Source organism: Nerophis ophidion, linkage group LG23, assembly GCF_033978795.1.
Source record: "Nerophis ophidion isolate RoL-2023_Sa linkage group LG23, RoL_Noph_v1.0, whole genome shotgun sequence".
Lineage (NCBI taxonomy): Eukaryota > Metazoa > Chordata > Actinopteri > Syngnathiformes > Syngnathidae > Nerophis > Nerophis ophidion.
In genome coordinates this window covers 32,958,727-33,219,291 of record NC_084633.1, presented here as the reverse complement: position 1 = coordinate 33,219,291, position 260,565 = coordinate 32,958,727, and the positions used below count along the sequence as shown (strand labels likewise).

Sequence of the window (260,565 nt, the reverse complement as noted above, 5' to 3'; positions counted from 1 at the left end):
TTCGAACATTGAAATACTTTCTGAGTTCAAGACTTAAAGTAATTTGAAAACAGCACAGCTGAGATAGGCACCAACACCCTGCTCGAGCCCGAAAGGGACAAAGCGGTAGAAAATGGATGGACTACACATCAGTTTTGATGTTAAAGGTCTAAAAAATATATGTAGAACGTCCGGCGGGCTGGATTGAAAATGCTATCAGGCCACATGTTGCCCGCGGGCCGTATTTTCCCCAGGTCTGGTCTTTAAATTAATCAACTTACTAGTTACCAGCAATTGATTAACGTGGACCCCGACTTAAACAAGTTGAAAAACTTATTGGGGTGTTACCATTTAGTGGTCAATTGTACAGAATATGTACTGTACTGTGCAATCTACTAATAAAAGTTTCAATCAATCAAGTAGAGGCGAACAGGTCGTCCATTAGCTGAAGGGGTTGCAGGTTCGAATCCCACTTTGTCGATCCCAGTCACTGCTGTTACGTCCTTCCTTGGACCAGTGGTTCTCAAATGGGGGTACGCGTACCCCTGGGGGTACTTGAAGGAATGCCAAAGGGTACGTGAGATTTTTTTAAAAACATTCTCCAAAATAGCAGAATCTTTTATAAATATATTTATTGAATAATACTTCAAGAAAATATGGCCGTATAAGTTCATAAACTTTGAAAAAAATACAACAATGCAATATTTAGTCTTGACAGCTAGATTTTTTGTTCCATAAATATTTATGTTAAAGATTTATTTTTTTGTGAAGAAATGTTTAGAATTAAGTGTAGAAATCTGTATTTATAATTGAATAACTTGTTTATTTTTCAACAAGTTTTTAGTTATTTTTATATCTTTTTTTTAAATAGTTCAAGAAAGACCACTATACACCATACACCATACAATTTAATAAATCAGAAACTGGTGACATAGTGCTGTATTTTACTTCTTTATCTCTTTTTTTCAACCAAAAATGCTTTGCTCTGATTAGGGGGTACTTGAATTAAAAAAATGTTCACAGGGGGTACATCACTGAAAAAAGGTTGAGAACCACTGCCTTGGGCCAGTGGTTCTCAAATGGGGGAACACATACCCCTGGGGGTACTTGAAGGTTTGTCAAGGGGTACTTGAGACTTTTTAAAAATATTCTAAAAATAGCAACGATTCAACAATCCTTCATAAATATATTTATTGAAAAATACTTCAATAAAGTATGAATGTAAGTTCATAAACTGTGGGGGGGGGGGGGGGGGATACAACAATGCAATATTCAGTGTTGACAGCTAGATTTTTTTGTGGACATGTTCCATAAATATTGATGTTAAAGATTTCTTTTTTTGTGAAGAAATGTTTAGAATGAAGTTGATGAATCCAGATGGATCTCTATTACAATCCCCAAAGAGGGCACTTTAAGTTGATGATTACTTCTATGTGTAGACATCTTTATTTATAATTGAATCACTTGTTTATTTTTCAACAAGTTTTTAGTTATTTTTATAACTTTTTTTCCAAATAGTTCAAGAAAGACCACTACAAATGAGCAATATTTTGCACTGTTATACAATTTAATAAATCAGAAACTGATGACATAGTGCTGTATTTTATTTCTTTATGTCTTTTTTTTCAACCGAAAATGCTTTGCTTTGATTAGGGGGTACTTGAATTAAAAAAATGTTCACAGCAGGGTTACATCACTGAAAAAAGGTTGAGAACCACTGCCTTAGGCAATAAACGTTTTTTATTATTTTCAAGGCTATTTATAATACAATAAATAAAGTTAACATATCATTTAAATGTTTATAACATTTAAATTTCGTAAATGTTCTACGGGTCAATAAAGTTGCGAGTTGCCGCCCTTTGGATACTACTGCTGTAGCCACTGCTTATTTTACGTCGGACTTCGCCGGTTTACGGCATCCCGCCATTTTGATATGCGAACTCCTGCAATCTCCACATTGTCGTCGCCTTGCCACACGGTCACTTCGACTCCTGCTTAACTTACACAGCGTGTGTCAACCATAGTTTTGCAAGTTAGAACCTGGCTTTTATGTATCTCCCGACTCCGTCTCAAGTGGATGGTGTAATTTATTTTTCGACATCGGAGGAGTGAAGGTAAGAATAATCAGTACTTCTCGTCAGCGTAGCTAGCTAGCTTGGTGGCTAAAGCTAACTACTCGAGTGGCCCGTAATCTTGAAATGTTGTGTCAAAATAAGTGCATGTGTGGCATGTATAAGTTTCTAATAAAAAAATGTGCTTGATAATAATAATAAACTGGTTATAAATTGGGTAACTGTTTGCATGCTAAGTAGCACATCGAGTTAGCTAGCTATGCCTGGCTTTGTGTTCCAGTGTTGTTTCACCATATGCTGTTTGTATTCTTTCCTTCTGAAATGTGGTTTAAAGGCCTACTGAAATTAGATTATCTTATTTATACGGGTATAGCAGGTCCATTCTACGTTTCATACTTGATCATTTCGCGATATTGCCATATTTTTATTGAAAGGATTTAGTAGAGAACATCGACGATAAAGTTCGCAACTTTTGGTAGCTAATAAAAAAAGCCTTGCCTGTACCGGAAGTAGCAGACGTTATGCGCGTGACGTCACTGGTTGTAGAGCTCCTCACATCCTCACATTGTTTACAATCATAGCAACCAGCAGCTAGAGCGATTCGGACCGAGAAAGCAACAATTTCCCCATTAATTTGAGCAAGGATGAAAGATTCGTGGATGAGGATATTGAGTGAAGGACTAGAGAGAAAAAAAAGGTGAGGACAGTGGGAGCAATTCAGATGTTATTAGACACATTTACTAGGATAATTCTGGAAAATCCCTTATCTGCTTATTGTGTTACTAGTGTTTTAGTGAGATTATATGGTACCTAAAAAAAGTCGGAGGGGTGTGGCCACAGGTGTGGTGACCACCAGTGTCTCCGGTGGGAGGAGGTAATAGTCCGCAGCTGCTGCAGGAGGACGCAAGCTCCGCTCATAAGTATGGTAAGAGCCGACTTATTACCACAATTTTCTCACTGAAACCTGCCGGTTGACATGTGGTCGGGAACCATGTTCGCTTGACCGCTCTGTTCCATAGTAAAGCTTCACCTTCGGGAATTTTATACAAGGAAACACCGGCTGTGTTTGTGTGGCTAAAGGCAGCCGCAATACACCGCTTCCCACCTCCATCTTTCTACTTTAATGTCTCCATTATTAATTGAACAAATTGCAAAAGATTCAGTAACACAGATGCTCAGAATACTGTGCAATTATACGATTAAAGCAGACTACTTATAGCTTGGATCGGGCTGGGAAAAAATGTCCGCTACAACCCGAGACGTCAAACGCACGCCTCATCATACGCCTCATCATACGGCAACGTTTTCAACAGGACACTTCACGGGAAATTTAAAATTTCAATTTAATAAACTTAAAAGGCTGTATTGGCATGTGTTGCAATCTTAAGATTTCATCATTGATATATAAACTATCAGACTGCGTGGTTGGTAGTTGTGGGTTTCAGTAGGCCTTTAACAAACAATATGTGATCTGTTTCTTAGGTGAAAAATGACTCAGTTTTTACCGCCGAACCTTTTGGCCCTCTTTGCCCCACGGGACCCTATCCCTTTCCTGCCTCAATTGGAGAAGCTGCCCCACGAGAAACACCACAACCAACCGTACTGTGGCATCGCCCCGTTCATCAGGCACTTCGAGGTTAAAAGCTTATTATTTATGATATCTGTAAGTTTCCATCCACACCATTTTATTCCTAAATGACAAACCATTTGTTGTCTTTTGTGGCTAGGACCCCAGAGATGCCCCTCCACCTACAAGAGCTGAAACCCGCGACGAGAGATTAGAAAGAAAGGTAAGTTGTATGGGTGTAATGATTGATCGCTAAATCCATTCATATATTCTTAAATTTCAAGTAGGGCTGGGCGTTATTGCCTTATTTTAATATTGCGATATTTTTAGGCGATATACGATATACCATATTTCCTTGAATTGCCGCAGGGCATATAGTATGCACCTGCCTTGAATTACTGCCAGGTCAAACTCTCTTCCCAAAATAATTAGCGCATGCTTAGTATTACCGCCTGGTCAAACTTGTGACGTCACGAGTGACACTTCCCCTGTCATCATTTTCAAAATGGAGGAGGCTGATTTCAATACCGGTAATTTGAAATTGCATAAAGGGAAAATATTAAGAGCTGTTCAGTAGGATTTAAGGTCCAAGCTTACATCACACTCAAATTTTTAGTTCCTTTGGTAAGTGCTGGAGTGAGATGAGGTTTTAAAATAATTAGCGCATGCTTACTTTTACCACATGCCTTTGGTGAGCGCAGGAGTGAGAAGAGGTTTTAAATTAATTAGTGCCCTGGCGGCAATTCAAGGAAATGCGGTATGTTACGATATTTTGCCTTGGCCTTGAATGAACACTTGATGCATATAATCACAGCAGTTTGATGATTGTATGTGTATACATTAAACATTCTTCTTCATACTGCATTAATATACGCTACTTTTAAACTTTCATGCAGAGAGGGAAAATCACAACTAAGTCAATTGACCAAAAGTGTATTTATTAAAGTTATTAAGCAATGGCACAAACATTCAAGTCATTTCCAAAACATAAAGTGCAAGATTGTGAGAGATATTTTAAGTGTCAAATAAAAATTAGCTGCATAATAGGAAATCAAATAGTATTCATCCTTCACTGTGGTAGGTTCCTAAAGTTATCAACATCTCTTCATTCTCTCGCGAGTGACTTTTCAAACGATGCTACATATTAGTAGTAATGCTACTTTTTATAGCAACTCTTTTTTCCCCCCACACTTGACAAATTACGGTTGTTTGTTCAACATATTCCCACTTAAAGCCGAACCACCGCCAGACGATGGAAACCCTGCTGTTTTTATTGGGAATTAAGTCTTCCTTCATTTGTTAGCAGATCCGCACCTTTTTTCTCCCGTACGGCTACGTTAGCAGCTAACGTAGCCCAGCATGCTACCTCTCTGCTCTGCGAGGGCGAACACGTATGTGACGTATGTAAGAATGTGCGCCTGCTTGTCTGTGAGAAAGAAGGATAGGATAGAGCCTGAAGTGTACGCCCGCAGCTAAAAGCAACTGCGTGAGAACGTATACTCGAATATTACAATATAGTCATTTTCTATATCGCACAGAGACAAACCCGCTATTTTCAAGTATGTCCATCTGTGTTCGGCAAGTTGGCCTTCCTGAAGACAGGTATCAATCCAAGATCTTTTTTAAAAGGGAATCGATCCATTTTATTGATACAACAAAAAGGAAAACATTGCCATTTAGGAAGGGCAGGCCTTGTATGAAATTTAAATAGCACCCGTAACTGACACAGCCCCTTTTTAATACGGTGCGCTCCATGGTCGCGCAAATACGGTACAGTGGCTTTGTTGATGGGAACCGGTTCTCGAAAAGGGATTCAAATCCATGGAATCGTATTTGTAGGTGTGTGTGTGTGTGTGTGTGTGTATATATATATGTATGTATGTATGTGTGTTCATGTATGATATCTAGGGCTGCCTATTATTGTCAAAGTAATAAAAATAAATAAGATTGTTATCAATATTGAAATCATGATTAGTGATTAAGTAAAGCAGTGTGGGGTGTGAAGGACATGATACTACCATCATGTCATTTGTAATGTCTAATAAAAAGACTATAGATAAACGTTATCCATATAATTATAGACAAAATTAGGTTATTTTATTCTTTAATCAAATCAACTTGTCAGCTTTTTGTCATTACATGACATTCTCTTTTACATTTTGTAGTGAGTTTTTATTTTTAAGTTATGCACATTTATATGTAGATGTCGATTATGTATCTGGACAGACCCATTAGGAGTTTGAGCAGAGATATGTCGTTTAGGAATTAACCATACACAATAAAACATTAACAACTTGAGGTGTCACATGAATTTTTTTAATGTAACACCTTAGTGACATGAAAAAAACACAACGTATAAAAGACAAAACCTTGTTTACTTTTTGATATCAAAATAAAACAAAGCAGTTTGGTTAATGAAGATGAAGTTTAATAAACAATCTTTGTTCTTCAATGCTTCCCTAGTGTTTCAGTACAACAGTTTGGCCAAAAAAAAAACCCCTCTCACATCAAATAAACAATCTTCACCGCCTGCTTTCAATTTGACGAGATGACTGAACAATTGAGCTAGTATTGATGTTATTTGAACACTGATTCAATTTGCAGTTAAAGGTGGAGTGAACATCCCAGTAAACAAACTAAAGACTTTATAAACAAGTTGTGACACAACATCGCCTGCTGCAAAACATCAGTTTTTCTCCTTCGCTGTATACTTTTAGTGTGGGCACAAGTGTCTCTAATATTGTCCAGCAGTGCGCTCTTAAACACATGCCGGTAAGCGAGGGAAAATTACGTTAAACCAAGCGCTTGGCTCCGTTTACTCCCGAGGGTAAATCTCCGGAGCAAAGTCGGTGTTGTTGGTCCGCCATGATTATCAAGCTAGTGCGCATGCCACAGGAATTATCGCAAATTATTATTATACCGTTCCATCCATCGTCCATTAACAAGTAAAAAGTCCAGGGCGGTCACAGCGTGTTCTTGCCGCAAATGTTGGTCAAATTTTTGGGCATTATGACAAATGACGAAGCTGGTTGCTGCACTTTCCGTGGTTGCCGCGGTTAAATTCGAGCGCCGGGATAAGGATGAGAGAAAGTCTGTTTTCCCGTCTGTGGCGTCACCAAACAAATATGTTGAGTACCTACGGTGCTCAAGAAGAGTCATAAACGTCACAGGACAATATCATAAATTACAACACATAACCTTTTAGCTACACAACGATTGCAAACTCTACAACACAATAATATAAAGCCTCAACTAAACTTTAAATTGAAAATCGCCCAACACAGCGGAAGTGACAGCTGAGCAAGTTACGGCGTCTCACCGACTTCTGGAACACAACATGAAGCGATGACAACTGGCACACAATGTAAAGTCATTTGATTCGAAACTAATAATTACAAGAGATTGATGAAGGAGGCTATTGAAATTAGGAAGCAAGGGGCCAACATCATCAAGGATGAGGAGGCATACATGCTTCCGCACACCTGGGATGCTCTACTTCATTGACCACGCCAAGGTGGAGTACAGATACTCTATGGCCGGATCGGGGAACTTATTAAGCAAGTAAATCTACTGTTAAAATGCTAGTTATTTTAGTTAGAAAATATTTCCTCCTGTTAATTCAACCTGTGTTGGTTGCACTTTATTCAAATAAGATGTGAATGCATTGGCAAATGTTTGCTTGCTTTGCTTTAATCACTAATTCATTTATACATAATTCCCTTACAAGAAATAGAAGGTAGTAGTGTCGTGTTCAATATTTATTTCACAGTCACACTGCTTGATTATTTCTTCTAAAAAGTTACTGAATTTCAACTTACTGAATCGTTTCGGATAGTATCATTCTAAAAAAAAATAGTATCCCTGAACCACACATTCTTAATCGAATCGTTAAAACAAGTCTTTACACCCTTATTCAGTTGTTCTATTCAGAACTATCATACACACAGTTTATGTGCATTCAAATATATAACTAGCTTTTTAAAACTCATATAAACACCTTAATAATCGATCACTGGAGTGGGCTTCTATGCATGCCCTGCTTTCTGGAGGCTCCTGGCATAGCTCATATCATTAAATTCACGAGAAGACGACCAAGCCAGAGGGAGGGGACACCAACTAGAGGCACTTTTCCACCAAAAGTTCAGGAACTTTTAGTTCCTGTAAAATTAAGTTCCTGTAGAAGTGTGTTGTTCATGTTTTAACCACAGTTCATTGTAGTTTATCCGAATCATGCTGACGACGTAAGAATGAGTGGTATAATGTATTTCAACACTGATACAATGTCAATGAACAGACAATATTAGGTCATATTTTTTTACTGTAGTGTAAGTAAATGAAACACAAAGCAATAATATACAAAACAATATGATATAAAAACAAAGTGAACCGGATTGTTTGTTTGTTGAAAAAAAGTAATGCTTTTGTCCAGTGTTGTACAGTCAGAAAGTTGTCCCCTCAGTAAATGATTAATTCATTGGGGTTGGGTGAGTTCCTCTGAGCAATTTCAGTTGGTAATAAAAATATATTAAGAATAACTGTCAGTGTTTACCCCGCACCGACAATGAAAACCCATTAGATCTGGCGTTAGCTTTCGGTTCACTCTGGTCAATGACTATTTTTAGAACTTTACAAAATAGTGAAACTTTCATGTGATTTACTTTTGTTGCAATTGTGTACTGCCTCTATTTTGTATTTATCCACTAAAGTCTCAAGAGTAATAAGCAGTTAAAGTCGCAGCTTTAAAGTCCGACTGAACACTTACACTTTACATCAGGGATCTCTTATAGTAGCTCACCAAAAGGTTAAATAACATTTGCTTTAAACCTTTTAGTATTTAACTGTCCAATTTAGTTGTTATGCCTCTATTTAATGACAAATTACTACAAAGTAGCATAAAGACAATAAGATCTGCTCTGTAATTAAAGTAATGCTATAAAACGATTTAAATATAATTATCTTGATGCATATTAATTGTTTATTTTGCATAAGCACTTAAGGACTATAAAAGTAGATGGGTGCAAAAAAATTATGATGAAATAAACCTTTAATTCTGTCAGCTCTAAAATAAAGGGCACTTTAAGAGTAATAAGCAGTTAAGGTCGCAGCTTCAAAGTCCGACTGAACACTTTATTATTCCTCTAGGGACAAGCGGTAGAAAATGGATGGATAAAAATATGTTTGAAAGAGTGCTTTAGAAAACTATGTCAACAAACTGCCTTGGTTCAAACATACTTCATTATCCATTCCCCCTGTTGTTTCTGGCGAAAGTTGGAACTAAATGTTTCGGTTTTAATTATGTTGACCACTTACTGTAGTTGGCGCCAGTCAGCCAGTAGATGGGTATCGGTTGGGTTTCAGTTAGTCCTTGGATTCCTATTGATTTTTGAAACAGTTAGATAGATAGATAGTACTTTATTGATTCCTTCAGGAGAGTTCCTTCAGGAAAATAAAAATTCCAGCAGCAGTGTACAGAGTTGAGATCAATTTAAATAAAAGTAAAAAGTAAATAATGGGGGTTTAAATGTAAACAAAATAGATAAATATTAGAATAAGAATAAAAACTAAAAAGCAACAATGGGAATAAAAATATAACAGTAAAATAAGACTATAACAAGACAAAGTAGGCAGTAGTGACCATGTTATGAAAACGTATTGCACTGTTATTGTTTTTCATCCCCTGTCATCCTAGTACCCCCCGCCCCCCGCCCCAGAGAGGAGTTGTACAGTCTAATGGCGTGTGGGACAAAGGAGTTTTTGAGTCTATTAGTCCTGCACTTTGGATGAAGCAGTCTTGTTGAGTGATAGCTGATGATTAACCCTTTTCATGTGTATCGTTTGCTTTTTCAGAGGAGAGAAAAAATTGAAAGAAGACAAACAGTGGTGGAGACTGAACTGAAACTTTGTAGGTTTCTACAGTGAAAAACAATACTGCTTATTTAAATTGTTTATGCTATTTGGACTAAGCTTCTTCATATTTGCATTATTTCAGGGGACCCCCATAATGACCCAAATGCCCAAGGAGATGCATTCAAGACATTGTTTGTTGCCAGAGTGGTAAGTATGCTTGAATTGTTTTATTTACAATTCTTCTAACAATAATATCTCACAATAATTCCTTTTTTTTTTAGAACTACGATACTACAGAGTCCAAGCTTCGCCGTGAGTTTGAGGTCTACGGCCCAATAAAACGGGTGAGTTTACCTATTAAATTCAGCAAGCGGCAAAGTATAGACTATTTTTATTTACATCAGGGATCTCTTAATAGTAGCTCACCAAAAGGTTAAATAACATTTGCTTTAAACTTTTTAGTATTTAACTGTTCAATTTAGTTGTTATGCCTCTATTTAATGACAAATTAGTACAAACTAGCATAAAGATAATAAGATCTGCTCCGTAATTAAAGTAATGCTATCAAACGATTAAATATAATTATTTTGATGCATATTAATCGTTTATTTTGCATAAGCACTTAAGGACTATAAAAGTAGATGGGTGCAAAAAATATTGATGAAATAAACCGTTAATTCTGTCAGCTCTAAAATAAAGTGCAGTTTAAATGTTGAAAGTCATAAATAAAACACAAATAGCTAACAATACATTTTTGTCAAAGTTGCTCTAAAATTGATGAAAGTTGAAGACCATTGCTGTAGATGCTTAGCCCTAATTTCCACAGCATACATCACGGCTGCAGAGCGTAATCGCCACGGCGACAGACCCTTTCTGTTTTTATTCAAGTCAATGGGTCCGTTTCCACCACCTGCGGTACGGCACCGCCATCTAAATATTCGGAGAGTTTCTATTTTTGCCGGTTGCCACAACACGGCGGAAACGTTCAGCTAGCATCTGCTTCTATGTTGAAGAGGTTCATTTAGCCTACTGACGTGTATTTATAAATGGTTGATTTATATAGGCTAGTAAGGTAAAGTTTTGTTCCGCACCCTTCATCAGAGGTGACACCTCTGATGAAGGGTGTCGCAGGACCCTCGGGTCCTTCGTCCCCTTAAGTGCAGACTCGTCGGCTGAAGAAGAACTTGCTTCTGACACCTCTGATGAAGGTTGCAGAAGCAAGGTAGCCGAAACTTTTGAGGTACAACACTTTACCTTACTAGCCTATATAAATCAACCATTTATATATAAAAAGCATCTGACTCTGTTGGAATTCAAGCACAAATACAAAATAAATTAACCTCGTTGACCCAAATGCTGATACTGGAGTTTCAAAATTAAGAGTCCTATAAAGGCATGTCCCGTGCACGTTTTTTAATGTTGAAGGCAATACGTTCTCCGAAATCCTAGCCAGTTTACTACCAGCCCTGAGGGGTTACTGATCACCCTGAAAAACTACTGTTTGAACGGCAACACGCAGCACTTTTAGCACCCTGGTGAATTGTATACCATTCTCCATTCTTCATGTTAAAGTAGAATATACCAACTGTGTGACTTGGAGGTGACTATGACTGCAATTAGTAATTTTTAAAGTGGAACTTTATGATAAAATGATTGTCGCTACACAATGTGGCACTATTATAGTAATACTAATAATACAAAATAAAGTAATATAAACAACTGCCTGTGGCTTTCAGATCTACATTGTCTACAACAAGAGGACGGGGAAACCTCGTGGATATGCCTTCATTGAGTATGAGCATGAGCGTGACATGCACTGTGAGTACGAATGTAGCACAAAAACACCTGTCAGATGTTCATTCAGTTAGATTCAGGGTGGTCTTCAGTCGACATCATCTTTTAATAGCTTGGGAGGGTCAGTGCCATGTGATGTCAATAATATCCAGTTCTGGCACACCATTTTCCTCATTTTGCATGATGACAAAGTCTGGTGGTTGTGTCACATTTGTGTGTCTGTGTTTGTTGCGTGTTGTCAGTTGACTAAAGGTTTGGTTGAGGAGGGTACTGCTTCATTCAGTGGGGCATCATTGGGGAAAGTGGGTGGACCGAGAGGTAGAGCTGTACCTCATCTGTGAGCCTGAACATCTTTGCCTGTCAAAGGGCACATTGTCTTTTAACTGTTAGGTGATGTAGCTCTGTGGAAGAGCCGCTCTCCTGGTTGGACTCTAATGGTAAGCACAAGGTTAGACTAGTTACTGGTCAGTGAATTGAATGGGGTATTAACTGGAATATACTATTGACTGTATAAGACCTCAACTTTAAAGTGAGCACATTTTTTCGGTGGTCTTCAACCCTGGTCATGGTGAGATTGCATCCAAAAGTTAGTACAATATTACTAAAGTATTAGAATTTGTTTTGATGCCACTCTGGATATTCCAACATTGTCTGATTAGACTTGTGGTTGTTGTCATCTGAAACACCATTCCAGAATGTCTGTGGTATCAGCTCTTCAAGACCAGAGTTGCTGATCACGGCTACGTAGTCAAGCAAGGGATGAAGGGGGGAAGCGGGCCTAAACATTATATTAACTGTGTGTTGTTCTCATTGCCACTGCAGCCGCCAATCTGTGATGGCTATTGGCCAGAGCGGGCTAGCAGATGATGATGATGGTTATGATACATCTACACCCTACTACCACAGCTCAGTGTATGGTTGGTATAATGGGTTTGTATGATGGGTAAGATTTCTTTCCACCCTCCATCTCCTACATAGGGAAGAGGATATACGTTCAATGGGAAAAGCATTATTTATTGGCAAGTCCTAGGAGTTTTTCATGAAGGTCATATAGTTTACAACTTGGGCTTTGACCATTGAACGCACTCCAGACCACTAGCCTGTAATGGTATCCAATCTTTTTGCCCTTTTTGTTAAAGCCACCTCTAGTTGCGCAGAGCGTGTATTTTTCTTTAGTTTGAAACAGGAAATAGTTTGACAACATGTAAGAAAAAACAGTACTGTTATTGTAATTGCATTCCAGTCGATACTACTACTTTTAAAATGTACTAATATGATTGATGCAGCAAAGAATAATGTCGCTGTCTTGGATTGTGGCAAAGTCATGCAATTTTTTTGGCTGAGTGTGGTGGAAAGTGCCTCTACAAATATTTGCTGATTTTTTTTTAGAATCTAAAGTTACATGCTGCGCCAATGGATAACCTAAGTTGGTTGGATGTTCAGGAATTTTCTGTTTCCTGTACTTTCAGTTTGCTGTGGCCTGCCAAGGATACATTTGTTCCGCAGCAAATTGATTTGGTGCTACTTGTTGCCCTCGATCATTTTAATGGGTTTCTGTGAATTAAGTTTGTCGTTAAAACTTCATACAGTAGATGCCTCGTAACTCTGCTTTATCATATATCTAATGCAGCGGTCTGACAGTACTGTGCTGCCAGTTTACTGACACCGTTGCTATATTTCAAGATTTGAATCAAACCCCTAAAGATTTTTTATTTTTAAGTGATAGCTCTAGAGACTGTTTTAGTTTTACTGGATGTAAAAACAAGTGACAAAAGAAAAGTAATTTGTATTTACCATATTTGTTTTGTTTTTCCATACAAATTACATGCATATGTATAATGATCAATTATGCAAAAAAGATAATATGAAACATTTGTTTTGCTTTTTTCCCCCAAAAAATAATGCACATGCGTCATGGCCTATTATGCAAATAAGATGTCATAATGTTCAAAATCAAAATAGCCTAAGATAACCTTTTGTCTGCTCGCTAGATGTGTTGAGGAAGCTATGCCTCTGCCCAGGGACAACCGATGAAACTGAGCTTGTAGCTGTATTTGGTCTGTGCGGTATACTGTATGTATTGGGTATTTTAAAAGTATGTGGCGGTTAATAGCACTGGACTAAGGTTATTTTTTAACTGACACTGGTCACAACTTTATATTAAAGTAGATCCCCACAAGACCCCATCAAATGAAGTTGAATTTTAATCAAATGAAGTGATGAAAATGACAGTCTGAGCTGGCTTTAATTGAAAGGGCAGATGTATTTTCTTGGTACCTCTGAAATGGGCTACTCGTACATATTTTTATACATTACATACCCAAAGTAGTTAGGTTTAGCAGCATAGTGTTCTGCATTACTATAATAAAAGAAAGATAAGGTCTTTTTTTTTTTTTCCCGAATAAAGCAGTTGAGATCATGTCTGTCGAATTGAAGACACATTCTCAACCACAGCAGTAGTCATGGAAGGAGCATGATGTTAATGGTATCCAAGAGTTAGTGGGAGTCATGAAAGGCAAATCCTGCCTTTTAAAGATGGCCTGTTTTTTTGTTTTTTTTCTCCCTTTGGTCGTCACTTGTGAGGATGATGGGGGTTTGGTAAGGCCCTGTCTGAGGATGGGATTTGTATGGCATCCTTCGTGGAGAATGGTAGTGGAGGGGTTCTGGTAAGGCCCCTGCTTGATGTGTTGCAACTTTGTAAATTCTGGTGCTGAAGGGTTGTGGTAAGGCCCCAATTTATAAGGTCTATGGCTGATATTCCGTCTTGTCTAAAGGATAAACTGAGTGGTTGTGGTAAGTCACAAGTTCTTCAACATCAACACTGTAGCTTCAGTGTTCCACATCAAACCAGTGTAGCAGACAAGAATTTCCTTGTACAAGATGGATCAACAGACATGTATTGGGGTCATTGGATGAGGTGTGAGATATGTTGTGACTATATTGTTGGCTTCTTCATTGTGCTGCTCTTGCAATAAGAGGATGGTAAGCAGGTAAAAGGTCATAACAGATACAAACCACCACCAAACGCTCGCACATGACTTAGATTATGTAAATCCATGCTGTTAAAGATCATAAATGTAAATCAATTACAAAGCATTTTTCATTTTGTTCGAACTTTATTTTACCATGTCTTAAATTGTAATGCTTATTAACATTTTTGCATCACTGGCATGATCGATCTTGTTAGAAATACTCTGCATAAACCATTATATCTTGGTAAGTGAAGTGAATGCACTGACATACATTTATTTGTGCTGAAGTTAATGCATTTTACATTCGTAGCATAAATGTGAATATTCTGAAAATTAGGTAAACAGCCAAAGTCATTCCTTAATATTGACCGTCACATTCAGTACATCCATTTATTTAAACTTAGCGTTGCTGATCACAAAGCACTTAGAACCTGGATGTTAAGCTATGCAATTAAAGAGAAACGCATTGAACATACCTCGGGTGGAAGGAAGTCTACTCCCATTATCCTTGGGCTTTTACCCAGAGAGCAGCCCTCTCGGCTTCGCCTGCTCCTGGTCAGTATTCTTATAGCACTGTCTGTTTTCTTGGCTATAGTCATGCAATCATGCGCCGACATCACCTCTGTCTCTCCTCTCCCTACTCTTCTCCAGCTTCCTACAAGCATGCAGATGGGAAGAAGATTGATGGCAGAAGAGTGCTGGTGGATGTTGAACGGGGGCGCACCGTCAAAGGATGGCAACCTCGAAGATTAGGTATGCGGGCCCCCTACACATGCACAATTGTCATTATTCAAAGCTTGGATGAGCTTTATGTGCTGATCAAACCCAATTATCTAACCTGACCACATTCAATTTCACCCAGGTGGAGGGTTAGGTGGGACTAGAAGAGGTGGTGCAGATGTCAACATCAAGCACTCTGGCAGAGATGATGCATCTCGATATGATGAACGCCCACTGGGCGGGTAAGCGCTTATTGAATATCCAATAATTACAGTGGAACTTGATTTAAGTCAGCCCCACTTATGTAGATCATTGTTTTTTCTTATCACTAAAAAGCACCCATAAACTTTGAGCGCAAAAGATAATTTCTGTGCAGATGGATAAGTTTGTCGACATGTGTTTTAGTATTAACGTCGTTATCGCTAAGCAGCGGGAAACTACAACCGCAACAAAGCAACTTTATACATAAGCTGATATGGTAGAGTCTAGCACACAGCATTAAAATGCAGACCGTGACTTCCTGTTAAGTGCAAAGTAAGCTGCGAAATAAAAGCATGGCAGTATTCACCTAGATTTTATCACAGAAACTAGTTGATTGTTCTAGAAGAACGGTTTGTTATTGGAGTTGAAATATACAACAAAATTACCACAGCAGCTTGGTTGAGTATAAAAATATCAATGAAAATGTAAAGCTGTTGAAAGATACCTCACCCCCGTTGCACCGCGAGGTTCACGTGAGTCGGCACGCACGTATGATGCTTGCGGTCACATCCCAACCAGCACCATGATCCACCATCAAAAAATTCAGGAAAAGCGGAGCATGTATAAGGATGTTTACCATTAGTTTTTTTTATCACAAGGGGGTGTTAAAGGCACCGCAGTAGTCATGCAGTTGCCTCCAACCAAACAATGTGACCCACCAACAAAAATATCAAAGATCAGAGAATGTGTAAGGAAGTTATTACTATTGTACGGACGGGGCGGCGTGGCGCAGAGGGAGAGTGGCCGTGCGCAACCTGAGGGTCCCTAGTTCAATCCCCACCTAGTACCAACCTCGTCACGTCCGTTGTGTCCTTGAGCAAGACACTTCACCCTTGCTCCTGATGGGAGCTGGTTAGCGCCTTGCATGGCGGCTCCCTCCATCAGTGTGTGAATGTGTGTGAATGGGTGAATGTGGAAGTAGTGTCAAAGCGCTTTGAGTACCTTGAAGGTAGAAAAGCGCTATACAAGTGAAACCCATTTATCATTTATTTATTATTATAGTTTTTCACCAAAAGGGGGTAATTGAGGCGCCTTAGAAGTCCCACCCAACACCCTGACCCACCAACAAACATTTTAGGAAGATTGGGGCATATTAAGAAAGTTATTACTGTTATAGTTTTTCACCACAATGGGGGCGATACAAGCGCTGCAGTACTCTTGCAGTTGGTCCATCCCAATACCCTGGCCCACCATCGAAAAATTTCAGAAAGATCAAAGCATGTGTAAGGAATAGTTTTTCACCACAAGGGGGGCGATAAAGGCACCGCAGTACTCATGCAGTTGCTCCCACCAAACAATGTGATCCACCATTAAAAATATCATGAAGAATAGAGAATGTGTCAGGAAGTTATTACTGTTATAGTTTTTCTCCATAAGGGGCGATACAAGCGCTGCAGTACTCATGCAGTTCCATCCTGGCCCACCATCAAAGATTTCAGAAAGATCCAACCATGTGTAAGGAATAGTTTTTCACCACAAGAGGGCAATTGAGGCGCCACAGTATTCATGCAGTTGCTTTCCTGTCAACACCCTCACCCACCATCAAAGATTTCAGGAAGAGTGTAGCATCTTAAAATAAGGTACAGTTTTTTTACCCCTTGCGCTGCTGCTCGAGTCCTAATTGGGAACTGTACGAGAAGATAAAAGTCATGTTGATGAAGTCACAGGTGCAAAAATCTTTTATCACCAATTTTCCTTTGTCCCTGGTTGTCAGTTATGTTGACAAGGGTCAACGAGTCCAAAGGGCTGTCAGGTTCCACTGTACTATATACTGTATGTGTGTGTGTTTTTGTGTTACTTACTTTTTATTCCCCCTGATTACTTGATAGAGATCGGGATCGTGGAGAACGCGGGGAGCGTAGTCGGGACCGTGATAAGGACAGAGAGCGTCGAAGGTCCCGGTCTCGTGACCGCCGTCGTCCTACCCGTTCAAGCGAGCGAGATAGGGAAAGGCCAGCGGCAGTAGGGGAGGAGGCCGTCGGTAACAGTCGACGTCGAGAGAGGGATCGCGATCGTGTGGCACCAGCTGGAACAGATAGCAGGAGCAGGGAAAGGAGTAAAGACCGTGATAGAAAGAGGAGGAGTAGAAGTCGGGATCGCAAACGAGACCGTGAGAGAGCAAAGGGGCTTGAGGGAGAGGAAGTCAACCAAGGAGACGGTGTTGCTGAGGGTGGGGAACGCCTACCAGAGGAAGCTGAAGGAGAAGCAGGTGAGGGTGTGGAGGAGCGCAGGGACAAAGATAGAGATAAGGATCGGGACCGCCGCCGCAGCCATAGGGACAGAGACAGGCGTAGTAGGGGAGACCGAGACAGAGACCGGGATCACAAGAGGGAGCGAGGAGACAGAGATAGGGGTGAGCGCAGGGAGGAGCGCCATGGCTCCTTAAGAGAAGACACAGGCCCCCAAGATGACGTACCCAATGAAGAGGGGGGAGAAACAGCACCCAACATGGAGGAGTCCAGGCAAGACGGCATGATGGACCAGCAGTCTGTGCCTGATGAATACGGATCCGGTGAGAACGGCTACAATGCTACAATGGAGGCAACAGGAGATGAGTACTAATTCAGACCACATAGACTCATAAATTACTTGTTTCATGCCCTACCTTGGCTTCCTAACTTAATGGTATGGCAAAGTTACATATATAGTCCATAGCAAGCCCCACTACAAGAAAATAGTCAAATTCATAAAAGTTTCACAGTGTGGAATTTGATCTACTGATTCATGCCACGCACTCAATCTATTTTAGCCATCCAAGCTCTTCATTTTGCCTCTTGGTTTCAGGAAGATGTTTTAAATCCTAAATCAGTAGTTGTCATTGTTTCTTTGTCAATTCCAAGTCCAATTGCTTCGACACTTTCTGTTAAGTGTATGAAAATTGAAGGACTTTGATGATGGTTCTCTTAAGTTGATTAAAAAGTTTTTTTTTATTTTATTTGTTGTCTGTGAGGTTCTTATAGCAATGCTTGAGTCTTGTTTCCATTACCTTTTTGTATTTATAAAAAAAAGGCATTTTATCATAGTGACAATTGTATGGTTTAGAAGTTCCAACTTGGTGTTTTCATCTGTCCTACTCATGTTGTGCATAGTTAAAAAATGAAATCCTCCTTAAGTGGATGTAAGATCTGCATGTCTGTATGAACACTTTCCTGTGTGTGCGATGCTTTTTATCCAGTTTTTAACTGTTTTAATCTGATTTTGAGGGTTTTATTAATTTGTTTTTTTTCTACATACAGGCTGTTCAAAAAAATCTTAACTCGATTACTTTTAACACTATCTCACAGGAAAATCTACTTAAAAACATTGCTGACCTGGATGAAAAGCTCTAACGCATGTTGGATGAGATGCTGAAGAGGTACTTACTCTGGCTACTACCTTCAAGTCTCTTTGACTGTGTCCAACTGGATATAGAGGGGTTTGGATTTTTACCCGAAGTGCATGTCGTAATCTATTTTGAAGGGTGAACGTTCACCATAGCACTACACGTAATATTCCGAAAAATTCAGTGGGAAATAACATTTCCAAGCACATCAGTTTAATGTAAATTGGGGCTGTTACTCTATTTTTACTTACAAAAGGTTTTCCCTGACATGATTCAAACAAACACAAAGTCATAAGCATGTCACATATTGGTTGATTAGAACAATCCATGCTTGCTTTTGCCAGTAACTCTTCATTTCAGCTGTTTTGTTCGTCCAGAAATACGCTTAGGAATGTGATACAAGTAGGGATGATGTAAGAAAACCGGTTCTCCCGATGCTTCGATAAGAAAAGAACCGATTCGAATCCCTTTTTGAGAACTGGTAACAGTTTTCGAAGCCACTATACCGTATTTTTGTGTCCATTGGGCGCACCATATTAAAAGGCTTAACTTGTTTACGGTCGCTGAGATGAGCAGGCGCATTCTTCACACACAACAAACTATCTGGATTCGATAAGGAATCTGTTCGATAAGAGGATTAGATAATGGCATTGACATTGATAATTTCTTAACGAACATCATCCCCAGATTCAAAAAAGTTTTATTCCATCCACCTAGATTGTGCCAGTTGACAATCCCACATGTCGTTTGCATAAGTTAGTGGCGTCAATTACCGTTTCACTAACTTTAGGCCTTCAATATGGATATCGGCAATGCAGAATGGGAAATGAGGGGAAAAAATCTGAGCCTGCCTCTGCAAATGCGGGCACTCCCTGTTAGCGGCCTTCCTCTTCTACTCCAAGTAAGGGGACTCCCTGGACTGATGTGTTGTCTGCAGGCGGAGTCGGTCTCCGAGCCAGATTCTCTTTTGGGCTGATTCTCTTTCCCCTCTCAGCCTGCCATTCTCAAACAGGTGTACGCCTCTGTCCGTGACTGAGACCGCACGGGACCGGCACCTTCTGTAAGCCCGGGCTCAGAAACTTGGTCCCCTGCAACTTTCCCTCATTTTATGGCTCCCTGCATGCCAGCAGGCGGACGTCCTATAGAGAGCCGTTCAGCTCTTCCTTCCATCGCAGGAGGCTGCTTAAGGACGTGATGCACCTGCTCCCATCACCTAACGAGGGTGATGGGAGCAACGACTGGTGTGGGAAGCGGGGGTACCTGTCTGGTTTTCTCTCCTGCAAGTCAAGCAGACGTTCCCACCACCTTCAGTGGTGATTACATCATACAGCACGTCCGCTTGACGGGCCGTTCACCTTGCCGTTACCTGCTTTATCTCATAATACAGGAGCATTAATTTTACATAACTCGCTGCTCTCAAATAGAGTACCTTTTAGTATATACACATTGTCGGAGTACCACGTCTTGTTTTCAGCAGTCCTCCCTTTCTCTCTGCTCTTTTATCAGTTATTTTGGGGGGGATTTTAAGCAGCACATCACACAGCAAGATTCAAGTCAGAAATCATGTTCTTATAAAAAAAAAATACAGATTTTACTCAAAGCCAGAGATGCGGTATACAGGTCAGTTAATGGAGTCAGCTACCGCTCAGCCAGAGCTAAACAGAAAAAGGACATCAATGAGGCTAAACACAACTATCAAAACATTTCACAGACAATGATCCAAGGCAGGCCTGGCAAGGATTTATACATGTCACCAAGTACATGAGTAGCAACTCCACTCTATCCAACAGGGATGCCTCTAGCTGAGGAGCTTAACTGCTTTTTGCTAGATTTGAGATTAAGAGACCATCTGGGGATGTGCTGTCCCCACTTCATGATAGTATACCATTTATAGTTCAGGAGTGCGATGTTAGGCATGTGCTCAGGTAAGTGGACCCAAAAAGGCTGCGGGGACAGATTGAGTACCAGGCGAAACCTTTTCAATCTTTCCCTCACCACAGCCATCAGCCCCTCCTGACCTAAGATCTTTACCATCATAACAGTAGCAAATAATTCCTCTTCTAGGACTTTAAATTACTATCGACGTTTAAATCCTGCCCCTATTATAATGAATTGCGTTGAAAGGGTTTGTATTAAACCACATCCAAGCCATTCTCCCACAAACATTAGACCCGTTGCAGTTTGCAAACAGGTCAACAGAAGACGTTATCACCATCGCTCTTTACACAGCCCTGGAGCACATCGGGATTACAGGTTTGTGTTCTGTGTGATCTTGATCTCTCTCCCCAAATCTGCTCATGATTAATGAATTTTTTTTCAACAACCGACCCTAGTCAATGAAACTTAGCCTCCACACGCCCTCCAGTCTCACCCTCAGCACAGGCTCCCCACAAGACTATCCATCCGTCCATTTTCTACCACTTATTCCCTTTTGGGGTTGCGGGGGGCGCTGGCGCCTATCTCAGCTACAATTGGGCGGAAGTCGGGGACACCCTGGACAAGTCGCAGATATACATATATACAGTGGAGCAAAAAACTAGTCAGCCACCGATTGTGCAAGTTCTCCCACTTAAAATGATGACAGAGTTCTGTAATTTTCATCATAGGTACACTTCAATTGTGAGAGACAGAATGTGGAAAAAAATCCAGGAATTCACATAGTAGGAATTTTAAATAATTTATTTGTAAATTATGGTGGAAAATAAGTATTTGGTCAACCATTCAAAGCTCTCACTGATAGAAGGTTTTGGCTCAAAATCTCACGATACATGGCCCCATTCATTCTTTCCTTAACACGGATCAGTTGTCCTGTCCCCTTAGCAGAAAAACAGCCTCAAAGCATGATGTTTCCACCCCTATGCTTCACAGTAGGTATGGTTTTCTTGGGATGCAACTCAGTATTCTTCTTCCTCCAAACACGACGAGTTTAGTTTATAACAAAAAGTTCTATTTTGGTTTCATCTGACCACATGACACTCTCCCAATCCTCTGCTGTATCATCCATCTGCTCTCTGGCAAACTTCAGACGGGCCTAGACATGCACTGGCTTAAGCAGGGGGACACGTCTGACACTGCAGGATTTGATTCCCTGTCGGCGTAGTGTGTTACTGATGGTTACCTTTGTTACTTTGGTCCCAGCTCTCTGCAGGTAATTCACCAGTTCTCCCCGTGTGGTTCTGGGATTTTTGCTCACCGTTCTCATGATCATTTTGACCCCACGGGATGAGATCTTGCGTGGAGCCCGAGATCGAGGAAGATTATCAGTGGTCTTCTATGTCTTCCATTTTCTGATAATTTCTCTCACAGTGGATTTTTTTCACACCAAGCTGCTTGCCTATGGTAGATTCACTCTTCCCAGTCTGGTGCAGGTCTACAATTCTTTTCCTGGTGTCCTTCGACAGCTCTTTGGTCTTGGCCATAGTAGAGTTAGGAGTCTGACTTTTTGAGGCTGTGGACAGGTGTCTTTTATACAGATAACGAGATCAAACAAGTGTCATTAATACAGGTAACAAGTGGAGGACAGAAGAGCTTTTTAAAGAAGAAATTACAGGTCTGAGAGCCAGAGATCTTCCTTGTTTGATGTGACCAAATACTTATTTTCCACCATAATTAACAAATAAATTATTTAAAATACCTACACTTTGAATTCCTGATTTTTTTTTCCACATTCTGTCTCTCACAGTTGAAGTGTACCTATGATGAAAATTACAGACCTTTGTCATCATTTTAAGTGGGAGAACTTGCACAATCGGTGGCTGACTAAATAATTTTTTGCCCCACTGTATATATATATAGTTAAAAAAAAAGTGCAACGCCAGAAGCGCACTCAATTTCATTAAATAACTTAAATTTGGAACACAGCATCGTTTTCACAGCTTTTTTGTTGTTAGAGGTAGAGAGTGTTTTAATGTAGAGTTCTAAAAAGGTAGCTGGCGACCTGTCAATATTTATTTTAATTGTGATTTTACGTCACTACTACGTCATCAATCCACTTTACCTCGCCTCTCTGCTCAATCTATGTTAATTCCATTCAATTCCTCGTCCTGGTCGGGAAGGATTCCGTTGTTTCCTACCGCTGGTCATCGTCCTCCACTGTGTTGTCCTTCACCATGAAGCTGGCGATGCTGTGACGCACAGACCGAGGCAGGAATCAGCGGATGGGAGCCAAGAATGATGTCTTCTTACTATCATCCGACCAAGGAGGCAGACATGGCGGCCATGGCGGAGCCGCTCTGCCTAGAAAGAGGTACTGTACGTCATTTATTTGTACATTAGTCTCGGCTTAATGTCGAGCACTCTTAATATATATTTAAATATGTCCTTCACTATCGCTAAGCACACACACCCCGTAGCGTAATAGCGTTAACGCCGGTTATGCGTCTATAAGCAGATATTATATTTGTCTATAGTGACGTCACAGCCCGCCATTATAAAAGTAGACAAGGTGGGGTCCATGGTTTTGTTGGGATATTTGTAGGTTATAATCATTAGTTTTGGCTAACTGTCATTTTTGGCTTTACAGTAATCCGTTACTCATGCGTGACCGTGACGTCAGCAGTAGTAAACGGTCGCTTGCCGAGAATTAGCTCAATTCAGTGGCTTAGTTCCTGGCGCTTATTTCGGCCCAGAGCTCGTTTTTATCGGCATTTGGCATAGGGTGAACCCATCCATTCATCCATTTTCTACCGCTTGTCCCTTTTGGGGTTACGGGGGGTGCTGGAGCCTATCTCAGCTACAATCGGACGGAAGGCGGGGTACACCTTGGACCCATCCATCCATTTCCTACCGCTTATTCCCTACGGGGTTGGAGGGGGCGCTGGTGCCTATCTCAGCTACAATCGGGCGGAAGGTGGGGTACGCGTACACCTTGGACTGTGAAAATAAATTGGATTCAATAATAATGACATTTTTAAAAATGTTATCAATTTGCACTGTCAATGTGTTCTTCGGATATTTGGCTGGCGTGTTTTGTATTGTTTTAAAGGATCCATATGTAATAATGTAACCAGAAAAGGTACTGTAATCACGGTCAAAGTTTGCGTGCCGAAAGTGAAGCTCAATTCAGCGGCTTAGTTCATGGCGCTTATTCCGGCCCGGAGCTCGTTTTTATCGGCATTTGGCATATGGTGAACCCATCCATCCATCCATTTTCTACCGCTTGTCGCTTTTGGGGTAATGGGGGGGTGCTGGAGCCTATCTCAGCTGCATTCGGGTGGAAGGCGGCGTACACCTTGGACTGTGAAAATAAATTGGATTCAATAATAATGACATTTTTAAAAATGTTATCAATTTGCACTGTCAATGTGTTCTTCGGATATTTGGCTGGCGTGTATTGTATTGTTTTAAAGGATCCATATGTAATAATGTGGCCAGAAAAGGTACTGCAATCGCATTCAAAATTTGCGTGCCGAAGTGAAGCTCAATTCAGTGGCTTAGTTCCTGGGGCTTATTTCGGCCCAGAGCTTGTTTTTATCGGACTTTGGCATATGGTGAACCCATCCATCCATCCATCTATTTCTACCGCTTGTCACTTTTGGGGTAGCAGGGGGGGTGGGGGGGGGGGGGGGGCTGGAGTCTATCTCAGCTGCATTCGGACGGAAGGCGGGGTACACCTTGGACCATGAAAATAAATTGGATTCAATAATAATGACATTTTTAACAATGTTATTAATTTGCTCTGGCAATGTTTTCTTCAGATATTTGGCTGGCGTGTTTTGTATTGTTTTAAAGGATCCATATGTAATAATGTGGCCAGAAATGGTACTGTAATCACGGTCCAAATTTGCGTGCCGAAAGTGAAGCTCAATTCAGCGGCCTAGTTCATGGCGCTTATTTCGGCCCGGAGCTCGTTTTTATCAGCCTTTGGGATAGGGTGAACCCATCCATCCATCTATTTTCTACCACTTGTCTCTTTTGGGGTTGCGGGCGGGCGGGGGGGGGGGGGGGGGGGTGCTAGCCTATTTCAGCTGTATTCGGGCAGAAGACGGGGTACACCCTGGACCGTGAAAATAAATTGGATTCAATAATAATGACATTTTTAAAAATGTTAGTCATTTGCTCTGTCAATATGTTCTTTAGATATTTGGCTGGTGTGTTTTGTATTGTTTTAAAGGATCCATATGTAATAATGTGGCCAGAAAAGGTACTGCAATCAAATTCAGAATTTGCTTGCCGAAGTGAAGGTCAATTCAGAGGCTTAGTTCCTGGGGCTTATTTCGGCCCAGAGCTTGTTTTTATCGGCCTTTGGCATATGGTGAACCCATCCATCCATCTATTTTCTACCGCTTGTCCCTTTTGGGGTCATGGGGGGGTGCTGGAGCCTATCTCAGCTGCATTCGGACAGAAGGGTACACCTTGGACAGTGAAAATAAATTGGATTCAATAATGACATTTAAAAATGTTTTTATTAATTTGCTCTGTCTATGTGTTCTTCAGATATCTCAGCATATTTTGACTGGTGTGTTTCATATTGTTTTAAAGGATCCATATGTAATAATGTGGCCAGAAATGGTACTGCAATCACGGTCAAAATTTGCGTGCCGAATTGAAGCTCAATTCAGTGGCTTGGTTAATGACGCTTATTTTGGCCCAGAGCTCGTTTTTATCGGCCTTTGGCATATGGTGAACCCATCCATCCATCCATTTTCTACCGCTTGTCCCTTTTGGGGCCATGGGGGGGTGCTGGAGCCTATCTCAACTGCATTCGGACGGAAGGCGGGTACACCTTGGACCCATCCATCCGTTTCCTACCGCTTATTCCCTTTGGGGTCGCGGGGGGCGCTGGTGCCTATCTCAGCTACAATCGAGCGGAAGGCGGGGTACGCGTACACCTTGGACCGTGAAAATAAATTGGATTCAATAATAAATACATTTTTAAAAATGTTATTAATTTGCTCTGTCAATGTGTTCTTCAGATATTTGGCTGGCGTGTTTTGTATTGTTTTAAAGGATCCATATGTAATAATGTAACCAGAAAAGGTACTGTAATCACGGTCAAAGTTTGCGTGCCGAAAGTGAAGCTCAATTCAGCGGCTTAGTTCATGGCGCTTATTCCGGCCCGGAGCTCGTTTTTATCGGCCTTTGGCATATGGTGAACCCATCCATCCATCTATTTTCTACCGCTTGTCCCTTTTGGGGTCATGGGGGGGTGCTGGAGCCTATTTCAGCTGTATTCGGACAGAAGACGGGGTACACCTTGGACCGTGAAAATAAATTGGATTCAATAATAATGACATTTTTAAAAATGTTAGTCATTTGCTCTGTCAATATGTTCTTTAGATATTTGGCTGGTGTGTTTTGTATTGTTTTAAAGGATCCATATGTAATAATGTGGCCAGAAAAGGTACTGCAATCAAATTCAAAATTTGCGTGCCGAAGTGAAGGTCAATTCAGAGGCTTAGTTCCTGGCGCTTATTTCGGCCCAGAGCTTGTTTTTATCGGCCTTTGGCATATGGTGAACCCATCCATCCATCTATTTTCTACCGCTTGTCCCTTTTGGGGTCATGGGGGGGTGCTGGAGCCTATCTCAGCTGCATTCGGACAGAAGGGTACACCTTGGACAGTGAAAATAAATTGGATTCAATAATGACATTTAAAAATGTTTTTATTAATTTGCTCTGTCTATGTGTTCTTCAGATATCTCAGCATATTTTGACTGGTGTGTTTCATATTGTTTTAAAGGATCCATATGTAATAATGTGGCCAGAAATGGTACTGCAATCACGGTCAAAATTTGCGTGCCGAATTGAAGCTCAATTCAGTGGTTTAGTTAATGACGCTTATTTCGGCCCAGAGCTCGTTTTTATCGGCATTTGGCATATGGTGAACCCATCCATTCATCCATTTTCTACCGCTTGTCCCTTTTGGGGCCATGGGGGGGTGCTGGAGCCTATCTCAACTGCATTCGGACGGAAGGCGGGTACACCTTGGACCCATCCATCCGTTTCCTACCGCTTATTCCCTTTGGGGTCGTGGGGGGCGCTGGTGCCTATCTCAGCTACAATCGGGCGGAAGGCGGGGTACGCGTACACCTTGGACCGTGAAAATAAATTGGATTCAATAATAAATACATTTTTAAAAATGTTATTAATTTGCTCTGTCAATGTGTTCTTCGGATATTTGGCTGGCGTGTTTTGTATTGTTTTAAAGGATCCATATGTAATAATGTAACCAGAAAAGGTACTGTAATCACGGTCAAAGTTTGCGTGCCGAAAGTGAAGCTCAATTCAGCGGCTTAGTTCATGGCGCTTATTCCGGCCCGGAGCTCGTTTTTATCGGCATTTGGCATATGGTGAACCCATCCATCCATCCATTTTCTACCGCTTGTCGCTTTTGGGGTAATGGGGGGGTGCTGGAGCCTATCTCAGCTGCATTCGGGTGGAAGGCGGGGTACAACCGGGACCGTGAAAATAAACTGGATTCAATAATAATGACATTTTAAAAAAGTTATCAATTTGCTCTGTGTATGTGTTCTTCGGATATTTGGCTGGCGTGGTTCGTATTGTTTCAAAGAATCCATATGTAATAATGTGGCCAGAAATGCTACTGCAATCACGGTCAAAATTTGCGTGCCGAAGTGAAACTCAATTCAGCGGCTTAGTTCATGACGCTTATTTTGGCCCAGAGCTCGTTTTTATCGGCATTTGGCATACGGTGAACCCATCCATCCATCCATCCATCTATTTTCTACCGCTTGTCCCTTTTGGGGTCAGAGGGTGGTGCTAGAGCCTATCTCAACTGCATTCGGACGGAAGGGTACACCTTGGACCGTGAAAATAAATTGGATTCAATAATAATGACATTTTAAAAAATGTTATTAATTTGCTCTGTCGATGTGTTCTTCAGATATCTCAGCATATTTTGACTGGCGTGTTTTGTATTGTTTTAAAGGATCCATATGTAATAATGTGGCCAGAAATAGTACTGCAATCACGGTCAAGTTTCTATACTCCTCACCCTGACTGAGGTTGCCAGATACGCAGCCGAATCCAGCTCGATCAACTGGGCTATTCCAAGGAAATTCAAACTTTCACTGCCTCTTACTAGGGGTTGAGGTGCTGGGACCATAAAAGCTGAATAGACAAGCGTTTTGCCATGATGACAGCCGTGCTAATGTTGGAAGCCATTTCCTCAGCGTATCAGCATATTGAGAACAAAGTAGGCATTGACACTACCTATATCCACATAGGCTTATTTGTCAAAAGTATATTTTGCCCTGTCCGTTCGAACACACATCGACATACAGGCTAACGGGCATATATTTCCCTCGTTAGCCTATACAGTATGTGGATGTGTCATTGACCGGGCTAGCATCCTAATAAGCATTACACGGCGTGGCGCGGTGGAAAAGTGGCCGTGCGCAACCCGAGGGTCCCTGGTTCAAATCCCACCTAGTACCAACCTCGTCACGTCCGTTGTGTCCTGAGCAAGACACTTCACCCTTGCTCCTGATGGGTGCTGGTTGGCGCCTTGCATGGCAGCTCCCTCCATCAGTGTGTGAATGTGTGTGTGAATGGGTCAATGTGGAAGTAGTGTCAAAGCGCTTTGAGTACCTTGAAGGTAGAAAAGCGCTATACAAGTACAACCCATTTATTTATTTATTTACACTAGGAGCTAAGCACCATCTCACTAAGCATCATACTAGCTTTGGTAGACAAGATAATGGACTGTATTGGACAATATAGTTTACATACTAAATGTCCATTTCCATTTATGACAAGTAATAATAAAACATAAATGCCTTACTTACCTATAAAGGAGCAAATGATCAAGTTTGTCTCCATCTTTTAAATGCATCCTCGATACAAATCCTGAAATTGTCATAATTTAAGAATCTTAATGATGCCTTTTAAATTTACTAAGTTTGACATGTTTGGTAACTTCACCAGTGGCAGTTGCCAGACGAAGAGGGTTGTGTGTAACTGGCAACCTGGATGTAAAACACCCACACACTTTCTAATTGGTCAAACAGTAGATTGAAATAAAAAACAATATTTCGGGGCTTTAAATCAAATTTTGAAATGAGCATATCCCGACTGAACTTCTGTTATCAGTTATAAGGGTATTCGAAAACAACATGATAAAAACAACATGATATATTAATGCCTTTTGAAGTATCAGGGCCAGTTAATTACTTGACATGAAATTATTAAGTCAGTCACCTGCTTTGTGTGTGCATGTGTGTTAGATGTGTGCAGGGTGATTGAGTTGTTGGACCGGTTGCAGCGCAGAGGTGAGCTGCCTCCCCCCAAACTGCAGGCCCTGCAGAGAGTCCTACAGAGCAAGTTCTGTGCCGCCATCAGAGAGGTATGAAAGTTCAGTACAGTCTGTCCTCATTTATCGCTGTTCATTAGTTCCGGACATGACCATGATAAATGACTTCTCACATAGTAGGAATCATTAATTATAAATTAAATATTTTCAAAGCTAAAGCATAAAACACCTTGTTTACGACCTTCTAAACACGTTTTTCAACATAATGAGAGACCTCTAGACATATCACCTTTACACTCTTTTTATCCACTATAGCAGTGGTTCTCAAATGGGGGTACGCGTACCCCTGGGGGTACTTGAAGGTATGCCAAGGGGTACCTAAGATTTTTTTTAAATATTCTACGAATTGCAACAATTTAAAAATCTTTTACAAATATATTTATTGAATAATACTTCAACAAAATATGAATGTAAGTTCATAGACTGTGAAAAGAAATGCAACAGTGCAATATTCAGTGTTGACAGCTAGATTTTTTTGTGGACATGTTCCATAAATATTGATGTTAAAGATTTCTTTTTTTGTGAAGAAATGCTTAGAATTAAGTTCATGAATCCAGATGGATCTCTATTACAATCCCCATAGACGGCACTTTAAGTTGATGATTACTTCTATGTGTAGAAATCTTTATTTAGAATTATTTTTCGACAAGTTTTTTTGTTATTTTTATATCTTTTTTTCCAAATAGTTCAAGAAAGACCACTACAAATTAGCCATATTTTGCACTGTTATACAATTTAATGAGTGACAAACTGATCACATAGTGCTGTATATTACTTCTTTATTTCTTTTTTCAACCCAAAATGCTTTGCTCTGATTAGGGGGTACTTGAATTAAAAAAATGTTCACATGGGGTACATCACTGAAAAAAGGCTGAGAACCACTGCACTATAGCAAGGTGCCCACACTCTTCTAGCAGGCAGGCTACTTATTAAATGACCAAGTAGAGGTGATCTACATATATTAAATGTGTGTATATACATATATATATATATATATATATATATATATATATATATATATATATATATATATATATATATATATATATATATCAATCAATCAATCAATATTTATTTATATAGCCCCAAATCACAAATGTCTCAAAGGACTGCACAAATCATTACGACTACAACATCCTCGGAAGAACCCACAAAAGGCCAAGGAAAACTCACACCCAGTGGGCAGGGAGAATTCACATCCAGTGGGACGCCAGTGACAATGCTGACTATGAGAAACCTTGGAGAGGACCTCAGATGTGGGCAACCTCCCCCCCCCCTCTAGGGGACCGAAAGCAATGGATGTCGAGCGGGTCTAACATGATATTGTGAAAGTTCAATCCATAGTGGCTCCAACACAGCCGCGAGAGTTCAGTTCAAGCGGATCCAAGACAGCAGCGAGAGTCCCGTCCACAGGAGACCATCTCAAGCGGAGGCGGATCAGCAGCGTGGAGATGTCCCCAACCGATACAGGCGAGCGGTCCATCCTGGGTCCCGACGAGCGGTCCATCCTTGGTCTCGACTCTGGACAGCCAGTACTTCATCCATGGTCATCGGACCGGACCCCCTCCACAAGGGAGGGGGGGACATAGGAGAAAGAAAAGAAGCGGCAGATCAACTGGTCTAAAAAGGAGGTCTATTTAAAGGCTAGAGTATACAGATGAGTTTTAAGGTGAGACTTAAATGCTTCTACTGAGGTAGCATCTCGAACTGTTACCGGGAGGGCATTCCAGAGTACTGGAGCCCGAACGGAAAACGCTCTATAGCCCGCAGACTTTTTTTGGGCTCTAGGAATCACTAATAAGCCGGAGTCTTTTGAACGCAGATTTCTTGCCGGGACATATGGTACAATACAATCGGCAAGATAGGCTGGAGCTAGACCGTGTAGTATTTTATACGTAAGTAGTAAAACCTTAAAGTCACATCTTAAGTGCACAGGAAGCCAGTGCAGGTGAGCCAGCACAGGCGTAATATGATCAAACATTCTTGTTCTTGTCAAAAGTCTAGCAGCCGCATTTTGTACCAACTGTAATCTTTTAATGCTAGACATGGGGAGACCCGAAAATAATACGTTACAGTAATCGAGACGAGACGTAACAAACGCATGGATAATGATCTCTGCGTCTTTAGTGGACAAAATGGAGCGAATTTTAGCGATATTACGGAGATGAAAGAAGGCCGTTTTAGTAACGCTTTTAATGTGTGACTCAAAGGAGAGAGTTGGGTCGAAGATAATACCCAGATTTTTTACAGAGTCACCTTGTTTTATTATTTGGTTGTCAAATGTTAAAGTTGTATTATTAAATAGAGGTCGTGTCTAGCAGGACCGATAATCAGCATTTCCGTTGCATTAAGTTGCAAAAAGTTAGCGGACATCCATTGTTTAATTTCATTAAGACACGCTTCCAACTGACTACAGTCTGGCGTGTTGGTCAGCTTTAGGGGCATGTAGAGTTGGGTGTCATCAGTATAACAGTGAAAGCTAATACCGTATTTGCGTATGACGTCACCCAGCGGCAGCATGTAGATGCTGAAGAGTACAGGGCCAAGGACCGAACCCTGGGGAACTCCACACGTTACCTTAACATAGTCCGAGGTCACACTGTTATGGGAGACGCACTGCATCCTATCAGTAAGATAAGAGTTAAACCATGACAGGGCTGAGTCTGACATACCAATTCGTGTATTGATACGCTCTAATAAAATATTATGATCGACGGTATCGAAAGCAGCGCTAAGATCGAGGAGCAGCAACATAGATCACGCATCAGAGTCCATCGTTAGCAATAGATCATTAGTCAATTTTGCGAGGGCTGTCTCAGTCGAGTGATTTGCCCTGAAACCGGATTGAAAGGTTTCACATAGATTGTTAAACGCTAAGTGTTCATTTAGTTGCTCTGCAACAATTTTTTCGAGGATTTTCGAAATAAAGGGAAGGTGAGACACCGGTCGGTAGTTTACCATGAGGTCAGGATCGAGGTTAGGTCTTTTAAGGAGAGGATGAATAACCGCTTTTTTGAATGCTAGGGGAACAGTGCCAGAGGAAAGCGATAAGTTTATAATATTTAGCACTGGTGGACCTAATAATACAAAAAGCTCCTTGATAAGTTTCCCAGGAAGTGGGTCAAGTAAACATGTTGTTTGTTTTATTCCATTTACACGTTGTAACAATCCTTCTAATGTTATTTCATCGAAACGAGAGAAACTATTTTGGATATTTGCAGTATCCGCCGTATATAAAGTCGTATCTGTGTTACTATAACCCAGTTGTAGCTGGGACGCATTGTCTTTAATCTCCTTTCTAATAAGTTCAATTTTCTTATTAAAGAACTTCATAAAGTCATCTGCCGAATGGGTGGAGCTACTGGAAGGAGTCCCTTGTTGGGTTAGCGATGCTACCGTACTAAACAAAAATTTTGGATCGTTTTTATTAATGCGGATGAGATTTGACTAATAATTAGTTTTAGCTAAGGTAAGCATGCGTTTATAAGTTATTAAACTATCACTCCATGCTTGATGGTGCACCTCAAGTTTAGTCGTGCGCCATTTGCGTTCCAGCTTTCTACATAATAATTTCTGAGCTCTAGTTTCTTCAGTAAACCATGGCGTACGCCTTTTTGGAGCCTTTTTTAACTTAAGCGGTGCTATACTATCAATGGTTTCGCGCAGGGCGTTGTTAAAGTTGTTAGTGAGGTTATCAATAGAGCCCACATACTTTGGGAACGGTGCCATTACCGAGGGCAGTAGGTCCGCAAGAGTCGTCGTTGTGGCAGCATTAATGTTGCGGCTGCTATAGCAGTTATTATTATTATTAGCTTGCCGAACATGAGTCTGAACTTCGAATTTTATAAGGTAATGATCGGACATTACTTTAGTATACGGGAGTATCATAACTTTGGAAACGGTGATACCTCTGACAAGCACTAGGTCTATCGTATTACCGCTGCGATGCGTCGGTTCATTTATTATTTGTGTAAGACCAAATAATAAATATATATATATATACACACACAAATATATATATATATATATACATATAATGTCCAATGTGTATATATGTTTTTGTATATATATATATATATATATATATATATATATATATAAACATATATACACATTCACACATATGGACATTATATGTATATATATATATATATATATATATATATATATATACACACATTCACACATATGGACATTATATGTATATATATATATATATACATATACGCTCATCTCACAAGACCTTTGGTTGCTGTGTATGTCAATCAATAGACGAATGGGATGTTGTTTAGATTTTTGTGGCTTTTTCCTCTTCAGGCACATGCATAGACATTTAGGGGGGTAGATGCTCAAGACAAAAAAGGGCACCCATTGTGGAACTGATTCATAAACCTATTATTACCACTAGTTGTAGTGTTATGATGAAAATTAAAGCAGAATATTCTCAATCTATATTCTAACCAATGCAAAATCAATAGATCAAATTGAATGAAACATAAATATCTACTGTAGGCACTTTTCATTTCCTATTAGAAGCATAAGCAGTGTCACACTAATACATCCATCTATGTATCCATTTTCTACCGCTTATTCCCTTTTGGTGTCGCGGGCGGCGCTGGTGCCTATCTCTGCTACAATCAAGCGGAAGGCAGTTTACACCCTGAACAAGTCACCAACTCATCGCAGGGCCAACACAAATAGACAGACAACATTCACACTCACATTCACACACTAGGGCCAATTTAGTGTTGCCAATCAACCTATCCCCAGGTGCATGTCTTTGGAGGTGGGAGGAAGCCGGAGTTCCAAGAGGGAACCGACGCAGCCACGGGGAGAACATGCAAACTCCACACAGAAAGATCCCGAGCCCGGGATTGAACCCTGACTACTCAGGACCTTCGTATTGTGAGGCAGACGCACTAACCCCTGTTTCACCGTGCTGACCATCACACTCATACAGTCCCTCTCAAATAGTGGGACGTGCACCCTTATTTGGCGCAGTGCGATGCCAGGGGGTGGCACGGGGGAACATGCTTTATCAGTATCATGCAGTATAGCCATTTATCCTGACTTCCTCATTTTGATTTTAAAAAATTGTCAAAGCCTATTTTATCATTCTGCGAGGAGGTGGCAACTTGTCCAGGCCGTACACCGCCTTCCGCCCGATTGTAGCTGAGATAGGCACCAGCGCCCCCCACGACCCCAAAGGAAATAAGCGGCAGAAAATGCATGGATGGATGGATATTTTATCATTTTTGTTTTGTAGGTTAAATAGTTTTAAATATCGGGTTCCTGATTTATTGTTACTGATCAATTTAAATGTTGTTTTATTTATTGAGTTTATTTGATTTAATTTTTTTTTGTATCAATTGGTTTATTTTGATCAAAAAGTGTTTCTAATTTATGTACATATTCCCCAAAAATTATTTTGGGCAAATTGACACACTTTAAATTTTAAAAACAATGTTAATAAAGGTATTCTTTGTTGTAAGTTAATCTATATTTCCTTCTTTTCTCTTTTTTTTTTCTTTTTATTTATGTTAATAAGGATACAACATTATACAGAGGTGTACTTACAACAATTTTATAGACAAATTTTACTATTTATAGTATTTATAAGTAAGAAGCTCTGCACTGATAATTTACAACAATGTATTTTATATGTTAAATAAAACTAAACTACGGAACTTTTCTAATTTGTAGAAAATTAAAGTACCAATGATTATCACACACTGGGCAGCAACGGTGGTCGCGCCCGGGAATCATTTTTGGTGATTTAACCCCCACAGTAAAACTGTCATCAAGGATTTGCCTCCTCATGTAATACTTCAGAATGGATAGCTCAGTGGTTATGACGCTCACTTGTGAAACAAGAATTTTGAGCTTGAGTCCCAGTTGATTCATGGCATAACTTTTTTTTTTATACCGATTTAACAGCAATTTGCGATGGAAGTTAAAACCCCTTATTTTTTCACGGAAATATCCTTTTACACTGTGAATTTTCTCTGTTTCCCTTCAGGTATATGAGCAGCTGTATGACACTCTAGAAATTGTCGGAGGACCAGAGGTGCGAGCGCAGGCAACAGCCAAGGTACTACAGTACATACTAACTAGTATAAATCTTATTGATAGCTTTTATTAAGACGTCCAAACAACAGATCAAAAAGGCTTTTTTTGTAATAGCACAACTATCTGTTGACCTTCTGGACGCGTCAACCATTTTAACAAATTATTACTCCAACAAAATATACTGTACATACATTATATAGAATAATTTTTGCTAATCATATCATGGGTCCTGACCAGGCCACTGTGGCGGCCTTTGCAGCCAGCGAAGGCCACGCCCACCCACGGGTTGTGGAGCTTCCCAAGACAGATGAGGGACTGGGCTTCAATATTATGGGTGGCAAAGAGCAGAACTCCCCCATCTACATCTCCAGAGTGATACCTGGCGGGGTGGCGGACCGCCAGGGGGGGCTGAAGAGAGGGGACCAGCTGCTGTCTGTCAACGGAGTGGTAGGAACACCATGTTACGTAGATCATGACACTTTGTAGTGCTATTACAGACTAAATCGGTGTGTTTGTGGCTCTGCAGAGTGTGGAGGGCGAGCACCACGAGAAGGCCGTGGAATTGTTGAAGGCTGCACAGGGTTCTGTCAAGTTGGTGGTGCGCTACACCCCCAAGGTCCTCGAGGAGATGGAGGCTCGCTTTGAGAAGATGAGGACAGCCCGGAGGCGACAGCAGCACACAAGCTACTCGTGAGACAATATCATCATGTATACAGCACACATGCAACGAGGCGCACATTCCTAGATTGGTTACAGAGCAGCTGCACATAACATTGCCCATGGAGTACAATGATAATATTACCCATGTATCATAATACCATTATACATGTATCAATATAATAACATTATCCATATAGTACATTGAGAATATTACCCATATACTACAATACCATTATTTATATATTAATATAATAACATTATCCATGTAGTACAATGAGAATATTACCCATGTATTATAATAACATTATCAATGTATTATATTAATAACATTACCCATGTAGTAGCATTAAATTCGATGTCCAGAGGCATTAAACAAACTCATACAATTGTACGCAGAGACCGATAGTTAATAAGTCAATTCATGGAACGATAAATAAAAATAAACCTAATAACTTTGCCGTCATCGAAAAATTGCTATGTCCGTGTGTTTCTTTTTTGTTTTTCGGCTTCCAAACTAGATACAGAGGTCTTGCTCTTTTCATCGCTCTTAGCACTTGACCGCGTTTATTCGACAGTGGAATCACATGAACAGAGTAAGCGTCTTGTCAGTCATCCACAATCTTTGTTTTGGTATGAGCAGACAGGACCTACTTGCAATTTTTTTCCATACGTTTTTCTGTGTAGAAGTAGAAGTGATACTCACTTTAATGTAGGAGCTGTAAATAATCACTTTTAATGTGCTCATTGCTTTAAAACCGTAGGAGAAGACAATCGCGAGGGTGTGCTGTGTGAACCCTGGAAATAATGTCGTAACAAGCTGACCAATCACAGCACTTTTTTCCACCTTACTTTAGTTCAACTACAACATGACACACAAAATTCAAACCATCAGAACATACAAGTAAACATGTTTATATAATTATTTTCAAAATATGCACATATAAATTATATTTCTCTATAAATTTCACACATTAATAAATTCAAACAAAACTACCAGAGGGAATTAAGAAACATAAGAAACATGAAACTTGTGCAAGGGATAACAAAATAAAATACAAAAAAACCCAAAAGCATCATATTACAGTTTTTTTAGATTTAGATAAAAATTGTTTTATTTTGTCTTTTAGGGCGAGGGGCGTTTTCCTGAGCTTTTTCTTTTCTTCGTCATCATTAGTAAACCCAGAGAAGCGCTCTGCAGCTTATGCGAAAAGACTTCCAAACTTTGCTGAATGGGCATCAATGCAGTGAAATCAGAAATACTATTAGCTGATGACAAATCACCCATTAAGAGCAGGCAGCAGTTCACAGTGCGACATTTCTTTGGCATGACCAACAAAGTAACTTTTCTGTATAAAATAAATGAAAACAGGAGGAAAAAAATCACATTAAACAGTCTTGTGAGTGTATTGTAATGTACTAGAGCAGGAGTCTCCAACCCGTCGATCGCAATCAGCCAGTCAATCTTTGGGCCCTACCAGTTGATCGCGAAAATATTAAGAAAAAAAAACTAATATCAGTGACTGTGGCACAGGGGCCTGTGACTCATTTGTCATTGGTCCTAAGCACATTACAAAAAACAAAAAATACTGTCAAAAGTTGGAAAACAAGCAGCAAGAAACACAATGAGAAAAAGCAAAAATGTTGACATCAGCCAATAAAAACTACAAAAAGCTTTGTCTTTCAAAAACAAACAAAATTATATAAATATAGCATTGTTGACGCAGGGGTAGATCTTGAGAACAGGGATCTTGGGCTAGAAAAGGTTGGTGACACTGCACTACAGAGTAACAGTTAATGTAAACGTTTCAACTATTCAAAATTATCATTGTCTAATGCTAACGATGTTGTCCATACAGACAATTGTTAGCTTTTGATCATATATAATAACTATCTGGAGTAGGACTTGGGCAATAAATTTGTTTTAAGTGGCATTATAAAAGGCATTAATGAGCATTAAATCAGAATTGCTGATGCCTTCAAAAACTCTGAATTTACATAAATCATATAATATAGTAATTTAATAATGAATCATTCTGTCTCTGTCTTCCTGCAGTTCTCTGGAGTCCAGGGGCTAACGGACCCAATAGCTTCATCCACGTCATTATCCATCCTATCTGACGCCTGTGTCCCCGTTGGAGACATGTCCACCGATGAGAAGTAGAAAACCAAAGAAGCCTACTAACGCCTGCTACCTGAAATTAAGCCAAACACTAGATTGGCTTTGTCACCGCTCTCCCAATCCCTATTTCTTAGAAACGTGCAGATGTGTGTGTAGGGTCCAGTCCTGGTGAACCAGTGTCCGAACCACATAAGGGCAAAGTCTTACATTGATATTTAACTGTATCCCAGTGTTTTGATTCAGAACATGCGCATACGTAAGTGGTAGTCTTAAAGTACGTGGAAACGTACACATTAGACACTTACGCCTTCCAGACCATTTTCTCTGTGATAGATGGCTGACCATGAGCATTATGACAAACTACGCTCAACTGCTGGCAAACATTACATTAGTTCTTAGACTGTCTCCTATGTATCAATATGTGGTTTAGTCGTGTAATAAACTGGAAATCAAACAGTGCCCTTCTTCCAGCTACTCAAACTGACGACATAGATATCAAAGCTCAATTCACATGTTTGAACATTGTGATCGCCATCTCCATTTTGGTATTTTATGGATATGCAAAAATAATTATGTATTAACATCAGTACAGTTGACCAATTCATCAAGTCCTTTTCCACTGTTTTTTTGTTACTCAAAAGTACCCGCTTAAGTCGACTTCGATATAGCCGTTAGCTTTTGGCGACAAAAGATTTACAAGCAAAATTGGTCATGTTTGTCACGACTGTGGGGGGTCGCAGCTTCCGTGGAACAAACACAAAACTTGTGGCATGAAACAAACAGCATAAACAATGGCGTGGAACAAGCAAAACTTACTTGGACACGGCATGAAGCGAACAACATGAACTATGGTGAAAAAATGCATGAACCTGTGGCATGAAAGGAGCATGAAACAATCAGTACAGAACAAATACAGAGTAATGTCGCCAGGCCGACTAACTGGCAAAAACAGGCTTAAATAATAGTCTCTGATTAGAGCAGGTGCGTGATCCAAACACATGATGCAGGTGAAACTAATGAGTCGCCATGGTAATTAAACAAGGGAGCATAAACAGGGAACTAAAAGAGTCCAAAACTAACAGAAAATAACAGACAACATGATCCAGACCACAGATCATGACAATGTTTATGTTAACGTGTCGTACTGCATTGACACTTTATCATTGTCACTAAGCAGTGTAAAACAACAATAGCAACATAACTACTGTCTCTTACCCAACATTAAAACATGTACACGATGACTTCCTTTTTGGTGCAAAACAGGCTTCACAATAAAAGCATGGTAGTATTAACCTCGATTTTACCACAGCCACTAGCAAAATGAACCTATAAAAAAACAAAACATTTTCACTTTACTAACAAAAAAGATGTGTGCATGTACAAATGTTTGACTGTCAATGTCTTCAAGACATAATACCAACTTGGTGCTGCAAATGAAAACATAAAAATAGATAGGTAAAAAAAATCCTTTATTACCATCCATTCTCTTGATGTCTCTGTCTAAAGCCACAAATTATTGGCTAGGTTTGATTTTGGTTATGTCAACAACTGCCTATATTGTCTGTCAGCCAGTCTGAGGGGCATCAACATAATCAGGCTTTACTGTAGTTTACTTTTGATTTATTAATTGAACGGCTCACACAAACGGCCATTTTGAATGTACAAATGTCCACCTTGTCGCTGTCTAGTTTATCCAAAGAAATATACAATATCAAGTGTAAGATGGAATATCCTATTATACTTGCTCAATTCACTTAAATCAAACGTTTGTTCTGAAACTGTATTTTTTTGGTCACAATGCTGCTGAGTGACCAATTCAAAGCTGAGTTCTTATATGTCAAGAAGTTCAGATGTACATTCAATGATGTTTGATTAAAAGAATAATGCCAACTATAACAACTGTATAACATGTAATAATGATGCAATTCGAAGCCCTTAGAAGTTATTGGTGTGGTGATCCATGTTATATTCTGGATGTGACCTCCGCTCTTCTGACCAGAGACCTGCTCACCTCCGATAAGGACCTACAACCTGCGCACGCAAACACATGGTCAGTAATGTATACAATAATTGTATTATAAATGTATGCAACAAGTGTGTTTCGTCTCGTGAGTACCTGCTAAGGCCATAGCTAGTGTCAGCTCGTCTTTGAGAAGCTGCAGGACCTGAATAACACCTTGTTCACCCTGCACACAGGACACATGTGAAATAGGTTCCAATCAGATGATTACAGACACTCATCATTTGAAAATAAATATTTGATATATATAAGGATAAGTGCATAAATGTTCTATACCTGGGAATCAGTGGTATAAATTTTGTGTAGTAATACATTTTAATTTGTTTTATAAAAACATAATTTAACAATGAGTTGGTAACATCCGCATTGCCGGCCTTAAGTCGGACATGTTTCCAGTGAGGGTTGGACTCCGCCAAGGCTGCCCTTCGTCACCGATTCTGTTCATAACTTTTATGGACAGAATTTCTAGGCGCAGTCAAGGCGTTGAGGGGTTCCGGTTTGGTGGCTGCAGGATTAGGTCTCTGCTTTTTGCAGATGATGTGATCCTGATAGCTTCATCTGGCCAGGATCTTCAGCTCTCACTGGATCAGTTTGGAGCCGAGTGTGAAGCGACCGGGATGCGAATCAGCACCTCCAAGTCTGAGTCCATGGTTCTCGCCCGGAAAAGGGGGGAGTGCCATCTCTGGGCTGGGGAGGAGACCCTGCCCCAAGTGGAGGAGTTCAAGTACCTAGGAGTCTTGTTCACGAGTAAGGGAAGAGTGGACCGTGAGATCGACAGGCAGATCAGTAATGCGGACGCTGTATCGATCCGTTGTGGTGAAGAAGGAGCTGAGCCGGTAGGCAAAGCTGTCAATTTACCGGTCGATCTACGTTCCCATCCTCATCTTTGGTCATGAGCTTTGGGTTTTGACCGAAAGGACAAGATCACGGGTCCAAGCAGCCGAAATTAGTTTCCTCCGCCGGGTGGCAGGGCTCTCTCTTAGAGAAAGGGTGAGAAGATCCGTCATCTGGTTGGGAGCTCAAAGTAAAGCCCCTGCTCCTCCACATCGAGAGGAGCCAGATGAGGTGGTTCGAGCATCTGGTCAGAATGCCACCGTAACGCTTCCCTAGGGAGGTGTTTAGAGTACGTCCAATCGGTAGGAGGCCACGGAGAAGACCCAGGACACTTTGGGAAGACTATGTCTCCCGGCTGGCCTGGGAACGCCTCGGGATCCCCCGGGAAGAGCTGGACGAAGTTGCTGGGGGGAGGAAAGTCTGGGCTTCCCTGCTTAGGCTGCTGCCCCCGCGACCCGACCTTGGATAAGCGGAAGAAGATGGATGGAGGTGATAACAACTATGCTGTCTAGATGTTGTATCTTCTTTTCTACACTTTTGATTGTCATTTGTAGTTATTCACTAATTTCAGGTTGTCCTAGGTGTATTGCCATAGTCAGGAAGTAGTCTTTTGCCATTATGATGAATGTATATTTTGTTCTGCCGTACAAAGTGTTTATATTGTAAGTATTGTATTTATTATACACCAGCAATTTTGATTGTAACGTGCATCTTAGTTCTAGTTTTAATTACCAAATTTGGAGGTGTTAAAACCGCCATGTAAAATCGTTAATGCCAATCAAGCTAGCAAATTTAGAATTTAAGAAAATTGCTGTTTTCTTGCCAAATGCATGAGCGAATCTGCAACCGTCACATGTAACAAAGGTATCAATATATGGTACCACTTAAGTTTATGTTAATCAGTGCCCGGTTGTGCCGCTGGAATTCTAAATTATTCTAAAAACCTTTTCACATTGTCCTTATGGGGTATTGCAAACATCCTCAAAACTTGACATTCATGGACAAGGGCAACAATGTCCCAAAATCCTGTTGCTTTTATTTTCATTTGACTTCCCTTTTGCCTTCAGCCCCCTTCTGGCTTGAGCACTGTCACCCTGACCTGTCCCTGATTAGCAATTAGGGACATTTTTTTTTTTTTTCGTCATTAACCATATTAAAAGTACCAAATTCGGTACCCACACTTACATGTATACTGTATATATTTCAGCTTATATGCACAAAATCGTGGCGAGTACTGATACACTTTTCTCCTAATGGTTAGTTTATTTCAAACGTTGTTGACATGAACACAATTCATCATCCAAAAAGGAACAAGAAGAAGCAGAGCTTATTTAGTCCTACCTTTTCTTCATATCTGATTCACCTACTCAGTGGCCTAGTGGGTAGAGTGTCCGCCCTGAAATCGGTAGGTTGTGAGTTCAAACCCCGGCTGAGTCATACCAAAGACTACAAAAATGGGACCCATCACCTCCCTGCTTGGCACTCAGCATTAAGGGTTGGAATTGGGGGTTAAATCACCAAAAATGATTCCCGGGCGCGGCACGGCTGCTGCCCACCGCTCCCCTCACCTCCCAGGGGGTGATCAAGGTTGATGGGTCAAATGCAGGGAATCATTTTGCCACACCTAGTGTGTTTGTGACAATCATTGGTACTTTAACTTTAACTACTGATAATTCTATATTGCCATTTTCTAATGGTGAAATAATAAGAGCCTTGATAGTAGAGTATAGATTGTGGATATCTTATTTACTTCTTCTTTCCTTACCTCACAGGCGAGGCCCCACAGCACAGGGCGGCCGATGAAAACCGCCTTTGCTCCCAAAGCGAGCGCTTTTATGACATCCGTCCCTCGCCTCACTCCGCCATCCAGGTAGACGTCGCAGCGTCCTTGCACTGCTTCCGAAACCTCTTCCAACACATCCAGCTACACACACATTGACAGAGGTACATTAGCAGTACAAGTAAATAAGCAGTATTGAGGACAATTGTAGGTAAGTAGGTGTTTTTCATACACTGTGGTACCTCAATTTAAGACTGCCCCAAATAAGAGTGTTTTGAGATAAGAGTGTTTTGAGATAAGAGCATGCTGTTGGCTATTTATTATGCTTTGAGTTACAAGCATCCCACCATTAGTTGGCTTGGGATCAGACCAAAACATTGCTAGCATCAGCTTATAGCTAGAAATGGACAAGGAAGGAAGAAAGTGAATTCAAAGGACAGTGGTAAGAATAACACGCCGCTGATGATTGGATGATAGAAAAGGAGTCATCAAAAAACATGACAAGAGTTTAATAGTCTGCACCATTCTGAAAAAGAATGAGATTGTCCCAGCCTGGGACGTTAAAGTAATATCTCAACGATGGACATTTATCAATGGAAATACAGAGAAGTAGCTGAAAAGACATTCTGTAGAATTGCCACTTTTCAAGGTAAATGCTGCACATCCATCCATCCATCCATCCATTTTCTACCGCTTGATTATTATATTACTTCATAAAACTACTGTGGTTGTTTGTTGTAAAATCTATTGTATTGTTTTTATACAATATTTATATCATGATCCACGTCTTGGATCATGGCATATTCTGGTTTTGGTTCTGTTTGTTATCACATTCTGTCTAGTATTTGTCTTCCTCGGTTCTTTGTGGCACTTCCTGGTTTTGTTCCGTTGTCATAGTTACCCATTTAGTGTCACCTGTCTCTCCTTTGATCACGCGCACCTGCCCTTGATTAGTTATCTCCCTATTTAAGACCGCCTTTGTTTGAGATTCTTTCTTGGACTCTTGTTTGCTTCACGCTACAGTTGACGTCGCTCTTTCCAGCATTGTGGTAACTACCTTCTTGTACATTAGCTTCCATGCTATTTCAGTTGTTCGTCCCTAGCTCATGCTAGCGCTTTCTGTTTTGTTTGTTAGTGCCTTCGAGCAAGTGGTTTTGGTTCTTAGTCTGTTTTACTTAGTATAAATAAATCATTGTTCCTACCTCACGCTGTGTCCATCTTCGCTGCACCCACGAGAGAATAACTCGTCACCACAATGCCACCACCAAGACGTCACAATTTATTCTCTAAAAGTTAGTTTTTCTTCTTTAAAATACATTTTACATGTAAAAATTGGGCAAGTACAAATTAAGTTTTTAAAAGTGTTTTGTATGTATATAGTGCTCTACATCATAAGGAGCCAGATGAGGTAGTTCGGGCATCTGGTCAGAATGTACACTCTCCCAGCTAACCTGGGAACGCCTTGGGATCCCCCGAGAAGAGCTGGACAAAGTAGCTGGGGAGAGGCAAGTTTGAGCTTCTCTGCTTAGGTAGCTGCCCTCGCGACCCGAATTTGGATAAGCGGAAGAAGATGTGTATATATGTATATGTATATATATATATATATATATATATATATATATATATATATGTATAAACACATGTGTGTATATACCAGTGAGGTTCATGGCTGGTGAGGCACTGACTTCATCACAGTCAGATTTATAAACATATGAACCCTAAAGAATATCTTATTCACCATTTGATTGGCAGCAGTTAACAGGTTATGTTTAAAAGCTCATACCAGCATTCTTTACATATACAAACTGTAGCACACAAAAAAGCACATTTAATAAAAAAACCCCGTTATTATGGTCTTACCTTTACTTATAAATGAAGTCCATGTGCCGCTCTTTCTGAACAAAAGCATCGATAACCTGTTCATAGAAGTCTTCCTTATCTTTCTTCAGTTTTAAAAGTCTCTCTGTCTCGATGGAGATCACTGTCTGAAGCGAACCTTTTAGCTTCGGCGTTAGTCTTCCTTTAATTATTACCTCCTGCTTCGATTGAAAGTCCAGTTTGGAAAACTGTTTTATTTTAGATATGTTATCCTCCATTTTAAAAGACCAGGGGAGAGGAAAAAATAAACGATTGCTGCCGCTGCACTTGACTTGCTAACTGCAGCTTGTTGTCACTTATTCTGCAGCCGAGTAATCGCAAGAATGATCCCTGGGATCACTAGCGCCCTCTACCACCATGAGGCGGGAGAACAGGTGCCTCACACAGTGCGTCTTCGCAGCCGTTTTATGATTGCTCAGTACAAGAAATACGTTACACACATACAGTTGTTGACAAAATACACTGTACATTATATACCTCAGCTAACTAAACTATGGAAATGTAAAATAGAATTCATATATATATATATTCAATATGGTCTCACTGCACAGCAGCCATCAGTTAGCCGAGTCATTGCGCAACCCATAGTGAGGCTCAACTGGCTGCTGACTCACCTGCAAGTCTCTTCTCAGTCTTTGAACGGAAAATGTGAAAATTCAGCGATTTTGAATAAAAATAATCTAAAAATGGTGAAGTTAAATGGAAAATAACTTTATAAAGTATAATCACTGGATACATATAACAATTCAATATATATTTTTTTCTTTTTACATTTTTTTTCTTTCCATGATGGCATGTGAGGCACTGCCTCACCTGCCTCCCCTGACTGCACGTCACTGGTATATACATATGTGTATGTATATGTATGTGTATGTATATAAATGTATATGTATATATGTATGTATGTGTATATGTGTATGTATATATGTATATAAATATATAAATTTGTGTGTATGTATGTATATATATGAACATATATATATATATACACATATATATGTACACATATATATATACGCAGAAATATATATATATATATATATATATATATATATATATATATATATATATATATATATATATATATATATATATATACCAATCCTACAAAAACATCATAAACATAACAGTTCAGCATTTGTGAGTTCCGGAGCTAAATCTAATCCAGTAATTAAAAGTCACTTTTACTGCAAATAAAAACATTTGGAGGGTGTGTCAAAAATTGTTTTCTTTTATTAATACTGCTTTTTTATTTTTTATTTTTTTTCACCATTCTTGGACTGTATCCCTTTGTTCATAGCAAGGATCTACTCTATATTTATTCATCTATATGTGTCATATGTAACTCAATACTTTCTTAATGTACATGTCTGTAATTTCTAACCCCTATATTTGAGATATATATATATATATATATATATATATATATATCTCAAATATAGGGGTTGTATATATATATATGTGTATATATATATTTATATGTGTATATATATATATATATATATATATATACACATATATATATATGTGTATATATATATATATATATAATTGCATGTTGTAACATTCATTATGTATGTATGCTGTGTAGATATATATATATATATATATATATATATATATATATATAAACACGCACACCGTATATATGTATTAATGTGTGTGTATATATATATATGATGTTTTATATATAAAAATGTGTATATATATATGTATATATAATTGCACGTTACAAGTTACAACATACTGTAACTGTATGTATATATATATATATATATATATGTTGTAACATGCATTATGTATGTATGTATGTGTATATATATATATATATATATATATATATATATATATATATATATATATATATACCCACAATATATATATATATATATATATATGTATACATATATATATATATATATACACACATATATATATATGTTGTAACATGCATTATGTATGTGTATATATATATAATATATATGTGTATATGTATGTATAAATGTGTATACAGTATATGTATGTATATATACATGCACACCATATATACGTATATATGTATAAATGTGTGTGTGTATATATGTATATATATATATATACATATATACAAACCCCGTTTGTAACCCCGTTTCCATATGAGTTGGGAAATTGTGTTAGATATAAATATAAACGGAATACAATGATTTGCAAATAATTTTTAACCCATAAGTTGAATATGCTACAAAGACAACATATTTGATGTTCAAACTACTAAACATTTTTTTGGGGGCAAATAATCATTAACTTTAGAATTTGATACCCGCAACACGTGACAAATAAGTTGGGAAAGGTGGCAATAAATACTGATAAAGTTGAGGAATGCTCATCAAACACTTATTTGGAACATCCCACAGGTGTGCAGGCTAATTGGGAACAGGTGGGTGCCATGATTGGGTATAAAAGCAGCTTCCATGAAATGCTAAGTTATTCACAAACAAGGATGGGGTCACCAATTTGTAAGCAAATTGTCGAACAGTTTAAGAACAACACTTCTGAAAGAGCTATTGCAAGGAATTTAGGGATTTTACCATCTACGGTCCGTAAAATCATCTAAAGGTTCAGCGAATCTGGAGAAATCACTGCAGGTAAGCGATGATATTACAAACTTTTGATTGCTCAGGCGGTACTGCATCAAAAACCGACATCAGTGTGTAAATGATACCACCACATGGGCTCAGGAACACTTCATAAAACCACTGTCAGTAACTACAGTTGGTTACTACACCTTTAAGTGCAAGTTTAAACTCTGCTATGCAAAGCAAAACCCATTTATCAACAACACCAAAGAACGCCTCTGGCTTCGCTGGGCCCAAGCTCATCTAAGATGGACTGATGCAAAGAGGAAAAGTGTTCTGTGGTCTGATGAGTCCACATTTCAAATTATATTTAGAAACTGTGGACGTGGTGTCCTCCGTAACAAAGAGGAAAATAACCATCCGGATTGTTATAGGCGCAAAGTTCAAAAGCCAGCATCTGTGATGGTATAGGGGTGTATTAGTGGCCAAGGCATGGGTAACTTACACATCTGTGAAGGCACCATTAATGCTGAATGGTCCATACAGGTTTTGGAGCAACATATGTTGTCATCCAAGCAACGTTATCATGGACGCCCGTGTTTATTTCAGCAAGACAATGCCAAGCCACGTGTTACAACAACGTGGCCTCATAGTAAAAGAGTGCGGGTACTTTCCTGGCCCGCCTGCAGTCCAGACCTGTCTCCCATCGATAATGTGTGGTGCATTATGAAGCGTAAAATACGACAGCGGAGACCCCAGACTGTTGAACGACTAAAGTTCTACATAAAACAAGAATGAGAAAGAATTCCACTTTCAAAGCTTCAAAAATGTGTTTCCTCAGTTCCCAAACGTTTATTGAGTTAAAAGAAAAGGTGATGTAACACAGTGGTGAACATGCCCTTTCCCAACTACTTTGGCACGTGTTGCAGCCATGATAATCTAAGTTAATTATTATTTGCAAAAAAATAAAGTTTATGAGTTAGAACATCAAATATCTTGTCTTTGTAGTGCATTCAATTGAATATGGGTTGAAAAGGATTTGCACATCATTGTATTCTGTTTATATTTACATCTAACACAATTTCCCAACTCCTATGGAAACAGGGTTTGTATATATATATATATATATATGTATATATATATATATATATATAATGCATGTTACAACATATATGTCTTAGCGTGCAATTATATATATATATATATATATATATGTATGTGTGTGTGTGTATATATATATATACAGTATGAACATAAACATCATTACATGAACATTATTGTTGTATTTTTTCTTTGCTGATAGGGTAGTAGAAATCACCTGATACCAACATAGGCATTAACAACATTGTTAACGGAACAACAGACACACACACACACACACACACACACACGCACCGTGGCCGAAACCCCATCCAGTTGCCGTGCACCATGGTTGGACACCAAGATGCCATCGACGCCATGCTTCACTGCTTGTGCGGCATCTTCCCCTTAACACACACATAGAATGAACACACACATCCTTCACATCCATCTTCATTAGTGTGATTAATTATGAGCATTGCGAGTGTGTACCAGTGATGATTCCTTTCACAATCACTGGCAGGTGTGTGTGTTTCTTGAGCCAGTTAATGTCATCCCAGCAGAGAGTGGGATCTATTGCTTTTGCGACGTACACAGCCAAACCACTGTCACTCCCATAGTCACCCTCAGAGAAAGACAAGGAGGCTGTGGAGAAGTTGGACAAGCTGGAAACAAACACACAATCACACATATTTTGAGCATGGTATCTTGTTGCAATAGTTGGTCATTTGAAGTCTTACCTCAGATGCGAAGGCAGTTTAAAGCAGTTCCGCATGTCATCTAGTCTCCTCCCCAAGTACGGCGTATCCACGGTAACAAAGATGGCCTTATAGCCCGCCTGCTCCGCCCGGCGAACCAGCGAGAGCGTGAGCTGCCGGTCCTTGTAGATGTAGAGCTGCAGCCACAGAACGCCCCCGGCACCAGGGGAGGTCGTCATCGCTGACATCACTTCCTCTATAGTGGAGGTGGCCCACGAGCTCACCATCATCCCCGTGCCCATTGCTTGGCATGCTGCGTAGCAATGTGACTCACGTTGTCACCATGGTAACTGCTAACATCATTATTAGCAGCCACGTCTTCAGGCAACACCCTGGAGACCTTCTATGATGTGGTATGCTTTGGATTTTGAAGCTGTTCTTTTACTTCCCATCATGTTCATGAATGATAGAAACTAGGGCTGCGAATCTTTGGGTGTCCCACGATTCGATTCAATATCGATTCTTGGTGTCGCGATCCGATAATATATCGATTTTTTTCGATTCAACGCGATTCTCGATTCAAAAACTATATTTTTTCGATTAAAAACGATTCTGTATTCATTCAATACATAGGATTTCAGCAGGATCTACCCCAGTCTGCTGACATGCTAGCAGAGTAGTAGATCTTTTTAAAAAGCTTTTATAATTATAAAGGACAATGTTTTGTCAACTCATTGCAATAATGTAAATTTGTTTTAACTATTAAACGAACCAAAAATATGACTTATTTTATCTTTGTGAGAACATTGGACACAGTGTGTTGTCAAGCTTATGAGATGCGATGCAAGTGTAAGCCACTGTGACACTATTGTTCTTTATTTTTATTTTTTATAAATGTTTAATGATAATGTCAATGAGGGATTTTTAATCACTGCTATGCTGAATTTATAACTAATATTGATACTGTTGTTGATAATATTTATTTTTGTTTCACTACTTTTGGTTTGTTCTGTGTCGTGTTTGTGTCTCCTTTCAATTGCTCTGTTTATTGCAGTTCTGAGTGTTGCTGGGTCAGGTCTGGTTTTGGAATTGGATTGCATTGTTATGGCATTGCTGTGTAGTGGTTTTTTGGATTGATAAAAAAATAAAATCGGTTAAAAAAAAAAAAGATAATCGATTCTGAATCGCAGAACGTATTTGAATCGATTTTTTCCCACACCCCTAATAGAAACTGTCACATTGGATTGTAGGTCTAGGTCAAAGGTCGGCGAGCCTTACTGTTTACATCAGCAGCAGCCAAGTGGAGCTTTTGTAACCTGTTATGTAAAGGTTTTATTAAAACATATATTTGTGGTGTATCGATAAAACGTTTTCACTTCTGGTACGATACTTATAATAGGGCCTGGATATTGGACAATAAGGATTTTGAACCGATAAGATATCAGCAGGAATCATACATACTTGTCTTATTTTGTACTGTGTAATGTTAGAAAAGTTTGAACAAATTAATTTAGTCAAACGGAACAATGGTCGGTACCTATTTATTAATAATCAGAGGGAATAGACTTACGACTTAGACTTGTAATTTTCCTTAAAATTACACACCCAATGGCTTTAAAAATTCATGAACTTAAGCTAATTACGCAGTAGTTTAAATGATGCGGACACTTTTGTTACTGAATACTTTGTAATACGCTTTATATGTATAATTCATCTGCAATTATAATTATCTGATACTTGCTCTCATTGATAAATATGGTGTATTAGACCTCAATATTGTTCAATTGAAGACACTTTTGTTTTTAGTATAGGCTAAATAAGATGTTGCGTTTGAATCGGTTTGAATTGACAATTGATTCTGAATTCAAACGTCATCCCAAGAAGTGAAATTGATTTCAATCATGAGTTGTAAGATTGGACTCCCTAGCTGATGCTGCAGGAGCAACATGTTTTCATTGATCCAAATGTCAATAAGATCAATAGTACAGTAAGAGTAGTATCAATATCGACTCTATACGGGTTTGATGAGATCGCTATTTTTTTCACAAATATCTATTTATGTGTTGCGTTATTTGGGGACGGCGTGGCGTTGTTTGGGAGAGTGGCCGTGCCAGCAACCTGAGGGTTCCTGGTTCGATACCCACCTTCCACCAACCAAGTCACGTCTGTTGTGTCCTTGAGCAAGACACTTCACTCTTGCTCCTGATGGGTCGTGGTTAGGGCCTTGCATGGCAGCTCCCGCCATCAGTATGTGAATGTGTGTGTGAATGGGTGAATGTGGAAATAGTGTCAAAGCGCTTTGAGTATCTTGAAGGTAGAAAAGTGCAATGCAAGTATAACCAATTTACCATTTTGCTCTATTGACTTTATTTTGCTTTAAAAATGTATGTAAAAGTTGTTCAAAATTAAGTTTTTGTTGATATTTCTGTTAGCCTGTTTTCTGTGTTTTATTGTCAAAATAATCATTAACAAATAAAGTAAAAATCACAAAGTCATTTAATTAACTCAAAAACATATGGAAATCTTATCACTGTATGTAAGACACTTTCACTTCCGATATGATACCGATAATGGAGCCTTAAGTACGCTGATACCAGTATAAAACCCATACGATGGAATGAATAATCGGATATACTTTTTATTTTTTGGTAATGTTGAATTCCAGTGTTTGTGAATATTCAAAGTATGATTGTAAATAAAATTACACAAAAAACATTGTTCGGATTAACAAGATTAAGGACACCTGAAAGAATACAAGCATTTAAGAATGAGCTTTCAAAATGTTTCTGGGAAGGGGTGTATGTTGAAAATTGTAATGATTCATACAGGGCATTTCTGTTTAAATGGTTAGAACTTTATAATTCCTGCTGTCCAGTCGTGAAGTCCACACCAAAGAAAGTGAGTAAAAATAAGCCTTGGATGACGAAGGGTCTAGTAATGGCATCCAATAGAAAAAATGCTCTGTATGATAGTTACTTAAAAAATAAAACTGAACAAAATGAAAGGGAGTATAAAATTTATAAAAATAAGTTGCCTTCTATTCTACGAAAACAAAAGAAAAGTTATTATAACGAGAAATTTGAAGATAGCAAAAATAATATTAAACAAACATGGAACACAATCAACCAGGTTTTAGGTAATAGATGTAAAAATCATGAGACACCGAGCTACTTTATAAATGATAATAATATAAAACTAAACAAAAAAGAAATAATAGTGGAATAATTTAATGCCTATTTTGTTAATATGGGCCCTGCACTTGCAAAAAAAATACCTGTTTATGAGGACACAGGCTTGACTAAAAACACAATAAACCCTAATTTAAAATCAATGTTTTTGAGTGGAGTAACGGAAGTGGATATAATTCAAACAGTAAGAGCCTTTAAAAGTAAAACATCTACAGACATACATGACATAGATATGGTCATTATTAAAGAAAGTATTCATTTAATTGCTAAGCCATTGGCTCACATACGTAATCAATCATTCCAGTGTGGATACTTCCCAGATGATATGAAGATAGCAAAGGTTATTCCTCTTTTTAAAAACGGAAATAAGCATCTTATGGAAAATTATAGACCGATCTCAATACTCACTCAATTTTCCAAAATTTTAGAAAAGCTTTTTACAAAACTGTTAAATAATTTTCTGGAAAAAAAAACCTTACTTAAGCAGCAGCAGTATGGTTTTAGGGAAAATCGAACAACTACGTATGCAGTAATGCATATGCTAGAGGAGGTTAGTACTGCTATGGATAATGATGAATTTACAATAGCCATCTATATTGATTTAAAAAAGGCCTTCGATACCATTGACCACAGACAGTTAATAAATAAGTTGGATAAGTACGGCATCCGAGGGCCAGCTCTGTCCTGGATCAAGAGCTATCTAGAAAATAGAAAACAATGTGTTCAGGTGGATTTAAAAATATAGTTTGTGGAATTCCTCAGGGTTCTATAATTGGTCCTAAGTTATTTACAATTTTCATTAATGATTTTTGTGATGCATCAAGTTTCTTAACATTTTTTATGTTTGCTGATGATACAACTATCCTTTGTTCTGGAAAAAAATTTAATGAGCTTTTGGTAAAAAATGGGCTTCACGGTGGCAGAGGGGTTAGTGCGTCTGCCTCACAATACGAAGTTCCTGCAGTCCTGGGTGCAAATCCAGGCTCGGGATCTTTCTGTGTGGAGTTTGCATGTTCTCCCCGTGAATGCGTGGGTTCCCTCCGGGTACTCCGGCTTCCTCCCACTTCCAAAGACATGCACCTGGGGATAGGTTGATTGGCAACACTAAATTGGCCCTAGTGTGTGAATGTGAGTGTGAATGTTGTCTGTCTATCTGTGTTGGCCCTGCGATGAGGTGGCGACTTGTCCAGGGTGTACCCTGCCTTCCGCCCGATTGTAGCTGAGATAGGCGCCAGCGCCCCCCGCAACCCCGAAAGGGAATACGCGGTAGAAATGGATGGATTTTGGTAAAAATAGAACAAGAAATGACAGTGCTTAAAAACTGGTTTGATATGAATAAATTATCACTTAATATTGCTAAAACTAAATTTATGATATTTGGTACCAAAACTGAGGTATCTAATGAAGTAAATATTAAAATAAATGGAGATAAAATTGAGCGTGTGTCACACCTATGGATCATGTTTTTTTTTGTCATGTTATGTTTTTGTTTTCTGGACTCTTGTTCTGTTTTTGCACTTCCTGGTTTTGTTTGTTTCCATGCCAACCTTATTAGTTTTCACCTGTCACGTCCCTGTTCTCAGCCTCACCTGTTTTCACTAATCATCACAGCTATTTAAGTCACTCTTTTTCTTGTCTTCGTCCTGGGATCTTCACACTAACTTTCAATAACCATGCCGTTCCAACTTTCATTGTTATCTACGACCTTGCTGCTCATTCTCCATGCCCGCCATCACCTGCCATGCACCTTGCTATTTTTGCCTCCTGGTTTTGTTGTCACAGTAAGTGTTTTTTTTTAGTGGTTTATAGTCATGCCATCGTGCTGTTTCTGTTCTTAGTCCATTCATGCCAATCGAGCAAGTGTTTTTGTTTCCTGTTTATATTTTGTAGCCAAGTTTTATACCTCCTTGTGAGCGCCCGTAGTTTGATTATTTTTGAGTACAGTGTTTGTTTATTTAATAAACCATGTACTCACATCCACGCCTCGCTCGTGTTGATCCTCATCTGCATCGAAGAAACAATCCACGTCCAAGCCTAGTTATGACAGCGTGTCTTTGATACTAAGTTTTTGGGAGTTATAATTGACTATAAATTATCATGGAGACAACATGTAAATTATATAAAAACAAAAATATCAAAAACACTTGGTGTTTTGTATAAAACTAAAGAATTACTTAATTATAATTATTTGTTAACAATTTATTATACTTTGAAACTTCCATACATGACATACTGTGTAGAACTCTGGGGAACCACTTTTAAAACCATAATTAATGATATTGTTTTGCTGCAAAGCAGGATATTATGACCATACCCATCCATTATTTGTTAAATCAAAACTTATGAAATTTCAAGATATTGTTTGTCCAGGGTGTACCCCGCCTTCCGCCCGATTGTAGCTGAGATAGGCGCCAGCGCCCCCCGTGACCCCAAAAGGGAATAAGCGGTAGAAAATGGATGGATGGATGGATGTTTATTATAAAATAACACATATAATGTTCAAAGCAAAAATAAATACTCTTCCAGAAGGAATTCAAAAATACTTCTGTCTACAGACCAGCAAATACAATCTAAGAGATGAATCTAAGTTTATTTTACCAAAAGCAAGATTAGTTGTTAAACGTAGATGTTTATCTGTTCTCGGTGTTAATTTGTGGAATTCTGTTGGTAAAGAAATAAAAATGAGTGACTCAGTATTTAATTTCAAAAAGAACATGTCACAATGTATTTTAAAAAGCTATGTGAACTAGAAATGTGTTTGTTTGGTTAAATGTTGTATTTAGAAGGTATGTATGTTTATCTATTTACAAAAAAGTGCATGTCTGTAAGTACATATTTTTGTATTATTTGTTAAAGGGCAACTTAAATGTAAATGCTGAATGACTATATTTCTTTTTGTATTACAAAATTATTAGAAAAGGTAACTTAATTGAATGTAAAAAATGTTATGTTGGGCATATAAGTTTTTTGCTTCTGCCTGTTTCAGTCATGTTATTCATTTTTGAATCATGAACCATGTTTGAATATGTTTTTGTTAGACTGAAAATAAACTGAATTGAAACTGAATGTTAGAAAAAAAGTGAAGTGAAGTAACTCAGAACAACAGTAGGTATGAAATCATATGACAGATTAATGCTTTTTAAAGTGAAGTGTTCATTTGTTTTGGCGGCATCTGGTGGTCACAATATTTCATTAAGTTAAGGGCATGACTAATTGAAGCATACGGACACGTTTGTTACTGGATAATACGCCATGGAATCTTTGTAGATGTAAGTAATTTGCAACTACACTTATTTGATACTTGTTTATATTTACAAATACAATATTGTCCAATTTAGGGCAATTATATGTCTAGCTTCTGTGCTATCGTGTGCTTAGCTGTTGTGGAGCCGCTCGCTCCTGGTAGCCTCTAACCTCCATAGTTTGTCTGGTTTTAAATGACTTCCCTACAATACAAGACAAGATGTGTTTATTAGAGGACGTTTAGATGTTAACTGGCTGTCTTGCATTACACAAGTTAACACGCTGCAGGACTGCGTTTATATAGGAGATTTTAAATGCAAGCAAATATCATCCAATACTTTTTTTTCCCCCCCCTAAGCCCAATGCACTGCAATGAACACATTAACACACAGGATATTGTGTAAACATGCCAGATTATCGCAAGGATGCTCATGTACTGGATGCTAATACTGGCCTTGTATTTATTTGGTATCAGATTGGTACCAAAATGTGCAGTATCACTTGCCCTCTGATTTACAATCCTACTGTGCAGATTATGTGTCCCGCCTAAGCAATATTACTTTTTTTTTTAAACACGTTCAACACATGTTTTATCAGTGTTATTCAAATGCAGACACATTTCATAAACTTTCTTTTGCGTCTTCCTTTGTCCTCTCTCTCTTTTTCTCTGCTGTACTGACCAATAACATACATTCTTTCTCTTTAAGAAAAGCGTCTCAAGACTTGTCCTATTTTCCCCTCTCCTATACTAATTGATTCTGAGGTGAGGTATCCGTGGAAACGATGACCAGCCAGTTCTGGGATGTTACCATTTGTGTCCATACCTCTTGCAGTAGCTGTCTCTCCATGGGGGTGAGCCATCCTCTGCATGGCGGTGGCTGCCACACACAGCGGCATGGTGAGCTGGTGTCCCAGCACAGACACACACAGGTCCACCGAGGACACGTCCCTCAACACCCGGGGGATCAGGCGCCACCTATACACGGTCAGATTGCCTTTTTTTATCGACCATGCAGCTTGTGCACTATTATTAGGTGTTGTTTTTTTTTTTTTAGAAAGCACAGTTTGTCATTTTAAAGGAAAATAGGAATTTAGCAATAAAACACCCTTCTTTTATGAGAAATGTGTCAAACTCAAGTCCCGGGGGCCAGTTCTGGCCTGCCACATCATTCTACGCGGCCTGCGAAAGCCTGGAAAAAATGGGATTCAATAAAATACTTATTTTTTTACGAAATGCATTAATTCGTTCAATTTTGACAGAAAAAAAAAACATATTTTAACTTTGATATCATCTGATCATGCCACTTATATAATTATGTACTGAATTGCAAAACTATTTTTGGGAGGAAAAAACAAATCGTTAAGTATCTGTTTGTCACCTTTTATTTATGATTTTAAAGCAAGTTTTATACATATATATATATATATATATATATATTCACACACTAGGGCCAATTTAGTGTTGCCAATCAACCTATCCCCAGGTGCATGTCTTTGGAAGTGGGAGGAAGCCGGAGTACCCGGAGGGAACCCACGCATTCACGGGGAGAACATGCAAACTCCACACAGAAAGATCCCGAGCCTGGATTTGAACCCAGGACTGCAGGAACTTCGTATTGTAGTGTGTGAATGTGAGTGTGAATGTTGTCTGTCTATCCGTGTTGGCCCTGCGATGAGGTGGCGACTTGTCCAGGGTGTACCCCGCCTTCCGCCCGATTGTAGCTGAGATAGGCGCCAGCGCCCCCCGCAACCCCAAAAGGGAATAAGCGGTAGAAAATGGATGGATGGATGGATATATATATATATATATATATATATATATATATATATATATATAAAAATCTAACAATCAAATGCAAATGCATTTCGGTTACCGTATTTTTCGGAGTATAAGTCTCAAGAGTATAAGTCGCACCGGCCGATAACGCACAATATAGAAAGAAAAAAACATATATAAGTCGCACTGGAGTATAAGTCACATTTTATGGGGAAGTTTTTTTTTATAAAACCCTGCGCCAAGAATAGACATTTGAAAGGCAATTTGAAATAAATAAAAATAGTGAACAACAGTCTGAATAAGTGTACGTTATATGACGCATAAATAACCAACGGAGAAAGTGCCTGGTATGTTAACGTAACATATTATGGTAAGACTCATTCAAATAACTATAACATATAGAACATGCTATACGTTTACCAGAAGTGTGGACTCGAGTCACATGATTTGGACTGGAGTCAGACTCGAGTCATGAATTTGATGACTTTAGACTCGACTTGACAAAATGTAAAGAGACTTGCAACTCGACTTAGACTTTAACATCAATGACTTGTGACTTAACTTGGACTTGAGCCTTTTGACTTGATATGACTTGCTACTTTCCCCGAAACCCAAAGATTAAAAAGTTATTCAGGAGCACTCCGTATCTTTCATTTTGTACTTATGTCTGTCTGCGTGGTGTTCCCTTCAGCTTGTATGCTCTCAGTACAACAGCCAATCAAATTAGTACTGTTGCTTTGGTCCCACAGGACTCATCCAATCAAATTGCAGGAAAACCAAGGAAGCATAGTTCTCAAACAACGCGCAATTGAGAAAAAAATATGCCAAAGTTGGTTTCGTTCGGGTTTAAAAACTACGACTTGGTCAACAAAAAACGAATTGCCGTATGCAAAACATGCAGTTCGAATATGTAGACGCAACAACTTCCAATTCCGTTCGACATTTGAAGATGCACAAAGAAGGGTAAGTTTTGATTGTAAGCTAAAGTTTATTGGTTGAGTAATGTGACTTTTATTTGGTGTGCAGTTAAGTGAGTGAGGCTGTAAACTCACTGCTAACGTTAGAACCATAAACATATCATAAGTAGCCGCAGCCTAGAGCGCTTCTGCTACTGGCGCTGAGGAGACGAGACGCGCGGCCGCCATCTTGGAGTGGTGATCTGCTCCACTCAGTGCAATTCATTTGGCAGGAGCAATGAACTGTCGGCGCATTTCATTCATTTTACCTCATTAAAAACCACTGATTTTCACCCGCTTTTTCGTCATACGTGTAACTATGATAAAAGGACACATGTTTTGGTGCGTTTTATTATTCATAGTTTGCTTAATAGTGTTATGAGAGTAGAGTATGTGTGTGTGTGTGTGGCAGCGGGCGAGTGACGTCAGTAAGTGAGTGGGCGAGCGAAGAGAGAGAGAGAGAGCGCTGAGGGCGGGGGAGTGGCTAGTGTTTGTGTGTGTGGGATGTTGACGGTGAAGTGAGACCAAAATAAAGAAGCCACGAGTTTGCAACTGGGGCTTCACGGTGGCAGAGGGGTTAGTGCGTCTGCCTCACAATACGAAGTTCCTGCAGTCCTGGGTTCAAATCCAGGCTTGGGATCTTTCTGTGTGGAGTTTGCATGTTCTCCCCGTGAATGCGTGGGTTCCCTCCGGGTACTCCGGCTTCCTCCCACTTCCGAAGACATGCACCTGGGGATAGGTTGATTGGCAACACTAAATTGGCCCTAGTGTGTGAATGTGAGTGTGAATGTTGTCTGTCTGTGTTGGCCCTGCGATGAGGTGGCGACTTGTCCAGGGTGTACCCTGCCTTCCGCCCGATTGTAGCTGAGATAGGCGCCAGCGCCCCCCGCGACCCCGAAAGGGAATAAGCGGTAGAAAATGGATGGATGGATGGATGGAGTTTGCAACTGAAAACTGGACTCGTCATTATCCTCATAGAGTCCGGAACTGTAAAGACCCACTGCCGGGTAAAGTAAAGGGTGTTGCCCCGAGAATAATCGGCCCTGGAGAAGTATCTCCCCTGCGCTCCTTGACTACGGTCCAGGCGCCGGAAGCAGGAAAGGTGCAACAATAGTAATAGAATATTTATATATGCTATAAATGACCAGACGTCTCAGATCAACACTGGGAATATAATCCCAGAGAAGGGGGAAAAAACGGTCAGCTATTTTTTAATTCAAGATACAATATGATTAGGTTATATATACATGCATATATTCTACATAAACAATGTATGAATACATTAGATATCTATGTATTTTAGGGACCTATAGACTATCTCTGTTGCTGCAGCAGCAGGGAGTTTATTCTGTCTTGACACTTTGTATTAATATGTTCTATTACATTCTTCCCTTAAATGATCATGTTTTCAGTGATAGTTTTATATGTAATTTTTATGTATGTGACTTTGGATAAATGCGTCTGCCAAATACTTAAACGTAAACATATACTAACACGCCGAGTCAAACCAAAGACTATAAAAATGGGACTCATTACCTCCCTGCCTGGCACTCAGCATCAAGGGTTGGAATTGGGGGTTAAATCACCCAAAATGATACCCGGGCTCCCACTGCTACTCTCACCTCCCAGGGGGTGAACAAGGGGATGGGTCAAATGCAGAAGACAGATTTCACCATACCTAGTGTGTGTGTGACAATCATTGGTACTTTAACTTTAACCTGTAAGTTTTTATATCAGCTAAAACCACCAATCTGTTTGACTGGATTCAGAATAAAACTAAATTCTGTTTTACCCAACAATGTTAGTACGTGAATATTGTTACTTGAAGACTTATTCCTGGTTACATACATACTGTTAAAGTATTGTCTTATACTTTGCCTAAAATGAGAATGCATCATAATCATTGGTGACTGGTGAATTTTGGTTTAGGTGGGGCTGAAAGTTTGTAAACCAAATATTTGTAGGGGCGTCATCCTCCTCCAGAAGATTTCTTTGTGATTTTCACATACAAATATGGAAGATCTTTGCTCCTTCACAACTCTGTGGTAATATTCTTTTCACAAAATACAACCATCCATCCATCCATTTTCTACCGCTTATTCCCTTTGGGGTCGTGGGGGGCACTGGTGCCTATCTCAGCTACAGTGAGGCGGAAGGCAATAGTACGTTAATGTTAAATCTTACTTGTGAAAAGTAATCCCCCAATTCTTATTTTCAACAGTCCGCTCATTTTCACAGGAAAACGCTGAACACCGCCCGGCATCTTTGTTTTCTACCTGTCAACTGTCAGTTTAGGCTGCTCGCCGGCTCCTCATCACCACTTCAAGATGGCGGCCAAATTGCTCGCGTCACAGCAGCCAATGCGGCGTCTACTTATAATATGTCTATGGTTATAACGTCATTGCAAACACGGCAATCTGTTGCATCCACTGCAGTTCGCTACCTTTCCATACTTTTTGTCAAGTGATTTTTTTTTAAGCAGGGTTGCATGAGGTACCGACACATAACGTTACGTTAGTCAATGTATCACACAGTAACATAACATTAGACGACAGTCAGCAGCACCGCGCATTTTAGCCACCTACAAAAAGACAAACATAGTCAAATAAAGGTCAGTTAAAATATACACTATATTAAGAATATGTGTACATATAGCATAGGGCCCTGACATTTAAAAAGTACGACTCTCTTCATTGTTATTTTCATGTATTTGTTATGTTATTCATGTGTACGCAGACATAAACACACAAACTTTATGAGATGAGATCAATGAGATAAGGTAAGAACAGGATGGAAACTGCTGTGGAACTAGCTACATTGCAATATGACATGGAAATACAATGTTAACACTTTTGTGCAAATTAGTACAGTTGAACGTGTTTTTCCAAATGTGTTTATTCTGTAAAGCAATGAGTTAAATGTTTAAAATGACTGGTTAATAGTGCTATTATGAATTGCAATGTCAGCACTATTTTTTTTCCTGCAATTTCAAATGCACTTGGTTTTAATAAATAAATACAGCATTTTAAAAACATACACAATCTGTGTAAATGTATTAGTCTGTGATTAAAATGACTTGAAAGGACTCGAAACTCAAAATGCAGGACTTGGGACTTGACTTGAGACTTTCTAGTCTTGACTTTGGACTTGACTCGGGACTTGCCTGTCTTGACTCGGGACTTGACTTGAGGGCAAAGACTTGAGACTTACTTGTGACTTGCAAAACAATGACTTGGTCCCACCTCTGACGTTTACCAAACAATCTGTCACTCCTAATCGCTAAATCCCATGAAATCTCATACGTCTAGTCTCTTACATGAACGAGCTAAATAATATTATTTGATATATTACGGTAATGTGTTAATAATTTCACACATAACGAGCTAAATAATATTATTTGATATATTACGGTAATGTGTTAATAATTTCACACATAAGTCGCTCTCGAGTATAAGTCGCACCCCCGGCCAAACTTTGAAAAAAACTGCGACTTATAGTCTGAAAAATACGGTAATCGTGATTAATCACAGGTTATTACCCGCATGCATAATGTAAATTCATTTTAAAAAAGCGGCCCTCTGAAAGCAGTCATTACTGCGATGTGGCCCTCAATGAAAATGAGTTGACATCCCTCTTTTATGTGATTGCATGGATATTAATAACAAAACTTTGTGTGTCTAACTAATGGAAAATGATAAGACACTGTATTGCATGTATAGTGTAAGTAGTACACATGTTCATTAAACTATCGTGTGTTTGATCCTGTCCACACGCTCCCTATCAGGTGTCCTAACCCTCAATAAAACATGTTCATTAGTTTTTCCGGACAAACAACGCTGTCATGCATGTTTGGAAAGAAGCAGAAATGTATTCCATAACTACAAGAGTGTAATTAGTTAACGCTCAATCTCTGTAAAGATCTGATGGATCGCAACTACAAACCTGTCCATTTTAGTCATCTTTTCCCAAAAGTCAGACAAAAACCAAAACAGTTTTTCCAAATCAGAAATAATGTAAATATTGTTCGCTTAGTTGTTAAGAACAATTTTTGCAAAACTGCGCTATTCTGTCAAAAATGTTAGTTGAATTTTTAATTGACCTGAATCATACCAAACTGAGTCGTGCAGTCAATTATACACTTTCATGTTTACACCTGTGAAGAATTTTAAGCTTATAATCGTGTTTCAGTAATGGAGGAAACCCATGCAAAGCGAAAGGAAAAAACAAACACCCGAGTTAACCATGAGGCAGATGCGCTAACTGTTCAGTTCAGTTTCAGTTGTTTTGGAACATGCATACGATACAATGCAATTCATCACATATTTTCAGTTGTTTGATTACAGCACAGCCGAAATGGAGTAGGAAGAAGCTTACTTAATCAGAACAGTGAATTGTTAAATAGGTAAATAATAAATAAATAATTTACCATAGTAAGTAAACAAATATTAAATACATAAATAAACTTTATCTAAAAAAAAAAAATGGTTCAAGATATTCATCATAATTCTTGTTTCCCTGTACCTTGTGAACACTTGTAGTTTGAACAGTCTCTTAAACTGAATCATATTGGTGCTTTGTTTGATTTCTTTGGTTAATCCATTCGATAATTTAATCCCACGTACGGATATGCTAAAGGTTTAAGTGTTGTACGAGCATACACATGTTTTAAATTAGATTTTCCTCTGTAGTCTACATTGAGAAGTGTCTTTGCAAAGAGGAATATTGTGTGTCAACTGCTATCAGTGATATGGAATATGATTATTTTTGAGATTGTAGTACACATCGTATTATGTGGCTTGTGAAAGCTAAAGCACCTCATCTTCCTTACACATAAGATATAGTCATAGTCCTAATATACTAATATTACACTAATATTACTTAATGAAATCTTTATCTTTAAGTTTGACGGAAAATTAGCATTTACTGCTGAAAAAATGTTGTTTAAACTTTCTTATTTTCTGATTATGCAACCTGCGATGAGCCCGAATGCAGCTGGGATAGGCTTCAGCCACGCCGAAAGGGACAAGCACTAGAAAATGGATAGATGTATGGTGCATGATGCAACTTCATAGACAATTGTGTTGTAATACATGAGGCAATTATACATTAATATTCACATTATTAAGGAGGCGGCCAGAACTAACACCCCTGTTGTAGCATATTGAAAACAAATGTGGAAATGCAAGTACATAACAAACAAAGTCATTTCCAACCAAGATTTCCGTACCACCGTGTAACAAAATAGTCAGTTTGCTCAAGTGTCATTCCACAGAATGGAGTGCCCAAACAAATATTTTCACAAGCTTTGTGCTTTTGAATTGTTATTTCATTTTTTGAGGACAACTTTAAAATAAGCCACGATGGGGCCAAAGAAAGTTGCGAGTGCTAACAAGTTGATAACGAAGGTGAGAGACACTGTTGAATTACAGAAAGAATTATTAGCAAAGTAGAAAGGTGTGGCTCGAGAAATATAAGTAAAAGGGATGACGAATGTTCATGTACCTATTTGAATCTGCATGTGTAACTATAATTATTCTCTATAAAATGTGTTCATATTTTTGGCACCTGGTTTGACATTACGTATGGGGAAATTGCTTTAGTTTTTATAAGAATTGGTCTTGGTTTGACCTTTTGGAATGGATTACTGACCGATAGTTACCATGTATGAAACATTTCTTAGGAGTGACGTTATATGACAAGAATGACACACAGCTGGCTAATGAGCACATATGACCAACCTTGAATGACAAAATTATTTGAGTGATTTTTGTCATAAACATAGTTGATTATTGTCTTGTAATCTTCCTCATGTCGACTGGTGTGTACCTCTTAAATGCAGCAACATTGTCAGCCAGCGTGGTTTCCTCCTCAGCTCCAGAGCGGTAGTAGTCGTAGACGGCCTTAGGAAGAACCTTCTTGGCTTCCGCCTCAAAGTCGGACACGCACACATTCTTCCCGGCCATCGCTGGTCCACCAAACCCTGCTCAGCCTCGACTCGCGGTCTCGCAAAGACACATGTCCAACTTATAAACTAGTTGATGTAATCATTAACCCAGTGGAGCACTCACACTCTTCTTTTCAATCATTTTATGACCGGGAGAAGTGAGGGCCGGGTTGGCGTATTTTTATGAAATCAACACTCTTTTTGAAGAAAAAAATGTGTTTATGTGAGTGACATGGAGCTGAATGCGCCATCAAATTCTAATTGACCATGCTGGAGTTCCAACTGTACTCGGGTTATATAGGAGAACTGCTACGCCGTGACCTTCGAACATTGGCTAAAGACATTATAGACTGTGACGTTATGTACACAACATTTGCAAACATTAGCTGTCCAGCTAACTGTTTTTATATATATATATAAATATATATTAGGGGTGTGGGAAAAAATCGATTCGAATTTGAATCGCGATTCTCACGTTGTGCAATTCAGAATCGATTCTCAATTTTTTAAAAATCTATTTTTTTATTTTTTATTTTTTTTAATCAACCCAACAAAACAATACTCAGCAATACCATAACAATGCAATCCAATTCCAAAACCAAACCTGACCCAGCAACACTCAGAACTGCAATAAACAGAGCAATTGAGAGGAGACAAAAACAAGACACAGAACGAACCAAAAGTAGTGAAACAAAAATGAATATTATCAACAACAGTATCAATATTAGTTATAATTTCAGCATAGCAGTGATTAAAAATCCCTCATTGACATTATCATTAGACATTTATAAAAAAAAAAAAAAGAACAATAGTGTCACAGTGGCTTACACTTGCATGGCATCTCATAAGCTTGACAACACACTGTGTCCAATATTTTCACAAAGATAAAATAAGACATACTTTTGGTATATATATACACATGTATCTCTTTAACACTTAACCATGTATTTTTTTTCAAAATGTGCATCAAACAAAATTCCGGTTTGTTTTAAAAAATATAATGATTGTTTTACATAAATGAAAAAGTGTAATGGGGTGGGGCTTGAACAAAATTTTGTTTAGGGCCCAAATGTGGCCTGCATGCACTCGCTAGTTTAACATATATTGACCTACACTGGATTGGTTTTACCATCTTTAACTCAATCAATCAATTTTTTACTTATATAGCCCTAAATCACTAGTGTCTCAAAGGGCTGCACAAACCACCACGACATCCTCGGTAGGCCCACATAAGGGCAAGGAAAACTCACACCCAGTGGGACATTGGTGACAATAATGACCCAGTGGGACGTCGGTGACAATGATGACTATGAGAACCTTAGAGAGGAGGAAAGCAATGGATGTCGAGCAGGTCTAACATGATACTGTGAAAGTTCAATCCACAATGGATACAACACAGTCGCGAGAGTCCAGTCCAAAGAGGATCCAAGACACAGCAGCGAGAGTCCCGTTCACAGCGGAGCCAGCAGGAAACCATCCCAAGGGTAGCGGACCAGCAGCGCAGAGATGTCCCCAGCCGATACACAGAGGGACATAGAAGAAAAAGAAAAGAAACGGCAGATCAACTGGTCTAAAAAGGGAGTCTATTTAAAGGCTAGAGTATACAAATGAGTTTTAAGGTGAGACTTAAATGCTTCTACTGAGGTGGCATCGCGAACTGTTACCGGGAGGGCATTCCAGAGTACTGGAGCCCGAACGGAAAACGCTCTATAGCCCGCAGACTTTTTTTGGGCTTTGGGAATCACTAATAAGCCGGAGTCCTTTGAACGCAGATTTCTTGCCGGGACATATGGTACAATACAATCGGCAAGATAGGATGGAGCTAGACTGTGTAGTATTTTATACGTAAGTAGTAAAACCTTAAAGTCACATCTTAAGTGCACAGGAAGCCAGTGCAGGTGAGCCAGTACAGGCGTAATGTGATCAAACTTTCTTGTTCGTGTCAAAAGTCTAGCAGCCGCATTTTGTACCAACTGTAATCTTTTAATGCTAGACATGGGGAGACAACTCTGACATATATTCCTAGAAAGTGCAGACTTGCGTGTCGTGAAATGCTGAAAATTGGCCAAGTAAAACCAGATTAATAATAATGTTCCCTATGTCATTGTGTCGTTGGGTTATTCCTCATTTGTAAATGCTTTCGGCGCAGGAAGGAAGCCGCTTTCTGAATTCAATAACTGTACCTACTGAGCATCCGTTGCAGCTGGTCACCCAGGAGGGGGCTCCCCACATCTGTAGTCCCTTCCCAAGGTTTCGTCTTTTTCCTTTGCCCGGTTGTGGGTTTTAGATCAAGGGATGCTGTTGTGGTTTGTGAAGCCCTTTGAGGCACTTGTGATTAAGGGCTATACAAACAAATTGTGATTGATTGTGTTCTGCCCAGGGCTTCACGGTGGAAGAGGGGTTAGTGCGTCTGCCTCACAATACGAAGTTCCTGCAGTCCTGGGTTCAAATCCAGGCTCGGGATCTTTCTGTGTGGAGTTTGCATGTTCTCCCCGTGAATGCGTGGGTTCCCTCCGGGTACTCCGGCTTCCTCCCACTTCCAAAGACATGCACCTGGGGATAGGTTGATTGGCAACACTAAATTGACCATAGTGCGTAAATGTGAGTGTGAATGTTGTCTGTCTATCTGTGTTGGCCCTGCGATGAGGTGGCGACTTGTCCAGGGTGTACCCCGCCTTCTGCCCGATTGTAGCTGAGATAGGCGCCAGCGCCCCCCGCGACCCCAAAAGGGAATAAGCGGTAGGAAATGGATGGATGGATGGATGTGTTCTGCCCCAGTTATTAAGATTACTCTATTTAGTGTATGTTTATTGCTAAGTCATTTCAATTGGTTCTGCTAAGTGAGCTGTACCTATAAGAAACGCGTAGGTAGGTCACGTGTTTAGACTCCGGAAACATTTCAAACAGGTGCGCACAACTCCACTTCACTCCTCGTGTTTCTCAGCAAACAACTATTACACCTCATGCTGTTCGTGGCATCGTTGGTATGTACCTATCTTTAATGTTTATAGTACACAATGAATCATACTTAGCTGTGAAATGTGTGTGTTTAACGATGTTAGACGATATCTGATTTCATCACTTGTTCACGTCAGCTAACTTTCATTTGTTGTCATCTGCCTCCATCTAGTGGACGTTTGTTGTACTGTTACTTAAGACAATTTACCGGTAAACAGCAGAACGCTCATTTGTCACTTGTATTTAATAATTATAACAATACATACAGTAAAGTGTGACAAAGTTAAACTCAGATTTAATTCAAATGGAATACTTGATAGTCTGTGGTCTGTGATATGACATTATTAAGTTCATTTAATTCAGGCATTTACATGTACAATGTTTGTGTCCTACAGTTTCACCCTTTCAATTGTCAATAAACCTGGCCTCCATCAGTCAACCTGGTGTTCAGAGTTTTGATGAGCGGAAGGTGTTGAACTTACTGCCTTCGTGTACAAGTGTGCTTAAGGAAGGCAGGATAGATTGATTTATTGATTGAAAAAGGCCTTCCAATAATAATTTATCAAACATGGTTGCAGAGGGGTTAGTGCGTCTGCCTCACAATACGAAGTTCCTGCAGTCCTGGGTTCAAATCCAGGCTCGGAATCTTTCTGTGTGGAGTTTGCATGTTCTCCCCGTGAATGCGTGGGTTCCCTCCGGGTACTCCGGCTTCCTCCCACTTCCAAAGACATGCACCTGGGGATAGGTTGATTGGCAACACTAAATTGGCCCTAGTGTGTGAATGTGAGTGTGAATGTTGTCTGTCTATCTGTGTTGGCCCTGCGATGAGGTGGCGACTTGTCCAGGGTGTACCCTGCCTTTCGCCCGATTGTAGCTGAGATAGGCGCCAGCGCCCCCCGTGACCCCGAAAGGGAATAAGCGGTAGAAAATGGATGGATGGAGGGTTGCAGAGGGAGATGGAAATGGTTTAGCCAACAGTGTCATCCAGAGGCCAAATGACGCAAAGACCTGAAGGCATTAAAAAGGCCGGACTTTCCTGAGGACGATCCTGGATGTTCTATTCAGTTTTATTATGGCGCAGAAAAACATTCAGTATGTGAAGTGAAGTGAATTATATTTATATAGCGCTTTTTCTCTAGTGACTCAAAGCGCTTTACATAGTGAAACCCAATATCTAAGTTACAATTAAACCAGTGTGGGTGGCACTGGGAGCAGGTGGGTAAAGTGTCTTGCCCAAGGACACAACGGCAGTGACTAGGATGGCAGAAGCGGGAATCGAACCTGCAACCCTCAAGTTGCTGGCACAGCCACTCTACCAACCGAGCTAAACCGCTCCAGTAGTATTCATATTTGATCATTTCATTATAACTATATTTGACTGTCTATATTTGTTTATCATATTTGTTTTTGACTTTTGCGTTTTGAATCTGAACTCAAAAAATGGTTCATTAAATGTACGTCACACTTTTTTACACACACGTTCACGTTCATAAACTATCAATATGAAAGAAACAATAATACAGTCACACTCTTAGAGGCTGCATTGAAAAAAATGGAGTTTAGATTACCGTTGTCTGTTTTTTCTTGCACTGGTGTGGGATCCGAGCCGAGGATATCATTGTGGTTTGTGCAGCCATTTGAGACACTCGTGATTTAGGGTTATATGAATAAACTTTGATTGATTGAGTGATTGATAGTACAGTTGTCATAAACACAATTAACACATACACACTACAAATACATACTTGTACACCGCACAAACACAAACATAACAATAGACAGAAGTGCTTAGTTCTGTTGTAGATAACTGCACTTTAATGTAGCACAGCACGGTTCTCTAATCCCTGCGGTTTCAGTCCGGTCATCCTTAAAAGCTTTTTTATCCAAAGAGGTTCAAAAAGACTCTTTAGGAGCATACTGTCAGCAATGCAATGAACAATATGCATTAGAAAGGGAACACAAAGGTTAAAACAAACAACTCTAATCTGATTTGCTTACTGATCTGTGATTTTTTTTTGAATGCCCTAAACCTACAAGCACGGATGTAAAAAATAAAAACAATTCGGGGGGAGCAGTGTTTGTTTTCATTCCCTGCACTTTTTAACATTCTAAAATAGTGTTACACTGTTGAATAGGGACAAGTCAAACACTAGTGCCAGGCGGAAACTGGGGGAGTAGTTTTTGTTTTTGTCCCGTGCATTCTTTTTCGTTCTAATATAGTGTTGCACTATTGAATGGGGGAAAGTCAAACACTAGTGCCAGGTGGAAAACAGGAAGGAGCAGTTTTTGTCCCCTGTATGTTTTAATGTTCTAAAATAGTGTTACACTATTGAATGGGGGAAAGTCAAACACTAGTGCCAGGTGGAAAACGGGGAGGAGCAGTTTTCATCCCCTGCATGTTTTAACATTGTAAAATAGTGTTACACTATTGAATGGGAAAAGTCAAACACTAGAGCTAGTTAGAAAACGGGTGAAGTACTTTTTGTTTTTTCCCCCTGCATTTTTTTTTTACATTCTGTAATAGTGTTACACTATTGAATGGGGGAAACTCCAACACTAGTGCCAGGTGGAAAACAGGCAGGAGCAGTTTTCATCCCCTGCATGTTATAACGTTCTAAAATAGTGTTACACTATTGAATGGAGACAAGTCAAACACTATTGTCAGGCCGCTCAGGTTGAAGCCCACAAGCTCATTGATTGGCTTTCACGGCCTGCCTTCTTTCCAACGTGACAATGACTGACAGTATGTAGCAGCTGACCAATCAGCGGTCAGATGCGAGATACGAGCGAGTTGGCCTCGCGCTCAGCCTAAGTTTCAGTCTTTTGTTCCAGTGCTAATGGTTCCATTCCCAGCCAGGACATTCAAGGTAAATATTAAACTTCATCATAATGCAATCTTAAAAATCCAAATGTATTGAATCCCCTTCAAATCACGCCCCCTCTTAATCCTCTTAATGCAAGCCAGTTGTGTTCCCCCACTTTTCAAATTCAAATTTCACCCTTGTGTACAGGCAGAAATCATTTAATCTAAGGGTGTCCTGATACGACTTTTTCATCTGCGATGCGATACCGATATTGGAGCCTTGAGTGATGGCTGGTATCAGTCCGATAACTATGTCAGCAGGAATCATAGTACATATGATGTTGGTAAATACATATATATATCCATCCATCCCATCCATTTTCTACCGCTTATTCCCTTTGGGGTCGCTGGTGCCTATCTCAGCTACAATCGGGCGGAAGGCAGGGTACACCCTGGACAAGTCACCACCTCACCGCAGGGCCATATATATATATTTGTAATGTAGAATGTTAAAAAATATTTGATTAAGTAGAATTAGTTTAACAGAACAATATGAGGTATTATAAACACAAACTGTAAGGCAAAACAGTACTTTTCTATTTTATAGTGTAGACTGTAGAATGTTAAAAACCGAGAACAAAAAGTAGGTAAGAAAACACTTTGTTTCTGAGGTAGAGTGTTAATGTGGGTTTTGACGACACCTAGTGGCTAAAACCCAATTTGCATCTGTTTGTATCTGTAAGTAACATGCAACTATAATTGTTTACGTTGACAAATGTGGTGTTTTAGACTGCAATATTGTTCAATTATGGACACTTATGAAGTGTGCTTATTGGAAGATAAATAAATATTACTATTTAAAACACAATTGCAGACGCATAATGCATAGTTGCCAATCTTGAGACCTCATAATTAGGGAGATATTCAAAAGACTCGGTAGGGGTGGGGGGGCGAGGAAAAAGCTCAATAGTCAATCATGTTGGGGTGTGTGTGTATATACACAGTATATATATATATGTGTGTGTGTGTGTATGTATATATATATATATATATCTCCATCCATTTCCTACCGCTTATCCCTTTCGGGGTCGTGGGGGGTGCTGGAGTCTATGTCAGCTCTAATCGGGCGGAAGGTGGGTTACACCCTGGACAAGTCGCCACCTCATTATATATATGTATGTGTGTGTATATGTATGTATATATATATATATGAGGAGGATAGGGATGATGTTCGTTAAGAAGTTATCGATGTCGATGCCATTAGCAAATCCTCTTATCGAACCACTTCCTTTTTGAATCTCTTATCGAATCCAGATAGGTTGTTGTGTGTGTTCCTTGTGTGTGCACTGAGTTCCAAACGCCATAGCTGTTATGACTGTATACATGGAGGAAAAGCGGATGTGACTGAGGACAGCATGCGGTCGTTAATGGGTGAAGTTTTCAGGTGAGAGAGGACGCTAAAGGCAGAGCACTAATATTGTTGTCCGGATGGAAATCAGGATACATTTGTGAGGATGTTGTCTGTCACTCTGTGTTGGCCCCGCCATGAGGTGCCGACTCTTCCAGGATGTACCCCGCCTTCTGCCTGAATGCAGCTGAGATAGGCTCCAGCACCCCCTGCTACCCCGAAAGGGACAAGCGGTAGGAAATGGATGGATGGATGGCATATTAGTGCTTTGTTTGATTTCTTTGGTTAATCCATTCCATAATTTAATTCCACATACTGATATGCTAAAGGTTTTCAGTGTTGTACGAGCATACACATGTTTTTTATTAGATTTTCCTCTAAGGTTATATTTCTCCTCTTTTGTGTATTGTATAATTAACTGTATATATGTTCTGACCAAACATGACCAAATAAGGACATTTATTTACCGCAAAATGTATTTCTAATGCAATACTTTCCAGAAAATATATATTACAACACATCTATCAATGAAATAAACTGAATATAGCAGGGGTGCCCACACTTTTTCTGCAGGCGAGCTACTTTTCAATTGACAAAGTCAAAGGGATCAACCTCATTCATATGTAGAATTTATATTTATTTATTTAGGGAAGAGACATTTTTGTTAACAAGTTAAGTGTTTAATGATAATACAAGCATGTTTAACACATATAGATTCCTTTCTTTCATGAAGACAAGAATATAAGTTGGTGTATTACCTGATTCTGATGACTTGCATTGATTGGAATCAGACAGTGTTGACAATGTCCACATTTTTGAATGAAGGAGAAAAAAAATCCTCCTTTGTCCAAAACCACATGAAAATGTTTGGTTTTTGGCATCTTTTTAGTCCAGCTTCCATATTTGTTTTTATACCCTTTACAAGAAATACATTGGCAGAAAACTCCGCAGCTTGTTAGCTTGTACACGCCAGCTTTCTGCTTTCTGAGACTCTTATTTTGTTAGCGCAGGTAGGATGAGGCAGGGCTTTTATTGTGAAGACAGGAACCGTGCAGTCGGTCTCTAGAGTTTTGACAGCAGGTACGGCGCGAGAGTGAATAAAAAAAGTGTTTCTCGCCTTCCTGTCGGTCATTTTTTCTTAATAATGTCGCAGCAGCCAGCGTCATCTCACAGGATCCTCAGGTGCCGTGAATGTCAATCGAGCGATGTCTTAGTGAATAATGATGATCGCTACTTTTTAGGTCTATTTTTTTTTAATGCTTGGCTGGCAATCGACTGACACGCCCTCCACGATCGACCGGTAGCCTGCGATCAGCGTAATGGAGATTCTTTGTATATAGAATATTGAATACAATATTGGTTTGTAGTACATGAGTAGCAGTATTGCAGTATTATTATCTTGATCTTCTCATGATGGAGGACTGTGACTTTGGTTCTGGGGCTCCGTGTCCCAACTCTTGCCGTTGTTCCTCTTCCTGTTCCTTTCCGCCATGACCACGGCCGCCACCACCGTGACCAGCACGGTGACGGTGATGACGAGCACGGTGGCGGTTTCTGCGATGCACAGCCGGCTGTCCACCCAAGCCAGTGAAGCCCCAGACAGCTGCGGCGGGTCGTGGCAGGTCACGTTGGAGTAGTCGTCGACGTGGAGATGACGGACGTGCAGGATCTTGCTGAAGACGCGGTGCAGGTCGCAGTCGCAGCTCCAGGGGTTACCTGACGACAAGAAGGTTAGCGATGAATGCAGGGATGTGAACTTTTACAGTCTCCTCACGTAAACATTGAACGTTGCTGATGGAATGACAATATGGACACGGGACGCCCATTAACACTATTTTTCAACTATTTTCACACTTATTCTCATCAAACTGGAATTTAATTTATTGCATCATTTGTATTATGAAAAGCTAATAGGAAATAAGTTGTTTAATAATTAATATTTTAGTTCAAATGAACAAATTTACCATACTGAAAGCATACAGTTACACAATAACTGTATTAGAGCAGTGGTTCTCAACCTTTTTTCAGTGATGTACCCCAATTCACATTTTTTTAATTCAAGTACCCCCTAATCAGAGCAAAGCATTTTTGGTTGAAAAACAGAGATAAAGAAGTAAAATACGGCACTATGTCATCAGTTTCTGATTTATTAAATTGTATAACAGTGCAAAATATTGCTTATTTGTGGTGGTCTTTCTTGAACTATTTGGAAAAAAAGATATAAAAATAGCTAAAAACTTGTTGAAAAATTAAACAAGTGATTCAATTATAAATAAAGATTTCTATACAGAGAAGTAATCATCAACTTAAAGTGCCCTCTTTGGGGATTGTAATAGAGGTCCATCTGGATTCATGAACTTAATTCTAAGCATTTCTTCACAAAAAAAGAAATCTTTAACATCAATATTTATGGAACATGTCCACACAAAAATCTAGCTGTCAACTTTGAATATTGCACTGTTGCATTTCTTTTCACAGTCTATGAACTTACATTCATATTTTGTTGAAGTATTCAATAAATATATTTATAAAGGATTTCTGAATTGTTGCTATTTTTAGAATATTTTTAAATAATCTCACATACCCCTTGGCATACCTTCAAGTACACCCAGGGGTACGCGTACCCCCACTTGAGAACCACTGTATTAGAGTATACATACTCGCAATTCCGGGGGCTACGTTCCAATGCAAAAAATAGATGGAAAATGCCCATTTTTGATGGTTAAACACAAGAAAATGCCTCTCACAGTTCTTAAAGACACAAGTTGTACACATTAGCAGACATTTACAGACATACAGAATTAGGGATAGTTACCTCTCTGTTATGTTACCAATATGTGTGTATATGTATGAGGTAGATCACCTCGACTTGGTCATTTACTAAGTAATTGATAAACGTTGAAAAACTTATTGGGGTGTTACCATTTAGTGGTCAATTGTACGGAATATTTACTGTACTGTACAATTGACTAATACAAGTTTTAATCAATCAATCAATCAAATCAATGAATGCCTACTGAGGCTATGGTGCTGTTAAGTTATTGTGGCTCAATGTGCCATTTTTAAAATTTTATTTTAATGTACTATTATTAAAAAAAAAATTGGTACCGTTGCGTACCGGTACCAATTTTTTTTTTTGTTGGTGTTCGTGTTGTAATAGTAAGTGTTAATTTGTTTGATTATAAAATTTCCTAATTTCGTTTGATATTTAACACCGAGTAGTTAATAATAACTTTGCTGTCCAATTGTTACACTTCTGAGTCTCATTTGCAAGTATACATTTATTTCAGTTTGTTCTTGGTGTGGTGCCGTCATCAGGAAGTAGTCTTTGCCTTTAAGTTGAACGTGCCAGAGCTTGCATTTTGTTGCGCTGTTTTCCTAAAAAGTGTATACCTTAGGTAATATACTAGGAATGGGTACCAAATCCGGTACTTTTCTGGCACCAACCAAATCCCGCCGGGCACTGATTCACATAAAATCCAACAATGCCGTGCTTCGGCACCAGGGTTGCGTGTGACATCACGTCCTCTTTACAGTTTGGCACTTGGCGATTACTCCAGCTAAATAAAAGCGGACTCAGCAAGTAATGCTGACTCTAGGTAATGTTGCCATTTTCAAAGCCAACAAAGAAATTTACTCAAAAAATGCTTCAACGTCAGTTAAGTAAGGCTCCATTTTTCCAAAAATTGCTAGCTTGATGCTAATATACATTGGCTTTGCTATTGACATGCTAATAATTAGCATTAGCGATTTTACATGGCCAAATTTGTTGATGAAAAATACAGTTAAGATACACATTACAACCAAAAAGCTGGTGTGTAAAAAGTCCAGAGGTGGGTAGAGTAGCCAGAAATTGTACTCAAGTAAGAGTATTGTTACTTTAGAGATTTATTACTCAAGTAAAAGTAAGGAGTAGTCATCCAAATATTTACTTGAGTAAAAGTAAAAAGTATGTTGTAAAAAAACTACTCAAGTACTGAGTAACTGATGAGTAACCTGATTACGGAAACAATGCACAAAAACAAAAATAGCAATGAGCAAATTCAGAGCCAGGAATATCTCTTAAGCAACTAAAACAATAATATATATTTAATAGTACATTAAAATAAAATTTAAAAAATGGCACATTGAGCCACAATAACTTAACAGCACCATAGCCTCAGTAGGCATTCATTGATTTGATTGATTGATTGGATTGATTGATTAAAACTTGTAATAGTAGATTGCACAGTACAGTACATATTCCGTACAATTGACCACTAAATGGTAACACCCCAATAAGTTTTTCAACGTTTATCAATTACTTAGTAAATGACCAAGTCGAGGTGATCTACCTCTTACATACATACACACACATATCATTTATACACACACATATTATATATATATATATATATATATATATATATATATATATATATATATATATACACATACATACATTTATATATATACATACATTTATATATACAGTATATAATTTATATTTATTTATTTTGCCGTTTTTGTTCACATGTTGAAGGTGTTTTAATGAATATACATGCATGTTTAACATATAGATTCCTATATTTCATAAAGACAAGAATATAAGTTGGTGTATTACCTGATTCTGATGACTTGCATTGATTGGAATCAGACGGCCGTTTTCAAATGGAGGAGAAAAAAAGTTCCTCTTTTCTGTCTAATACCACATGAAAGTCGTTGGTTTTTGGCATCTCATCTGTCCAGCTTCCAGCTGAGTAGTTCAAGCAGATATCTACAAATCAAAGGGGTCTGGGTTCAAATCCCACCCAGGTCCATTGGTAACTATGAAAGCTCCAGCGGCAAGAATAAATATTTTACCTCGTTGTTTACTGAGACAGATTCGCAAATAAATATGTCATTGGGGCCCGAAATCTATCCCTAAGACGTCCAAGGATAGCTGAATGGTAAAGCAGCTAACTCCCAATCCAAGAGTGCAAGGATCAAATCCCTGCCAGGTTCACTGGTAACTATGAAAACTCCGGCAGCAAGAGTACATGTTTTATATTATAGCTCACTGAGACAGGTTCGCGATTAAATATGTCATTGGGGCCCGAAATCTTGTCTAAAGAAGACCAGGGATAGCTGAATTGTTAAAGCTCCTAACTCCCAATCAAAGGGCACTGGGTTCAAATCCCAGGCAAGTTGATCGGTAACTAGGAAAGGTGTTGTTTTGTATCATAGTTTACTGAGACAGGTTATCAATTGAATATGTCATTGGGGCCCAAAATCTGTCCATAAGAAGATCAAGAATAGCTGAATGATTAAACAGCTAGCCCCCAATTAAAGGGTCCTGGGTTCAATCCCAGTCAAAAGAAAAATAAATGGGAGGATGAATCCTCCTGACTAGCTGCAATTGAATAATAAAAAATATAAATGATGAATAATTGGATGATGGAAAAAAAGATAAAGCATAATTTTAATAAATGATATGCAATTAACTTTTCTTAATAGTGTTTTAATATTATCCATCCTTCTTTTTATTCATCCAATCTTTTTTTTCATTATCATTATCCAATTGAAATTTTTTTCTCTCTTCAATTATTCCAATTTGTTGTACTTATTGGTACTTTTTTTTTTTAATTAACTAATTGACTATTTGTTGGTCGGACCGAGGAGAGCTGATTGGTCAACACTCACACTGATTAATTATTCATGTTCCTATTCCCACCCATCCCAGCCAGGAATTACCGATGGTACACTTACCAACTTTAGCCTCAGCACACAGGAGGAGCTAACCCCCGAAATTACCCTTAGACTTTTGGACTATAGACTATTTGTTATTATTATTACCCATACTTACCTTTTTAACTATAAGTTAATTAACCAGCTACCACTTAGCTTTACTTTGTGTGGGGGAGGTGATGCACCCCCACATTTTCCGGCGTTCCCCCTCTTTGGCTAGGGAAGCCGATCGACCTGACTGGGATTGAACCCAGGACCCTTTGATTGGGAGCCAGCTGTTTAACCATTCGGCTATTCTTGGTCTTCTTATGGTCAGATTTCGGGCCCCAATGACATATTCAATTGATAACCTGTCTCAGTAAACTATGATACAAAACAATAGCTTTCCTAGTTACCGATCAACTTGCCTGGAATTTGAACCCAGTGCCCTTTAATGTGGAGCTAGCAGCTTTAACCATTGAGCTATCCTTGGTCTTCTTAGAAAAAGATTTCGGGGCCCCAATTCCATATTTAATTGAGCACCTGTCTCACTACTGAAAAAGAAACACTGAGTCCTTACTGAGATTTGAATCCAGTTCCCCTTGCTTGATGGCCAACAGTGTTAACCACTCAGCTGTCCTGGGTCTTATTAAGCTTTGAATTCGGGGCCCTAATGACAAATGTAATCAGGGACTTCTTTCTCACTCATTTTACCAAAACTAATGGAGAGGAAGTACTAGCAGACATTCCATGCAGTGTAGACCGACATAAATCGCACCCAGAGTTAAGTTGCTCTCACTACTGATGTTTGGACAAGTGTAGCCTACCTTGGCAATACATGCCACTACATTGGAGACTCGAATATGAAGTCAATCTCCCTTACCACCATGCCACTAGAGGAAAGACATTCAGCATCCAACATTGCAGAATGGTTGGAATAGGTAGTAGCCAGGTTTGAAATTCCCCTAAGCAAAATTATTGCTATTGTGCAGGACAATGGTGAACTTTATAAAAAAAAAAAAAACATTTTTGTTACACTTGCCTTGTTTTATTTGGCAAGTCGAAAGGACATGGTGCCAGTATGCTGTTTTTTTAAATAAAGTATTGGAAATGTTAGAAATTTAGTTTGTCTCTTTTATCCGATTATTAATCGATTAATCGAAGTAATAATCCACAGATTAATCGATTATCAAATTAATCGTTAGTTGCAGCCCGAATATATATATATATATATATATATACATATATATATATATATATATATATATATATATATATATATATATATATATATATATATATATATATGTGTGTGTGTGTGTGTATACAGTGGTGGGTAGAGTAGCCAGAAATTGTACTCAAGTAAGAGTACTGTTACTTTAGAGATTTATTACTCAAGTAAAAGTAAGGAGTAGTCATCCAAATATTTACTTGAGTAAAAGTAAAAAGTATGTTGTCAAAAAACTACTCAAGTACTGAGTAACTGATGAGTAATCTGTTCGTTTAATAATTACGGCAACAGATAATGCACAAAAACATAAAAATAGCAATGAGCAAATTCATAGCCAGGAATATCTCTTAAGCAACTAAAACAATATTATATATTAAATAATAATACATTAAAATAAAAAAATTAAGGCAAATTGAGCCACAATAACTTAACAGCACCATAGGCTCAGTAGGCATTTATTGATTGATTGATTGATTGATTGAATGATTGATTGAAACTTGTATTATTAGATTGTACAGTACAGTACATATTCCCTACAATTGACCACTAAATGGTAACACCCCAATAAGTTTTTCAACGTTAATCAATTACTTAATAAATGACCAAGTCGAGGTGATCTACCTCATATATACATATACACACATATCATATATATATATATATATATATATATATATATATATATATATATATATATATATATATATATATACAGTATATAATTTATAGTTTTTTATTTTGCCGTTTTTGTTGAAATGTTAAAGGTGTTTTAATGAATATACATGCATGTTTAACATATAGATTCCTATCTTTGCCCTGCGATGAGGTGGCGACTTGTCCAGGGTGTACTCCACCTTCCGCCCGATTGTAGCTGAGATAGGCGCCAGCGCTCCTCGCGACCTCGAAAGGGAATAAGCGGTAGAAAATGGATGGATGGATGGATTCCTATCTTTCATGAAGACAAGAATATAAGTTGGTGTATTACCTGATTCTGATGACTTGCATTGATTGGAATCAGACAGTATAGTGCTGATAATGTCCACATTTTCAAATGGAGGAAAAAAATGTTTCCTCTTTTCTGTCTAATACCACATGAAAGTCGTTGGTTTTTGGCATCTTATTTGTCCAGCTTCCATATTCGTTTTTATACACTTTACAAGAAATACATTGGCGGCAAACTCCGTAGCTTGCTCGCTTGTTAGTGCTGGCTTTCGTAGACTCTTATTTTGTTAGCGCAGGCGCGATGGAGTGGCGCTTTTGTTGTGAAGACAGGAACTGTGCGATCAGTCTTTAGGCTTGTGACGGGAAGTACCGTTGAAATAAAAAGTGTCTTTTTTCCTTTATACTTTTGATTGATTGATTGCAACTTGTATTAGTAGATTGCACAGTACAGTACATATTCTGCACAATTGACCACTAAATGGTAACACCCCAATAAGTTTTTCAACATGTCGGATTCGACGTGTGACGGTCACGTGACCGCCTGTTTTTGTTTGATTGGTCCAACGTCACCAGTGACTGCATTTGATTGGTGAAACGCAGGCATGCGTAGTTCCTACTTTGAATGCGTGTCTGACAAAATGAAAAAAACAAAACGTGCATTAACAGATCGATAGAAAAAAAGTAGCGAGTAACGAGCTGATTGTAGATAAATGGAGCGGAGTAAAAGTAGCGTTTCTTCTTTATAAATATACTCAAGTAAAAGTAAAAGTATGTTGCATAAAAACTACTCTTAGAAGTACAATTTATCCCAAAAGTTACTCAAGTAGATGTAACGGAGTAAATGTAGCGCGTTACTATCCTTCTCTGAAAAAGTCCAACTCTAACAGTATTAACACTTTGTTGGGCGCAACAAAAGACTAGACAGCAAAGACTGAACTGACCAACACAGCATCAACTATAAATTACTGCTGTCTAAAGTCTTGGACATGAAATAAATACTGTATCTAGGGATGGGTACCGAGTTTGGTACTTTTATAGGTATCGACTTAATTCCATCGGGACTACAGAGTACTGATTAACATAACTTTGAGTGGTACCATATCTTGGTACCTTCGTTGCACGTGACGGTTGCAGACTGGCTCAATGAATTGGCAGGGAAACAGCCGTTTTCCTACATTTTTAAATGCGCTAGCGTTATGCTAATTTACATTGGATTTGCCATAGACATGCTGCTTAATAGCATTATCAATTTTACATGGCAATTTTAACATTAACCCATTTGAAAATGAAAACTACATCTAAGATGTATGTTACAATCAAATAGCTGGTGTGTAATAAGTACAATACTTACATTATTAACACTTTGTTGTGCGCAACAGAAGACTAGACAGCAACGACTGAACTGACCAACACACCATGAACTATAAACTACTGCTGTCTAACGTAATTGAGATTCAGAAATGTGACAATAAAATAAGATATAGCAACTGGACAACAGTTATCACAATCAACTCATTTTAAAATTTTGCATTAACAAATGTTTTCATAAAAAAATATTAGTATTTATTAACACACACAAAAGTACCAGAAATTGGTACCTTTGAGTACCAGTATTACTTCCCAGGTAGCGGATATTGGTATCGTATCTGTCGAAATGTGAACATTACCAATCCCTTTGTTTACATATCAGCTGATTGTAACATGTTGTTAGTTAGATCTAGCTTTGGTTACTAAATTCGGAGGTGTTGAAATCGCCATGTAAAATAGCTAATGCTAATCAGCAGCATGTATGTAGTATACAAGGGCTTCAGGCACCTGCCAGTCAGAGTTCAGGGTTAGCTGCACCGAAAAAGGCAGAGCTTGAATGCAGCGTGTAATGCCAAAACCTTTGATCTTCAGCGTACATTCAGCCACCTTTGATGCAAATGTAAGTTAGAACCTGCACTTTGAAGTGATCTGCTTTAGATAACCTCCCTGTTGGAGCCAAATTTCCTCGTTTGTTTATGTTGTTTTTATTTTGTTTTCTCTAATTGATTGCTGGCCTCAGTTCATGCTGAATTTCCTTTTCGTCCGATTGCTCCGCCCACTTCCTGTTGAGAACCAGGAAGTGTTGACAGGGATTGGACTGTTGCTATGGTGCGGTTGCCATGGTAGCCTCCTTTTTAAATGGGTTCAGCTGGGAACACTTGGGGGGCGATTGCAAGGAGGACAAACAGTTTTTGTGTGTTGTCAGGTCTCGCTGCTGTGCCATTCAAGGTCAGCATACAGAATGTTATATGACCTATATTTGATTTAATTTTTATAGCTTGGAATAAACGGATTGTCATATCCAAACATATCTTTACAGTACTGGACATTCAATAATTTGCACGCGTCAAACTGGTCAACACAGTCGCCCTCAGTATCAGCCCAAAGGTAAGGGCTGTACACGCACCTTGTGTCCTTTTTTGGTCAAATATGTTGTGGTGGACAAACGTCGAGGGTGATTAACAGTCGACACTGGCCAAAGTATTTGACATTTAAATTGTTGTGTTCACTAGGTTTTAGTAGATTATTTTTCTAATGTTTGTTTTTGTAGGATTGTTTTACTGTGCACCATTTTAACCTGTCACTGTTTTATTCATTAAACATCAAATGTTTTACAAACCCTTTTTAACTTAGTCACTTTGCACTTTAATTCAATTAGTGGGATTGTGAAATAGTTTAAATAATTAGTGTTGCTTTTATTTTAAGGCTTGGTTTTATTTTGCATTGTTTTCCCCTATATTTCTTTACTGTGGGAACATTTGTGTTTTTATTCTATTTCAGTCTTTTATTATGGTACTGGTTTTAATTCAGTAGTACTGTTAAACTGTTGCCTTTTAACCACTAAAAGTGCCTTGTCTTTTCCATGTGAGATAAATGTACCAAACTAAAGTTCAGGCTCCTAGTTTATTCTGGCAACCTGTTTTAACTGTAAGAAGAAAGAATTATATTTTTATATAGCGCTTTTCTCAACTGACTCAAAGCGCTTTACATTGTGAAACCCAATATCTAAGTAACATTTTAAAACTAGTGTGGGTGGCACTGGGAGCAGGTGGGTAAAGTGTCTTGCCCAAGGACACAACGGCAGTGACTAGGATGGTGCAAGCGGGGATCGAACCTGCAACCCTCAAGTTGCTGGCACGGCCGCTCTACCAACCGAGCTATACCGCCTAGAAACAGCTAGTATAGTTCTAGCTGCTTCTAGAAAAAAATCAGTTACAACTACTAAACATATTATCCAACATAAATTAGCATCACGCTAGCACATTTTTAAAAGTGGAGCCTTATTTTTGAACGCTTTCTATCAGGCATGCTTGCTTTGTTGGCATGGATAATTGCTACAAATACGCCAGTTTTTCCCACCTAGTGCTTGAGTCAGTGTCAGGTGTGCAACCACACCTGACGTCGTGTGCAACAAAGGTATCGAAATGTGGTTGATTTTACTTGAAACAGTACCCCCTTAGAGAAGTAATTGGATGGGTACCTATAAAAGTACAGAATTCGGTACCCATCCCTTTACAGATGAAAAATGTGACATGACATAAGAGACAGCGCCCTCTGCTGGATGAATAGCTGCAGCTTTCCTTTTTTTTTGTCAAACAAATTTAAGATACCATAAAAATGTTAAAATTTGAAGCAGAGAAAATAAATTAGCAAATTGGAAATGTGGAATGGCAGGTTTATGTTTTTCATTTTGCTGGCAACACGAGTATAGTGAAGATATTTGAGGCACACACCTCTAGTGGATATGACAACAACAAAAAAATGTGTGATTTTGATAAGAGTAGCTCCACTACCTGCCAGTTGGATGTGTGTAGCAGTTGTGTGCAGACTGAGCAAGGTTTTGAATTTCAAGTGACGCAGGTTGTTTCCCCCCAGGGCGAGAACTGCCAGGCTGTAGAGAGACGCCAGAGCATTGGTGTCGATCTGAGAGATGTTGTTCTGACTCAGCTGGAGCACCTACACACACAAACATATACATCATAGTCTTGTAACGGCCTAGCTGACGTATGATGGTCTTCACCTCGAGTGCAGGCATCATGTCAAGGCTCCCTTGTTGCAGGACAGCCAGTCTGTTGTTGTGCATGTAGAGTTGTCTGAGTCTCGAGAGGCCCCTGAACACACCGGGGCCAACTGACACTAAACAGTTATGACTGAGGTCCAGTTTCTCCATGTTGTCCAGGTACTCAAAGCTGATGGAAGAAATGTTCAAAATATTAAGGGCCTGATCTACTAGGAACAAAACACTATGTGCTAAACAGCATATAACATAGTGTGTGCGTGTAGATTTTGATCTACTAAGACTGCGTGCTCATTTGAAAAATGAGCAGACCTTCTTATTTAAATGACATTTTTGCATGTACGCTGCAGCTTTCACCATGAAGACACTCATTTACTGCAAATTCATGTTATACACTTGCCCGTATTTTTTAATAAGGAATAATCTAAAAACACTCTTCTTAAGCTATTAAGAGTCTTCACCACTTATTTACACAGAGAAATTTTTAAACTATTGTTTATGCTACGCCTCTGGTGTGTGTTGTGAAATACGTTGAAGTTAAAGTGAAGTGAATTATATTTATATAGCGCTTTTCTCTAGTGACTCAAAGCGCTTTACATAGTGAAACCCAATATCTGAGTTACATTTAAACCAGTGTGGGTGGCACTGGGAGCAGGTGGGTAAAGTGCCTTGCCCAAGGACACAACGGCAGTGACTAGAATGGCAGAAGCGGGAATCGAACCTGCAACCCTCAAGTTGCTGGCACGGCCACTCTACCAACCGAGCTATGCCGCCCCAAGTACCAATGATTGTGACACACACACTCGGTATGGCGAAAGTATTCTCTGCATTTGACCCATCACCCTTGATCACCCCCTGGGAGGTGAGGGGAGCAGTGAGCAGCAGCAGTGGCCGCACCCAGGAATCATTTTTGGTGATTTAACCCCCAATTCCAACCCTTATAATCTGCGCCTTTATCATAATTTGAATGTGGTAGAAGCAGCAAATACACATAGCTAACCTATAGTTGTGTAGATGTCATGATGGCACGCCCGCTGAAAAAAAAATTTCCTCTTCACTTTTCCTAATTTTTTCACATATTACGATGTGGAACACGTAAATCCACACCTCATTGTTTTCGCGTCCAAAATTCAACTTCCTCATCTCACAATGAGATGCATCTGATTGGCTTCTTAGCTAACCATCACCCTCTCTCATACTGTATTTGACGCTGTTGATGGATGTATTCCGAACTAGTCCCACCTATTTAGAAGATTAAATTAAATATGAATGGATTTTGTTTCGTTTTACATTTTTGTCTCGTTTTTATTCGTCAACACTGGTTGATGGGGAAAGATTATGCTAGTGCAGTGGTTCTCAACCTTTTTTCAGTGTTGTACCCCCTGTGAACATTGTTTCAATTCAAGTACCCCCTAATCAGAGCAAAGCAGTTTTGGTTGAAAAAAAAAGAAGTAAAATACAGCACTATGTGTTCAGTTTCTGATTTATTAAATTGTATAACACTGCAAAATATTGCTCATTTGTAGTGGTCTTTCTTGAACTATTTGGAAGAAATATATACAAAAATAACTAAAAACTTGTTGATAAATCAACAAGTGATTCAATTATAAAGATTTCTACACATAGAACTAATCATCAACTTAAAGTGCCCTCTTTGGGGATTGTAATAGAGATCCATCTGGATTCATGAACTTAATTCTAAACATTTCTTCACAAAAAAAAAAAATCTTTAACATCAATATTTATGGAACATGTCCACAAAAAAAATCTAGCTGTCAACACTGAATATTGCATTGTTTTATTTCTTTTTACAGTTTATGAACTTACATTCATATTTTGTTGAAGTATTATTCAATATATTTACAAAGGATTTTTGAATTATTGCTATTTTTTGAATATTTAAAAAAAATCTCACGTACCCCTTGGCATCCCTTCAAGTACCCCCAAGGGTACGTGTACCCCCATTTGAGAACCACTGGTATACTTGTAATATATTATTTTTTTGAGTATATCAAAATGTACTTTGTCAACTTCAAAAAATGTCTTGTCCCTACGTAAAGCCAGCCTTGGTTCGTAACCCGAAAAGTTTGCAAACATAGGGGTTTGTAGATCCGGGTTCCACTGTGTAGCTCTGGAAAACCCCTAATTGGGACTGATCCAGTTACAGCAGTCTGTGAATATTCTCACCCGGGTCAATATGTTCTCAGAGCATTGAATCGATCGCAACGGGGCTGTTCAGGTTTTCTGAGGAGACATTTTAGCCTCTCAACTTTGTGCCTTTTGGCTCCGTCTCCCAGTGTTGAAAAGACGGAGTGATTGAGTATCGCCAGGAGCACCTGAATGCAGACAGATGACATAGGCGGTTGTGTTGAAGTCGCAGATTCCTGACAGCAGACAGACTTGTGGAGAAGTCAGCAGGGAGGCTCGTGAGCTGGTTCCAGCTGAGATCCAACTTCTCCAGGTAGGACAGTGAGAAGAACGCCTATGGAGAATCGTTAAAAACGTCATTCCTGGTTTTTAACTCCCTTCTTCAGATTTCCTACCTGTGGCTGAATGTCCCGTATCTGACTGTGGGCCAACAATAACACTCGTAAGGACCACAGCCCACTGAAGGCCCGGGTGCAAATCTCGCTCAGGTTGTTGCCTCCCAGCTCAAGCAGCCAGGTGCCGTGTGGGAGACCCCTGGGAACGTGCTCGAGGCCCTGGCTGTTACAGTCCACCAGGTCAGTGTGTTCGTGACAAAGGCACTGACGAGGGCACAGTCGCAAACACGCCACGGAGGGGAAAAGATAAGGAGGTGGACAAAATGTGAGAAGGAGTCCAAGAAGGATAAAGAACAGGGGACTCATGCTTCTTGGAGAGACCAGGAACCTCTCATGTGAGTATTTAAGTGCACTTCACTTGATGTTTACACGAAGTCAGCATTGTGGCACCTGTAATAGAGGATCATAGTTTAGTGTCGTATCACAATTGCAATGTCAACAACCGCCTGTGTCGACGGACATCAAAATTTGGCTGTGTCTTTAGAAAGTTTCTTCCTTTGAGACTGCATTTATTTATTTCCAAAGTAAACACATCAGCTTTCACACTGCACTCTGAATAAATTAATTATTCTGCCCTCACTACAAGTTTCCACTAGTGTGTGTAGCTAAACAGATAACAAGTATCACATTTGCAATGTCAACAACCGCCTGTGTCGATGTGAGTCAACCAATTTATATGGTACCGGTCTGGTTCTATTTTTTTTAATGGTTCTTCTTTGCTGTATTGCTATCTTTTAGCACAGTTGTAACGATTCGTTGCAATAACGACAGTGATTTCCACTGTTTAAGGTTCTATTCCCCAAAGCCCATGTTAAAAAATGAGTTCCTGCTCTAACAAAAATGCCATCAAGCATTGTCACACTATCAACATATAGGTATGAATTCATGAAAAAGGACAGATTAAACATGAATTCATCACAGCAAACAATGTGCATCAATGTGACCATGGAGACATATTAGAGAACATTAACTTAATAACTAATCACAACCTAAATACAGTGGGGCAAAAAAGTACTTAGTCAGCCACCGATTGTGCAAGTTCTCCCACTTAAAATGATGACAGAGGTCTATAATTTTCATCATAGGTACACTTCAACTGTGAGAGACAGAATGTGGAAAAAAATCAAGGAATTCACATTGTAGGAATTTTAAAGAATGTATCTGTAAATTATGGTGGAAAATAAGTATTTGGTCAACCATTCAAAGCTCTCACTGATGGAGGTTTTGGCTCAAAATCTCACGATACATGGCCCCATTCATTCTTTCCTTAACACGGATCAATCGTCCTGTCTCCTTAGCAGAAAAACAGCCCTAAAGCATGATGTTTCCACCCCCATGCTTCACAGTAGGTATGGTGTTCTTGGGATGCAACTCAGTATTCTTCTTCCTCCAAACACGACGAGTTGAGTTTATACCAAAATGGATACATGGATGATACAGCAGAGGATTGGGAGAATGTCATGTGGTCAGATGAAACCAAAATAGAACTTTTTGGTATGAACTCAACTCGTCGTGTTTGGAGGAAGAAGAATACTGAGTTGCATCCGAAGAACACCAAACCTACTGTGAAGCATGGGGGTGGAAACATCATGCTTTGGGGCTGTTTTGCTGCTAAGGGGACAGGACGATTGATCCGTGTTAAGGAAAGAATGAATGGGGCCATGTATCGTGAGATTTTGAAACTTTTAAAAATTTTGAAAATTTTCAAAACCTCCTTCCATCAGTGAGAGCTTTGAATGGTTGACCAAATACTTATTTTCCACCATAATTTACAAATAAATTATTTAAAATTCCTACAATGTGAATTCCTGGATTTTTTTTTCACATTCTGTCTCTCACAGTTGAAGTGTACCTATGATGAAAATTACAGACCTCTGTCAACATTTTAAGTGGGAGAACTTGCACAATCGGTGGCTGACTAAATACTTTTTTGCACCACTGTAAGTTCCTTGCCAAATAAACTACTATTTTGCACTTGGTATTAGAGCTGAATGATCCTCCTATCGGATTATAACTACATGATAGTCTAGGTCCTTGGTGATGGTTCCCTGGTAACATACCTGATATGTGACATTTAGTACCTCATTTGATAATACCAGGAATGCAGGATCAATGATATCTGAAACTTTGTAATTATTAAGTAATGATAAATGAATTAATTCAAATTGCATTATTTAAATACTATTAAATGAATACATTTAGGATAAATGGTATCAGACACTGATATTTATTTGATGAATTCAAGTTAAACAAAATCATACACGGGTACTTATTAAATTATTTCAGGGTAAATATATCAGCTGCTTTAGTATTAATTACATAATAAAAAAATTAATTAATTTAGAATGCTTTACATATACACTGGGATGTTTATTAAAAAGAAGTAGATTTAATGACTTCAGGTTAAATTATATCACTGTGGTATTTACTATATTTCTTCAGGATAAATCATACCAGACACTGTTTTAATAATAATAATAATTATACATAAATAAAGGTAAATAATATCAAACACAGCGGCACTTATTAAACATTACCAAATTAATTCATTTAGGATATTATATTAACCACTGTGATGTTTACTTAATAATAATGATTCAGGATAAATTATATCAGACAATGCTATTTATTAAATTAATTTGGGGTAAATATATCAGACATTGTAATGTTTTTTAAATAAGAGTAGATTAATTACTTCATAGTAAATGAGATCACTGTGGTATTTTTTAGAATAAGTCAGGATAAATTATACCAGACACTGTTATAATATTTAAATGATAATAAATGAATAGAATCAGGATAATTATATCAGACATAGCGGTACTTATTAAACAATAAGCTAATGAATTAATTTAGGATATTATATTAAACACTGTAATGTTTATTAAACATAAAAGATTAGGTAATTTAGGATGAATGATATCAGACACTGTAGTATGTAATAAATATGAATGCATGACTGAATTCAGGATAAATCATATCAGCGATTGTAGTATTTATTAAATATTAATAAATTACTGAATTCAGGATAAATTATATCAGAGATTGTGCTATTTGTTAAATAAAAATTAATTAATGAAATCAGTATAAATATCAGTCACTGTTTTTTATTACAAAAAATAAATGACTGAATTTATGATAAATGATATCAGACATTGTGGTATTTATTAAAATGTTAATGATTGAATATATTATATCAGAAGTTGTGGTTCTTAGAATTATTTCTCTTCCATGTAACATTTAATCACCATATGCTACTCTTGGTTTTTATCAGAACGTTGGTTAAGTTCCTTTCTCAAGTCCTTCCATAGTTATATTTCACATACTGATTTGTATCTTCTATGACAATACGGTATAAGTATATAAGAGGATCATATAGAATGATTGGAAATGCGTTTTTGTGTACTCTAACGACTACCCCAGAACTATTCAACTACATAATAAAGAGGGCTGCAGTTTCAAGAGCCCAAGGTCTCAGGGGCCGCACATTAAAATGTTGATGCTACTTTAGAAAGTTTCTCTGTAGGTTTTTGATTGATTGATTGTTTGAAACTTTTATTAGTAGATTGCACAGTACAGTACATATTCCGTACAAATGACCACTAAATAAATGGTAACAACTTTTTCAACTTGTTTAAGTCGGGGTCCACATTAATCAAATCATTGTAATATTCAATTAACGGTTTTATTCCTTTGAGACTGCATCTACTTATTTACGAAGTAAACACATCAGCTTTCACACCGCACGGTCAATAAATTAATTATTCTACCCTCACTACTACTTTCCAGCGTGTGCAGCTAAACAGATAGTTAACAAGTTCAGTTGAGGATTGATGTTCCTTCATTTGAAATATTTTTCTTCCTCAGCTTCATTTCTTTATACGTCTTCCTTTATTTAGGTTTTTAAGACTAAAAATTGAAATATTACAAAAGTCCATTGTTTATTTTACATGAATATCTATAGTGTATGTTGCATACATAAAATAGATGGTTTAGTGTTAATACACACAGTAAACATTGCACACAATTGCTTAACACAATTAAACCTAAGGTGTAGCTTTATCGCCCTCTGCTTTTTTTTTTTGTTGTTTTTTCCAAGATGGCGCTGCTGTAGTGGCTGCTGTAGGCAGGAGCTCTGTGCTCTTGTATCATCCTTTTGTGTTTCCCTCTTGTTTTCATGTGTTGTTATATTTTTTTGCCTTTTGGTCCGGGACCCTTTGGGACTGTGTGACAAGGGGTTTCACTTTCGTGACCTCTGTGGTGCTTTTTTTGTGGACTTCTGGATCTGCCTCCCGGGAGCCTTTTGGCCATGGAGACCAGCTGCTGGGTGTCTGCCACACCGGAGTCCGTTTGGGGGGACTGGAGGAGATGCGGATGAGGGGACAGGGCTGCGGAGCTGGCACTGAGCACTGGGACGGAGAGGCTTCGCGGTGTCTTGGCTGGGTGAGCAGGTGTCGGACACCCCAGTCTCCTTGGACGTATCCTCGCTCATCCATTCGGACTGGACACTGGCCGGGAGTGGAGTCGGCTGTCTTGGTTGCTTTGTTGGGTCTGCTCCTGTCTCTGGCCATCCTCCCTCCACCCCAGCAGACGATGGCGTGGAACACCCCAGAGGCCACCACAGTGGATATGTTTCTTTTACTTTTTATTCATAGCTGTATGTAGAAGTGTCTGGTTGTATCTGCTGCTTTAATGTCTTTAATGTCCTATGTGTTCTTTGATGTTTGATGTTTCCCTCCTACTCACATGTAAGAGGGATGTGTACTATGGCTATGAGTTGTTGTTTTTTTCCCTTGGCCTCAGCCTGCACCCCCTCTCCAGGGCCCAGGCTAAGACCGATTTTTTTTAATTTTATTTTAATCTTCTATTTTTTTCTCCCCCCCTTGTTTACCTGTATCTCATCTTTTTTTGTAAGGGGCGCTGGAAGCCGGCAGACCCGTCAGCGATCCTGTTCTGTCTCCCTTTTAATATTTGTCTGATCTTGAATGGGATTGTGCTGAAAATTGTAATTTTCCTGAAGGAACACTCCTGACGGAATAAATAAAGTACTATCTAATCTAATCTAATGTGTTTAACCAGTTTTGATCACCAGAGTTAAACAGCTAAAAACTACACGACCACAAATACAAAATACATCAAAGTCAGTAATTTCAGTACATTCAAACTTTGTTACGTTTACGCTTTTAAAAGTCAGATTTTCACGTTTTATTTTGATTTTTTTCAAATTGGCAGCCACGTTTCCGTCATCCTACCCCAGGGCAGCTGTGGCTACGAAAGTAGCTTACCACCAGCAATGTGTTAATGTGGACTGATGGGTTGTCAGTGTCGTACGCTGGAAGTCATTGGAAAAAAGTGCTATATAAATCTAATCCAACAGCATTACAATTATCAATTGATACCAAGTTTTCTTGCTTTTTACAAGAATTCCGCTTTCCAAACCCCGGCTTACCTTTGCTCGGAAAGAACTCCTCTTCGGTGCAAAAAGCGTCCCAGAGTGCATGTCACAGAGACAAAAACAGATGCCCTGGAGCGGGGGAGGGAGACAGAATGATGATGACGTGAGAGAGTCAGTCATCTGTGTCAGTAATCCTATAATCCTTTCCAATCACCAAATGTTTCCTCTTATCCACTAAACTGGCATCTCTGATGTTTTCATCAGCCCTCTGCCGCCATTACACCACAGCACCCCCCACGGGTTCTCTTAATGCCGCTGCGGTGTCCCGTCAACCATCTGTTTCTCGGACTCTTGTGTTATATAAAGGCAGAATCCGATGGGGTGCACCTGACGAAGCCTTTTCACGCGGCACGGGTTCCACCCCCAATTCCTGCTCTGAGATATTTTAAATTTGACTTTGCAGATGTTGGAAAGGTGGAGTCAAATAACAAAACAGATTGACGGAATCGTCTTTGAGTGAAGAGTTTTTGAAATGCCCAGAGTCACACCTATGATAGCCAAATATTTTTAGGGCTGTCGAATAATCAGATTAATCACAGTTATGAATTAATCATGATTAATCACAATTCTTAGCTATGTCTGATCGATGATTGCTTACTCCTTGAAATAACGGAGTAAACGACCGGCCACGCAAAAAACTAAAAAGTATTGTATAAAGAAAACACAATGGGAAGCAGTTTTTTTTTTTATCCGGGATAAGTTTGAGGATTAAGTCCAGATACAGTGGGGCAAAAAGTATTTAGTCAGCCACCGATTGTGCAAGTTCTCCCACTTAAAATGATGGCAGAAGTCTGTAATTTTCATCATAGGTACACTTCAACTGTGAGAGACAGAATGTGAAAAAAAAATCCAGGAATTCACATTGTAGGAATTTTTAAGAATTTATTTGTAAATCATGGTGGAAAATAAGTATTTGGTCAACCATTCAAAGCTCTCACTGATGGAAGGAGGTTTTGGCTCAAAATCTCATGATATATGGCCCCATGTATTCTTTCCTTAACACGGATCAATCGTCCTGTCCCCTTAGCAGAAAAACAGCCCCAAAGCATGATGTTTCCACCCCATGCTTCACAGTAGGTATGGTGTTCTTGGGATGCAACTCAGTATTCTTCTTCCTCCAAACACGAAGAGTTGACTTTATACCAAATGGATACATGGATGATACAGCAGAGGATTGGGAGAATGGCATGTGGTCAGATGAAACCAAAATAGAACTTTTTGGTATGAACTCAACTCGTCGTGTTTGGAGGAAGAAGAATACTGAGTTGCATCCCAAGAACACCATACCTACTGTGAAGCATGGGGGTGGAAACATCATGCTTTGGGGCTGTTTTGCTGCTAAGGGGACAGGACGATTGAGCCGTGTTAAGGAAAGAATGAATGGGGCCATGTATCATGAGATTTTGAAACTTTAGAAAATTTTGAAAATTTTCAAAACCTCCTTCCATCAGTGAGAGCTTTGAATGGTTGATCAAATACTTATTTGAATGGTTGACCAAATACTTATGGCATGTGGCCAGATGAAACCAAAATTGATTGATTGATTGATTGATACTTTTATTAGTAGATTGCACAGTTCAGTACATATTCCGTACAATTGACCACTAAATGGTAACACCCCAATAAGTTTTTCAACTTGTTTAAGTCGGGGTCCACGTTAATCAATTCATGGTACAAATATATACTATCAACATAATACAGTCATCACACAAGTTAATCATCATAGTATGTACATTGAATTATTTACATTATTTACAATCTATTTACAATAGAACGGTTAACTTTTTAGCACGATGCAAAGAAGACTGTTAACTTTTTAGCACGATGCATCCCCATGGTAATGTACCGTGCTAAAAAGTTAACCAACTTCGTAGTACTCCATATCTGGACTTCATCCTCAGAATTATCCTGGATAAGAAAACCTTGCTTCGCAGTACAGGCCGGAGCCGTGTATAGAGAGAGTATGGCCAGCTTGGTTGCAAAGTTGGGAGCAAATATGGCGCCCTGGAGTCGCGTGAAGGGCTTTTGACTAATCAGAGTACGGCCAGACGATCTCCTAGCTGATTGGTCAAAAGCCCCTCATATTTGCTCCAAACTCTTTTAACTGAGTGGGTCATACTCTCTATAATCAGGGCTCTGGTACAAGCCGGAGACCAAACAAGTTGTTGGGTTTGGTCTGGAGTGGGCAGATTGATTTAAATATTGATTCAGTCAATACTAAGGGTGGTATCGTCAGTCCTAAGTCGATACTATAGCACAGGGGTAGGGAACCTATGGCTCTAGAGCCAGATGTGGCTCTTTTGATGACTGCATCTGGCTCTCCGATAAATCGTAGCTGACATTGCTTAACACGATAAGTAATGAATAATTCCGCTGGTAATCACATTGTTAAAAATAACGTTCAAAAGACAAGACATTCTCATGCATTTTAATCCAACCATCCATTTTCTATCGCACCTGTTCAAGAAGTCGCATTAATGGTAAGAAGTGTTATATTTATTATTGGTTAGCTTTAGAATAAGTGAATTATATTGTGAAGTGAATTATATTTATAAAGCGCTTTTTCTCAAGTGACTCGAAGCGCTTTACATCATGAAACCCAATATCTAAGTTACATTTAAACCAGTGTGGGTGGCACTGGGAGCAGGTGGGTAAAGTGTCTTGCCCAAGGACACAACGGCAGTGACTAGGATGGCGGATGCGGGGGTTGAACCTGGAACACTCAAGTTGCTGGCACGGCCACTCTACCATCCGAGATGTACTGCTCCAATAACAACGTTATTAAAAAGAATAAGTGCCTTATTCTCTAAAAATGTTGGTCTTACTTAAAAATGCACACATTTAATTGTATTCAGTGTTGAAAAATATTATATGGCTCTCATGGAAATACATTTTAAAATATAGCCGCTGCTCCTTCACATCGAGAGGAGCCAGATGAGGTGGTTCGGGCATCTGGTCAGGATGCCACCCGAACGCCTCCCGAGGGAGGTGTTTAGGGCACGTCCAACCGGTAGGAGGCCACGGGGAAGACCCAGGACACGTTGGGAAGACTATGTCTCCCGGCTGGCCTGGGAACGCCTCGGGATCCCCCGGGAAGAGCTAGACGAAGTGGCTGGGGAGAGGGAAGTCTGGGCTTCCCTGCTTAGGCTGCTGCCCCCGCGACCCGACCTCGGATAAGCGGAAGAAGATGGATGGATGGATGGGCTTTCATGGCTCTCTCGGCCAGAAAGGTTCCCGACCCCTGCTATAGCATGATAAAAAAAGAGAGCAGGACAGTAGTTTTTGACTATTTTGAGCTGACAATTGTATGTAATACAAGCAAAAAGGGGAAATATTGCATTATTTTGTTATTGTTACTCTGACTTATTCGGTGTGTTTAGATCAGTGGTTCTTAACCTGGGTTCGATTGAACCCTAGGGGTTCGGTGAGTCGGCCTCAGGGGTTCGGTGGTGCCTCCGCCGCTGAGGGCAAGACACACCCAACTCATCGTGTAAATAAAAACTTCTCCCTATGGATAGCCCCAAACAATTTTCCCTATAATTTGCAGGTGTGTAAATTGTTGTGAGTTCATGCACTGTGTTTGTGTTGTTCTTTGAACAAGGTAATGTTCATTTTGTGCACAAGTAAAAAAAAAAAAAAAGTAACTGTTTTGAATTTGAAAAAAAAAACACATTTTATTTTTCACTAAAGAAGGGTTCGGTGAAGGCACATATGAAACTGGTGGTGTTTGGTACCTTCAACAAGGTTAAGATTACACACACATATATATTGGGGCTGCAACTAACGATTAATTTGATAATCGATTAATCTGTGGATTATTACTTTGATTAATCGATTAATAATCGGATAAAAGAGACAAACTACATTTCTAACATTTCCAATACTTTATTTAAAAAAATAGCATACAGGCACCATGTCCTTTCGACTTGCCAAATAAAACAAGGCAAGTGTCACAAAAATGTTTTTGTTTTTTTTATAAAGTGCACCATTGTCCTGCACAATAGCAATAATTTTGCTTAGGGGAATTTCAAACCTGGCTACTACCTATTCCAACCATTCTGCAATGTTGGATGCTGAATGTCTTTCCTCTAGTGGCATGGTGGTAAGGGAGATTGACTTCATATTCGAGTCTCCAATGTAGTGGCATGTATTGCCAAGGTAGGCTACACTTGTCCAAACATCAGTAGTGAGAGCAATTTAACTCTGGGTGGGATTTATGTCGGTCTACACTCATGGAATGTCTGCTAGTACTTCCTCTCCATTAGTTTTGGTAAAATGAGAGAGAAAGAAGTCCTTGATTACATTTGTCATTAGGGCCCTGAATTCAAAGCCTCGTAAGACCCAGGACAGCTGAGTGGTTAACACTGTTGACCATCAAGCAAGGGGAACTGGGTTCAAATATCAGTAAGGACTCAGTGTTTCTTTTTCAGTAGTGAGACAGGTGCTCAATTAAATATGTCATTGGGGCCCGGAATCTTCCTCTAAAAAGACTAAGGATAGCTGAGTGGTTACAGTAGCTAGCTCACAATCAAAGAGTGCAAGGATCAAATCCCTGCCAGGTTCACTGGTAACTATGAAAACTCCAGCAGCAAGAGTAAATGTTTTATATTATAGCTCACTGAGACAGGTTCGCGATTAAATATGTCATTGGGGCCCGAAATCTTATTTAAAGAAGACCAAGGATAGCTGAATGGTTAAAGCTGCTAACTCCCAATCAAAGGGCACTGGGTTCAAATCCCAGGCAAATTGATTGGTAACTACGAATGCTATTGTTTTGTATCATAGTTTACTGAGACAGGTTATCAATTGAATATGTCATTGGGGCCCGAGATCTGTCCATAAGAAGACCAAGAATAGCTGAATGGTTAAACAGCTAGTTCCCAATCAAAGGGTCCTGGGTTCAATCCCAGTCAGGTTGATCAGCTTGCCAAGCCAAAGAGGGGGAACGCCGGAAAATATGGGGGTGCATCACCTCCCTAAGTAAAGCTAAGTGGTAGCTGGTTAATTACCTTATAGTTAAAAAGGTAAGTATGGTTAATAATAATAACAAATAGTCTATAGTCCAAAAGTCTAAGGGTATCCTCGGGGGTTAGCTCCTCCTGTGTGCTGAGGCTAAAGTTGGTAAGTGTACCATCGGTAATTCCTGGCTGGGATGGGTGGGAATAGGAACATGAATAATTAATCATTGTGAGTGTTGACCAATCGGCTTTCCTCGGTCTGACCAACAAATAGTCAATTAGTTAATAAATAAAAAAAAGTACCAATAAGTACAACAAATTGGAATAATTGAAGAGAGAAAAAATTTCAATTGGATAATGAAAAAGAAAAAAAAAGATTGGATGAATAAAAAGAAGGATGGATAATATTAAAAACACTATTAAGAAAAGTTAATTGCATATCATTTATTAAAATTATGCTTTATCTTTTTTTCATCATCCTAATTATTCATCATTTATATTTTTTATTATTCAATTGCAGCCAGTCAGGAGGATTCATCCACCCATTTATTTTTCATTATCCAATTAGAATTTTTTCTCTCTTCAATCATTCCAATTTATTGTATTTATTTATTTATTTTTTTTATTAACTAATTGACTATTGGTCAGACCGAGGAGAGCTGATTGGTCAACACTCACACTGATTAATTATTCATGTTCCTATTCCCACCCATCCCAGCCAGGAATTACCGATGGTACACTTACCAACTTTAGCCTCAGCACACAGGAGGAGCTAACCCCCGAGGTTACCCTTAGACTTTTGGACTATAGACTATTTATTGTTATTATTACCCATACTTACCTTTTTAACTATAAGTTAATTAACCAGCTACCACTTAGCTTTACTTTGTGTGGGGGAGGTGCTGCACCCCCACATTTTCCGGCGTTCCCTCTCTTTGGCTTGGCAAGCCGATCGACCTGACTGGGATTGAACCCAGGACCCTTTGATTGGGAGCTAGCTGTTTAACCATTCAGCTATTCTTGGTCTTCTTATGGACAGATTTCGGGCCCCAATGACATATTCAATTGATAACCTGTCTCAGTAAACTATGATACAAAACAATAGCTTTCCTAGTTACCGATCAACTTGCCTGAAATTTGAACCCAGTGCCCTTTGATTGGGAGTTAGCAGCTTTAACCATTCAGCTATCCCTGGTCTTCTTTAGACTTGATTTCGGGTCCCAATGACAGATTTAATCGTGAACTTGTCTCAGCGAGCTATAATATAAAACATTTACTCTTGCTGCTGGAGTTTTCATAGTTACCAGTGAACCTGGCAGGGATTTGATCCTTGCACTCTTGGATTGGGAGTTAGCTGCTTTACCATTCAGCTATCCTTGGATGTCCTAGCGATAGATTTCGGGCCCCAATGACATATTTATTTGTGAATCTGTCTCAGTAAACAATGAGATAAAATATTTACTCTTGCCGCCGGAGCTTTCGTAGTTACCAATGTACCTGGGTGGGATTTGAACCCAGACCCCTTTGATTTGTAGATAGGTGCTTGAACTACTCAGCTACCCTTGTACTTCATACAGACAAATTTCGGGCCCCAATGACATATTTAATTGTGAACCTGTCTTGGTAATCTATGATATAAAATACTACCTCATCCGGGTGGAGCTTTCCTAGTTATGGATGGTCATGACTGGGATTTGAACCCTGTACCCTTTGATTGGGAGGTAGCTGCTTCCACTACTTAGCTATCCTCGCCCCACTGAAAGTGAGATTTCAGGCCCCAATAACATATTTAATTGCGAAGCGTTCACGGCAAACTATGATATAAAACTGTGACTGGAGAGTTCCAAGTTACCGATGGATGGACCTGACCGATGAACTCCCTTCCCTTTGATTGGAAGATAGCTGCTTTAACCACTCGGCTTGAGAACCGGTTACACTAAACCACAATGATAGTGAAACAAAACACTTACTCTTTACCAGAGGTGGGTAGTAACGCGCTACATTTACTCCGTTACATTTACTTGAGTAACTTTTGGGATAAATTGTACTTCTACGAGTAGTTTTTATGCAACATACTTTTACTTTTACTTGAGTATATTTATAGAGAAGAAACGCTACTTTTACTCTGTTCCATTTATCTACATTCAGCTCGTTACTAGCTACTTTTTTTAATTGATCTATTAATGTTTGTTTTGGTTAATGACAGAGCTTCAAAGTAGAATCTACGCATGCCTGCGTTTCACCAGTCACATGCAGTCACTGGTGACGTTGGACCAATCAAACAGAGCCAGGCGGTCACATGACCCAACTTAAACAAGTTGAAAAACGTATTGGGGTGTTACCATTTAGTGGTCAATTGTACGGAATATGTACTGTACTGTGCAATCTAATAATAAAAGTTTCAATCAATCAATCAAAAGTATAAAGGAAAAAAGACACTTTTTATTTCAACGGTACTTCCCGTCACAAGCCTAAAGACTGATCGCACAGTTCTTCACAATAAAAGTGCCGCTCCATTGCGCCTGCGCTAACAAAATAAGAGTCTCCGAAAGCCAGCACTAACAAGCGAGCAAGCTGCGGATTTTATCGCCAATGTATTTCTTGTAAAGTGTATAAAAAGGAATATGGAAGCTGGACAAATAAGATGCCAAAAACCAACGACTTTCATGTGGTATTAGACAGAAAAGAGGAACTTTTTTTTCTCCTCCCTTTGAAAACGTGGCCGTCTGATTCCAATCAATGCAAGTCATCAGAATCAGGTAATACACCAACTTATATTCTTGTCTTCATGAAATATAGGAATCTATATGTTAAACATGCATGTATATTCATTAAAACACCTTCAACATGTGAACAAAAACAGCAAAATAAATAAATATAAATTACATACTGTATATATAAATGTATGTATATGTATATAAATGTATGTATGTATATATATATATATATATAATATGTGTGTGTATAAATGATTTGTGTGTGTATATGTGATATGTGTGTGTATAAATGATATGTGTGTATATGTATATATGAGGTAGATCACCTCGACTTGGTCATTTATTAAGTAATTGATAAACAAGTTGAAAAACTTATTGGGGTGTTATCATTTAGTGGTCAATTGTACGGAATATGTACTGTACTGTACAATCGACTAATACAAGTTTTAATCAATCAATCAATCAATCAATCAAATCAATGAATACCTACTGAGGCTATGGTGCTGTTAAGTTATTGTGGCTCAATGTGCCATTTTTTTTATTTTATTTTAATGTACTATTATTTAATATATATTATTGTTTTAGTTACTTAAGAGATATTCCTGGCTCTGAATTTGCTCATTGCTCTTTTTATGTTTTTGTGCATTATTTGTTGCCGTAATCAGGTTACTCATCAGTTACTCAGTACTTGAGTAGTTTTTTCACAACATACTTTTTACTTTTACTCAAGTAAATATTTGGGTGACTACTCCTTACTTTTACTTGAGAAATAAATCTCTAAAGTAACAGTACTCTTACTTGAGTACAATTTCTGGCTACTCTACCCACCTCTGTATACTGTATATATAAATTTATGTATGTATGTGAAGTGAAGTGAATTATATTTATACAGCGCTTTTCTCTAGTGACTCAAAGCACTTTACATAGTGAAACCCAATATCTAAGTTACATTTAAACCAGTGTGGGTGGCACTGGGAGCAGGTGGGTAAAGTGTCTTGCCCAAGGACACAACTGCAGTGACTAGGATGGCGGAAGCGGGAATCAAACCTGCAACCCTCAAGTTGCTGGCACGGCTGCTCTACCAACCGAGCTATACCGCCATATATATATATATATATATATATATATATACATTAATATATGTATATATAAATGATATGTGTGTGTATGTATATATGAGGTAGATCACCTCGACTTGGTCATTTATTAAGTAATTGATTAACTTTAAAAATCTTATTGGGGTGTTACCATTTAGTGGTCAATTGTAGGGAATATGTACTGTACTGTACAATCTACTAATACAAGTTTTAATCAATCAATCCAATCAATCAATCAAATCAATGAATACCTACTGAGCCTATGGTGCTGTTAAGTTATTGTGGCTCAATGTGCCCTTTGTTTAAATTTTATTTTAATGTACTATTATTTAATATATATTATTGTTTTAGTTTCTTAAGAGATATTCATGGCTCTGAATTTGCTCATTGCTATTTTTATGTTTTTGTGCATTATTTTTTGCCGTAATCATTAAACAAACAGGTTACTCCTCAGTTACTCAGTACTTGAGTAGTTTTTTCACAACATTTTACTTTTACTCAAGTAAATATTTGGGTGACTACTCCTTACTTTTACTTGAGTAATAAATCTCTAAAGTAACAGTACTCTTACTTGATTACAATTTCTGGCTACTCTACCCACCTCTGGTTAAGAAGTGAAGTGAAGTGAATTATATTTATATAGCGCTTTTTCTCAAGTGACTCAAAGCGCTTTACATCGTGAAACCCAATATCTAAGTTACATTTAAACCAGTGTGGGTGGCACTGGGAGCAGGTGGGTAAAGTGTCTTGCCCAAGGACACAACGGCAGTAACTAGGATGGCACAAGCGGCAATCGAAGCATTGGTTTAGATAATGGTAAAGCACCACTTTTGGTTAATTTTGGCGGCGCCAGCGGACCACAGTGATAGTGTTTTGCCAGAGGAAGACCACATTTCTCATTAGAACCAGCACATATAACGTCAAACCGACATAATACCACAATCATTCAGTGATTCAATGACTGATCTTCACACAGTAGGAACCTACACATTTTGCTCTGCTACATAGTTTATATTTGCAGTCATCGCATTGTTTTTTTCTTTATACTATACTTTTTAAGTTGGTTGCGTGGCTGTTTGTGTCAGTGTGGAACTGCAAACTATCAAGCTGGTGGCTATTTATTGCTACCAGACACATTTCCGGGAGCATTATCATTTTGAGTATTGAAAATGACTTACTAGAGTAGCAAGAACAGAACCAAGGCAGCATTGGTTGAAATTCCCTCCTCGTCTTTGTCATAATTACATTTTAAGTATGTCCTGAAAATATTTAAGTTTTTTTTTAGAAATTCATATTTTCATTATTGTAAATATAACTACTTACAAAGGGCAACATAACCTGCCGACAGAGCTAAAATAATTATCTTTTATACAGTCCAATATTATTTTACTTTTCTTTATTTATTAAAAAAAAGGGTTCGGATACATTATTAACAATCATTAACACTTAAGGCCTTTTCTGTCCCCAGTTGCTATGGTGATTCGTAGAAACCAGCGCTCCAGTGATCATGGCTTTTTATTGTGGTCTTAACTCAGAATTGATTAACTAATTCGGATCAGCTGTTCTGGAAGCTGACACTCATCTTTGGGTAAACTTAAAAGTTTGTCGAACCTCCTACCTGGAATACCCTCCAGATCACATCCGGGTTAAATGTATCAAACCGACTTATTTTGAACTCCAATTCCAATAGCAAACAATACGTCTGTATTGTGGTAGTAGTAAGTACACAACAATAAACATATATTTAGCAAATGAGACGCTCCACAAAATTTCCAATAGTCTGTTTATTAAACTTTATTAAATATTTAAAAAACCCATGAAGTATTGATTTGACATATAATCCATGTATCAATTCTGTAAGACAAATTATACATCATATTCATTTCAATTACTCTACAAGAGCAGCCTTGATTACAGTTGCAACGTTTACTTCGGAGTTAAAAAGTTCACGTTGTACAAACACAAACGTCACCTTTTTTGCGCTATTTTCAAGAAGCTCCAGAACCACAGGAGTCAAAGTCAAGACATTAAATCTTAACCAAAAAATTTACAATTTTTTTTTCTTCATAGCACATAAACAACCGAGATGTGATACATCCAACCAAAATAATATGATTAACCATAAACTGTTTATTAGGTGTACTCTGTCAAAGTTCAGAGATGCGAGTTTTGCGCACTCATTTATGTGTATTGTGGACACCACTGTGGGTGCAAAACCTTGTACAGTGGAACACGTTTGCGTTGACTTCACATTGACATAACTGAGGCGGAAACGAGTCATTGTTTGCACAGAAACATAATGATAATGAAACTTTTTTGCAGTTAGTTGACATAGTTTTTCGACATTTTGTGCATAGTCTTTTTTTTTTTTATTATGAATATTTTATTAGTGCTCAGTTGCAATATGTCTGTGACTAACAGGCGCCGTAAACATGTGGTAAAGAAATTATTTGTAATATCATATAATATTGATTATATCACTGGCAAGAGTGTCAAATGTGTTCACTGTAAAAACAATTGCTAAGTACCAAAAACTAAGGAATTGTGAGTCAATCATGCTCAATTGCTTTGTAAATTTATATCCAAAGTATTGTGAAGCTGAGATTGGGTTGGAATTGCTCCACTTTATTTAATTAGATTGATAAAATTTGACTGTACTGTTATAAATGAGACGTGGAACTGGACCAAGTCGGTCAAGTGATCTAGCTCTCTGGCGAGTAGATCTTGATGAGGTGCTGCAACTCTGTCGGGAAGCCGGTGAGCGGACAGCGGCGTTTGGCTTTCACGTACGTATACACGCAGCGATAACAGAAGACAAAGCCCGACGTGGACAGGGCGGTGGCGTTTACCCGGAGCCTCCGGCAAAGCGGACAGTGCGTGTTGTCACGGCTCTCGCTATAGTCGGCCGTCTGCAGGTGGATGGGGGGTGGAGGCACGGGGAGGGAGGTGAGGTTTTTCACGGTGGCCTGGTTGTCGGAGGAGTACCACCACTCCAGGAACTGTAAGAAGAAGACCCCCATAGAGAGGGAGGTGGAGAGGGAGATGCCCACGGCCTTCGCCGCTTGTGACGTCACCCACCACATCCTCTGTGACACGCTGCAAAAAAAGCAGAGAACACATTGTGAGTTTGGAAGAATTATTGTCATTATTTCTTTGTCGTGGCCAGGGGAGTTTATTCACTCAACTGCAGGGTACCAAGCATCTCTCAGGAGTATGTATTTGTACTATGTATTATATTGCATAATAACAGTGGTTCTTAAAGGCCTACTCAAACCCACTAATACCGACCATGCAGTCTGATAGTTTATATATCAATGATGAAATATTAACATTGCAAAACATTCCAATACGGCCTTTTTTAGTTTACTAAATTACAATTTTAAATTTCCCGGGAGTTTTTTCGTAAAAAAGGCCCCGTAATGATGACGTCACAGGCTGTTAGGAAATATGAGCGCTGCGCACACACACAGCTAAAAGTCGTCTGCTTTAACCGCATAATTACACAGTATTTTGGAGATTTGTGTTGCTGAATCCTTTGCAATTTGTTCAATTAATATTGGAGAAGTCAAAGTAAAACGATGGAGTTGGGAAGCTTTAGCCTTTAGCAACACAAACACACTGTGATTCCTTGTTTAAAATGCACGGAGGTGAAACTTTACTATGGATCACAGCGAACATGGATCCCAACCTAATTTCCCGCAAAGTGTCCTGTTGAAAACGTTGCGGTATGATGACGCGTGCATTTGACGTCTCGGGTTGTAGCGGACATTTTTTTTCCACCCGATCCAAGCTACAAGTAGTCTGCTTTAATCGCATAATTACACAGTATTCTGGACATCTGTTTTGCTGAATCTTTTGCAATTTGTTCAATTAATAATGGAGACGTCAAAGTAGAAAGATGTAGGAGGGAAGCGGTGTATTGCAGCTGCCTTTAGCCACACAAATACAGCCGGTGTTTCCTTGTTTAAAATTCCCGAAGGTGAAGCTTTACTATGGAACAGAGCGGTCAAGCGAACATGGTTCCCGACCACATGTCAACCGACAGGTTTCGGTGAGAAAATTGTGGTAATAAGTCGGCTCTTACCGTAGTTATGAGCGGAGCTTGCGTCCTCCTGCAGCTGCTGCGGACTATAACCTCCTCCCACCGGAGACACTGGCGGTCACCACACCCGTGGCCACACTCCTCTGACTTTCAGGTACCATATAATCTCACTAAAACACTAGTAACACAATAAGCAGATAAGGGATTTTCCAGAATTATCCTAGAAAATGTGTCTAATAACATCTGAATCGCTCCCACTGTCCTCGCCTTTTTTTTGTCTTTTTTTTTCCTAGTCCTTCACTCTCACTATCCTCATCCACGAATCTTTCATCATCGCTCAAATTAACAAGGAAATTGTCGCTTTCTCGGTCCAAATCGCTCTAGCCCGCAGATAAGGCTATGATTGTAAACAATGTGAGGATGTGATGAGCTCTACAACCAGTGACGTCACGCGCACATCGTCTACTCCTCCCGAAAAGGCAAGGCTTTTTTATTAGCGACCAAAAGTTGCAAACTTAATCATCGATGTTCTCTACTAAATCCTTTCAGCAAAAATATGGCAATATTGCGAAATGATCAAGTATGACACATAGAATGGACCTGCTATCCCCGTTTAAATAAGAAAATCTCATTTCAGTAGGCTTTTAAACGTATCACCATAATGTGAGGTGAATTATATTTATATAGCGCTTTTCTCAAGTGACTCAAAGCACTTTACATGGTGAAACCCAATATCTAAGTTACATTTAAACCAGCGTGGGTGGCACTGGGAGCAGGTGGGTAAAGTGTCTTGCCCAAGGACACAACCGCAGAGACTAGGATGGTGGAAGCGGGGATCGAACTTGCAACCTTCAAGTTGCTGGCACGGCCGCTCTACCAACCGAGCTATACTGCCCCACAATGACCAACATTAAAATAAAGTACTGTAGTAGGTCTAAGTATTCAATAAATACAAGCCAGAGGTTTTATTTAACAATTTTGGTAACTAATACTACACACAATTTTTGAATATAGGAAGATAAAACTTTAGTGGCGTACCACGAGATGGAGCCTGCGTACCACACCATTTCAGAATCACTTGTAGTAATAATAATAATAATAGTGGTCCAGTGTTGTGTGAGATTGCATGACAGTTTAATTATAACTTTAAGTGTGCCTAATGTTGCGGCCAGCGAGTGTGATTCGGCGAGTCGTACCTGGCACCAGCCTGGCTGCCACTTTTGCTGGCGTTCGGCTCCATGTCTCGGACATCTCGCGCGGTGAGCCGAGCCAGTCGGACGTTCGCCAGCCACAGCAAAGGACTGTGGGTACGCACCGCTCCGAAGACAAAGAGCAGCTGCTGACAGAAGACCCAGGACTGCCAAGCTGTGTTGACATACGGGTAAGCTGCCACCGCCGCCCGGTACAGCCTCTGGGTCCTGCTCTGTGCGAGCCGTATGGAGAAGTCTTCCTCTTCCCTTTGGCGCGCACACCTGGCCTCCAGCTTGGCCCGCAGATAAGGCACCAGGCAGAGAAGGAGAAGAGACATCCAGCAGGTCTTTCTTGGAAGCCCCAGGCAAACAGGATGGCCCCGTCCTCCTGTAACCCTTTTCAGTCCGTAGAAGTTCTCAGAGAAGGAGGCGCTACAGTGAAACAGGAAGTGATTCTGCAGGAGGACATCCAGCAGCAGGTAGAACTCATCAAAGCGCCGCCACAGGAACCCAAAGAAAGAGGGGTTGGACTCTGCCAGAACCTGAGGTCATAAAGCCATCAGAATTAGTTAGGAGGAGGAGTGGATCGTGTATTGTGTTCCAGTTCTCCCCTGAACGTTTAAATATTTAAACGTTGATTCCTATTTTCCTTGCTCAGCCTGCCAACCAGAAGAATCTGCCACAGCTGACTGTATCTTCATACACAGTGTGGAGCCGCTCCCCTGACCCCGAATTTCCACTGAATGCGAAACGGCCGCGGACCAACTTCATCGCTTCACCGTTCGGCAATCCCCACCGCTGTTCTGTTGGGGCTCCATCGTGGAGCGAAAAAGTGCGGACATTTACGAGATCTCATGAATCCGTGCATAATCATGTGATTAGGGAGGTAGAAATAAAGCGGACGACAAAACGTTTATGTCCTTCCAGAGAAGCAAAAGCAAATAAACTCGGTCCTGCCTTGATAACAAGCAACAACACAACAGTAACATCATCCCCGGCCAGCGTGTCACACAACCAGTCCTCTGCTTTCCTGGTCTGCTGATATTTGACGCAGGCCGTCATAACCCCATTTAGCTTACAGGGAAATAACTGTACATTATTCTTTAGTTATTATTCATAATGTTCTCATCCATTTGTGGCAACAAGATGAAATTACGTCTGAAAACTTTGATAAGTAAACTGGATAATTTATTTTGTGTTTGTCGATGACTTCCTGTCCAACAAGAGGGACAAGCGGTAGAAAATGGATGTATGGATGAACAGATTTGATGCGGCATCTCGCAAAAATAGAAGCTCTGCATATATTTAGCATAGGAATGTGAACGGTAACGGCAAGTTGGTGACGGTCCACGGGCAAAAAACGGAAAGAGTCTCCCGGCGCAAGCGCGAAAAATAAACTATATTTGATACAAGTATTAATATGTTTGTATATTGCACACAGGAGGATTTTAAGGGCAAAAACTAAATTATTTCAATGAGGAGTGGATAGTAGTTTTTGCTTTTCTTTCATTATGGATATCTTTCAGTATTTTTCGGGGTATAAGTCGCACCTGCCGAAAATGCATATTAAAGAAGGAAAAAACCAAATTCGCACTGGAGTATAAGTCACATTTTTGGGGGAAATGTATTTGATAAAACCCAACACCAAGAATAGCATTTGAAAGGCAATTTAAAATAAATAAAGAATAGTGAACAACAAGCTGAATAAGTGTACGTTATATGAGGCATAAATAACCAACTGAGAAGGTGCCTGGTATGTTAACCTAACATATTATGGTAAGAGTCATTCAAATAACTATAACATATAGAACATGCTATACTTTTACCAAACAATTTGTCACTCCTAATTGCTAAATCCGATGAAATCCTATACGTCTAGTCTCTTACGCGAATGAGCTAAATATTATTTGATATTTTACGGTAATGTGTTAATAATTTCACACATAAGTCGCTCCTGAGTGTAAATCGCACCCCAGGCCAAACTATGAAAAAAAAAAAAACTGTGACTTATAGTCCGAAAAATACAGTACTTTTGACTTTTTTTTGATCAAACAAATGTATTTAATGAAATAAAATAAACTAGTTTATATATTGTGTTGATATTTTTAAACTTGAAATATAAATTTACAGTTATTACATGTGATCGTGTCGGCCTATTTCACTCATGAATGATTGGTATCAGAATCGGCAGCATAGAAACCTGATCGGAACATCCCTATCTCTTAGACAAACAACAGAATATGTGTAAATGTTTTTTATGACGTTTTTAAAAATAAAGTGAGACTTTTGTGAAACTGTACTCATGTGAAAATAAACTTTACAAGATACATATTTAAGTTCAAAGATTGATATGTATGTATTGGTTGAAAATAGCCCTGCGAGAAATTCAGAGTACCAGAATTTTTCGGACTATAAAGAGCGCTTGACAGTGCGCCTTATAACACGGTGCACCTAATGTACGTGTTATTTGTGTTTGTACTTACCAATTTTATTTTGCACACTGTGTAATGATATGTGTGAGCAGTAGATGGCAATCATACATAAGAGATTTGTGTGGACTGCAGGTTGACGCCTGTTCAAAAAATGCCGCTAGTAAGTACCGGTTAGCAAGAAAGATCAAAATTTTGATGTTTCATTGAGAATATAGGACATTGCACATGGCGCTCAAAAATCTGTCAAAATGTTTTAGTTCGACTTTGGTAAGCTACAAAACTGCAACGCTTGATACATTGTTGGTGCATTACGGCTACCGTAGTCAGACTTACCGTGCTTCGTGTGTGTATAAGAACCCCAAAATGGCACCTATTTGGAGACATTATCTGGTGTTTTGTTTTGCCCTGTTGTGCAAAACCAAATTTTCTTACCTAATGGTTCCTGCTGAAGTGTATTTGGGATCGGCATAAATCACAAATATTTGTGCGCGTCTGCTATTGTAATCCGCACCATAGTCAGTAAACTCCCTCTTTTTCTCCATCATCCTGTTGTACAGCATTCACCATCCCTTGTTGCCATTTGTAACACAAAGTAGTGTGTAATTCAAACTTAATCGGTCAGTAGAGTACCTAAGGAAGTGCTAAAAACTGCAACAAAGATGACGGGGATAAGACGTAGTCAACGTGGAGGCACGTAAACAAAACCTGTCCACCAAATGGCGCATCCTGAAGAGACAGTCAGAAAACGGCTCGAAGATTGTCTGTAAAAAATAATACAAGCAACATTTTGACCAACAAACCACCATTACATGTTATGTAAACTACAAGGAAGTTTTTGACCCCTTTAAAACTTCCTTTAAAATCCAGTGCACCTTATGGTCCGAAAAATACTATGTTTTTAACACTGCCTCCTAAAAGAATCGTAATCGAGAAACGTTGGGAACCGGAATCGAAAAAAGGAAGGGGATTCGTCTAAATTCAGACGCTGCCAAAACCCAATTAGTAGCACAGAGGGGGCTCACCTTGACAGCATGTCTCAGTGCTGGTTTCACTGCCTCCATCAGAGACTCTTGAGCCAAGACCTCAAAGATGGACGGCTGCTCCCTCGCACTGCCGTAGGTAAGATGAGCTCCGGCCTCAGCCATGACTGCTGCTGACCTACCACACACAAAGCTATATTATACAGTCTATCATTCATCCATCCATTTCCTACCGCTTGTCCCGTTCGGGGTCGCTGGAGCCTATCTCAGCTACATTCGGGCGGAAGGCAGAGTACACCCTGGACAAGTCGCCACCTCATCGCAGGGCCAACACAGATAGACCGACATCATAAAGTCTATAATACCATACTGAATATAAACCTCATGCATTAACAAGGAATAGAAAAAAAGGCTTTGATTTAAAATCCAAGTATTTATAGGCATATGTGCCCAATTACCACAATACCTTTTAAAGGAAAATAACAAAACTAGGTGAAACAGGACTGCGCCAGGGTAGTCATTTAAATACAAAAATGCTGCTTTGCCAATGTGTTTTTTAAACCAAACTTTTTTCACAAAGGAAAATTGTATGGCACCATTTTGATATATTTTGTACATTAAAGATCCTTAAAGGCCTACTGAAACCCACTACTACCGACCACGCAGTCTGATAGTTTATATATCAATGATGAAATATTAACATTGCAACACGTGCCAATACGGCCTTTTTAGCTTACTAAATTGCAATTTTAAATTTCCCGTGAGTTTCTTGTTGAAAACGTCGCGGAATGATGACGCATACGCGTGACGTCACGGACTGTTAGGAAATAATAGTGCTGCACCACTAGCAGCTAAAAGTCGTCTGCTTTAACCGCATAATTACACAGTATTTTGGACATCTGTGTTGCTGAATCTTTTGCAATTTGTTCATTTAATAATGGAGACTATAAAAAACAATGCTGTTGGTGGAAAGCGGTGGATTGCAGCTGTCTTTAGCACCGAGACACATCTGGTGTTTCTATGTTTGTTCTGAAGTGGAGCGGTCAAGCGAACATGTTTTCTCTACGTCAACCAGCATGTTTTTGGATGGAGAAATTGTGATATATATCTTACCGGAGAAATCATTGGATTATTCGTCGTCCTGTAGCAGCTCTGAGACACTTCGTGTTCACCACAGCCATCCGACCTCGAGGTATGTCTTTACAATCTTTACAATCTCACTAAAACACTATTAAAAAAATAAGCAGATATGGGATCTTCCAGAATTATCCTAGTAAATGTGTCTAATTACATCTGAAATGCTCACACTGCCGCCGCCCGGAGCCCTCACTTTATTTTATTTTTTTTCCTAGTCCTTCACTATCAATATCCTAATTCACGAATCTTTAATCCTCGCTCAAATTAATGGGGAAATTGTCGCTTTCTCGGTCCGAATTGCTCTTACTGCTAGTGGCTCCCATTTAAAAACAATGTGAATATGTGTGGAGCCCTGCAACTCGTGACGTCACGAGCACATACTTCCGGTAAAGGCAGGGCTTTTCTATTAGCGACCAAAATTTGCAAACTTTATCGTCGATGTTCTCTACTAAATCCTTTCAGCAAAAATATGGCAATATCGCAAAATGATCAAGTATGACACATAGAATGGACCTGCTATCCCCGTTTGAATAAGAAAATCACATTTCAGTAGTTTAAGTAAGGGCAGCACGGTGGAATAGGGGTTAGTGCCTGTGCCTCACAATACGAAGATCCTGAGCAGTCCTGGGTTCGGGATCTTTCTCTGTGGAGTTTGCATGTTCTCCCCGTGAATGCGTGGGTTCCCTCCGGGTACTCCGGCTTCCTCCCACCTCCAAAGACATGCACCTGGGGATAGGTTGATTGGCAACACTAAATTGGCCCTACTGTGTGAATGTGAGTGTGAATGTGTGAATGTTGTCTATCTGTGTCTATCTATGATGAGGTGGCGACTTGTCCAGGGTGTATTCCTGCCTTCCACCCGAATGCAGCTGAGATAGGCTCCAGCACCCCACGCGACCCCAAAAGGGGACAAGCGGGAGAAAATGGATGGATGAAGATCCTTAAGTAGATTATAAGCTATATGTGTTGTGTAACATACCTTGTGTTACAAGTTTGTTTGATTGATTGATTGATTGATTGATTGAAACTTGTATTAGTAGATGGCACAGTACAGTACATATTCCCTACAATTGATCACTAAATGGTAACACCCCAATAAATTTTTCAACTTGTTTAAAGGCCTACTGAAACTCACTACTACCGACCATGCAGTCTGATAGTTTATGTATCAATGATGAAATATTAACATTGCAACACATGCCAATTTGGCCTTTTTAGTTTCCTAAATTGCAATTTTAAATTTCCCGCAAAGTGTCCTGTTGAAATCGTCGCGATATGATGACGCGTGCGTTTGACGTCCGGGTTGTAGCGGACATTTTTTTCCAGCCCGATCCAAGCTATAAGTAGTCTGCTTTAATCGCATAATTACACAGTATTCTGGACATCTGTGTTGCTGAATCTTTTGCAATTTGTTCAATTAATAATGGAGAATTCAAAGTAAAAAGATGTAGGTGAGAAGCGGTGTATTGCGGCTGCCTTTAGCCACACAAACACAGCCGGTGTTTCCTTATTTAAAATTCCAGAAGGTGAAGCTTTACTATGGAACAGAGCGGTCAAGCGAACATGGTTCCCGACCACATGTCAACCGACAGGTTTCGGTGAGAAAATTGTGGTAATAAGTCGGCTCTTACCGTAGTTATGAGCGGAGCTTGCGTCCTCCTGCCGCTGCTGCGGACTATTACCTCCTCTCACCGGAGACACTGGCGGTCACTACACCCCTCCGACTTTCAGGTACCATATAATCTCACTAAAACACTAATAAAACAATAAGCAGATAAGGGATTTTCCATAATTATCCTAGTAAATGTGTCTAATAACATCTAAATCGCTCCCACTGTCCTCGCCATTCATTTTTCCTAGTCCTTCAATCTCACTATCCTCATCCACGAATCTTTCATCCTCGCTCAAATTAATGGGGAAATTGTCCCTTTTTTCGGTCTGAATCGCTTTAGCTGCTGGTGGCCATGATTGTAATCAATGTGAGAAGCTCTACAACCACTGACGTCACGCGCACATCGTCTGCTACTTCCGCTAAAGGCAAGGCTTTTGTTTTAGCGACCAAAAGTTGCAAACTTTATCGTCGATGTTCTCTACTAAATCCTTTCAGCAAAAATATGGCAATATCGCAAAATGATCAAGTATGACACATAGAATGGACCTGCTATACCCGTATAAATAAGACAATCTCATTTCAGTAGGCCTTTAAGTCGGGGTCCACGTTAATCAATTCATGGTAAGTGACAAAGCAAATTAGAATCATATGAAATAATTATCTCATTAATAATCCTTTTATTTTTACAATATGCCAAAAAACCGGACTGCAGAATGGAATTGACCCCGAGCAGCACTATGAACGCACCGGCACTTCAATAATATTGTAACTGTACACACAACGGGGTCATAGTTCCAAAAGATAGCAATTTTACATGTATAAAAAACAGAAATTAAATCAAAGAAATGAAAAAAAGGTGAAACTAGGTTGTATATATTGTGTTTGTTTAAAATGTTTGAAAATGAAGGAACAGTGAGCTAAGATAAGCTTACCTGAACCTCAGCTAAATGATGAAGTTGTGGCGTCCTCTTCCAGCTTAGTCAACATGATACTTTTTCACCAACATTATACATCATGGCACTTTAAAAAAACAGAAAAATATTGTTATGGTACAGTAGCTACATGTTTATATAGTTCCGTAAAACCTTTCACACGCGCTGCAAAATCACATGACGTCACTTCCGCATTGAGTTACTTTTTTCCAAGCTTTATTTAAAAGGCAGTCTAGAATTGTTGAAACAGTACATAGTTTCTGTTAACATCAAAATAACTGCATTCTTGAAAAATAAAAAAATATATATTCATAACACACACAGCCCAGGAGACCACATAACGTTGTTTAGTTTTAAGCCTTAAGGTTAGAGTTTTTACGTTCTCGCTTTACACAACTGGCTCTTTCAGCTCCCCGTAGTCGGTTCGATGACATCGACGCTCAACTACATCAACAGCAGGAATTTGGAGCGTTTACCAGATATTAATTAAATAAAACGGTAATCTTGAAACGTTAGGTGAATATCATTTTAGTGATTATCCAACAAGTTGCGTCTTTGGGATAACTAAAACAGAACTCATATATGCATTTTTTATTTTGCTTCTGTTATTGAACACACATAGAAGCATGCACAAATTGAACCCATATTTCCTTGAATTGCTGCCCGGGCGCTAAATAATTTAAATCCTCTTCTCACTCCTGCGTTTACCAAAGGCATGCGGTAAAAGTAAGCATGCACTAATTATTTTAAAACCTCTTCTCACTCCGGCATGCAGTAAAAATTTGAGTGTTATGTAAGCTTGGACCTTAAATCCTACTGAAGAGCTCTTAATCTTCTTCCCTTTATGAGATTTCAATTTACCAGTATTGAAATCAGCCTCCTCCATTTTGACAATGATGACAGGGGAAGTGTCACTCGTGACGTCACGAGTTTGACCAGGCGGTAATACTAAGCATGCGCTAAATATTTTGAGAAGCGAGTTTGACCCTTTTTATTATATAGATTATGGCATAGTAAGTCTGCTTTTTTGGACAATCAAATCCATATAATAAATACTAAATAACTTAAAATGTTGGTATTGATCTAATACAGAGTACGTACAGGACCAATATCGCAGGTAATGATACTAATGATCATACCTTTTTATTTGAAAATGTTCAATGATTTTTTTCCCTTTGATTTGTTGATCATGATTATAATCAGAATGAAATACAGGACAAAATAAAGCAAATAAATCATTGTTTTTATTTTTTCTTATTTGTGAACAATTGTAAGCAGCACTTTTAAACCTTCATAAAATATTTTCATAACTTTTGGGATAATACATGGACGTACAATTTGTTGAAGGACACCTCTGTCATGGCCTCGGGGTTCTGTATTGCTTTAACTGACACTTAACAATTTTGAGGAGGGTGGCAGGAACCCTGACACACACAAAAATGACAAATGTGCTGACTTGCTTTACAGCAAACATCACTCCCCCTTTCCCAATTTGTTAAAAAGACAGAAGACGATGCGAACGCCTACGCGCCACCAGAAAACTGAAAGAAGTAGAAGTACATCTACGTGCAATTACTGCTATCAACAACCAAATAAAAAAAAAGTTATGTCTGAGAACACAAAAACATAAAGGGAGGCTACACGTTGGCCGAACTTTTACTCACTTTGCGCAAGCTCAAAGACAAGGAGGGATTTTCTACCGATGCTGCCTTGGTTCAGTTCCTGCTTTACTAGTAAGTACCTTTTGATGCTCAAATAAAAATTATAATGCTAATGTTAGCTATCGGGAATTTGCGTGGTAGCAATAATGGTCAATGGAAAAATGCGGTCTTCCTTTTGGCAAACCACTACCGCTTTTGTCTACTGGTGCTGCCAAAATTAACCAAAATAATGTTTTTAAGTGAGGCTTTAATCAGAATGCAATTTTTAATCTTTTTTTAAGTATGACCTTCCCTCAGATTTAAACCCACAACCTTGTGTTTGGAGAGCATAACTGTGTACCCATTGAAATACACAAATTGCACCATTAAATTATTCTTCCATACGAATGCAGCTGAGATGGGCTGCAGCACACCCCACAACCAGAGGTGGGTAGTAACGCGCTACATTTACTCCGTTACATCTACTTGAGTAACTTTTGGGATAAATTGTACTTCTAAGACTAGTTTTTATGCAACATACTTTTACTTTTACTTGAGTATATTTATAGAGAAGAAACGCTACTTTTACTCCGCTCCTTTTATCTACAATCAGCTCGTTACTCGCTACTTTTTTTTATCGATCTGTTAATGCACGTTTTGTTTGTTTTCATTTTGTCAGACACGCATTCAAAGTAGGAACTACGCATGCCTGCGTTTCACCAATCAAATGCAGTCACTGGTGACGTTGGACCAATCAAACAAAACCAGGCGGTCACGTGACCGTCACACGTCGAATCCGACCTAAAAAAGTTGAAAAACTTATTGGGGTGTTACCATTTAGTGGTCAATTGTGCAGAATATGTACTGTACTGTGCAATCTACTAATAAAAGTTGCAATCAATCAATCAAAAGTGTAGAGGAAAAAAGACACTTTTTATTTCAACCGTACTTCCCGTCACAAGCCTAAAGACTGATCGCACAGTTCCTGTCTTCACAATAAAAGCGCCGCTCCATCGCGCCTGCGCTAACAAAATAAGAGTCTCCGAAAGCCAGCACTAACAAGCGAGCAAGCTGCAGAGTTTGCCGCCAATGTATTTCTTGTAAAGTGTATGAAAACGAATATGGAAGCTGGACAGATGAGATGCCAAAAACCAACGACTTTCATGTTGTATTAGACAGAAAAGAGGAACTTTTTTTCTCCTCCATTTGAAAATGTGGACATTATCAGCACTATACTGTCTGATTCCAATCAATGCAAGTCATCAGAATCAGGTAATACACCAACTTATATTCTTGTCTTCATGAAAGATAGGAATCTATGTGTTAAACATGCATGTATATTCATTAAAACACCCTTAACATTTCAACAAAAACGGCAAAATAAAAATCTATAAATTATACACTGTATATATATATATGATATATATGTGTATGTATATATGAGGTAGATCACCTCAACTTGGTCATTTATTAAGTAATTGATTAACGTTGAAAAACTTATTGGGGTGTTACCATTTAGTGGTCAATTGTAGGGAATATGTACTGTACTGTGCAATCTACTAATACAAGTTTCAATCAATCAATCAATCAATCAATCAATCAATCAATCAATCAATCAATAAATGCCTACTGAGCCTATGGTGCTGTTAAGTTATTGTGGCTCAATTTGCCTTAATTTTTTTATTTTAATGTATTATTATTTAATATATATTATTGTTTTAGTTGCTTAAGAGATATTCCTGGCTATGAATTTGCTCATTGCTATTTTTATGTTTTTGTGCATTATCTGTTGCTGTAATTATTAAACGAACAGGTTACTCATCAGTTACTCAGTACTTGAATGTTTTTTTCACAACATACTTTTTACTTTTACTCAAGTAAATATTTGGATGACTACTCTTTACTTTTACTTGAGTAATAAATCTCTAAAGTAACACTACTCTTACTTGAGTACAATTTCTGGCTACTCTACCCACCTCTGTATACACACACACACACACACACACACACACACACATATATATATATATATATATATATATATATATATATATATATATATATATATATATATATATTGGGGCTGTAACTAACAATGAATTTGATAATCGATTAATCTGTGGATTATTACTTCGATTAATCGATTAATAATCGGATAAAAGAGACGAACTACATTTCTAACATTTCCAATACTTTATTGAAAAAAACATCATACTGGCACCATGTCCTTTCGACTTGCCAAATAAAACAAGGCAAGTGTTACAAAAATTTTTTTGTTTTTTTAATAAAGTGCACCATTGTCCTGCACAATAGCAATAATTTTGCTTAGGAGAATTTCAAACCTGGCTACTACCTATTCCAACCATTCTGCAATGTTGGATGCTGAATTAACCGATCATCTGCCTGTATTCACAGTGTATAATAATGAGACCAGTACAGACCTGAATTCACAGCAAAAATATACTTACAAACGAGTTAGAACAGAAGACTCTTTCAATCTATGAAATCAGGACCTAACAATGCAAAACTGGGATTGCGTGTACAACAAAAAGGATGTGAATAGTGCCTTTGAATCATTTATAGATATATTTAATTCAACATATAACCAAAAATGTCCAATAAAAAAAATTAGAAACAACAACAAAACTTTAAAGTGCCCATGGTTAACCAAGGGTTTACAAAGCGCTTGTAAAAAGAAAAACACATTATATAGACAATTCATCAAATTAAGTAATGTAAAACCTGGCTCAAAAAATGAATATACAAAGAAACCGATTGAAGACTCTGAACATAGATATAAAACATATAAAAATAAATTGACTGGTATAATAAGGACTAGTAAGAAATTATATTAAAAGATCTAACCTCGATCCTGACCTCATGGTAAACTACCGACCGGTGTCTCACCTTCCCTTTATTTCAAAAATCCTCAAAAAAATTGTTGCGGAGCAGTTAAATGAACACTTAGCGTCCAACAATCTATGTGAAACCTTTCAATCCGGTTTCAGGGCAAATCACTCCACGGAGACAGCCCTCGCAAAAATGACTAATGATCTATTGCTAACGATGAATTTTGATGCGTCATCTATGTTGCTGCTCCTCGATCTTAGCGCTGCTTTCGATACCGTCGATCATAATATTTTATTAGAACGTATCAAAACACGAATTGGTATGTCACACTTAGCCCTGTCCTGGTTTAACTCTTATCTTACTGATAGGATGCAGTGCGTCTCCCATAACAATGTGACCTCGGACTACGTTAAGGTAACGTGTGGAGTTCCCCAGGGTTCGGTCCTTGGCCCTGCACTCTTCAGCATCTACATGCTGCCGCTAGGTGACATCATACGCAAATACGGTATTAGCTTTCACTGTTATGCTGATGACACCCAACTCTACATGCCCCTAAAGCTGACCAACACGCCGGATTGTAGTCAGCTGGAGGCGTGTCTTAATGAAATTAAACAATGGATGTCCGCTAACCTTTTGCAACTCAACGCCAAAAAAACGGAAATGCTGATTATCGGTCCTGCTAGACACCGACCTCTATTTAATGATACAACTCTAACATTTGACAACCAAACAATTAAACAAGGCAACACGGTAAAGAATCTGGGTATTATCTTCGACCCAACTCTCTCCTTTGAGGCACACATTAAAAGCGTTACTAAAACGGCCTTCTTTCATCTCCGTAATATCGCTAAAATTCGCTCCATTCTGTCCACTAAAGACGCTGAGATCATTATCCATGCGTTTGTTACGTCTCGCCTTGACTACTGTAACGTATTATTTTCGGGTCTCCCCATGTCTAGCATTAAAAGATTACAGTTGGTACAAAATGCGGCTGCTAGACTTTTGACAAGAACAAGAAAGTTTGATCACATTACGCCTGTACTGGCTCACCTGCACTGGCTTCCTGTGCACTTAAGATGTGACTTTAAGGTTTTACTACTTACGTATAAAATACTACACGGTCTAGCTCCATCCTATCTTGCCGATTGTATTGTACCATATGTCCCGGCAAGAAATCTGCGTTCAAAGGACTCCGGCTTATTAGTGATTCCTAGAGCTCAAAAAAAGTCTGCGGGCTATAGAGCGTTTTCCGTTCGGGCTCCAGTACTCTGGAATGCCCTCCCGGTAAAAGTTCGAGATGCCACCTCAGTAGAAGCATTTAAGTCTCACCTTAAAACTCATTTGTATACTCTAGCCTTTAAATAGACTCCCTTTTTAGACCAGTTGATCTGCCGTTTCTTTTCATTTTCTCCTTTGTCCCACTCTCCCTTGTGGAGGGGGTCCGGTCCGATCCGGTGACCATGTACTGCTCGCCTGTGTATCGGCTGGGGACATCTCTGCGCTGCTGATCCGCCTCCGCTTGGGATGTTTTCCTGCTGGCTCCGCTGTGAACGGGACTCTCGCTGCTGTGTTGGATCCGCTTTGGACTGGACTCTTGCGACTGTGTTGGATCCATTATGGATTGAACTTTCACAGTATCATGTTAGACCCGCTCGACATCCATTGCTTTCCTCCTCTCCAAGGTTCTCATAGTCATCATTGTCACCGACGTCCCACTGGGTGTGAATTTTTCCTTGCCCTTATGTGGGCCTACCGAGGATGTCGTAGTGGTTTGTGCAGCCCTTTGAGACACTAGTGATTTAGGGCTATATAAGTAAACATTGATTGATTGATTGATTGATATTATACCAATCTATTACATAGGAATAAGAACAACACTAAGGAGGTGTGGGGAATACTTAACACTATAATTAAAGGCAAATCAAAAAATAACTTGTATCCTAGCTATTTCACTGATAACAACCAAGATAATTATAATATGAATAATGTTGTGGAGAGTTTTAACAGTTTCTTTGTAAATGTCGGATCAGAATTGGCAGCCAAAATCTGGGGCAACAACTACAAAACTTCACTACATCCCCTGGTTACACTCCAAAAACGTGCAATAAGAATTCTACACAAGGTGGGATATTGTGACCACACAAATATTTTATTTTTACAATCTAAATTACTAAAACTGCCTGATCTAGTTGATTTTAGCTCAATTACTATTTAAAGCAAACAAAAAGGTTCTACCTGCCAATATTCAAATACATTTCAAACACAGAGAAGGAGTTCATTATCTAAGGGGGTGTAGTATCTTTACTATTCCAACAGTAAGAACTACTATATGTGTTCTCTCTTCAATCATTCCAATTTGTTGTATTTATGTATTTATTTTTTTTATTAACTAATTGACTAATTGTTGGTCGGACCGAGGAGAGCTGATTGGTCAACACTCACACTGATTAATTTTCATGTTCCTATTCCCACCCATCCCAGCCAGGAATTACCGATGGTACACTTACCAACTTTAGCCTCAGCACACAGGAGGAGCTAACCCCCGAAATTACCCTTAGACTTTTGGACTATAGACTATTTATTATTATTATTACCCATACTTACCTTTTTAACTATAAGTTAATTAACCAGCTACCACTTAGCTTTACTTTGTGTGGGGGGAGGTGATGCACCCCCACATTTTCCGGCGTTCCCTCTCTTTGGCTTGGCAAGCCGATCGACCTGACTGGGATTGAACCCAGGACCCTTTGATTGGGAGCTAGCTGTTTAACCATTCAGCTATTCTTGGTCTTCTTATGGACAGATTTCGGGCCCCAATGACATATTCAATTGATAACCTGTCTCAGTAAACTATGATACAAAACAATAGCTTTCCTAGTTACCGATCAACTTGCATGGGATTTGAACCCAGTGCCCTTTGATTGGGAGTTAGCAGCTTTAACCATTCAGCTATCCCTGGTCTTCCTTAGACAAGATTTCGGGCCCCAATGACATATTTAATCGCGAACTTGTCTCAGTGAGCTATAATATAAAACATGTACTCTTGCTGGTGGAGTTTTCATAGTTACCAGTGAACCTGGCAGGGATTTGATCCTTGCACTCTTGGATTGGGAGTTAGCTGCTTTACAATTCAGCTATTCTTGGATGTCCTAGCAATAGATTTCAGGCCCCAATGACATATTTATTTGCGAATCTGTCTCAGTAAATAATGAGATAAAATATTTACTCTTGCCGCTGGAGCTTTCATAGTTACCATTGGACCTGGGTGGGATTTGAACCCAGACCCCTTTGATTTGTAGATAGGTGCTTGAACTACTCAGCTACCCTTGTACTTCATACAGACAAATGTTGGGCCCCAATGACATATTTAATTGCGAACCTGTCTTGGTAATCTATGATATAAAATACTACCTCATCCGGGTGGAGCTTTCCTAGTTATGGATGGTCATGACTGGGATTTGAACCCTGTACCCTTTGATTGGGAGGTAGCTGCTTCCACTACTTAGCTATCCTTGGCCCACCGAAAGTGAGATTTCAGGCCCCAACAACATATTTAATTGCGAACCGTTGACGGTAAACTATGATATAAAACTGTGACTGGAGATTTCCAAGTTACCGATGGATGGACCTGACCGATGAACTCCCTTCCCTTTGATTGGAAGATAGCTGCTTTAACCACTCGGCTTGAGAACCGGTTACACTAAACCACAATGATAGTGAAACAAAACACTTACTCTTTACCAGAGGTGGGTAGTAACGCGCTACATTTACTCCGTTACATTTACTTGAGTAACTTTTGGGATAAATTGTACATCTACGAGTAGTTTTTATGCAACATACTTTTACTTTTACTTGAGTATATTTATAGAGAAGAAACGCTACTTTTACTCCGTTCCATTTATCTACATTCAGCTCGTTACTCGCTACTTTTTTAAATCGATCTATTAATGTTTGTTTTGGTTAATGACAGAGCTTCAAAGTAGAATCCACGCATGCCTGCGTTTCACCAATCACATGCAGTCACTGGTGACGTTGGACCAATCAAACAGAGCCAGGCGGTCACATGACCCAACTTAAACAAGTTGAAAAACTTATTGGGGTGTTACCATTTAGTGGTCAATTGTACGGAATATGTACTGTACTGTGCAATCTAATAATAAAAGTTTCAATCAATCAATCAATCAAAAGTGTAAAGGAAAAAAAACACTTTTTATTTCAACGGTACTTCCCGTCAAAAGCCTTAAGACTGATCGCACAGTTCCTGTCTTCACAATAAAAGTGCTGCTCCATCGCGCCTGCGCTAACAAAATAAGAGTCTCCGAAAGCCAGCGCAAACAAGCTAGCAAGACACGGAGTTTGCCGCCAATGTATTTCTTGTAAAGTGTATAAAAACGAATATGGAAGCTGGACAGATGAGATGCCAAAAACAAACGACTTTCATGTGGTATTAGACAGAAAAGAGGAACTTTTTTTCTCCTCCATTTGAAAACGTGGACGTCTGATTCCAATCAATGCAAGTCATCAGAATCAGGTAATACACCAACTTATATTCTTGTCTTCATGAAATATAGGAATCTATATGTTAAACATGCATGTATATTCATTAAAACACCTTCAACATGTGAACAAAAACGGCAAAATAAATAAATATAAATTATATACTGTATATATAAATTTACGTATATATATATATAAATGTATGTATGTATATATATATATATATATATATATATATATATATATATATAAATGTATGTATGTATATATATATATATATATATATATATATATATATATATGAAATGTGTGTGTATAAATGATATGTGTGTGTATGTATATATGAGGTAGATCACCTCGACTTGGTCATTTATTAAGTAATTGATTAACGTTGAAAAACTTATTGGGGTGTTACCATTCAGTGGTCAATTGTACGGAATATGTACTGTACTGTACAATCGACTAATACAAGTTTTAATCAATCAATCAATCAATCAAATCAATGATTGCCTACTGAGCCTATGGTGCTGTTAAGTTATTGTGGCTCATTGTGCCATTTTTTAAATTTTATTTTAATGTACTATTATGTAATATATATTATTGTTTTAGTTGCTTAAGAGATATTCCTGGCTCTGAATTTGCTCATTGCTATTTTTATGTTTTTGTGCATTATTTGTTGCCATAATCAGGTTACTCATCAGTTACTCAGTACTTGAGTAGTTTTTTCACAACATACTTTTTACTTTTACTTAAGTAAATATTTGGGTGACTACTCCTTACTTTTACCTGAGTAATAAATCTCTAAAGTAACAGTACTCTTACTTGAGTACAATTTCTGGCTACTCTACCCACCTCTGATCAAGGGTAATGGGCCAAATGCAGAGAATAATTTCACCACACCTCAGAAACAGAAACTCTTCATTTAACACAATCTCCTTTTTTGCTGCTTCAACACAGAAAAGGGTAAAGTGAAATAACTTAGTTGTTAACTGTAGATCAATAATGCTTGTCTTTCTCTCAGACAGACAGGGCTTTGCTGTCCGTAACAAGCAAGCACGCACGCAAGCATGCACACACACCGCAAAATGAGCTAACGTTACGCTAAAAGCTAATTAGCCTTCACCTAAAGGACTGCGAACAAACTGAGCTGCCGCTTATAGTTCTAGAACGTCAAAAGGCTCATAGGTGACTGGGAGGTGTTTATTATAATTTGGGGAGAGTCTGCTGCATTATGATCACCTGCTAAACATCTTTCTGCTAACCCGCACCGTCTCTCCTCTCTGCCTGCCTCTGCCGTGAGCATTGACTCCATGCGTTCTGAATACTCACTGCTTATTGGCTGTTACCGCTCTGAATACACACTGCTGATTGGCTGTTACATGCGCTCTGAACACACACTGCTGATTGGCTGTTACATGCGCTCTGATTACATACTGCTGATTGGCTGTTACTGCTCTGCGTGTAACCAATCAGATGGTTGTGTGGGTGGGACAATGCTGGGTGCTAGAGAGACATACTGACAGAGGCAGTAGGAAGCATAGCAGCTTGTTAAAACTTTAGTTTAGCACCAAATGATAATATAAATACATTTGATAAAGTAAAATACAAATAAGACAACAAGTGAAGGATCCTACACTTCTCTTTTGTAAAGTAAATCTGAACAGCCAATGTGGGCATCTACATCAACTAGATGATTTGCCTGAGAAGCTGGACAGGACACACACACAAAAAAAAAGACTTTAATTTAGGTGGTGGCTCTTTGTTATTAAGGTGGCCACCTTATCAACAAAGCGCTGCGGTAAACCCTGGTAGGAGGCCACGGGGGGAGACCCAGGACACGTTGGGAAGACTATGACTCCCGGCTGGCCTGGGAACGCCTCGGAGTCCCCCAGGAAGAGCTGGACGAAGTGTCTGGGGAGAGGAAAGTCTGGGCTACCCTGCTTAGGCTGCTGCCCCCACAACTCAACTTCAGATAAGCGGAAGAAGATGGATGAATGCTGTCTTGTTATTATGATTATAGATTTGCAAAAAATATTTTTTGGACCAATTAGGGAAAGTTGCATAGTTTCCCACAACACACCAGACAATATCTCACGGCACACTAGTGTGCCGCGTCACAGTGGTTGAAAACCACTGGTGTAGACTTTACTGAACCAACCGCGCATGCTCCAAACATACTACGGATGCCCATAGGGGACATTCACTACTGTTGTTACACCCCCCTACCCCCACACACACTTTTAGTCAGTTATTGTAATTCTGTATCTGCTTGTGATGAAGAGGAAGGCAGTACATTGCTACCCACTGTGACTAAAATGTAGGATGGGGGTGTAATTTTACTTGTATTATTTTTCTGTAATATGGTATTTATTATATATGTTTTCTCAGTACCTGTATTATCAAATTAATAAATAAATGTTATTAAAAAAGTAATAATGTTTTTCTGTCCTATATTTTCATCGTGCGTCCTTAATCGACACACAATCCGAGTGATCCACCGCTGAGTGTCTTTTCACATCTGGCAACGCTGCTCCCTTTTCTGCTAGGTAGCCTTGATGACGACTATGGAGGGTTGCCAGATCCCAGGTATCGGAAATGTCCTGTGTATTCTCCCCAATTTTTCACTTTTAGACTTAAAGGCCTACAGAAATGAGATTTCCTTATTCAAACGGGGATAGCAGGTCCATTCTATGTGTCATATTTGATCATTTCGCGATATTGCCATATTTTTGCTGAAAGGATTTAGTAGAGAACATCCATGATTAAGTTCGCAACTTCTGGTCGCTAATAAAAAAGCCTTGCCTGTACCGGAAGTAGCAGACGATGTGCGCGTGACGTCACGGGTTGTGGAGCTCCTCACATCTGAACATTGTTTGCAATCATGGCCACCAGCAGCTACAGCGATTCGGACCAAAAAGCGACGATTTCCACTTTAATTAGAGCGAGGATGAAAGATTCGTGGATGAGGATAGTAAGAGTGAAGTACTACAAAAAAAAAAAAAAAAAAAAAAGGGCAGTGGGAACGATTCAGGTGTTATTAGACACATTTACTAAGATAATTCTGGAAAATCCCTTATCTGCTTATTTTGTTACTAGTGTTTTAGTGAGATTATATGGTCGTACTCGTGCCTGAAAGTCAGAGGGGTGTGTCTCCGAGGGAAGCCACGTTTCGCGACGAGGCAAGGCAGCCGGACTGAGATTTATTTTTCCCCCCCTCCACGGTGTAAGCATCCGATGGTCGGTGGCGGCCGGTGGGAGGAGGCAAGAGAGTCCACAGCTGCAGGAGGAACGACGCAAACTCTCTGCTCATGTCGACGGTAAGAGCCGAATGTAAACAAGGAAACACCGGCTTTGTTTGAGTTGCTAAAGGCGGCCGCAATACAACGCTTCCCACCTACATCTTTCTTCTTTGACGTCTCCATTATTAATTGAACAAATTGCAAAAGATTCAGCAACACAGATGTCCAGAATACTGTGTAATTCAAAATGTTCGCCACAACCGGTGACGTCACGCGTCATCATACCCAACATTTTCAACAGGATACCTCGCAGGAAATTAAAAATTGCAATTTAGCAAACTAAACTGTCCGTATTGGCAAGTGTTGCAATGTTAATATTTCATCATTGTTATATAAACTATCAGACTGCATGGTCGGTAGTAGTGGGTTTCAGTAGGCCTTTAAGTGTACGTCCAAATTCTGGAAGAAAAAAAAGGTGACTCCGATGCAACAAGCAGTCAGTGAATTGCTTTATTGAGTTTCCAGACAAATTTAACAGACCCACTTAAAAAAACAACAAACAATATTCAGGTTTAACATCACAACAATAACAGTGACAGAATTTAAAAAAAAAAAAAAAAAAAAAGGGGTGAGGGCTTAAATAAAATGTCCACAAAGCCCTGAAGTAAAAGCGTGAATGAGGACTAAAAAGTCAGCATCGTTTGAACAAAAAGGAGCAGTAGAAGTACGGGCTGAGAACAAACATCATCAATAATAGTCACAGTTATAGATTGCTTGAATAGCGTGTATTGCACATGTGTACACGGATTTGTACTACTATATACACGTGAGTCAGCACACAGTAGACACACTCGTAGAGGGAAAGTATGGAAAAATGTTTCTCAACAACAAGGACAGAAGGAATGTGCTTAGTGACCAGCGGCGTTAGGGAACAAAAACAAGGAAAAGGTCCCGCTGATATGCAACCTTTAAAAAAAAAAAAAAAAAGGCCAAATATGCCCTCCTACTTATTAGCAGGGTACTACACGTACTCCACAGTATCGACATGTCAAGAAATACACAAGTCATGAGCAGAAGCGATTCTAATATCAATTATTGATACCAAGTGTAGCGTCAGTATCGGACCAATGTTTTCCACTTGTCCATTTTTATTTAAAAAAATATCAGATGTTTTTTGTTCGTATTGTTCTTTATATATAGTTTACAAACTCAGACAATAAGTGGTTGGACACAGGATTGGGGGCAAATAGCCAAATAATTGGAATGAGAGCCAATAGCTGTGTTTACTTATTTTGCACTGAGTGCTGCAGCTACGGTATAAGTCCAGCAGAGGGCGCGCTGTCACAGGTCAATTTACTCAACATTATCCAACAGGAAGATACTCTGGACAAGACATGTCTGTTCATTAAGGTGTTAAAATCAAGGACGGTGCGACGGATATTATTAGATTTGGAGTATAAAAATAATTTTGGGAACTTTTTTTTCCACCATTCGCTGGGGTTCTTGGAACCTAACACGAATGAATGTCACAAAAGGGGGAGTAACTGTTATTTTGTTGTTAGTGTTACATTATCTTGTATTTGTTCTCAAATGATTCTATTAATGAAAATACATTTTTAATATCACAGTCATTTTCAACTGAAAGGCAAAATCACAAAATTGTTCAAGGATCTCGTAAAATATCAAGAAAAATCTATTGGTATCGGATTGATACCAAAATTAGAAGTATGGCCTAACCCTGCCAGCCTTCAAACACCTGCAATTACTGCAGTGTGCGTGATAAAGAGTCAAACAGTGGAAAAACATTAGAAATAGATTTTATGTGAGGTTTGCAATCACTACTTCTACTGCAGGGGTGTCCAAAGTGCAGCCCTCCCCGGCTTGTTTTTATACAGGAAAGTGAAACTGTGCAACGCTGAGATTTAAGTGTTTTAAATACTTGAACAGGCACTAAAATAATAAATACAATAAATTTTATTAGGACGTTCAAGCAATTCACTTACACTGCAGGCCACTAGAGGGTGCCAGAGTGACACAAGCAGCGATCAACTATTGTTACTTAAATTTAAAAGCTGGAAAATAATCAATGTTATAAATTATAATCGTTATGTATATTATATATATTTGAAATATTTGACTTATAATACGCATTTTCAAAATATTTCTACTGCGTGTTTTTTTCCATTATATATATATATATATCCATCCATCCATCCATCATCTTCTGCTTATCCGAGGTCGGGTCGCGGGGGCAACAGCCTAAGCAGGGAAACCCAGACTTCCCTCTCCCCAGCCACTTCGTCTAGCTCTTCCCGGGGGATCCCGAGGCGTTCCCAGGCCAGCCGGGAGACATAGTCTTCCCAACGTGTCCTGGGTCTTCCCCGTGGCCTCCTACCGGTTGGACGTGCCCTAAACACCTCCCTAGGGAGGCGTTCGGGTGGCATCCTGACCAGATGCCCGAACCACCTCATCTGGCTCCTCTCGATGTGAAGGAGCAGCGGCTTTACTTTGAGTTCCTCCCGGATGGCAGAGCTTCTCACCCTATCTCTAAGGGAGAGCCCCGCCACACGGCGGAGGAAACTCATTTCGGCCGCTTGTACCCGTGATCTTATCCTTTCGGTCATGACCCAAAGCTCATGACCATAGGTGAGGATGGGAACGTAGATCGACCGGTAAATTGAGAGCTTTGCCTTCCGGCTCAGCTCCTTCTTCACCACAACGGACCGGTACAACGTCCGCATTACTGAAGATATATATATATATATATATATATATATATAGGGCTTCACGGTGGCAGAGGGTTTAGTGTGTCTGCCTCACTGACTTTGCTGCTGAATTTCCCCCAGGGATCAATAAAGTACTTTCTATTCTATTCTCTATTCTACAATACGAAGGTCCTGCAGTCCTAGGTTCAATCCCGGGCTTGGGATCTTACAGTGTGGAGTTTGCATGTTCTCCCCGTGAAAGCGTGGGTTCCCTCCGGGTACTCCGGCTTCCTCCCACTTCCAAAGACATGCACCTGGGGATAGGTTGATTGGCAACACTAAATTGGCCCTAGTGTGTGAATGTGAGTGTGGATGTTGTCTGTCTATCTGTGTTGGCCCTGCGATGAGGTGGCGACTTGTCCAGGGTGTACACCGCCTTCCGCCCTTATATATATATGTCTTAATTGGATTATCCAGAGAATAGTGCTCGATACCGTGATAGAGCGCAATATGTATGTGTGGGAAAATCACAAGACTACTTCATCTCTACAGAACGACGATTGAGGGAACCCATTCATGAAACAGTTCTGTAGAGATGAAGTAGTCTTATGATTTTTTTACCACACATACATACATTATATATATATACGGTATATATATATATATATATATATATATATGCCTATCTCAGCTAGAATCGGGCAAAAGGTGGCGTACACCCTGGACAAGTCGCCACCTCATCGCAGGGCCAACACAGATAGACAGACAACGCTCACACTCACATTCACACATTAGGGCCAATTTAGTGTTGCCAATCAACTTATCCCCAGGTGCATGTCTTTGGAAGTGGGAGGAAGCCGGAGTACCCGGAGGGAACCCACGCATTCACGGGGAGAACATGCAAACTCCACACAGAAAGATCCTGAGCCAGGGATTGAACCCCAGACTACTCAGGACCTTCGTATTGTGAGGCAGACGCACTAAGCCCTCTGACACCGTGAAGCCCATATATATGCGTTTTTTTTTTTTTAAAAGGAGTGGGCCCTCAGACCGCACTTTGGACATCCTTGTAATTAGTGGACAGTAATCGTCACTGTTGCTGCCTACCACACTCAAAACTAACAACAACAACAAAAAACTATTCCACACAATTGTAGTATATTGTATAATAAATATGTAATGTAATAGGGAAATTACAAAAAAAAAATGTTGCTTTACTCCTTATCAAAAATGCATTCTTCATAGTAACTTTATATGTACCAACAATTTGTTTGAACATTGGGAACTGTGGAATAGTTTTTTTTGTGTGGGCATGATATGCCAAATGATACATAGCAAAACCTCTTGATGAACGGGCAACATGACACGTACAAATAACGAGAGCCATGTCAAGGCCACGAAACTAGGATGTCACTGCGATTCTAAATAGTTTGCATTGAGTTTAAAGGGAGACATGTTGCATGGCTCGGTGCATCGTGACTACAAGTCCCAATTAGTCATTGCAAATATTCTGTACATCATCTTGCAGTCATGACCGTTATTATCTCCAAATGTGGAGTCAGCACTTGGACCAGAGGAGCCAGAACCTGCTGTCCACCTCCATTACCAAAACCATCATCATCATCATCATCAGACCCTCATTGAGCTTCATTTCAACCAAAAATATAATCATAGAATATATCCATAGAGCCACTCTGATAGGATAAAACCCTGTTTTATCCAAATATACACATCTATGTCGAGACAGGTGACAAATGACAGGAAAAATACGCCGCAAAGCTGCCAAAAGTGCTCCCACAACGCCTTAATTGAAGTCTGTGAAGCATTATGGTTTTCATTTCCATCTTTCCTCCAAACTGTCATCTGACTTCACATACGCTCGGTTCATTAGGCACACTTGCGTCGATGAAAGGCGCATGTTACAACACAACGTCCCTTCATCATCACTTTTGAAACGTCCTCTTTAAATACGGTCCAAGCCCAACAGAAAAGCTGGGGACGGGAGGGGACTGACACACACCAAAAAAAGTATTGTAGTGTTTTTACATGGAAGTATGTACAGGTCGAAAAACGCTGCAAGACGCACTTCTTACAGCAGACATGAAATAGTACAATTCAGAAAAAAAATAAAAAGTTTGAGGAAGAGGGACGTGGTTGCAGTGTTTTGAAAAACATACCACCGTCGCCTTTCCACGGGGGAGAGACAAAGAGAGAGGTGGCGGTTTCTGCCACATTTAGAAAGAAATGTTTTCTGTTTCATATATAATATCATTATATACAATATAAAATATCATTGAATTATTCATGTTTAACATTCAAACGTCTATATTTACTTATTCGTAATCCGGATACCCATTTTATAGTGCGGTGGAACACGTTTAAGTCCGCATAAGTGGTTGTCGACATAAGTGGAAAAGAGAATCGGTCAGGGGTGTCCAAACTTCTGGACTTCGGGGCTGCGTTGGGCTAGGAAAATAAAAAACAATATATATATATATATATATATATATATATATATATATATATATACACACATATATACATGTATACACACATATACATCAATCAATCAATCAATCAATGTTTACTTATATAGCCCTAAATCACTAGTGTCTCAAAGGGCTGCACAAACCACCACGACATCCTCGGTAGGCCCACATAAGGGCAAGGAAAACTCACACCCAGTGGGACATCGGTGACAATGATGACTATGAGAACCTTAGAGAGGACATACAAACCCCGTTTCCATATGAGTTGGGAAATTGTGTTAGATGTAAATATAAACGGAATACAATGATTTGCAAATCATTTTCAACCCATATTCAGTTGAATTTGCTTCAAAAACAACATATTTTATGTTCAAACTGATAAACATTTTTTTTTTGTGCAAATAATCATTAACTTTAGAATTTGATACCCGCAACACGTGACAAAGAAGTTGGGAAAGGTGGCAATAAATACTAATAAAGTTGAGGAATGCTCATCAAACATTTATATGGAACAACCAACAGGTATGCAGGCTAATTGGGAACAGGTGGGTGCCATGATTGGGTATAAAAGCAGCTTCCATGAAATGCTAAGTAATTCACAAACAAGGATGGGGCGAGGGTCACCAATTTGTAAGCAAATTGTCGAACAGTTTTAGAACAACATTTCTCAACGAGCTATTGCAAGGAATTTAGGGATTTTACCATATACAGTCATAAAAATCATCAAAAATTTCAGAGAATCTGGAGAAATCACTGCACATAAGCGATGACATTACGGACTTTTGAGCCCTCAGGCGGTACTGCATCAAAAACCGACATCAGTGTGTAAAGGATATCACCACATGGGCTCAGGAACACTTCATAAAACTACTGTCAGTAACTACAGTTGGTCGCTACATCTGTAAGTGCAAGTCAAAACTGCTATGCAAAGCCAAACCCATTTATCAACAACATCCTGAAACGCCGCCGGCTTTGCTGGGCCCGAGCTCACCTAAGATGGACTGATGCAAAGTGCAAAAGTGTTCTGTGGTCTGACAAGTCCACATTTCAAATTATATTTGGAAACAGAGGACGTGGTGTCCTCCGGAACAAAGAGGAAAATAATCATCAACATTGTTCTAGGCGCAAAGTTCAAAAAACAGCATCTGTGATGGTATGGGGGTGTATTAGTACCCAAGGCATGGGTAACTTACACATCTGTGAAGGCACCATTAATGCTGAATGGTCCATACAGGTTTTGGAGCAACATATGTTGTCATCCAAGCAACGTTATCATGGACGCCCCTGCTTACTTCAGCAAGACAAGTGTTACAACAGCGTGGCTTTGTAAAAAAAAGAGTGCTGATACTTTCCTGGCCCGCCTGCAGTCCAGACCTGTCTCCCATCGAAAATGTGTGGCGCATTATGAGGCGTAAAATACAACAGCGGAGACCCCGGACTGTTGAACGACTGAAGCTCTACATAAAGCAAGAATGTGAAATAATTCCACTTTCAAAGCTTCAACGATTAGTTTCCTCAGTTCCCAAACGTTTATTGAGTGTTGTGAAAAGAAAAGGTGATGTAACACAGTAATGAACATGTCCTTTCCCAACTACTTTGGCACGTGTTGCAGCCATGAAAATCTAAGTTGATTATTATTAGCAAAAAAAAAATACAGTTTATGAGTTTGAGCATCAAATATCTTGTCTTTGTAGTGCATTCAATTGAATATGGGTTGAAAAGGATTTGCAAATCATTGAATTAAGTTTATATTTACATCTAACACAATTTCCCAACTCCTATGGAAACAGTTTGTATATACATGTATACACACACACATATGCTCATACAAACATACATATATACACACATATACATACATACATATATATATACACATTCATATATACATTATATATACATATATATATATACATTATATATACATATACATACATATATATATATATATATATATATATATATATATATATATATATATATATATATATATATATATATATATAAATGTACTAAGCTATCAGAGTAAGAGATTGCCTCTTATCTTTGTGTAATAGCATTTGTTATATATGTTGTGTATATTATATACCAGTGGTCCCCCACCTTTTTGAGGCTGTGGAACGGTCAACGCTTGAAAATTTGTCCCACGGACCGTGGGAGGGGTTTCCATCAAGAAATAGAATTATGTTTGCTTACGGACTATATCCCTGCAGACTGCATTGATCTATAATGTATATATTGTGTTTTTTATGTTGATTTAATAATTTAAAATATATACATATATATATATATATATATATATATATATATATATATATATATATATATATACATATATATATATATATATATATATATATATATATATATATATATATATATATATATATACACACACACACACACATATATACATTCATATCATACAAACGTCATAACAAAGAGTGGGGCTTTCCATTATTTTCAGCAGACTGCATTGCAAAAATGATTAACCCGCCCGTCTTCCTGTGACGCAAGATCCACCGAGAAATGGGGCCATGTGAATCTCTTCTCTATTGTTAGCATTACATCCTGCCCTCTTATGGCTGTCAGCACGTAATTACCCCCCATATAACACACATGCGTTAGCAATGTGTGATAGCGATTTGGCTAGCGAACGTACATTCCAGCATAACATGACTGCAAATTGTTAGTTACTTCTCTAACTAAGACTACTTTTGTGTATGTGCACACGCTCCCTGCGCACACGTGTGTACGAGACGGCGGTGAAGGCTAAATTATGCTACAGCGTCTTTGGACTCTTGAGTGCGTGACTTGCAATTCCAGCCAAAACACTAAGGGGGCAGTGTTTTCCTGACAGGGAGCTGTCCAAGACCAGGTGTTCGACTTCCTCGGACCGACAATTTTTATTTAATAGAATCAGAATTTGTGACATATATACACTTTCAATCAATATATGTTATGTCAAACCACTAATGCTAACATAAGCTAGCCGGTTATGTTCTGGTTATATTTCTTATAATGCTTGAGGTTAGTTTTTCACCTGCACGGACGGCCATGTTGGAAGGGCTGTTAATTTTGTTGAATAAAAATGTTCGTCTTAGTTATCATCAACGAGTTCATTTTGACAGCAGTCGTAGTCTTTTGACAAAAATGTATTTTAGTTAGTCATATTTTATCTCTAAATTGATTTAGTTTTAGTCGACAAAATTTAAAGTAAATGTGGTCGACTAAAATATAAAGTATAAAGGATAACGCATCTTTGAGGTTGTCTTAAAACTACTTTTTAAAGGTTATTGCACAGCTTCTCAAAAACTCAAGACCTGTTTTAGTCAGGGGAAATTAGGTTGTTGACGATGATTAAGACAAACATTTAAATTTAAAATTAACACCATTTGGAAGTTACTATTTTATCAATACATAATTAACACATGATTCTCGGAGGAAACATCGCTGTAATGCTAGTCTGACATCACCACAATTGCGTATCAATTATTCATTTCTGTGCGGAATGTACAGAAATGTTTTCCCCCTTTAAATAAATGTGCTAATATATATATGTATATATATATATATATATATATATATATATATATATATATGAAAAATTTATCACATTGTCATTATGGGGTATTGTGTGTAGAATTTAGAGGACAAAAATGTATTTATTCCATTTTGGAATAAGGCTGTAACATAACAAAACATAGAAGAAGTGAAGCACTGTGAATATTTTGCAGATGCACTCGAAAACCTGTGCAATTTTTTCTGTATTGCTGCGGGCTTTGCTGGGATAATTATGACATTTTTTGGTGTATTTTTTTTCATATTGGTGAATTTATGAAGTTATTCATAAATATATTTCTATTATTGAAATGTTTACTGGAAATTACTGTTTTGTACAACGCCCATCTCACAACTTTCGGTAAAAAGAAAAATGCAATATTTTTGGACAAGATCCCTGTTTTTTTTAAGTAGCGGTATTGCTTCAGAAATATTGAACAACAACCAACTGTTGTCGACAGAAACGGGGCTGCCGCTTAAACGATAATCATTTCTAAATGTGACTCAAATTGTCACACTCTCTCTCTCTACCTCTCCAAAATATACAGTAGCAGTTGAAGAAATTAAGGCATTCAGATAAACAAGAAAATGAAGAGTGTGTGTGTGTGTTTGTGCGTGCGTGCGTGTGTGTGTGTGTTTGCGCGTTGCTGTGTCTCTTCAACCCGAAGCAGCTGGTTTGTGTGCTGAGGTGTCGCGGTGGTTGTGGTTTTTATTGTTTCCGTTTGGATGTGTTCTCTTTCTCCCGTGCGTGGACAAAAAAAAAAAAAGGCACCTAGTTCCTCCTCGTCCTCTGTTCCTTCAGGAACTTTCCCGCTGCATCAGCCGAGCTCCGTGTGGCCGTGTCGAGCATCGCGCTCGGCGTGTCGACGTTTCAATTCGCTCTCAAATATGACGAGGGAGGGAGATCGGTGGTGCCGTGTGCGGGTTGCGACACAGGAAGGAGTGTTCCAGTCAAAGTTGCACAGAGGGTGTGTCCTGGCTGACATCCTCCCCTGGTTGCCATGGAAACACCAACAGTTTGCCTGCTCCTCCAATGGAATAATCAGATACTGTCAGCGCTTCCTCCCTGGTGCTCGAGGTCCTCCACAGCATTTCCACTCTCTCCGTGTAAATGTGTGTACCTATACACAATCCGTAAGGGATGCTGAAAGGTAGAGGCGGTGCTCGAAGGAGGGTAAGGTGGTCTTCATGTGTGTGTTCCTTATTAAGTCCCGCCTACAAAACAGGCTCCTCCTCCATTGGTTCCTCTGTGGACCTGCACGGGAACATAGGAAACATGTTAGATGGAAGAAGACCGCAGTTGTACCGTTTATGTTCACACCCCTCGGACTGGCTGACTCGCGTCAACATGATTATGTTGACATAAGCAGCTGCTGACGTAACCAAAGCGGAAACTAGCCAATGCTTGCAACTTTACGCTTGCACCTCCTGGTACCCCAGCACCTCCAAAACCCTCAAATCTAGACTCCAAACATCCCAGAATAAGCTAGTCCGGTTACTTTTAGACCTCCACCCCAGATCACACCTCACTCCAACCCACTTCTCCAAAGTGGGCTGGCTCAGGGTGGAGGACAGAGTAAAACAACTTTCACTGAGCCTAGTCTATAAAATCCACTACACCTCCTTGATACCGAAGTACATGTCAAACTACTTCCTTAACGTAAATGACCGCCATAACCACAACACCAGGGGGAGCTCCACAAACCACGTTGAGTTTTGAGTTTGAGTTTATTTCGAACATGCAAACCCAGATTCTGATCTAACAAAGATCTTAACTCATTCTCTTTCTATGCCACATCAATGTGGAATGCACTCCCAACAGGTGTAAAAGTAAGTGCATCTATATCCTCCTTCAAAACCGCTCTAAAACAACACCTCCAGGCAATTTCAACCCTTCACTAATACCCTTCTCCATTCCATAATCAAATGTACTTCTAATGTATTTACTTGTTCTTATGCTATCTGAACTCACTATGTTGTCCGCTGGCTGTACATATCCTACCAAGTAAGACTTACACTGTTTCAATGTCCATTTCTCTGTTGATGCAATTGTTGATGACTGAAGTTCTGATATCAACCAAAGCTCCTCATCCCACGCCCCGGATTGTAAATAATGTAAATAATTCCATGTATATACTATGATGATTAACTTGTGTGATGACTGTATTATGTTGATAGTATATATTTGTACCATGAATTGATTAATGTGGACCCCAACTTAAACAAGTTGAAAAACTTATTCGGGTGTTACCATTTAGTGGTCAATTGTACGGAATATGTACTGAACTCTGCAATCAACTAATAAAAGTATCAATCAAAAAAAAACTTTTGCCAGAACCATCAGGAGAACAGGTGATAGTAAAATGTTTTTCAACCTATGCAGTTTGTTGACATAATTCCCTGAAATTTTTCTTCTGTTTCTCTAATTTTATTCTGTTTTCAGAACAAAGGTTTCATACAACTCTATTTTACGGGGGCTAAAAATAAAAAATAAAAAGTTGCGTGTTGTTAGTTACTGTGGTTGAATCCAGGTTAATACAGTTGTGATTTTAATTTGAAGATTACTTTGCAATAAACAGGATGTCACTGTGTGCATGTTTTAATGCTGTGTAACTACTCAGTAGTTATGTTGTTTTGCACGCTGCATAGCAATGATGATGAACAAAAAATAAAAACACGTGTCAACATATACGGACCCATATTTCATGGAAATGACCGTTATGGTCCTCAAATTGTATGTCAACAAAAACAAACTAGACAGTTTTAATAATAAAGAGAACACTGTGGACTGGGACTTGACATAAACGGCTTGTTTACGTAAGCTAAATACTATCAACTTAGATGAGTTGTCAACGTAAGTGGCATATTATCGACATAGATGGGTTGTAAGCTACGTATTAACTTTGCTCGGTTGTCAACATAAGTGGCATATTATCAATACGGAATGAAATGTCGACATAAGTGGTATATTATCAAGATTGGCGGGTTGTTGATGTGAGCAGCATATTATCGACATAGCTCGGTTGTCGACATAAGTGGCATATTATCAACATAAAGTGTCAACTTAAGATGCATCTTATCACCATAAGTGGCACATTAATAATAATAATAATAATAATAATGGATTAGATTTATATCGCGCTTTTCTATTGTTAGATACTCAAAGCGCTCACAGAGAAGTGGGAACCCATCATTCATTCACACCTGGTGGTGGTAAGCTACATCTGTAGCCACAGCTGCCCTGGAGTAGACTGACGAAGTGTGGCTGCCAGTTTGCGCCTACGGCCCCTCCGGCCACCACCAATCATTCATTCATCATTCATTCACCAGGGTGAGCGGCACCGGGGGAAAGGGTGAAGTGTCCTGCTCAAGGACATAACGGCAGCGATTTGGATGTTAATAAGTGAGAAGCGAACCTGCAACCCTCAGGTTTCTGGCACGGCCGCTCTACCCACTACGCCATGCCGCCACATTATCGGCATTAACGGGTTGTCAACATAGGCCGGTTGCCGACACAGTCCGTATATTATCAACATAGACAGGTTAAGTGGCATTATCAACTTTAACAAGATTGACAGCGTAAAATGCGCATTATCAACATATCTGGGTTGTCGACATAAGTGGAATAGTTATCAACATAGACAGGTTGTCGACAAAAGTGGCATATTATAATCATAGCTCAGTCATCGACAAAAGTGACATATTATAATCATAGCTCAGTTGTCGACATACAAACCCCGGTTCCATATGAGTTGGGAAATTGTGTTAGATGTAAATATTAACAGAATTCAATGATTTGGAAATCCTTTTCAACCCATATTCAATTGAATGCACTACAAAGACAACATATTTGATGTTGAAACTCATAAACTTTATTTTTTTTTTGCAAATAATTATTAACTTAGAATTTCATGGCTGCAAGATGTGTCAAAGTAGTTGGCAAAAGGCATGTTCACCACTGTGTTACATCACCTTTTCTTTTAACAACACTCAATAAACGTTTGGGAACTGAGGAAACTAATTGTTGAAGCTTTGAAAGTGGAATTCTTTCCCATTCTGGTTTTATGTAGAGCTTCAGTCGTTCAACAGTCCGGGGTCTCCGCTGTCGTATTTTACGCTTCATAATGCGCCACACATTTTCGATGGGAGACAGGCGTGAACTGCAGGCGAGCCAGGAAAGTACCCGCACTCTTTTTTTACGAAGCAACTCTGTTGTAATGTGTGCTGAATGTGGCTTGGCATTGTCTTGCTGAAATAAGCAGGGGCGTCCATGAAAAAAAAAGGCGCTTAGATAGCAGCATATGTTGTTCCAAAACCTGTATGTACCTTTCAGCATTAATGGTGCCTTCAAAGATGTGTAAGTTACCCATGCCTTGGCCACTAATGCATCTCAATACCATCACAGATGCTGGGTTTTGAACTTTGCGTCGATAACAGTCTGGATGGTTCGCTTCCCCTTTGGTCCGGATGACACAATGTCGAATATTTCCAAAAACAATTTGAAATGTGGACTTGTCAGACCACAGAACACTTTTCCACTTTACATCTGTCCATATTAGATGATGTTGGGCCCAGACAAGCTGGCGGCGTTGTTTTCGCTTTGCATAGTAGAGCCTTAACTTTCACTTACAGATGTAGCGACAAACTGTATTTAGTGACAGTAGTTTTCTGAAGTGTTCCTGAGCCCATGTGGTGATATCTTTTAGAGATTGATGTTGTTTTTTAATACAGTGCCGTCTGAGGGATCGAAGGTCACGGTCCTTCAATGTTGGTTTCCGGCCATGCCGCTTATGTGGAGTGATTTCTCCAGAATCTCTGAACCTTTTGGTGATACTATGGACCGTAGATGTTGAAATCCCTAAATTTCTTGCAATTGCACTTTGAGAAACGTTGTTCTTAAACTGTTTGACGATTTGCTTACGCAGTTGTGGACAAAGGGGTGTACCTCGCTCCTTCCTTTCTTGTGAAAGACTGAGCATTTTTTGGGAAGCTGTTTTTATACCCAATCATGGCACCCACCTGTTCCCAATTAGCCTGCACACCTGTGGGATGTTCCAAATAAGTGTTTGATGAGCATTCCTCAACTTTATCAGTATTTATTGCCACCTTTCCCAACTTCTTTGTCACGTGTTGCTGGCATCAAATTTTAAAGTTAATGATTATTTGCAAAAAAATAAAGTTTATCAGTTTGAACATCAAATATGTTGTCTTTGTAGCATATTCAACTGAATATGGGTTGAAAATGATTAGCAAATCATTTTATTCTGTTTATATTTACATCTAACACAATTTCCCAACTCATATGGAAAAGGGGTTTGTAAATGGCATATCATCAACTTAGCTGGGATGTCGACATAAGTGGCATATTATCAACATAGCTAGGTTGTCGACATGAGTGGCATATTATTAACATAGACAGGTTGTCGACATAAGCTGCTTTATCAACATAGCTGGGTTGTCGAGTTTAGTGGCATATTGTGCGCAGCCCGAGGGTCCCTGGTTCAATCCCCACCTACTACCAACCTCATCACGTCTGTTGTTTCCTGAGCAAGACACTTCACCCTTGCTCCTGATGGGTGCTGGTTAGCGCCTTGCATGGCAGCTCCCTCCATCAGTGTGTGAATGTGTGTGTGAATGGGTAAATGTGGAAGTAGTGTCAAAGCGCTTTGAGTACCTTGAAGGTAGAAAAGCGCTATACAAGTACAACCCATTTATCATTTATTTATCATTATCATATTATCAACATAGACGGATTGTCGACGTAAGATGCATGATATAAACATATCTGGGTTGTCGACATAAGTGACATATTATCAACATAGACAGGTTGTCGACGTAGGCCGCATTATCAACATAGCCAAGTTATTGACATGAGTGGCATATCTTTAATATAGACGGATTGTCGACGTAAGCAAATATATCAAAATAGCCAGCCGGGCTGTTGGCATAAGCAGCGTATTATTAGCATAGACTGATTCTCAACGTAAACTGCATATTATCAACATAGTCGGGTCGTGGACACGAGTGCCATATTATCAACATAGACAGATTGTCCACGTAAGCTGAATAATATAAACATATCTGAATTGTCGACATAAGTGGCATATTCTTAACGTAGACATGTTGTCGACGTAAGCTGCGTTATGAACATAGCTGGGCTGTCGACATATTATCAATATGTTGTCGACAATAGTGGAATATTATCAACGCAGACAGATTGTCCGGCATAAGCTGTATAACATAAACATATCTGTGTTGTTGACACACATATCTGTGTTGTTGACATAAGTGGCATATTATTAACATAGACAGGTTGTCGACGTATGCCGCATTATCAACATAGCTCGGTTGTCGATTGGGGCATATCTTCAACATAAGCTGCATATTATTAAAATAGCCAGCCAGGCTGTTGACATAAGCAGCATAATATTAGCATAGATGGATTTTTGACATAAGATTGATTATTACCAACATAGCTGGGTTGTCGACATAAATGGCATGTTATCAACATGGACAGATCATCGACGTAAGCTGCATACTACCCACATAGACGGGTTGTCAACATAAGCGGTGTATTAGCATACCACCAGATTGTCGACGTAAACTGCATACTGCCCACATAAAACGGGTTGTCAACATAAGTGGTGTATTAGCATACCACCAGATTGTCGACGTAAACTGCATACTACCCACATAAAACAGGTTGTCAACGTAAGTGGTGTATTAGCGTACCACCTGATTGTCGACGTAAGCTGCATACTATCTACACAGGTTGTCAACATAAGTGGTGAATTAGCATAGACATATTGTAAGATGCATAATCATCACCGTAACAGTTTTGTCACCTAAGTAGTATATTATCAACATAGCCGAGTTGTCGACATAAGCAGCAGATCAAAATAGGCAGACTTTAGCCAAAGGCGGCATTTTATCGACACAGAAGGGTTGTCGTTATAAGCAACATACTATTAACATAAGGAAAATATTATGACCATAGATGTTGTTACAGAGATGTTACTTTCTAAAGTTCGGAGGATATTCTAGCAGCTTCCGACTGACCTGCTGCCGCCGTCAGCGATGTCAGCAGCTGAGCTTGACTGCTCAACATCGACGCTCAGGGACGCCATGGCGCTGACTGTGTCCGCCTCGTCCTTCTCTGATTGGCCTTGAGCTCCCAGCGGGCTGTCCAATAGCGAGTGGCTGCTCGTCGGGGACAAATTCTGGAGGCAAGACCAGTGTTTGCCTGGAACACAGAGGACAGTGTGAGGAGGAAGACATGCTGTGGCTTCTCACCATTGAGTGTGTGTGTGCGTGCGTGTTAGGCAGAGAGATGACTCACTCTGGATCTCTATCACTCTTTCTAGCGAGGCACAGGCTTTTGGACATGGCTTCTCCTGAGGCCACTGGAATGCAGAGCCGCTCTGCGTAGGACACATTGAGTGAGTTAACACTTGCCAATCACCTTCATTGTGGGTTTTATCTTACCAACGTTACCATGCAGTCATCAGGACAAAAGCACTTATAAACAGTCTACTCCAGCAGTTCTAAAAATGTTGTCACCAAGTCAATCAACCAATCAATGTTTACTTATATAGCCCTAAATCACGAGTGTCTCAAAAGGCTGCACAAGCCACAACGACATCCTCGGGTCAGATCCCACATCAGGGCAAGGAAAAACTGAACCCAATGGGACAATGAGAAACCTTGGAGGAGACCGGAGATGTGGGGACCCCACCTGGGCGACCGGTGCAATGCCACCATAATTATAATAACCAACATTAAAATACAGTCGCGCATTAGGCCTAAGTATTCATTAAAAAAGGCAGCGATTTTATTTAACAAGTATATTTAATATTTTTGGCCTCTGTAACATTACACACAGTATAAACAGTAACACTGTGTTTGAATATAGGGAAAAAAAACACTATACTTTAATCAAGTGATTATTTGGTGTACCACCTGTGGTACATGACCCACAGTTTGAGAGTCACTGATCTACTCAGTCTGAACAGTAATGTTTGTGCTAATTCTAAACACAAGTAGTCTGACTCATTCATTATTATGGAAGATAACTTAAGAAGGCTGATTCAGGGTTGCCATGGCAATAAAATATACATGATTTTCCTCATTATACACTTGTGCGCCATCAACATCATTTTGAAGCTGTTAAAAAAAGACACCTTGTTAAAATATTCAGACTCACTCACCGGGTCTCCAAGGAGAGCCGAGACGCAGGCTTCTGACGCATCACAGATGGCAGTGAGGTCATGACCCCCCTCCAGCGCCATAACAACACGCCCACCAGCCAGGCCCATCAGGAGCTGCGTTAGCAGCCCAAAACCTGCCAAAATGTCATATTCAACCTGGTGAAAAATGATCTTCAACATACGAACACACCCACGTGTTTGTCACCTACGATGTTGGTCGCAATACTTTCGCAAATTCGAAATTTTAATTGTGCGCCTTTAGGGTAGTAACCTGTTTCTAGTATCTAGTATGTCACCTTTTTTGGGAAGTTGGCAGACCGGTCAGCGATCCTGTTCTACCTCCCTGTAATGTTTGTCTGATCTTGAATGGGATTTTGCTGAAAAGTTCAATTTCCTTTCGGGGATTAATAAAGTATTTCGGATTCTTATTCTGATTTAAGAAAATAATACATTTATATCGCCAAATAAATGCTCTATCATTCTTACGGAGTAAGTTTAGTTTAAAAGGAGAAAAGGAGCTAGGTATTAGTATGGAAAAATGGCGAAGTAAAGACTTACGAAAACCTGTTACCTTTGTCTTCTGTACAACATTTTTTTAACAAACTTTTTGGATCAAAAATAGTGACAAAACAAATCTTAAATTGGATCCGAGATCTGCTATAAATTAGTTTTTGTATGATTTCATACATTTTTAGCATTTCCTTAAGTAAATAATTGTTGAATTTGCATAAATCCTGCTACAGTACAGGTTAGAGAACTGAAGTGAGGCAAAGCTACAATATTTTCAGTTGTAGAACACCATCGGCATGATCTACTAAAGGATTGCGTGTACTAAAACATGTACAAACTTGATAGCCCACGCAAAGCTGATGTACTAAACTTGTGAGCAAAATAAGGAGCTCAATCCATTTAGTGTGTTTGTCTTTGTGAATATGCTGGGAGCAGAACATACAGTACATAAGTAATTATTTAGCACATGCAGTGTGCTCAATCAAGAATATAACTCAACTGCATATACTATTTTAGACTCAATGTGCAAAATTCTGTATTTGACTCATTCTTAAAATTTTGGCAATTGAATAGATGGTATGTTTAATCTTATGATATGTCCGCATTGGTGTGCGTCTGTTTCTATATGTGCACATGCGCGGTTCGCGTTTGTTATTGTGCTTTTTTTTTTACGGCCTTGCAAATTGACTGCTTTAAAACATACTTGAATTGATGTGGACAAAGTTAAACTGGCTGACTTTGGCTAAAATGATAGTTATTTTTCGCACAACTTTGTCTCACACTTGTTAGCCAGCTAGCAAAGTACAAGCTAACACTCTCACAGAGGTTGAGTCCACATCATCCCTCCAACTGTCCTACCTTCTCTTTAAATAATCGCGTACAAACTTAAAAATAGGGTCCGCTTTGCAAAATGACCAAGGTATTCATGTTTTTAACAAGAATAGGGGGAAATGTTCTCACACTTCACATGTTGTCACTGGCGATATTTTTGCGAGTGACGGTGCGCACACGCCTCCTTCCGGAAAAACACGAATGATGACGTTACGATTATTTCAATTGTCGGCTAAACGTTCAAGCCCTGATTTAAATAGGGCGAACTGCACCACTTTTCAATTACACATGCAGTTAGTAGCTCACATGCAACACACCCATGAATACACAATTTTACAGTTTGCACACGCTGTTTAGTTCATGGTATTTGGATCTTAGTAGATGAGGCTCCATGACTTTCTACAGCTTGTGTATTGTCATAAACGTATGTGTGACTTTATTAGTCTTGCTGATCGGACAGCAAACTGCATAGAAAAAGTCATCAGGTGAGATAGGCAGTACTCTTCCGCACCTGAAGGAGGGCGTATGTGTAAATATTTGCCTCACCTGCCATAAATCTCACTGCACGTCATTAGAAAAAAATGTTTTCTATTGGAAACCCAATGATTGTCACCGTGGTAACCAGGTTGGCACTCACATTTTGCAGAAACATTGTAACCTCCGAGAGGAGACTGATGGCCTTCCACAGCATCAAAGCCTGCAGACACCAGAATCACATCTGGGCTGTATTGCTGAGCAATAGGCATGACCACGCTCCTGCACACATACACACAGCATAAACATACAAACAAAATAAATAGTAATATTGGCACATTCTTCTTCTGTACCCTGTGGTAAGTGGCAATAAACAGCACCAGGTAAACATTATTCACAGGTAACACTCTTCATGCAGGGACTGTGTGTATGTGTATTTACCTGAAGGCAGTGAGGTACTCCACGTCACCCATGGGAGGCTCTACGCCTCCTGTCCATGCAATGTTCACGTTAAAACCAACACCTGCACCCGAGCCCACCTGAGGCAAGAATATAATTTTACATGTTTTTGATATCTAATCTCGTATGAATGATCATTGACCTAATGCAACCAGCCTCCCAAGCACAGACAATCATTTTATCAATTTGCGTGTGTACCTCTTCAGGTGCTCCGCTGCCTGGAAAAAAGTTGCCGTCATCGTAGCGATGGAGGGAAATGTAGAGGACATTGGGGTCACCGTAGAAGGCCTGCTGCGTGCCGTTGCCATGGTGAATGTCCTGCAGTGACAGGATACAGGAGCATCCAAGAGAGAGCGTCATTGTTATGAAACACCATATCATTTTATGCAATTAAAGTTATCCTTGAATTCTTTGGATGCGAAAACAAACTGGATATTGTAAATAAGCAATGACGTCTTAAAGTCATAGCAAGGCCCAAGCTAGTTTTTAGGGGATGGATAATTTCGATCCACCCACTTTGTGAACTGTCCATTGTAACCATACTGGGCCATGGTTCAGCATATAGTGTTGACTTTGGTCCACAGAAGCAAAAATAAACTATCATTATCAACTTGAGACCCTCTTCCTGAAACCTAATAACCGGGTTAGAAATATAGGTGTAATAATGGACTCAAACTTAAACTTTAAGTCAAAAACATCAGCAGCTTTTTTACCACCTGAAAATCATTACCAAAATCAGAAGAATCGGGTCCAAATCAGACTTAGAAAGACTAATCCATGCTTTTGTCTCCAGCAGGTTAAAAACCTGTGATGGCCTTCTCACTGGGATCTTTAAATGAGCTGTAAAGCAGTTACAGTACATCCAGAATGCTGCCGCTTGAGTCCTGACCAGAACCAGGAAATACGAGCATATTGGTACAGTGCTTAGGTCACTACACTGGCTTCCTCTTGCTCAGAGAATAGACCTTAAAACAGTTGTCCTTTTGTACAAGTACTTTCATGGTCTTGTGCCAAAGTACATGTCTGACATGTTAGTGCCATGTGAATCATCTCGTACACTGAGAACCTCAGGGAGTGGTCTCCTGCTGGTGCCTAGAGTCAGGACCAAACAAGCTGAGACTGGGTTTCAGTTTCATGCTCCAAAAATCTAGAATAGTCTTGCAGAAGATGTGAGACTGGCTTCAATGTTGGCATTGTTCAAATCCAGCCTGAAAACACTTGACTGTGCGTATAACAACTAAAAGTATTTTATCTACACTCGATTGATCTTAATTTAAATTATGATTCTTTCTATGACAAATGTATTTTATGATTTTAATTTCAATCATGATTATTTTTGTTATTTTATATTCTTGCCCTATGTAAAAAGTGTGCTCTGTTAAAAAAAAACTAATTTGCCTTGCTCTACATCAGGGGTCGGAAAGCTTTTTGGCAGAGAGAGCCATGTAAGCCAGATATTTCAAAATGTATTTCCGTGAGAGCCATATAATATTTTTTAACACTGGATACAACTAAATGCGTGCATTCTTAAGTAAGACCAACATTTTTAGAGTATAATAAGTATCTTATTCTTTTTAATAACATTGTTATTCTAAAGTTAACCAATAATAATATAATACTTCTTACCGTTAATGCGACATCTTGAACAGGTGCGATAGAAAACGGATGGTTGGATTAAAATGCATGAGAATGTTATATAATTTGAAGGTATTTTTAACACTGTGATTACCAGCGGAATTATTCTTTACTTATCGTGTTAAGCAATGTCAGCTAAGATTTATCTGAGAGCCAGATCCATTCATCAAAAGAGCCACATCTGGCTCTAGAGCCATAGGTTCCCTACCCTCTTAACAACTTATACAAGGTTTGTTCTGGTAGTGGGAATATGTTAGTGCTGTCAAATGTTTTTATTTATTTATTTATTTTTTAATAAGATTAATCACACTTTTGAATTTAGTTAAATCATGATTAATCAAAGAAAATTACTTGCTTTTTGAAATTAAATTACCTAAAGAAAATACCATAATATTGTAGACAGAATGTCATGGAGGAACAGTTTTTAAATGTGTTAACTGACTGCATGTCATTTATTTGTTACAACCTTGCCAACATTTTTATCTGAAGTCCTGTCGGGGTTTATTTTGAAGTGAAATTTGCCAGCGTGCACACCAGTCGGAGTCTCCACACTCATCTTTGCACTGACGTATGTTTTGACCTTACAGTTTCCATACAACAACGTGCTTTGCCTTTTAGGTAATCATCTCCGATCAAGATAAAGGAGCATGTGCACTCACAATAAATAGATGATTAATCTGCAATTAAACATCACATGAATTAACTTGTAATTTTTGACAGCCTAGTATATAATATATATGTGTATAACTGCGACTGGTCACTTACCCAGTCCACAATGAGTATCTTGCCAACACCCAGTTTCTGTTGGAGCAGTTTGGCAGTGATGGCAACGGAATTGAAGAAACAAAACCCCCTGCTCCCACACACATGCACGCACAAACAAAAAAACAAAGAGTCACAGATTAAGGAATCGCCTCATAATACAGCATATATGTACATTTATTCTTAATATCTTAGTGCTGTACGAACATGGCATTGGATTCCTCTGCATGATGTCCTGGTGGACGCACTACTGCAAAGCCATTCTACAGAAGAGATAGAAAGAGGCAATAAAGGACATTGTTATTTTTAGAAAACTGTGTGAATGTAAACTTCCATATGGGTTTACCTTCAGTTCCCCTGCTGCCACTGTGAAGGCCAGCTCAATAACAGAGCCCACTGCCATGCGGACAGCTGCAGACGAGTGCATTTCGTTCCATACAGTGTCACTATCCACCTGCAGGGGGTAGCAAAGAACGGCAAACAATCAAAACGGTGCCTACATACCTGGAGAAATATGGTCAAAAGTGACAACAAACTCACCCCTATTCCTCCACAAGGAAGAACCGCATACATCTTTTGGCTGATTGGACCTGAGCAGGTATTAAGAGTACACAATGACCAGGATATCAGGACATTTCACTTTAATTCAACTGTTGAATTCATAGTAAAAAAAAATAAAAAGGGTAATTTGGTACCCAGCAGTTTTTTGTGGTCCAATTTGTGTCTATTCAGCGGGCTGGTTCCGTAGAGCAGCGTGTGGAACTCTGAATGGACAGTCTGGATCTCGTCCAGGGACGCTTTACGCCCACGAATTCTCTGCTCAGACACAAAGTGAGAGCTTGAGAAAGATTTTTGCACAATAACTTTTCTGGGTGCAAGTGTGTGCAAGTATTAATGCAAGTGTCTGCTTGAGTGTGTGCAGCTACCTCACAGCGACCCAGCAAGCCCGTCTCCTGCAGCCTTGACCAGATACTCTGCACTCTACCAGCATGCTCTGGGTGGATGTGAGCATTGCCGCATACACACTGATGCTTTAACATCAGACTGTCATAAACAAGACCTGGAGGACACCAAACAGAATAAGAAGCAAAATAAATGCAGTGATTACACAAAGAAAAGTGTGTGAGTGCGACTGATGTTTGATACCATGCCCTTCTACCACTGAAATCACCATAAAACCTTAAGAACACACAATCTGCATGAGACAGGACAGCCACTTCAAAACCAACTGCTCAGAAAAGGGCTGTTTAGAGGTGTGCTCTAATTCTTGATCCTGGGAGCCTGCCTATTTTGTTATCAATATAAACTGGCATTAATGCTTTTGAGCCGAGGATCAACTCTGTCTGTCTGTTGCAAGACACTTGTGTAATGTCACTTCCTGGGAATTCTTCTCGACATCATTCTAGCCAAATGTGTATGCTCTTTACAGAGGACACGTGTAAGCTTGAATGCGCAGCAAACAACAGTTATTGTACCAGTTTAAATCCGTGCTTCTCAATTATTTTCTGTCCCCCACACGGAAAAAGAAAACAATTAGCGCCCTTGTGATGTGCGATACCACTGATTTTCTTTCTGATCTGATACAGAGTAAAATTCAGGTTGTGTGCTTCAAATAATAACATATCCCATAGCATAAAGAATACATCCATTTATTCATTTTGTACCGCTTGTCCCTATCGGGGTCGCAGGAAATGCTGGAGCCTATCCCAGCTGCTCTCAAGCGGAAGGCGGTGTACACCCTGGACAAGTCGCCACCTCCTTGCAGGGCCATAAAGAATACAATACAAAGTTATTTATTTATTTTAAACTCTGATTTATATTGAGTGATGTGAGCAACAATATAGCCAAGCTAATATAAAAGAAAAAAACTGAAGAAAAAAATCATGAGAAAAATCAAAAAGTTTAGACACTGCTAATCTAAAGGATTAAAAGCTCTCAAAATAAAAATACATATTTAAAAACACAACAAAGCTTAGATATTTAATTAAAAAATAAAATACTAATTTATGAATTCATTACTTAAAAAATGACAACAACCGTAATAAACACTTAAATGTGTAACTGAATATTTCTGACACACTCAGTAATGCACTTACACAATCTGATTAATGTTATCATTTCATTCTATTCTGAGATGGGGAAAAAAACAACAGAAAAATGTAAGAAAAAAGAGCAAAAAAAAATCTATATGTTATGAGAAAAAACTGAAATGTTCTAACTTATGACGAAAAATAATATAATACAAAGCTGACACAGTATCAGTTTTTCGCTTCTTTTTTTTTTTTAAATATCAATATGGCCCCCACATACATTGTTTGACTTTTAAGTATGCAGTTCTTGGTGGAAAAAAGTTTGGACGCTCTGAAGTAAAGTATCAAAAGTATCGGTATTTTGATTTTAGAGCATAAAATTCTGGTATCAATGGTATTGATATTTAGGTGTTGATCTGCACATCACTATTGCGCCCTACAAACCGTACTGGGACTGTAAACAATATAATTTATCTATAAAATCACATCTGCGGAGCAATGTATCCTTATATATAAAAAAAAAAAAATCACAAAAAGAATAACTTTCTAAATATAGTGCTTTAATCTGGGACAGAAAATTATTTAAGTGCGTCAAATTTTTTTTGCGCCTGTAAACCATTTTATACTGAAAAATAGATATTTTTTTATCAAAATGAGGAAGTCAGGTTACAATTTACACGTTTTGTTGTGCATTGCTTTGTGAAGTGGGGTTTGAAGCGTGTACCCCGCCTTCCGCCCGATTGTAGCTGAGATAGGCGCCAGCGCCCCCCGCGACCCCAAAAGGGAATAAGCGGTAGAAAATGGATGGGATGGATGGATAATAATAAAGCAAGGACACAGCCCTCACACCCACCACCCTCCGGCATTATCGTGCCTCACTATTTGAGAAGAACTAATTTAAATACATTTGGAAAACCATCTAATAGGTTTGGCTACATACTGTAGATACACTACTTCAGGGGGATGTTGACATTTGGTGAGCATTTTCTTCCTGTTGTTAAGCAACATGTATAATTACTTTCAATTGCTGCCCACATAGTACTGACCTGTAGTGAAGAGATGTTTAACCGGATTGACAGTTGATGCAGGAGAAGACTGTGCTCTTCCCAGAGGTCTGTGAGCTAACGAGGAGAACACACCCATCTGTGGCAAGCCCTGATGGGAAGGTGAGAGAAATGTAAAATATAAGGTCACAGTGTTTTGCTTTGAAAGTTTTCAAAATATTTTTTATTTTGAAGTATTCAAAATGTGTGTGAATAGACATAAAGGTGTGTGCAGTTCTATACAGACTATACATATGGAATATTGCTGTGCTCCCTACTGTGAACTGTGTGAGTCATCATGTGTGGGTGGAGACAAAAGCACACACTTGAAGACGCAGAGATACTGAAACACACACACACACACACACACCCGCGCGCGCGCACACACACCAATGAGTCCAGTGGTTGAGTCACCAGCTGGTGATGTCAATGCAGCGTCAAATTAAGTTTGTGTGTGCGTGTTTCAAAGAGTCGTTTGACCAGACACCCAGCTGCAAGACTCTTGACTTTTTCACCAGCATAGAATGAAAATAATGTGTCTGGTTGCTTCTTATACTGACATGGGTTTATACTATATAATTGAGTGTGTGTGTGTTGTGTGTGTGTGTGTGTGTGTGTGTGTGTGTGTGTGTGTGTGTGTGTGTGTGTGTGTGTGTGTGTGTGTGTGTGTGTGTGTGTGTGTGTGTATCTACGTGTGTCAAAAAGTGACTAAGCAATGTGACGGTGTACAATTCATAAACAAAATCCATTCTGCAAAATGTCAAACCTTCTATGGTCTCGTGAGTCACTCAGAACTTGTGGGATGTGGTTGGTAACTTTATTTGGTTAAATGTTATTGTATATAATATATATAAGTTGCAATTACTCCTTACAATCTCAAGAAAGATGTTGCAGGCTCATGCTGTCAGACTTCTAACGTAACGTATTAACTCAGTCAAGCCCATTTTTATCAACCGATCTTGTTCAAATCCCTACAAACAAGTGCTTGACAGTCCCAAAAAATATGTGGAACAAATTTTGCTATCAGACTTGAAATTTTAAGTCATTTATATTGGGTCAAACATTGAGGAATAATAACAACATAATTTGGTGTATTTATCAGAAAAATAAACACACAAACAACATAGTAGATATTTTGCCAAATGTTCCCCTTTTATGTGCAAAGGTGGGGAAGAGTTACATCCAGGGGTGTCCTAATTTTTGGGTCTGAATAGGTTGTGTTCCATCATGTGACTTTTGAACGAAAGTAAACAAATTTGTGGGTCACCAAACCAACATGGCTACTGTGCAGCAACCTCTACAACTTTTTTGTGTATGGCTGTATGGCTGGGTCAAGGAAATTGGTATCAAGACTCAAAATAACAATATATAAATCAAAAATGAATAAATAAATAATATGCATGTTTTTCCCCGTCCTTGTCAAAAATACAAGTATAAATGTCAACATTGTGTATGTGCTGAATGCTTCACTTACGATTGCTGCCTTTGGTAAAAGCTTAACTCTAATAGGTTTTCCTCACATTTGCTTACTTTTATGTAGACTCGCCGAGTTGGTGGTTTAGGAAAACACTCTTAGCAAAAATGCGTTTTAAGAACTCTAAAACCAGATCCAGATAAAATTTGAATAATGCAAAGAAAATACTTAAATGGGAAATACTAAATGTTAAATGGATATCTGCAAACTCGTGCCTTCTACAATTCGATCTGCTCCCTTTGACTGCAATGTGCTTGAACTTTTGTCATTGTTTTTCATCAAATTTTGCACTTTTTTGCACTTCTTGATTACCTCTCAAGGAACTCCAAATACACTTTTATCCTTCTCTCGTTTTGAACAGTTCCAAAAGCCTAAAACAACGCAAGGATAGGGCATTTTGCTGCCCAGAACGCTATGACAACAGACGCTCGCTGACTGAACACTTTGAGTCTTACATACTTATATTAGCCGGACGTGACGTCAGGTGAACACAACCTGGACTCACAAAGTATAGCAAAAAAGTTGCTAAATTAGAACCACTGATTCATCTTGCTACATCTTCTAATTCGCAGACAGATCAGCTGAGTTGTGTTAATAAGTGGGGTTATGATGCATACCACCATCTAGTCTATAGAGTTATAATGACACGCTATACATTCAATACATCCAAACACATTATAATGTGTTTGAGTGAGGGTAAACCAGTAGAGTCAAATCTATTTTCTTTAAATAAATGTACAGAATGGGAAACACTGATTTTATACCCATGTTTAACACAGTCGCTTCCATATATTTATCTTATTCAATAACAATAAAAGGGGAACTGCACTTTTAAAAATGTTTTTGCCTATCCTCAACAATTGCTATGTAAGACTAGAACACATATGTTTGTCTTATTTTATTGCCCTATAAGTTATAAAATATGGCAAGTACAAAGTGGCTAACAACACTTCATTTAATTCTTGTAGCCTGAACATTAACCAAGTATTAGCAATATTGTTATTATAATCGCTAACGCAGAAAAAATATTTTTAGTGGTTAAGTGATCACGGAGAGCTAATTTGCTTGTGCTGCTTTTACTTACTGAGCAGGTGAGTTGGTGAAAGTTAATTTCAGATTAGAAATCATGCCTCTCACCTGTATAGTAGAAGGATGCGGTGATATACAGTAAAGCTGGTAAACACTGACATTCATTTTAGACCCGGAGATGGTTAGAAAGACATGAAAAAAACACTTGGTTGCGGCACTCTTTTTTTTTAACCTAAGTGTAGCTTATGATTTATTCTTCATCTAAACCGTAAGATATGAACATTCCTTCAGTCGGCATCCCAGTGAGAGCAGACATTGTAAGTGATTGTTTTATCATGGTCAAGGTTTGTATTTCTTGTTTACCACTCAGCAATACTGCTGTATAATGCTTAGTGTTTAACTAGAGCTGGAATTGCTAAAAATGTTTATCATGAATGTGGCTCTTACTACATTACATATATACCTACAGCATGTTCATAAAACATTGAAGGGCATTTTTAGAGTTTTTCTTGAAGGGCTTTATAAGACGGAATAGAGCGATTCTTGTTAGCTTCCTTGGGAGCCGACACTTGCTAGTGTTTATTTACAAGTTAGAGTGTATATAAAAAACATAGGTGTTCTTTTCTTACATATAAGGATTGTGAATGATAGGCAAGAGTCCCTAAAAAGTACTGTTCCACTTTAAGCTACAAGAACAAAACTTTCTTCCGGTGGCGAATAATCGAGGGAAAAAAAATTGTGTATGTATTTTGTTAGTTAATGTGGTAGACTCCAAACTAATACTGCCGTGCTTTTATTTTGAAGCTTGTGTAACATTTGATTTGTTATGTAATTCTTATTTATGTATGGAAAGTAGTTTATGTTAAGCAGGAATTCTTATTTACATATTATTGGGTCACATTACTGTTATTTTCAAGTAAAACATTTCTTGTATTGTAATTTATTTTATTTCATACGGTCCTGGATTTTGGTTCCTGTTGTTTCCGTGTGCTCAAACAGGGAACGGACGGAGGAGAGAGAGAGAGAGAAAAGAAAAGACAGCGCGAGACGCGTGGAGTGTGGCTGTGTGAGTGAAATAAAGTGGCGTCAAGCGTGTCCTGCCTTTGTGGTACTTCTAGCACCCAACAAAACTATCTTCTAAACAACTCAACTGTATCCCGCCTTAAACCCACAGCCGCCGAAGTTGGTGAGGACCAAATAATAGGTGGTTCACACTAGTACTGAAAAGGAAGTCCCTGTGTGCACAATTTATTATTATTACCCTAATTATGTTGTCGTCATTTCACACTGCTTCGCTGGGAAAAGTAAATTAACAATACTACAACGACACGTTTTTTTGGGGGGGGGTTCATATTGTTTGTTGACTAAAGCGGTCAGCCATGTATGTAAATGTCAACTTAAGCGGGCAATTTTTTAGCAATTAGAAGAACACTATGAACCAGGACTTGATGACGAGTTAGTCGACAAAGATTGTTTACATAAGCAGATTTAACTATCTGACAAGAACTTAAACAGTTCAAATTACAACTAGGGTCAACGATTATTTTCCTTATTTCTTTTTTTTTTTTCAAACAGGCTCAAACCTGAGAGGAGCTCCCCTTGCTGTCTTCATCACCTTCCCCCAGATGGATAACATCGTCTTCCTCATCCTCTTCATCCAGTTCACTCTCTGTACTCTCCCCTTTCACGTGCACAACTCCTCGCTCCTCCTCACTCTTTGAATGCGCACTATGTCGCTCCGAGGTTGTTGTGCTGTCGTCAGAACTCTCCTTCTGAAGTCTGGTTGGTCAAAATACTTTAGAAATGAGTGTTTGCACCACATAAATACAAATGGACACTGAATACGTGGCTTGGTTGGTGATCACCTGTGAATGCTTGTGCCTACATCGTCTTCCTGCATGTCATTGGTCTCGGTTAGCTCTTCCTCTGTCTCCTCGGGATGGGTGGGAGGAGGCCTGGAAAGGTCCGACCCCTTGGAAAGCATCTATAGTATACAAGTTAAGTGATGCTATAGCATGTACAAATAGCCGGTAGATGTGTGGTCGTGTGTGTGTGTGTGTACCTTGTAATGTTTCTCCAGAAAATGCTGATGTTGCTGCTGAACCACCAGTTGCTGGAGGGCCTGGGGCGATTGGGGTAAAGGTGCACTCTGGGTACGAGCCAGTGGCCGATGACGAGGCAGCTTGTTGACTGATCGCATGCCGCTGGACACGCCTCTCTCTGCCGTAACCAGGGGCGACTGGCTGTAAATGGGGACTGATTGGGTGGAAAGTCAAAAAATTAATTAGTCATGTGGACACCATTTTTTTTCAACTGTAGAGGCATCAAAATTGTTGTGCATGTGTGTCCCCGGGTGTGTCTTGTGTGTACCGGATAGCATAGCGGTCTGTTGTCTGGCCTGCTCCAGTAGTAGCACATGCTGCAATAGCGAGGAATGAGCAGAATGAGCGCCTGATGGTGGAGTCTCTCCATCATGTCCTACCCCGGTAAAAAAAAAAGCCAACATGAAATACTTAATAACAAATATTTAACATCTTTGAAGATTCAAAATTGCCAGTTAATCATATTAAAAAATACATTAAATGATAAGACGGGGACGGCGTGGCGATGTTGGTAGAGTGGCTGTGCCAGCAATCTGAGGGTTACTGGTTCAATCCCCACCTTCTACCATCCTAGTCACGTCCTTTGTGTCCTTGGGCAAGATATTTCACTCTTGCTCCTGATGGGTCCTGGTGAGCGCCTTGCATGGCAGCTCCCGCCGTCAGTGTGTGAATGTATGTGTGAATGAGTGAATGTGGAAATACTGTCAAAGCACATTGGGCTCCTTAAAAAGGGTAAGAAAAGCACTGTACAAGTACTACCCATTTACCATTTACCATAAGGCAATTTCTGGTTTTGGGCCATACTTTTTAAAACATTTGTGTCAGTTTTTATAATACAATAAAAGGACAAGAATAGCAGCAGCAGCAGCTATTGAGTCTGTTTCAGCTCGTGTTCATCTCTCCTCTGCACTTCCCTCCCACAGTATCTCAAAGAAACCTATTTATCTGCTGGTAACAAAGTGCCTCAAGAGGTCAGCCAGGCATAGCGCTCTGCTGTCCAGCTAACCCACTGACAGCACCACCACGTTGCTCGAAGCCAATTAGTCTTAAGTCAAGGGTTGTAAACTGGTCTCGCCCTGCGACTTACATTTCCACACGGTCATTATTAGGTCATTGTTTAGTTCATTTCTATCACGCTTAACAAAAGTACAATAGGGAACACAATATGATTTGCACAATTCAACATGGCTAAAAAGGAATAGAAGACCCACTTTTTTTTTAGAAGTCCATCCATCCATCCATTTCTAACGCTTATTCCCTTTTGGGGTCGCGGGGGGCGCTCGTGCCTATCTCAGCAACAAATGGGCGGAAGGCGGTGTACACCTTGGACAAGTCGCCACATCATCGCAGGGCCAACACAGATAGACAGACAACATTCACACTCACATTCACACACTAGGGCCAATTTAGTGTTGCCAGTCAACCTATACCCAGGTGCATGTCTTTGGAAGTGGGAGGAAGCCGGAGAACCCACGCATTCACGGGGAGAACATGCACACGCCACACAGAAAGATCCCGAGCCCAGGATTGAACCCTGACTACTCAGGACCTTTGTATTGTGAGGCAGACGCACTAACCCCTCTGCCACCGTGAAGTTAAACCAACCAAATATTTTTTGTGGGAAAATACCTTTTCAAACAAACTAGAGTGGAACGCTTTTAATCTAACCTCCTTGGACTGGTTGACTTGCGCTTCTCAACATAACTAAAACTGAAATTAGATGTTGCTTGGACATTTTTCACTTTTGCCAGAGACATAAGGAGAATGGGCAATATAATAATAATAATAATAATAATAATATTTGTGCAGTTTGTTAACATCGTTGGGCTTTGCTGTTATTGCCACAAATGTCTTGTGTAGTGCACTGGGAGTGTTGTTCATATTCGAACCTTTATTTTCAACGGACACACAATCAAGGGTACTTTAAACTTTTAACGTGGGAACAGGATCAAGATATTCTACCCAATCTACGCCCATGTGATGTTCTTTTCTAACAGAGCTGCTGGGGTAATTGTGTTATATGTTTAGACTACAATGACAACAAAGTTTTCATAAATGCGTACATCTTCTATTCTGAAGTTCGCTTTGCGCTGAAAAGGAAGTCACTATGGGTACATTTTAATTCAGTGTAACTAGAAAGTAGTTATATTGCTGTTGTCACTAACGGACCCAACTTTTTAAAGAAATAACTAAAATTTTATGTTGATAACAGCGACGTTTGCTTAAGTTGCCATTTTTTTGTGATAATAAGAACACGGTGAACCGGAATTCAATGAGTTGGCCGACATAGACTGGTTGTTGTAATAAACCGGACCGACTTAAAAAAGTTCCACTGTGTTGTCTAGATTTTCAACATAATTGCATGAGCCAAGTACATTTCAGGGCTTACTCCTGAGAAACTGAAAAGTTCAAAACAAATCATCCAAATTAGAAAACTGCATTAGAAAAACTCAATTAAACACAATTAAACATTGAGATTGCACAAATAAAAAAACAAAAACAAATTATAGATGTCACATGCTTATATCTGTTGTGGACAAAAACATCTTACATCTTCATCACAAAAAGTGTAAAAAAAAACAAAAAACTAAATTCAACTCAAATCACCCACCGGGGTTTAGGCCGATCTCCATTCGCAATTTTGCAAAATCCATATTTCAAATTAAAATTCCCTGAAGTCATATTTACATATGAGAAAAAGGATTAAGCTGTGAGAAAAAACAGACTTGCAAGTAGAAATGGCCACTATTTATAATAATAGCACCAATGCTTAAAGGGGAACTGCACTTTTTTTTGGAATTTTGCCAATCGTTCACAATCATTATAAAAGACATGACGACGGGTGGATTTTTTTTAATGCATTCTAACTTGTAAATAAAAGTAAATTAGAGTCTGCTTACAGCGGAGCCAGTGGGAGCTCCTCTAATTTGCCCATAAAATCCAATAAATAACCATTTACATTTACATTTTGTGACTTGAATATTGACCAAGTATTAGTGATATTGTTATTGTAAGTGCTAAAACAGACAAACTATATAAATAAGCGCCGTGAACATTTTCGTGTGTCCCTATGTTTACATCATCGAGTGGTCTGCTGCTTTCCCGCTTCCTTGCTCTCTGTAAGTTTATTCTAGATCATAAAATTGATTAACGTGGACCCCGACCTAAACAAGTTGAAAAACCTATGTGGGTGTTACCATTTAGAGGTCAATTGTACGGAATATGTACTGCACTGTGCAATCTACTAATAAAAGTTTCAATCGATCAATCAATGGGTAGGTATTACGACAAGTTGGTACATTTTGATAGCAATTTACACGAAACCACTGCTTGTCCGCCACCCCGTTTCTTTGCAAGGATTATGAGACATTTTTCACCTAAATGGGAATAAAAGAACATCCAGTCGGCATCAGACCTTATACAGTAAGTGATGTTTTATTAAGTTTGTTGAGTCTCATGAAGTCTGCAGTGAGTAATAATCAGTGATGGAAAAAAAAAGGCATGCCTTTTTTTAAATTAATGCGCCGTGTATGCTTAAAATTTTTAAAATAAGTAAATAATAAATGGTATTATAAATGTGCCTGTTACTGCATTACATACTGTATATATTTACATTATGTATATAAAAACTCAATGGCGGTTTTTGGATGTGTTTTAAGGGCTTTATTGGTGGAATTGCGCGGCTCCCATAGGCTTTATTGTAACCAAACTTTTGATCTCATTCAATCAGTATTTAGAATACAAAAAAAAACAAAAAAAACCATCAATAGTCATGTCTGTCATAAAGATTGTGAATGATAGGCAACATTTTTTTTAAAAGTGCAGTTCCCTTTCAAACTTCAAATATTAATGACAATAGAAGCCTGATATCGCAGTTAATGCATACCTGCAGGTAAAGACGATGTCGAGAGAAACTTCCCAGTTAGAGCACCGCCTGCTCGTAGTGACTGAATGGCTTGACGCTCCGCCTCCTGTTGGTTTGACAACTTCTGGGAGGCCTGTAGGGCGTGACCATTGCATAAACAGAAAACTGTAAATAGCAATTGTTAGATATTAAACATTAGAAGTAAAGCTTGTAAATGGCCTAATCTGGAGTTGTCCACTATTGATTACGACCAATGCTGCCCGTGATTGTTGAAGGGGCTATTTGCAACATTTACACAGATGTCTAGAGGGCAATAATTATCCAATGTACAGTATTTTACGCAGCATATCCGGCGTCTTACAGCTTCTCGTGCGTAATGACGTACACTACGTACGTAGGTGTTGTAAGCTACTAAGTGATTTGGATAGTTGGCGTTAGCTGTCATTGCATGTATATTCTATCATAACAACAACATGACTGCACATTGTTAGTTGCTTCTCTTGAGACTGCTTTTGTGTATGTACACGCCCTCCCTGGGTGTACCTGTTGACGAGACGGGGTAAGTGTTTACTGCAGTAAACACCAATAATTATTTTTGAGCTGAAAAAATATTTTATTACATAAACTACGTAATTGTAAAAAATATAGACCATTTTAAAACAATTGTGTTATATCTGTGTTTGCCCTGCAATGAGGTGGTGACTTGTCGGGTGTACACCGCCTTCTGCTCGAATGCAGCTGAGATAGGCTCCAGCACGCCCCGTGTCCCCAAAAGGGACAAGCGGTAGAAAAATGGATGGATGTTCTTTTAAACCACTAATAGTGTTCCTGTTATAGTATTCGATTTGAAAAATTTAACTATGAGCATGTTGCAAACAGCCCTTTAAGGGTCTTTACAAGAAAAATACATTCAAAGTTTAAGTTATGTTCTAAAACAATGGTTCTCAACTCAGAAAACCACTTGGCTCACCAAGTACTACAATAATGACCAACATTAAAATACAGTAGCGTAGTAGGCTAGTACTTGTTAAAACAAGGCAAACATTTTATTTAAACAAGTATATTTAATATTTTGGCCACTGTAACATTACATACAGTTCCAACAGAAACACTGTGTTTTTATATAGGAAAATAAAATACTGCACTTAAACAATGAATCAAATCTTTGGCCTACCACTAGAAGGAGCCCGCGTACCACAATTTGTATATTAATATTACATTTCGGACTATAAGTTGCTATTTTTTTCCTCCACTTTGAACAATGCAGCCTATAAAAAGTGTGGCTAAATTATGGATTCTTCTTTGCTGATGGCCATAATAACAATTGTTTAAAACAAATCACGCAAATACAATAGGTACCACTGTATTTTTGCCACATCCTTCACCTAAAGCGTGAATGAAGAATACGTAATGAATGCGTTACCAACCTGATAAGTCCGAAAGAGAGAGAGATGATACAGTATTATCTGCACACTTATGCTTCTTGGTGGTTGTTCGGGCACATTACACCTAATCCAGGATAGTCCCACTTTTTTATATTTCAGTCATGCCGTCCACAGCGTTTTTACTCGTGTGGATTCTTCATTCATAACTCCAAGAAACGTTTGTAAGTTTTACAATAAAAATACAACTGTTTATACTTACTAAACTGTCCAATGTGTGATGTCTGTGGGAGTGTTTTCATGCATATTTGTACTTCCTATCGTGATGTAATGACGCTAGTGTCGCTTGCATTAGCTAATATGCTAACACATTTATGAGTGTCTGTGTTAGTATTATTAACTAACAACAGCTTTCATTTTGTCTTGTTTCAGTCACACAACTTCTTCAGTAAAGTCACCAAGATGTCACTGTTGAGTTATTGAGTCTGTTTAGCTGATTGGAGAGCTAGCTTCCACGGCTAGTGGGTTCATGACGATGAGTTCGGTTTTGTTTGATCAGCCGTTTTTACTGCCGTGATACAGGCACTGATTGGAAACAATGAAGGTACGGAAATTTACCGAATCTTCCTCTGTAAATAGTACATTTTGCTTCCTACCACCCGAATGCAGCTGAGATAGGCTCCAGCAACCCCCGCGACCCCGAAAAGGACAAGCGGTATAAAATGGATGGATGGATGGGCAATGTATACATCTGCGGCTTATAGTCCGGTTAAGCCCATAAGACCCTCGGACACATTTTTTTACCCTAAAATTGAGTGGGTGCGGCTAATATACTGGTGCGCTTTGTAGTCCGGAAAATACTGTAAATGCTTGCAACAAAGCAAGCACCCTTGCCCGTTTTAAGATACAGTGGTATCTCTATTTCGTACACCCTACTTTTAGTAAGATTGTGTTTGTCACCAAAAATCATCGTACGTACGGCCAGTTATTGACATACAAATATACGACTATTATATACAGTAAACAGGTTAGGCAGAAAAGGGCCTGGACAGCACTTTGGACACCTCTGTTATAGGCGATTGTCATTTTACTGTTATTGCATCTATTAAAATTAACAACCCACTTTTGTTATTAATCTGTTCATTTTCTATACCACTTATCCTCATTAAGCTCACAAGTGAGCTGGATCCTATCATAGCTGATTTCGGATGAGAGGTGTGACACACTGTGACAAGGTCAACAGCCAATTGCAGGGCACTTATTGACAAGCAACCATTTACACAACATAATACTTTTTTTAAAGCCTCCAAATTCACCTAACATGTTTTTATATGTGGGAAGAAGCTGTCGTACCTGCAAAAAAAAAACGTTGGAACACATGCACAGGCCCACACAGAAATGTCACATTGAAGATTTTTGATCGTACCCTTGATCTCCTGACTGTGTGGACAACATGCTAACCCCAAACCACCAAAAAGCTGTAGTCGTTTAAAATATACTTAGCAGAGTCCATACGTGCTATTGTGTGTGTGTGTGTGTGCGTGTGTCACCTACCGTGATGTGTGTGTTAGCAGGGAGGCCCAACGAGATATTAGGTAGAGATGGAGATGTGTACAGACTTAGCGGACTCAACGTCCCATCAGCCCCTAGCGTCTGATGAAGGGATCGAAGCTGCAGGCACAGAAGAGCTAGTTAGGTTTTGTTTTTTCAGAAATACGAGCAGAGTGAATTAATGTTTCTATATTTTTGTAGTAGAGTGGAAGTTGACATCCTTCAAATTGGCTGACTAACGTTAACAAAAGCGGTTGTCAGGGTAAAAAAAGATATATACCGGTAATAATAAATAACACTTGCGTATTTACAATTGACTTTGTCAAGAGACAAAGAGAATAGCTGATAATAAAGGATTTTGAGCCTACAAAAGGTTTGTTGACATCCTTTTAATTCAAATGTAAAACTATGTTTGTTGCAAAAAGGGGAATGAAAGAAGTTGCTTAGGGGTCTACAATGAAAGAAGAAAGGCCTAGTCGTAGTTGATTTCCTGTTTCTCCTAACAACTTTTTATTGATTTTGAAATTACTACAAATATGATTTTGCAAATCAAGCAAGAGATAATAATGAGGTTAACAATACCAAAACATATGACAACATGTACCGACCAATCTTTGGTAGAAACAATCCCTTTGGATCTTAAATTTCAAGAAAAGTGGTCGCCCCGCTGCGGTAATTCGCCAATAATGCACAAATCTTTATTTCAGTGGCTAACATTCCCCCCCAAAATAAAACAAATACATTTTTTTGCTTGCTGTTGTAGAATCAAGGCTTTTACTTTGAAGCTTACTGAAGCACACTGAATAAGAAATCACTCTATGCTCATTTTATTGCTGTGTAACTAGACAGTAGTTATGTTGCTGTTGTTCTTGCATGCTGCTCAGTAATAATGACACAATGACATAACCTGGATGATTTATTCACAAAAATTATACCGTTGGTTTCTTGAATTGTATGTCGAAAAGCGTGGTCACTACGTATGTTGACGTCGACCTAAGTGGGCACCTTTGAACACGGTGGCCCACAAGTTGTGACTGTGCTTAAAATGTGATAAAGAACAACACACCCCTTTTTCTCTTAGTTCAGGGGTGTTAATCACGTTTTGATCGAAAGCAACATTGCAGTTATGGCTGCCATCAAAGAGCGGCTTGTAACAGCGAATAAAATATAAATTTGCCTAAACATTTGATTACCGGATTTTTCTGACTATAAGTCGCAGTTTTTTTCATAGCTTGGTGCGACTATACTCAGGAGCGACTTTTGTGTAAAATTATTAACACATTACCGTAAAATATCAAATAATATTATTTAGCTCATTCACGTAAGAGACTAGACATAAGATTTCATCGGATTTAGCAATTAGGTGAGAAAGATTGTTTGGTAAACGTATAACATGTTCTATATGTTATAGTTATTTGAATGACTCTTACCATAATATGTTACAATAACATACTAGGCACGAGCTCAGTTGGTTATTTATGCATCATATAACGTACACTTATTCAGCCTGTTCACTATTCTTTATTTATTTTAAATTGCCTTTCAAATGTCTATTCTTGGTGTTGGGTTTCATCAAATAAATTTCCCCCAAAAATGCGAATTATACTCCAGTGCGACCTATATATGTTCTTTCCTTCTTTTTTGTGCATTTTCGGCAGCTGCGACTTATACTTCGGAGCGACATATACTCCGAAAAATACAGTGTGTGTGTGTGTGTGTATATATATATATATATATATATATATATATATATATATTTCTTTCTTTTCATGTACACTTTTAAAAAATCTGAAGATTCCATACTAAAAAATGCCAAGTGAATCACCATATTTTTTTTACTGTAAAATTTACAGTAGTTTTTACAACATATTACTGAAAATACAAAAACTGTACCAATGTTTTTTTCATTCTTGCAACTGAGCTACCAATTTTTTACTGTAAAAAAATGTGGTACAGTTTTTCCATTTACAGTAAAAACACCGTAAAAACAACAACCGTAGATTTTACGGTAAATGACTGGCAACTCAGTCGACAGAATTTTATCATAAAAAAACATTGGTAGTTTCTTCAATTTACACTAATATGCTGTAAATAGCACTGTTAATTTTACCGTAAAATCTATTGTCATTTTTACAGGGTACAATTTGATGGATTACTTGCTTTGAAATTATTAGTCAAGCAGATATTTAAGTATTTATTTTGACAAAAAAATTGCAGTTTTGGATATTACTACAATTTAATAAGGTATGCAATTTTTACAGAAATGTTTTTTTGAAAACTTATATTTTTACTAAGACAATATAAAGTACTTTATTGACACATATTATTTCCAGGCGATCACATAAAATGATGTGGCGCGCCAAATCTGGCACCCGGGCTTTGAGTTTGATACTTGTGTCTTTGTTTATAGAACACTAATTTCTAATGCTAAAAATTTAAGAAAAAGACAAGTTTGTAAGCGTCCTTTGAGAAATTTGCATGCGCCTGATAACTCCATGAAAGAGTAACTGAGTTATTCCGGCAAAAGTAATTGTACATGTGCATATTTGTGAATACCTCAGTTTGTATGTTGGGAACAGATCCAGTGTTGCCATTAGCAATAGCCGTATTAGAACTGTTAGGACTGCTAGGACCTGAGCCAGGTGCACTATTACAGAGAGGGGAGACTGGAAAAAAACAAAAAATGAATTACTATTAGTATGTTGAACAAGTTAAGTAGAATTTCTTATAAAGGCATTCAAACACTTTGTGTTTACCTGAAATCTCAATGGCTCTTTTCTTAAAAGTGCTTATGACAGTGCCATCTTTTCTTCTGAGGAGTGGAGAGCTGCGCCTCTCTGCTACTTTCTGCTTCAACCGTGAACGCACCTTCAGGTTAGGCTCCGACACTGGATGACAGAAAAAAAGAGCATAAAAGAAACGTATTATTTTGGAGACAACAATTTCTTTACAGGACCGAATAACATGGAGCAAGATGATGATTAGGAAATACATTCTTGAAAAATTGTACTGTGTAGTGATGACCAATTTGGGTTGGCGCCAACGTTCCCTCTTTGGTGCGCGCCTGTGCAATTGCACACTGCTCACGCGTCCTATGCGCACGGCAAATCCAGGCCGCGCACAAAATCAAATAAAAAGATAAGCGCATAACAGTGTGCACGTCTGCCGTTGCTCACATGTGCGCCACTGAATGCTCAAGGAGTTCTGGCATTTGCTCACACATAGGAAAAATTGTTGGGAAAATTGGTTGGCCCGATTCATTAAAGGGTCAAAGTGGGTCCAGCAGCCAAACCAGTTGAAAACCACTGCAATAATGTATTTGTTGTGGTGTTTGTTATATGCAACATTTAGGAGGAAAACGGGAGAGCTGCAGACACTTGGACGGTTCTAAGTATATGGAGGAATGAGCCAGAAGTTGTCAACTGCCCCACCCTTGGACTAATGGCTTTGATATTAACACACATTTAATGTCCACCGAAGACTGTTGAGTGACTATTCTTGCATTGTACTAGGGCTTCAATGGATAAACTATTTCACTATATTAACTAAACAAAAAAAATAATAATTAAGGCTGTCACAAACAATGCGTTGACTCATGTGATTCATTACAAAAAATATTGCTTAACTCATATACACATTTAGATTAATCAGGCAATTTATTTTGGCCGTACTAGCTATTTTGCATTTACTGCTATACGGTCAGGGATCAGATCAATGCATATGTCAGTACAAAAATGAGTGAGGAGACTTCGACTAGTGTGCTTGCTGGTAAATTTCACTCTAACGTACAGCCTGAAAAAACTTTTGATAAAACGTTACCAAGCTCTGTGGAAAAAAATGACATGCAATCAAGTCTTCTTTGACATTCTGACAAAATTTCCATTTTTGCACAAATAGTTTCTTGAGCAAATTTTAATTATGATTAATATGATTAATCATGACTATCGGATCATGATTAGTCCAAATTCCAAAATCTGATCAATTTGATTAAAAAAATAATAATCATTTTGTTGCCCTATTAATAAAACTAAATTATAATCTATAAATTGTAGTGCATTACTAACTCACAATTTACTTTTAAATCAAAGTACACTAAATGGAAGGTGCCTTTTCGTTCAAGGAACTACAATTACCTAAAAGATCCTGACCATTGGCAGATGGAATGTGATGGCAAAAAAGTTTAAATCTTGTAATGGACCTTAAAGCATAGTTTTTTACCCAATGTTTACAGCTTTTGGAGTGCGGGGAGTGAGGCTTGGTTAGGTTGGGAGTGTTGAACAAAATCACGTTGTAGCCAGTTGTATTAAAAACGCTCCTCCACGGGTATAATTTACAATCGCTCACAGTAAAAAGCACTAAAAAGACTCCAAATCAGTCTTCAAAGTCAATCAAGAAATCAATCAATCAATCAATTATTGTTTATTTATATAGCCCTAAATCACAAGTGTCTCAAAGGGCTGCACAAACCACAACGACATCCTCGGTAGAGCTCACATAAGGGGGAGGAAAACTCACCCCAGTGGGACGTCGGTGACAGTGACAATGATGACAATGAGAAACCCCGTAGGGCAGTGGTTCTCAACCTTTTTTCAGTGATGTACCCCCTGTGAACATTTATTTTAATTCAAGTACCCCCTAATCAGAGCAAAGCATTTTTGGTTGAAAAAAAAAGATAAAGAAGTTAAATACAGCACTATGTCATCAGTTTCTGATTTATTACGGCGTGGCGCAGTGGGAGAGTGGCCGTGCGCAACCCGAGGGGCCCTGGTTCAAATCCCACCTAGTACCAACCTCATCACGTCCGTTGTGTCCTGAGCAAGACACTTCACCCTTGCTCCTGATGGGTGCTGGTTGGCGCCTTGCATGGCAGCTCCCTCCATCAGTGTGTGAATGTGTGTGTGAATGGGTAAATGTGGAAGTAGTGTCAAAGCGCTTTGAGTACCTTGAAGGTAGAAAAGCGCTATACAAGTACAACCCATTTATCATTTATTAAATTGTATAACAGTGCAAAATATTGCTCATTTATGGTGGTCTTTCTTGAACTATTTGAAAAAAAGATAAACATAACTAAAAACTTGCTGAAAAATAAACAAGTGATTCAGTTATAAATAAAGATTTCTACACATAGAAGTAATCATCAACTTAAAGTGCCCTCTTTGGGGATTGTAATAGAGATCCATCTGGATTCATGAACTTAATTCTAAACATTTCTTCACAAAAAAATAAATCTTTAACATCAATATTTATGGAACATGTCCACAAAAAATCTAGCTGTCAACACTGAATATTGCATTGTTGCATTTCTTTTCACATTTTATGAAATTACATTCATATTTTGTTGAAGTATTATTCAATAAATATATTCATAAAGGATTTTTCAATTGTTGATATTTTTTAGAATATTTAAAAAAAAATTCACGTACCCCTTGGCATACCTTCAAGTACCCCCAGGGGTACTCGTACCCCCATTTGAGAACCACTACCCTAGGGGACCGAAAGCAATGGATGTCGAGCGGGTCTAACATGATGTTGTGAAAGTCCAATCCATAGTGGATCTAACATAACCGTGACAGTCCAATCCAAAGTGGATCCAATATAGTAGCAATAGTCCCATCCAAAGTGGAGCCAGCAGGAAACCATCCCAAGCGGAGGCGGATCAGCAGCGCAGAGATGTCCCCAACCGATACACAAATCAAAATCAAGACCTATGATACCATCCTATCATTGACTTATTTAGTAATTGTCACTGTTGTGTTGCACTATGTTTTCTCCATTTGTGATGGCAGACTTTACTAAGAAGAGGGATGTTCAGATCAAATTTTTTTTTTACATACGATACGTACTTAGGTGCCTTGAGTATCTGCCCATACTGATAATTATTCGATACAATATTAGCATGAATCATACTTTTATTTTTTTGTAGTGTAGTATTTTGAAAATGACTGGATCAAGGGAATTACTCTAACAGAAGTATGAAAAACAATAACTTTGTACCGTATGGAATGGACTAAAGCTTTTATTCAAGTTGAAGTTGAGTGGTAAATGTTTTTTTTTGGTGACAACTGGTGGCTCATGACACAGTAAGTTGAATGATGCGGACACGTTTGTTAATGCATACGTTCTATTACGCTTCTGCTTTGGAGACTGCATCTGTAAGTAATACACAACTAAAATTATTTGATACTTGTTTATATTGACAAATGTTGTAAATCAGTCTGAAATATGGTTTACTTAAGGAAACATGTTACCTATGTCTAGCTTGTGTGGTATTGTGTGCTCAGGTGTTAAAGTTAAGTTAAAGTACCAATGATTGTCACACACACACACTAGGTGTGGCGAAATTGTTCTCTGCATTTGACCCATCACCCTTGATCACCAACCAAACTGATGACATAGTGCTGTATTTTATTTCTTTACCTCTTTTTTTCAACCAAAAATGCTTTGATCTGATTCGTGGGTACTTGAATTAAAAAAATGTTCACAGGGCGTACATCAATGAAAAAAGGTTGAGAACCACTGCTTTAGAGGACATTCAGATGTTAACTTGCTGTCCAGCTTTGCACAAGTAGACACGCTTCAGAACTGCTTGTAACGGAGTACTTGTACCAGAGATTTTAGATGCAAGTTGATATAATCCGATTTTTTGCTAGTATTGGGCTGTTATCAGTTATTTATATTTGATCAGTACACCCCAAATTAAAACCAAGTGACATCTATTAATATTGGATCAGGACACTCCTAATTATGACAAAAAACACATCTTTATAAAGAAACAAATGACTATCTATTTTCTCTACCACCTATCCAGTAAGGGGTCACAGCAGTGGCTGTGGTCTATCCCAGCTGACTTTGGGCAAAAGGCAGACTACACCCAAGACTGGTTGCCAACAATCACATGTGGTATCGAGTTGGACACAATCCTCCAGCAGCTGGACAAAAGTGATTCCAATAGCCTCAAGGAAGGGATTTTGTTTGTTTATCGAGAGTGTTGAAACAGCAGTCCCAACAAACAAGATTAAGGGAAATTTGGTATTGCATAATCTGATTTCAATTTGAAACATCCCTGCCGTTTCAAAGAGATGCGGCGCCTTTTTGCATATACCCTACCTGTCTTGCGCAGCGGAAAGTCATCTTTGCCCTCGTAGTTTCCAAGTAATGTGGGAAGTCTGTAAGAGGGAGGTGTTCCTGGAGTATTACTCTGGGGCGGAGAATTCGGCTCCAGGGACGCGTTCTGGCCTCCCCTGCAAAGAAAAAATGGTTATTAACGTAAATCATTCATTGCACCAATAAACCACAATATTAATTTACGTACATTGTTACAGCTTTATTGCAGGAAAGTCAGCTTTAGTAAAATGGAATAAACTAAATTTAAGAATAAATAAAAGCTTTTGGCATATCTGTTTGAGGAATTATATTATGGAAAAGATTAAATGTACATATGAGCCATTTCAAAAGACAATAAAAACACACGTGTTTACAAAGTATAGTGAAGAATACTGTGCAAAGAAGATGGTGTCTGAAATTAAATATTTATCTTATATTTTAATATGTTATATATTTGTTTCTTTACATAGTCCATGATCGTTTTATCAATAGCATCCATCCATCCATTTCCTACCGCTTGTACCGTTCGGGGTCGCAGCGCTAACACAGATAAGACAGGTTTTGTAAAAATAATCTGTATTTTCCTTTTCTTTTTTTTACATATTTATGTCAATTTTACTCCAGTACTAACTATTTACTTCACAGGTCTTGTCTAGAAAAGCACTCGAATGGCACAGACCGGATCAGCAAACAGTGAAACGGATCACCCCCAAAATCTAATCACTAATTTCTTATAGAATGAAACAACTATTCATCGAACAAAGAAGTGTATCTTACTTTTGGTTGATGAATAAAATGAAAAGTAACAATGGTATGTAATGCGCTCCATTATAGTAGTTATCGTTTAAACCAGGGGTGTCAAACTCATTTTAGATCAGGGGCCACATGGACAAAAATGTACTCCTAAGTGGGCCAAACTAGTAAAATCCCGGCATGATAACTTAAAAATGAAGACAACTTCAGATTGTTTTCTTTGTTTGAAAATAGAACAGGCACAAATGTACAAATAATAATGTTGTTGGGGTTTTTTTTACACTTACATGTTGCGATTAATCATTTATTCGTCGATTATATTTTCTTAATAAATTATGTGATGATGTTCATCAGTCAACTCATTGGTGTCCGTCAAGATAAAAATACAGGTTGTTATTTATGTAGTTTGATAATTTTCCTCGACTGATGTACTAACATCATGTGGTTTATTTTGTACATATGTACTGTTAACAGTGGTAAAAGATTTCAGTGTGTGTATGATAACTTTTTGAGCATATTAAACAATACAGTGATAATGATAACTGTGATAATTTTGGTCACAATACCCATGTTGCATCCCTATACGGAAAAACAAATGGTAACACGGATTCGAACCTGCGATGTCATTCTTATACAAGCTGTTGTTATCGCCTCACCAGCACTTTGGGGAGAAGGAATGGTTCAGTCCACCAATACCAGGTTCTTTCTTACTAAGAAGGAATTCCTGCAGTTTCAGCTTCACCTCTGTACTGGCAATCGCACCTTCATTACATGCATAGAAACGCAGTTAGCACAACAAGAGAAACGGTCTTATACATAGCGCAATAGCAACAGCCATTGTAATAACCTACTCTCTTTGCCTTTCTCCTTATTCCGCAATAGAATCAGCTGTTGCTCCAGTCGTTGTTTCTCTAGTTCTTCATGCCTTTGTTGTTCCAGTTTCAGCTTCTGTTCCAGCTCCTGCTGTCGTTTGGCTGCCAACAGCTCCTGTTGTTGCTTACAAAGCCATACAATTCTCAAATTGAAACAAGTGACAAGCTGAACTATCATACGGTTTGTTGTGTATGCGACCAATTTAAAAAAAAAAAATGCATTTTGTCTCATTCATGTGTTCACTGTGTAAACCAAATAATTACCTTCAGATGTTCCTGTAGCTGGACTTCATGTTGTCGGGTTAGTACTTCATGTTTTTTCTGGAACTCGGCAAATAGTAGTTGTTTCTGGAGTTCTTGCTGCTGTTTGAGGAGCACTAGTTCATGCTGGAGTTGTTGCTCTCTAAGGGTTGTGTCCACTCCTGCTGCTCCCACAGACAAAGATCCCACTCTAAGTTCAGTACGCAAGTCAACGGGGCCTCCACCTCCTCCTCCACCTGAGCTTTCTTCTGAACCTGGGAAAAAACATACATACAATAACTAATCCTGCTTACAAACACACATACAATAACTAATCCTGCTTAGAAACACACAAACAAAAAACCATAAATAATTAATCCATTTGAAAGAACAATGGCCTGTTAAGGATTGTCTTTCAAGCCTGAAGTATTTTTCCTTACAAGTGCACTGGTTGACTCAGAATAGTTTGATTTGGTGCGTCAGGCATTTGCGTTTCCGTCACAAGACTGCATGCTTGAGGGTGTTTGTTACGAATGACGCATTTCAAAAACGTTGATGCTTCAGGGAATTTTGAGCTTATAACTGAAATGTGAAATAAAACAATGCTTTGAGACTACCCATCAGTGAAATTATTAACACTCACAAATGCTGAGCCTGAAAATCTACCCTTTGCAGCTTAGGTTATATTTAAAAGAATCTAGATCAGGGATGTCCAAAGTCCAACCCGTAAATAATTTTTGGCCCGCAGCTTGTTTATTATAGGCATATATTAATCAATTAAAATAATTTACTTTAAATGAAATATATTAATGAGTTTAAATATGCATAAATTAGTACTAGTTTATTTTGGACATGGTTACAAAGTTGCATCAGAATACATATTTTATCGTTCTGCTGGTTGAATTACAAACCCTGTTTCCATATGAGTTGGGAAATTGTGTTCGATGTAAATATAAACGAAATACAATGATTTGCAAATCATTTTCAACCCATATTCAGCTGAATATGCTACAAAGACAACATATTTGATGTTCAAACTGATAAACATTTTTTTTTTTGCAAATAAGCATGAACTTTGGAATTTGATGCCAGCAACACGAGACAAAGAAGTTGGGAAAGGTTGCAATAAATACTGATAAAGTTGAGGAATGCTCATCAAACATCCCACAGGTGTGCAGGCTAATTGGGAACAGGTGGGTGCCATGATTAGATATTCACTAACAAGGATGGAGCGAGGGCAACCACTTTGTAAGCAAACTGTCAAACAGTTTTAGAACAACATTTCTCAACGAGCTATTGCAAGGAATTTAGGGATTTTAATATCCACGGTCCGTAAAATCATCAAAAGTTTCAGAGAATCTGGATAAATCACTGCACGTAAGCGCCGATATTACGGACCTGTGATCCCTCAGGCGGTATTGCATCAAAAACAGACAGCAGTGTGTAAAGGATATCACCACATGGAACACTTCATAAAACCACTGTCAGTAACTACAGTTGGTCGCTACATCTGTAAGTGCAAGTTAAACCTCTACTATGCAAAGCAAAACCCATTCATCAACAACACCCAGAAACGCCACCGGCTTTGCTGGGCCCGAGCTCATCTAAGATGGACTGATGCAAAGTGGAAAAGTGTTCTGTGGACTGACGAGTCCACGTTTCAAATTATATTTGGAAACTGTGGACATGGTGTCCATCGGAACAAAAAGGAAACTAACCATCCAGATTGTTGTAGGCGCAAAGTTCAAAATCCAGTATCTGTGATGGTATGGGGGTGTATTCGTGCACAAGGCATGGGTAACTTACACATCTGTGAAGGCACCATTAATGCTGAATGGTCCATACAGGTTTTGGAGCAACATGTGTTGTCATCCAAGCAACGTTATCATGGATGCCCCTGTTAATTTCAGCAAAACAATGCCAAGCCAGGCGTTACAACAATGTTGCTTCATAGTAAAAGAGTGCGGGTACTTTCCTGGGCCGCCTGCAGTCCAGACCTGTCTCCCATCGAAAATGTGTGGCGCATTATGAAGCGTAAAATACAACAGCAGAGACCCTCGAAATGTTGAACGACTGAAGCTCTACATAAAGCAAGAATGGGAAAGAATTCCACTTTCCAAACTTCAACAATTAGTTTCCTCAGTTCCCTAACGTTTATTGAGAGTTGTTAAAAGAAAAGGTGATGTAACACAGTGGTGAACATGCCCTTTCCCAACTACTTTGGCACGTGTTGCAGCCATGAAATTCTAAGTCTTTATTATTTGCAAAAAAAATAAAGTTTTTAAGTTTGAACATCAAATATCTTGTCTTTGTAGTGTATTCAATTGAATATGGGTTGAAAAGGATTTGCAAATTATTGTATTCCGTTTATATTTACATCTAACACAATTTCCCAACTCATATAGAAACGGGGTTTGTAGAATTGTCAACAGAACAATCCTTTCCTCATGTCATCTCGACACTATATGTTTATAGATAACGTTAGATATTACACTGATTTGCTTTATCACTTAAAAAAAGCAAGAGTGGCCTCCTGCCTGCTTTAATTATTCTGTAATCGGCTCTAAGTGTGAAACGTTTTGACAGCCCAGTCAAGATGATCTATGACATTCAGCTGCATTAAAGTTTACAGCCTGTGCCAAACTGCGTTGAATGAAGAGTAACAAAAAATAATATGGTATAAAATTAGGGGACAACAAACTGACATGAACGAATAAACAAAAAACATTATTTTTGCCACAGATCCTTACCTCAGCTGAAAGTCTGTTGAGTGAGGTTTTTATTAAAATTATTGTTCACAATCTAAAATTCAAAGTAGAACAGTTGGAGAAATTGGAAGATTTTGTTTAGATGTTAGATACTTGACAAACCTAGTGATCGTGGCAGACCAGTCTCTTTTTTTTTTTTAAATTAAAAGTAGGTTATAAACCAAAATTAACCCTGGATTGCATACTAGCACTTACTAAATAAAATTCATGTTCTTGATTAACTTTACTGACATTCCAAAATGCAGGTCAAATTGTAGAAGACCTATGATGCAATTCTATATACTAAGGCACCTTAACAGTTATCCTTCTCCATACTGTGTGTGTGTGTGTATATATATATATATATATATATATACATATATATATATACATATATATATATATTAATGTGTGTATATATATTAGGGCTGTCAAACAATTAAAATATTTATATCGCATTGTTCATAGTTAACTCAAAATTAATAGTGATTAATAACAGATTGATTTTCATCAATAATAAGTATACCATTTTCTGCCGCTTGTCCCTTTCGCGGTCGCGGGTGTTGCTGGAGCCTATCTTAGCTGCATTTGGGCGGTAGGCGGTGTACACTCTGGACAAGTCACCACCTCATCACAGGGTCAACACAGATAGACAAAATTCACACTCACATTCACACATTAGGGCCATTTTAGTGTTGCCAATCAACCTATCCCCAGGTGCATGTCTTTGGAAGTGGGAGGAAGCCGGAGTACCAGCAGGGAACCCACGCAGTCACGGGGAGAACATGCAAACACCACATAGAAAGATCCCGAGCCCAGGATTGAACTCAGGACCTTGAACGGACAATTAATTGGCTTTAATAAAATGTGTTTTAAACATTATGCTTTTTAAACAGTTCATTACAAAAACGACAAACACCATTTGATGACAAAAAAAATTGCCTCCTGTGTGTTGGTGTCTTGAAAATTTTGTAATTTGTAGAGATACAGAATTTGTATTCCTGCTGTAAGAACACGTGCATTCAAAAGATTAGCTACAGGTCCGTGTTTAGATACCAGTTTCACGCATTAATGACACAAAATGTGGATTGTTATGATCATATTTTGATTGTCAAAGATGTTCGGTAATACCCATCCATCCATTTTCTTTTGGGGTCATGGAGGGGCTGGAGCTTATTCCAATTATAATCTGTGATATTTCTACCTGAATAAATGTTTCTGATATTCTGTACATTACATGTTGTACAAGTTAATAGTCTTCATATTGCTGCATGACAATATTTTAACTGTCTCCAATAATTAATAAAATGTTATATTCAGCCTGTCAATCATTCTGTAATTGAGGACTCGACCAGAACTAGCATTTCTGTAGGTGAAAATATCACAGAATAATATTACAAAACATCCCTGACAAAGCATGATTGTAATGCAAGACATTATTTTGTTAAGTTTCCCCTAAATTGCCAAACTAACTGTGACGGTGTGGGTGTGGTCAATATGATGTCATCGCATGAGTTGCTAGGATGCATATATTCTTTAAAAAGGCAAAAAAAAGAAGTAAATATACATTTAAAACAAATCTGTTAGGTATAGTTTTACCATGTATATTTTTCTTACATAATATCATTTTGTTCAATTTTTAAATTGTAATTGCTTATTGTACAATGTGCTGGGTTGAGAATTTTTTTTTTTTTAAAGAGATTTCTCCAATCCTTTTCGTCATACTTTCTTTAATAAAAACGACTACCAACAAATCTAGCATTTATTTCCAGTGTTATTGGAGACTGTACTCATGTTCAGAGACTCTGTTTGGATACTTCTGTCCGTGAAGAAAAGCGACGTCACACATGCTTCGCGCTGCTGCTGCTTCAGGTCTGCAGGCGGTCAGAGACCTTCAACTCTCACTTTATCATAAAAAATATGACAAGGAACATTTTCTTTAAAGGTTTAAAAAAATAAGATTGGTTGCATTGAATAAAACTGATCCCCTTTTCCACTAAGAAATACAACTCAGCAATTTATAAGGACTCCCTACCCACCTTCTCCACTTCCTCCCCGCTGTTCATTTGCTGTTCCTACTGGGCTCTGCATCCCAGATGGGAGGCTGCTCTTCACCTCCAGTACTGCAGGAGAGAGAGAAAATGATTGATCAGTGGGGACAATGTTTTCAGGGGCATCGCAGAACATTGCATCATTGCCTACGAACACAGAGTTGATTATTCATTCAGATGACCTACAATAATTGAAAGCAGAGAGGGACACAACAATCTTCCGTCTATAACCACAAACTTTGAATTAGTCTAGTGATGACCGGTAGCCATCTTAATTTCTCCCTGTAGTAGCATGACTTAAACCTATATTGACAGAAGGTTGCAGTGTTCAACTCGACCGATTGATCAAAATGGGTCAGACACACTTCACAACTGTTGGATTGCTCAGTCCTGGTTTAAAGAACTGTTAAGACTGTTGACTCAGATTGAAGGGTGCTGGGTTCGAATCCCGGTTGGGTTGACATGTAATTTAGGGCAGCACGGTGGAGCAGGGGTTAGTGCATGTGCCTCAAAATACGAAGGTCCTGAGTTCAATTCTGGGCTCGGGATCTTTCTGTGTGGAGTTTGCATGTTCTCCCCGTGTCTGCGTTGGTTTCCTGCGGGGACTCCAGCTTCCTCGCACGTTTAGTGTTGATTGGCAACACTAAAATTGGCCCGAGAGTGTGAATGTTGTCTGTTTATCTATGTTGGCCCTGCAATGAGGTGGCGACTTGTTCAGGGTGTACAGCACCCCCCGCGACCCCGAGAGGGACAAGTGGTAGAATATGGATGAATGGATGGGTCCTGGTTTATCTACAGTGCATTTGGAAAGTATCCACAGCGTTTCACTTTTTCCACATTTTATGTTACAACCTTCTTCCATGAATGGAATAAATACATTTTTGTCCTCAAAATTCTACAGACAATATCCCATAATGACAATGTTTTTTTTGTTCTTTAAAAAGCAAATTAGATTTTTATTTTCTTTTTTAAATGGTTCATGTGGGTTGTATGTTTATTTGCTATAAGAGCTGTACCAATTGTGAATTCCACCAATTCCTTATGTGGCCATTAATAAATATTCTGAAATTCTGAAAAACAAAAATCTCACGTACATATACAAACCCCGTTTCCATATGAGTTGGGAAAATGTGTTAGATGTAAATATAAACGGAAAACAATGATTTTCAAATACTTTTCAACCCATATTCAGTTGAATATGCTACAAAGACAACATATTTGATGTTCAAACTGATAAACATTTTTTTTTTTTGCAAATAATCATTACTTTTAGAATCTAATACCCGCAACACGTGACAAAGAAGTTGGGAAAGGTAGCAATAAATACTGATAAAGTTGAGGAATGCTCATCAAACACTTATATGGAACATCCCACAGGTGTGCAGGCTAATTTGGAACAGTTGGGTGCCATGATTGGGTATAAAAGCAGCTTCCATGAAATGCTAAGCAATTCACAAACAAGGATGGGGTGAGGGTCACCAATTTGTAAGCAAATTGTCGAACAGTTTTACAACAAAATTTCTCAACGAGCTATTGCAAGGAATTTAAGGATTTTACCATCTACGGTCCGTAAAATCATCAAAAGGTTCAGAGAATCTGGAGAAATCACTGCACGTAAGCGATGATATTCCGGACTTTTGATCCCTCTGGCGGTACTGCATCAAAACCAACATCAGTGTGTAAAGGATATCAGAACATGGGCTCAGGAACACTTCATAAAACCACTGTCAGTAACTACAGTTGGTCGCTACATCTGTAAGTGCAAGTTAAAACTCTACTTGGGGGACGGCGTGGCGCAGTGGGAGAGTGGCCGAGCGCAACCCGACGGTCCCTGGTTCAAATCCCCACCTAGTACCAACCTCGTCACGTCCGTTGTGTCCTGAGCAAGACACTTCACCCTTGCTCCTGATGGGTGCTGGTTGGCGCCTTGCATGGCAGCTCCCTCCATCAGTGTGTGGATGTGTGTGTGAATGGGTAAATGTGGAAGTAGTGTCAAAGCGCTTTGAGTACCTTGAAAGTAGAAAAGCGCTATACAAGTACAACCCATTTATCATTTATTTACTATGCAAAGCCAAACCTATTTATCAACAATGTCCTGAAACGCCACCGGCTTGGCTGGGCCCGAGCTCACCTAAGATGGACTGATGCAAAGTGGAAAGGTGTTCTGTGGTCTGACGAGTCCACATTTCCAATTATATTTGGAAACAGAGGACGTGGTGTCCTCCAGAACAAAGAGGAATATAACCATTCGGTTTGTTATAGGCGCAAAGTTCAAAAGCCAGCATCTGTGATGGTATGGGAGTGTATTAGTGCCCAAGGCATGGGTAACTTACACATCTGTGAAGGCACTATTAATGTTGAAAGGTCCATACAGGTTTTGGAGCAACATATGTTGTCATCCAAGCAAGACAAGTGTTACAACGGCATAGCTCGGTTGGTAGAGCGGCCGTGCCAGCAACTTGAGGGTTGCAGGTTCAATTCCCGCTTCCGCCATCTTAGTCACTGCCGTTGTGTCCTTGGGCAAGACACTTTACCCACCTGCTCCCAGTGCCACCCACACTGGTTTAAATGTAACTTAGATATTGGGTTTCACTATGTAAAGCGCTTTGAGTCACTAGAGAAAAGCGCTATATAAATATAATTCACTTCACTTCACTTCACAACAGCGTGGCTTCTTAAAAAAAAGAGTGCGGGTACTTTCCTGGCCCGCCTGCAGTCCAGACCTGTCTCCTATCGAGAATGTGTGGCGCATTATGAAGCGTAAAATACGACAGCGTAGACCCCAGACTGTTGAATGAGTGAAGCTCTACATAAAACAAGAATGGGAAAGATTTCAACTTTCAAAGCTTCAACAATTAGTTTCCTCAGTTCCCAAACGTTTATTGAGTGTTGTTAAAAGAAAAGGTGATGTACCACAGTGGTGAAAATGTCCTTTCCCAACTACTTTGGCACGTGATTCAGCCATGAAATTCTAAGTTAATTCTTATTTGCAAAAAAAAAAAAAAAAAAAGTTTATGAGTTTGAACATTATATATCTTGTCTTTGTAGTGCATTTAATTGATTATGGGTTGAAAAGGATTTGCAAATCATTGTATTCCGTTTATATTTACATCCAACACTATTTCCCAACTCATGTGGAATCGGGGTTTGTAAATAGCCTTTGCTCAATTCTATGTTATTGCACCTTCTGCAGCAATTACAGCCTCGAGTCTTTTTGAATGCGACGCCACAAGGTTGGCACAACTATTTTTGGGCTGCTTTGCCCATTCCTCTTTGCAGCATCTGTCAACCTCTACAAGATTGGATGGAAAAGGTCTGTTTTCATACAGGATGTCTCTGTATATTGCTGCATTCATATTTCCCTCTAACTTGACTAGGCTCCCAGTTCCTGTTGCTGAAAAACATCCCCACAGAATGATGCTGCCAACACCATGCTTCACTGTAGGGATGGTATTGGCCTGGTTCCCTCCAAACATGACGTCTGGCATTTATGCCAAAGAGTTCAATCTTTGTCTAATCAGACCAGAGAAATTTGTTTCTTTCAATCTTTCAAGTGCAGTCTGGCAAACTTTTAACTAAAAAATGGCTTCCGTTTGGCCACACTACCATACAGGCCTGATTGGTTGATTGCTGCAGAGATTCTTGTCCTTCTGGAACGTTCTCCTCTCTCCACAGAGGAATGCTGTAGTTCATCGGGTTCTTGGTCTCCTCCCTGACTAGACTAAGTACAGGCAATGTACAAAGACATCCTGGATGAAAACTAACCCTTCTCATCCAACCTGATGGAGCTTGAGGGGTGTTGCAAAGAGGAATGGGCAAAGACAAATGGGTGAAACAGCAAAAAAGGTATACCAAACTTGAGACCTTATATATATTTTTTTTTTAAATAGGCTGTAATTGCTGCTAAAGGTGCATCAATCAACTAAGTATTGAGCAAAGGCTGTAAATACTTATGTACATGTGATTTTTTTTAGAAATGTTTTTTATGTTTAATACATTTGCTAATAAATGTTTTACACATTATCATTATGGGGTATTGTCTGTAGAATTTTGAGAACAAAAATGAATTTATTCCATTTTGGCAGTATGAACTAAATAAATAATAATAAATAGTAAAATGTGGAAAAAGTGAAGCGCTGTGATCTCAGGGCATTCAATCGATCGCAACTGGACTGTTTGGTTTGTCTTAGAAGACGTTTTGCCTATCATCCAAATAGGCTTCATCAGTTTATGCTAAATAGACTTACATTGGTCAAATCTAGTCCAGTTGCGATCGATTGAGTGATTGCGATTACAGTGAGCTGGTGAATGAAAACATTCATAGACAAGGGCTGCGAATACTTTACAGATGCACTGTAATTTTCACAATGGGATTTGGGTTTATTCATTGGACCAAAATAAAACTAAGCCCCAAACTGGACAGCGTTTGCGATGTATTTTGTAATTTAAATTCAATATGCCTGTTGCTTCTAAAATGTATTATAAAAGACACCAGGAGTTCCTTATTCCTTTTCCTTGAGATGCAGCAAAGAGGCCGGTTTCCCATGCGTATACTGTATATTAAGGGTGTAACAGTGCAGTATCTTCACAGTACGGTACGTACCCCAATATTAAGGTAATGGTTTGGTTCAATTTCAGTTCAGTAAGAGAACAAAATGCAAAACAAAACTGTTCAGCGTTTGTGTTCAAATATTTTTAAAATGAAGCATAACAATACAATTTTAACCTGCTGGCATTTTTTTCTCCAACAAATATTTGGCAAATAAGAAATAAACATATAATCCGTAATGTGTTTGTGGCGATGCATTGCAACTTGGAATGTACACTTCCTGTCCCCAACTTGGAATTAGGTCTGAGCTGATAACAAATTTTGCTGGACGATATATAAGTCAACCCTGCAGAACAAGATCTAAAAAGTGAGGAAGGCATGACTAGGGTATGGAACTCCAACCTCCCCCGGGAAGCCAAACTCAGCTTCTTCTATGGGGCGGTAAAATCTGCCCTCCTTTATGGCAGAACGGCCATTGCTGCAGAAGGCTGTGAACGGGTGCTACACCAGAAAGTTATGTGTAGTTCTCACCATCAACTAAAGTGCAAATTTTCAACAAGAATCTGTATACTGGAATATTCAGGATGGTCGCAGTACACCGCCAAAGACACGAGGAGCTGCCAGCCAGCACACCTTTGCTGTGGGAACCAACACACGAGCAACGGTCACGGGGACGCATACTTGCCAACCCTCCCGGATTTTCCGGTAGACTCCCGAAATTCAGCGCCTCTCCCGAAAACCTCCCAGGACAAATTTTTCCCCGAAAATCTCCCGAAATTCAGTGCCTCTCCCGAAAACCTCCCAGGCCAAATTTTTCCCGAAATTCAGGCAGAGCAGGAGGCCACGCCCCCTCCAGCTTCATGCGGACCTGAGTGAAGACAGCCTGTTTTCACGTCCGTTTTCCCACATTATAAACAGTGTGTCTGCCCAATGACGTTATAACTGTAGAATGTACGAGGGCGAGTTCTTGGTTTCTTATGTGGGTGTATTGTTAGGCAGTTTCATTAACATCCTCCCAGCGCAGTAACAGCACACAACAACAGCAGTCACGTTTACGTCTACCATAAGGCACTCCGTCTGCCGTAAACAGCATGTGACACTCTTAAACATGACAATAATGCCATCTACTGTACATGCACCACAACACCTCCAGGCAACTTCAAACCTTTACTAATCCTCTTCCGTTCACATCCCATCTCCCCGGATTGTAAATAAACTAATGTAAATAATCGAATGTATTTCTAATGTATATACTTGTTCTTATGCTATCTGAACTCACTATGTTCTCTGCTCGCTGTACATATGTAGCCGAGCTAAATTTTATTTTATTTTATTTTTAATTTTTGGTAATTTATTCACGTCATTTTCTTTTGTGAGCTTCCCCAAAAGTGTCTGTCATTGTAAATAGGTTCCGCTCCATTGTTTTCTATTACATACCTTTTTGTTTCCCGGGGGGGTGATTTGGCGTTGCACCTGTGTGACCAGCTTCAGTGAGCACTGACTCCTGCAGCTGGTAAGTCATGTTTATGTCTCTCTCCTTTTATTTTTTTATAAACTTTTTGCTTGTCACTTTTAAAGTATTTTTAAAGTGAACACTGTTTTGTGGCATGCTGTTAAGCATGCGGGTTAAATTCCCGAATTTTTCGTTTTATTTAAGTGTTGTAAAAAACGGACTTATTTGCTAAATGATGTGTGGATTAGCTTAATGCTAGCAGCAGTTGCTGTGGGGTTTCCTGGCCTCGTGAGTTTGTGCACGGGTCGGGGGTACTCTGCTGCGTCTGTGTGGACATCTTGTGTGCTGCTGTGCCATTAATGTCTGTGTGTTTTTCCTTTTTCTTTATTCTGTAGTGGAGAGAGATACTGTGGACTGTATGTGACGCCCTTTTCTTTTTGTCCCTATGAAAAAGGTATGTCTGTTAATAAGTTTTGGCATTGTTGTTTGTAGTAAAAAAAATATATAAAATGAGTTGATGTGAGTGGGGAAAAAAAAGAGGTGATTTGCTACACATAATAAGGACCTTTTTTCCCCTAATATATATTTTTGCTGTCTGCTGATGTATATACTTTATATACTGTTTTTTATTTCAATTAATTTGTTTTTGGACTATTTTGTGCTTTGTTTGCCTTTTCATTATTTTTATTATCATTATGGTTGTTGTTTCCGTTTGTAAGCATAAGTTTGAGTTTGAGTGAGCACTGACTCCTGCAGCTGTGGAGAGAGACACTGTGGACTGTATGTGACGCCCTTTTCTTTTTGTCCCAATGAAAAAGCTGGTGAATAAATCCTTCCATCCATCCATTTTCTACCGCTTATTCCCTTTATGGGTCCTCTTCAACTCAAATCCTGTGTGTTCATCACGAAAAAAAGACACAACGAAGAATAGTGACTGTTACAAAATGGTGCCGGGACCCGGATTCTTCTGATCAGCTGCTGCAGATCGCCGAGGTTATGCTGTGAGCAAGTAAGCGTATCATACAGCAATCAGAAAGGATCCGTTGATCGTTGAGACGTTTGATAAAAAGTGATTTTGTTTTTCTGTGGCTGTGTTTTTCCACAATATATCATTACGTTTCCTCGCATACAGTGTCTCTATACCACATGTCTCTGTATAGTTAAATTTTATTTCAACATCATATTCTTACTGTTATATTCATTGTGTTTGAAATATAATGGATTTTACACCATTTGGGAGGGGTAGAGGGTGGGTGCAAGCAGGTACTGCAGCCCAAGCTAGGCAGCCAGGCTTTAGCAGCCCTGATGGTACCCCTGTAGCAAGGCAAATGTTTTCCACTCCCACCGCTGCTAATAATGACACCCTGGCACAATTGCGTGACCTTTTGGGGGAGTTGGGAACCCACATTGGTGACACTGTTGTTAGCCGGATATTAGCCAACCAAACACCTTCCCCCACACTTAGTTGCCCACACCCCATGACTCCACCCCCGCTTGAGCCCATACCTTCCCCAGCTGATTTGTCTCGACTGAACATTATGGTAAATGCAGCTGTCAAGGAACCAGTGATGTATAGGGGGGATGGCTCAGACAAATACACCATACAAGAGTGGATAGATATTATGGACGCTTACCTGCATTAAAAGAATTGTCCGACTACAGAGCAGACGGATGAAATCCTCAATCATCTTTTGGGACGAGCTAAGAGTATCGTTAAAGTGGGGCTGAAGAGTAGTGCTGATACAAACACACACCCTGAAGTGGTATACGACATACTCAGAAGATACTTCAGAGACTCTCCCATGTCTAGTATACCGATGGCTGATTTCTATTCTACACAGCCTGACGCGAATGAGAACCCAGTTGATTACTGGGTTAGGCTAAATACAGCAGCCGAGCACGCTGACCAGCATCTGCGGAAAAGTGGAGCAAAGATGGAGAACATGTCAGCGCAAATTGCTATGATGTTCATCAGGAACTGCCCCAACCCCGAACTCTCCAGTGTGTTCCGATGTAAGCCTATCAGCAAATGGTCAGCCGTGGAGGTGAAAGAAGCTATCGATGAGCACCAGAGAGAGCATCAGGCAAGGAAGAGGGCCATGAAAGCAGAAAAGTTCAAAATGGTGACAGCGGCTACCACTACCTGTCAACCTGTAGTTGAGGAGCTTACTGCAATGAGGGTGGGTGTTCAAGAACCTTCTACACAGACAAAGGTGAGTGCAGTCACCACTTCAGAAGCAGGGGCTTTAGAACGAATACTGAGCATGCTAGAAGGCGTTTTGGCCAGAGCAGCCTCCCCAGTCCAACAGCCGACCCAGTGGACACGCCCCACTTCTTGCCGTGTATGTGGTGACAAAACTCACATCACACGTGAACACTGCATGAAAGAGAAGAGGTGCTTTGGGTGCTTGGAACCTGGCCACACAAGGAGAGATTGCCCACGGGCCGCTCCACGCCAAACCCAAGCAGAGAACCACACACCCAACCAGGGAAACTGAGTCGCTCACACTGTGGAGGGCAAAGTGTGAGTACGTCATGTCAGACCCTCAAAACTGAAGAAAACATACATGCAATATATGAGGAGAGCTGCAAGACTGCACCAAATGGTAGTGTCATGATTTTCCAGAATATACACAAACTTGAGAAGGCAGATAATCTATTCTACACTGATGTGCTGGTGAATGACCAAGTTGCACTGTATGCCATGCCAGACACTGGTTCAATGGCTTGTACGATGAGTGAAGAAGCAGAAGAGGAGCTCCACAAGGCAGGGTTGCTGTCAGAAGGTGCCCAGTCCATCAAAGACATTTTTCTGGTGGGTTGTGGTGGTGTGCATGTGCAACCCAAGTGCATTCACCAGTTAAAGTTGAAAATCTACGGAAAAGAAGCAATTGTGCCCACATTAGTTGTGCCAGGCCAGCGTGACTAAATGATAGTAGGTACCAATTTGCTGAAACACTTGCTACGCCAATTCAAACAAGATCCCAGCTATTGGCGCGTGATGAGTAAAGCTGACTCTACTGGTGAACCAGGCATCGAACAGTTTTTGAGCATGCTCTCGGGCATAACAAGATGGAAAGGTGACATTATCCCAGACGTCATTGGAACTGTGAAGCTTACTAATGCTGTGACACTGGTACCAAAACAGGAGCACATAGTGTGGGGAAAACTTCCTGGAAAGGCTCCTATCTCCGAGGGAAGTACCATACAGGTGGAACCGGCAAAATCCCACTCCAACCGGAAGAGCATCATGGTAGGAAGAACTGTGGCAGCAATGAGCGGAGACAGGTGGGTTCCTGTGAAGGTCGTGAACCCAAGTGATAAACCTGTAACACTGAGGAGGAACATGAAATTAGCTGATGTTTCACCTTGTGTGGCACTTGAAGACTTTGAGCTTGGAGTGGACTGTGTCGCCAACACAGAGCTAAAAGCACAAGGCCAAAGCGTGAGAGCAGACCCTGACCATGTGCCTGACACCTCTGTAAATCTCACCCTTCAGGATAAGCTTGCTAATCTTGGGTTGGACAACATAGACATCCACTCATGTGAAGTGTCCCCTTATTGGAAGAGTCAACTTGTGGAACTCATACAGAGGCATGATGATGTGTTCTCCAAGAACAAGCTGGATTGTGGCCTAGCCAAAGACTTCGTCCACAGGATCCATCTGACCGATGAGTGCCCTTTTCGAGTAGCATACCGCCGTGTCCCACCAAGCCAATACCAGAAACTAAGAGAGGTCCTTTCTGAGATGGAGGAGAAGAACATCATACGCAAGTCATCAAGTGAGTGGGCCTCGCCATTAGTACTGGTTTGGAAAAAGAATGGGGAACTGCGCATCTGTGTGGACTACAGGTGGCTTAATGCACGCACTGTGAAGGATGCCCATCCAGTACCTCACCAAGCTGACTGTTTGGCTGCGCTAGGGGGAAATGCCATATTCAGCGCCATGGACTTGACATCGGGGTTCTACAAAATCCCCATGCACGAACAGGACAAGAAGTTCACTGCCTTCACTACACCAGTAGGCCTCCATGAATTCAACAGACTACCCCAAGGCCTGTGTAACAGCTCGGCAAGTTTCATGCGCCTTATGATGAGTGTCTTTGGAGACCAAAACTTCTTGACCCTGCTGTGCTACCTCGACGATGTTTTGGTTTTTGCCCCAAATGAAGAGGAAGCCCTCAAAAGACTCGAAATGGTCTTTAAGCGGTTGAAAGGACATGGGCTTAAGTTGGCCCCGAAGAAGTGTCATTTCCTCTGGCGAAGTGTCAAGTTCTTGGGCCATATCATTGATGAGAATGGGGTTTCCACTGACTCTGAAAAGATACAAGTCATCACAGACATGAGCGAAGCGGACTTGATGATGAAATCCCACCTTCAGCAAAAAAGATTAAGTCTTTTCTTGGTATGGTAATGTATTACCAGAGATTCATACAAAACTGTTCCAGTATGGCGCAGCCCTTGTTCTCTCTGACTGCCGCTGCGACTGGAAAAGCCAACGCAAAACGGGCTTATCACTTTAAAAAGCTCAGCCCAGGTGATTGGGCTCAAGAACAGAGTGACGCATTCAACCAACTAAAGGCTGCTCTGTTGAACTCAGTTGTGTTGGCCCATCCGGACTTTGGTCGCCCATTCATCCTCTCAACCGACGCTTCATTTGACGGTTTGGGCGCTGTCCTTTCTCAAGTCCCTGAAGGAGGGAGCAAAGCACGTCCCATTGCCTTTGCAAGCAAAGCCCTGAGTTGCTCACAAACCAAGTATCCAGCCCATCGTTTGGAGTTCCTTGCTCTCAAGTGGTCAGTGTGTGACAAATTCAGCCATTGGCTGAAGGGACACTCCTTCACTGTTTGGACTGATAATAACCCACTGACCTACATCCTCACAAAGCCAAAGTTGGATGCTTGTGAACAGCGGTGGGTGTCGAAGTTGGCTCCATACGACTTCAGTATCCAATATATCACAGGCAGTAAGAACATTGTTGCAGATGCCTTAAGCAGGCAACCCTTCATCAAGCCACGGGTCAGCGAGAGACTTATAGCAGAGCTCTGCTCGAGGAAGCGCAACATATCCGGGATGACGGGATACAGGATGTGTTTCGGCTGAGCACCAACTGCCAAGAGGTAAAACTGGGCGGATATGAAGTGGCATGCAGTTCAATGAGCAGTGAAGAAGTGACGGCAGTCCTGGATGGTCAGATTGGGTGGAGTGAGGGACCCAAAGAGAGAGTGATCTCCTGGCTGGCAAATGATGTACATAAGATTGTTCCACCAGGAGAAAGTGTCTTACCTGTCTTCTCCCTTAAAGAACTTCAAGACAAGCAACAGGAAGATACTATACTGGCAAAAGTCATCCACTATGTGGCACGTGGCAGGAGACCATCGAGAAGAGAAAGAGTTAAAGAGCCTCTCAAAGTCCAGAAGACTCTAAAGCAGTGGGAAAAGCTCAAGATTTTGGATGGCATCCTATATAGAGTGAGCAAAGATTCACTAACTGGGAGGAGGCGGTACCAGTATGTTGTGGCTGCATCACTGGCCAAGCAGGCTCTGCAGGGTGTCCATGATGAGGCTGGGCATCAGGGACAGCATAGGACTCTATACCTGGCAAGACAGAGCTTCTTCTGGATTGACATGGAACGAGATGTCCGTGAATATGTCAAGTTGTGCAAGCGCTGTGTGGTGAGCAAGACACCAGAACCCGAAGGGAGAGCGCCTCTCAAGAGCATCAAAACAACAAGCCCTCTCGAGATGGTCTGCATTGACTTTTGGTCAGCTGAAATCCCAAATGGAAATACTGTGGATGTCTTGGTCGTCACTGACCACTTCACAAAAATGGCTCACGCTTTTCCATGTCATGATCAGTCAGCAAAGCAGGTTGCTCATCAACTCTGGGATCGATACTTCTGTGTCTACGGCTTTCCAGAGAGAATTCATTCCGACCAAGGAGCCAACTTTGAGAGCCAGTTGATCCGAGAGTTGCTGCTGATCTCTGGGGTAAAGAAGTCAAGGACAACGGCCTATCACCCCACAGGAAACGGTGTAGTTGAACGATTCAACCGGACATTGGGAAGCATGATCAGAGCTCTCCCTCCAAGAGCCAAGCAAAAATGGCCCCAAATGTTGCAGACATTGACTTTCGCCTACAACTGCACCGCCCATGAGTCGACGGGCTATGCCCCGTTTTATCTAATGTACGGAAGAATTCCCAGACTCCCAGTTGACGTAATGTTCCACAATGTGGAGAGGGACTGTGACATTGATAAATATGTCCTCAAACTGAGGGAAGAGTTAAAAGAGGCATTGTCATCTGCCCAGGCCAATGCTGTCTCCAGTCAGCATCATCAGACTGAACTATACAACAAAAGGACCAAAGGTCATGACATCGCTGCGGGAGACCAAGTACTTTTGTCAAACAAATGTGAAAGGGCACGCAAGAAGTTGTCGGACAAATGGGAGTCCGTTCCGTATGTGGTTGTCTCAAGAGACCCAAGGTGTCATACCTACCGGATAAGGACCACTTGCAGTGGTCATGAAAAGGTCGTCCATCGCAACCGCCTCTTGTGTATCAACTTTCTTCCGCTTAAGTTGGAGAATGAAGAGGATGTTGAATCATCATTCACTGAGTCATTTGAGTCAAGGCACGATGAGACACAAAGTCAGGTTTCGGATGTGGTGACGGGAGATGTCACAGAAGACCGAACAGCCAGTTGGGTTCTGGACAGTGCTTCTGCCAATTCGCCATCAGAATGTCTGGATGCTGATGAGGAGCTTGAAGACCCTAATCTGGATGAAAGTGTCAGCCAGAGGCCAATGAGTGTGTCAAGCATGATTGATGGGACAGGCCATGGTGACGACGCCCCAAGCACAGGGATCAGTGTAGTCTCCCGTATAAGAACAAGGGTGGGTAGGCTGGTGAAACCTGTAGATAGGCTAATTCAGAACATGACCCAGAAGAAAATATCTGTTTGAGTTACAAACCTCTGTAAACCATCAAGTGCCATAAGATAGTTGTTTAATCCAATGTTTGGGGTTGAACATGTATTACAGTAGCAGTGATAAATATTAGCTACTCCTTGTGTTGTGAATGGTATATTTTTTTATTACCTTTGTAAAGTAATGTGTAAGGTGGTGTAAAAGGCACCTCTTTTTGCAAGTGTACCCAGGAGGGTTGCGCAGCCCTCCCCGGCCATTTTCTCAGTGATGTGAGTAACTAATAAGTTGCATAACATGAATGTATTAGAGTATTCTGCTTAGTCTTGAAGAATTTTGGTGAAGTTCAGAGGGGAGTATGTAGCCGAGCTAAATTTTATTTTATTCTATTTTTAATTTTTGGTAATTTATTCACGTCATTTTCTTTTGTGAAGTTCCCCAAAAGTGTCTGTCATTGTAAATAGGTTCTGCTCCATTGTTTTCTATTACATACCTTTTTGTTTCCCGGGGGGGTGATTTGGCATTGCACCTGTGTGACCAGCTTCAGTGAGCACTGACTCCTGCAGCTGGTAAGTCATGTTTATATCTCTCTCCTTTTATTCTTTTATAAACTTCTTGCTCGTCACTTTCAAAGTATTTTTAAAGTGAACACTGTTTTGTGGCATGCTGTTAAGCATGCGGGTTAAATTCCCGAATTTTTCGTTTTATTAAGTGTTGTAAAAAACGGACTTATTTGCTAAATGATGTGTGGATTAGCTTAATGCTAGCAGCAGTTGCTGTGGGGTTTCCTGGCCTCGTGAGTTTGTGCACGGGTCGGGGGTACTCTGCTGCGTCTGTGTGAACATCTTGTGTGCTGCTGTGCCATTAATGTCCGTGTGTTTTTTTTTCCTTTTTCTTTATTCTGTAGTGGAGAGAGATACTGTGGACTGTATGTGACGCCCTTTTCTTTTCGTCGCTATGAAAAAGGTATGTCTGTTAATAAGTTTTGGCATTGTTGTTTGTAGTAAAAAAAAATACAAAATGAGTTGATGTGAGTGGGGGAAAAAAAGAGGTGATTTGCTACACATAATAAGGACCTTTTTTCCCCTAATATATATTTTTGCTGTCTGCTGATGTATATACTTTATATACTGTTTTTTATTTCAATTAATTTGTTTTTGGACTATTTTGTGCTTTGTTTGCCTTTTCATTATTTTTATTATCATTATTGTTGTTGTTTCCTTTTGTAAGCATAAATTTGAGTTTGAGTGAGCACTGACTCCTGCAGCTGTGGAGAGAGACACTGTGGACTGTATGTGACGCCCTTTTCTTTTTGTCCCTATGAAAAAGCTGGTGAATAAATCCTTTTCAACTCGAATCCTGTGTGTTCATCACGAAAAAAAGACAACGCAGAACAGTGAATGTTACACATATCCTACTAAGTAAGACCTACACTGTTTCAATGTCCATTTCTCTGATGATGCAATTGTTGATGACTGAAGTACTGATATCAAGCAAAGCTCCTCATCCCACCCTCCGGATTGTAAATAATTCAATGTATATTCTATGATGATTAACTTGTGTGATGACTGTATTATGCTGATAGTATATATTTGTAACATGAATTGATTAACGTGGACCCAGACTTAAACAAGTTGAAAAACTTATTGCGGTGTTACCATTTAGTGGTCAATTGTACGGAATATGTACAGTACTGTGCAATCTACTAAAAAAGTTTAAATCAATCTATCAATCATGCATATGTGACAATAACATCTACAGCTTTTAGAAAGTGCAGTGCACAACTGCGCAAACTACAGCTGTAAATATACTCCTCCCCTCTTAACCACGCCCCCCGCCCCACCCACGACCACACCCCCACCCCCCGAAATCGGAGGCCTCAAGGTTGGCAAGTATGCTGGGACATCCCACAGTAACATTAATAGATGTACTCAAAAATGATGCAGCAGCGCAAAGCACCATCGAGCTGGCCGGATGTATGGAAAACACGGATGATTGGAATCGAGCACTGAGGACGACCTACAGCGATAGATTGTTCCACTAATTGTTTTTGATTATCAATATTTTTCTAAACATTATTTTTAGACCAAATTAACGTCATGTGTATGTAATGTACACACATAATATATATTAATAACAAAAATGAGAGTAACCCTTCACAACGTTACAAACCCATATTTTTATTAGTATTTTAACCTGTTTAGTGGCCTAGTGGTTACGGTGTCCGCCCTGAGAACGGTAGGTCGTGAGTTCAAACCCTGGCCGAGTCATACCAAAGACTATAAAAATGGGACCCTTTACCTCCCTGCTTGGCACTCAGCATCAAGAATTGGAATTGGGGGTTAAATCATCAAAATTGATTCCCAGGCGCGGCCACCGCTGTTGCTCACTGCTCCCCTCACCTCCCAGGGGGAGATCAAGGGTGATGGGTCAAATGCAGAGAATAATTTCGCTATACCTAGTGTGTATGAGACAATCATGGGTACTTTAACTTTAATTTTTACCATCGAAATTTGAAGGCCAAGTAGTTTTAATTATCCTAAATAAGTAAACAAATAAAAAATAAAACCAGCTCTCAATCTTTGTTAGCAAAAATGTTACTTCAATAAATATTGAACATCTGTAAGTCCGTTTTTTCTCCAATTTTAAAAACTGCATTAAGTGGTTTGTTTTGTTTTGTTTTTTGGTTGCCATCAATTTCCAACAATTCAAACATACTGGCCCCAATCGTTCCTGTTGATGGGCTCATGTTGATCATTCGGTTTGAAGTCAAAATATTACCACACAAAGATATTAAGATTCGAAATGATATTCTTTATTAATATTCTTCTTACTTTGCGGTGCATCACATTAGTGAGTTGCGACTCGCGAGGCTCTTACTGTGCATTTGGCATACTGTATGTGAGTTAGCGGTCCCGCTTCCGCCTGCCGAGCCAAAGATTTTGGATGGCTGACAAAGGGGTTGACTGCGTTCATTTATTCTGATATTTAATAAACGCGCTGAGGTGTTGAAAATGATGTAGAGTGAATCCTCTTGCACCCTTATTGGAAGCGACAGACAAAGAAAACAATCACACAAATATATGGCGAATTATTTATGCCGGCAAAGTTAGAGTCAATTTTTATTTATCATGTGATTAATTGATTTATTAACTATCGGCTCAGCCCTACTTAGAATGTGTAACATGTAGTAAAAACATTGGTATAAACTTTTCGGTTCGGTACAGCTGCATAGCGCTGTGATTTAAATACATATATTCTTGACATCCCCACGATATATTGATGTATAGTCAAATCATTTTGATTTCCACATTGCTACATTACTTTCTTTTTATCCTTTGTTTTAATGTTGCATTTCTTATCAAAACTACTGTTTCCGTGAGGAGTCTCTTCATTGTATCCTCCAGAACACTAATCCATCTCTGTAAAGCAGATTAACATGGTTAAGAAATGAAAAGCTACCCGCTGCATTAAAGAAAATATGTAATAACATGGTGCCAGCAACTTATCTACCAATGTAGTAGATAACTTAATTGATTAAATGCTGGTAGCAATATTATAGTCAGGTTTATTTTCCCAACACTAGTCTACAGTATACAACAGTAACATTATCAAAAATCAGAACTTTGAAAGGTTTACCCCTTCTGGAAGCCATCACAGGTTTAAAAATGCTACATCACATATAAACATTTGAATATTAATGCAGTGGTTCTGCACTTGTTAGAATTCCACCAAAAATAGTATGATGCATTTCTCTGTTACTGAAACATATAAAAACATAAAACAGAAAGTCACTGAACAATGTCAGACGACAAGCGCTGACAAAAAACACATTATAAATGAACTTTAGCCTACAGTAATCTCAGATATAAAAAAAGATCAAATTCAGGAGGTTTTAGTTTTAACAAAGTGTTCAAGTCCCTGAGAATTAGAAACTTATTTGAAAATAACGAGTACTCATGTGCTCTAAAAATGGTACTGTACAAACAAACAATTCTGAAAAAAAAAGTAAACTTTTTTTTTGCTGAGTATAGACATAGGGATTATATATACATATAGAAGGTATATATTTTCCACGTGCTTACTTTTTTTTTTTTAAATCCCTCTCATCTTATTATTTTTATCACTACCATTATTTTTTCTCCTCACTATCTTTTTTTCCAAACGTCTTTCTGCTGTTCTTAATAGCAGATCCCGGAAGAACAGTTGACAGGGCCTTTTTTAATAAAAAATTAATAGAAAGACTGCAAGTCAAATGAAATCCTTCAAAACATTAATGCACATAATAGAGAAAAGTCAAATAGTCAGTTAAATTATATGAAAGCATTTCCCGTGAGCTGATAAATGATGCTTCCGGTGGCGTCAGCCATCAGCTGGAACAACCAGGACAGCATATTTGCTGGTGTAAAAACAAAAACATTATTGTCATTTAAAAATTAGATTGCATTTTAGGGTGAATTGAGATTGCATTTATCTTAGATTTTTTGTGTAGCCCTACTGCACATTCATGTACTTGGCTGCTAAAAGTATGCAAGAAGGCATAGCTCTAACTGTTCAAGCGAATATATTCATATAATAGAATTTAAAGTGTGAAAGAATAAATAAACAAGAGGCTGGGAATCTCAGTGTACCTCACGATACAATACTATATGTAATATATATACTATACAGCTTACACTCAAAATGGCAATGACAGTAATGACATGATGGATTTATTGCTTTTAAAAGCATATGACATGTCCGTATATTTATAGGGCTGAGACAAGTAAAAAACAACTTAGATACTGCAAAGTCAATCCAGCTTTGTTCCATCCACAATTTAAAAGTCATTCTTTAATAAGTCCCCACATTTGATTTAAACTCTTAGGCTATGTTTACACTGCAGGGAATTGTTGCCATAATTTTGTGTTGTACTTCATCTTTTAATGTAGTCGTTCACATTATTTTAAAAAAGTGTTTTTTAATGTAAACGGAATGGGTCCATGACGTCATGACCTCACACTGCATGTACTGCAGGGTGTTGAAGGAAGTAAACATGGCAAGATAAATGTTACTGCTATTTTCTTTCCAGACACACTTGAAAATAAATTTCAACAACAAACAATATAAAGACTTACTTGGTCATAACATTAAGTAGACCTGTCCAGTCCGAGATAGATACAGAGATGCATGAAAAAACTGCTTTTACTCGCATTTATATCAATGCATGTTGCACGTCGATATTATTGTGTACATTCCACGAATACATAACAATAATGTTTCATCTTACCTTGTCTTACTTCAAACCAAGTAGAAATGTCACAATAACGCCGTCTTTTCCCGTCGCGGTTTTTCGGCTAATCCAATTTGGTAGTGGCCCAAATTGACCGAACAGTCCCATGTAAAATGCGGACAAATAAACACAAATATACATTTTATTGACATCAGAGCAGGTGGAAGGCCATGAAACGAGAAGGAATAACAGAACGCTCCAGGCAACAGCCATAATATTACTCACAGCTTGAAACAACTAAATCTCCAACACACCTTTTTTTGCCTGTTTTCTGTTCATTTGTCTACTATTTCCTTTCGTGACTGTCCATTTTGGCAAAGAATTCTGAAGTTTTTTGCTTTTTAAAGGCCTACTGAAACCCACTACTACCGACCACGCAGTCTGATAGTTTATATATCAATGATGAAATATTAACATTGCAAAACATGCCAATACGGCCGGTTTAGTTTACTAAATTACAATTTTAAATTTCCCGCTGAGTTTCATGTTGAAAACGTTGCAGAATGATGACGCGTGCGTGTTACGTCACGCACTGTCAGGACATATTAGCGCAGCACCATTTGCGGCTAAAAGTTGTCTCTTTTCATCGCGCAATTAAATGGTATTCTCGATATCTGTGTTGCTGAATCTTTTGCAATTTGTTCAATTAATAATGGAGAAGTCAAAGTACAAAGATGGAGTTGGGAAGCTTTAGCCTTTAGCCACACAAACACACGGTGATTCCTTGTTTAAAATTCCCAGAGGTGAAGCTTTACTATGGATCAGAGCGGTCAAGCGAACATGGTTCCCGACCACTTGTCAACCGGCAGGTTTTGGTGAGAAAATGGTGGTAAAAAGTTGCCAATTACCGGAGATGTGTGGAGTTTGCGCCGTCCTTGTATCCGCCGTGACTTCCCTCAGACACTGGCCTTAAGACACCCGTGGACACACCCCTCCGACTATCAGGTACTATTTAATCTCACTAAAACACTAGCAACACAATAGAAAGATAAGGGATTTCCCAGAATTATCCTAGTAAATGTGTGTAAAAACATCTGAATCCGTCCCGATGCAATTGCCTTTTTTTTAAACTTCATTTATTTATTTATTTTCGAGTCCTTCGCTATCAATATCATCATCCACAAATCTTTCATCCTCGCTCAAATTAATGGGGAAATTGTCGTTTTCTCGTTACGAATAGGTCTTGCTGCTGGTGGCTCCCATTATAAACAATGTGAGGACGTGAGGAGCCCTCACCCTTGTGAGGTCATCGTCTGCGACTTCGAGTAAAGGCAAGGCTTTTTTATCAGCAACAAAAGTAGCAAACTTTATCGTTGATGTTCTCTACTAAATCTTTTCTGCAAAAATATGGCAATATCGCAAAATGATCAAGTATGACACATAGAATGGACCTCCTATCCCCCTTTGAATAAGAAAATCTAATTTCAGTAGGCCTTTAATGACTCATATGTTGGATACTGGATCGGATATATATCAGCTTTATTTCCACATACGAAATTTGGCCTTGGTCACACTCAAAATAATCAGAATTGTATCGTCATATATAGGCATAAACATTTTAATTGTCCTGTAGTCAGAACATAGCCTCAGTTTAACTTCACCTCTCAAGTCCACCATATTAGTTGTTTGTATTTTCTTTTTCTGTGACTTTGGCCCAATTTCCATTCACTAGGGCAAGGAGCGTCCCTTGAACATGTAAGACAACCCGGCTCACCAAAGAGGAACAATAAAAGAAATTAATAGCAGCCATATTTTAATACTATTTTTGAAAACTATGCAGCAAAAGCAATTTTGGGGGATATTTTGTCACACTCTTAGAATACAAAGTACTATTGTATTATAGCACAACTGCAGACAAAGCCCATTTGCTCCGCAGTGGAATATTCCAACTTGTTAAAAGCAACTGTAAACTACATGAGACACAATGTTCTAACAATTTTCTTACAGATTTGCGGTCATTTCGGACTATAACAGACGCGTTTTAGCCGTAAACCTCCTTTATTCGTGACAACTGTCAGATGCCACTCAAGCTTAAAGTGAAGATTTTAGAGTAAAAGTTGCTAATTAGCTTATCTGCTTCAATCAGCTCCACTGGTCAGTGGATATGTGTGTGATAGGGCTTTTCAGAGATGAACCAACACTAACCCTGATTGGCCGCATGCCATGTTGGCTACTGTGTCTTGAGCTCAGCTAATCCCTGCTATTGGATTAGGTTACTTCCTGAAGAATGCTAAAAGGTAACATGTTAGAGCGTCAGGATGTTTCCTGTCTGCTCGCCACACAGGAAATTAAATTAGGACTACTTGTTGAGAACGATGATTTCAGACCTTCTCATCCGGCTCGATGGGGGGCCTGGTCTTAAATTTGCATACCCTGTGTTTATTTATTTGGTCTCATTTCAACCAAACAGCTTTGGTTACCCATAAAAAGTGTGAGGTAAGCTAATCAAGTACTTACCTCCACAATGAGGTTAAAGCTTGTTAGCTCTGTCCTGGTGGACCACGAAGAGGCAGAATGATATTATTCAGAAAGTCTTGTTCTAGACATGTTTTGGATTTTGTAAGTTGAAAAAATTATATAAACTTTAGTTAGATAACGGTGAAAAAGTACTTTTCAGAAATGGGAAACTAGTTTAAAAATATGCCCCCTCAACTGCTGCACATATGCAAGGAGTCAGACACAGAACCAAATGACCCATTTTAGATTTGGTGGTATGTGACTGTTCAGTTGGCTCAGTCACTGTGGCTACAGCGAGAAAAAGTTGGTAAGAGTCTAAAAGTCTGAACACAGCCGTGTGCCAGTGAATATGTGTGCAGCCACTCACATCTCAATTACCTAAACAAATATTCTGGTGTTTCACTGTGACGCACGTGTCTCCCTTTCCACTACAACACACGCACTGTCCCAGTATGTGTGTGTATATGTGAGACTGGCTTGTGTGTGTGTGTACAACAGTCCTCTTGGCAAGAGAGACACATTCCACAGCAGCCAGCCTCTGACGTCAAACTAAAGACATTTATAGTCTTGTAAACACACACAAACTCACACTAAACGTACAGTCTGGCAAAGAGGCGGGTCAAAGGCAACTTTGCAGTTGATCATATTAGTCTAACGGTTTGCTGCAGTTCTACACTGCAAGTAATGTATCAGTTGATCATATTAGTCTAACGGTTTGCTGCAGTTCTACACTGCAAGTAATGTATCAGTTGATCATATTAGTCTAACGGTTTGCTGCAGTTCTACACTGCAAGTAATGTATCAGGATGATTGCAAAAAAAGGACATACATAAGTTGCAGACTTGGAATCTCTAAACTAGTGTAAATGCTGGTGCTTAAGTCATCATTTTCAACATAGAGAACTTAATACACACTGCTATCAATATGATTAGCGTTTTCCATTTACCCTGTATATTGCAATGGCAATCTATCCATCCATCCATCCATTTCTACCGCTTTTTCCCTTTGGTGTCGCGGGGGGCGCTGGTGCCTATCTCAGCTACAATCGGGCGGAAGGCAGGTACACCCTGGACAAGTCGCCACCTCATCGCAGGGCCAACACAGTTAGACAGACAACATTCACACTCACTTTCACACACTAGGGCCATTTTAGTGTTGCTAATCAACCTATCCCCAGCTGCATGTCTTTGGAAGTGGGAGGAAGCCGGAGTACCCGGAGGGAACCCATGCAGTCACGGGGAGAACATGCAAACTCCACACAGAAAGATCCCGAGCCCGGGATTGAACCCCAGACTACTCGGGACCTTCGCATAGTGAGGCAGACGCACTAACCCCTCTGCCACCGTGAATCCCAATGGCTATCAACACATTCCCCCAAAAAATCCTGTTTTACACGAAAACATTCCTATTGAAAATAAATACACAATTTTTACAAGTTCCACATTTCCCAACAAATTCAAATCTCTCCAACTTTTAAAAAAATCAGTACACCTAGACCAACAATTTTCCATAAAACAAATTCCCTTAGATATTGAGAATTAATACTATTTCAACATCCATCCATCCATTTTCTACCGCTTATACATTTCTCAACCAATTCAAATTAATCCAACGCCAAAACCTTCACTTCATTAAGCACAAGCATCTTTCCGACATACCAACAATTCCCACAGTTCCTGAAATTTAATTTTTCCAAATAATTTCTTTTGATCTTGTAAATACTTAATATTTCCATATTTCTAAGCCGATTCAAATTATTCCAACACCAAAATGTTCAGTCAAAGTACAACAGTAAATAATGTTCATAAGGTAAATAAAAAGTAAAAGAGAGTGATGCACTTCGTCTCGAAGTTCAATTAAAACGGTTCAGAAACACATGAGTAGTCTGAAATACACACAAAAAAAGTGTTCTTTGTCTTACGGTTTCTGCTATTCCGTCATTTACACATTCTTAGTGTTGTTGCTTAAGCTGCATGGATGTATTTTGGGAAGCCAATATTCCTCTTTCTTCCCCCTCTTTCTGCCTTGTTCATTCTCTACTGCTTAAGGAAAATAGGTACTATGATGTCAGCCCTGCAAAACAGCAGAGAGAGACACACAGCGAAAAAAAAAAAATAGAAAAGACAGAGCAAGGTAAAAATAGTATAATGGCTGTGTGTGCTTTGGACAAATTAGAAGCCTCGAGCCAGAGAGTAGTCACATGTGTCCTGTTGCCATAGAGACGGAAGGGTGGGCCAGATGTATTATGAGATGGCTGTAGGTCATCCAGAGAGATGCTGTCTAATGTGTTGCATAAAGCTTCATGTCTTTGGCAATGACTGCTTGTTGCACATCATCCGTCGTCACTCAGCACTCACAATGGCATCATGTGTGGTGTGGAAAGGTTGGTTCATAAAAAAAGTCCATACTTTAAAAATAAAATAAATGGTTGTACTTGTATAGCGCTTTTCTACCCCATTTTTAAGGAGCCCAAAGCGCTTTGACAGTATTTCCACATTCACCCATTAATACCCGTTTCAAGAGTATTTATTATTTTCAGCAGAATGCAGCGGAGATAGGCTCAATCGACCCACCGCGACCCCGAAAGGGACAAGCAGTAGGAAATGGATGGATGGATGGAATTTAGGGCATCAATTTTCAGTACCGAGTTACTCAGTAGCATGTGAACATAGGAGAAACTCACAGTTAGAGGTCGGAAATGATCAAACAGTAGCAATGTACGCCATTATCACAGTTTGGTACGTTCTTTGATTTTAAAACTCATGGTTTAGTTAATTTTGGGTACATGAAGGACACATGCAAAATTAACTGTTTAGCTTTTGTGTAAAGCGCTTTAATTATTTTTTTAATAGGTAATTCTCTTATCAACAAAATTCTCAAATAGAAAAACAAAAGAGGCCACTTTGATACATTTTGTGAATTAAAGGATGCTAAAACCAATCCAACATAGGTCATTATATAATAATCAGAATCCACACTGGGAACTTGACTCCGGACAACAACATTTTCTCAAATAAAGATATGCATACCTATCTGAAAAAAACATGTACATATTGACTTTATTTTATAGGGGACAAAGCAAATTACTGTAATATTTAATATTAGATATATAACATACAGTCAAACCTGTATTAGCGGACACATATCTATAGCAACCGCACAAATTTCCCCTGCAGAAAAAAAGTAGTGTTATAAACCTTGTCTATAGCAGCCCTATAATGCTGCCAGCAGCCACTTATTTTGCACCTTGGAATAGTTTTTGTACTCTGTGTAACAGCCACTAATATCAAGATTTGCTAGGTGTTACATGGGGAGTTTTTTTTTTGTTTTTTTTTCCAGATAAACCTGCTATGAATTGAATTGTTTTCTAGTTATGAATTGATTTCTTCAAACGAGCGGGACCAACAGTAGAAAATGAATGGATGGAATAATATTTTCAGGAATTTCATGAATAAGCAATTAACAATGATGCTTGCTTGTGGTAGACGCAAACCTACAAAGGACGTTTGTATACGAGACGCGCAGTGCTGTACATATCACACTTACGTCCGAAAATACATCAAATTAGCCGACGCCAACCAGCACTCTCCCTCATTTATTCTCAAACTTTCAATAAACTACAAATAAGCAGCTATTGACTCTTACTATTTCAACAAATTGTTATTGTTGAGATAGTTTACTAATCCAAGGCTTCAAAGAGCGAATATGTCATGGTTCAAACCACCGCAAAGTCTAGCTAAAAATGGCTCCCAACTTGTGTATTGTGGCCACCTGTCTATAGAAACCACTTTTGCGGTTTCCTTTGATGGGTCGTTTTAGACAGATTTGACTAGAGGAGATTTTATCAATAAAATATGGTTTTCAAGCACTGATGTGTCCTCCCGACTAGAAGTGTACAACAACTGAAAGCCTGACTCACTTTTGATGTGTACCTAGGTACAAACTATCAATGGTACACACCTATCAAACAGTAAAAATAAATCGAATTACTGTACATTCCCAGTTTTTTTTTTTTTTTTAGAAAATACTATGATTGCCTTTGAGGCTTAGTCATTATAGCCGCAAAATCTACTGTAATTAGACCGCTTTAAAGATTAAAGGCATAATAATAACCATTGTCTATGTCCCTTTTTTCAAATCACACTAACAAAGGACAGCTTTGAGGTGTCAGCTCAAGTCCAACAATTTTTCCATATAGAGTACAATCTTACAGGCGTTAGGAGTCCTTGAGCATTCATAAAGTAATTGCAAAAGAGGATTGCAAAGAATTGCAACACACTGCTTTTGACACCCAAGGAAAACATAGTTAAGAACAATTATATTGTCAATACTACATTGGAGCCTCCAAAGTGTAAAGCCCCCAAAGAGAATACATATTCCGGAAAAATCGTGTGAGACGTTGAGCAAGATGTCTGTGTATTTAGTAAGAGTTCACCAAATCGTGTTAGCAATTGAAGCATCAAAAGAATTACCTCTACAAGTGTGTTTTCCTTATTTTTTTGGGCTTAGTGTCAACCTCACAAGTGATCAAGGGTTTGAGGCTCTGTTGGATCATCTCTGTGTGGAGTTTGTGTGCATGGGTTTTCTCAGTGCTGCGGCTTTCACCCATTTTCAAAAAATCATTTGTTAACTTAAGTGCACTGTAGACTTTAAATTGGTAATGTGATGGATGGATGAATACTTGTCTACATGTGTCCTGTGATTGACTGACGACCAGTCTAGGGGGTATCCTGTCTGGCTCTGCGATAGCGCTCAGCGTTCATGTGCGACCGCAATGACGACAAACAGTGTGGAAAATGAGAACAATGACTGATTTCACTTCAGAAGGCTGCAGTGACGTCAAAAAGAAAAGTGTGACATTGACCAAAACAAACTAGTCCAAAACCAGAAATGAAAGTTATTGCAATGCAGAAAAGCGGTGCACACAACTCCTTAGCTCCTCAGTATAACATGGCTAAAGCAACAGGAATTCTGCTTTCCTAAGTATTAAAGTCAAGGACTCCCTTACCAGACACACCTTTTCAGTAGTTACTGCACAAGACTGAGTGAAATGTATGTATACTCTGAGTATATAGCTTGACGGTTACTTTTACTTGAGAGTGGTTAACTTACTTTTACACTTGCATTTAATTTATGAAAATGTACTGACTGTTTTGTTTGCTTTAGTTTATATTAGGGCTGTCAAATTATTATTATTATTTTTAAATGAAATAATCACAGGTTGCAAAATAATTAGGATAAATCATTATTTGCAACTATGTTTGATTTAAGCCAATTGTCACTGTATTTTATCAACAGGAAGATAAATGACATGATATACTGTAGGCCTGCAGATAGGCAGCACCCTTCTGGCAAAAATGTTTTGCTTAGAATTGAGATCACTATTCTGTGGAGCGACACATTCAGAACATCCACAAGGACCATGGCAACCTCTTCCCAATTTGTGCTCATGGACAACTGCACGGTAGAAGTATGCAAAAGAAATGGCTCAAACCAAGTAAGTAATCAAATCAAATCAAATCAACTTTATTTATAAAGCACATTTAGAATTTACCACAGGGGTAGCCCAAGTGCTGTACGATGGGCAGGTTAAAAGATAATACGAGGACCGAGCAAACAACACAACACAAACAGAAAGCTCTGTCACCTCTAAGCTTCAGCCTTGTGTCAGGGACCGTCAGTAGCAGCTGATCGGCTGATCTTAGGGATCGAGTGGGGCAGTAAGGTTGAAGGAGGTCGGAGAGATATGTTGGCGCGAGGTTGTTTAGACATTTAAAAGTAAATAGAAGGAGTTTAAAATTGATTCGATAACGCACAGGGAGCCAGTGAAGGGACGCTAATATAGGGGTGATGTGCTCACGTCTGCGGGTCTGCGTTAGCAGACGAGCAGCAGAGTTCTGCACGAGCTGCAGGCGGGCGAGGGAGGCCTGGCTAATGCCGACATACAGGGCATTGCAGTAGTCTAAACGATTCGAGATAAGGGCTTGAATTAATTTCTCGAGATCATGTCCTGACAGAAGCGGTTTCACTTTCGCTGTTTGGCGTAATTGATAAAAGCTTTTTTAAACGACGCTGCTGATTTGTTTTTCGAATTTAAAATCTGAGTCGAACTTTACCCCCAGGTTTGTGACACAGTCGCTGAGATATGGGGTTAGAGTGCCAAGGTCAACGTTGGGGGAGGGAGAGCGACTTGGACCGAACAACATAACTTCTGTTTTGTCTTCATTTAGACTCAGGAAGTTAGCCGAAAGCCAGGCTTTGATGTCGTGCAGGCAGTCAATGAGACGTTGAACTGTGTTATTTTGTGCCATGGGAAAATAGATCTGGGAATCATCGGCATAAAAATGAAATGCAATACCATAGTTCCTAAAAATAGAACCAAGGGGGAGAAGGTAAAGCGCAAATAGGATTGGGGCAAGGATTGAGCCCTGGGGGACCCCGTGTGGTAGAGGAGCTGTGGAAGACATAAAACTGTCTAAGTAGGCGAATAAGTTGCCTGAAAGCAGTGAGGGAATAGCAGTTTTTTCCTGCACATCTTTTGAAAGTGCCCTGTGATGAGGTGGCGACTTGTCCAGGGTGTACCCTGACTTCCGCCCAAATGTAGCTGAGGTAGGCACCAGCGCCCCCCACAACCCCAAAGGGAATAAGCGGTAGGAAATGGATGGATGGATGGTGTGGCATGATTTTTTTTTCACAAAATGTTCATCTAACTGATTAACTTTAAGAAAACAAAGACCAAACATTTAAATGATCAATTAAGTGGAGTAAGCAGCAGGGACTTAGCTTATTGCAATTATTGTTATCTTTTTTGTCTACTGGAGATTAGTGGGTATAGCATTGCATTGTACTGTACTGTGTTGGGGCTATTAAAATATTTTCTTATTTGTGTGCCTTGTATGGTTTTATCATACTGTACTTTGTGGTGGCGTTTAAGGATTTGTAGTGTTGCCTGCAAAACACACTTACAATGCACCGAAGACTGTTGTCCTTTGGCTTGAATCCAAAATGATGCCACAAAAAGGGTTCATGATCTGGAACTCTTTTTCGTTACGAGTAGGGTAGGTGACTCTCACCATTTACACTGGGGATAGGTATTGTTTACATTTTTCGTTGTGCCGATTTCTGTGAATTAGAGTGTGATGTTCTCTTCGGGGACTCCGGCTTCCTACCACTTCCAAAGACACGCACTTGGGGATAGGTTGATTGGCAACACTAAATTGGCCCTCGTGTGTGAATGTTGTCTGTCTATCTGTGTTGGCCCTGCTATGAGGTGGCAACTTGTCCAGGCTGTACCCCGCCTTCCGCCTGATTGTAGCTGAGATAGGCTCCAGCACCCCCCGTGACCCCGAAAGGGATAAGCGGTAGAAAATGGATGGAAGGATAGTGCAAAATGAGGAACTGTTGCGAATGGTTTGCCATATAGTACTGCGTGGCATGGTTGGTAAAGTGGCCGTGCCGGCAACCTGAGGGTTCCTGGTTTTATCCGCAACTTCTACCACCCTAGTCATGTCCGTTGTGTCCCTGAGCAAGACATTTCCCCCTCGCTCCTGATGGGTCGTGATTAGCGCCTTGCATGGCAGCTCCCGCTATCAATGTGTGTGTGCATGTGTGAATGGGTGAATGTGGAAATAGTGTCAAAGCATTTTGAGTACCTTGAAGGTAGAAAAGCACTATACAAATATAACCCATTTACTACCAGCTTTTTGCTTATGCTACTTCTTTAAATTATTTTAATGATTTTAATGTAATTAAATAAATTAGTACCATACTGCGTTAACATGTTATTTTTGACAGCTCTAGTTTATATTATTTGTAATGTAACATTTTGTTTTAATATTATGAAGAACTTGGATGTTAAACTGTATAATATTCTAAAACTCACTTTCCTTAAGGGCTACGTGTCAGAAGTCTAATCAATGAGTCAACAGTGCAAGGGATTAGAGGCAATGTACGTCTGTCTTGTTCTAAATATACTTAGCTTTTGGCTTCAAGCCCCAAACTCTAACCCTGCTACTTCACCGCACCTTTGTTGAATGTCACTGGCACAACCTCCTACCCCAATAAATCTATATAGATACATCACTAATCATGCACAGTTATGAACCAGCACTTGGGAGTTTGTTTGCAATTTAAATTTTAAAATATTGCATCTGCAGGATTTGTGCCCTTTCTGTCTTGAAAGAAAAAGAAAAAACACAGCTATGGGGCGGCATAGCTCGGTTGGTAGAGTGGCCGTGCCAGCAACTTGAGGGTTGCAGGTTCGATTCCCGCTTCCGCCATCCTTGTCACTGCCGTTGTGTCTTTGGGCAAGACACTTTACCCACCTGCTCCCAGTGCCACCCACACTGGTTTAAATGTAACTTAGATATTGGGTTTCACTATGTAAAGCGCTTTGAGTCACTAGAGAAAAGCGCTATATAAATATAATTCACTTCACTTCAGTAAAATTTGGAAATACAAATAGACTGGATAGTATTGCTAATTCTTTTTATGGTCGAGGCAGCAATATTATTATGCATGTACAGGCGGTAGGAAATGGATGGATGGATGGATATATGTTTAAGGTCTTAATCATAACACCCAAAAATGAAGGCACTTTTGTTGATCATGGTTTAATTAGTGAAATACAATAGCACAAAATGCAGAGGAGCAAATCATTCTACAAAGAGAAATGATTAACTTTAGTGAAAATAGCGGTGTTTTAAGCAAGAGAATGACATGACAACAATTCAGTGGGACAATGGGCTGCAACAGCAGGTCCACTGTGATTTTCTGTCATATACCACAAAACATGTTAGCGGCCTCCTGAGGTCAGCACAAACCCTACAAGCTGTACATACCGGGATACATGTGACAACTTCATGTTCTACATATAAACCTTGAGTTGGATGCTCCATCAGACCTCCAACATACCCCCTGCCCGCCCTGTCTCCTTTCCCAAAGATGACTCACCGGCTGTGGGCATGGCAGTGGTAGAGCCCCTGCTGCTACTCAGGAGCTCCAGAGGCTGTTGGCTGTCTGTGCTGGCAGAGGAAAAACAGGACTCAGTCTCATAAATGGTCTGCAACATGGTGCACAATCCTGACACCGTGGGATGCAACAGCATGCCAAGACGAGAAAAGTGCTCTATTCTGTCACGAAACAGTCAGTTCCTTTTCAAGAATACTGCCATGTATTCAAGAACCGTGGTTTACTCATCTTGTGAAGCTGTGAGTATTCACTTAGAAGCATGTGAAGTTGTTAAAAGTTGATTTTCTTTAAAAGAAAACAAATCTAAATCCATTAAGATCCACAAAGAAATTGGTGTTTTATTCTGGGATTTATGAGGGAAAATCCTTGACCGATTTACTGTTACTGTTTTATCCTGAAACTGTCAGTCGCTCCCAAGATCCTCTTCTTTGATGCAGTATCCAGAAAGTCTTCCCTCCGCTAGGCTGAACAGATCAATCATAATAAAAAGGATGTACTGGAAGATGTACAGCGACGAGACACTGATGGTAACAGACTCAATGGATCAAGGTTGGCTTGTCTCATTTATATTATCTGGCTTCCAGATCCATGCAAATCACTTTGCTGAAGGTGTTATAGTGGCAGATATGTTGTAGGATGTAGTGGCAACTCTTGGGGATCAGAAAGTTTTCCTCTTCTGGTGCGTCCAGTCCAAGTCGAACAAAGCGACAAAAATCAACTGTGAGGAAATGGGCAGAACCCGTACTCACTTTGTAAAACCTTTGTAAAACTTTCCAAAATTTCCACAGTCTGAGAAAGGATGGAAGCGATGGGTTCCATGTGTGCAGTCAGCTTGCATCAGGACGGACGAGCCGAGATCTGCAGCTGCCTCTTCGCCACTTCCCACAGCTAATAACACCACACAAAAACAGATACAAGGAGAAGCTGAATTCCCCTGCATCAAAGGCTCCTCATGCTGTTCTCCTCCTGCCTGATGAGAGGGAGAGGAGGAGAGGAGGAAGATAAGGAGAAGCGAGGACATAAATAGCTTTGGGAGAGCACTCCCCGAGGTTCCATGCTTCCAAAATTAGAATCAAGCGCTGCAAGAACGATAGAGAGAGGGAAATGGAAGCGAGGAGGGCGGGTGAGGAAGCGAGTGACATGAAAAGATAAAAAAAAAACAAGGAAATGTGAGGCTGAAGAAGACGCGCAGTGAGCTAGAATCCTCCCCAGAAAAATGAACAGCCAAGGATCACAAATTATCCTCTTATCCCCAGTTGGAAACTCATTAAAGGGCGGGCTACTGCATCGTTCACCTTCATACACCCACTAGAAATAACTGCCGGTCAGACGGCTAATATTCACTGTCTGACAGTCATTGGCGTGCGTGTTTGTGCATACGTAAGTCATTCTGTGACGCTCTATGTTGATTGAAAGACGGGGGGTGGGGGGGAGAGAGAGAGAGAGAGAGAGAGAGAGAGAGAGAGAGAGAGAGAGAGAGAGAGAGAAGCTGAAAGTAGTAGAGAGGAATTTAAGACGGATAAACAAACTGCTTTTCTCATTTGATGAGCAAAAAGGGAAACACCTTCATCCATTTGAGTCTTCCCTCAAGCTTTCACCTGATGAAGAGTAGAGAAAAGAGACACCACTAACATGGGAGATGGGGGAGTGATGGAGGGACTAAAGATGAAAATAGCATGCTTGAGAGAAGGAGGAGTTCCAGATATAAATAGACAGACAGAGAGAAAGAGAGAGAGAGAGCGAGACAGAGAGCAAGCAAGAAAAAGAGAGATAAGCCTTGAGCAGTGGGTGGCAAGGGGAGGGTGGTGTACACAATTGCTATGTTTTTGAACTCCACTTCCCAGAATTCATCCATCTAAATTTGTCAGTTTTTTGGGTGGCTGTGGCAGGTTACATTTACGCCATAAGAAGGCGATACAGAGAATCAGAGTTCGCTGAAGTAGACATTTTGTTGGACATGTGTTTGGCATAACAGCGTTATTCTTTACAAAATTTGTAACTCCGACAAAAGAAAACAAACGTCCACAGCAGAGGACGCTGGTTTTCAGGAGGATATTTAGATATGACAAGCACTGGACAGCCACTAACACACACGAAAAGTATTAATTTCAGCAATTTGTTTCTACTTGATAAAAGGAGGGTGAAAAATGTCTTCAATAAAACATTTTTTAGACTTTTTACACCACTGCAGCGCCATGCAGCGGGCTCATTCCAAAGCAAGATACCAACATAAAACTTAATTCTAAGCTTTACCAGAACTACTGCAGGAGGGCAACACTTAAAAATTGCTACCTCCATTCACACTATTTTCGAAATGATGACAAATTGTGCTGCATTGTCAGAGGTGCTTCCTCCTCACTCTCCTCGTTCCCCAGCCAGCCTTCTTGCAACTGCCCTGGTTCTCACGGCCAACACCACTGGGGAGGCTTGCAGAAGGAGCAATAGCATTGATTAATTGACGTTTGTTTTGACCCGTCTTTAGCATTTGTATAGATGTTTTAACAACTAAATAAGCGTACCATGTGTTTGACTTGATGGATGATTTTTAGTCCATCCACTTCTATCAAGAAATTCTAAGAAACAGTTTTTCCAGAACCTCCTAGGAAGATCATCAGAGAAACCGTTGTGAATTTCTTTAAAGCAGAACAAGACAATGAGGATTCCTCATTGAGGAATCTAATAATTCCCCACAAGATCACAATCTATTTGTTTTGGTTGTAGTTTGCAGGGGAAAGCATTAATCAAAAACAAAAATGCATTATATGATCGTGATCGATCATCGTGACAAATTTCAGGTCGATCTTAGTGATTAGCTCTTGGCATAGTAACTCGATCAAACATGGCGGAAATGTCAATGACAACTGTCAATCAGAGTCAACTTTCTTTTACCGCTGCACTTCCAGTTAAAAGGAACCACGAAAGTAAACAGAATCATAGATATAAACTGAATGGCCGAACTTGGAACTAAACTCGCAGCTGGGGACAGCGAAATAAAGACTTTGAGCCTGATTGACTAAGACCCAAAATCCAATCCAAAATGGTGTGCACGTAAGACCTACAGCCATCTCATAACACTGTGTGTGCAACTGACAAGTTGTGCAGACCACCTCATTTGAATGAGGAATTTGCTTGCAAACGGGGCTTTTACCGTGTGTGCAATGTGTTGAACCAGCAGCACACATCTATAATCTGGAACACCTTTTCTGAATCGCAACCCGGACAACGGAAACATATGCACACTTGTCACTTAATTCTGTGCGCCTGGAATGACTCAAACACAAGAAAATGCAAAGTGAAAGACATCTTTTCATATTGGAGATACAGTATGTTACAGTAATATAGTTCCTAAATAAAAAAAATTCTAACATAAAAAAAATGCCAGCAAACACCAAAACGCATCAATTTGAATTCATTTTAATCGGCTCATTAGTTATCCGGCAAATATTAAATTCCATCAATTCATCCATTTTCTACAGCTTATTCCTTTTGGAGTCGCGGGGGGCGCTGGTGCCTATCTCAGCTACAATCGGGCGGAAGGTGGCGTACACCCTAGACAAGTCGCCACCTCATCGCAGGGCCGACCTATCCCCAGGTGCATGTCTTTGGAAGTGGGAGGAAGCCGGATTATTAAATTATTAAAAGGAAATTATTGACTAGTCGAGGTGTCTAATATATTTTTTTTCTGACCGTCCTAAATGTTGACACGCACACGTAGAAAGTAGGATTCTCGTCTGTCTGTGCAGTCGAAGCACTAGTCCTGCAGATGTGTGTCGAACTGTCAGTTTGCACAACCTCCTGACACGTGCTAAATAAAATGCAAATTAGTGCTTGCAAAAAGTGTTGCATGCTGAATAATTGTATTCACTTTTTCTCCTCCCAGTATTGTGGCCGTTTTGATGATCAGCATATATTTTGCATATTAATGAAAACAGAGACGCAAAATGGATTGGTCGCCTTATTATGCTCACTTAAGAAACGCAATCCACTTTGCACACGTTAAGTAGATCAGTCTTGTGTGTGCTGTCAGGTTTGCATATGTATTAGTACACGCAAACATTTAGTAAATCAGGCCCTTGGAATTATCCTTTGAATATTAACCTAAGATTAACTCAGCTTTGATTTCGTGTCTGTGGTCTGGGTGAAACATAAACTTGTTTTGTCATTTGAAAAAGTACCACCCAAGAGATTGCATGGAACACGTAAATGCTACAGTTGTCAGCAAATGTAGTAGCATATTAGTAGTTTAGCTGCTACTACAGCACCAATATTTTAACATGAAAACTAGATAATTTGTACTGTTATTAAAGATGATGCACATTTGCAAGAAGCAATGATGTCAACAGCATATGTAGCATCATAATCTGATAATTATTTAGATACCAGCATGGGATTACCTCACCTTTTCACTACTGCTGCCGCAATTAGTGGACTTTGTCAACTGAGAGGGATCCAGTTAGGAACAGGAAATTTCCAGGAAGATTCAAAAGAGTCAAAGGGGATTAAAAATACAACTATTAAGGCATGTAAAATGTTCACCAAAACGCAGAAATCTGCGTTTTTAAAAATGTATTTTTGAGTCAGAATATTATTTGAAATATCAACAAAAATACAATCTACACAAAATGTGTTGAACCCTCGCCTCAGCCGCAGGTACTCGCTGTTCTTCTTGCCTAACCGCCGCACTGAGTTGCTGGACGGGGAGACGAAAAACAGCAACAAAACAAGCTCGCCAGTTAGCTCCTCTTTTGGTTAGCTTACTTGTTGTCACCTTTGTTTGCTCTCCGAGCCACAACACACAACATCCACTTTACTGCGACTCCTATTTGGATGATTACCACAGTTAGTTACGAACAAGTTGTAGATCTAGACTAGTATACACAAAGCAACTACTTTACACTATCCAAAAACTGGAACTGTCACTAATGTACAGTATACGTTAGTACCCAAATAAGGAGCCTTTGTAACGGATAAGATGTTTTTAATATTATTGTATTATAATTAATGTATACGCAAAATTATGAATCGAGATGAACACAGTATATCTATATCCCTTTCTTCATATATAGTGGAAGCCATTTAGGTCCACATCTCTTCGGATTGGCTGACTCACATTACGTATGCAGTTGTTGACATAGCCAAAAACAGCCAATGTTCGCACATTTACTTGGTACTTTCAACATGGACAAAGGGAGAATTTTTTAATCTACTTACCTTGTATATGCACAAATCTTTCCTTTGGTGGAAAACAATCTAAAGATATTTTTTTTAAATGAATGTATTTTAATAATTGTTGTTATGTTTAAATTTATACAAGGAGACAAGATTGTCTGGAAAAGCTAAGAGAAAGGGCTGTAGCTTACAAATATCCACAGACATAATTCCAAATGTTTGTTTTTGTTATCTGATGACGACATGCATGTATATAGACAATGCAAAAGCCTGTTTACGTTCAAGAAAAGTATTTTAGTGTGGTGCACCTGGGAAATGCCATCAAGCATCATCATGTACGCATAATTTTCCAGCAAAAGCTGCACTGCGCACTTTGCTGTCAGTGTGGGTATTATTAATTGAAACTACCGGCTGCTATTTATAGTATTTGTTTGTTCCATTCAGCACTTCATTCCAAAGTGGAACTGTGCCTCTTGAATTTAAGGAAGGTTAACAGAATGATGATAATCATGAGATAAATGGTTATGACTCCTTTGGTTTTAGTTAAGGCTGCTTTAAGGACAGTTTCCTTTCCAGGAACGAAAATCTCATTAAATCATTTTCATTAAATCATCACCTTTATTCCACCGCCTCCTCACCCTAATCATCCGCACCTCCTGTGCAAACAGCTCTGTTGGGCAGTCTTAGGTACAGTATGCCCTAATATGACTCACAGGCAGAGACTGAATGCAAAGAAACAGAAAAAAAGATACTGAAAACATTATTCATTTATCCAGAATTATGATAATTTAGTGGACTTTTCAAGCATCCTTTTAATTGACTCAGCAAAAAAAAAAGAGTGAGAAACACCAGGGACAAAGCAACATGTCTGACATCTCAGTGGACCCACATACAAAACACAAAACACATCTGCTGAAGGTGTGTATACTGCAGTAGCTCAGTGGATGACTCATCTCTGCGTTTCTATTTGAGGCGCATCAACCACTGGAGTCACACTGTGTGTGTGTGTGTGTGTGTGTGTGTGTGTGTGTGTGTGTGTTGGTGTGTGTGTGTGTGTGTGTGCCATATCTGTACCCATGACAACCAAATTACAGTCTGACAACTGACATGTCTCAGTCTAAGAGGGTCTGAAGAGGCCTTGGAGGCACCTTGGCAACTTAATTATTCTGATAATTTTATACTGCATGATGTAGACTTTCAACATGGTAAAACACACACTACATGCACACACAACTACAGCTCTGATAGGACACACCTCTGTGCTCAGTGGTTTTGTACATCACATTTAGATCTTGCAGTGAAACACGTTTACGCTGACAAGCGTTGACTGGCTGACTAACCTAAACCAAAACTTGTGACTTTGGCCAGAGACATTAGGAGAATGATAAAGTAGTGAAGCTACAACAGTTTGTTTACATAGTTTTCCCTATTTTTGTTGAGATTCTTCCACTTTTATACATCAACTCAGGAGTGTTGAGAGTTGTTATGCTTTAAGTTGCAAGCAAATGTTTGAGTTAGGCATACAAACATTCCTGCCATTAGTTGGGATAGCAAATGTCACAGTAAACCCCGTAAGAGCCGCCAAAAATATCCGGTCTTACTTGCTAGCATTATCTTATAGCTAGGGATTGACATAACTTGTTTTTTCCAAGCATAACAAGGAAGTGAGTATGATGGGAAACAATGAAGGTATATAAATAAACATTTACAGAATATTTATGTGTAAATAACAAATTTTGCAACGTATATATATCTGCAGATGATGGTACAGTGCGGCTAAAAAATTGTGGAAAAATATTTTTTCCCCTAAAATTTTGTGGGTGCTGTTTATATACCGGTGCGCTCTATTGTCCGGCAAATACACTATTCTTTTAATTAAAAAAATAAATCATCAAAAACAAGACAAAGAGTGTAGCCATCTTGGTGAAGCAGTTGGAGTGTACCATTGCAAGTAAGTACCATACTGAAGTAAGAGGAGTTCATAACGCCAGTCAAGACGTTAAATTAATATCTAAACGGCAAACATTTACCCATTAAAATATGGAGAAGCTGGTGATGATGTGTTTGACGGAGAAGCAGCTGGAAGGAAATTACATAGAAGTCCACTCTTCAAGGCAAATGCTTTACATAACCTCATAAATACTACATAACCTCATAAAACATACTGTAGTTGTTTATAGCACATTTAATTGTAATGTTTTCTCATACAATATTTCTTCCCTAAAATATGTGTTTTTCATTTTAAAGACATGTTACTGAGATAGGCGCCAGCACCCCCCGCAACCCCAAAATGGAACAAGCGGTAGAAAATGGATGGATGGATGTTAAAATTGTGCTTTTTGGTGGGGGGAGCAAGCATTGATTAAATTGATTTCATATGGCGATGTTCATTTGAGATACAAGTGTTTTGAATTAAGAATTCTGTTAAAGAACTATATGTACTACTATATATTTAAGACTCTTACCTAACAGAGTTGATGCGGTAACTTTGTTGTATGCTTTGACTACCATGACAAAGCTTTCACACACGTGTAATGTAAAAAAAAAATGTTTTTAAATGGGTGCATTTGGTTAGATACTGTGGTAGGATCTAGGTTAATACTTCCATTAATGTTTTGTAATTTATTTTAGCATAAATTCACTGTGTGCATGTTTTAATGCAGTCGACAGCAGTTTTGTTGATGTCTTTTTACGTTGTTTAGTGATAATGATGAAATTGATTGAAAACTAACAAAATGTATCATTTATAGAAATAACCCCTTATGGTCTTAAATTTTATGCGGACAAACATGAGCAAATCTGCATGTCGACGTCGACTTTAGCGGCCACGTTTTGGTAATAATACGGTGGAATTGATGAGTTGTTCGACATAGACAGGAACGACTTTAACGGGTTTAAATTAAGCCCAACAATATCACAACAGGACAGGAACTTTTCACAGATTAACTATTATATTAAAATAAGTTGAAAAATGTATCTGCGAAGAAAAGTGTCGATAGTATTGATGTTGCATTCACCTTCATCCCAGTGATTGAAGGCAGAATCACGTGGCATCAAGCAACTAATGTAACAAACATAGACAACAACCAAGCAGACACACTTATTAAGTGGTCCAAACATCATTAATGTACATACTGTATACGACTTTAATTAAAGGGAAACTGCACTTTTTTTGGGAATTTTGCCTATCATTCAAAATCCCTATATAAGACAACACACTTTTTTTTTTTGCATTCTAAGTATTACAAACCCCGTTTCCATATGAGTTGGGAAATTGTGTTATATGTAAATATAAACGGAATACAATGATTTGCAAATCCTTTTCAACCCATATTCAATTGAATGCACTACAAACACAAGATATTGGATGTTCAAATTCATAAACTTTGGGTTTTTTTTGCAAATAATAATTAACTTAGAATTTTTTGGCTGCAACACGTGACAAATTAGTTGGGAAAGGGCATGTTCACCACTGTGTTACATCACATTTTCTTTTAACAACACTCAATAAACGTTTGGGAACTGAGGAAACTAATTGCTGAAGCTTTGAAAGTGGAATTCTTTACTATTCTTGCTTGATGTTGTTCAACAGTCCGGGGTCTTGTTGTCGTATTTTACGCTTCATAATGCGCCACATATTTTCGACGGGAGACAGGTCTGGACTGCAGGCGGGCCAGGAAAGGACCCACACTCTTTTACTACGAAGCCACGCTGTTGTAACACATGGCTTGGCATTGTTTTTATGAAATAAGCAGGGGCGTCCATGATAACGTTGCTCCAAAACCTGTATGGACCTTTCAGCATTAATGATGCCTTCACAGATGTGTAAGTTACCCATGCCTTGGCCACTAATGCACCTCCATACCATCACAGATGCTGGCTTTTTAACTTTGAGCCTATAACAATCTGAATGGTTATTTTCCTCTTTGTTCCGGAGGATACCATGCCCACAGTTTCCAAATATAATTTAAAATGTGGACTCGCCAGACCACAGAACACTTTTCCACTTTGCATCAGTCCATCTTAGATGAGCTCGAGCCCAGCGAAGCCGGCGGCGTTACCGGGTTTTGTTGATAAATGGCTTTTGCTTTGCATAGTAGAGTTTTAACTTGCACTTACAGATGTAGCGACCAACTGTAGTTACTGACAGTGATTTTATGAAGTGTTCCTGAGCCTATGTGGTGAAATCCTTTACACACTGATGTCGGTTTTTGATGCAGTACCGCCCGAGGGATCAAATGTCCGTAATATCATCGCTTACGTGCAGTGAGTTCTCCAGATTCTCTGAACCTTTTGATGATTTTTACGGACCGTAAATGGTAAAATCCCTAAATTCCTTGCAATAGCTCTTTGAGAGATGTTGTTCTAAAACTGTTCGACAATTTGCTTACAAATCGGTGACCCTCGCCCCATCCTTGTTTGTGAATTACTTAGCATTTTATGGAAGCTGCTTTTATACCCAATCATGGCACCCTCCTGTTCCCAATTAGCCTGCACACCTGTGGGATGTTCCAAATAAGTGTTTGATGAGAATTCATCAACTTTATCAGTATTTATTGCCACCTTTCCCAACTTTATTGTCACGTGTTGCTGGCATCAAATTCTAAAGTTAATGATTATTTGCACAAAAAAAAATCTTTATCAGTTGGAACATCAAATATGTTGTCTTTGTAGCATATTCAACTGAATATGGGTTGAAAATGATTTATAAATCATTGTATTCTGTTTATATTTATATCTAACACAATTTGCTAACTCATGTGGAAACGGGATTTGTAAAATACGGCAAGTATGAGGTGGCTAACAATGCAGCTGCTGGGAGTACTCTATAGTGCCCGTTAAGCCCTCTAAAAAGACATCCAAAAACAGCCAACAATACTCAATTTACATCTCCTGACCTGAATACAGCTAAGTCTTAGCGATATTGTTATTATAAGCGCTAACGCCAAGGAACTATTTTGAGCAACGCTGTGATCTCAGAGGTACAGTAACTAGCTTATGCAGCTATTGACGTACTGTTATACTGTAAATCATGTCTCTCAATTGTATAGTGGAAGGGTGTTGCTATAAACCGGCAAGTATACAACTTTGACATTCAACTTTTACCCGGAGATGGCGAGAAAGACAGTCTGATCTATACTTAAAATGATGCTCGTTTTGTTTTTTTATTACCAACATTAGGATTATGATTATTTCTTCATTCTAACGGGTCAGTCGCCATCCCAGTGAGAGCCGACATTTTAAAGTAAGTGATTGTTTTATGTTTGTAGTTTCTATTTCTTGTTTAGCAATACTGCTACTTGTTGGATCTGCTTATCACTCAGATTCTAAAGCTCATCCTCTGTATATTTGAGCTCAAAAGTATTAGGTTTAGGATCAACCTTTTTACAAAAGTTGTTGTTGTTGTCTCTCATAAAGTCTGTCATGAATAGTAGTAGTTAGAATAGAACGCTTTATTGTCATCAAACATCAGAATACGACCAAATAGCGTACGTAGTGATGTGTCTGTCAAATTAATGTGCTTCCGTATACTTAAAATGACCAAAATACATAAATAATACATGATATTGGGAAATGGGAAAGTTAATACATTACATATATACTAACAGCATGCATATAAAATGTTGATTGACGTTTTTAGGATAAAGATTGTAAATGTCAACAAAAATTCCAAAATAAAGTGCTCATACAATAACAATGTCACTACAGTTTGGATATTATACAGGTTACAGAACGTAATTTAAGTATTGTTGAAATGATTTTGATTTAGTGGTAGAATTGATTGCTCCCATTAGCTGCGTTGCTAACAACCAAAAACAAGCCGATTTCTATATATTAAAAAGCTTAAAAAAAATAAAAAATAAAACTTTTGTCTTCTTATCTCTCATAATGATTGTGAACAATAAACAAAATTCCCCCCCAAAAAGTGCAGTTTCCCTTTAAGGGCACAGCCAAAAAAAATAGACAACAACACCCAAGTTCTTAGTGAAGACTACTTTCTGAATGCAAACAAGTTTGTTACATACCGTAACTGCTAATAGATTATGTGTGAAATAAACATTGATCAATGGAATCTTACCTGCGGTGTGTGATGAATTCATGGAGGCGGAATCAAGCCTCCACACTTCTGTCTTTCAAGCGCGTGTGTGTTAAAGAGGGTCCTCTGAGTCAGCCATGTGTTGGAGGACAGATGATGGACAGGCAAAAGGATGAATTAAACCACTTCCTTAGTGTCAGCTTTTCTGAAAGAGAGAACATTGAGATGTCACTTATATACAGCAGTCCTATAACTTGGATTTGAACAAATGTGACAGTGATAAACCTTTATTAGTTCTTTAAAAATTGGGGGTTTATAGTGCTCATCTTACAAAGTCATATCGAAACTGACTGATTTTCTTGAACTTCCAAAAAAAAAAACGTTTTAGTTGCAGCGATACAATGTATCAAGGTCCTCGTCAATTAGTTCATCCACCCTTGTAGTTATGAATTTCTATTTTGAATTGTTAATAAATTAGCTTTTTTAAATTGCTCCTTTATAACCACAATATTGCAGTACAGACATTTAATAGTGTCTCAAATATTTAGTTGAAACATTGTATGTTAATATTTAATAAATCCAATCATATTATTGCATTTTCACATCAATGAACCTCAATATCTCTGTTTTGGAACCATCAACCTCTGGGTTACTTGACTCCTAAGTACTCTGGTGCCACCTACTGGCTTAGTGATTTCAGCAACTGCTAATTGAGAGAATGCAAAAGAGACAATCAGACAGAAATCAGTAACAGAACTTATTAGTATTTGTCACAATTTCACGTAAACTACTGCACAGTACCTCTTTTTTGTAAGTGAAGTCTACATGTCACAAGTCAGACTCAAGTTAATTAGCTGTAATGTGATTTGGATGAATAGCAACAAGCTTGTGAGCTTTAATCAGTGACAGTTATTTTATTGCATCACTTTAAGAACTGTACTTTGCAAATTTATGCCAAACACAGTTATAGATCTAATTTGCAGGTGTACCATATATTGAGGCCATATAACCATATTAAAGTGGAAGCTGTGGAGGAAGACACCCCTCAGGTTGGCTGACTTTGACACGCGCAGTTGTCGACCTCACAGAAAATAGCCATTTCGGTTACATTTCCTCAAGAAAATGGGTGATAAAGGATAAAAGGATAATGAAGGATTTTTGAAGCTCTGGCAGTTTGTTGACATTGTTTTTTCCTAATTGTGTTAAATTCAAATTGATGTATTTTAGGGCAAAGTGATAATGCAAATAAAATGATCATGACTAATTTTGTTTTAACTTCATATCATCCGATCTCGATTAATATCACGATGTTTTATATTGTATCCAACGTGCCAATTTTAAAGCAGTGCTACTAAAAACTAAAACTAGAATTGTTTTCAAACTTTTATTAGCACACTGCTTTCCTTTCTTCTTTATTATAGCACTTTTTTCTAATGACTCAAAGCGCTTTACATAGTGAAACCCATTATCCAAGTTACATTTAAAGGGACCAAGTGGGTAAAGTGTCTTGCCCAAGGACACAACGAATGTGACTAGGATGGTGAAAGCGGGGATCGAACCTGGAACCCTCAAGTTACTGGTACAACTTCTCTACCAACCGAGCCACGCCGTAAATAAAGCAAACCAAATAATATAAATATTATTTATTTAAAACTTTTACTCAAAACTAAAATAATACAATACATACATACATACATAGAACAAATAATTATTAAAAAAAAAAACATCAGTGAACTACTTTACAGTCCTGTGTGCAGGGATGCAAGACCCAAAATAAACAAATTGCCCCGTCAAGGTAAATGAAGACATTTTAAACTGTAAACATAATCATTCTTAAATTATGATGCTACAAAACCCAAAACCAGTGAAGTTGGCAAGTTGTGTAAATTGTAAATAAAAACAGAATACAATGATTTGCATATCATTTTCAACTTACTCTGTATATTCAATTGAATAGACTGCAAAGACAAGGTACTTAACGTTCAAATTGGTAAACTTTGTTATTTTTTGCAAATACTAGCTCATTTGGAATTTGATACCTGCAACATGTTTCAAAAAAGCTGGCACAAGGGGCAAAAAATACTGCGAAAGTTGAATGCTCATCAAACACTTATTTGGAACATCCCACAGGTGAACAGGCTAATTGGGAACAGGTGGGTGCCATGGTTGGTTATAAAAGCAGCTTCCATGGAATGCTCGGTCATTCACAAACAAGGGTGGGGCGAGGGTCACCACTTTGTGAACAAATGCGTGAGCAAATTGTTGAACAATTTAAGAACAACATTTCTCAATTAGCTATTGCAAGGAATTTAGGGATTGTACAATCTGTAATATTATCAAAAGGTTCAGAGAATCTGGAGAAATCTTTGCACGAAAGCGGCAAGGCCCGTGACCTTCGATCCCTCAGGCAGTACTGCATCAGCATGTAAAGGATGTCACCACATGGGCTCAGGAACACTTCAGAAATCATTGTCAGTAACTACAGTTTGTCGCTCCATCTGTAGGTGAAAGTTAAATATCTACTGTGCAGCTCGAAAACCATTTATTTATTTGAATTAGGACAATGCATATTCATCAACATAGTGCAACAATGTAAATATGTACAAATCAACAACACCCAGAAAAGCCACCGGCTCATCCAAAATGGTCTGATGCAAAGTGGGAAAGTGTTCTGTGGTCTGACGAGTCCTCATTTCAACTTGTTTTTGGATGGTAGAAGACTTGAAGAGTTCAGCATAAACAAGGTCGACTTCAGCCTGTAAATCTTACAGCAGTACTAAGTAACTTGTCAACATTCATAAAATATTTTCATAAATTTTGTGATAATACATCGACTTACAACTAATTAAATAACACTTCTGACATAGCCTGAGGGGGTCCTGTATCGCTTTTAATGGCACTTTGCGATATTGAGAAGAGTGGCAGCAACCCTGGCACACAAAAAAACTACAAATGTGCGGCCTTGCTTTACGGCATACGTCACTCTCCCTTTCCCCATTTGTTAAAAAGACAGAAGTCGATGCGTACGCCTGCGTGCCGCCAGAAAACAAGAAAAAGAAGAACGCTTACGTGCAATTACTGCTATCATTGCAGAAGCTTCAAAACAACCAAAGAAATGAAAAGTTTTGCCTGTGAAGACCCTGATAAAAGGACAGTCAGGATCAACATTGCCTCAGCTTTCACTCGCTGGGGTAAGCTCAAAGTGGAGGAATTTCAGATCAATGCTGCCTTGGCTGTGTTCTGCTGGACTAGTAAGTGACTTAAATAAATTAAATGATAAATGGGTTGTACTTGTATAGCGCTTTTCTACCTTCTACGTACTCAAAACGCTTTGACACTACTTCCACATTTACCCATTCACACACATATTCACACACTGATGGAGGGAGCTATCATGCAAGGCGTTAACCAGTACCCATCAGGAGCAAGGGTGAAGTGTCTTGTTCAGGACACAACGGATGTGACGAGGTTGGTACTAGGTGGGGATTGAACCAGGGACCCTCGGGTTGCGCACGGCCACTCTAACACTGCGCCACGCCGCAGCATGGTGGTTTCACTACTACTTCCTTGGGAAAAAAAAATCACCCACCAGTCATTCTTTGCTTGGGCCCTGCATCTGCCCCAATACATTCTTGGTAGTGCGTCATGTTTACAGCGAAATCCAAGATAATTTATTGATAGTGCTCGTTATTTAACATCAGCATAGCCATTAGAGACTTAATATTTGTGCTTTATATTACTGTATTTGACTATATACGCTAGTCATCTAGGGAAATGTGGTCTTCTTCGGGCAAAATAATACAGCTTTGATCCAACGGCGCCGCCAAAAACCAACCAAAACTGAAAGTTCTTAAAACTTGTTGGTCATTCCCTCTTGTAAATCTCACTCAACTAATACACCATCATTTACTATGATACACTACTGGCTGTGTAGTTACACAAGACACATCCAGGTGTCGCAGAGCATAAAGGCTGACAGAAAATCAACAGAAGAAGAGGTAGCCACGTAACACTATACCGTCCAGTCCACAGCACAGAAGTGTCATGAAGGAAAACTCAAACACTGAGCCAACACTACAATGCAATTTTTACCCACAAGCAATTCTGTGTCAGTTGCTTGGACACACCTTGGCGACAAGGATGACATAGACCAAAAATAGTGTAAGACGAAAGCGGGATTAGTAGAAATCGAAGATGAAAGTTCAAATACATACTATACAATTCAAAATCATCAATATTTATCCATTTCTATACCATCTGACTTGGGGCAATAATCTCCAATCAACATGTTTTTGCAAAACGGGAGGAAGCCCAAGTATCCCGAGAAAAACCCACACAAGTTTGCAAACACGCAAACTTCCACATAGAGATGCTCCAACCTAGATTCAAACCCGGATCTAATGACTGTGAGGGAAACGTGCTATCCGTTTCCAATGTGCAGCTTTCATTTGCAATAACGTAGTTTTATTGAATCTCTCAATCCAATTAATGAAAACGAACATACAACCAGAGTTCTGATGTTTAGCTACATTGACAGTTTGTGGATCTTCTCCAGCTTTGTAGTTAAATCAGTGCCAGAGTAATCGGATCAAACGCTGTTGAGTGTCTGTGTGCATCATGGAGTTTAGTGTTTTAAACTAAGGAGGTAACCAGACTAACCGGCTTGCCAACTGCACCAGAGGTTTAATGGTGAAAGGGAGTCAGACAGGCAGACAGATGGCAACTAATGGCTTCTCGAGGACGTGTTTCCAATGTTGCCAAAAAATCTGCAAAAAATAACAATCTCTCACTCCTCCTATGCAATGAGCCTCCTCCTCCTCTTCACACCAGTATTTCCTAAAATACCTGGTCCCTCCCATTTAGGAGCTCAGCAGGAAGTGCTGCCTGGCAACCAGAGAGCTGGGTGCCATGGTAACGATTCACCTGAACACTTCTTCCCTAAACAAACAAGTGTGAACAAACAGGACAAGGAGAGGACAATAGGTCACTTCACCTTCAGGAGGCTTTGCTGATCATCTTCTCTGTCGGCACCCTTAAACAAGCTGCAAAATCAGCTTGACTAGAGCATCTTCAAATACATTCATTCAAATAAAACTAATATTAGTCTTGGGATCACATACAAAGTCCACTTAAAAAAAAAGATGGGGGGAATGGGGGGATTATAATGGATTTTTGAACCCATGGCAGTTTGTTTACATTGATTATTTGAAGTTGAAATGGGTGCACTTTGTTAGTTGTGTAAAGGTGATTGAAAGAACAGCTGAGAAATTTACAGCGAGAAAAAAAAAGGACCTTTGGCCCTATGCCAAAGCTTTGAAGGTAGGCAGTTCCTTTTCTGTTGCCTTCTTTGTTTGTTTTGATTACTTTTGACATAATCACAAATCTGTTTTTGCAACGACACGCTTGGCAATAATGATGAATCTAACAATACTACAACTCATGTCGACATAAACAGACGCTTTTTCATCTAAATTAATTGAACGTTTTGTGAACAAATGCTGCCTTGGCTTAGCGGGCACTTTTTCGTAACAAGAAGAACACAGAGACAAGGACTTGATGAGACAAACAAACAAGGTCGACCTAGATGGGTTCTACTGTTATAACCTTAGCGATAGAACAAGGCAGGAGTGTCATGCCTGTAAATCCGTTTTATGTTTGATCATGTTATGTTTTGGACTCTTGTTTACCGTTTTGCACTTCCTGGTTTTGTTTGTTGCCATAGATACTCGTTAGTTTCCACCTGGTCTCCAAGTCACGCCCCTGCCCTCAGCCCCACACCTGTTTCTCATCACCATAGCCACTATTTAAGTCATTTGCTTTCTGTTTCTCGGTCTGGGAACTTTGCATTCTGCTATTGCTTGCATTCTGCTATTGCTTGTATTTTGCTATTGTTTGCATACTGCTTACTGCTTGCTGCTCCAACCTTCATGCCATGCCATTCGGTTTTGTCCACGTCAAGTAAGTTTTTGTTATTCAAGCTATTGTGCTAGTTTTGTTTATAGTTCATTATTCATGCCATTGAGCAAGTATTTTTGTTTCATGTTTGTATTTTGTGGTCTAGCATTAGTACCTCCTTGTGAGTGCCCTTTGTTTGCTTATTTTTGTATTTAGTGTATTAATAAATTCATCATGTACTCACATTCTCGCCGGGCTTGTCCCAAATATTCTCTGCATCGAAGAAGCAATACAAATCCAAGTCTTAGTCCTGACAAGGAGATCGTTAAAATCAACAAATGTGTGTCGGGACATAATGTTACTTTAAAATGATCACACCGTGGAAAAGGATCATACCATATCTAGATAGTGTAAGTTAAAGATAGTGGCTTTGCACAGCCAATAAAGACATTGTGTAACTAATGTGTCAGTGATGTAGCGATTGGTATCAGCCAGAGTTTTGTGAAAAAAGTATTTCATCGGCAAATTGCCGATTTTTTTTTTTTTTTTTTTTAAGCCAATCACAAACACAGATCCCCTTTGACTGGCACTATTTATTTGTGGTCCCACGGCTGTCAACCGGTCAGCAAATAAAATATGTCTATCCATACACAGTGTGGAGCCGCTCCCCTTAGCTAATAACAATAATCACCTCCTAACAGCAAATAAACTGCATTTTCTAGTTTCCTAAGTATCATTATCAAATATTATTACTGGGGGACGAGGCTTAACATGTTCAAACCAAGAGAAAGCCAGGAGCAGGCATGCTAATAGCTAAACTAACCACTAAGCTTGAAACAACACCCAGAAATAAGTGCTTAGTAAGTTTAAGACGTGTAGATGGAACTGTTTTGAAGCAGAAAGTAAGTAACTATTAACACGAAGATTAATAAGAGTCTAGAGAGAGGATAATATAACAAACTGTTGGTGTGTCAGCATTGTTGGAGTCAGTACACAACATGTAAAAGGAGGGCAGATAAGTTAGTCGTGTCGATACCAGTGGAGGTTTTACAAGAGTAATTAGATTAATGTTTTTATTTTCTCAATAGTTCCATTGTTGTTTTTGTTAATGTTTACAAAATTAGAGAATAATTCCTTGGACACAGGAAGGCAAAATCCAAAAGGATTAAAATTAGTAATAAAGAGTATTTTTTTGCTTTTGTTTAGTTTTTGTGTTCTATTGACTTTGTTTTGCTCAGACAATTTAAACTAACAAAAGAGAATAAGGAAATTGTTTTAATATTGTGTTGACATTGTTACATTGTCAATATCAGTCACCATAAATAAATAGAAAAAATGTACAGAATACATGTGATTGATATTGATATTGGATGATCTGTATCAGAATCAGCAGCAGAAAACCCCTGATTGCAACAGCTTACAATGCACCCTTGACCTCTGAGATCTGACTTCTGGGTTTTAGCAGAAAAAAGCATGCATTAAACGGCTGCAAATCCCTCATCGAAAGTCCTTTCAACCAGATGATCAGCAACTCCATGTATGTGTGTGTTTGTGTGTGGTGGTGTGGGCTGTGGCATGTGGGTGGCAGTATCAAACCCCTTGGAGGAGGTGGCATAAAGAAATTGAACTGGTACCAGTGTTCTGAGAAGGAGATCCATCCATTGCTCACAGCAATACTCTAATATATTTTTCGCTAGCCATACAATAAAACAATGTTTTACTGTTACTTTGAGTGAGGTCACACTTTTGAAGGAGCGAATGAATGTCATAACATTTAAAGACGAGTAAGTAGACACAAAATGGTACCTTGAATGTGACTAAGGAGCAACGAAGAATATTTGTGTGAATTGCTTTTGAAAATGTCAAACACTGACAAGCTGCTTTCCTATGATTCACTGGAGCATTTTAAATGACAGGAATGACCGTTAAATGTCATCAACCGAAATATTACTCCTCTGGAAGAGAACATTAGGCAAAAAGAACCCAGTTGGCCTTACATCTGATTCGTATTACTGTACTATATATTTAAAAGAACATATTTGTACAGGATGCAATTAAAAAAAACGTTTATAATTAACAGAAGAAAGCATTAAACACAATTGATCCATGGCCCAATTCAAGCAAAGAATTCTAAACGGATGGTGAGATGAAGCAAGGACATCCCAATGCCCCTAAATTGTAATAAGTTGTGTTCTATACTAGACTAAGCCGAGTGCCATGCATTTTGCACCAATATTACCCAGGTTCATGTTTTTATTCTAAACACGAACAAGGACCTAGGACCGAGTAGGGTGGCCATGCCACTGCCACGTGTGCATAAATCCATTCACTAAGATACGTTGGACTAACGTTACAGGGCACCCAAATACATTTACATTTATGGACCGAAATTGGGTAAAACAAAAAACAAAATTCAAATCAAATAAAAATGTAATGGCAACTCCACAAGTCCCGTGACTCATTAAGTCCTAGTCCACCCTGTTCTTCTTTAAGTCAACAATGAGTGTTGACCATGCTTGTCGACATTCAACTTGAGAGACCCAAACTCTGATCTGTTTAGGTTGACCTGGGCTGTAGTCTTGTTAACTTTATCATTATTGCTAAGCAGGGTGACACAAAAACATAACTAATATCTAGTCACACAAATAATAAAAATATAAATCTCAGATTTTTTTACACCCAATATGTATGTTTTTTTATGTATATTTTTTTCTATCTGAAAAATGTATCCAGACATGAGAAAAATTCTCAACAAAAGTACATTGTACAATAAGCAGCAACAATTGAAAATATAGGAGAACGATATTCTGTATAAAAATGTAAAGTTTGATTTAAAAAAGGGTGTAGCACAACAAACTTATTCCAGCATCTGAAATGTAGGCCCAGTGTGGGAAATTCAACTCTTTACAGGCCGAAATAGACCGCAACAACAAAAAAAAAACTCCAGCAAAAAAGCAGCTTGCTGTCGTGAAATAATTTACACAATGTGTGATGATAATACCATGTATGTATGTATGATGATACCATGTGTGACGAGAAAAAAGCACAGTGCAGTAATGCAGTGCGTCTGCCCATCGCCAAGATACACATACAATGAAAAAGCCTTTTTATCCACTTAATAAAACTATAGTCCTCTCAATGTTGTATTTGGTTATTTATTTGCATACAATGTACAATACTACCTTTTTGTTTACAAAAGTATTTGAATCAAGTCAGAAGTTTTAATTTTGCACTTTATTAATCTCAATGTTGGAGATTGTGATTTATTTGCATGCAATGAGCTATGCTACACTTTTGTTTACAGAAGTAATTTATTTCAAGACAGAAGTCTTGGCTCCCACGGCAAGCTCTTAATTTAGTTCTTTGAAAAGTATTGCATAAAAAATACATTTTATATCTGATCAAAAGAGTACAACATTATACTACATTATATGTTATTTTGATCAAATAAAAATTAAACTTGCTTTGAATTATATCTGTCATTTGTATTCATTGGTTTCCTTAAAAAGTAGGGGGGAAAAAAGAAAAAACGCAAACCAAATTTTGGGTGAAAAATTGAGGATTTTATTTTCAAGCCTAAATTTTTACATCGCTAACTATGATTAACAATGTTGCTTGTGGATGTTTTAAATGAATGAGAGGCAGACAATACTTTAAGCTGATTTAAAGCCAGTTTGTGCAATAATTATTTTTTCTTTAGTGCATGTAAACATACAGACTGTGTCTAAATGTGTGTCTCAATTTGGTGTGCTGGGTTCACTGCTAAATTTTGTTAAACAGACAGGCCAGATTTGGTGTACGTCACAGTCTGACTAGAAATTATTTAACAATGGTGCACAGCAACTGCAAGATAAATGCCGACACAACCTTCAAAGTAAGTTATTTTTTTCTTTTCTTTTTTTTAACATGAAAACAAATTTAAGTAATATATTGAATTGAATTATATTTATTTAGAGCTTTTCACCAGAGATATGTACATATTTAGATGTGGGCAACATTTAATATTTATGTATTTTGAATTGAATTGAAATATTTATTTCAAACCTGCACAGTACAACTAAACACAGTTTTTGTTTTTTTTACATGTTAGTAAAGATATTTATGCAAGGCTTGAAAAGGGGTTGGATGAAGCAGCTGCTTATAATAGCCCAACCCCTCCCACTCATTCCACACTTGACATAAACAACATAATACAAAAACAATACTCTATAAAAAAAACAAGAAAAACTCTGTACACTAACAATACCATGAGACAAGACAAGACGAGACAAAACAAACATGCACACACACACACACACACACAGGCCCAAACACTCTCCGACCATACACCTCTCTTCCATCGCTCTGTGCTGAGGGCATCACTCTCTTTCCTCATCGTACTTCTTCAGTACTTCTTTTTTAAACAGTGTTTTAAATTGAATCATGCTAGAACACGTTTTTAACTCGTCCCCTAAGTTGTTCCACAGACTGACTCCACGCACTGAAATGCACATTGATTTTAAAGTGGTTCTAAATTTAGGCAAATATAATTTCTTGTTTCCTCTTAAACTGTAACTATGGTGATCATCTCTGTCATGGAATAGGTTCTGTATATTGGATGGTAGAGAGTTTTGGGATGCCCTAAACATAATTTGAGCAGTTTTAAAATTGATCACATCGTTCAGTTTAAGTTGCTTTAAGTTCATAAATAGTGGATTTGAATGATGTCTGTAGTGAACATTGGAAACAATCCTGATGGCCTTTTTCTGCACAGTGACTAAAGGTTGTAGATGTGATTTATAACAATTTCCCCAGACTTCAACACAATAGGTTAAATATGACATGATAAATGAATGATACAATAACAGCAGAGCATTGGCGTTCAATAAATTACATGATCTCCTCATCATTCCAACACATTTAGCAACTTTTTTCCTCAGGTAACTTATAATGAGGCTTCCATGAGATATTTTCATCTATTACTACTCCTAAGAAAGAATTTTGATGAACACATTCTATTGGTATATCATCAATAACAATCCTGATCGGTATATTACTTTTGCGATTGCTAAAGAGCATTATTTTGGTCTTCTTTAAATTCAAAGACAATTTGTTCGCATTAAACCAAGTTTTTAACTTGATCATCTCCTCAGTTACAGAAGTCAGAAGTTGCTTCACGTCGTCACCTGCACATGTAATTGTTGTATCATCAGCAAAGAGGATGAATTTCAGCAGTGTTGATACTTTACATATTTCATTAATATATATTATAAATAGTGTGGGTCCCAGTATCGAGCCCTGAGGAACTCCACAGGTTATGTTCATCAGTGTAGATTGATGTTGGTCCATCTGAACAATCTGGTGTCTCTCATTTAAGTAGCTCTCCAGCCATTTCCCTGCCAATCCCCTTATGCCATAGTTTTCCAGTTTATTTACCAAAATCTGGTGGTCAATGGTATCAAAAGCCTTTTGCAGGTCAATAAAAATTCCTATAACAAATGTATTCTTTTCGATACCATTAGTAATGTTCTCTAATAAATTAATTAAAGCTAATGAAGTTTATCTATTTTGTTGGAACCCATATTGACAATCAGATAATAATGTGTGCTTTTCAATGAAGCTACGAAGTCTATTATCGAATAATTTTTCCAATATTTTTGATAACTGTGGCAGAAGGGAGATGGGCCGGTAATTAGTGAAGTGATGTTTGTCTCCAGATTTGAAGATGGGGATGACTTTCGATAGTTTCATTTGTGAAGGAAATTGTCCAAGTCGAAAAGATAAATTGCAGATGTGTGTGAATGGTTTGATGATTTCTTCCGCTATGTTCCGGACTGTCCTCATGTCGAGGTCATAGATGTCACGTGATGTTTTGTTCTTGCTTTTCTGATTGACCTCCAAGACTTCCTTTTCGACAGTCGGAGTAAGGAACATCGAATAAGGATTTTTTTCAATAAATTCCATGGGCTGTTCATCATCAATTGGTATTTTTTTTGCCAGCTTAGGCCCAATATTAACAAAAAACATGTTGAAGCCGTCAGCAATCATTTTCTTGTCAGTTACGATTAGGTCGTTCTCAACAAAAAAACTCCGGATAACAAGGTCTATTTGAACCATGCCCAATAATTGCATTTAATACCTTCCAAATTCCCTTTATATCATTTTTCTTTTGGATTAATAGTTTGGTGGTGTATTCTTTCCTGCTTGCTCTTAATATGCTGGTTAATTTATTTTTATATGTTTTGTACTTTTGTTCTGTTTCTATGGTTTGTTGCCTAAAAAAAGTCCTATATAAATAATTTTTCTTTTTGCAAGCGTTCGCAAGCCCTTTGGTTATCCATGGAGTTTTTTTGGAGTTACTTATAGTGCATTTTTTGATGGGGCAGTGTGTATCAAAGTGAGAAAAAAATGTCATGAAATAAATAAGCTGCATTTATATCTGACGTTTGAAAAACAGAATCCCAGTTTTGTTTCGCTAAATCCTTTTTAAGTGCTGTTAATGATTGTTCTGTTGTCCACATTGCCAAAACCTCGGCCACCGAAAAAAGACAATGATCATCGAAGACAGCGCTGCCGAAACCGAATGTAAACAAGACGCACGCGATTGTCTGGAGTGTTGTCAACATGTCTGCGATGTGGACGTAACGTTAATACAATCCAGATATACCTGCAGACTAAAAAAATGTGAAAACATTAAGAGGACAGTTAAAAAGGGTCATATTATGTTATTTTTTTATACATGTTAAACACATAACATGCAATGGTGGTTCTTTGGTCAAAATGTTGCGTAGATTATGTTTTACAGACCATCTTCATGATGCTTTGTGACCATCTCTTTAGGATGGGCAGTTTTGTGGGCGGTCTTATTTACGTGCCTCCACTTCAACTGTGTCTTCTTCTCGTCAGCCATGTTGTAGTTTTTAGCACTTCCATATGGAAACTATTGACAGATATAAAATAGTCAAGTCAAGTCAAGTCAATTTTATTTATATAGCACGTTTATAACAACTTTTAAATTGAACGAAAGTGCTTTATAGGTTAAAAAAGCATAGAGCAACAAAACAGAAAACAAACAAAGAACATAAAGAATGAGCTGAACAAAATAGTGCAAAAAATGAGAAGTTGAAATGAAAAGTTAGAACTATATGCCAGGATTCCCCCTTAATGTAACTGAATGTGGCCCACCGCCATGGCATTTTCATTGCTGCCACACCTTGAAAATAAAAGGGCGAAAACAAATTGAAGTAATATGTTTTGTAGCCCCCAGAAGTAGTCACAAAGTCTAACGCTATTTATTAACTTTTATTGCCAATCTTATGATAACAAACAGCACAATTGCAAGAGGTTTCACGGTGGCAGAGGGGTAAGTGGGTCTGCCTCACAATACAAAGGTCCTGAGTAGTCAGGGTTCAATCCCGAGCTCAGGATATTTCTGTGTGGATTTTGTATGTCCTCCCTGTGAATGCGTGGGTTCCCTCCGGGTACTCCAGCTTCCTACCACTTCCAAAGACATGCACTTGGGGATAGGTTGATTGGCAATACTAAATTGGCCCTAGTGTGTGAATGTGAGTGTGAATGTTGTCTGTCTATCTGTGTTGGCCCTGCGATGAGGTGGCGACTTGTCCAGGGTGTACCTTGCCTACCGCCCGATTGTAGCTGAGATAGGCACCAGCGCCCCCCGCGACCCCAGAGGGAATAAGCGGTAGAAAATGGATGGATGGATGGAAGATAACAAACGGCACGATTGCTAGAGGTTTTAACTCTCCTGAAAACACTTTAACACTTCCTTATTCTACGCCAATCCCCATTCAGGCACTGACGGTGTGTTTGCGATCACATATAAATGATCCTGGCGCAACACCACGGCAAGATTACTACCACCACATCTTCAAAATAAGTTTTTTCTTCTTTTATTTTCCTAAATGAAAAAACTTTTTTTAACATAAAAACTAATTTAAGCGATATGTTGTATTAATGAAGGCACCGTATATATTTAAGTACCATTGGCTATCATAAGTTTGAAAAACAGCTCAAACGTCATAAAAAAAACATTCCCCATTGCTTCATTTTGAAAAAAAAATGTGCATTTGAATCACCTGTCGGAAGCGCGTCAGCAGCTGGTAGAGCACCTAATTGAGTTAACACCCACAAAGGTAAAGAGAGAAAGTTGAAGAGAAAGATATTTTAAGGTAAATAATGCATTTCTTGTTGAAGCCAGTGTAAACTAACCTAATTCTTTTGACATTCGTAATAACAATAATGTCTAACTTTACGCTGTGTGCGTCTTCGAACATTGGATTGGACATCTCTGTGTGAAATTTGCACTTGTCCCTGTGAGTGTGTGGGTTTTCTCCGGGCACTCCAGTTTGCTCCCACATTCCAAAATTGTGTATGTCAGGTTCATTGGAGACTCTAAATGTCCACAGATATGAATGTTAGTGTGAATGATTGTCTATGTGTGCCCTTCAATTGGCAATGCTAATTTGAGTTAGCTTGACAATGAGCTAGTGCTAGTCCATTGTACATGGACTAGCACCAGTGCTGCATTAAGCCAGCGGCATTAGAGCTCAACCTTCATCCCGCATAATTGAATAGTTTTTCCAGTTTATTCCAAATTGTATTATTAATCTAACATAATTCCTACATGTATGTGCACTTCATGTGTATAAATAATATATTTTCTTTAATGTGGTTAGTTTTTAAGTGACTTCAATGAAAAATATCAACAAAACACAAATCTAGTTCAAAGGACTGTTTACATATTTGGCAAAATATATTGCAACATTCAGGCAGGGCAGAATAAAGTGCAGCTTGTGTTACCTTTTCCAATAAGCAACAGTTTAAACTGCATTGAACAAAGAGAGCACAGTCTCCCAAGTCAAATTCAAATCAATCAATCAATCAAAGTTTACTTATATGGCCCTAAATCACAAGTGTCTCAAAGGGCTGCACAAGCCACAACAACATCCTCAGCTCAGATCCCACATCAGGGCAACAAAAAACTCAACCCAATGGGATAACAATGAGAAATCTTGGAGGGGACCGCAGATGTGGGGACCACCGCCCTCGGCGACTGGTGCAATGGACGTCGAGAGGATCTAGCATAATATTGTAAGAGTCCAGTCCGTAGTGGATCTAATATAATAGTGTGAGAGTCCAGTCCTTAGTGGATCTAACATAATAGTTAACAAATTCCTTGTGTTAAAGCTGATTGTGATTCTGTTTTTAATGATAAAAGAAAAAAAGTAAATATTATTATTAATGATATAATTAATAACTAATAATCTTAATATGTGTTTTAAATATACATAAAACATTTGTTTAGCCTTTTTAAATAAAGAATATGCATCATAACAGCGATCTCCAAAATGTGCAAGTATGGGGGCTTTAAAAGAGAGAAAGTCCAACCTGAGCAGGAGCGCCAAGCTTGTTGCAGGGCGCCTCTTTTGTCAGGGACATCGAGAGACAGTCTCAGAAGTAGAGTCTCAAAACATGAGTACATTTTATAATAACACCAGAAAAAGATGCTAGATTTATTGCTAGTGGGTTTTGTTTTTTTAATAAAAATGTAATTAAAAGTCTCTAGACACTTGAAGAAAAGTACATTGTACAATAAGCAGCAACAATTGAAAAACAACATAAAAATATTTGTTAATATTAGTTAATAACAGATTTGTTTTTCAATGTATGTATACATTTTTGAGCCTTTTTAAAGAAAATCATATCATAGCAGATTATGCGATGACGTCATGGTGACCATGACCATAACCAATCTAGGGGAAACCCTGATGTACTTTCCTTAGTGTGGTTAGTTTTACAGTAACTTCATTGTGGAGAATATCAACAAACCGGCTCAAGTTTTTTTTTTCATCTCTAATTCAAAGAAAGGTACGTATTTGGTTAACTAACTTGCAACATTCCGGGAGGGCAAAATATAATGTAGTCTGTGTAAACCTTTTCAAAAAAGGAGGAAAAATTCAAATTGCATTGAATGAAGACAGCATAATCTAAGTCACATTCTTTGTGTGTTAAGCATATTTCGCCAATAAAGCTGATTCTGATAATAAGAAAAATATGTTAATAATAATAAAAAATAACGCGTATCTACTATCTATATTTTAAATAAACATAAAACATTTGTTAAGCCTTTTTAAAGAAAATATATGCATCATTGCCATTTTAAAACTATCATGATGTCATATATTTGATGATGTCATATTGACCACACCCCCACCGCAGCTGACAGTTCCAATCTTGGGAAAACCCTGGCTAACTTGTTTTTTCTAACTATAGGGAAACATCTCAGATCGAACACAAATTACAATTTACAATGAGGGTTGAATAATGTTGTGTAACATCTGTATCTTAAAAGGGACATCTTATTTAGAATTTTGCCTATTGTTTACAATCATTATGAGAGACATGATTACGGATGGATTTTTTTTAAGGCATTTTAACTACTAAATAAACGTAAATAAAAGTACGCTTACAGCGCAGCCAATGACAGGTCCTCTATTTCGCCCATAAAACCCAATATATAACCATTCAAAAACCGCCAACAATACTCCATTTACATTTCATGATTTAAATATTAACTAAGTATTACAGATATTGTTATTAGAAGCACAAACGCACACAAACTATAGCAGCAACGTGATCAGAACCATATGTCCCAATGTCTACATCATCGAGTGGTCTGCTGTTTCTTTTAAACAAATGCATTTAATATTTAGAATGCATTTAAAAAAAAAAAAAGTCTTGTCTTTTATAACGATTTTGAAAAAAGAGCAGTTCCTCCTTTAAGCCCAGACAAATGATAACTTATCAACAATGTTCAACATAAACAACCGCAAAAATGCTAGAAGTACTATATTGATATTCCAGTTCATCATTATACAGTGGGATAAATCACAATTTGATTCCCTGCTGATTTTTTTAAGTTAACTCACTTAAAAAGACATGAACAGTCGAACATTTTTTATTGTATGTATATTTTAACAAAGAGAAAGAATATTAAATAAAAGGTAACAGGTTAATTTGTGCTTGAATGAGTGAAAAACACATGTGTTCCTCTAGCAACCACCAGGAATTCTGACACCCACAGACCGGTTTTGCACCCATGAAGCACACAAATAAGTCCTGTCCTTTCAGCAAGAAGCTTGTTGAAAAAGAGACCACTGTTGTGTGAGAACTTCCTGGCCTCAGCAAGAACAATGAATATAGGATAGGTTGTGGTCTTGTGGATGGATCTAGACCAGTGTATTTCAACCACTGTGCCGCGGCAAACTAGTGTGCCGTGAGATATAGTCTGATGTGCCGTGGGAGATTATCCAATTTTACCTATTTGGGTTAAAAAATATTTTTTGCAAACCAGTAATTATAGTCGGCAAATGATGTGTTGTTGTTGAGTGTCTGTGCTGTCAAGAGATCGGCAGAGTAACCATGTAAAACTCTTCCATTTCAGCAGGTGGCAGCTGGTAGCTATTGCTCTGTTGATGTCGGAAACAGCGGGAGGCACCGTGCAGGTAAAAAAGGTGTCTAATGCTTAAACCTAAAATAAACAAAAGGTGAGGGCCCCTAAGAAAAGGTATTGAAGCTTAGGGAAGGCTATGCAGAACGAAACTAAAACTGAACTGGCTACAAAGTAAACAAAAACAGAATGCTGGACGACAGCAAAGACTTACCGTGGAGCAAAGACGGTGTTCACAATGTTCATCAAAACATGACATGACCATCAACAATGTCTCCACAACGAAAGATAAAAACAACTGAAATATTCTTGATGCCTAAAACGAAGTAGATATCGTTCAAAGAAAGACATGAAACTGCTACAGGAAAATACCAAAAAAAAGAGAAAAAAACACCAAAATAGGAGCGCAAGAAAAAAACTAAAACACTACACACAGGAAAACAGCAAACAACTCAAAATAAGTCACGGTGTGATGTGACAGGACATGACAGTAGAACTACTTTGAGACAAGAGCTTATAGTGATGCATTGTTGGTTATGGTTTAAAGTCATATCCAACAATTGCGACAATGACTTTTTACTGTCAACTGAGTTTCATTGTTTAATGATTTCTGCTGGTTGTGTGCCTTCGGACTTTTTCAACGCAAAAAATGTGCATTGGCTCAAAAAGGGTTGAAAAACATTAGTCTCGACTCATGGAGTGGCTTGTAAGGCATCACATTAAAGTACCAGTAGAGTGGAAAACAAGTTGACTTCATATGCTTAATTGTATTTCATTGTATCCATTAAACCATATAAAAGTGTATTTATAATCCGCAAAGTATGTGAAAATATCATCAACATCACAAAAAAACGCAAATTCAATGAGCCATTCTGAATATTCTGCTCCGAACATCTTTGGTAATTTTCGTAGAGTTACGTCACTAGGGGAAAACTTCTGCCCTCTGACCATAATATCAGATCAGTTATACTGAAAATATGTAAATATTAGAGAGATGTGCTGTCTTTTAGTCACAACCCTATATAAGACATTAGCACGTCTTTCGTTTTTTCAATGCATTCTAAGTCTTACATGAATAATTACTTAAAAAGTCCGCTAACAATGTAGAACAATGGGGACTCTCTATTTCGCCCACAAAACCCTCTCACAATACTCTATATACAAATCGTGACCTGAATATTAACCAATGTTGTTATTATAAGCACTAACACAGACTAACTATTTTTTAGTGGCGAATTGATAACACACAGCTAAGAAACTCTGTTGCTTTACTGCGAGCTGGCCACAATGTCGTGCTGCTCCCGCATCACCACATCTCGCTTCTTCAAAGTTATTCTACATTATAAGTCATGTCACACATCTGGATAATAGAAGAATTAATCTACAAGTTCATCTGTGACATTCAATTAATACCCGGAGATGGACACAAACACACAATTGAAGACAGTGTCTGCAGAGAGACTTTCCCTTGTTAACACTTCATGTGGCTCAGGATGAATTCTTCATCTAAACGTAAAGATATGGACATCCTATCATTCCTCATCGAAGTAAGAGCAGACATTGGACAGTAAGCTATGGTTATATTATCATTTTATTCTTGTTTATCACTTAGCAATTCTGCTACATGATGCTTAGTGTTTCACTAAAGCTGGATCTCTTCAGCAGAGCTTCTAAAACTTGTAGCTTATCCTCCATATATTCAGGATCAACAATAAAAGTTCATAGTTTTTTCCCCAAATTAATCAGGATGGGCTCTTACAAAGTCTCCATGATTTGCAAATCTGAGTTGCTTGGTTTTAAATGTGTAAAACACATTTTGATGACGTTTAAACTTTGAAATGTTTACAGAAAACCACAAAAGCATTTGTGTACTGTTCATACCACACAATTTCTCAAAATATGATGTGATTCATCCACCTACAAAATCCTACAAATGGAATACAAAGTTTCCTTTAAACAGTAACATAAGTAAGTCATTTAAATTCAACTTCTTCCTTGTAGCCTTCCCATTTGGCAACAATTTCAGGTGTGCCAACAATGTGGGAGTGACAGTTATAGTTATGTGTACCATGCTAAAAATAATCAAAACACATTTCAGGGTTTTCCCAACAAAATAAAAGACGCCACACCTTAAAAAGGAGGGTTTGTTATGTGAAAACAAATTTGAAGCGGCTGTTTGCAACTAGCTCACAGTTAAATTTTTCAAAGCAAAAACATATAACAAGAACTCCATTGTGTAGCTTGTGCTACCATTATTTGTTTGACAGAACACCATCCATCCATTTTTTACCGCTTGTCCCTTTCGGGGTCTCGGGGGGTGCTGGAATATATCTCAGCTGCGTTCGGACAAAACACATTTTTGTTAAAAACGGTGTAAATTTTTCACAGTTACTAGGTTTGTGCAGTAAAACATTTTACCGGACCGAATAAAATGATTGGTGTTAACAGCGGTCACTCGCCTGTCTCGTCAACACGAACACACAGAGAGCCCATGCACACATACGAAAGCAGGCCAAAAGAAGCAACAAACAATTTGCAGTTATGTTCTTGGTATGATAGAATTCACATTCCATGACATCCAACACTAACTATCCAAATCGTTATAATTACCTAAAAAAATCCAAAGCTAATGTGCGTCATGTGTTACGTACGTACGTAGTCACGTCATTACGTCCTAGAAGTCGAAAGCGCGGTATATACTGTGTAAAATACATTGGAAAGTAAGCGCCCTTTAGGCATCTGTGTGAATGTGTAATGTTGCAAACCCCGTTTCCATATGAGTTGGTAAATTGTGTTAGATGTAAATATAAATAGAATACAATGATTTGCAAATCATCTTCAACCCATATTCAGTTGAATATGCTACAAAGACAACATATTTGATGTTCAAACTGATAAACATTTTTTATTTTTTTTGCAAATAATCATTAACTTTAGAATTTGAAGCCAGCAACAAGTGACAAAGAAGTTGGGAAAGGTGGCAATAAATACTGATAAAGTTCAGAAAATTCTCATCAAACACTTATTTGGAAGATCCCACAGGTGTGCAGGCTAATTGGGAACCGGTGGGTGCCATGATTGGGTATAAAAGCAGCTTCCATAAAATGCTAAGTAATTATCAAAAAAGGATGGGGCGAGGGTCACCAATTTGTAAGCAAATTGTCGAACAGTTTTAGAACAACATTTCTCAACAAGCTATTACAAGGAATTTAGGGATTTTACCATCCACGGTCCGTAAAATCATCAAAAGGTTCAGAGAATCTGGAAAATCACTGCACATAAGCGGTGATATTACGGACCGTTGATCCCTCAGGCGGTACTGCATCAGTGTGTAAAGGATATCACCACATGGGCTCAGGAACACTATAAAACCACTGTCAGTAACTACAGTTGGTTGCTACATCTGTAAGTGCAAGTTAAAACTCTGCTATGCAAAGCAAAACCCATTTGTCAACAACACCAAGGAACGCCGCTGGCTTCGGTGGGCCTGAGCTCATCTAAGATGGACTGGTGCAAAGTGGAAAGGTGTTCTGTGGTCTGACGAGTCCACATTTCAAATTATATTTGGAAACTGTGGACGTGGTGTCCTCCGGAACAAAGAGGAAAATAACCATCCGGATTGTTATAGGTGCGAAGTTCAAAAGCCAGCATCTGTGAAGGTATGGGGGTGTATTAGTGTCCAGGGCATGGGTAACTTACACATCTGAAGGCACCATTAATGCTGAATGGTCCATACAGGTTTTAGAGCAACATATGTTGTCATCCAAGCAACATTATCATGGACGCTCCAGCCTATTTCAGCAAGACAATGCCAAGCCACGTGTTACAACAGCGTAGTTTCGTAATAAAAGAGTGCGGGTACTTTCCTGGCCCGCCTGCAGTCCAGAACTGTCTCCGAACGAAAATGTGTGGCGCATTATGAAGCGTATAATACGACGGCAGAGACCCCGGACTGTTGAACGACTGAAGCTCTACATAAAACAAGAATGGGAAAGAATACCACTTTCAAGCTTCAACAATTAGTTTCCTCAGTTCCCAAACATTTATTGAGTGTTGTTAAGATAAAAGATGATGTAACACAGTGGTGAACATGCCCTTTCCCAACTACTTTGGCATGTGTTGCAGCCATGAAAATCTAAGTTAATTATTATTTGCAAAAAAAAATAAAGGTTATGAGTTTGAACATCAAATATCTTGTCTTTGTAGTGCATTCAATTGAATATGGGTTGAAAATTATTTGCAAATCATTGTATTCCGTTTATATTTACATCTCACACAATTTCCCAACTCATATGGAAACAGGGTTTGTATATATACAGTATATATAATATATATAGCCTATTATTTGCGCACTATTGACAAGTGATGCACCGGATATTCAGCCACGGAAAAAAGACTGACCACCAAAACAGCACTGCCTAAGCATGATGTTTGTGATGTTCCATCCATCCATCCATTGTCTACCACTTATTCCCTTCAGGATGCGGGGGGCGTTGGAGCCTATCTCAGCTACAATCGGGCAGAAGGCGGGGTAAACCCTGGACAAGTCGCCATCTCATCGCAGGGCCAACACAGATAGACAGACAACATTCACACTTACATTCACGCACAAGGGCCAATTTAGTGTTGCCAAACAACCTATCCCCAGGTGCATGTCTTTGGAGGTGGTAGGAAGCTGGAGTACCTGGAGGGAACCCACACAGTCACGGGGAGAACATGCAAACTCCCAGGACTTTCGTATTGTGAGGCAGACGCACTAACCCCTCCTCCACCACGCTGCCCGTTTGTGATGTTGTTATGATTAAAGTATGTGGACATACTTTAATATATTGGAGATATAACTGCGCATAGCAAACTACAAAATGTGAAATGGGCAAACATTAAGGGAACAGTGGCACCCTTTCAAGGAAACAAAGTACAGTTGGAGCAGCAGAGCGTAGCAAGTGTGACGTCAGGCTTGCTGCAGCTCTCGCTGTTTGTCACGGACATCGAACGACAGAAGAGTCTCCATAAGACTGCAGGGAAAGCTCAGCTTCCCCTAAATATCTCAAACAATTAGTTCAAATATGTACTTTTGTGTTTATATTTGAGTGACTAAATATGTGCGAGAAATTTTACTTTGGATAAATGCTCAGCTTTGTACCGCCCATGGTCGCAGAGCACCTCTGGATATTAATGAGAAGTGGGCTGGCCTGGAGTCCGGGCTTCTACATGATGATTGGATGATCTGTCTGAGGCTGAATCCCTTTTTTTGTTTGAGGGAAAAATAAGAGAATCAGCGATCTTGAAATATAAACCACTGCCAGAGCAGTTTCATTCCGTTGTTCCGTGTTGATATGGGGAATTTTACAATCCTTTAAAGGCTCCACTCTTCCAAAATGCCTTGGCTTGATGCTAGTTTACATTGACAAGCTACTTATAGCATCAGCGATTTTACATGGTGATTTCAACACATCCAAATTTGGTCATGGAAACTACAACTAAGATGAATGCTACCATCAAACAGCTAGTGTGTAATAAATACAATACTTAGAGTATCAACACTTTGCAGGGCACAATATAACATTCAGCTCACTGGAAAAATCGACATGTACTTCCTAGTTACACAACATACCATAGGTAGCCTATACAGCACTGCCATCTAATGCCTTGGAACCGCATTTGCATTGCAAATGAGACTAGAATGTGTAAGAACACGAGACATAAAAACTGGACAGCACAGTTATTATAATAAGCTCCTTTTTAAATGTTACATTAAAAAAATCAAATGTCATCAATTAATGAACATTTATTAAAACACACACACACAAGTAACTAAGATTTTTATCAATTCCAGGTACCAGAAACTTGAACTTGCGCTGTTAAAATGTGCACAGTAATACACATGTAACCGGTGGTCTTTTCCTCTGCGTTGTGTGTTTTTTATGTAAGACGACCGACACCATGGGTTTCTCCACTGCACTTTACTGATAACACAGAATACAATCGTCATCAAAACTTTGTGCCATCGTCGAGCCCCTCTCCCGTTATCGTAGACAAAAAGGGCATAGTTACATACACAGTAAAATAAAAACATACCTGATAACACAGAATACAATCGTCATCAAAACTTTGTGCCATCGTCGAGCCCCTACACAAATATATAATAATGAACAAGAAATGAATTAAAGTTCTTAACAAGACATTTTCTGTCGTCGCATGAACGCCTACTTCTCCCGTTATCGTAGACAAAAAGGGAAGTTGGAGGGCGTGTTTAACGCATATAAAAAGACAGGTGTCACAGTAATTATTGCAGTAGGAGGGACAACGAGACAATGGTTCCACATTGAAAAAACATCAAACAATATTCAGGTATTTACATGTAACTTACATATTTTGTGTAATTATAACAATAATAAAACTTTAGAAAATAAATTATTTACAAGACGTAATTGACCCTGTTACACACAGCAGATTATAGAGTAGCTGAAAATGAGTCTACCCTACTGAAAGACCAGCAGCCGCTACTGATTTAACACCAGAAAAAAATGCTAGATTTGTTGCTAGTTGTTTTTGATAAAGAAAAAGTAATCAAAAGGATTGCAGAAGTAGGCCTAGGCCGATATATGATAAGTCAATTGACCAACAACAAATGAAAATGAAAGTCGGTCAGTTTTCCAGCGTCAATACATCACCATGTGCATGCTTCAATAGCATTCACGCTTTTTGTCGCTTTTAGCGGCTATGCGCATTTATACCATAGTGGAATGAAAAGGGGGCACATTTTTTTTTTTTTTCATTAAATGTTTTTTGAGTCTGTGTAGCGATGCGGGACCGCCGGCCCGCTAGCATCACACAGTGCGACTAGTTAGCATGTAGCAGCTAATATGGACAAAATGATCACAAAATCAAATTCTACTGCCCCAATGTGTGAATATTTCAGTTTAAACCTTTGGAATGAGAGAGCCTATCAACACAGAGAAGTCAGTGTGTCGAATGTGCACAACTACAACAAACATGCACGCCCACTTGACATACAATTACTCGACAGTCCACATTCACTTCCCACTTACTTCGCGTTTGGTGAACAAGCCAGGTCAGTGTAAATAAAACGGTGCAAAATTGTGTGCGCTCACAGAAAGTGTGGTTAAATACATCACCAGACATGCTGCAATTTATTGCAGTTAAAATAGCATTTTTTTAAAGGGCTGTCATGTTATGCCAGTGTCCCTCACTCAGAATTTCATTTAGCTTTCACCTGTAAATACATCCGTTTAAACTGCAGTGTTTGTATTGTTACTTAGCACTTTTCTTTTAAAAGGTCCTAAAGTGATTGTTAGTTAGTACAACTTCACCACTTCTACATGTTCAATATTGAATTGCAACTTTGTTTGTAAATACTTCCATCCATACATTTTCTACCACTTGTCCCATTTTTTATTTAGCTATTTTATGTATTGTTATGGTTGTGTTTATTTGAACTACCCCCCACCCCTCAAGATTTGTTATTGCTTGTGGTTATAATTTTTATTCAAGTGCAAAAATGTCGCTAACAGACAAAGTATATTTTACTGTTATTTAAAAGTTCACATTTCATTTACAACGTTAAAACACACGATGAATACATGTTTATTGCATTTGAAAGGGTATACATTAGGGCTGGGCGATATATCGATATACGCGATATATCGCGGGTTTGTCTCTGTGCGATATACAAAATGACTATATCGTGATATTCGAGTATACGTTCTCACGCAGTTGTTTTTAGCTGCGGGCATTAAACTGCATGCGTCTCTCCTCTTTCTTGTCTCTCCTTCTCACAGAGACTTAAAACAGGCGCGTGCAACGTCACACGCCCTCCCCGAGCAGAAAGGTAGCAGCATGGGTAACGTTAGCTGTGATGGTAGCGAAGCCGTGCGAGTGCTAATAAGAGAGAAAGAAGGTGTGAATATGGTAACAAATGAAGGAAGAATTAATTCCCAAGAAAACAGCAGGGAGTCCATGGTCTGGCGGTAGTTCGGCTTCAAGCGGGAAGATGTTGAAAAAACAACTTTAATTTGTCAAGTGTGGGGCACAGGCGTCGCTACCAGAAGTTGCATTACTGCTAATATGTAGCATCATTTGAAAAGCCACCCGCTAATAACTGTTTAATAAATACAGTTTTGGTCAATTGACTTAGTTGTGATTTCTTTCTCTGCATGAAAGTTTAAAATGAGTATATATTAATGCAGTATGAAGAAAAATGTTTTAATGTAGACACATAGAAACATCATACTGCTGTGATTATATGTATCAAGTGTTAATTCAAGGCTAAGGCAAAATATCGAGATATATATCATGTATTGCGATATTGCCTAAAAATATCGAGATATTAAAAAAAGGCAATATCGCCAAGCCCTAATATACATGCATTATTATTATGTAATATCATTACATCAATGGTTAATTTGGTCTCATAAAAATAATGGCAATAATAGGTTGATATAAGCTAAATTTGTTATTGGCCCAGGTCTATAGTTTTTATAAACTTAAAACAGCAGCGACAAATAAAAAATATAGCAAAATGACAAAAAATACAACAGAAATATTTTAAAAATAATTAATTATTTTAAATTAATGTATAATTTTTTTAGCCTTTAAAACAAAAAAAACTCACCACAATATATGCTATTTATATAATGATAACATATTGACCACGCCCCTAGCTACGTTCCCACCCCCACAAGTATATTGGCAATCCGGGGGAAACACTGCAATTAGTAAAGATAACCAGCATTAACCAGCATGACTTCATTTTCACAAATATTATTAATTTGAAAAAAATTAAAGGATTAGTTGTCCATCTGTTTTGGCCCTGCGATGAGGTGGCAACTTGTCCAGGGTGTACCCTGCCTTCTGCGCCATTGCAGCCGGTAAAGGCTGTAGCCCCCCGTGACCTCGGGAGCAGTATCGGAGAAGTGAGCTGCGTTTAGTTTAGCTGAATTATTGAAGTTAAAGGGTGATGGTTACTGTTTTGAACTTTCAATATACATCGGTTGACTTTTTTCTAAACTAGTATGGGTTATAAATATTATGTAAAATGCATTAAGTCTCTCATCAATAAGATTTCCACTCCAATTAGCAAGCCTGCTCCTCCACTTCTTCATACACTGTTAAAATATTGCCTGTGCAATCATTAAAGGCCTCGTGGTAGAAACAGTTTAACTTCAGGAACAGGAAATAAAAAATATAATCCCGTTGTTTTGCATGGGAATCATTTGTTTTCATTTCAAGTATATCGATCTGTGCTCAGCAAATTTGCCTCCCGGAAGATAGGTATCGATCTAAGATCATTTTAAAAGAGAATCCATTAGTTTTTTTTATCGATGCAAGAAAAAGAAAAACAATGGATTTAAGAACGTCATAATTTGCATGAAGTCTAGCACGTTTAATAATAAAAGCGTTGAACAGTAAGTCTATTTGCTCGTCTGTGGCGTCATCAAAACAAAAATGGCTTATAGCTATGGTGGTTGAAAAAGGTCATAACAAACGCAAACACCACAAGACAATTGTGTGACATCTGTGATATGTGTGCAGGCCTTTGAGGGGTGGCGCTGTTGTGTGTGACGTGTGCAAAAGCGGCATATTGATTGTGGTCGCGCGAGAGTTTGGGTGTCTGCATGTAGAGTGCTTAAACCTTGTATATGTGTGCTTTGACTCCCTGAATTTGTTACCGCTTGTTAATAAAGCGTCTACAGCAAGAGTGTATCTCTGACTGTCTCCTTTTCCACTGCTGGGAATTACAATATCATAAATTACAACACAAAAACTTTCAGCTACAGCACAATTGAAGAAGCCACAACAAAGACAAGTGACACAACATAACAATAAAGCCACAACACAACTTTAAGCCACAAAAGACGCGGACGACACAACAAAAGGGACGGCGGAGCAAGTTACAGCGACGTACCGCCTTACCGAACACAAGGAGAAGTCATATCATCAGAAACAATAAAATGCAAAAGATGGATGAAGGAGGCTATGGAAATTAAGAAGCGAGGGACCAACATCCTCAACAGGGATGAGGGGGCTTCCGCCCACTTAGGACACTGTCCTTCATCGGCGACGGCAGGGCAGAGAAAAGATTCTGTATGACGGTGAGCTTTATTTAACAGGTAAATCTACAGTTAAAATGCTGGTTAGTGTAGTTTTACTGAAAATTGCTAGGATGTTGAAAATGTGAGCAGAAAATGTTTCCTCTTGTTAATTCAACCTAAAGTGTTTCTTGCCCTTTATTCAAATAAGTTGTGAATGCATTGGCCATTAATGCTTGTTTGTATCTATATTTTATTTGTACATAATTCCCTTACAAGAAATAACCAGAATGTAGGAAACTTCACCTGCAGTGTCCAGTATCCAGTATTTATTTCACAGTCAAAATGGCTGATTTTTTTTGCTGAAAAGTAACTGAATTGTTTTCAATTCATTTAATCGTTTCGGATTGTATAGATCTAAAAAAACAATAATTTTGTCCCTGAATCATATCAGCAACCATAAATTCCGAATTTTTTGCCTATCGTTCTCAATTCCTATGTAAAAAGAAGAAGAGATATGTATTTTTTTATGTGTTCTAAAAATATAAATAAATAAAAGTCCGCTAACGGAGTCAATGAGGTTTTCTCTTCCACCCAGAAAAGCCCTCTAAATAACCACCCAAAAACGGCCAATAATACTCCATTTACGTTTTGTGACTTGAAAATTAAACAAGTATTAGTGATTGTTATTATTAGCGCTAGCGCAGACAAACTATTTATAGCTGCGCCGTGATCACAGAGAGCTAACAAGCTTAAGTAGCTATGTTGACATTAACGCCTGGTGAGCTGCATCCTTGCCTCAGTGCTAGTGAAAGTTTATTCTCATTAACAATGCCTCTCATCCTGATAGTAGAAGGACGAGGGCATAATCCGACAAGTTGGTCCACTTTAGCATCCAAACTAGACCCAGAAATGGCACTGTATGCTTAAAATGAGCAAAATACGTCAATTACATGTTATTATGAACGTGCCTGTTACTCAGTGGTGTGCCGTCGGAGCAGCAAGGCCTTCTCTGCTGGCCTGACACTACCAGAAATCATGATCATAATTAAAAATAAAAGTAATTTTTCATTTACTTTCCCTAAATATCTAAAAGTATTCATATTCTCTTCATGTCAAATTATGCTCCTACCAGCGCTGTTGTTTTTAGGCTATAGAGTTTTTATCTAATCAGAAATCAGCTAGCTTATGTTGCCATGCTTTACCAAATCTTCCAAGAGCTTTCAGAATCATCAATGCATGCGTCTATGTAAGTGAACGGACACAAACATTTGACAGAAAGTTGCGATAACCAATCAGATCACGAGTTCTTGTCAGTAAGGTCTTCTAGATGGCCTAGGGCAAATATATAGTGATGTTATGAGGTAGGTAACATACGAATTCCATTAACCAGCATGCCACAGTAGTGAAGAACATGCGCAGTAGCCTCGTGAATGTAGACATGCAGCAGGATGCTTTTGATGAGCACGCTGTGGAGTAAACTTTAAGAACTCAGCCAACACGCTTCGTCTGCATTTCTTATGATTAGACAAGGCAACACATATATTTGCAAGGCCATTTTCAAGAAGGATAATTAAAGAGAAACTACATCTTCTAAGAAAATGTCAACCAACCCCGGAAGCTAGCTCAGCTGTCCCGGCGAGGAAGTGCGAGTTCAGATATTTTATTTTTCTTTATTTTTTTAATGTTTAATATGTTTTTTGCTATTTTAATTTTGACAGTACCACATAAGATTATGTTTAAATTACTTATGCGGGCTTATTGATTTTTAAATACGCCAGAAAATAAACTGTTTTGTACAACGAATGCCCAGTAGTGTATAAATGTGTTTTTGTATAGTATTTCTCCAGCAATGGTCATATGGGGACATAAATTATAGTATTTTGAGAGGTAAATATTGAAGTCGAACATCACTAAAGGCCTAGGTGAGAAACACACGGCCCGCCACTGTTAAAGGGGGTATATAAAACATTGATTGCATCATTTTTTGAAAATGCCATTCCCCTTTACAGCGAATCGTTACAGCCCTACTAATAATACACTAGGGCTGGGCGATATATCGATATACTCGATGTATCGCGGGTTTGTCTCTGTGCGACATAGAAAATGACTATATCGTGATATTCGAGTATACGTTTTCACGCAGTTGCTTTTAGCTGCGGGCTTTACACTGCATGCGTTTCCTACTCTTTCTTGTGTGACATCATGCATAAAAGTGCACTTTATTTGTTGTTTACTATTGTAGTGGTGTTCCGTACAAAAAGTACACTTTAATTTAGTGTAGGGCTGCGCGATATGTCCTTTTTTTAATATCTCGATATTTTTAAGCCATATCACGATACACGATATATATCTCGATATTTTGCCTTAGCATAGAATTAACACTTGATACGTATAGTCACAGCAGTATGATGATTCTATGTCTACATTAAAACATTATTGTTTATACTGCATTATTATATACTCATTTTAAACTTCATGCAGAGAAGGAAATCACAACTAAGTCAATTGACCAAAACTGTATTTATTACACATTTATTTGTGGGTGACTTTTCAAATGATGCTACATATTAGCAGTAATGCTACTTCTGGTAGCAAAGCTTGTGCCCCACATTTGACAAATTAAAGTTGTCTATTCGACATTTTCCTGCTTGAAGCTGAACCACCGCCAGATGACGGACGCCCAGCTGTTTTTCTTGGGAATTAATTATTCCTTTATTTGTTACCAGAATCGCATCTTCTTTCGCTCGTATTACCATTCGCACGGCTTCGCTAGCATCACAGCTAACTTTACCCATGCTGCTACCGCTCTGCTCGGGGAGGGCGTGTGACGTTGCACTCCTGACGTATGTAAGAAGGTGCGCTTGTTTTACGTCTGTGAGAAGGAGGGACAAGAAAGAGGGAGAGACGCATGCAGTTTAATGCCCGCAGCTAAAAACAACGGCGTGAGAATGTATACTCGTATATCACGATATAGTCATTTTCTATATCGCACAGAGACAAACCCGCAATATATCGCGTATATCGATATATCGCCTAGCCCTAATTTAATGTTGTTTTGATAAGTCATCTTGGTGACATCATTCACAAAAGTGCACTTTTAGCTTGTTTTGAAATGTCTCTGACAATCTTGCACTTTCTGTTTTGCAATGACATGAATGTTTTTGTGCCACGGCTTGATAACTGTTTAATAAATACACATTTGGTCAATTTACTTAGTTGTGATTTGCCTCACTGCACAAAAGTTTTAAAAAATTAGCATATATAAAGGCAGTATGAACAAGAATGTTTTAATGTAGACCAGTGGTTCTTAACCTTGTTGGAGGTACCGAACCCCGCCAGTTTCATATGCGAATTCACCAAACCCTTCTTTGTGAAATGTTTTTATTTTTTTCAAATTCAACACAGTTGTATGTTTTTGGTAACACTTTGGTATGGGGAACCTATTATAAGTAACAAATACTTAATTTAAAAGTTATTTGGACACTAGGGGAACATATTCTAAGTCAGTGGTTTTTAACCAGGGTTCGATTGAACCCTAGGGGTTCGATTGAACCCTAGGGGTTCGAAGGGTCGACCTCAGGGGTTCGGCCGAGATCAAAACACACCCGACTCTTCGTGAAAATACAAACTTCTCCCTGTTGGCATTTTACAGATACGGCAACAGCTGACTGATTTGCAGGTGTGTGATTTGTTGTGAGTTTATGCACTGTCTTAGTTTTATTGTTTGAACAAGGTGATGTTCATGCACGGTTGATTTTGTGCACCAATAAAAAAACATGGTAACACTTTAGTATGGGGAACATATTCACCATTAATTAGTTGCTTATTAACATGCAAATTAGTAACATATTGGCTCTTAACTAGTCATTAAGTACTAATTAATGCCTTTTTTTTTATTCAAGTGCAAAAATGTTGCTAACAGACAAAGTATATTTTACTGTTATTTAAAAGTTCACATTTCATTTACAACGTTAAAACACACGATGAATACATGTTTATTGCATTTGAAAGGGTATACATTAGGGCTGGGCGATATATCGATATACGCGATATATCGCGGGTTTGTTTCTGTGCGATATACAAAATGACTATATCGTGATATTCGAGTATACGTTCTCACGCAGTTGTTTTTAGCTGCGGGCATTAAACTGCATGCGTCTCTCCTCTTTCTTGTCTCTCCTTGTCACAGAGACTTAAAACAGGCGCGTGCAACGTCACACGCCCTCCCCGAGCAGAAAGGTAGCAGCATGGGTAACGTTAGCTGTGATGGTAGCGAAGCCGTGCGAGTGCTAATAAGAGAGAAAGAAGGTGTGAATATGGTAACAAATGAAGGAAGAATTAATTCCCAAGAAAACAGCAGGGGGTCCATGGTCTGGCGGTAGTTCGGCTTCAAGCGGGAAGATGTTGAAAAAACAACTTTAATTTGTCAAGTGTGGGGCACAGGCGTCGCTACCAGAAGTTGCATTACTGCTAATATGTAGCATCATTTGAAAAGCCACCCGCTAATAACTGTTTAATAAATACAGTTTTGGTCAATTGACTTAGTTGTGATTTCTTTCTCTGCATGAAAGTTTAAAATGAGTATATATTAATGCAGTATGAAGAAAAATGTTTTAATGTAGACACATAGAAACATCCTACTGCTGTGATTATATGTATCAAGTGTTAATTCAAGGCTAAGGCAAAATATCGAGATATATATCATGTATCGCGATATTGCCTAAAAATATCGAGATATTAAAAAAAGGCAATATCGGCAAGCCCTAATATACATACATTATTATTATGTAATATCATTACATCAATGGTTAATTTGGTCTCATAAAAATAATGGCAATAATAGGTTGATATAAGCTAAATTTGTTATTGGCCCAGGTCTATAGTTTTTATAAACTTAAAACAGCAGCGACAAATAAAAAATAAAGCAAAATGACAAAAAATACAACAGAAATATGTTAAAAATAATTAATTATTTTAAATGAATGTATAATTTTTTTTGCCTTTAAAACAAAAAAAACTCACCACAATATATGCTATTTATATAATGATAACATATTGACCACGCCCCTAGCTACGTTCCCACCCCCACAAGTATATTGGCAATCCGGGGGAAACACTGCAATTAGTAAAGATAACCAGCATTAACCAGCATGACTTCATTTTCACAAATATTATTAATTTGAAAAAAATTAAAGGATTAGTTGTCTATCTGTTTTGGCCCTGCGATGAGGTGGCAACGTGTCCAGGGTGTACCCTGCCTTCTGCCCCATTGCAGCCGGTAAAGGCTGTAGCCCCCCGCGACCTCGGGAGCAGTATCGGAGAAGTGAGCTGCGTTTAGTTTAGCTGAATTATCGAAGTTAAAGGGTGATGGTTACTGTTTTGAACTTTCAATATACATCGGTTGACTTTTTTCTAAACTAGTATGGGTTATAAATATTATGTAAAATGCATTAAGTCTCCCATCAATATGATTTCCACTCCAATTAGCAAGCCTGCTCCTCCACTTCTTCATACACTGTTAAAATATTGCCTGTGCAATCATTAAAGGCCTCGTGGTAGAAACAGTTTAACTTCAGGAACAGGAAATAAAAAATATAATCTCGTTGTTTTGCATGGGAATCATTTGTTTTCATTTCAAGTATATCGATCTGTGCTCAGCAAATTTGCCTTCCGGAAGATAGGTATCGATCTAAGATCATTTTAAAAGAGAATCCATTAGTTTTTTTTATCGATGCAAGAAAAAGAAAAACAATGGATTTAAGAACGTCATAATTTGCATGAAGTCTAGCACGTTTAATAATAAAAGCGTTGAACAGTAAGTCTATTTGCTCGTCTGTGGCGTCATCAAAACAAAAATGGCTTATAGCTATGGTGGTTGAAAAAGGTCATAACAAACGCAAACACCACAAGACAATTGTGTGACATCTGTGATATGTGTGCAGGCCTTTGAGGGGTGGCGCTGTTGTGTGTGACGTGTGCAAAAGCGGCATATTGATTGTGGTCGCGCGAGAGTTTGGGTGTCTGCATGTAGAGTGCTTAAACCTTGTATATGTGTGCTTTGACTCCCTGAATTTGTTACCGCTTGTTAATAAAGCGTCTACAGTAAGAGTGTATCTCTGACTGTCTCCTTTTCCACTGCTGGGAATTACAATATCATAAATTACAACACAAAAACTTTCAGCTACAGCACAATTGAAGAAGCCACAACAAAGACAAGTGACACAACATAACAATAAAGCCACAACACAACTTTAAGCCACAAAAGACGCGGACGACACAACAGAAGGGACGGCGGAGCAAGTTACAGCGACGTACCGCCTTACCGAACACAAGGAGAAGTCATATCATCAGAAACAATAAAATGCAAAAGATGGATGAAGGAGGCTATGGAAATTAAGAAGCGAGGGACCAACATCCTCAACAGGGATGAGGGGGCTTCCGCCCACTTAGGACACTGTCCTTCATCGGCGACGGCAGGGCAGAGAAAAGATTCTGTATGACGGTGAGCTTTATTTAACAGGTAAATCTACAGTTAAAATGCTGGTTAGTGTAGTTTTACTGAAAATTGCTAGGATGTTGAAAATGTGAGCAGAAAATGTTTCCTCTTGTTAATTCAACCTAAAGTGTTTCTTGCCCTTTATTCAAATAAGTTGTGAATGCATTGGCCATTAATGCTTGTTTGTATCTATATTTTATTTGTACATAATTCCCTTACAAGAAATAACCAGAATGTAGGAAACTTCACCTGCAGTGTCCAGTATCCAGTATTTATTTCACAGTCAAAATGGCTGATTTTTTTTGCTGAAAAGTAACTGAATTGTTTTCAATTCATTTAATCGTTTCGGATTGTATAGATCTAAAAAAACAATAATTTTGTCCCGGAATCATATCAGCAACCACAAATTCCGAATTTTTTGCCTATCGTTCTCAATTCCTATGTAAAAAGAAGAAGAGATATGTATTTTTTTATGTGTTCTAAAAATATAAATAAATAAAAGTCCGCTAACGGAGTCAATGAGGTTTTCTCTTCCACCCAGAAAAGCCCTCTAAATAACCACCCAAAAACGGCCAATAATACTCCATTTACGTTTTGTGACTTGAAAATTAAACAAGTATTAGTGATTGTTATTATTAGCGCTAGCGCAGACAAACTATTTATAGCTGCGCCGTGATCACAGAGAGCTAACAAGCTTAAGTAGCTATGTTGACATTAACGCCTGGTGAGCTGCTTCCTTGCCTCAGTGCTAGTGAAAGTTTATTCTCATTAACAATGCCTCTCATCCTGATAGTAGAAGGACGAGGGCATAATCCGACAAGTTGGTCCACTTTAGCATCCAAACTAGACCCAGAAATGGCACTGTATGCTTAAAATGAGCAAAATACGTCAATTACATGTTATTATGAACGTGCCTGTTACTCAGTGGTGTGCCGTCGGAGCAGCAAGGCCTTCTCTGCTGGCCTGACACTACCAGAAATCATGATCATAATTAAAAATAAAAGTAATTTTTCATTTACTTTCCCTAAATATCTAAAAGTATTCATATTCTCTTCATGTCAAATTATGCTCCTACCAGCGCTGTTGTTTTTAGGCTATAGAGTTTTTATCTAATCAGAAATCAGCTAGCTTATGTTGCCATGCTTTACCAAATCTTCCAAGAGCTTTCAGAATCATCAATGCATGCGTCTATGTAAGTGAACGGACACAAACATTTGACAGAAAGTTGCGATAACCAATCAGATCACGAGTTCTTGTCAGTAAGGTCTTCTAGATGGCCTAGGGCAAATATATAGTGATGTTATGAGGTAGGTAACATACGAATTCCATTAACCAGCATGCCACAGTAGTGAAGAACATGCGCAGTAGCCTCGTGAATGTAGACATGCAGCAGGATGCTTTTGATGAGCACGCTGTGGAGTAAACTTTAAGAACTCAGCCAACACGCTTCGTCTGCATTTCTTATGATTAGACAAGGCAACACATATATTTGCAAGGCCATTTTCAAGAAGGATAATTAAAGAGAAACTACATCTTCTAAGAAAATGTCAACCAACCCCGGAAGCTAGCTCAGCTGTCCCGGCAAGGAAGTGCGAGTTCAGATATTTTATTTTTCTTTATTTTTTTAATGTTTAATATGTTTTTTGCTATTTTAATTTTGACAGTACCACATAAGATTATGTTTAAATTACTTATGCGGGCTTATTGATTTTTAAATACGCCAGAAAATAAACTGTTTTGTACAACAAATGCCCAGTAGTGTATAAATGTGTTTTTGTATAGTATTTCTCCAGCAATGGTCATATGGGGACATAAATTATAGTATTTTGAGAGGTAAATATTGAAGTCGAACATCACTAAAGGCCTAGGTGAGAAACACACGGCCCGCCACTGTTAACGGGGGTATATAAAACATTGATTGCATCATTTTTTGAAAATGCCATTCCCCTTTACAGCGAATCGTTACAGCCCTACTAATAATACACTAGGGCTGGGCGATATATCGATATACTCGATGTATCGCGGGTTTGTCTCTGTGCGACATAGAAAATGACTATATCGTGATATTCGAGTATACGTTTTCACGCAGTTGCTTTTAGCTGCGGGCATTACACTGCATGCGTTTCCTACTCTTTCTTGTGTGACATCATGCATAAAAGTGCACTTTATTTGTTGTTTACTATTGTAGTGGTGTTCCGTACAAAAAGTACACTTTAATCTAGTGTAGGGCTGCGCAATATGTCCTTTTTTTAATATCTCGATATTTTTAAGCCATATCGCGATACACGATATATATCTCGATATTTTGCCTTAGCATAGAATTAACACTTGATACGTATAGTCACAGCAGTATGATGATTCTATGTCTACATTAAAACATTATTGTTTATACTGCATTATTATATACTCATTTTAAACTTCATGCAGAGAAGGAAATCACAACTAAGTCAATTGACCAAAACTGTATTTATCCATCCATCCATCCATTTTCTACCGCTTATTCCCTTTCGGGGTCGCGGGGGGCGCTGGCGCCTATCTCAGCTACAATCGGGCGGAAGGCGGGGTACACCCTGGACAAGTCGCCACCTCATCGCAGGGCCAACACAGATAGACAGACAACATTCACACTCACATTCACACACTAGGGCCAATTTAGTGTTGCCAATCAACCTATCCCCAGGTGCATGTCTTTGGAAGTGGGAGGAAGCCGGAGTACCCGGAGGGAACCCACGCATTCACGGGGAGAACATGCAAACTCCACACAGAAAGATCCCGAGCCTGGATTTGAACCCAGGACTGCAGGACCTTCGTATTGTGAGGCAGACGCACTAACCCCAGCCCCAAAACTGTATTTATTACACATTTATTTGTGGGTGACTTTTCAAATGATGCTACATATTAGCAGTAATGCTACTTCTGGTAGCAACGCTTGTGCCCCACACTTGACAAATTAAAGTTGTCTATTCGACATCTTCCCGCTTGAAGCTGAACCACCACCAGATGACGGACGCCCAGCTGTTTTTCTTGGGAATTAATTATTCCTTTATTTGTTACCAGAATCGCACCTTCTTTCGCTCGTATTACCATTCGCACGGCGTCGCTAGCATCACAGCTAACTTTACCCATGCTGCTACCTCTCTGCTCGGGGAGGGCGTGTGACGTTGCACTCCTGACGTATGTAAGAAGGTGCGCTTGTTTTATGTCTGTGAGAAGGAGGGACAAGAAAGAGGGAGAGACGCATGCAGTTTAATGCCCGCAGCTAAAAACAACGGCGTGAGAATGTATACTCGTATATCACGATATAGTCATTTTCTATATCGCACAGAGACAAACCCGCAATATATCGCGTCTATCGATATATCGCCCAGCCCTAATTTAATGTTGTTTTGATAAGTCATCTTGGTGACATCATTCACAAAAGTGCACTTTTAGCTTGTTTTGAAATGTCTCTGACAATCTTGCACTTTCTGTTTTGCAATGACATGAATGTTTTTGTGCCACGGCTTAATAACTGTTTAATAAATACAGTTTTGGTCAATTTACTTAGTTGTGATTTCCCTCACTGCACAAAAGTTTAAAAAAATTAGCATATATTAAGGCAGTATGAACAAGAATGTTTTAATGTAGACCAGTGGTTCTTAACCTTGTTGGAGGTACCGAACCCCGCCAGTTTCATATGCGAATTCACCAAACCCTTCTTTGTGAAATGTTTTTATTTTTTTCAAATTCAACACAGTTGTATGTTTTTGGTAACACTTTGGTATGGGGAACCTATTATAAGTAACAAATACTTAATTTAAAAGTTATTTGGACACTAGGGGAACATATTCTAAGTCAGTGGTTTTTAACCAGGGTTCGATTGAACCCTAGGGGTTTGATTGAACCCTAGGGGTTCGAAGGGTCGACCTCAGGGGTTCGGCCGAGATCAAAACACACCCGACTCTTCGTGAAAATACAAACTCCTCCCTGTTGGCATTTTACAGATACGGCAACAGCTGACTGATTTGCAGGTGTGTGATTTGTTGTGAGTTTATGCACTGTCTTAGTTTTATTGTTTGAACAAGGTGATGTTCATCCACGGTTGATTTTGTGCACCAATAAAAAAACATGGTAACACTTTAGTATGGGGAACATATTCACCATTAATTAGTTGCTTATTAACATGCAAATTAGTATATTGGCAAATTACACGCAAAAATAACATGCAAATTACATATTGGCTCTTAACTAGTCATTAAGTACTAATTAATGCCTTATTCGGCATAGCCTTATTATAAACCTAACCCTTACCCTAACCCTTACCAAATAACTGGACAAGTCGTCACCTCTTCGCAGGGCCAACACAGATAGACAGACAACTTTCACACTCACATTCACACACTAGGGACTTAGTGTTGCCAATCAACCTATCCCCAGGTGCATGTCTTTGGTGGTGGGAGGAAGCCGGAGTACCCGGAGGGAACCCACGCATTCACAGGGAGAACATGCAAACTCCACACAGAAAGATCCTGAGCCTGGGATTAAACCCAGGACTGCAGGACCTTCGTATTGTGAGGCAGACGCAATAACCCCTCTGCCACCGTGAAGCCCTCGACTAAATCCTTTCAGCAAAAAGATTTTCTTATTTAAACGGGGATAGTAGGTCCATTCTATGTGTCATACTTGATCATTTTGCGATATTGCCATATTTTTGCTGAAAGGATTTAGTAGAGAACATCCACAATAAAGTTTGCAATTGGAGAAAAGCCCTGCCTCTACCGGAAGTCGCAGACGATGACGTCACACGTTGAGGGCTCTTCATATACTCACATTGATTTTAATGGGAGCCTCCAACAAAAACAGCTATTCAGACCGAGAAAACGATAATTTCCCCATTAATTTCAGCGAGGATGAAAGATTTGTGTTTCAAGATATTGATTGCGACAGACTAGAAAAAAAAAAAGGAAAAAAAAACAAGTTTAAAAAAAAAACGCGATTGCAATCGCGTTGAATTGAGACAGATTCATATGTTTTTAGACACATTTACTAGGATAATTCTGGGGAATCCCATATCTTTCTATTGTGTTGCTAGTGTTTTAGCGAGTTTAACTGTACCTGATAGTCGGAAGTGTACGTCCACGGCCGGGTGTTGACGCGCAGTGTCTCGGGAAAGTTGACGGCAGCTGTATAGACGGCACAAGCTCAGCTGATATCCGGTAAGAGGCGACTTTTTAACCACAATTTTCTCACCGAAACCTGCTGGTTGAAATGTAGTCGGGATCCATGTCCGCTGTGAGCCATACTAAAGTTTCACGTCTGTGAATTTTAAACAAGGAATCACCGTGTGTTTGTGTGGCTAAAGGCTAAAGCTTCCCAACTCCGTCTTTCTACTTTGACTTCTCCAATATTAATTGAACAAATTGCAAAAGATTCAGCAACACAGATCTCCAAAATACTGTGTAATTATGCCGTTAAAGCAGACGACTTTTAGCTGTGTGTGTACGCAGCGCTCATATTCCTAACAGCACGTGACGACACGCGTACACATCATCATTACGCAACGTTTTCAAGAAAAAAGTCCCGGGAAATTTAAAATTGCAATTTAGTAAAGTAAAAAGGCCGTAATGGCATGTGTTGCAATGTTAATATTTCATCATTGATAAATAAACTATCAGACTTAGGGTTGGGTATCGAGTATCGAGTATCGATTGGAATCGGGACTAACTTTCCGATTCTCCCGGAATCGTTCAAAAGTTTAAATTTTCGATTCCTAGTTTTGATAGTTTCGATACCCGGTCCGCCGACCCGGAAGAAGAAGCGCCCACCGCCAGAAGTGTTAGCATAGCCGAGCCTATGTAGCCGAGCGAGTCAGTCAAGCATGGATAGCGGGCGTCGACGGTCGAAAGTGTGGCTTTATTTTACTAAAAAAAATGAAATATCGGCGAAATGTAACAAGTGCGACAGGACTGTTTCGTCCTTAGGAGGGTGCACGTCGAACATGATGAAGCACCTCCGAATTCATGGAGTACAAATAAATGCGTGTCCCGTCTTCGACAGGAGACACTATCTGTCCAGAACGCTCACGCACCCTGCCTGAGAAGGCGGATATGGTCATTTTCCTAAACAAGACCTGTCTCTGATTTTATACTGTACCTGCTGCTAATCTGGACTGGGTTTTGCAAGTTGTTTCTTATTGTTTATTTGCTTTTCTGCACCAGGTTAGCCCATCAGTGGGAGCACGGTAACATGTTTAAGTACCTGAAGCATCATACACTTGTGTGTGTAAATGTGTTTTCATGAGGTTTCCTGCAGCATCATACACTTATGTGTAAATGTGTTTTCATGAGGTTTTCAAAAATAAAGCTCTCTTGGTGAAAGTGTACCCCTGTGAAAATGTATTCATAATTTATAATATTTATATTCAAGTTCATTGATGTGATATTTATATTCTAGTTGAAAACAGCCCTGTGATGAATTTATAGTAAAGTTCATAAAAAGTTAATAAGATTAAAATTGATGGAGAATGTCAGACTATTTCTTTCAGAAAGACTGTAGGTTAGATAGGGCTTCACGGTGGCAGAGGGGTTAGTGCGTCTGCCTCACAATTCGAAGTTCCTGCAGTCCTGGGTTCAAATCCAGGCTCGGGATCTTTCTGTGTGGAGTTTGCATGTTCTCCCCGTGAATGCGTGGGTTCCCTCCGGGTACTCCGGCTTCCTCCCACTTCCAAAGACATGCACCTGGGGATAGGTTGATTGGCAACACTAAATTGGCCCTAGTGTGTGAATGTGAGTGTGAATGTTGTCTGTCTATCTGTGTTGGCCCTGCGATGAGGTGGCGACTTGTCCAGGGTGTACCCTGCCTTCCGCCCGATTGTAGCTGAGATAGGCGCCAGCGCCCCCCGCAACCCCAAAAGGGAATAAGCGGTAGAAAATGGAAAATGGATGTAGGTTAGATAACTCATTTAAAATATCCTAAACTTTTTTTAACCCTGCCTTTTTTTTAAATTGTATTTTTATTTTAAAGAAAGAATCGGAATCGAGAATCGTCAGGAATCGGAATCGAAACAAAGAATCGGAATCGTTCGAATTCAAACGATACCCAACCCTAATCAGACTGCATGGTGGGTAGTAGTGGGTTTCAGTAGGCCTTTAATGAATAAATTACATTTTCAATAAACGCACACGGCCCATATAAAAGTAGCGGCAGGCCAAATAATTGACCCGGGGCCGCTGCTTGGACACCCCATGGAGCACACAGGCTATTGTTCAGTTAGCAGTTAGCTTTATGCATGTATGCACTGGGGAGCCACGGAGGCTGCTTACAGTCAACCTCAAGTTGTGCCCTGTCAGTTGAACTCAAACTCAAGAAACAGTGAGCAGGCCAACGTGTGCTTAGACTGCGTGGCGGAAGCTTGCTGGCAAAGTACAATTTAGTAGCAGTAGCTCTAGTGTTTTATCTGTCAGGTAGGTCATGCAGTTTGTGGGCTTTGGCTAGCAGTAGCTGTGTGTTTCCAAGTTAGCTACTGTGTGACACAAGTGTGGACAACAGTTCATCAATAAAACCGTCACTCATACAATTAAATGCATATAATATACATATATCACACATAAACACATCCACGCACTCTGGCTTTCTCTCACTCCACGGTTACCGTGGATGTCGGCGGGTCCTCCTGGAACGCGCACTAGTGCGGAGGTGTCTTCCTCCCGACTTTACTGCCCGCCGCGGGGTCGCTGCGTCTCCGAGAAAAGCTTCTCCCGGCCGCTGGTGTGTTGCCGCAGCACGGTGGCAATGTTAGTTCTCACCTCCTAGCGCTTCGCCTCCTCCATATTTACAGTCCGCCTCCTTTTCCCTTCTCTCCGCCGCCGCCAACAACATTATTGACGTCCTCCTGCTGCCACGTGACCAGTCTGCTGGGGCTAAAAATAGACGCAATAGAAACTAATGGATGAGGACAGACAGCGTAGGGATAGACGGGGTGGGGAGACGAGCGAGAGATAGACAGGCAGAGCGAGTCTGATTATTGACTACCCCAAATGCGTTACTCAAAAAAGATAACAACTTAAAAAAATGAATAAAGAAATTGTAAACTTATTTTCCAGTTCTCTCCTACGGAGCCCTAGAGCAGTGGTTCTCAACCTTTTTTCAGTGATGTACCCCCTGTGAATTTTTTTTTAATTCAAGTACCCCCTAATCAGAGCAAAGCATTTTTGGTTGGAAAAAAAAAGGGATAAAAAAGTAAAATACAGCACTATGTCATCAGTTTCTGATATATTCAATTGTATAACAGTGCAAAATGTTGCTCATTTGTAGTGGTTTTCCTTGAACCATTTGGGAAAAAAATGACTAAAAACTTGTGATATTATAAATAAAGATTTCTACACATAGAAGTAATCATCAACTTAGAGTGGTAATAGAGATCCATCTGGATTCATGAACTTAATTCTAAACATTTCTTCACAAAAAAAAAAAAAATCTTTAACATCAATATATATGGAACATGTCCACAAAAAATCTAGCTGTCAACACTGAATATTGCATTGTTGCATTTTTTTTCAGAGTTTAAGAACTTAGATTCATATTCTGTTGAAGTATTATTCAATAAATATATTTTTAAAGGATTTTTGAATTCTTGCTATTTTTAGAATATTTTGAAAGAATCTCACGTACCCCTTGGCATACCTTCAAGTACCCCCTGGGGTACACGTACCCCCATTTGAGAACCACTGCCCTAGAGCAGTGATGTACCCCCCTGTTAACATTTTTTTGATTCAAGTACCCCCTAATCAGAGCAAAGCATTTTTGGTTGAAAAAAAGAGATAAAGAAGTAAAATACAGCACTATGTCATCAGTTTCTGATTTATGAAATTATATAAAAGTGCAAAATATTGCTCAATTGTAGTGGTCTTTCTTGAACTATTTGGAAAAAAAGATATAAAAATAACTAAAAACTTGTTGAAAAATAAACAAGTGATTCAACTATAAATAAAGATTTCTACACATATAAATAATCATCAACTTAAAGGCCTACTGAAACCCACTACTACCCACAACGCAGTATGATAGTTTAATATATCAATGATGAAATATTAACATCACAACACATGCCAATACGGCATTTTTAGTTTGCTAAATTGCAATTTTAAATTTCCCGGGACTTTTTTTCTTGAAAACGTCGCGTAATGATGACGTGTACGCGTGACGTCACGGGCTGTTATAAATATGAGCGCTACACACACACACAGCTAAAAGCCGTCTGCTTTAATGGCATAATTACACAGTATTTTGGAGATCTGTGTTTCTGAATCTTTTACAATTTGTTCAATTAATATTGGAGAAGTCAAAGTAGAAAGACGGAGTTGGGAAGCTTCAGCATTTAGCCACACAAACACACGGTGATTCCTTGTTTAAAATTCACAGAGTTGAAACTTTACTATGGATCACAGCGGACATGGATCCCGACCGAATGTCAACCAGCATGTTTCAGTGAAAAAATTGTGGTTAAAAAGTCGCCTCTTACCGGATATCAGCTGTGCTTGCGCCTCCCGTACAGCTGCCGTCGATTTCCCCGAGACACTACGCGTCAACACCCGGCCGTGGATGTACACCTTCGACTATCAGGTACTGTTAAACTCACTAAAACACTAGCAACACAATAGAAAGATAAGTGATTTCCCAGAATTATCCTAGTAAATGTCTCTAAAAACATATGAATCCGTCTCAATGCAACGCGATTGCAATCGTGTTTTTTTTTTTTTATAGTTTTTAATTTTTAATTTTTTGTAGTCTGTCACTATCAATATCCTCAAACACAAATCTTTCATCCTCGCTCAAATTAATGGGGAAATTGTCGTTTTCTCGGCCCGAATAGCTGTTTTTGTTGGAGGCTCCCATTAAAATCAATGTGAATATGTGAGGAGCCATCAACATGTGACGTCATCTTCTGCGACTTCCGGTAGAGGCAGGGCTTTTCTCTAGTTGCGAACTTTATCGTGGATGTTCTCTACTAAATCCTTTCAGCAAAAATATGGCAATATCGCGAAATGATCAAGTATGACACATAGAATGGACCTGCTATCCCCGTTTAAATAAGAAAATCTCATTTCAGTAGGCCTGTAAAGTGGCCTCTTTGGGGATTGTAATAGAGATCCCTCTGGATTCATGAACTTAATTCTAAACATTTCTTCACAAAAAAAGAAATCTTTAACATCAATATTTATGGTACATGTCCACAAAAAATCTAGCTGTCAACACTGAATATTGCATTGTTGCATTTCTTTTCACAGTTTATGAACTTGCATTTATAGCTTGTTGAAGTATTATTTAATAAATAATATTTATAAAGGATTTTTGAATTGTTGCTATTTTTAGAATGTTTTAAAAAGATCTCACGTACCCCTTGGTATACCTTCGAGTACCCCCAGGGGTACACGTACCCCCATTTGAGAGCCACTGCGAACATGGAGGGAAAACATTTTTTTGCAAGATCTTGCAATACTTTTGCGAGATCTTACAAAAAGTATTGCGAGATCTCGCAAAAGGTTTGTTTTCCTATGTCAGTGAACCGGAAGTAAAACAGACATCGCGATGGTGAACCAGAAGTGAAACAGACAAAGCAATGGTGAACCAGAAGTGAAACAGACAAAGTGATGGAGGAGCCAACCAATCATCCATCCATCCATCCATTTTCTACCGTTTGTCCTAGGGCTGGGCGATATGGCCTTTTTTTAATATCTCGATATTTTAGGCCATATCCGATTTCGGGGGGTGGGGCGGGGGGCGTGGTTGGGGGCGTAGTTAAGAGGGGAGGAGTACATTTACAGCTGTTGTGTGTGCAGTTGTGCACTGCGCTTTCTAAAGTAGATGTTATTGTCACATATGCATGATTGATTGAAACTTTTATTAGTAGATTGCACAGTATAGTACATATTCCGTACAATTGATTACTAAATGGTTACACGGAAATAAGTTTTTCAACTTGTTTAAGTCGGGGTCCACGTTAATTAATTCATGGTACAAATATATGCTATCAGCATAATACAGTCATCACACAAGTAAATCATCATAGTATATACATTGAATTATTTACAATCTGGGGGGTGGGATGAAGAGCTTTGGTTCATATCAGTACTTCAGTCATCAACAATTGCATCAACAGAGAAATGGACATTGAAACAGTATAGGTCTGACTTAGTAGGATATGTACAGCGAACAGAGAACATAGTGAGTTCAGATAGCATAAGAACAAGTATATACATTAGAAATACATTTGATTATTTACATTAGGTTATTTACAATCCGGGTAGATGGGTTGTGAATGTAGGAGGATTAGTAAAGGTATGAAGTTGCCTGGAGGTTTTGTGGTGCATGTACAGTAGATGGCAGTATTGTCCTGTTTGAGAGTGTCACATGCTGTTTACGGCAGACGAACTGCCTTACGGTAGAGTGGTAGACGTAAACGTGACTGCTGTTGTTGTGTGTTGTTACTGCGTTGGGAGGACGTTAATGAAATTACCTAACAATAAACCCACATAAGAAACCAAGAACTCGCCCTTGATCATTCTACAGTTATAACGTCATTGGGTAGACACGCTCTCATACACATCACTCAGGTCCTCATGGAGCTGGAGGGGGCGTGGCCTCCAGCTGCGCCTGAATTTCGGGAGATTCTTGGGAGAAAACTTGTCCCGGGAGGTTTTCGGGAGAGGCGCTGAGTTTCGGGAGTCTCTCGGAAAATCCGGGAGGGTTGGCATGTATGGATTGATTGATTGATTGAAACTTATTAGTAGATTGCACAGTACAGTACATATTCTGTACAATTGACCACTAAATGGTAACACCCGAATAAGTTTTTCAACTTGTTTGAGTCGGGGTCCACATGAATCAATTCATGGTAAATTGATTGATTGATTGATTGAAACTTTTATTAGTAGATTTCACAGTTCAGTACATATTCCGTACAATTGACCACTAAATGGTAAC

The 260,565-nt window shown here is 39.0% G+C and overlaps 6 protein-coding genes and 1 long non-coding RNA gene across 17 annotated transcripts; 3 read left to right on the top strand and 4 right to left on the bottom strand.

The window, feature by feature from the left end:
* Positions 1 to 1,897: 1,897 nt before the first annotated feature.
* On the top strand, positions 1,898 to 18,147 carry snrnp70 (small nuclear ribonucleoprotein 70 (U1)). Its single transcript, XM_061884206.1, has 10 exons — positions 1,898 to 2,093; positions 3,534 to 3,687; positions 3,779 to 3,841; positions 9,466 to 9,520; positions 9,608 to 9,672; positions 9,747 to 9,809; positions 11,202 to 11,283; positions 14,883 to 14,984; positions 15,094 to 15,193; positions 17,042 to 18,147. Exons 2-10 carry the CDS (start codon positions 3,541 to 3,543, stop codon positions 17,772 to 17,774), a joined length of 1,410 nt encoding a protein of 469 aa, XP_061740190.1. The 5' UTR covers positions 1,898 to 2,093; positions 3,534 to 3,540; the 3' UTR covers positions 17,775 to 18,147.
* Positions 18,148 to 18,548: 401 nt separating this feature from the next.
* lin7b (lin-7 homolog B (C. elegans)) lies at positions 18,549 to 38,112 on the top strand. The gene is made up of 7 exons (XM_061884211.1): positions 18,549 to 18,567; positions 22,650 to 22,780; positions 28,721 to 28,839; positions 34,826 to 34,897; positions 35,113 to 35,322; positions 35,402 to 35,565; positions 37,589 to 38,112. Exons 1-7 carry the CDS (start codon positions 18,557 to 18,559, stop codon positions 37,608 to 37,610), a joined length of 729 nt encoding a protein of 242 aa, XP_061740195.1. The 5' UTR covers positions 18,549 to 18,556; the 3' UTR covers positions 37,611 to 38,112.
* On the bottom strand, positions 36,428 to 63,695 carry hao1 (hydroxyacid oxidase (glycolate oxidase) 1). Its single transcript, XM_061884207.1, has 8 exons — positions 63,490 to 63,695; positions 55,755 to 55,906; positions 48,542 to 48,812; positions 48,294 to 48,466; positions 48,117 to 48,208; positions 42,274 to 42,432; positions 39,771 to 39,840; positions 36,428 to 39,685 (listed from the first exon to the last, which is right to left on the bottom strand). Exons 1-8 carry the CDS (start codon positions 63,624 to 63,626, stop codon positions 39,618 to 39,620), a joined length of 1,122 nt encoding a protein of 373 aa, XP_061740191.1. The 5' UTR covers positions 63,627 to 63,695; the 3' UTR covers positions 36,428 to 39,617.
* A 7,729-nt stretch (positions 63,696 to 71,424) lies between these two features.
* Positions 71,425 to 90,976, bottom strand: si:ch211-237i5.4 (insulin-like growth factor-binding protein complex acid labile subunit). Of its 2 annotated transcripts, XM_061884210.1 has the most exons (7): positions 90,672 to 90,976; positions 85,223 to 85,612; positions 85,016 to 85,161; positions 82,683 to 82,851; positions 82,456 to 82,618; positions 75,380 to 75,532; positions 72,382 to 72,492 (listed from the first exon to the last, which is right to left on the bottom strand). In XM_061884210.1, exons 2-6 carry the CDS (start codon positions 85,526 to 85,528, stop codon positions 75,423 to 75,425), a joined length of 894 nt encoding a protein of 297 aa, XP_061740194.1. In that variant the 5' UTR covers positions 85,529 to 85,612; positions 90,672 to 90,976; the 3' UTR covers positions 72,382 to 72,492; positions 75,380 to 75,422. The 2 variants fall into 2 exon arrangements, with proteins under 2 accessions (XP_061740193.1, XP_061740194.1); XM_061884209.1 differs by lacking the exon at positions 75,380 to 75,532 and having other exon boundaries at positions 71,425 to 72,492; positions 90,672 to 90,953.
* On the top strand, positions 80,815 to 86,113 carry LOC133541109 (uncharacterized). The gene is made up of 4 exons (XR_009803796.1): positions 80,815 to 80,890; positions 80,982 to 81,049; positions 84,977 to 85,140; positions 85,214 to 86,113. It is a non-coding gene; the product is annotated as an uncharacterized LOC133541109 (long non-coding RNA).
* A 10,242-nt stretch (positions 90,977 to 101,218) lies between the features above and the next one.
* pex12 (peroxisomal biogenesis factor 12) lies at positions 101,219 to 111,986 on the bottom strand. 2 transcript variants are annotated; one of them, XM_061884205.1, is made up of 4 exons: positions 111,775 to 111,986; positions 108,136 to 108,286; positions 104,688 to 105,223; positions 101,219 to 102,545 (listed from the first exon to the last, which is right to left on the bottom strand). In XM_061884205.1, exons 2-4 carry the CDS (start codon positions 108,256 to 108,258, stop codon positions 102,152 to 102,154), a joined length of 1,053 nt encoding a protein of 350 aa, XP_061740189.1. In that variant the 5' UTR covers positions 108,259 to 108,286; positions 111,775 to 111,986; the 3' UTR covers positions 101,219 to 102,151. The 2 variants fall into 2 exon arrangements, with proteins under 2 accessions (XP_061740189.1, XP_061740188.1); XM_061884204.1 differs by having other exon boundaries at positions 108,136 to 108,271; positions 111,775 to 111,983.
* Positions 111,987 to 131,568: 19,582 nt separating this feature from the next.
* Positions 131,569 to 256,497, bottom strand: hdac5 (histone deacetylase 5). Of its 9 annotated transcripts, XM_061884197.1 has the most exons (32): positions 256,235 to 256,490; positions 253,834 to 253,899; positions 253,699 to 253,766; positions 214,752 to 214,914; positions 203,486 to 204,473; positions 173,865 to 173,948; positions 169,103 to 169,353; positions 168,818 to 168,962; positions 168,623 to 168,728; positions 167,217 to 167,350; positions 162,866 to 162,997; positions 162,666 to 162,775; positions 160,113 to 160,229; positions 157,198 to 157,309; positions 153,580 to 153,687; positions 153,272 to 153,465; positions 153,075 to 153,193; positions 152,793 to 152,988; positions 148,710 to 148,818; positions 146,560 to 146,693; positions 146,329 to 146,449; positions 146,174 to 146,223; positions 145,980 to 146,087; positions 145,841 to 145,896; positions 145,637 to 145,724; positions 143,435 to 143,554; positions 143,219 to 143,316; positions 142,941 to 143,059; positions 140,963 to 141,096; positions 140,095 to 140,176; positions 139,815 to 139,998; positions 131,569 to 134,010 (listed from the first exon to the last, which is right to left on the bottom strand). In XM_061884197.1, the coding sequence occupies exons 5-32, from the start codon at positions 203,637 to 203,639 to the stop codon at positions 133,971 to 133,973; spliced, it is 3,405 nt and encodes a 1,134-aa protein (XP_061740181.1). In that variant the 5' UTR covers positions 203,640 to 204,473; positions 214,752 to 214,914; positions 253,699 to 253,766; positions 253,834 to 253,899; positions 256,235 to 256,490; the 3' UTR covers positions 131,569 to 133,970. The 9 variants fall into 9 exon arrangements, with proteins under 9 accessions (XP_061740181.1, XP_061740179.1, XP_061740185.1 ...); XM_061884195.1 differs by lacking the exon at positions 253,834 to 253,899; XM_061884201.1 differs by lacking the exons at positions 253,699 to 253,766; positions 253,834 to 253,899 and having other exon boundaries at positions 256,389 to 256,497.
* Between the last annotated feature and the right edge of the window lie 4,068 nt (positions 256,498 to 260,565).

Excerpts from the sequence above, each read along its gene's own strand:
- snrnp70 (XM_061884206.1), top strand. The coding sequence starts at position 3,541 with ATGACTCAGTTTTTACCGCCGAACCTTTTGGCCCTCTTTGCCCCACGG. Across the intron at positions 9,673-9,746 it reads CATTGTTTGTTGCCAGAGTG|AACTACGATACTACAGAGTC; the intron begins GTAAGTATGCTT and ends TTTTTTTTTTAG. Across the intron at positions 9,810-11,201 it reads TCTACGGCCCAATAAAACGG|ATCTACATTGTCTACAACAA; the intron begins GTGAGTTTACCT and ends TGTGGCTTTCAG.
- lin7b (XM_061884211.1), top strand. Across the intron at positions 28,840-34,825 it reads TCTGTGCCGCCATCAGAGAG|GTATATGAGCAGCTGTATGA; the intron begins GTATGAAAGTTC and ends GTTTCCCTTCAG. Across the intron at positions 35,566-37,588 it reads CAGCAGCACACAAGCTACTC|TTCTCTGGAGTCCAGGGGCT; the intron begins GTGAGACAATAT and ends GTCTTCCTGCAG.
- hao1 (XM_061884207.1), bottom strand. The coding sequence starts at position 63,626 with ATGGCCGGGAAGAATGTGTGCGTGTCCGACTTTGAGGCGGAAGCCAAG. Across the intron at positions 48,813-55,754 it reads AGAGACAGCTACTGCAAGAG|CATGCCAAGCAATGGGCACG; the intron begins GTATGGACACAA and ends ATTGCTACGCAG. Across the intron at positions 42,433-48,116 it reads TGGATGGGGTTTCGGCCACG|CTGGATGTGTTGGAAGAGGT; the intron begins GTGCGTGTGTGT and ends ATGTGTGTGTAG.
- si:ch211-237i5.4 (XM_061884209.1), bottom strand. The coding sequence starts at position 85,528 with ATGAGTCCCCTGTTCTTTATCCTTCTTGGACTCCTTCTCACATTTTGT. Across the intron at positions 82,619-82,682 it reads ACATGATGCCTGCACTCGAG|GTGCTCCAGCTGAGTCAGAA; the intron begins GTGAAGACCATC and ends TTGTGTGTGTAG. Across the intron at positions 72,493-82,455 it reads TACACACATCCAACTGGCAG|GTAACCCCTGGAGCTGCGAC; the intron begins GTAGTGGAGCTA and ends TCTTGTCGTCAG.
- pex12 (XM_061884205.1), bottom strand. The coding sequence starts at position 108,258 with ATGGCTGAGGCCGGAGCTCATCTTACCTACGGCAGTGCGAGGGAGCAG. Across the intron at positions 105,224-108,135 it reads CACTGAGACATGCTGTCAAG|GTTCTGGCAGAGTCCAACCC; the intron begins GTGAGCCCCCTC and ends TTATGACCTCAG. Across the intron at positions 102,546-104,687 it reads GGCAGCCAGGCTGGTGCCAG|CGTGTCACAGAGGATGTGGT; the intron begins GTACGACTCGCC and ends CTTTTTTTGCAG.
- hdac5 (XM_061884201.1), bottom strand. The coding sequence starts at position 203,639 with ATGCTGTTGCATCCCACGGTGTCAGGATTGTGCACCATGTTGCAGACC. Across the intron at positions 173,949-203,485 it reads CACTGCCATGCCCACAGCCG|TACTGGAGGTGAAGAGCAGC; the intron begins GTGAGTCATCTT and ends TCTCTCCTGCAG. Across the intron at positions 145,897-145,979 it reads TGGCAGCAGGGGAACTGAAG|AATGGCTTTGCAGTAGTGCG; the intron begins GTAAACCCATAT and ends TCTCTTCTGTAG.